The following is a 288,358-nucleotide window of genomic DNA, read 5'->3' on the forward strand; positions in this document are numbered from 1 at the left end:
CTGCCCCTCCTCTCTCAGCTGCGTGCCGCCTGGATAGCTGTTCCCAATGGGCAGCCAAATGAAGACCTCATGGTATTAAACCCTACTGTGTATTTAGTACATCCTGCTAGGTGGGGTTTGAGGAAGTGTCTCTGGCACATTTATTATATTATGTTTAGGGTTTCCCAAAGTGTGGGGTTGGGACCCTCTCACTCCCCTCCATTCTCTCGTTCTCCTTTGTTGCCTGCTTTTGTGAACTGTGCCATGCTTGGTTCAAAAGGAGCTTCTTGTACTGCGCTGGATAGAAAAAAGAACAAAGAGAAGGAGTTCAGTAAGTGTTGCTTAGCAGCAGAGAACCCAAACAAGCCAATGTGATTAGAATAAATTATAGCGGGAGGAAGCGGAGGATCATTCCCCAAGATTGTGGAGACAAATTACCGCTTCGAAATGGGTTAGAGGCAGCCGGGCTTGAAAGCAGGGACAGAATAAAATGGCTGGTGGGAATGCAGCCCTGGATTTGGGACTGTATGAAAAAGAACACAGCTTTATCTCCTGGCTGAACTCCGATCTTCAACCTGGGACTCTGACTGGTCACGCATGCTGGAGGTGTCAGCTGTTATTGATGATGTATACTTCAAAGAATCCAAAAACTGGCAGGACCATCAGCCATTGATGGGTGGGGTTTATTTAACACTTACACAGCTCCATTCTAAGTTCCTATAAATATTATTGTATGTATTCCTTATAAATACCCTGAGTTTGGTACTCTCACTATCACCATTTTACAGAAGCTAAAGTAGCAGCACGGAGAGGTTGAGTCACTTGCCCAAGGTCACAGAGCTAGTAAGTGGCAGAGCCAGGACCTATACCCAGACCCACTGCCTGTACTGCCCAGGCTTTTAACACACCTCTTTGGCAAAGAATAAAATGTGTGACGGTGCACCATGGGGGTGAGGGTGGGGAACAGTTTAATCTTGCAGCATCATTGGGGTTGATACAGTGGTGTCGGTACAAATGCAAATGCTAGCCACCTGCAGGGCCACCAGTCACTGGATATTACAATGCCTCACTGATGCTCAAAAATGCTCCTGAGTGATCCCTGGGTAAGGAGACCACCACATAAAGCAAGTAGAGCATTTCTGGTGAGCCCCACTTGGCTGGACAAAAACACCCTGGTCATAAGCATGTATAATTTTTTGCCTTCCAGCTGCTGTGACTGGAGAGGGACCCCTGGCTCCCATCCTGGCCTTTTGAGCATAGCTATCCCACTCACCCACCTCCCTGCTGGGAGCCCATAGTGAACCCCACAGGCGTTCTGTCTCTCCTTCCTGATCTTGGTCTCTTGTCTTCAAAAGCTGAATTCTCCAAATGTCTCCTTGGCCTTTATTTTAAAGATCCATTTAGACTACATCCCCTCACTTTTGTGATCTGTCTCCCCCAGCCCTCTCCTCCACACCCCCAACTTTACCTAATCTCTTAATTACAACTGTGCCTGCAGAACTGGGTTGGATGCCCCCACCCCACCCCATACCTCCAACCGTCCCCTGCTGGCCTGGGCATCCAAGTGCATATAAGAGAGCAGAAGAAACTACTGTGAAGCTGCTAGAGGTGCTCCATAAACACTCCACACTGCCAAGCAGGGGTGGGATGGGCTCTATTTGATGCTTATGTTAGAAATACTACTAAAATAGAATGTGCCTACTGGTTGGCCTGAAATTATCTGTTATTTACTGGCATAAATAATGTGTCTTTATGCGTTATTTACTTATTTGTGAAACTGGTGAACAAAGGGCTGTACGAGCATTCAGAATCTCAAGCCAGAATCAAAGGATTCAGCCAAGAGCCTGCTGTCACTACCCGACCTCTGTCCTCTCTGTCTTTCATGTGCAAATCCGGAGGGAGCAGGGGCACGACTCAGCCACACCATGCGTTTCTGTCCGCTTGCCCCCAGTTCTCCTTCTGGGCTGCTAGTTTCCTTCCTCCCTCATGAAATTGGCTTGAAACTAAGATGATGTTTACCTTCAGCGCACCTTTGAAAAGTGCAAGAAAGGGTAGCTTTCCAGTCTGCTTTCAGTTTGTCCAGATGTGCACATAAAGGCAAGCGAGCAAGCGGACAGTGTCATTTCCATTGTCTTCTTCCCGAAAGGAAGAGCAGAGGCTTCACTTATTGTCCAGGTTCTAGAAAAAAACAAACCAGCTAGTGGAAATGACATTTCACGACATCCTCCCACAATCAGTGACTGAAACAAGGCCATGTTATTCAACTCCGGAAACCCGTTTGCATGCATGAAAATTTTTTAAAGAAATTTTTTAAAGAATTTAGGTGTATTTGATTCACCTAAATTAACGTAGCAACGGTAATGGCTGAGTGGTATTTGAAAAGCAGATATTGGCAGGTAACTAGGAAAACAACCACACAGCTTGAAAATTTGGGTCATGAAGTATAGGATTGATTAATTACAAACCAGTGAGTGCTTCAAGGTAATAGCTCTGAAATCTGATTCTAAACTGAATTGTGCATGAGAGTCGTGGAGGGCCATCCAATCTTGGCAAGCCTCTCTCTTATAGGGAGATGATCCCAAAACTTGTTCCTGGTTATCGAAGTAAGTAATTGAGCTCCAACTATGTATGAAGACCCGTAATATGCCCTTTCCTCAAATTCATCATCTAATTTCCTCTTCATAACAATGCTATCAGTTAGACATTCTGAACACCGTTTTATTGATGGAAATTTTTAGCTCCAGAAGGTGCTCTGCTCCAGGAAGCACAATGTAAATTATCGTCCTTTTTTGGATGCATCTCACTAACCCATCTCATGTCTGCCGGGCCTCCTGCTTGTAGAAGGAAGAAAGCAACTTATTCCCTATGCCGTGACTATTTAAAAAAGAGGCCGATTTAGTCCCCAGTGTTATCGGTTACTTTCTATGCCAACAGCATCCGGACTGGATGGTCCACCCTGGTCAGCTCTTTCTGCGGCCCCCACTGACAGCTACACTCAAACATGGTAAAGTCTGGCTACATTTTTTTCATCCCTGCACCGGCTTCTTTCCTGAGGTGACACCAACTATCTCTACTTCTTGTGGAATAAACTATGGCATGTCCTGAGGCAGGAATGGAAGTTGGTTTCCAAGGCTACTGAAAGCACTCACCATGTAGCCCAAACATTCCTCCAACTCTGTAGCCCACTGGGGGCATGGAGTGACGTAAACTGAGACAGAGACTGCTTGCTGCAACTGCAGGAGATTTTATCAGCACATGTCATCGCCACCCCATGAGCATCAGGTAAATCCCAAACTAACCCTGACTGGGGAGAAGCCAGGTCCTTCCAAGGATTACCCCCTCCCCATGTCTGCTGTAGTTCTCAAAGCGGAACTGTTCAGGAACAGAGGTTTCTGCCGCCGACTGGTCCAGGGGCCTTGACTTGTCCTTGAATGTTTCAGATATTCCAGCCTCACCGCACATTATCCTCTGGCAGAAAAGGGGAACTTTGTCAGCTTTGGGGAATATATGCTGTTTCCTGGGAACAGTAGCTGATCGTGAGCCTGGAGGGAGTCCAGCTCTCTCACAGAGATGTTCCACTGTCTCTTGCCTGGTTGTGACTGCAAATGGACAGAGAAGCACTCCCAACTGTGCTGCAGGGGCCACCCAGGGACGAGGGTCTGGGTCATATAACTATGCGTGACTGAGGCCTGCAGAGGTGGCCTCTGGGCGTAAAGAGCACCTAGGATGGGGAATGGAGGAGGGAGGCGATGAATATCAAGTGTGCTCCAAGACCAGCTGCAGCAGCAGGGGCGTCACCTGTCCCACTCACATACCTCTTTCAGTTTCCCCTCAGCAAGAGAGATCCAGGAGGATTTTGCTCCCTATACATACATGAGAAAATGAATATGAGTGGCCTGTGTCAGACCCACAATGAAATGCCTGGTTCTCCTTCAGGGACAGCACGCAGTCCAGCATCAGGGAGTGTGGTGAGCAGACAGCGTCCAGCTCACTATGTTAGGGCCTGGCTCAGCTGCAGAGAAACACAGCGTCACAGACAGACCAGGCAAGGCATTTGGGGCAATGTTTGCTTCAGACTCCCCGGTGGGTAGGCAGGGCTATGTGGGGCTGCACCATTGCTCACTTTCTTTCTCTACCCGAACTGCCTCCTTCTGCTTTCTTTCATAGCTGTTGATCCGTGGTAAATTTATTTCACCCCAAACTGTCTCAGTGAGTCCTCCTAGATGATCTAACATACGACAGTGAGAAATCATCCAAACAGAAATTACACTCAATCTTATAAAGAACCAAAAGGAAGAAAGGGAGGGGGGGCTTTACTCCTCTGCATGTCCTCACCTTCACACCACGGCTCTCACAGTCTCCAAACCAGGTCCCTGCTCTACTTCTTGTCACAGCTGACTCTACTTTCCAATCCTATTAGCCACCTCCTGCTTTACATGTGCATCAATTCCTGTTTCTCCTGCTCTGAGTCCTCTCCCAACAGAGTGTCATAAAAAGGTTAACTAGAGAAATACCAACTCATCAGAAAGGCCAATAGATTTAGTCAACAAAAGAGGGCAGAACCTTCCATAGGGCAGTTACCAGGAGAGGTGGGTTCTAGAATGAGTTAAGACAGTCCTGCCAGGAGGAGTTTGGGTGCAGTCAGAACACACACACACACACACACACACACACACACACACACACACACACCATCAAAACCCCTGTCGAGATCTGAGCTAAGTTCCTGAAAGATTCTGCCTGTCAAAATCTTGGGTGGTAAGATATAAGTTTTCAAGAAAGGGAGGTAGGGAAACAATTAAAATTGTATCACATATACACATTTTATATGTGACAATGTAGATTTTTGCCAACCTATGAAAACCTGAACTCGTGCCATGTGTTGAGCATATGCTAGCACTCCCATCAGCTATAGAACTATTCTTGCAGGTAAATTCAGCCAAGTCCAGAACATTGCAAACATCTGACTCCTTCAGTTTCTCTGCCACTGATTTTGACAGTCTCTGAATCAAATCTTGGTTTGCAATTTCATTTCTTTTGCCCTTTTATTCTTCCTTGTTTCATTCCCCCAGCCTCCAAAGTGACTGTCATTAATCTGTGGGCCACTGCTCCCCACAATGCCCACGCAGAATGTCCTGGGCTCTGGGCAGCATTGACAGACTCTTCTGCACCGGCAGGACCTACGATGTCCAACAAGAAGGAGCAATGACCCGCCAGGGCACTAGTGTGACTTGTACAAACAAAAGTCTCAGAAGCTTACAATTTGGCATACAAACACTTCAATCCTGCAAAACTCAGTGAAGTTGGGGGGACTAGCGAAGGTGCTTGCTGCCAATCACACCTCGGAACAGAGGTCATTGACCAGAATGGGCATGGCCACTGCAAAGGCGGGAAGATTTGGGGTACTTAATTCCCTGAACAAAGAAACTCGCTCTCTTGTGCTCTTACGCTCTCTTGGTTCCCCTTATGCTCTTGGTCCCCCTTATGTTCTTGGGACTCTTTATTGCTCGCTCTCCGGCATTCGCCCACGTGGCCATGGCCATGTGGACCCCCCCCCCCCCCACCACCACCACCACACACACACACAATAGATTATTGGACTGTAACTAGCCTCACACTGAACTGGACCCAGTTCCAACATGAAAAGAAAACTCTGGACACTGGCTTTGTTTCTGGCTCTTGTAGCCCCATCTACACTTCTTCTCTGACTGGAATGGGACTTTGGAAACCCAGGGATGCAATCACTCATCCCACCATGCAAGTCTCAGAAATTCTTTCTCTCAAGATATCATAAGGATTCTACCCCCGGCACCCAGTGGGAAAAGACACCCCGCTTCATCCGATATCAAAAGGGTGCCCCCAACTGTGAAGAGCTGTTTGGTCTATGCCTTTCTTTATTCTACACTTACCATTGCCTTTTTGGAGATGCTTATCTTTCCACATATCATTTCAGCTACTAGCCTCCAAAGGGGGGTGTGGTTTTCTTACAAGAAACTATTGTGCCTTCTCACTTTCTTTAGATGCCCTTGGTCTTTGGCACTGTGAGGTGGGAGGTTTTTGAAGCTAGAGTCCCATCTCAGGAAGCCACTGCTGATGCTGGACCCGGCCTCAAATATCAGAGAACAGGGCAGAGAAATGGCCCCATACATCAGCTGTTGACAAACTCCATGCCCACTTTATTCACGGTTGCTGGCCAGAGCAGGGCAATCCCAGGCTCACCCAGACCGTGTGGGCTGGGCACCCCCAGCTGCTCTCCAAGTGCCAGTTTTCACACCTCCCTTCAACTCTAAGCAAGATACCCAGCCACTTCTCACCTGATGCTCACGAAAGGCCTCCTTCCCACATCTTATTTTGGGAAATGAAGTAAATTTTGTTTAGGAAAAAACTATGTATGTGCCTGGTATTTTGTGAGATAAACACAACATATTTTAGGTTCATGGGTATTAGGCAGTAAGTTCTAGCCTCTTGTTGGATTGTTTTCTGTTCGAGCTCAGCATGGTGCTTAGCATATGATAAATATTCGTTCCTTGATAGTCATTTATATTTAGCAGCAACTTGGCAGGAAAGAAAACAAGATAAGCCAGAGTTTAGGAAACACTTCTTACTTTCAAAATTTCAATGCACCAATAAAAACTGCATAGTAACTGCATAATTTGAATATGTAGATTCACTCAGACATCTTCCTCTCCAAACAATTTTTATTAAAATGACATTTAGTAAAAGGAGATCTTTAAATGTAAATATGGCTCCAACATTTACATTCTATGAGAATGTTTTCTGAAGGACTGTTTTTTATTTAAACCCCCTGCCCCACCTCTATGCCCCTGGGCATGCTGTCACAGTGGCACAAGACAAACATCTGAGAACAGTATTCAAGGCAGTAAGGAGGGGCTTATGTTAAGAGCCTAATCCAGTAAAACATCTTGATGTTTGTGGGTTATATTCACCTAACTTGAAATGTATGTCTGAGTTCCTTCCCAAAAGGCCCAGGAATAGATCTCCCTCAGTACAACTGCACCGTGTAAAAGACCAGAAGTTCAGAGTAGGGTTGCCGAATGCTGAGCCTCAGCCTCAGGGATACCCAGCTGCTCTGCAGGAATCTGTATCCATGGAGTCCTTCTCTGGAGCTGCCTGTTTTCAGAACAAAGAAACTGGCTCTCTTGTGCTCTCGGTCCCCATTATGTTCTTGGGGCTCTTATTGCTCAGGGCACGTTGGCAGGAGGCCATGGCCAGCAGCATCGCCTCCAGGGCTGCCAGGCAGGGGAGGGCCGCAGTCATTTTTAGGATAAGCTTTAGGCATGGCTAGATCAACTTCCATTTTAGGGTCATTCTTCTTACATGCCCAGCACTTCACTTTCCTAACCACTGGTTCCCAGACAACCCTTCCTGAGAGAGAAATTCGTGACGGAGAGTCCCTTTCGGAAAGCCCAAAGGATCAGGCTGACAGCTCCTAGCCTCAGACTTGAAATCCTGTGGGCCTGTTCACCCAAGATAAGTACAGAGCATACTGAATAAATATAGGACAAAGTGATGATTATAGATATGACTATAAAATAATGATTTTGTCTGAATTGCTGACAGCATGGCCTACTTGAGAAGGACAGGTGAATGCATTAGCATTCACGTTAAGAAGTGGTTGTTCTGGTGACTTGTTCCTTATGCTGTAATAGTGTAAATTACGATTCCAGGCCTTCCTTCCTATCTTCCAAGGGCTCTGTGTAGGTCATGCTTCCTGACATCCTGCAAGCTGGAGTCCTGCTTTATCCGATCATGGCACAGCAGACACGGGTGCTAGCCCAGTGTCCCATCTGCCTCCTCACTTCTCCTCTTGTTCAGGGCAAGATGGTGGTTATAAAGTAAGCAAGGTCACCCCAGTTACCCCGCCATTGGCTGTGCACTGCTTTTGGCCATGAGAAGTGAGAGGATGTCTACTAGAAAAGGCAACACACGGAGGAGTTCTTTGTGATGCCTGGGGACGCAGGTCCATGGTGAGCAGATGCACAGCACAGGGTAGAGCTGATAGCGCCCCCCGGGGACAGGTTCTCCCTCGACTTCTCACATGGAACTGGGTCGTTGATTTTAAGTTAGAGTCAACTTTTCTATTGCTTGAGCCAAAAGCATCTTAAAGGACCCATATAGGCAAGGTCTATGTAAGATTGGACCTCATTACCCAACAATAAATACCTTGCAGCCAACATTGTTCAAACAGCTCAAAAGTTCCAATCCTGTTCACCTTGGGCTTTCAGTTAGTGACCTGTACAATAATGGAAGAGTCAACTACGAAAACTGAGGTTCTCATTGAATTTGGGGGTTCTTCATTCCATTTCCAGGTTCTAACCCTGGTCATGGTCTGGTCAACACTTTAATCAACCTTTGGATGAGGACATAAAGTTTTAGTGTCAGGTGGTCAAACTGAGAAGAATTGCTACTAAACTAAATAACAGATTAAGGATTTGAAAAATATGAATGGAACTTACTTGCATATTAAAAGAATAATATGCCATGAATAAGTGAGATTTATTTATTCCAGAACTACAAGGATATCTTAACCTTGGGAAATCCATAGATTAATTTGAGGGTGACCTTAGAAGATCACATCCATGCGTCAAATATGAACTTCAATGGAATATCCCAATAGATGCCACACAAGGGCATTGGCAAAATTCAACATCTACCATTGACCAGGGGAAAATTTGGAGTAAGCCAGGAACAGAAGTGTTTCTCCTTAACACAGTGATCATCTCGGACCAACAGCTGAATCTTGCATGAGATCATTACACTGGAGGTATCACCTTTAAGATTAAGACCCACAAAGTATACTCTATGAAGCAGCTCTGTCCTGGGAGTTCAGACCAGTACAATATAAGTAAAAAGGAGCTTATTACATAGAGACTCAAGCACCTTCTCCTTTAACTCTGACAACTCCATGAAGCAGGTACTATCATTTCTATTTTACAGATAAACAAGCTGAAGCCTAAGAACATTTCATAATATCTGACTGAGAGTATGAGTCAGAGCTTACATTTAACCTAGCTCTCTCCATTACTAACATGGAACAGAAAGGATCTGCACAGCTATTGGAAAGAAGGAAATAATGTCATTACTTGTATGATATGTGATTATATACCCAGAAATATATGAGACTGAAAGTTGTTAATAACTACATGATAAAGTGACTAGACACAGGACAATTAGTTATATATATTTAGAAATAATGTCCCTATATACTAGCAATCATGGTTAGAAAGTATAATGGGAGAAAATCCTGTTCACAACAACTAAAGTAAAAGAACTGGTAGAAAAAAAAAAAACTTTAACAAAATTTGTGGCAGCTACAATAACTTCAGACATGTTGACTAAATGGAGAGAGACTCTATTTTTCAGATAAAAAAATTAGTACTATAAGAGCCTTCTCACATTAATGTATAGATTAAAATAAATCACATCACAATCTTGATTGAAACCTAAAGAAATAATTCAAACCTCACCTAGAAAAATAAACTGGCAAAAAAATAGCCAAAAAAAGCATTTTTTTTTGAGGGGGGGAGAGTCAGACTCACCTACCAGTAGCAAATATTACAGTGGATTTTCAAGTATCCATAATCAAGCCAGCGTGAACTTGAATAGAGACATAAAAGAGCCCTTGGTGCCATTTGTGCTACTTTTCCGTATCAAAATAAAGACTAATATTGTATCAGAATCAATCAACACCTGAGTCTATTGCACTGCAGAGACTAATTCATGTGTCTGAATGAAACACAACTCCACGATCCCTGAGAACAGTTACCATAGGAATTGGTCACTTGGGACAGCATGATGGGCATGTGAAGTACCCACTTAGGGGCCAGGGCTCCTCCATTGCATGGAAATGGGGAGGGCGCCTGAGGAGAGGGAGCTGGAAGTATTGCCACGGTGTATCCGATGAGGGAAAGGATAAAGCTCTGTACTCAGGAGTTAAATAAAAATCTCCACCTTCTCTTAAACCTGAGGAGACTGGGGGCCAGCCAGTCCTCTCCACAACCACTGCAAAGCCTCGGAAGCATTTAGGTCTCAGTAACGATTTAAAAACCTCAATTCAATGACTCAGTTGGGGATACACAGACGGATGTATAAACAGAAAGATGGATTGACCAGGGAATAAAGATCCCTTGGTGGCAAGGGTTTTGAACTCTTTCTACTGTGTCCCTGCAAAATTCATTCTCTTTCCAAACCATCCTGAACCTTGCATTTGCAAGTGACAAAAATCTGGTTTACCCCAGCCAAGTTTATTCCATGTTTCACCAGTCAAACCTGAGCACAGCATCTTCTCATCGACCTAAGGTGCATTAATCCACACAAAAGACACCGTGTGTGCACATCTTCCGGAGTGGGTCCAGCTCCTTCAAAGGGATGCTCAGGTTGACCAGAAGGGAGACAGTCTCCGCACAAGCCGGCCAGCACTTGGAAAGGGCGGGTCTTGGCCACTGTGAATAGTGCTGCAATGTTCACAGGGGTGCATATATCTTTGCGAACACATGTTTTTGAGTGATTCGGGTAGATAACCAGGAGAGAGATTGCTGGGTCATATGGCAACTCTATTCTTAATTTTATTTTTTCTTTTCTAGTGGAGTAGTATTCCATCGTGTAAATGTACTATGGCTGTTCTATTCATTCATCTATTGATGGACACTTGGGCTGCTTCCAAATCTTGGCTATTGTAAATAATGCTGTAATGAACATAGAGGTGTACATATTCTTTCAAAATAGTGTTTTAGGTTTCTTTGAATAAATTCCAAGAAGTGGAATTGCTGGGTCATAGGGCAGTTCCATTTTTAAGTTTTTGGGGTAACTCCATACTGTTTTCCACAGTGACTTCCATCTGCATTCCCACCAGCAGTGTACTAGGGTTCCTTTTTCTGCACATCCCCGCCAACACTTGTTGTCTGTTGATTTATTGATAATAGACATTCTGATCGATGTGAGATGATATGTCATTGTGGTTTTAATTTGCATTTCTCTGATGATTAATGACGCTTAGCATCTTTAAAAATGTCTACTGGCCATCGGTGTGTCCTCTTTGGAGAAGTGTCTTTCAGGTCCTTGGCCCATTTATTAATTGGATTGTTTGGGGGTTTTGGTGTTGAGTTTCATAAGTTTTTCTAAATTTTGGATATTAACCCCTTAACAGCTGTATCAGCGAATATGTTCTCCCATTCAGTGGGCTGTCTCTTCATTTTGTTGATGGTTTCCTTTGTTATGCAAAACCATTTTATTTTGATGTAGTACCATTTTTTTTCTTTTGTTTCCCTTGCCTGAGGAGATACATCAGAAAAAATATTGCTACCAGAAATGTCCAAGATTTAACTGTCTATGTTTTCCTCTATGATTTTTATTTTCTAGTCGAACACTTAAGTTTTTTATCCATTTTGAGTTTATTCTTTTATTGGGTGTAAGAAGGTAGGTCTAGTGTCATTTTTTTTGCATGTATCTGTCCAATTTTCCCAACACCATCTGTTGAATAGACTTACCCCACTGTATGTTTTTGCCTCCTTTGTCAAATATTAATTGATTACAAATGCATGGGTTTATTTCTGGGCTCTCCATTCTATTCCGTTGATCTATATGTCTGTTTTGGAATATTTGTTCTAGTTCTATGAAATATGCCATTGGTTTCTCAATAGGAATTACACTGAATCTATAGATTGCTTTGGGTAGTATGGACATTTTAATTATGTTAATTCATCATATCCATGAACAGTATATGCTTCGTTATTTGTATCTTATTCAATTTCTTTGTCTTATAATTTTTTTGAGTACAGGCCTTTTACATCTTTGGTTAAATTTATTCCGAGGTATTTTATTCTTTTGAAGCAATTGTGAATGGGATTGGGGGTTTTTGTCTTTTTGCCCTTCTGATAGTTCATTATTGGTATATAAAAATGCAACTGATTTCTAGATATTTATTTTGTATCCTGTTACTTTACTGAATTCATTTATCAGTTCTAGTAATATTTTTATGGAATCTTTAGTTTTCTATATACAGTATCATATCTGCAAATAATTAGTTTTTCTTCCTTTCCAATTTGGATGCCTTTTATTTCTCCTTCTTGTCTGATTGTTGTGACTAGACTTCCAGTACTATGTTGAGTAAGAGTGGTAAAAGGGACATGCTTGATTTATCCCTGATCTTAAGAGGAACACTTGTAGTTTTTGTCCATTGAGGAAGATGTTGGCTGTGGATTTGTCATATATGACCTTTATTATGGTAGGTACATTCTCTCTATTCCCACTTTGCTCAGTTATCATAAATAGGTACTAGATTTTATCAAATGCCTTTTCTGCATCTATTGATATGATCATGTGATTTTTTATCTTTCATTTTGTTTATATGGTGTGTCACATTTTTTGAATTGCAGATATTTTAACAACCTTGCATCCCCAGAAAAAAATACCACTTGATGATGGTGTATAATCTTTTTAATGTATTGCTGGGTTCAGCTTGCTAATATTTTGTTGAGGATTTGCATCTATGTTCAACAGAGATCTTGGCCTATAATTTTCTCTTTATCTGTTTTTGGAATTAGGATAATGCTGGCCTAGAAAATGAGCTTGGAAGTCTTCCCTCCTCTGGAGTTTTTGGGAATAGTTCAAGGATAGGTATTAGTTCTTGTTTGCATGTTTGGTAAAAATTCACCTGTAAAGCCATCCATTCCAGGGCTTTTATTTGTCTCCCCATTCTGGTTGCCTCTTTGTGTTTGTCTATGTATCAGGAAGATCTGCTATGATTCTGTCTTGGTGGGAGTGGCCTTATGTAGTAGGTGACCCATGGGACCCAGTGGTGCAGTCTCCCCGATCACTGAGCTGGGTACTCTAAGAATGCCCCTTGTGCATGTTTTGTGGGCCCTCCTGTTGTAATTGAGTCTTGATTGCTATTGGCTCTTTTGTGCATGGGATCAACCCTCAGGCTGGCTACCAGTGAGGCTCAACACCCAACAGGCGTGCAAGCTGTTATGCCAGTGCTGATCACAGGAAGCTGAATTTGCCTCAGCAGGTTTTGGTACCTGCTATTGGGGTGGGCAAACTTTTTGACTCGAGGGCCACAATGGCTTCTTAAACTGGACCGGAGGGTCGGAACAAAAGCATGGATGGAGTGTTTGTGTGAACTAATATAAATTCAAAGTAAAGGAGCAGAGGGGAGAGCAAGAGAACCGGATAGAACAGCCGGATCCGGCCCGCGGGCCATAGTTTGCCCAAGGCTGTCTAACATCTCCCTGTGGATAAGCTGCTTGAGAAGCTTACTGAATCCTGCTCTCTGTCTGTCGGAACTGGCCACTGGTTGTATTGGTTCTGGGCTCTTCACAAGGATTCTGGTGCAGGCCAATGTCAGATGCTGTCTGTGACTGGCTCTGGGCAACCTGTTTGGAGCTATCAGTGATCCACAGCTTATTAAAGTCCAAGTAAGAAAGAGTAAAGAGAAAACCTATTTGGAGTGAGAATCCTTTAATAACTATATTCATTTCCAGAGAATAATAAATATAGAAATACAAGCAATATATGTAACAGTAATCTTTTCCTTAGGTACAGAAAGCATTTACTTTTATACAGATTGATAGGCAAACACTTTTACTAGAATCAGCAGTGGAAAGAGCTACACAACAGAAGAAAATTACACATAAAATGAAAAATTATTTAACTACTGAAATTCACACTCCAGGTGTGCTGCCATCATAGGTGACATGGGAGGTTGGTTCAGCTTCGGGCAGCAGTAGTCTGAGGTTGCTCAGATTGGAGCTGTTTACCAAGATATTCCCTAAAAATAAAGTAACAAGGTAAATGAGCATTTAAACGACAAAGAATCTCTTTCAAAATCGAAGTAAAATATATACTGTCATATCTAAAAATTAATAAACTAGTCCTAGAAAACAAAACTTTTCCCAATTTCAAAAGTGCCTATACTGTATGAATTTCAAACGCTCTATTTAAAATGCACAAGCAAGTCATTACACCCACGAACAAGTAATTCTGCATTCAATTACAAAGCAATGTAATTAGTTATGGGGGACGTCTACTATACTGTTTGGGGAAAGCCTTGTTTACTGGTGCTGCCTCTTCTGCAATCTAAGAAGTTGAAACATCAACGTGAGTATGATTCCATGCCCATGGACTGATACATGAAAAACACACTCCCTGATGTCAGAGAATACAGGTATCCGTATCTGCGGGTGACACAAGAGCACATGAAAACAACCCCCCGAAAATAACAAGAGTCACCACACCTGGTAGAGCTGCTTGTTATGGAGCACGCACTCTGCCCTGGCTCAGCCGCAAACCTGCCCAGATGGCTGTTCGGAACCCACAGAACAATCACAGAGCAGAGACATACTATTCTCATTGTACAGATAGGGCACAATGCTCTCCTCCAGGAAATACACAGCACATACACCCACAACGTGCACATGCTTCACTCTCCATTACATACAAATATCACCGTTAATTCCAGGACAGAAAACGATCTTTACCCTATTTTCTGCAAGTGACTTGCCCAAACTCTGGTTTTTGAACTACCTGATAAGGACGAGATTATCGACATGTTCCCCTTCCAATAAGAACAGAGCATGAGTTTTAGCATCGAGATAGGGGTTTGCATTCCAGCGCCACCACTTCATTGGCTCCAGCAGTTGTGGGATGAAGCCTCTTCATGTTAACACGAAGGCTAACGGGGCACTGAGTGTGAAGGCAGCTGGCCCAGGGACGAGCAGTGGGCACACGGGGCCCATGTCACCCCTCCTCTCCTCCACTGGTCTTTCAACCTCTCCTGGTCTGAGGACCTCCAGGAAACAACCTTTGGGTGCTACCGGCATCTACTAGTAAATGTGATCCTGCCTTTGTCCACAGCTACAGAGTAAGGGGAGAGGGATGATCTAAGTTGTTTTACTGCCCTACCTTCCCCTCAGATATCACAGCCTTAGCCAAAAGTTATCAAAAAGGTGAAGCAAGATTAGAATAGAAAACGAACTAGAGTGGGTGAGGCATCAGGGAACCATCCCCCCAAAATGTACAAAAGTGAACTATGATTTAAAATACTGTGCAACTAACTGGAACTTCATGTGACATGGAAATGGATAATGATCTTTTAAAAAGCCTTGCAGGAAAGTTCTTATCACTGACTTAATTTGGATATCATGTTAAAGCATATAATATATTCTTATGTTAGCTAGGAGCTACCCTGACATAATTTAGACCAGTGGTCGGCAAACTCATTAGTCAACAGAGCGGCAAACAGCGGCTCACGAGCCGCGGTTTGCCAACCGCTGATTTAGACAATGGGGGATCTTATTTTCAACCAAGAGCATGTAAATAGTTCTAATTTACGCAAAGTCCTAAAGGAAAGCCATCCTCTAAATTTCACTAGACAGGAAAAAGCAGGAGTCTATGGTTACTATCAATGCTGCCCTGTGGAGAAACCTGCAACTAGGGAATGCCGGTGACTACAGAGATCTGTTTTGTTTAGGGGAAGGAGAAGTAGAATATAATATTTATTATAAAACTTCCAGATCTTATACATTTTTCTGCATATACCTAAGGAATTGAGCTGAAATTAGAAATGCTTCATTTCAGGAGGACCTATATATATGCCAATTTTGAATGTTGGACTAATTAGAGCAAAGGGCAGCAGAACATGCCACCCCACTTGGTGTATTCATCATTTTAAGCCAAAGGCACCTGAAAAGCAGCAAATGCAGGCGTAGGCTTTCTCTTAACTCCCCTTATCTGCCAAGAGACAGGTGCTCCACAAAGGACTCAATTGTCCTAACCCTGCCTCAGGAGTTTCTTCAACCAGAGAGGACCGACTCATCGCAAGAAAAGAGACTAGAAGTCCACACCACATCCATAAAAACTTCGTCACAAACTGCCTCCCACCGATCACCCATGTTTCCTAAAAATTATTTATTCTGCCCCCTTCTTTCTCCTATTAAGATGTAATTTAAGCCTAAATTCTAAATCTATCTTTTTGAGTTACTCATTTAGTTCCTTGCTATTTCCCATGTGTACAAGAGGTATACATGTTAATAAACTATTTTTCTCTTGTTGATCTTTTATTACAGTTGCCTCAGCTCAGAACTCAGAGGCGTAGAGGAAAAATAATTTTTCTCCCATGTCAGAGTGATCTTAGGAAACATTTGAAAGGTGTACTCAAAGGCACCATGCCACCCAAGGGTCGCATCTGCTCCATCTCTTTCAGAGACGTGAAGGGTGGTTCATTTGCCATACCATATTTAACTAATATTTCATGGACAACCATGGACACTTGGAGGTAAGGAAGATGACTGACTTCTTCACAAAAGAGACATAGGGTCAAAGTAGAAGGACATTAAAACAGAGCGAAGGTGAGTTGTCCTGGCCGAGAAGAGAAAAACATGCCCAACCATCGCTTCTTCCCCACCCATCTCCTGCTCCTTTGTCTTCCTGGTCAAGGTAATTATTATGGATAATATGCTCTACTACACACTCATTTCTTTGCTACATACAAGGCAGCCGTGAGGCATTCACTTCTTTGTGACCTGGTGCCTGGTGTGTAGAAACCAGGGCCTCCTTTCCTGTCTGCTCGGGATTATGCAATTTAGGGTTAAGGCAAAGGATACATATAGATGAAAATTGTTCAACTGAGAACTTGCACATCAAAGGCCCCAGATAGAACTTTGTGAGTCTAAGGTGAGGTATTGCAGGTCACAAAATGCCAGAATCTAACAAGAGAAGAGCCCAGACAGGACTCCTGGAAAAAAGAATCAAATCTCCTCCTCAGGGTTTCTTGAAATTAGTATGTTTGCTATGCATGTGGTGTGCCGCGCCGGCACGGCCAAGGGTGAACCTGAGTGGGGCGGCTGAAAGGCTTAGAAAAGACAGACAAGAGAATGAAGGCTGGGTCTCGGAGGGATGACGCTCCCTGAGAGACAGCACCACGGACTACAAACCGTGTCTTTATTTTATAGCAGATGCCACGAGGCAAAGTAAGGGCGTGGTCAAGATGTTTACAACATTCTCATGGGTTTTGATCCTACTCAATTACATGCACCTGATCAAGCTTTGTTTACTTGCAGCCTATATCACTTAGGCACGTGGGGCCACGTGTTCAGACCACAGGTTCACGCTTACAACTACAGCTGTTGGCTATAATTGTGCTGGGAGGGCTCCGCCCTCCAAGTTGGGACTTGCACGTGGCCACGAGAGGACTGTGCCCTCTCATCAGTCCAAGGCTCGACCCCGTCCAAAACACTGTAGTGCGCCCCACAATGTGGGTTGTTAAAATATCAGAGAGAGCTCAACTGCAAAAGGTATTTATTACAGGAGACCTAGCCTATACAAAGCTTTGGGGAAAATCTACTTCTTTGAACTTGGCTGGTAAAATGTTGTCAGTCTGCACTTCTGATGTCAAATGGCAACATGTATTCAATGAAAACATTCCCAAGATTCAAGGCTGCCTCTGAATTCTCTGTGGGAAGTCCTGACACCAAGTGCCTGGAGCTGGGAACACAGAACGGTTGCTGCATTCCACACTTTACACGCCATCATGACAACCTGATACCGGTATATCCATGTTTTACCCTCTATCTGGACAGCATCCCTGTGAGGTGGGTGTTACTGCCATTTACAGGGAGAGAATGGAGCCTGGGAAAACTTCACTAACTTGCTCAGGTGCAAAGTGAGCAAATGGCCTGGCTCAGGTCTTACTCTCTGCTGCTGTGAGGCTGCCTAGCCTCCAACAGGAGCCTCGAAGGTGCAGAAAACAGACACTTCCTGTTTTGAAGGATAGAAAATAATAAGCAGATATGAATAATTTCTTCAGGTTAAAGTTACATTAGTCAGGCAAAAGGAAAAACTATTATAAATTTTATTTCAAAGGATTATAATGCATCTATAACAAAGAACTCAAGAAGAGCTATTTTAAATGAATCAATCTATTTACTCAGTATTCCTCTTTATACAGGAAGATCAATACAACAATAAAAATTCAACTTATTCACTCATAAAGTGCCCAATTTACTCCAGCAATTTACAGAAGCTTGACATTAAATCTTTGCTCCTACTACCTACAAAGCAAATTTGAGAAGTATAATATTTTCCCTTCTTTGACTTCATTCATAATTTAAATCACTTGGGATTCCACTATCTCTGAAACTAAAAAACAAAAAAAGAAGCAGTCTGAAAAATCCAACTACAGAACAGCTTACAAAGGAGATTATGTTGTATGCTAAAAAAGAGTTTACATGTGACTAAGAAATACCTATTTTATTCTCTTGCCAATGGCCATAAAATTCTATACTTCCACTTCTATTGAAATACTGACAAACTGCTTTCCAGTTCCTACCAGGCACCACTGAAAAAGCTAAGATTTGACAGAGGTGGTCTGAAGATGACATTAGCTGCCTAGGTTCTATCCCAGGGGTGGGCAAACTTTTTGACTCGAGGGCCACAATGGCTTCTTAAACTGGACCAGAGGGCCGGAACAAAAGCATGGATGGAGTGTTTGTGTGAACTAATATAAATTCAAAGTAAAGGAGCGGAGGGGAGAGCAAGAGAACCAGATAGAACAGCCGGATCCAGCCCGTGGGCCGTAGTTTGCCCACGGCTGTTCTATCCTGTTAGAAGCAAGGACCCCAGGAAGCATTTACACCTGGCCTATATTAACACCTACAACAACAGAAAGGCCTTCAACACATTATAACTAATTGCCAAACTTCACTATATTTATGGTTGTTTATAAGGTCCAAAATGATTATTCTTTCTTTAAAACTGTGGTTGAAGCCAAAACCGGTTTGGCTCAGTGGGAGGTGTGCAGGAGGCAGCTGATCAATGTTTCTCTCTCATCGATGTTTCAAGCTCTCTATCCCTCTCACTCTCTTTAAAATATCAACAAAATATATTTTTTTAAAAAAACTGTGGTTGAAGATACTATGTTACCCATTCAACATACAAATTTCACCTATATAATTGAAACACATGGTAACTTCAGCTATATAATTTAGTGCCAGAAACCACATGGTTACTTCACCTACATAATTCAGTGGCAAGAAAAAAGTGAATTTTCTCCTGACCAACATATTAATCTATGAAAGTACGGTTCCCCTTTTTTCCTTTTTGCCATGGCTGCCAAGAAGCTTAGTAGAAAATCTGTTACTATCAGTTTTGTATTATTTTCTCTAGTCTTTCAGTGTGTGTAAATTTTCATAACTAAAATTATAATGAACCTAGAATTCTATATCCCATGTCTTTCTGAGTTTATCATAATTATTAAAAGTACAACTGAGTCATAATTATCGTTCTCTTAACCTTTACTTATCTTGTTTTGGAAAACAAGTGGGTGTAATATTAATCATTAATGAAATATTCCTCTGGATATATAAAAATAATTCATCTTAGAAAACATGGACTTTACTGTTGTTTACAATACAGATTTCTATTTGGTAAAGAGCAAAAATAAAACAAGTATTTTATACAGTACTATTTTCTTTAATGCGAACTCACTGTAGTTATAGATTGAGTTATCCTTCCAACTGATACCATGATTTTGAATATTATATACAAAGAAATCAAATTTTGTTTTATGAACTGATTTTCCTATGTAATGACTGAACCATGTAAAAATCACAGTGCTCTCTCATCTGCATCTAATTTACAGAAACATTTAAATTCCAAAAGTAAGTACATGTAGTCAAATCGTCTCCTCAATACTTTAAAATCTCAGCCTGGGAAAGCAGTGATCAACGGCACAACATGCACTATTTCTTAGTGCCTGCTATTGAGTAAGCGTTGCAGCACTAACTGCTTGATACACATGTTCTCAATTGCTCTTCACAAGAATATGCATAAAAGGCACAGAGGAGCCCCATTTTAGAGATAAGGAACTGGAGTTTATTAGTGATAAATGACATATTGCAATGTTAGGACACCTCATTAGTGGCAGGGAGGATATTTGTACTCAAATCTGTCTAATTCTAAAACTCAGAGTTTTAATAACTATATATAATCCTCCTTCATTGTACATTCTACCTCTCACTGGCTGAAGATATATTGTTGTCCAGATATGAGAAAAGAGCTCAACAACATCATAATGTGAGTCCTTAATTTATTTTCTCAAAAATATTTTCATAATTACTAGCCACTTGATTTCTTTTTTAAAAAAAAAAATGGACACCTTCATTAATAGCCTATGATTTAAATAAACAAACCTCTTCGATTTTCTGCACCCCAGGGTTTTTTCTCCTTGCAACATCACTCTTTCCAATATCACTCACTCTAACGCATGCTGACAGAGCTTTCATAGGATCTCAAGTGTACATTTAAATGGCACCTCCTTTCTGTCACTGTAGAGAGACCCTGTAAGAGCTGAAGACCTGGACATCCCCACAGGGAGACCCTTTCCCATGGCGGTACCTTTTGTTTGTTTTTGTTTTTTTTTAGATGTGTATTTAAATAAATCTTTATTGTTCAGATTATTACAATTGTTCCTCTTTTTTCCCCCATAGCTCCCCTCCACCCGGTTCCCACCCCACCCTCTGCCCTTTACCCCCACAATGTCCTCATCCATAGGTGTATGATTTTTGTCCAGTCTCTTCCTGCACCCCCCTCACCTCTTTCCCCCCCCCCCGAGAATTGTCAGTCCAGTCCCTTTCTATACCCCTGATTCTATTATATTCACCAGTTTATTCTGTTCATCAGATTTTTTATTCACTTGATTTTTAGATTCACTTGTTGATAGATATGTATTTGTTGTTCATAATTTTTATCTTTACCTTTTCTTCTTCTCCGAAGAGCCGCTTAGCTAGCAATCCTTTCCCCCCACCACGAAAAGCAAAGTAAGGCATTATCCTATCTATGCCTTAGGGCTGAAAACGCAGAGAATAAATATCCTGAAACCCTAAGTGTATTCATTTGGAAAATCTGTCTTTAACAGCTGCAGGATTGCCCTTCATTTTCCAACAGTAGCTAAATTCAAAGATGAAAAGATTAGCAGTGCCCCTTAAGAGTGATGATGGAAACAACAAAAAAATCAAAAACAAAGAAGTCAGTGATTCTAAAAATATAGTCTATTTATGTGAGTTTTGGTCCTAAAGCAGAGGGGGAGGGAAAATGTACATTTTAAAAGCAATTGCATCAGAGTCTACTGAGATGTCTATAAAAGCAATTTAGGCAAAATTTGTAATAACAAAGTTATTTCTCCTATAGGAATTCCAATAATCATATCTTCTTAAACTAGCTACAAAATCTAAATATCAAATAGCCAAATCTAGAGTTTATCTCTTGCTATGTTCAAAAACAGTCCCGGACGTGTCACTACCAGCTTAATCATTAGATCAGCAGTGTCTTACACACGTTATCATTTTTCTAACATATGGTTATGATATGTGAAGTGGTGAGCCACTCAAAGCATCAGGGTAGGCAGCAAATGCCCCTTTCCTTTTATTTGTCTTTTATATTTGAAGACTTTATTTTTTAGAGCAGTTTTAGGTTCACAAAATTGAGGAGGGTGTATATATATGTGTGTGTGTGTGTGTGTGTGTATGCAGCCCCCACACATGCATAGCTTTCTCTATTTATCAACATGCCCCACTACAGTGGTACATTGGTTATCAAAGATGAACCTACATTGACACATCATAATCATCCAAACCCATTGGTCACATTAGGGTTCACACTTGGTGTTGTTCAGTCTATGGAACTGGACAAATGTAAAATGACATCCATCCATCATTATAATATACAGAGTATTTTCACCGGCCTAAAAATCCTCTGTTCTCCACCTGTTCATCCCTCTCCCAACAGCCCTTCCCAATTGAGTTTTGTTTTTTTTATTGTCTCCATAGTTTTGCCTTTTCCAGATGTCAGACAGTTGGAATCATACAGCAGGTAGCCTTTCGAGATTGGCTTCTTTCACTTAGTAGTATACATTTATGGTTCCTCCATGCCTTTTCATGTCTTGATAGTTCATTTCTTTGTAGCAAGGAATAATATTCTATTGTCTGGATGTACCACAGTTTGTTTATCCATTCAATTACTGAAGGGTATCTTGGCAGTTTCCAAATTTGGCAATATGAATAAAGCTGGTATAAATAGCTTTGTGCAGGTTTTGTGTGGATGTAGATTTTCAACTCCTGTGGGTATATACCAAGGCACACAAATGCTGGGTCATATGGTAAGGGTATGCTTAGTTTTGTAAGAAACCACCAAACAGTCTTCACAGAACAGACATTTTTAAACTTCACAATTATTTCTTTCATAAATCAAACCTTTGGTGTATCTATCTAAGAAGATATACCATATCCAAGGCCATCCAGGTTTTTTCCTATATTATCTACTAGGAGTTTTATAGTTTTGCATTTTACATTTAGGTCTACGGTCCATTTGGAGTTATTTTTTGTGAATAATGTGAAGTCTGTGTCTGATTCATTTTTTTGCATGTGGATGTCCAGTTGTTCTAGCAACATTTATTGAGGAAACTATCTTTGCTCCATTGTATTGCCTTTGCAATAAAATTGCCTTTGTCAAAGATCAGTTGACTTTGTTTATGGGGTTCTATGTCTGGGCTTTCTATTCTGTTCCACTAATCTATTTGTCTATTCTTTCACCAGTACCACACTATCTTTATTACTGTAGCTTTGTAGTTCGTCTTCAAGTAAGGTAATGTCAGCCCTCCAACTTTGTTCTTCTCTTTTAATGTTGAGTTGACTATGCTATGACTTTTACCTCTCCATATAAAGCTTAGGATCAATTTGTCATATCCACAATCTGCCGAAACTCACACAGCAAGATATAGACAATCTGAACAGGCAGATATTTTCTTTCAAGGAACCAGTCCATTTCATCTATGATATCATATTCATAGGCATATTTAGACATAGTATTTCTTTTCTATCCTTTCCATTTCCATGGGATTGGTAGTGATGTCCCCTCTTTCATGTCTGATGTTAGGAATTTGTGTCTTCTTTTTTCCCTTAGTTAGCCTGGCTTGAGGCTTATATTATTGACTTTTTCAAAGAACCAACTTTTGGTTTCATTGATGTTGATTTCCCATTTTCACTTTCTTTGATTTCTTATTTATTTTCTTTTGCTTACTTGAATGTAATTTGCTCTTCTTTTTCTCACTTCCGACACTGAAAATTTAGATTATTGATTTTCAGGCTTTCTTCTTTACTTATATATGCATTCAATGCTATAAATTTCCCTCTAAGCACTGCTTTCACCCTATCCCACAAAAATGAAAAGTTGTGCTTTCATTTTCATTTAATTCAAAATATTTTTCTTGAAATTTCTTCTTTGACCCATGTGCTACTTAAAAGTGTGTTCTTTAATCCCCACGTGCCGGGGTTCTTGTTCCAGCATTACAAAGGGTTCAGCAATCTGGAGAAAGGCTGTGTGTAGGTTAAATAAGAGTCCAAAGACAAAAAAGAATTTTGAAAGGCATTGGGGGTCAGAGGAGCTTCAGCTAAAGGAGCTAAAGTTCTTTCCTTGTCTCAGGACCCTTGCTATTTATTAACACAATTTGTCCTAAGGCAAGGTGAAAGGCTGTGTGTAGGTTAAATAAGAGTCCAAAGACAAAAGAGAATTTTGAAAGGCATTGGGGGTCAGAGGAGCTTCAGCTAAAGGAGCTAAAGTTCTTTCCTTGTCTCAGGACCCTTGCTATTTATTAACAGAATTTGTCCTAAGGCAAGGTTGAGATAATATACTTCAAAGTGTAGGGTACAGAAGCATTGTCAGATTGGGGAATAGGCTACAGCTGTTCAGGTGTTTGGCCAACAAGAGGCAATAACATGTAGATTGAGATGCCCTGAGCTGTCTGGCAGCAAACAAGTATCCTCTTCAGGTTTGGGGGAAGTGTCTTTCAGCCATTCCAACAGGTGATTACATATGTGACTCAGTCCTTATTGAGCCCCCAAGTTTCATCAACCTTTTGATGAAACTCTTGTAATTATGACATGCTGGAATTGGCTTCCGGCACGTCATAATTGGGATTTTCCAGTTATCTTTCTGTATTTATTTCTAGTTTAATTTCATTGTGGTCTGAAAGTGACATTGTTGTCATTTATTTCACTAAATATAAGCATCTGGTTAAGAACAACAGAGTGCCCTGGTTTATTTCAAAATGATTCCTTTTTCCTACCCCCTGCCAGAAGCCGAAGAGATTTTTCTCCAATATTTACTGTGAGGACCTGGTCTAGCTTCTGGAACTAATCTCACTTTATAATGGAGACCCCCTATAATTTGGTCCCCTTGGAGTTTTTAAGTCTCAAATTTGTCCACACTGAGCCTCCTGAATTTTGTCAATTACAGTTCAGGTTTTCCTATCCAGGCACTAGTTCCACATTAGTTTCTGCTTGTGAATCTCTGCTCCAGTAAGCCTTGACTCCCTGTATTCACCTGTCTGACTCTCTAATATCATAGGACAGTGGTTTACTTTGTGTCTTCCCTCTCTTATGGATCCAAGAAGAGTTGTTGATTTTTCAGTCTGTCCAGCTTTTTACTTGTTACAATGGAGTTGTGACTTCCAAGCTCCTTACATGCAGAACTGGAAACCAGAAGTCCCTCCTTTTCTTTTAAATGCTGGTTCCTGATCAGCAAGTAGTTACAACCCAAAGCAATCTACAAGGCAGAGTATGACCCCTAAATGACCGCATTAGATACAAATCTAATTACATAAGTGCAGTATGGGAGAAATGTCTGTGTTGTTATAAGGACTTTCAAGAATAGAGTTTATTTTACACTAAAGGCCTGGTGCATGAATTTGTGCACCAGTGGGGTCCCTCAGCCTGGTCTGTGGGATCGGGCCAAAACCAGCTCTCCGACATCCCCCAAGGGGTCTTGGATTACAAGAGGGTGCAGGCCAGGCCAAGGGACCCCACCGGTGCACAATCAGGACCAGGGAGGGATGTGGGAGGTTCGCCAGCCAGGGAGCGACTGCAGGAGGGCTCCAGGGCATGTCCAGCCCATCTCACTCAGCCGGACCCCAGCAGCAAGCTAACCTACTGGTCAGAGCATCTGCCCCCTGGTGGTCAGTGCACATCAAAGCAACTGTTAAACTGTCTGCCCCTGGTGGTCAGTGCACATCATAGTGAGCGGTTGAGCAGACTTAGCATATCATTAGCATATTACGCTTTGATTGGTTGAATGGACAACCAGACACTTAGCATATTAGGCTTTTATTATAGGATTAGTTGCAAAGATTGTATATAAGCAAAGCCCATATTTAAGGCTTATGATTGGCTCCTTTTTCTAGAATTATACTTAGAATATAAGACTCTTAAGTGAGGGAGGAGAGGGTGTCTGATTTATCTTTCTCCAGTTTTTAGCTCAGTGCCTGGCATGTTCTAGGAGCTTGATAACTGTCAAATGAAAAGTAGTTAAAGAGTCCTACAGGGAAGTTAGAACCTGAGAAAGGATACATTTTTCTCCTATAGGGAAATGTACTGAAACACCAGGAGAGACAACGGTACCAGCAGTTAAAGCTGTATATTGTTAGCTGGAACTATTCTACCAATCATTTCTTCTCTTGAATAAACATATTATCTATACTATACTAGATATACACTGGTTTTAATGCTAGTATATGTGTCTCAGTCAATCATGTGGCATTTAAAATATGCTAGGTAACAGCTTACTACAAACTTAAATAAATCCAAACAGATGACAGTAGAACTCCGATTTTTTTTTTTTTTACAATATCGCAATTCTGAAAGTTCCTTAGTATCCAGCAGTCCTAACATAATTTCCACCTGACAGCTCATCTATTATTTGTGGTCTGTTTTTTTCTAATTCTTATCCATGCAGATGAGTAGAAAGGCTGTGATATCAGTCCAAAACTAACAAAATAAAGTTTAACGACAAACAACATAGAAAATCTTGAGCAGCAAGAAAATAGCCAGCAAGGTCAAAGTAAATTATGAACATATGATAATAAAATCTATCCCACTGAGAGGCTAATCATCCAAGACTAGTTTAAGCAAATAAACAGGAGAGTAAAAAACAAAACAAATAGCTCTAACTGGTTTGGCTCAGTGGCTAGAGCGTCGGTCTGGGGACTCAAGGGTCCCAGGTTCGATTCCCGTCAAGGGCATGTACCTTGGTGCAGGCACATACCCAGTAGGGAGTGTGCAGGAGGCAGCTGATCTAACTCTCTATCCCTCTCCCTTTCTCTCTGTAAAAAATCAATAAAATATAAAAAAACACACACAAATAAACAGGTAGAATGAGATGATTTGCTTTTATATTGTCCTTTGGAAAGAGATCTATGTTTCAAATTAAATGTTGATGATGTATCTAAAAGTAAAATATATGAACAACTTGGTCTAAAGAGCACTCATCGCTGACAAGAAATCATTTGTCAGTGGAGGGAAAACAAGATAAAACTTTTAATTAGCAAAACATAGATTAAAACAAAACTGTTTTAACATTTTAGACCACAACTTAGTCTCAAAAACTATGCCAAAGATAATTCAAGTTAAAAAAAAAAAGCAACAAAAAAGTTACTTATTTTTCCACAAATGAGAACACTTTCACTAACCGTTAATATTTTGTTCTGTAGACAAACCTTTACATTTTCTTTTATATATAATAATCAATCTGTTTATTTACCTATAATTTCTATTTGCTCTAATTTAACATGATTTTAAGACAAAATAATTTCTACTACAAATTTTTTCCAAATTGGAGGCTCAATTTCCTGTTCTAAAGTTTCAGGAAACTAAATGGTCCGTATTTGTCAAACATAAAAAGATTATTCTTAGCCCTAGCCAGTTTGGCTCAGTGGATAGAGCGTTGGCCTGAGGACTGAAGGGTCCCGGGTTCAACTCCGGTCAAGGGCACATGCCTGGTTGCAGGCTTGATCCCCACAAGGGGGCCTGCAGGAGGCAGCCACTCAATGATTCTCTCTCATCATTGATGTTTCTCTCCCTTCCTCTCTGAAATCATTTTTTTTTAAAAGACTATTCTGATAGCTCCAACTTTAAAAATGTATATATTTAATCATTTAAATCCAAGGTATTTAATTTTTTTTTCTATAGAGAAAATAAATCAACAAGGTTAAAGTAAACCATGCTACCAAATTCTGAGTAGATACTATTTTACCATACTACCAAGAGGAACTTCAGTATATTATTTAAAGAACAGAGAGGCCCAAACAAATAACATATTCTGCTATCACCCAACAAATAACTTCTGTATACTAGAAATTCTAAAGCATTAAAAAAAAAAAAAAAAAACAAGAAAGGTATGAGAAACATTACTTCACAGAGACTATGAATGATAAAAAGGTGTGATAAGTAATAAAACAGATAATTCCAAATAAAGGTACTTGGGAAAGGAAAAAAGATCTTAAAATTGCCAGGTAATATATCAATACTTAAAAAAAAACACACACTTTTAAATAGATATTTAATACAGATTTTTAAATGTTTTAAACTACTATAATATGTTATACAAATCATTTTCATGACTTCACCATTAAATGGACATAACAAGCAAAGTGATTAACTGATAGAGAGAAATCACCCACATCACTTAAAAAGCCAAAATACCCAAAATAAAATAAGCAAATAGTATTAATTTAGTCTGTAAAATTTAAAGGCTATGAAGAAAGCTATAGTTACCTTATCAAAATACTTATAACTCATATTCTGTCTATTCCTTAAAAAAAATGGGGAAGATGCTTAAATCTTAGGAGTCAGGCAAAGTTTTCCTTAGAAGTCATTTTCTTAACACCAAGGAAATGTCACTTTCCCTGTCAGTGGCAACAGAATCATCACTCTAACTAAGGTCAAGAAATGGAGGTGGAAAGGCACCTCTTTCCATCGACAAAGATCCAGGAGCAGTAGGCCGTGATTAAATGAAGCAAAAAGAAGGGCCAGCCAGGCAATCAACCTACTGGGGCCGATCCATTAGTTCCCAGTGCAGGAAAGGAGCGTCTGATTGCTGGGCAAGAGCTACATATAGCCTGCTTTTCTGCACAAAAGCCAGGGTGTGGTAGGAACAAAAGGGCAGAAGACATTTTTTTTAAATTAAGCAATTCAGCCAAATACAGATGTGGTAGCTGAAATTAGATAGAAATGGCAAGAACTTGGGGTGAAGAAGAAAAAGAATAATCAGTAAACAATAAACACTGACAATGAAAACAGAGACGAGACAGAGATGGGGTAGCTGCACAGCAATGCCATCTGAATACCAAAGCTAAGCCCTACAAGTATCTTATAAAGAACTTTGACCGTACATGGGGAGGGAGTACAAGCAAGTGTACACCATTAGGCCTCTAAGTATGCCTTAGGGAACAACATGGTAGAGGAATACCAAATTTGCTTAGAAGCAAAACAATGGCTACAGATAAGGAGCAAAACTGCCATGGAAAGCTGCTGCTGCTGTTGCCATTCAGAAAGACTTTTATTTTATTTTTATCCATGACCATATTTTAACTATTTTCAACTAGGCAAAACCAAATTCAGGTATCTGTACATCTAAGAAGCTGATCCTAATCAAACAAAACCACATGAACTTGATCCACAAATACTTACACCTTAGTCACATGCACCAATGTCTGAAATCTGAATTTGATATTTTATTTAATTACTAGAGGCCCGGTGTATGAAATTCATGCACAGGGGTGGGGGTGTCTCTCAGCCTGGACTGCACCCTCTCGCAATCCGGGACTGCTAGCTCCTAACTGCTCGCCTGCCTGCCTGACTGCCCCTAACTGCCTCTGCCTCGGCCCCACACCCAGGACCCAGGCTTCCCTCCTCCGGGCAGCTTTGCCTGGGCAGGCGTCCGGGTCCCGGCTTTGCCAGAAGATGTCCATTCTATCCGGTCTAAATAGCATATTACCCTTCTATTAGTATAGATAAATTACATAGATTCTATTATCCATCAGTGGTTTTATTTTCTTTACTATAGAAATGCTCATTATCCACCTCCTCCAACGTTTATTTAGGCTGGTACTCTACAATAATCTAAGGTTTATGTTACGCTAGCATTTCCAAATCAATTGTAACTAAGTGATACACAGTGTCCAGAAAAATAAGAAGTTAGTACAACCTCAAAACATCTCTAACTAGCAAAGTAGAAGCAACTTTAGACTGGGAGACCTGGAGTTACTTGACTAATAGTGAGACAGACAACAGCTTTAAGAATTCCTTTTTACTTGGAATTGGTTTTAATATATTTTTTAAAATCATGTTATATTTGTGGTGGGGGGGGGTTGTTGGTGGTGATTGTTTTTTTTGTAACCATTTAATAGCTTTTTAATTTATTATATTGTATTTTATTTATTTTTTAATTAAATAATCAAGCCCTAACTGGTTTTGCTCAATGGATAGAGTGACAGCCTGCAGACCAAAGGGTCCCAGGTCCTATTCCAGTCAAGGGCACATTCCTCGCTGCATGCTCCTCCCCAGCCCGCAGGTCGGTGCTTATGCAGGAGGCAACCAATTGATGTGTTTCTCTCACATCGATGTTTCTCTCTGTCTTTCCCTCTCTTCCACTCTCTCTAAAAATCAATGGGAAAATATCCTCGGGTGAGGATTAAAAAAAAAAAAAAAAAGGAAGTACTTTCACCCTTGCTGGTTTGGCTCAGTGGACAGAGCATTGGGCTATGGACTGAAGAGTCCTGGGTTGGATTCAGGTCAAGGGCACATGCCTGGGTTGTGGGCTCAGTCCCCAGTAGGGGGTGTGCAGGAGGCAACAGATCAATGATTCTCTCATCATTGATGCTTCTATCTGTATCTCTCCCTTCCTCTCTGAAATCAATAAAAATATATTTTTTTAAAAAATAATATATGCCCTTAAAGACATTTCAAAGGTTCCACCACTAAAAATGTCATAAGAATAATGTGGGAAAGTCCAGGCACTCAGAGATAACTCAATTTTCTAAATTAATTCTGGAAAATGTTAAATCTGGAAATGATATATATGTTTATTTAAAATCACATGGATTATTTTAGCACTAAAAGGTTAAAACTTACATTAGGCTTTTTTTTTTTTTCTACAATTCAGTTCCTAAGTAACTATTTTAATCACTGTATTTATGACTGTGTACTAACAGAGTAACTCAAATATCCTAAGCAGATATAACCTCACAGAGCAAAGCAGTATCACGCATACCCTTGGCTTGGTGAGTTCTTCTGTTACATTATTTACCTACACATAAAATATCTAAAGAGGGTAATACTCTTTAGCACTTATTATTCTGCTTGAAATAATGGTGAAAAAGAATCCAGAAACAAATAGCAAATTCTACATGAGATCCTCTACCTACAAAATTCATTGTTTCTTTCCTGAAGTCTTGAGCTGTCCATATGCACATATTGCTGCTTCTGAATTACAAGCTGATTACATATAAAATCATTCTGTAGGAGAAAAATGGTAACATTTTATGATGTTAAATTAGAAAGTATAAAATGAGGGTATATATAAAAGTTATCTAGAATAAGTTGTCATTGTTTATATATTCTGCCAAAGTTATGAATATAAAAATCCAGCATTGCTAAAGAACAAGGGGCATGCCAGGAATGCACAATGGGTACAGGAAGATCAGAGAGCTGCACATGTCGTTTAGGCGGGCTGTGAGGAGGAATGACCTGCTCCAGGCCTCCTGGACGGAGGAGGAGCCAGTGTGTGCCAACCATCCCCTAGAAACTCTATTCTGCTCACCCCCATTATTCCCCCACCAAATCAGTTAGGGTTATTTGTAATCCATTATTCCATGCAAATGCAGATGTAAAGGAGAAGGGGAGAAACTGGTACTCTATGAAGACTTGTAATTTATGGAAATAATTTTGAAATTAATCATAAACTCATAAAAAAATATGTCTACATCCTAAGAGTAATATGCAAATTGACCATCACTCCAACACACAAGATGGCTGCCCCCATGTGGTCAAAGATGGCTGTCCCCATGTGCAACCAAGATGACTGCCACAAGATGGCCAGCAGAAGAGGGTAGTTGGGAGGGACCAGGCCTGCAAGGGAGGGCAGCTGTGGGCAATCAGGCCAGCAGGGGAGGGCAGTTGGGAGGGACCAGGCCTGCAAAGGAGGGCAGTTGGGGGTGATCAAGCCTGCTGGGGAGGGCAGTTAGGGGTGACCAGGTCAGCAGAGGAGGGAAGTTGGGGGTGACTGGGCCTGCAGGGAAGGGCAGTTGGGGGGAACCCAGGCCTTCAGGGGAGAGCAGTTGGAGGGTACCAGGCCTGCAGGGGAGGGCAGTTAAGGGTGACCAGGCCTGCAGGAGAGGGCAGTTAGGGGTGACCAGGCTGGCAGGGGAGGGCAGTTAGGGGCAAACAGGCTGGTAGGGGAGCAGTTAGGCATCAATCAGGCTGGCAGGGGAGTGGTTAGGGGGTGATCAGGCTGGCAGACAGAAGCAGTTAGGGGCAATCAGGAAGGCAGGCAGGCGAGCAGTTGGGAGCCAGCAGTCCTGGATTGTGAGAGGGATGTCCCAGATTGGAGAGGGTGCAGGCTGGGCTGAGGGACACAAACCTCCCCCCCATGCACGAATTTCATGCACCAGGCCTCTAGTCATATATAATTATATTCCATGTTATGTAAACTAGAAATAAACCCATCTCTATATTATCAAGAAACGTAATATTTAACTCCTTAAAAAAGAATCAAAATCAATATCCAAAGACAGCCTAGCTCTACTTTAAAATTATCCAATTTATACTTAAAATGTAATTCTAAACTTAAAACAAAAAATATTCCCTGCAGTAAAAAATGTTTACTTTATATCTAAAATTATAATGTATTCTAATACATAAATAGATACTTTAGTAATAATACAATATCAAATATCTAAAAATCATTTATGATAGAAAAGTAAAAGAAAATCAAAAGAATGTGCTAGAAATCTTTTCAGCACAGCTTAGGAGCAAAACAATGACTACAGATAACGAGCAAAACTGCCATGGAAAGCTGCTGCTGTTGTCATTCAGGCAGACTTTTATTTTGCTTTTATCCATGATTATATTTTAACAATTTTCAACTAAAATTTTATCACCCATAAAAATTAATTTTAATTAAATCCAAACAGATGTTAAGAGGATAGAAAATCAACTGTGTTTTCATGTTTTTATTTGATGTGAAACATCTTAGAACCATATTTTAGATAATAAAAGCCTTTATGTTAGGTAAGTAGAAAGGCAGGCTTTACCAGCATGACTTAATAAGGACAACTTGGTTACCTGCATAAAGATTTTTATTCAAAATCCTTTCACATTTGTAGATCACGTTGCAGAAGATTTACCTTCCAAGTGGCATTCTATTTGGTCTCTTATTGATCGAAGGTTAAATAAATTGCTGTTACTTGAGCAATTTTCATTCTCTGGCACAAAGAGCCAAAAAATTATATATGTCACAACAAAATCTACAGGTCACATGTGAATTCTAATCTTTCTTTATGTGAAAATTCCTTTATAAAGAAAGTATAAGAAAACACTGACACTAAGCCTGTCGATTAAAGGGGGTCTTTTATAACTAAAACATTAAGTTAAAATAGCTTGGCACATAATTAGCAGGTAAGGATATTCTCTTATTAGCTAGTTAATGATGAAGAGTGAATAAACCAGTTTCTGGCTATAAAGATATTTACTTTTCATTTTGTACACGTACATCAAAAAATATACTATAAGACTAAATCAAGTTCCTAAATTCAGGGGGGGAAATAATCAAATTTTAAATGTTTCACCTTCGATATATGATCATATAAAAAACAAATTCTCAATCAAAAATGTTTCTCTACTAGCAAAGGGAAAAGGTCAACATCCTATTTTATACCTATCTTTTCTTTCATATAAGAAATATACATTTTTTAAAAAGCTAAACCCAACAATAAATGCTCCAAGAGAAATTAAAACAAGAATTATATTTCAGCAACCATAATTTCAACAAAAAGGGAAAACAAAACTGTTTTTCACAGAAACTTTAGAAAAACACCTGGCAAATATAAACTCATTGGCTGCAACAGTCTTGAATGCCAACATTCTTTAAACTAATTTCATGATGGAGACATAAACCAAGAGAGATAAAATTACTAAATAATTCATTTATGTTGAAAAATGTGCTTTGGTGCAAGAAACAACACTCAACCAACTGTAACTGGAAAACATTATGCTAAGTAAAATAAGCCAGTCAGAGAAAGACAAGTACCATATGATCTCATTCATTTGTGAAATTTAATGAGCAAACCCAACTACCAAGGAAATAGAGACAGACTCATAGATAGAGAGCAGGCATACGCTGCGGGGGCTGGGAGGGGAAGGACAGAGGGGACTCGAAGGCAGAGTGGAGGGATTGAGCAAAAAAGAAAAAAAAGAGAGAGAACTCATGGACATGGACAACAGTGTGGGGATTGCAGGGCAGGGCAGGGCGTGTGGAGGTAGAAGAGGACATAGAAGGGATAAATGGTGATGGAAAAAATAAAATAGAAAAGGAAAATGTGGCTCGGGTTGAAGTGAAAAAAAAGTGGGGAAACCCAGTGGATTATTCCATATTTTACTGACAGACTTGGAAGGATTTTCCTCCTGCTGAACAGATAAAAACTACTTTGAGTGCCCTCTACTGATCCCATTCTTTTTGCATTGAGGTTATGAACAAAGTAAAAATATTTTCAGCCCATCAAATGTTGCCAGTGCTAGCTCTGAAATCTATCTTAAGTCCATCTACTTCCTAACTTTTACTAGTATAGCGGTGGTCCAAGCTACTAACCATCTCTAGTCTAGACCACAATGACAACTTACTAAAACAGTCTTCTTGCTTTTACACTTACCCCTGTGCAATCCATTCTCCACAGAGCAGCCTAAACAATCTTTTTTAAAACATAAATCAAACCTTGTCATTTCCCTGTTTTAAAAAATTTCTCAATGGCTTTCATCTCATCTTATAAAAGTAAGAGTCAAGTGACAGCCTATGCAATTGGATGTCTGCCAAACTCTCCTTGCCCACTTTTTTCACGCTGGCCTCATTCCATTCTTGAAATTAGTTTCTCAACCTTGGCACCATCGGTACATTGGGCAAGACGGTTGTTCATTGTGGGAACTGTCTGCATTGTAGGATGTTTAGCAGCATCCCTCGCCTGTACCCACTAGGTGCCTGTAGCACCATCACCCTCAGTTGTCACATAACAATATGTTTCCAGACATTTCTTTTAAAGAAGCCAACCTCATTCCTGCTTCCTGGTCTTTTACCCTCTCATTCCCTCTATGTGAAATAATTACTCCCGATACTTGAGCTCTATGACTGGTTCCTTTCATTATTATCTCAGCTTAGCTGTGTTTGTCTACTCACAGGCCATCTCTAATCATCCTACATAAAGTTGTGCCCATTACCATCATAGCTACAACCCAATCCTTAATAGAGTACAGAATAAGTGCTCAAAACATAGTCACTGAAAAAATACATAAACGTCAGTATTTATGAGAAAATGCTTAAGTGGTAAGATGATAATAGTTATGTATAATGCCACAACAGCACCTGGATATTCTCCTATACTGTATTTGCTTCATCTTTCAAATGTATACATCCTAATGCACCATTAATTCTTTCTGGTAATATTATTGTCAGTTATAGGGAATGTATATTTGCTCATTGCGCATTAACAAAAATAGTCCAACGCCAGAGCTTGCTTCCACAGAGTGGGAACAGAGAGGCATTTGAACTGTTCAGAAGATGCTATGCTGCTGAAAGCACTGAACATCCAACCTCCGGCTAAAAATAGCCATGACAAAGGATCCCAGTTTGTTCCATCATGTACATAAATGGCTAACCATTTTTATCTAAGCAGTGACTCTTTATCTTGTTTTAAGTGGACACACAAAGGTCAATTCTTTTGATTCTTTTTCAAAGACAGAAAAACATGACTTCAGTTATTTCAAAAGCAAACAGCTATAATGAATAAAAAGGAAATATGAGAGTTAAACCGTAATCACTTTGTGTTTCCGTGTGAACTGGTAAAATCCAGTCAGGTGAACCCTATGCTGAGTAGTTAAACCTGGCAAAATTGTAGTCTCTGATCAGAATAGTCCAACTGGATTTCATTAATTCCATAAAGGCTGGTTCACTCTGTCACAGGGGGCCTTTTAGGTACTTCTAGAATGTGTTTATTACCAGCACTTTGAATAAATATACATTTCTTCAGAAAATAGTACAGTTTTTAAAAAATTATGTCATTGCTCTGAATTGCTAAAATACATTTCTAGATATTTAAAATAATAAACACACAATACAGTGTACAGATGATGTGTTGTGGAACTGTGCACCTGACACCTATATAATATTGTTAACTAGTGTCACCCCAATAAATTCAATAAAAAGGAAAAAATTTTTTAAATAAAAAATATCACTGATTTTAAAAACTATCATTCATCAGAACAATTACATAAGAACTTCTGGACAAGTGAGACCTTGCAGACCAGTGTGTGAGGGGAGGAGAACCGGCACATACCAGTTGTGCACCATGAGTTTCTGCACAGCCAGGAGAGCGTTGTAGCGAACCTGCTGATCTTCGTGGTGCATGTGGTTCATCACCAGTTGCTTCCCACCAAGCTGCTCAATGACCCTGCGGAACAGAAGCCACTTTGTGAAGATACTGCAATTACTTTCAAACTCATGCTGTTCGTCAGCAGAAAGCCCAAATCCTAAGGAAAGTTACAATACACGTAAGTAAACCAACACATGCCTTTTTTCTATCATTTTCTCCAAATCATAGTTTTAAGGCATTCAAATATTTCCTCTTTTGAATTTCTAAGAATAAATCTAATTGCTATTCTCCTTTCCCAATCCAGGCAAGTTTCACCTACTGAATATCTCACATAATATTCCTGATGATAATTTTCTAGGTAGTTGAGTATCAACTTCTTTATTTCTAGTATTTCTGGCCTGCTTAAAATCAGTAAATTGAATATCATCTAATATCCATAATATCAATCAATATTAAGTTCACCAGTGGCTGTGCTGTGAGACAGATATGGGCTCAAGTACAGATTTCAGGGAACACAAAAGTTAAAAGCACCCAGTAGAAGCCATGTTAATTTCCTGAAAAAGACTAATGATTTTTATGATATCTGCTCTTTCTTGTAACAATAGGATATACCACATGACCTCCTGGGCAATGAACCAGAGGAGAAAATTTCTCTTGTCAAGAGCACCGTGATGACTGACAACTGGCATTGCTTTCTATCACTGCACCAGACACCCTAAAAACTCCAGTTACCAGTGAAAATGGTTATTTCCTTCATGAATAGGAAGAGATTCTCTGTTCCTTTGCAAGGACGTGGCTATGGATAGAGCTGTGGAGTCTCTTTAACTCCAGCACAACAGAGTGGATTCTCAGTCTGTACTGCCTAGTGGGGGATATAACTATTACATAGCCAGTGACAAGTGACAGCAATAGGGCTTTGGTGGTCTAAGACTACCTCACAGACGGATGGATGGGGATCAAAGATGAGAGAGAAGCTTTTATATTTATACCTTATTTTTTATTTTTTTTATTTATTTTTATTTTTTTAAATATGGAACGCTTCACGAATTTGCATGTCATCCTTGCGCAGGGGCCATGCTAATCTTCTCTGTATCGTTCCAATTTTTCAGTATATGTGCTGCCGAAGCGAGCACTATACCTTATTTTTTTAAAGCATCTTTTTTTATTGTATTGAATTGAGGAAAAAAAGCACAGTATAATTGTTACCAAACATTAATTGAGTGCTTGTTATGTGCCAGGTACTGTGCTTTAAAACATTACTTTATCTAATACGTATATCAGCTCTGCTCTCTATCAAGTAAGTTACATTAGGGAAGTCATTTAACCATGTAAATTCCTTCCTGCCACATGAGAACAACAAGGATGCCTCCTTTATAGTGCTGCTGTGAAGACTAAGGAACATAAAGCCCAAGTCTACTGCTATGAGGAGGAGGAGGAGGAGGAGGAGGAGGAGGAGGATGATGATGATGATGATACAGGGGCTGCTCCCCTTCAATCCAGTCAAAGTAACCTTCCAAAAATCTGAATTATCACTTGTTCTGCATAAAACACTGGCTGACAAGGCCCTTCACAGTCTGACTTGGAGCCTTCTCTCGCTTCATAGAGCCCAGGCCTACACCCTAGACTCTGTGCACTGACTCCACTGGTCCCCTTTTGGGTCCCGCAGCCACAGAGTCTTGGCAAATGCTGTCTTCGTTCCTGAAACTTTCCCACTCCTCTTCGTGTAGTTTTCAACTAGAGGCATGGAAAGATTATCGTCACTGGATAAATTTTAAAGGGAAATTTGAGGAACAAACATTAAAAGTCATTAGGTCATTCTAAATTTTTTTAATCCTCACCCAAGGATATGTTTTTAATGATTTTTAGAGAGAGAGGTAGAGAAAGGGAGAGAGAGAGAAACATTGGTCAGTTACCTCCCCGTACACACCTGACGGGGGATCGAACCCACGACCTGGGTATGTGCCCTGACTGGGAATCAAACCTTTGGTGCATAGGACAATGAACCAACTGAGCCACACTAGCCAGGGCCATAAAGTCATTCTTATTTCACCACAAACTGCTTATTCAACTGACTGTGTTCATGTGTATGAGCGACTTTGAGGGGTTGGCAGGACTGGCTTCTTACCTTTCCTCTTTAGCCTAACACCCGTCTCCCCCTACCCTTGCTTACTCCTCCAGGGTGGACCTCTGTAATTGGGGAGTTTGGAAAAAGGAATCCATATGCACAGATACACCCCCTCCTTTCTCTTCCATGTTAGTCCAGTGTTCCCTGGGATTAATGGGTTAGTCCAGTGGTTGGCAAACTGCGGCTCGAGAGCCACATGCAGCTCACAAGCCGTAGTTTGCCGCTCTGTTGACTGAGTTTGCCAACCACTGACCTAGACTCTCGATTCCAATAATTACAGGCTGTTGTTCCTTGTGATTAAGCCCCTATCCCAGTGGTCGGCAAACTCATTAGTCAACAGAGCGACAAACCGCGGCTCGCGAGCCGCATGTGGCTCGGAGCCGCAGTTTGCCGACCACTGGGTTAGTCCAATTCTGAGTTCAGTATTAGGAAGGCCATCTGTGTATTGTACATATACCATGTTTTTCAATATTGGCTTTATCGGTAAGAATTCTACTTTGGCCTCCATCTGTTATCTCCTTTGACATGTTTCTCAAATAATTTAGAATTTAGGCAGGCAGGCAGGAGGGGCATTATTTATTAGGCCCCTGCTGGACACCTCCAACACATGGAGATACAGTTGAATCTCATTATCCACAGTAGTTATGTTCTATACAGTCATCACTAACAATGATTTAGTTAATACTAAAATCCTAGGGGAAATCCAAGGTTAGGTTCCTCCGAGCCTCTGGTCACACAACACTGTCATTAACCGATCAATACATAACCTTGTTTTATGTGTGTCTGTGTAAAGACAACTTACTTAATATATATTATTAATTCATTAGCACTGACCTCATAGCCAACAGCACCATAACTCATGCCTGAAGGAAGCTTATCTAATACACACATTTTCTCTGTAAAGCAAATCACAGTCTTCTTGTGCTCAGGACTCTACACAGCGCTTTCGCCCTCGGCTTGGAGTTAGTGAAACAGTGAAATCACCAACAAAGTGCACAAAAATACAAAAACAATGACACTAAACAGGCCACAGAAGGAATACTTGTTTATAGTACAAAGCTAAAACAAGAAGGCAGAGTATCTCCTTGTTTGCCTTCAGCTGGGAATGTGTGAATCAGGTGACTCAAATTTTGCTCTGTACATGCCCACCAACAATTGTGAAAGCATGAAGTATTGATTTGGGGGTTAGAAAATAAATTTTAACAAGTAGGCAAATTCACAAATCTAGAATTCAGAAATAATGAGGATCAACTGTATATGAATAAGTATAATCTCAGAAAGGTACCATTTTAGTGAAACTAAAAAAAACACAGAGATCACACACCATTGATAATGATGATGATGATGATGATGATAGCAATTTTTTTACGTGTTGGGCACTATGCTAAATGCTTCCTATTTTTTCTCTCATGTAATCTTCACAACAAACGTACTGCCTACCCCTCTAGAAAGTCATGGTTTTTGACATTTTAAACCCTTGCCCCTTGTATTTGCTCATATTAACACCAGCCAAGAAAATTTTAAAAATTTGCTTTTAATAATTTATTATTATATTTATGTACTACACATTCATTTTCAAACTATACATATTACTGTCCTCCACCCAAGAGATTCCAGTGGGTGTCAAAGAGGAATAAACAATCTCCACTCCACTAATACACAATGCTATAAAAATAAAGACATTTCCCCTCTTCTAAATTTAAGATGCAAATGAACCACCAATTACTTTCAGATTATACAGATGTCCAAAATCATAAATGCTTGAAAAAGTGGTGAAAAAGAATCTTTCCAGTTGGCAGATTAAGACAAGATATCATTTAAAAGGCCGAATATTTAGATAATTTAATTTAGAGCTACATTCTAGTACTTTAATAGCTACTGCCTAATAGAAAAAAACCTTGCTAAACATATTTCAAAACAAATCAAGTCAATAGCATGTTAAGCTTTAAAGACTTGTAATATTATAATACACAATTAACAAGCTCAATACTGGTAATAACATTTAAAGAATGTACCAGCTGGTGAAACAGAGAAATAATTTTAGAGTAAATTTTTCAAATATCCTAAAAAGCACAGCACTATTTTTTTTTGTTCTAAAGGTCTTTTTCCCTGTTAGTATGGTTCGATAATATGATATAAAGTATAGTTTGATATCAGGTAGGCAGCAAAATCTCGGCCATTTCAGCAATATTTTTTCTGATACATTGCCTTGGGCAAGGGAAGCAAAAGAAAAAAGAAAAATTGAGACTACACCTAAAAAGTTTTGCACAACAAAGGAAACCATCAACAAAATGAAAAGAAACCCACTGAATGGGAGAACATATTTGCCAATGACACATCAGATAAGGGGTTAATATCCAAAATTTATAAAGAACTTACACAAGTCAATACCAAAAGAAAAAAAAAGGTCCAATTAAAAAATGGGCAAAGGACCTGAATAGACACTTCTCCAAAGAAGACATACACATGGTCAAAAGACATATGAAAAAATGCTCAATGTCACTAATCATCAATGAAATGCAAATCCTATCTAATAAAAGAGTAATATGCAAATTAACCATCACTCCGCTACACCCACCAGCCATGCCCACCAGCCAATCAGGAGAGAATATGCAAATAAACCCAACCAAGATGGCTACGGCCACAGAGAGCAGGAGGGAGGCATGGGTTTCCCCGGCAATGGAGAAAGCCAAGCTTTCCGCCTGCCCTTGCCGGCCCAGGCCTCCACTCAATGCTACAAAGTTTCAGTGATAGAAGATACATAAAACCAAACAGAAATGGCGGCAGCCACGGAGCTGGGAAGAGCAGGAGGCTAGGGTTGCTCCTGGCGATGGAGGAAGCCAAGCTTTCCGCACACCCTGGCCAGCCCAGGCCTCCACTTAAGGCTACAAAGTTTCAATTATAGAAGATACATAAATCCCAATAGAAATGGCTGCCACCATGGAGCGAACAGAAGGCTTGGCTCCACTCCAGGCTACAAAGTTTCAATTGTAGAAGATAAATAAACCCCAGATACCAGGGCCTCTGCTTGGGTCGCCAGGGGGCGTGGCCGGCCTGCAAACCACCACAGGCCCCTCGCCCAGGCCGCCCCATTCCCCAAGGGAACCCCCACCCTGATCCAGGACACCCTTCAGGGCAAACCAGCTGGCCCCCACCCATGCACCAGGCCTCTATCCTATCTAATAAAAGAGTAATATGCAGATTGACCATCACTCCAACACACAAGATGGCTGCCCCCATGTGGTCAAAGATCCTGCCCCCATGTGGACACAAGATGGCCACCATAAGATGGCCAGCAAGGGAGGGCAGTTGGGAGGGACCAGGCATGCAAGGGAGGGCAGTTGTGGGCGATCAGGCCAGCAGAGGAGGGCAGTTGGGAGGGACCAGGCCTGCAAGGGAGGGCAGTTGTGGGTGATCAAGCCTGCAGGGGAGGGCAGTTAGGGGTGACCAAGCCAGCAGAGGAGGGAAGTTGGGGGCGACCAGGCCTGCAGGGGAGAGCAGTTGGGGGTGATCAAGCCTGCAGGGGAGGGCAGTTAGGGGTGACCAGGCTGGCAGGGGAGGGCAGTTAGTGGTGACCAGGCTGGCAGGGGAGGGCAGTTAGGGGAAAACAGGCTGGCAGGGGAGCAGTTAAGCATCAATCAGGCTGGCAGGGAGTGGTTAGGGGGTGATCAGGCTGACAGGCAGAAGTGGTTAGGAGCAATCAGGAAGGCAGGCAGGCAAGCAGTTGAGAGCCAGCAGTCCTGGATTGTGAGAGGGATGTCCGACTGCCCGTTTAGGCCCGATCCCACCAGGGTCCCAGATTGGAGAGGGTGCAGGCTAGGCTGAGGGACACCCACCCCCCATGCACGAATTTCGTGCACCGGGCCTCTAGTGTTAAATAAAATGAGATATCATCTCACACCTGTCAGAATGGTTATCATCAATAAATCAACAAACAAGAAGTGGTGGCAAGGATGTGCAGAAAAGAGAACCCTCGTGAACTATTGAGAATGCAGACTGTGCAGCCACTGTGGAAAACAGTATGGAGTTTCCTCAAAAAATTAAAAATAGAAGTACATTTTAACCCAGCAATCACACTTCTGGGAATATATTCTAAGAAACCTGAAACACCAATCAGAAAGAATATATGTGCCCCTATGTTCACTAAGCGTTATTTACAACTAGAGGCCTGGTGCACGAAATTTGTGCATTTGGAGGGGGGGGACCCTCAGCCCAGCCTGTGCCCTCTCACAGTCCAGGAGCCCTCAGGGGATGTCTAACTGATGGCAGGGAGTGGGTCTAAGCCATCAGTCAGACATCTGTAGCACTGCCACGGAGGTAGGAGAGGCTCCCACCACCGCCACTGCGCTTGCCAGCCATGAGCCTGGCTCAGGGCTTTTGGCTGAGCGGCACTCTCCCTGTGGGAGCACACTGACCCCTGGTGCAGGAGCTGCCCCCTGGTGGTCAGTGCACATCATAGCAGCTGGTTGTTCCGTCGTTTGGTCAATTTGCATATTAGCCTTTTATTATACAGGATTATATAGGATAACCAAGATCTGGAAACAGTACAAATGCCCAACAGTAGATAAAAAAGCTGTGGTGCATTTACACAGTGGAATACTACTACTTGGCCTTAACAATAGAAGAAAATCTTAGCTTTTGCAACAATATGGATAAACCTGGAAATTATTATGCTAAGTAAAATAAGCCAGTTAGAGAATGACAAATACTGTATGATTTCACTTACATGTGGAATCTAATCAATAAAATAATTTAACAAACAAAATAGAAATAAAAGCATAGATAACAGAACAGACTGACAGCAAATTCTGCTTCAGATGAACTGTCATAATTTTTTGGAATCCATCAATATAAGACAGCCTGAGCTACAACAAATCAAATATTTTAAAAAACAAGGTAAAGATAAAAAAATACTAGGTTGCATGGACACTTTGGGAGAAAAGGTAATTTCTCTGCTTGAAGGAATATCTCTCCATCTAGTCATTGACATGATGTTATATGATCCTATATAATAAAAGCCTAATATGCAAATTGACCAAATGGCGGACGACCTGTCGCTATGACGCACACTGACCACCAGGGAGCAGATGCTCAATGGAGGAGCTACCCCCAGCCTGCAGGCCCCAGGCCAGCCAAGGCGGGTGCCAGCCGGGGCCCCCAATCGCCCCGCTGGTCGCCCCACAGATCGGCCCTGATGGCTGGCCAGGCCTAGGGACCCTACCCGTGCATGAATTTCATGCACCAGGCTTCCAATGTTTAAATATTTATACACAATAAGGACAAAGAAGTTATGAAGTAATTATGGAATGTGAAAGTCTGCAAGTACAATGGTAGCTCTGCCAATTTTTCCTCACATTCTAAGATGTTCTGGGTTTATATGATACTTTTTTATGATAAATAAGATAAACATGTCTGTCTTCCTTATATATAGCTTTAATGAATATAAAATATTAACATTAATAATAATAGAAGTAGCTAATACTTATTGAGAAGTTACTATGTACCAACGGCACTGTTCTAATAACTGTACTTAGATTAACTCATTTAATCTTCATATCACCCTCACCAGAAAGGAATATAATTATCATCGCAATTTTATAAATTAGGAAACCAACTGGCAAGTGGAAAAGCAACAATTCAAACCAAGGCACTTTTCCAAACAACAAAAAACAGCCCTTTGTCCAATTTAATGCCTTATCCCTTCTATTGGCACCTTGATCTCTTATTTTTCAAAAGAAAAAAAATCCTATCTTTTCATTTTAATGAAGCTAAGTGATTTTAAATTATGAGGTCAGCCTCACCTCCTCTGTGAAGCCTTACCTGTCTCCTCCCACATGCAACTTATTTAATACTTTTAAATACATACATTAATTCCATTATTATACATCTCCTGTAACTTTTCTTTCAGGTGTTATATTTCCTTTTATACTTTAAACCTGCTGAGTTCAAAGTTAGTACAAATAGTAGTTGAAAAATAACCACAGTTCATAAAATAGCTATTGAATTAACTCAGATAAACCAAGTAAAATCCTCAATATGAAATTTCTGTGATCTCTGTTGGCTACTACACTATAGTAGTATACAGGTGTACTTATATTTTTATACTACCCATTTTAATTAGGTTTATCATAATTCCCAATATTACGGTAATCTTGATTTCACATACTCCGTTAATTCCTCTGCTAAACTACCCTATTTTAGACAAGTACATTAGGATTCTATGTTGACTGTTTCAGAAAACCCAAATGATACTAATGGCTTGTCTGTTACCGTTTGCCTCGTGGATAATGCCGCACATATTCTCCAACATCATGAGCAGCAACAGCTAAGACTTGTGGATCATCTGATACTTCCAAAAGTTTTGTCAAAATTCTGAAAAAAATTTAATGCAAAAAGATATCAATTTTTGATTCTTCTATAGAGCACAACAGAGCACAGATATAACAAGGATATCTTCCTGAAAATAAACATTTTGTTCAAAATATGTATGAATCTATGAAGCTTGCGTACTTAGTATCTGAAGCATCACTTAAGACTGTAGCTCAAGGCTTCTCTGCCTACCTTTTTCTATCACATGTCAACCTGTCAAATAGCTAAACTCTATAAACAACAGGAAGTGCTGATAAAGGACCTTTTGTCAATCCAGGAATCATTTCATTATAAAGTAATTCCACACTTCTTCTAGGCTAAGTGGGCAATCTGCATTTCCAAATAAGAGAGGAGAAAGGAATGAGCATTTACTATACACATGCACGTTCCAAACTCTGTGTAAATCATATTCCTCACAACAATCCATAAATGAGGAAATGAGAGCCAGAGAAGTTAGGTAATCTGGTAAGGACACAGCAAATGTTGAAACTGAGATGTGAACTATTACTTGCTGACGCTAGCCCACACAAAGCACAAGCACAACCTGGTGGCAGTTCATTCAGCCCAAGCACATGAAAACCCACTGGGGAAAAGCAAAAAATACATTCAATCTCCCACACCGCTATATTTTTTAAATTTCAAACTATGTTCTTTTTAAAAGGCCAACTTGCAAATTATTCTGAAATTAAGTTTAATTCAACTGAAACAACTCAAATGATTTCAAAAGATTAAATTATTTCAATGACATTTTACTTTGACATTTTATTAAGAAATTACTTTATGAAACAGTAAGAAAATATTATTAACATGGGAGTCTTTAAAAGATAACAGAATATTTGTTCTGAATACCTTAAACCAGAGGTCAGCAAACTCAGCAGCCACCGTTTTTATAAATAAAGTTTTATGGGAACGCAGCCACATTCATTAGTTTGCTCACTGTCCATGTCTGTTTTGGCACCAGGAGGACAGAGCTAAGTAGCTGGTGACAGAGACTGATTTCCCAGTTAGTCTGGAAGAAGGTGTGGAATTATTTCATAATGAAACGATTCCTAGACTGATAATAGGTTCTTTGTCAGTGCTTCCTGCTGTTTATAGAGTTAGCTATTTGACAGGCTCAGGTGATGATAGAAAAAGGTAGGCAGAGAAACCTTGAGCCAGTTATTAAAAAGCTGAATCACAGACCCAACCCTAAACCTACTTAGAATCTGCATTTTAATGACATCTCCATAAACATTTAAAAACATACTCTTAGAATCGTCAATAAAAATGTCCAGGAAAATAAGTTCCAAAAAAAAGATTCTTGTGGTAAGCAAAGAGAGAGCTTTCTCTAATTTATGCCTGAACACAGCTGTTATATCAACAATGGATTCATCACAACCCAAATCTGTATCACCACATCAACCTCAAGCCAAGATTCTGTCAGACACTCCAATGGGATCAACACAGCAATATATCACAGCTTTGGAATTAGATCAAATGTGAACATAGACTTTGATATTTGCTAGAAAGGTAATTGAGAAAAGTGTCTATACAAATCCAAAATAGAATTCACATTATTATTCTAACTGATCACTCCCAATTTTTGCTCTTGTTCTCTTTCACAATATTTTTACTCAATTTTACAAACTTGTTCCCTCAGCTTTTGCTTTTCTCTTAATTATAATCTACTAAAAAAGAAAAAGAAAAAAGAAGATAAAAAATATGAACATGCCTGGCTAGCATGGCTCAGTGGTTGAGCATGGACTTATGAACCAGGAAGTTATGGTTCGATTCCCGGTCAGGGCACATGCCCGGGTTGTGGGCCTGATCCCCAGTGTGGGGCATGCAGGAGGCAGCTGATCAATGATTCTCTCTCATCATTGATATTTCTCTCTCTCTCTCCCTCTCCCTTCCTCTCTGAAATCAATAAAAATATTTTTTTAAAAAATGTGAACAATAAAATGGTAATAAATACACATCTATCAACAATTGAATCTAAAAATCAAAGTAAACAAATAAGGAATCTAATGAACCAAATAAACTGATGAATAAAATAGAACCAGAGGCATGGAAACATAGAACAGACTGACGAATCTCAGAGGAAGTGGGGAGGGAGGGGCGGGAAGAGATTAACCAAAGAATTTATATGCATATATGCATTACCTATGGACACAGACAACAGAGTGGTGAAGGACTGGGCTGGGGTGGTAACCGGGTGGAGGGGGACAATGGGGAAAAAATGGAGGGGACCTCTGTAATACTCTCAACAATAAAAAAAAATTTTAAATTATAAACTGCATGGTTTCTTGTATTTCAGAATATTTCCTTATTCAAATTACATACTTATTTCAAAATTATAACATACAAGATTAGAAAATATTTTCTAAAAACTATTATACTCAAGAGTGATAAAGGCAAAAATGAACTTATATCACATACTTGCTAAGTTGGGAATTACCTGAAAAATAGGTTAGAGCCTGACAAAAGTACAGTTCTCCACAGATAACAAGTACTATGTTTTTTAATAGCAGAATAAAATAAAGATTCCAACTGTACCTATTTTATCAGCTAGTCTGAAGGGCAGCATGAGTATGCCCCGCCTGTCAATCATCCCTATGCAGATAATTTAAGGGAATGAAAACTAAAGACAAGCAACTACTTCAAATTTCTCATCACATTAACATAGAATAAAAGTATAGTGCTACATGCCATTGTTTCTGGTTATTCAGAAAAATCACAAAGGGTCATACAAAGGTAAAGGAAGTAATTTAAGAAAGCCATATAAATAAAAAACCTAATGTTAGAAAACAAAACATGCACTTCAAAAGGCCCTTTAAGTTTGTCATAACAAAAACGCATGTAGAGCTTCAATAATACTTTGTAAAAAGCTCCTTCCATTTGAGCTCATTTTGTTGTTAAAAACTCAAAGTGGCATGCTGAATGATAATTCACTCCTTCCCTCTACTTATTCTCCATCAGTCCTCCAACATCTACCATCCATTCACTTTGGCTTGCCACATTTTAAGTAAAAATATATTATTTGGAGTAATTCACAGAAAACAAAGTCTAAACAACAGAAATACTCATAATATGCACATCCATAGAAACAGAAAGTAAATGAGTGGTTGCTTAGGGTTGAGTGGATGGGTTAATAGAGAAGTTATAGCTAAAGAATATGAGGTTTCTTTTGAAGTGATGAAAATGTTCTAAAATTGACTGTGTTAATGATTACATACATTGTGAATATACTAAAAACTACTGATTTTTATACTTTAAATGGGTGAATTGTGTGGTATATAACACCTATATATATAAAACCCTAATATGCAAATAGACCGAACAGTGGAACAACCGAACAACAGGTCGCTATGATGTGTGCTGACTACCAGGGGGGCGCATGGAACATAGCGGGTGTCGGGCACAGCGGGATGGTGGAGCAAGTGAGTAGGGGCGCCAGACCAAGGCAGGGCACCGGTTGCTGTCATTGGGGCAAGCCTCTGGTGGTTACTGAAAATTCTTTGCTCCTGCCCCCGACAGTCGCGCCTGGTGCTTGCACCTACTGCCAGCACTGGCCCCGGTTGCACCCGCTGCAGGAGCCGCCGCTCACACCCACTGCTGGCTCCCAGCACCAGTCTTGATCGCTCAGCGCCATCAGCGGGTGCGAGCAGCAGCTGCCGGCTCTGATTGTTCCTGGGGGCTTCTCTACCTCCCCCTGCTCCTGAGGAGCGATTGGGGCAGCAGCTGCTGCTGGCACCAGCTGACAGCACTGGCCCTGCTCGCACCCGATGCTGTCGCTGGCCCCAATTGCTCCACGCTATCAGCGGGTGTGACCAGGGCCGGTGCCATGAGCGCATGGGAGCGGTGGCAGCGGGAGCAGGGCTGCTGGCAGACAGGGAACCCAGGGGACTGTGGCGGGAGGGGCCAGGTGGGGGCGTGGAGGAAGGGCCGAGACCTGCCCCTGTGCCCACCACAGCCCACAGTTCTTTTCAAGGTGCACGAATTCATGCACTGGGCCCCTAGTATCTCAATAAAGAAGTAAGTTGGGGGGGAGAAAGGCAAACACTTGCACATCTTATTACAAGAAAGGGAATCCTCAAAGCTGTGGGGAAATGTTACTTTCAATAAAAAGTGCTGGTTCAATCAGATATCCCTGTAATGAAAAAAATGATTCTTGACCCCTACTTTATACTTTACTCAAAAAGCAATTCCATATGAAATGGAGATCTAAATATGAGAGGTTAAACAACAAAGCTTCTATCAGATAACACAGAAATATATCTTCATGACCTTGGGTATGCAAAAACATCTTAAACAGGACACAAAAAAATCACTAGCCATTAAGAAAAATATTAATAAATTGAACTACATTAAAACTAAAGAGTGAAATACTATGTGACAAAGTAGGAAAAAATAGTTGTGATAAATATATATATATATAGTATATTCATCACAACTATATATATAAAGAATGCATGTTCAGAATATACATAGAACTCCTATAAAATGAAAAAAAAATACTGCAGGTACTTCTAGAAAAAAGATATATAAACTCCCAATAAGCATATGAAAAGGTATTCAACCACATTAATAAGCAAGAAAATCTAAATTAAAACCATAGAATATCTAAATTTAGACTAACAGAAACATGTCTGTGAAGATGTAGAACAACAGATATTAGAGTATAAACTGGAATTTAAAACTTACTTCAAAAGTTCATAATTCTTTTCATTTAACCTTACAGCATTTTCTCTCCAAAATTTCTCAGATTTGTGCACAGGACTCCATTCCAATCTTCCAGATTTAAGTTCTGAACTGTATTCATCAAATGAGCTATAAAAATTTTTAAAGAATTCAGAGTTTATACAAACCTCAATGATCCTCCAAATTAAGCATAATAACATCTTCAGTAATGATTTAACTACAAAGACTGACCATACTTTGTAAATTAACAAAAGTCCACTAAACTAAGTTTAAAGAGCTTAAATAAGCTTTATAAATCATGTGAAATTTATTCAGAATACTCAGGTCCAGTACTGTAAAATTTGAATGCTCATCATGAGATATTAAAAGGAGTACTTGCTTTCAAAATCCCTACTCTAATATATCTTCTATATATATAAAAGCCTAAGTGACCGAACGACCAGTCGACCAGTCAACCTGTCAGTATGATGTGCACTGACCACCAGGGGGCAGACGCTCAATGCAGGAGCTGCCCCGTGATGGTCAGTGCACTCCCACAGCACCGCTCAGCTGACCGACGAGCGCCAGACGCTGGGCTCACGGCTGGCAAGCACAGCTGCAGTGACACAAGCCTCTCCCCTCTCCATGGCAGCGCTACCGAGGGGTGGCAGTGGCAGGCAAAGCAGGTCCCTGACTGCCTGCCACTTTGCACACTACTACATCCCTCGGAGGATGTCGGATTGCCAGTTTCAGCCCAATCCCCACCCGAAACCGGCAGTCTGACATTCCCCAAGGAGTCCCAGATTGCAAGAGGGCGCAGGCCAGGCTGAGGGACCCCACCAGTGCACAAATCCATGCACCGGGCCTCTAGTGTATGCATAAATGTGTATCAGAAATATATCTGATAATCTAGCAGAGTTTCCACCTTGCTACTTAAAATACTGTATCTGTGCCCCGGGTGGGTGGCTCATTCGGTTGGAACATCATCCCATATACCAAGAGATTGTGAGTCTGATTCCAGGTCAGGACACATACCTAGGTTGCGGGTTTTATCCCTAGCTGGGGTGTCTATGGGAGGCAACAATGTTTCTCTCTCACATAGATGTTTCTCTCTCTTTCTCTCCCTTCCTTTCACACACACACACACACATATATATACTGTATTTGCCAGACCACTAGATTCATTAATACAAATGTAAAAGTATGTGACTTTAACATAAAATAAAATAGTATATTCTGATATTATTACACTACAAATGTCATAAACTACTATATTGCATTACAAAAACAAAAACAGATATCTGTACAACTAGAGGCCCAGTGCATGAAATCGTGCACGGGTAGGGTCCCTAGCGGCTGCCAGCTGCTGGCTGCCGGCTGGGGCCTCCCTTCCCCGACTGCCGGCCAAGGCCTTCCTTCATTCCGTGCTGCCCCCTGGTGGTCAGCGCACATCATAGCGAGCAATCGAACTCCCGGTCAGTCGAACTCCCGAGGGGACACTTTGCATTTTAGGCTTTTATGTATATAGATATGCTACAATGTGATTACCAACAATAAAGAGGTAATTCTTTGGTTGAATTAACCCACTGCAGATGAATTAAAAATCTCTGTAAATATAATAAACTGCAGTGCACTTTGTAATCATCATTCACTATGTATCAAGATACTTCATTATTCAATTAGCCAGTGAACAAACACAGTGACAAGACATGCCTAAACTTTCAAGTAAAAGTTTTTAAAAGAAGTGGCCATTTAATACCCAATGGTAATTTAGTATAACCAGGATTTACTAAATTGATCAGAGTGTCCCATTTGAATAAAATAGTAATTTACTTGAATGTAATCCCAGTCAGTATAAGAAGTAAACTAGTATTGTTAACAGTAATGCCCTAAACCTATAAGAACAAAAACAGAAAAAAATCTTTCAACTGCACCCATTATCCTATTAGCTTAGCTTTATGTAAATAGAAATATTTTTGAAATTTCCAAATTCAACACAAAAAATCAATTAAGTAATAATTAGCAATGATTGACCCATATAAGTCTCAAACACTGAACACATTTACAAATAAATCCATCACAATCCTTTCTCACAGCCTGCTCCTGAGCACACCACAGCAAACTCTCCATTCACTGGCCACCAAGATCACTTACGATACTAAGAAAGAATGTTTCTTAAGTATTTCTCTAGTTTCTAGTCAGTCACCTTTCCCCACCCCACCCTACCCAATCAACTGATAGGTGCAGAAAGGTCAGCAATAAAGAACTCTCTTGCTTGAACAATTGTCAGAAAAGTTTTGACATTCAGGCAAAGTCCCTGGTTTTTCTTCTATGATTTTTCTATTTTTAAGAGTACTTATGAAAACAGCAAAGTAATCTAGATATTTATAATCAGCAATGTACATTAAATAATTTATAAAGCTAACTATCACTAGCATTTACTTTTTAAAAGGATCATAAAGGATCTTTATAAAAAACTGATGATAAACTTTTGTAAATAACCATTATAAAATTTATAAAACTACAAGCCTATTGCTAGTCTATTTTATTACAATCAACTTATTCATATTTGAAATTATAGAAAGACGAAAACCACTTGCCTCCCTCCACAAAACTCCATTACAAACCACCGATGTGGGTGATACCTCCTCTCATCTCCACAACAGCATTAGGGCATTGGGATTATGGGCCGCACTGAATTACCTGGTAAATACATTTCTGGAAACTTACTGTACTGAAGGCATCTGCTGAACACCTGAAACCTCACAACAATCCTACAAGGTTAGACTTTTTATTGCTAATTTACCAAAAGGAAAACTGAGATGTTAAAATGTCAAGAATACTGCTCAAGGTTACATGTGGAAAAAGCAGCCAAGCAATTCAAACTGGAGTCAGCCTCCCAAACTCAGTCCAACTACAGAAAAAGATGTATTTCTTAAGAGTAACTCTTTTAAAAATGTATCAATAATTAAAAAACAAACATCTGGGTTAATGTGAAAGATCAGCAAGATATTATTAAACAAACAAAGAAAAAACCCCACCAAGGTCTAGAAGAATACGTAAAACCCCCTTTGTCTGTGTGTCTGTCTCGGTGTGTATGCATGGGAATAGGCTGGGAAGATGGTGGGAGTGGCATGGAGTCCCTTCTGTACTGTGTAAGCATTTTCTTTTTGTTTACTTTATGTTTATAATTTGCATAATGTTTAAAATAAAAAAAATAAACCAATAGGAACTTCAGAAAAGCAGGAAAAATATAATTTCCATATGTGGACAAAAGTCCTCAAAAAATTAACAAGCATCACTGCTTTAAAAAATTCTAAACCAGGGAGATATTCTTCAAGGTTTCCATGAAAGTGCCAACCACCTGTGGTAGTACACTCAGTCCAATTTTAAAAAGAAAATGATGGAACTCTCCCCAAAGAGAAGAAATAACACACAGCTCTGACCAACTGTTACCATGGTGATGGGCCAGTTTTTCCATATTCTCCAAATATTTAATAGAAGACATAATATTTTAGTGAAATCTTTTGAGTTTATACTTAGTAACAAATTTAAATTTCCTTAAAATACTAATCAAGTAAAACAAAACCCAACATACCCAGTCTGTGAAAATTAAAAATAACATACCTAAGATCCTGAACACTCTCCCCAAGTTTTTCCAAAAGAAATTTTATATCTTCGCTGATGTCTTCGTCATCGTACTTTTGCTGTTCCAAGTTCTCTAACTGTTTGAGAACTTTGCACTGGATCATAGCCAAAGCATATTCTTGGCGAGTTTCCCTTTCAGTTGATTTTTCTAAAAAGTTCTGGGTTAGACAAAGATATAATAAGAAGCTATATAATTTGTTATGTGATATTCTCAGACCTCTGCACTTCCTTTTACACCCTTTCTCCTCCTCCTCCTATTGACAGGTTAACTATCACCTTTAAGTGGATGGCTGTATTGTAAATCCTTACTTCTTTCCTAAGCATCTGTCCATATCAGAAATGTACTTCTGACTCCTTGCTTACTTATTTGGCTTACTAAACATTTGAAACGATTGATCCATATAAGTCTCAAACACTGAACACATTTACAATTAAATCCATCACAATCCTTTCTCACAGCCTGCTCCTGAGCACACCACAGTGAACTCTCCATTCACTGGCCACCAAGATCACTTACAATACTAAGACAGAACGTTTCTTAAGTATTTCTCTAGTTTCCAGTCAGTCACCTTCCCCTCAACCCCCTCCAATCAACTGATAGGTGGAGAAAGTTCAGCAATAAAGAACTCTCTTGCTTGAACAATTGTCAGAAAAGTTTTGACATTCAGGCAAAGTCCCTAGTTTTTCTCCTATGATTTTTCTGTTTTTAAGAGTATTTATGAAAACAGCAAAGTAATCTAGATATTTATAAAGATCAAGTGTTCACTGAATCAACCAATATTTTTAAGCAAAGAACATGTTCAGGCTTAGGGACAAGAAAGAACAAGCTCTCAAGAAAGCTACCCTTCACCAAGTTGGTATATGCCTTCCGTTAAACAAACAAACAAAAAAAGCCTGTGATAATTAATTCCAAATCAACTGTACTAAAATTTGAAATTTACTTATTTTTGTAAGAAAGTTGTATTTCTATTAATTATGCCAAATAAACACAGAAAGAGATTTAGCTTAGCATATGGAAATTAGTGTGACTAATCCCTAACAAAATTACAACTGCATTTTTCACATATATATGAAAAAAACAATCGTAAAATTTATATGGAATCACAAAGACCTCAAATAGCCAAAGCAATCTTGAGAAAGAACAAGGAAGCTGAAGGCATCATGCTTCCAGATTTCAAACTAAACTACAAAGCTATAGTAATCAAAACTGTATGGCAATGGCACAAAACAGTCTCATAGAGTAATGGAACAGAATAAGCACCTAGAAATAAGCCCCCACATATATAGTCAACTAATATTTGACAAAGGAGTCAAGGATACTCCATGGGAATAGTTCTTCAACAAATGGCACTAGGAAAATTGGATAACCACATGCAAAAAAATGAAATTAGACTACTATATTACACAGCTCACAATAATTCACTTAAAATTGATTAGAAACATGAAACTGTCAAACTCCTAGAAGAAAACAGAGAAAAGGCTCCTTGGCATTAGTCTTGACAACAATTTTTTGTTTAGGATACCAAAGTCACAGCAAGAAAAGCAAAAATCGGCAAGTAGAACTACATCACACTAAAAGCTTCTACACAGCAAAAGAATAAAGTGAAAAAGCATCCTACAAAATGGGAGAAAATATCTGCAAACCATATATCTGATAAGAGGGTTAATATCCAGAATGTATAAAGAACTCATACAACCCAACAAAAAAAAACAAACAAGGCAATTAAAAAATGGGCAGAGGATCCGAATATTTTTCCAAAGAAGGCATTCAGATGGCCAACAGGCTCATTAAAAGGTGCTTGACACCACTAAGCACCAGAGAAATGCAAATCAAAAACACAATGAGGGCCCTAACTGCTTTGGCTCAGTGGCTAGAACGTCAAGCCTGTGGACTGAAGGGTCCCAGGTTCGATTCCAGTCAAGGGCACATGCCTGGGTTGTGGGCTTGATCCCCAGTAGGGGATGTGCAAGAGGCAGCCAATCAGTGATTCTCTCTCATCACTGATATTTCTATCTCTCTTTCCCTCTCCCTTCCTCTCTGAAATCAATAAAGATATTTTTTTCAAAAAAAAAAAAAAAAGCACAATGCGGTATCACCTAACACCTGTCAGAATGGCTATCATCAAAAAGACAAGAGATAACAAGTGTTGGGGAAGATTTGGAGAAGGGAGCACCAATGCTCTGTTAATGGCTACAGCCACTATGGAAAACAGTACAGGGGTTCCTCAAAAAATTAAAAATAGATCTACCAGTTGATATAGCAATTTCACTTCTAATATTTACTTGAAGAAGAAAAAAACAGTAACTTGAAAAGATAATATGCACCTATGTTCATTGCAGTATTAGTCAGAATCTAAGATACGAAAACAATCTAAGTATCCATGTATAAAGAAAATTACTCAGTCATAAATATGCAAGAAATCTTGCCATTTGCAACAACATGGATGGATCTTTAGGGCATTATTCTAAGTGAAATAAGTCAGGCTGAGAAAAACAACTGCATGATCTCACTTATATGTAGAACCTAAAAACAAAAAAAATTAAAATTAAAAGGAGAACTCATAGATATAAAAAACAGATTGATTATTGCAAGAAGAAGGAAGTGAGAAGTGAGTGAAATGGGTCGAAGGTGGTCAAAATGTACAAACTTTCAATTATAAAATAAATAAGTTCTGTGGATGTAATGTACAGCATGGTAACTATAGTTGGGGCTCGGCCCTCACAGCCCCACCTGCCTCAGCCCTCGCAGCCTCGGCTTTGTCTGGAAGGTCATCCAGAAGGATTTTCAGCTGTCCAGTCTAATTAGCATATTATGCTTTTATTATTATAGATTGTATATTTGAAAGTTGCTAAGAAGAGCAAAACCCCTTAATTCTTACCCTCCACCTCTCTTATGTTACCTTTACTCTTGTTTATTATGATCACTGCATTGCATTACTGATCATGACATTATATATTTACATATTCTGTCTTCACTAAACAACAAGCCCCTTATGTGTCAAGCTGTATCTTGGGCATTTATGTTCCTTAACAATTAGCATAATGGAGCTGGAATATAAATGGGATTCAAAACTTGTTTGTGAATTTAACTGAACTCTAGCAATGGAAGGGGAGTGTCAGAAGATTCTATTTCTACAATTTCATCTTTATTAAATAAATGAGAATATGGATAATGAAACATTCAAGTAGAAGAAAAAATATGTTCACCTTAGCTACTAAAAGACTTCAGTCTCATTAATACAACCTACTCTGATTTAAGGATTGATTACCGCTTTATGTGGACGAGACTGAAACTTACCTCATGTAGACAGTTTGTAAAGAAACTAATGGCAGAGCCAATACACTGCGGCAGAAGAGTAGAGAAGTACCACATTTACCTATTTCTTAAGAATAAACTCTCAAAGGCCACAGAACAATTTTTTACATGAAAAAATGTTACATTTTATAAATAAGGATAATCAAAAGCAAAAATAATACATAGAACAACACTTGGTCAACAGATGACTGGCATTTATCATATCTAGACATTCACACTTTTATTTCACTTTCCACTCTTTCAATGAAATTTACACTGAACTTCACTCCTCAATGCCTTTAGTCACTCATTCAACCCTTATTAGACAACTAGGAAAAACACGGAGTTTAATGCTTTCACAGCTGGTATTTTCAGCAAAGAAAACGGAATTCCTTGTCACATGTCTCATAATTCTCCTTTTCATGGTTTTTTTCTCCTTTTAATGCCACTCTCGAGGTTCCTGAGAAAATGCCCCAAGAAAAGAAAAAAGATGCCAGAGTGGTTAAGAAGATAGCTTTGGAGCCAGACAGATCTCACTGAAATTCTAATTCTATCACTTAGTAACTGAGGAATTAATCTCCAATCTTGGTTTCTTCATCCATAAAATAAAAAATAATAATAGCACCTATTAGATTATTATAAAGATTAAATTAGGCAATGCACAAAAAATCACTCAATAAATTATAACACTTATTATTCTCAATATCAAAGACAGGTTAGCATAGTGGCTAAGAGCATGAGTCAGACTGCCTGAGTCTGAATTCCAGCTCTGCTGCTTCCGGGCTAATTTGGCAAATTACGTAACCTCTTGTAGCCTCATGCCCATTGCATGGATCTCTTGGGGAGACTGAATGCATAACACATTTAAAGCAATTAAAACAGTGCCTGACACAGAATAAACTCTTAATAAACATTAGTTATTACTACTATTATTAACTAAAAACATCTAGAGAAGTTATTATACATCATATTTTAAAAATTAAAATGTGGCCCTAACCGGTTTGGCTCAGTGGATAGAGCATCGGCCTGCGGACTGAAGGGTCCTGGGTTCGATTCCAGTCAAGGGCATGTACCCTGGTTGCGGGCACATCCCCGGTAGGGGGTGTACAGGAGGCAGCTGGTTGATGTTTCTCTCTCATCGATTTCTGGCACTCTATCTCTCTCCCTTCCTCTCTGTAAAAAATCAATAAAATATATTTTTTTAAAAATTAAAATGTGACAAATGCTATGAATTAGCAATTTATAGGAGGAATATAAATGCCTGATAAAAATATTAAAAGATGGTCAGCTTCACTCATTATTAATAGAATACAAATTTAAAACAATAATGTCATTTTTCACCTAATTTTTGTAACAACTGAAAGATTATATGAAATACAAGGAAAAGAATGGAAAAACATGCATTCCCAATAGAGAGTTGATAAAAATGTAAATTTGCACATTTTTGAAATGTGATTTAATATTATCTATCAAAACAGAAGAAAAGTATACTCTTTAGCTCAGCAATTCCATCTCTAGAACTATATCCAACAGAAATTCTCATCAAAGCGGGCAAACATATGTAGAAAAACCCTACATGCCCATCAACAGAACACTGTTTAAATAAACTGCTTTACATCAACACAGCAGAATATAGCCATTAAAAAGAAGACTGAAGATCTACACATACAAAACTGAAAACATACTCATTAGATAATGTTAAGAGTAAAGCTATAGAATAGTATTTATCATAAGATGACATTTTTATTTTTAAATACAAAACAAAATTACACACCTATTTATATATTTATTTCTACATGCTTAGAAAAATTAGGAAGATGTTAGTGATATTAGTTAAAAGCAGATTCTGAAGCAACAGCTTGGATTTGCATGTCTACCACATATTTTATAGTTGCCTCAGAAATACTGCTAGTCAGTAGATCCAAAATCTGAAATACAATTCCATACCACAATAAGGGTCCCATAAGAAAAAAGCCTCAATCATAGTCTCTTGGAAAACACTGTAACAACAGCAAAAAAAAAAAAAAAAAAAAAAAAAAGACTTCCTTTTTTTATTGAGTTTATTGGGGTGATACTGAGTGTACAACTCAACAAAACATCTGCACACTGCACCATGCATCTATTGCCCAAAGTAAAGTCTCTTTCTGGTCTCCTTTATTCCCCCTTTACCCTTTTCCACCTCCCACACCCCTTTCTCTCTGGCTAGGCAATCACCATACTGTTGTCTGTACCTATGTGTTATGTATTTTTTAAAAGGGACTTCCTCTATCTAAACTCAATGCAATTACATTTTCTTACAAGCATTATATAACTCATACATTTCATCCATTTCCTCCCACCTGTCCCATTCCCCCATGGCATCAATACAAATTAGTGTGTTTTTTTATTCTATGTCCACCAAGATACCATAGTTTCATAACTACATGAAGAACAAGTAAGTTTTTCCAACCTGCTAAAAGCCCTGGAACATACTCCTTAGTGAAAATGCCACACACACACACACACACACACACACACACACACACACCCCCCATAAAAAAATGCCACAAATCACTTACACGGAATGCTGCAAGGATAATTCTTGTCACTTTCTCTTTGACAGATTCTTGCAGGATATCGGACAGGACAGGAATGATATTATAGCGCCGCAGGTGCTCACACATTTGAGGACTGAACGCCAGGAGCCATATTGAAAAAATCATTTGATACTGGAGTTGAAAGCCACATTTGTTGCTCAAAACTCCCATTATGCTGAAAAGGAACACACATTAAAACATTTAATATGACAGTGTAACAACAAAGAAGAAATAATTGACTGTTCTTTTTGTACTCATGGAACAAAATTATGTCCTCAGTATCTTTTCTGCCAGCAATAACAAGCAAGCTTGATTCCTACTCAGGATCATTTGCAGCACAGCTTCACTTAAGTCTCTCCAAAAGTTACAGGACTGCAGGGAAGCAATGAGAAAGGAAACACCAACTTGTAATACAACAGAAGGAAGGGTAAAAAGAATCTGACAGACATTAAAGAAGCTAAAATCAACAGGATTGGTGACACAATGGATGTACATCTTGGTGAAGTCAGATGTTATATCAAGATTTTGAGTCTGGATGACCAAGAGGATCATGTATAGCTTTAAAAATATTTAGGAAACTCAGAAAAGAAGGAATTAGCTTGGCAAAAACCCACTATGAGTCTAAATTTGACATAGCCAGTCACTGAATTTGGGGGGGTTAGAACTTCAGAAGCTTCTAGTTCAACCTCCCATTTTACTGACAGGAAAACTTGGGAAGCTAAATGGAAATGAAAGAGGTTACACCAAGAAAGATCACTAAGGTAATTTCCATGGGGAATGTCTCATTCTCACAAGGAGGAACAGAAATCATCAAATTAGGCCACTAAAGAAGGACCAGAATGTACAACACAAAGAATGAACTCTAATGTAAACTATGGACCATGGTTAATAAGAATAGGTCATTATTGGTTCACCAATTAAAACAAATGTAGAAAACTAATACAAGATGTTAATAATAGGGAAAACTATGGAAGGACAGGTATATATGGGAACTCCCTGCACTTTCAATTTTTCTGTCAACCTAAAACTGCTCTACAAAATAAATGTCTATTAATATAAATAAATTGTAAATCTAATTTTATAATCTATTACTACTAACTTACTGGAAGGTTTATATTTGCACCATTTCTCCATTTCTGTGATTTGTATGCAGTTATAAATTGCTGAATTGCCTTTCATTTTCTCATGCATGATTTCTCCCTTGAGTCTTTTCTATTTTGGTTATTTAAGACTTGCATTTATTTAATATTAATATAAGTATTTCAAAAACTTTAAAATCATGCAGTTTTATTTTATTAACACCCTAATATCTGGCTTCCTTTTTTCTCTGATTCTTCCAGTTACTAAGGTAGGCCTTCCTCACGTTGTGATACTTGGCTGAGACTTTACCAGCTAGTTCTGCCAGTAGGAGGTGCTAGAGGCTGACTGCAGGATGGAGGAAGAAGGGAGTGTCTCCTGTTGGCTTCCTATTCTTGTGAACATTACTCAGCAGCATTTCTTCACCCTGGTAGCAACTGTGCTTTCCCATGACAGCAGCTGAATTCATTTAGCAACAGCTCTGGCAGAACGAGCCTCACCGCTCACCCTCAGAGACACCAGCACCAACTGTCTGGGTCCCCGACCTATGAGTCCTCTGCTTTGAGCTCAGGGGAACAAGCCCCAGATGAGTAGTACACCCCCGCTCTATGGTCAAATGGGAGCTTCATTTGCCCCTCCTTGAAACATGTAAATTTAGTTATTGCAACCTCTTACCTTTGTTCCCCAGCTTTAGGCGTATCTGTACTTGCTACCTTTCTGACTCTTGAGAGTCCTTTTATATGCTTGTTTTCAGAAACCTATTTAACAAATGTATACCTAGTTAACACTTCTTCATATTGAATTACCGCTATTAAAATAAAAAATTTTAAATGAACAGAGGGTTTAAGGAGCGCTCAGAGCCGATAATACACTGTTGCTGAAACCAAGACAGAAAGGTTTTAAAGGAGGCATGCTCAACAAAGTTGAGCACCGCAAAGAAGTTGAAAAGAGTTTAAAGTTGTCTATAACATATATAATTCTGTTGAAAAGAGAAGTCTTCTAAATCCAAATATTAACCACAAGAAATACCCTAATGAAGCAAAATAAAGCTCTTGTTCACCAAAATAAGGAAGGGATTCCTTTAGGGCAAGAGACCTGACTGAATACAGTGGAGCATGAAGGGCATACTAAGGAGATGCAAAGGACACAATGGCCCAAGAGAAACCTAAACATAGTAATTTAACAAATACGTAGCATCGGACAGAGGGAAGCAGGGTAACTCTGTCTTCCTGGGAGAATGGTACCGCACCTTCCCAGTGGGTGAGCGCTCCTATTGTTAGCAGCCCAGCTTGAGCAGTTCGCTCAAGACTCTGACTGCTGGGTTAGCAGCAAGGGGGAGTGGTGCAGGTCTGGGATTTTGGCCCACACTGTGGAGTGTGGAACTCAAGCAAAGCTGGCTGAACCTGCTACTGCAGAGGAGACTGCAGGCTGTACTGAACCCAAACCTGCAGCCAGCCCCCGTAGGGGGAATTAGAGTTGGAGTCTCTGGTAGAGAATGAGGAGTTTGGCTTTGAAGCACAGAGTAATTTACCCTCATTGAGTGCCTGGCTGAGTAATCTCTAAGCAGGGCGCTGACTAGCCTGAGCTAGACTAGCCTGGATCCAACCTATAGTCTCTCTTCGGAAGGCTTTGGAGGAAGACCACGCAACCCTAAGGGGGAAGTAGAGGAGCTGACAGGTGGAGACCGACCTCAGGGAGCCTCGGCCCAACCACAAATCTACCCCTAGCTCTAAGCTAAAAGAAGCTGACCCAAATTGGAAAGGAGGAAGTAAAACTGTCATTATTTGCAGATGACATAATATTGTACATAGAAAACCCTAAAGACTCTACCAAAAAACTACTGGGCCCTAACCGGTTTGGCTCAGTGGATAGAGCGTCGGCCTGCGGACTGAAGGGTCCCGGGTTCGATTCCGGTCAAGGGCACGTACCTTGGTTGCGGGCACATCCCCAGTAGGGGGTGTGCAGGAGGCAGCTGATCGATGTCTCTCTCATCGATGTTTCTAACTTTCTATCCCTCTCCCTTCCTCTCTGTAAAAAATCAATAAAATATATTTAAAAAAAAAAAAAACTACTGGATATAAGAAATGAATTCAACGAAGTTGCAGGATACAAAATCAATATCCCAACATCAATGGCATTTTTATACACCAATAATGAACTCTCAGAAAGAGAAATTTAAAAAACAAGCCCATTTACCAATACAACAACAACAACAGAAAGATACCTTGGAGTGGGAGGAGGTGGGCAAAAGGGGGCAAAAGGCAAGACGCCTGCAACAATGTCAACATTAAAAAATTTTAATATAAATAAATAAAAAAAGTCTTAACATAAATGAACAATAAAAAATGCTTCCATTATGGGGGTGGGGATGGGGGGACTGCCATTTTGTGACTTTTATTTTCTCTTGCCAGGGTAAAAAAATAATATCTACTTTTTAGTAGATATTATTAATAGAATAAAATTCAATTTATTTTGCTATTACCACACAGGTCTTTGAAATCTAAGACACAGTATGGGAGATTAGTGCTTTTATGTTGTCTATAATTTGAAGATTTACTCTATTTCATCATCCTAGACAATATTTTAAATATCCATTTATTATTCCCAACTATTGCTAAAAACAATTAACAGCTAAAATTATAAGAAAACTGAAGAATGAAATTGCCTTGGAAAATAATATCAATAGTGACATAAGTAAGTATGCTTTCTAATGTATTGGCAAAATATTGCATCATTTTTTAAAAAAGATAAACAGACTGAAAACATCATCATTTTTGTCTACCTTTATTAACATCATCATCCTGTGACTGCTATCCTTAAAATGGTCTGCCTACAAAACTGGCTGGCCCTTGGCTGGCTTCTGGGAACTTAATGGTAAACAGTTCCCTACACTGACACAAAACTTCTCCTAAATGACAAGGGTGGCTCACTGTACCTAAAATGTTTTCACTAGCAATCTATTTAGGCTGACACAACACCAGAATTGTTCAGTCAACTTTTCTTACTCTGAAGCCTTGTTCACTAAGCAACCTTCTGTTGATAAAAATAGCTTCCTCTATAGATTTTTCCAAGGTGTGAGAGAAACAATGTCTTCACTAACTTAAAAGAGTATTTGGTTTAAGAACAGTGAGTTATCTCACTATGAATAAATAAATTGGTCTTCTGGTAGTAAAAGAGGATTTCATTCGTTTTGGGGGGTTGAGGGGTTCTTTGTATAAATACATTTGTTAAACCTGAGAAAGTTCCTCAAAGTTTCATTATTTCATCTGCAAGTAATTATTATTATGTCATCTGCAAATAATGACCTGCAAATGAGGACCCCACAAAAAATGGACTAATTATATAGCATTACAAAGAATGGCTTATATTCACTCTTTCTACATAAGATCTTTTCTTATTGATTTTTGCCTGCATTTACCACAATATACCTTTATGATTGCTTTTCTATTCTGAGTACCTGGAATTTGTTCTAACAAGATAAGGTTTTTAGGAGTCCTTAACCTCTTATAATAGCACAGATCAAGCAAGGGAAAGGAGAAACATTCGATCTGGTATTTATTAGTTATTGATTTATCTGAAGGTTAGCATAGTTCACTGTTCAACAGACATAAAAAAAGTTAAATACTTCTTTTGGATGATTAATACTATTAATTTCTTTGCAAATGTCAAGGATAGATGCTTTTAAATGTTATTCTACATTAAAAGTAAAAGAGCACTCACCAGTTTACCCCATCTGCTTCTACCCAGGCAAAGCGGTACTCATTGACCCGAAGCATCAGCTGCAGACACCCAGCAACACACTGCACATACTGAGAGCTCTACGCAAGGAGAAGTACAAGGTTTTAAGATTGGAAAGCACTGAAAGTCATGAGACCATGCATATACAAAAAGTCTGGATTTTTTTTTTACCAGAGTTTCTTACCATTAGAACATTCAAAAGCCCCTCATATTTTTTCAAAAGTCAATCCACATTTTTGCGTTTCTCTCTGCCTTTTAGAAATAAAGCTGATTTTCTCTACCAAATTAAATCTACACAGGTCAAGACTACTTAACATACATAGTTAGAGAAATGAAGGAATATAGTAATTACATCTTTGATATGGTTTGATAATTACTTTGCAATATTTCATTTCCCATGAATAGAGGCAGTATATGGAGAATACTACTCTTCATAATTAAAGATCAAAAAACAATAAAATTAAAAAGATAAAAAAGTGTATACTTTGAGACAGGCCTATATTTGAATGATCTTGGTCAAGTTACTGAACTTTTTTTTTTTTTTTTTATTCTCACCCGAGGATATTTTTCCATTGATTTTGAGAGACAGTAGAAGAGAGAGGGGAAAAGACAGAGAGAAACATATCGATAGGTTGCCTCCTGAGGAGGAATCTGCAACCGAGGTACGTGCCCTTGACTGGAATCGAACCTGGGACCCTTTGGTCCATCGTCCGATGCTCTATCCACTGAGCCAAACCAGCTAGGGCTACTGAACCTTTTCAATACTCAGTTTCTTCATCCTTAAAGAGGATGCCTTCTCCAAGCACCTGAAAAAGTATTGTTAGAACTAATAAAGTAATTCATTTAGCATACAGCTAGACATTTCATAGAAACTCAATAAATAAGAACCTTAAAAAAAACTATACAGCATAAAAAGAGTCTAAACACTTGAAAAAGACTATAATTTTTGAAAGTGCTATTAGTTCAAAGGCACTGTCTTAGAGAAACTGTGGTTAAATCTGAAACTACAAATGAACAGAAATAATATCCCCAGGAATATACAGGCTCCTCCATTTTAGCAAAGCTAGTAGTAACATCTGGCTTGGGCTCTACTCTACATACGTATTTACCGTGAGCCTAACATCTATAAGAAATGAAGACACAAGAGATAATTTCAGACTCTAGCTTTAAAGAACGTGCTAATAAATAATTTTTTAAAAAGAGGAAGGAAAGAAAGGAGAGACTCATGGATGTTCTATAAATTCACTAATATACTAGTACACAATGTTTTTGTTTTTGTTTAATATATTTTTATTGATTCTTTACAGGGAGGAAGGGAGAGGGATAGAGAGCTAGAAACATCGATGAGAGAGAAACATCTACCAGCTGCCTCTGGCACACCTCCTACTGGGGTTGTGCCCGCAACCAAGGTACATGCCCTTGACCGGAATCGAACCTAGGACCTTTCAGTCGGCAGGCCAACGCTCTATCCACTGAGCCAAACCAGTTAGGGCCACAATGTTTTAACTTAAACGACATTTGTTAAAGCCTAACACTTCAAAGAAATTCCAGGACTCAAATACAAAAACATAATGATAAAAGTATATTTGGCAGATTATCAAAAGTTATCAGAAAAGGTTATCTTAAATTTTTACCTAGAACATAATGAACGTAGTTGCCCAAAAGCACAGTATACCCAGTAATATAATTTGCCTGAAAACCCAAGACATTAGCAGAAATTAATGACCAAAATAAAAGTGAATCTTCAGTTCTAAAACAATATTCCCTAATGGAAAAAAAAAAATGTTTATCTTCCAATTAAGTAAGCAGGTAGTAATCCTCTGTGAAAGAGGAATTCCACCTTTCTTATTTAGAGAGACAGACTTAGCAAGGTTTCTACAGATCATCAGTTAAAAAGCAACTTAAGGTATTCTCTCCTCTTTCATTTAGCAACAATTCCTCTCAACACAAAAACTTCTTGGTTCATTGTATGTCTTTCTTTTCTGTGTCCATTTACCATACTTTTTGAAATATATGACACATTTCAAATATGGACTCTTCATTGTTATGTATAGCTTCAGGATTCATATTATAAATGAATATATAAAAGATGCTGGTTCTAAAACTATGCTCTCTCCTTTTATACATTATGAGGTAATCCAAATACCATTCTAGAAATTACTTTCAAAGGATATAGTGATGGCAACACTGGTAAATGACTGAATTATTGCCTTCAATTAAACTAAGTAAATTGTATCACTTCTTTGTCTTTCACTTATATTGTCCCAGTAATCTCATGTATAAACTATTTAATATTTTTAAAGAAAGCAATCAGCCTTCAATCATTCCAACCAGTCACCATCTCTAATACTACACAACGATAATACGATACTGCTGCAGAAAATTGTACAATCATGCAAAGCCATCAAGCGATTCTAGTCTGTTCTGCCACTCCCCAGAGTCACTGCCACTTATTCACCACTATCCTCCTTCCTAGTCTCTGCCCTCACTCTCAGCAGTAAGAGAAAAAATAGGGACCATTAGTAAGAGATTCACTCAGCGATCAACATCTCATTCCCCAAACTGAACTTCATTTATACCCATTGTTACTTCTCTCTCACCTGGGAGAAGGTAGACATCTTCCTGTCCAAGACCCAATGCCCCAGCAAGGTCTGTATCTCATTCCTCTCACATAATGAATGATCCATCAATCAGACCCCTCTCCTATATCTTCAATCTCTCTGTTTGATTGGTTTCCTTTCCTCAGCTTCTAAATATACTCAAATCTTACCCATTTTTATACTCTCCTTAAATCTTGTACCAATCTCTGCATCTTTTTCTTCCCAATACATGAAGGTTTCTTGAAAGAATTATCACCAAATTTTTACCTGTCTTATATCTTATCACCCTACTTAACATGGTAAATGCTAGGATCACCACTGACATAAAACTGCCAATTCCAACACTTACTTTCATCTGAGAACCAGTTTTCTATCTACAACTACTTACTGGAAAGCTCTTTCCCCATTCTCCTCTCCACCTGAAATGAATCACCTGCTGCTGCAAGTCCTAAATCAAATGTTAACTCCTCCACCATGAAAGAAAGTTGCAGTGTCACAATGTTGAAGACCAAAGGCTCTGGAACCAGCCTATCACACTCACCCACTTACAAGGTATGTATGAGCTTCCTACCTATAAAATGGGGATAACAGGGACAAATCTCCTGGGGTGTAGGGATATTTTCATTAGTTAATGTATGAGTTAGTATCATATGCTATTCAACAATTGTTTGATGCTGCATCTACTATTGTATTCTGATTTCTCCAGGTGGAATTAATTTCTTTCATAATGTCACATATAAATCTCTATTCTTGCCCTTTGTGTGATTGTGCGCGCGCGCGCGCGTGTGTTTGTGTGTGTGTGTGTGTGTGTGTGTGATCCCCATTACACCAGTGTGTGTGTGTGTGTGTGTGTGTGTGTGTGTGTGATCCCCATTACACCAGCAAGCAAAAGAGGAGTCTTTTTTAAACTCAGCACGTTAGCACAGTCCCTGGTAAATAACAGCACTTCAAAAACGCTTGTTTGCTAAGTGAGTAATTAAATATTCATTGTACTTGATCTTTTTTTTTTTTTTCTATTTTGCCATTTGGCTTTAGAAGGAAAAAAATGGAGAACCTAACATTTTAAAATACCAGAGGGGCAGAAGTAGATTTACAGTTGTGAGTACACGAAACACAGAGTTTATTTTATTCTTGCATTATTATTAATTAATTACTAGAGGCCCAATGCACGAATCGTGCACCGGTGGGGTCCCTCGGCCTGGCCTGTGCCCTCTCACAATCTGGGAACCCTTGAGGGATGTCGGAGAGCCGGTTTCAGTCCAATCCCCGCAGGCCAGGGGACCCCACCTGTGCACAGACCTGTGCACCAGGCCTCTAGTATGCATATAAGATCTTTGGTTAATCTCTTCCCGCCCGCCCTCATCCCCCCTTCCCTCTGAGATTCATTAGTCTGTTCCATGTTTCCATGCCTGTGCATTGAGCATCTGCCCCCGCGTTGTAACTGTGTGTCATAGCTACCGGTCGAACTGTCACTTAGGCTTTTATATATAGAGATTGTATTATTTTCCATATGAACAACTATAAACCTACTTTTCCTGACCCTGAATATCTTCTCCAAGTGAAGTCATTTTTGTTTTCTGCCTAGCAAAATACTGTTTTTTTAAAAAGACAACACATAGAAACCTCCAAATTCCATATTATCATTTCCCTTAATCTGACTTCCATGATAATTACATATAAATGTACTACTGTCCTCCATATTGTTCAATATAGACAATAACTTAATCTTTTCTTGGTGTATTAATTTTCTTTTTCCTGGAATTTCCTATTCTATTCACAAACATTAATTTGAAAAGAACCCTATAAAAGAACTGTAAATATTAATAGGAAATCCTGAAATCTCACAGGATTTCAAACAAAGACAAACCAAACAAGAACTGAGAAGTAGAAAAATAGTCCAACTTACAGGACAATATCAAGAACCACCAAACTGCCCAGCCTGTGTGGCTTAGTGGTTGAGCAATGACCTATGAACCAGGAGGCCATGGTTCAATCCCGGTCTGGGCATATGCCCGGGCTGCAGGCTTGATCCCCAGTGAGGGTTGTGCAGGAGGCAGCCAATCAATGGTTCTCTCTTATCATTGATGTTTCTATCTCTCTCCCCCTCTCCTTTCCTCTCTGAAATCAATAAAAATATATTTTTTTAAAAAGAACCACTAAACTGATGAGGTAGTATTTGTGGTGATCAAATATTGCACCTTCCAAACACAAAGTCACTGTACATAGCAAGTACTCAATAAAAATCTCTTGAATGAATGAACAAAAAGAAATACAAAGTTCATATTTTACACTAATACCAAAGGAATGGGGCTCTAACAGATACAGTTTGATAATTACAAGTTTGACAAAAATATTTCTACTGATAATAATCAATACTGCAGAAATATATACAACATAGCACTATTATCCTATTTCTTTTTGAAGCCCAAAATAAATGTTTTGTAATTATAAATCTTATATAATTGCTTAGTTTTTTTATTTAAGTCATCTCAATTTGAGAATTTACATAAACTGTTAATCAATTTTGGCTACACCTTATGCCATCCTGTTTTACTAGGATATATTTATGGTAAAAGAGCTCATTCAGCCAGAAAATAGTGTCCATTTAAATTGCTAAAGTAATTCATTTCTATCTGGTGGGGGGGGAAAAGCTACCTGTATTTGGACTGACTTAACAAAAATACATACACACACACAAAAAAAAAAAAATGTATTAGATCACTATTTGTCTTGTTTCCCAAATACTACTTGCTTAAATGTCATTCAACCATAGTTTTTCTTTGATGTAAAGTTTTTCTGTTGTTTTTTTTCAATAATCAAAATGGATCTTATAACCCTCAATAACTAACCAAATACTGTCAAACAAGAAAAAAAAAAGAATTTCTTTTTATAAAAACAATTAACATATTTATTTTCAGCATACTTTCAAACAAATTAAAAACTAAAATTTTTAATAAAGAATCAAAAGGGAAATAATACGATACCCCCCCCTTTCTTTTAGATGAGGAACCCAAGGCTTAAAAAGGTGATGTAATTTGCTGAAATTAAAATAGTGAGCTAATTGTGCATGGGCAATAGGAATCCACTCTCTTCATGCTTGAGCAGGAGCTCTCCTGGTTGCGCCACACATCCCGGGTTTGAGAACTGGCCACCACATGCACCCTTTTCAGCAAACTCCAATGGCAGATAAAAACTATTTCTATTTCCAGTACATTTAAGAAAATATCATTTGGATAAACTTTCCAGTGTTGCTGGAAATGCAAACTCTCCTATATTCCACTTCATAGGGGAAATAGCAACTGACAGAATTCACCTTCCTGGTGAATATGGTCTCAGAGAACCATATTCTACAGAATTACAGGGGAATTCAAGAATTAAGGAATTACAAAGTTGGCAGGCAACAAAAGATAAACATAAAAACTTCAGTGACTTTGTACCAAAGGAAAACTAACATTACAAAAATGTTTCAATACTCATCTCCATAATGCTGGGATTTAAGTACAAACTATATAAGAAGGAGTAAAGATAATATTCACCTAAATTTTAGAATTGTGGGCACTTGAAAAAAATAAGTCTACACTGCAGTAAAAGACATCTGTCCCACAGAGAATGAAAATGCACAGTATAGTGGTATCAGTGAAGCTCAAAATTGAACTTTTAAAACACTTAATTGACGAAAATAAATTCCAGAAGCCAGTTTTACATGAAACGGAGGACTACTAATTAACAGTCCCTAACATATTTAATGTTTCACAACTACTAAAGGAATCTTTTTTGTAAAACTAAAAAGTGAATGTGCACACGTTTGTGTGATCTTTACTTCTATCATTCACCTTAAAAAATAATAGGACAGTATCAAGTGTCAGTAAGAAATGGAACAACTGGAATGCTTATACTTTTTTCATAAATAAGTAAATTGGTTTCATAAACTGATTGGCAATATCTACTAAATTTACAAATAACCCAGCAATTCCATTCTAGAACTAAGTGCTCCAGACTATCTACAAAAAAAAAAAAAAATACATACATATATATATGTATGTGTGTATATATATATATATACACACACACACAAAATATCCATAGCAAAATTATTCAGAATAGTCAAAAACTAGAAGTAACCTAAATATCCATCAATAGAGGATGGATATTTATATAGCAATAAAATAGTATATTTTACAAATATATAGTATATTCGTTCATTTAACAGATTACTATGTACCAATAAAAAGAATGAATTGCTACTAAATGCAATATGAATGAATCTCATTGACACAATCCTGGGCAAGAGAACTCAAACACATAAGACTTCATACTTTATATAATTCCACTTACATGAAATTCAAGATCAGGAAAAACAAAAAATTCCCAGATTCTTTCTAAAGCCTCCAAATTTCTGAGAGAGCAAAGAATTCCTCTTAAGGAAATTCCACTTACGTAATAAAAATGTTTGTAATAATCCACTCATAACTTATGATGCTTCCATGAAAATTTTAAAAGACTATTAGGTCATATTTATTTCTCATTTTGCAGTATAAACATTTTTTAATTTGTTCTATACTGACATCAAGTGGCGATATCATGTAATGCAGTTTACCGAACTGCTTGTCTATGCTCTCTGAAAACTAAAGGGATTTTAAGAGATAATGTCGATGTTTTCACAAATCTGAATAGGCTATGAGGCGGGAATGCCTAAAGATCCAACTCCAGTTCAGTCGCCTCAAAAGTAATTCTCTCAGTAAGAAATTCATTTCTTTGAGGTTTTTGCCACTCATTAGCCGAATGATCTTAGGCAAGCTGGTATGCCTTTCTGCACAGCCTCACTATTCATATCCATAAAACATGGCTTATATTAAGACCTATATCAAACAAGGAGTGTAAATATTCAAGAAGATGTAAATGTAAAATAACTAAAACAATGTCAGTAAAAGCTCAGTAAATATTGGCTACCAATTCAGATTTCCCTATTAAAAAATAATAAAAGCGTAATATGTTAATTAGACCAGACCTCCTTCTGGACAAAGCCAAGGCTGTGAGGAAAGCCTGGGTCCTGGTTGCCAGAGGGAAGCCGGTGCCAGCAGCCAGGGAAAGGAAGGCCTACTCTTGCACAAATTTCATGCATCGGGCCTCTAGTTAAAATATAAATATCAAAGGAAGGCTAACACACTACTCTGAACTTATTAAAGTTGATAGCCATTTGAAACAGTAAGAACCTTGGGTAAAAGACAAAGAGTATGTTCAGGTTTAAAAGGTACTAAAGGGAAGAAAGTGGGAAATCAAATGCCATCATTTCCTTACTCACAATTACCCCTGATGCTAATTCCATTTGGGATGTACATGCATGAGTCTACTAGATAAATCACTTTGACTAATGCACAGTCAATTCAATTAATCAGTTTTGTTTTTTCAATAATAGGATAGAAAAAGCAAGTCAGAATTTCATGTCACCAGAACTTGGATTTCATCATCTAAGCTTTAATAACTTACAAACACTTTAACAACCACTCAAATTAGTTTATAGGGCATGATTCTAAAAACAGCTTTTTAAAAATCTACCAATAAATCTAATGCATGAGTTAAACATTTTTTCAAATTACAACTGGTAGAAATTCAAGTTGGTAAAATAAAGATTCCCAATTTAAACATCTACTTAAGGCTGAATACCCACCACCTCCCACCACCCTGGCCCCAAGATTGCTCATCTAGTTCTACACCCTGTTCTGATTTCATTTCAGAAGGCTAATACTGGCCTAACACGCTATTTGATAAAACCTTCAACCCGTGCCCCAAGAGAAGCCTCATCTCTGGCTTTCAAAGTAGGTTCTGCTGCCATCTATAATCTCAGAGAATACATACAGGTATGTTCCATGCAAAATATGGAAGTATCAGTAATTAATATGGACATTCAATGGCTTCTACAGAGCTTCATTTAGGTCTCTTACAGGCAGGCTGTATCCACTATCCTCTAAAGATGCTTTCCAGGTTTTCAGAGATGTTTTTAACAACTAAAACTAGATGCACTTCACCTTCATTTCTAACTTTTGTCCCCTTTATCTTTCTCTCAACTGGTTCTAATCATTCCAGCCCTATTGTCCAAACTTATTGCCAGTTTTGGTGCTATTCTGAGTACAATCAAGTTAAACCAATCCCAAATGGGGAAAATAGCTATAACCAAAAAGGAACTTGAGAGACATGATTAGTTTTAACTTTTAAGTTTTGGCTCTACAAAAATATGGGGAAAGATTGGTCCAACAAAGGGGGGAAAGGGGCTCTGCCCATCATGTAGCCCCATATAAAGCTTTGAGCAACACAGTGCAAGCAGCGAGTTTTAGTGCATAAGGTTAATGAACTGTTTTCAACTGCATGATGCAATGTTCACACATCTATTAGAAAGATACTAGTTTATTCGACAACTGAAGCTTGAAGAGAGTAATGTTATGAGTATTTGCTCCAGCTGCATATCTGAATTCACTCTTGCTTTGATTCTCAGGTCTGACACAAAGTGGTCCAAGAAGAGCAACAGGGAAGCACAAGTCTCGTGTGTACTCACAGAACAGTGCTCACCGGAGACCATAAATATTTAGATACAGTGTTTACAATACCATTAACCTAACTGGAGGTGACATCAAACCCATGAGTTTCCATTTGGGGCACTGGTAAACATCTTCAAAATTGTAAATGTTTATGACCCAAAATAGCTTATATTCAGGGCATTAGGAGGCTAGTGAATTAAGAAGGAATGTACTTACATCACTTGAAGAGACTGTTCCTGTTTCAACAGCGACACCGCTACCACGCAGTTTCTATTACAAAATAAATAACTTATTACTTAGTTTTGTTTTTAATTTTATCCTAATTTATCAGTGTATGAAAGGGAGCTAAGCAAATTTTATATTTTTTTTCCTAATCCTACTTAATGGAGTATCATCAACTAATAAAAAGAATGGGGATGATATGAAATATTCTAAGTATCTTAATACTCATCCATATAATATCTTAGTCAATATATTATAAAAAAATGGAGCAATAGTAAGCTGAATACTAAGCTCCAGCTAAATTTCATGAGTGAAGCTGGCACAAATTTCCAAGTCTCAGGATTTACTTACTAAATTGTTTCTCCAATAAGATAACTATCTTAAGCTGAGCTATCCACCCTATATTCTGTGCCAAGTTTTTGAAATAGGTGCCTGATGATGGGAAGATACTACACAGAACTTAAAATTTGGTTATCACAACAATGCTAACAAGTTACAATGAAAATCAAAATCTTACATGTTATATAGAAATGACCAACGAAATTTTAAGGTAGAAAGTTAAAGCCTGAATATGCAAAAGAAAAGTGATAATAAATTTCTGAAAGGAAATTTTATTATGTTTTATGCAATAACTATTATCTACTAAGTGTCATACCCCCATAACCAAGTATAATACTCCTAAATGTAGCTATAAATCAAAGAGTAAAATATCCAAACTTACAACTAACCTGGACTTTTGAAAACTTATTTCTATTAGAATCATAAAATGTGGTCCCTTTTTGACAGAGAAAACACATTGAAGAAAAAGAGACCTTCCAGATATAATGTTATCAAATGACATTTAAGCAAAGTAGAAAATAAAATCCCAAATAATCCTATGTTTTTCTTTTAACAAGAAGTCTATAATTTAAATCTGATAAATCTCTATGGAAGAGGTGGCTGCCCACAGTAACAGAGAGAGTGCCATCCAGGGCCTAGCAGAAGCAGTGACCAGATTCTGCGAAGCAAAGCCAGATTGGGCCTGGGAACCCTGAAGAGTCATTCTGTAAGCAGAAGGACTTGCAAAGCAGAAATGCCATACCGTAAACAAAGGCAAAGACTCAGTGATAAAAGAGTACTCTAGAAAGATACAGTAAAGGTCTTTAAGAGCACTTATCTAATACCAATTCTAATGAAAACAGTTCTAGACATTGAAATATTTGCTCCCATTAGTGATGACAGACATATTTCCCCCATGCCTTGGCTGGGTGGCTCAGTTAGTTGGAGCATCATCCCAATATGCCAACCTTGTGGGTTTGATCCCTAGTCAAGGCACATACATGAGTCCACCTAGTCAACCAATGAGTCAAATCAATGTTTCTCTCTCTCTCTCTCTCTCTCTCTCTCTCTCTCTCTCTCTACCCCCCCCCCCCTTTCTCTTTCTCAAATCAATATGCATTCCCCATGAACACAGACAATAGTTTGTTTGGTGAAGACCAAGGGAGAGGGAGACAGGGGTGGGTGGAGTTGGGGCAAAGGGTGGGGGAGTGGGGGACACCTGCAATTGTGTCAACATTGAAATTTTTTAATTAAAAAAAAAGAAAAATAATTAAAGCTGGGAAAAAACATTTAAAGAAGGAAATATTTCCCCCAGTTGCTCAATAAGATTACAACCATAGTTAATCATTCCAAAAGTGACTAATCATCTGAGACACAGTATAAATGTTATTCCTATGAAGAAAAGTCTAAGATGAAACAACCCAAAATGTTAGTGACAAACTACACATTTTTTCCTGCCAATTTTTATTTTATGAATTCAGCTACAATAGAGCTCCATTACCACTATACCATAAAGCTAACACTAAAGCAGAATAAAGTTTGCTCAAAGAAAAAATAAATTCAAATACAAAAAAAAAAATGGGATATACCTATTTAACTAAGTATTCTGATCCCAAATGAAATACATTGAAAAAAAAACTGTAAAGTATTTTCATGTTCTAAATATCTTGGTTTTTAAGTGCCTCACAAACTCACTAAAATCTATAAATTTGTGGCTCTTGTAAAAATACTTTAAAAACTAAGCCAAAAAGTGTTAATATTTATGCTACTGACAAAAAAAAATTATTCAAGACACTCCAAAATATCCCTATCCAAATATAAAGCAATCTGGCTCCCCCAAAAAAAGCAGGCAATAAGTACAAAAATCAATCTAAGCCAAATGTCCTGGTGTATCCTTTATGCTTCAAATTAAAATCTATTAAAATAACAGTCATTGAAATTTAAATGTCAACTTTCCAAAAATGTATTTCAAATAGACATTTATTTGAAATCTAACACTTACAACACAATAACAAACAATATTGCTTCTCCTGTATTACTTCTCCTGGCCCGTTCCTTCATGTAAACCATCCCAACACCCAAATCTCATTCTCTTCTACCCTTTCTTCCCCAGAATACTCCTCCCCTCCTCCTTCATTTCACTCCTTTTCTGATGACCATCCCCACCAAGTCTCCCCCTTACCACCTAATACTGGAAGCCTAAAAGAAACACTCCACTGAGCCATCCTAAGTATCTTGTCTTTTGCCCTGTTCTAGGGAACTATGGAGACAAAAACAGAAAACTTGTCGTTTTCCCAGCCATTGAACCAGCAAGCTATTTCCTCCAGGGGGAAGTAGAGCTAGAGTGGTCTGAAAGCAACAAGACAGTCAATAAGCAGGCTTCATATTTAACCTTAGACCTAAATGTTCAATCCCACAAGGATACAGTGAAATCCTAAGGAGTCACTGTGAGGCTGTTATCTCACAGCTGGGCCAGCAGCTCCATGCTTACTCAGGAGTGCCTAGAAACCTGGTATGGACTCTTGGCCAGGACTAGAATGAGAAGATTGACTAATGATGTATTAAGTGCTGTTCACAGATTGAAACTCCCTGGTGGCACCCAAAGCCAATTTGTTTATTGGTGTAACTAGTTAGACCAGTGGTCGGCAAACTCATTAGTCAACAGAGCCAAATATCAACAGTACAACCATTGAAATTTCTTTCGAGAGCCAAATTTTTTAAACTTAAAACTTCTTCTAACGCCACTTCTTCAAAATAGACTCGCCCAGGCCGTGGTACTTTGTGGAAAAGCCACACTCAAGGGGCCAAAGAGCCGCATGTGGCTCGAGAGCCGCAGTTTGCCAACCACTGAGTTAGACAGTCAGCCTAATTGACTAAAAGGGCATGAAAGATCCCACTAGAAATATCTGGAGACCTCTCCCAAAACCAAGATTTCTCCCACAACTGGTGGTCCAGCTAAGACAGATGTGCGTGCTGCCACCGAAGTCTCTCAGCCCCAAAGTTTGCCTGCACTCTCTCCGTGATGCAGCTTCTTTTCCTGTCACATAAGCCTGACAGGAATATGCTCTTTGGAGTTGTGTGAATCCTCTCAATCCTCCGACCTGTGTGATCCTGGCAGCCTCCTAGAAAGAAGGTACTTCCATCTAGAATGGAAAATCCCAAGTGGCAGAAAGGACAGAAAGGGTTGAGCTGAAGCCAGTCAAAGAAAGAAAAAGTGAAGCAGAGTACCATACCTAAGAGTAATTTGGCTTACTCATCGAGTTCAAAATGGCATTATTTTAATATATAACTCTTTTTGTCATTTCCCATAATTACCATAAATAGCTTGAGAGAGCATGGATGTTACATTCCTTGCAAAGATACTAAAAGAAATGTATTTTACCTGTGAACTCAGCTGAGTTTTTATCCAATTAAAATAGTAATTTAAGTCACTGCCTTCCATCAATTCTTTTCCCCAAGCTGCTAACTTGGCAATAATTCTTGCTGCCTAAAAAATAAGAAATACAGTTCAACACTATATTGATTCTAAAAATCACATCATATACCTTAAAAACCAGGACTCATAACCATTTTGCTGCATTTTTTTAACACTCAACTCCTCCAAAAATAGTTTATACTTCACTTTTTAAAATGTATTTTTAAATATAGTTAAAATGTATTTTCAAATATTTCCAATAATGTGAACCAAAATTAGTTGTTAAATTAAGAATTTCATGACATTCTCTATATTATTCTGAGTTTCAAAAGTAAGACTGAGATTCATTATAAGACGAGCAAAAATCCAAAGAACACAGAAATCTTTCTAGCAGCAGACTTTCACCAAATCACCTGCCAGAATCCTGAGCAATCTAGAACAAATTGCCAGCCAGTACCTTACTCATTCAACAATTGTTGTGCCTCTTGAGTTCTCACACTTAAAAATCTTTATCTTGGTATAAAACATATCCTGGTATTAAACAGCCATCTCTCTTGATATATAAAAACATACCCTGTTCTCCTCATTCAAAGATTTCTCAATTTTCTCCAAGATATAAAACTAATCATGAATTTTTTTATTGAATAGGTATTATAAATATATGTGTCAAATCATTATGTTGTACACTTAAATATCTTATAATTTTATTTGTCAATTATACCTGAATAACTATACAATAAATCTGAATATATATATGTATATGTACAAACAAAATAGGCAGTATAAAATACTACTTCTCCACACACAGATCCAATTTTATATTTTTTCAGAACTTTCTAAAAGCAAGTCAAAACTCCAATTATTCAGCGATAATTAATCCTAGTAGAGAACAGAAGGCTAAGGTTAGCTAACTCCCAAATAATTCCTATGCTGGTGAATTAATATTTGTTCTTATACTTGGATACAGCTGAGCCAGGTGATGGAGGCACGCTTTTGAGGTCAGTAGGTCAAGCATTCAAGTGTCATGACATATCTGGAATTCTACACCATGGAGGGCTAATTGGAGTACCTCAACTAATTCACTAAGTTTACATACTGACATTTTCATGTGCCTATCTAAGTAAATTTACAGATACATTACCTATTTTAAACTGACCTAACTTCCACAAAATAGGTAAGTAACTTGAAAAGGTTCCTATAAGGAAACCAGGAATTGAAAATATAATCAGCAATGTAAGCACAATCAAAATGGAAGAGACAAAGGGACAAGAGACCTGAGGATGCCTGGCCAGCATTGCTCAGTGGTTGAGCGTTGACCTATGAACCAGGAGATCACAGTTCAATTCCCGGTCAGGGCACATGCCCAAGTTTTGGGCTCGATCCCCAGTAGGAGAAATGCAGGAGACAGCTGATCAATGATTCTCTCTCATCATTGATGTTTCAATCTCTCTCTCCCCCTCTGAAATTAATAAAAATGTATTTAAAAAAAGAGAGACCTAAGGGTTCTACTCCTGGCATAAAGCTCCTCCATCTGCATGTGATAAACCAACAACAATCTGACCCTCAAAATTTTAAAGATTAGCCAAAAGTAATTGAAATCATAAAGAAATTAAAACATGGATTTGGCTACACAATTACTAATGATTAACTTTATCCTAACTTTAGATTTGGTCTTTAAAATATTTGTCAATTTTATTATAAAACCATCAATATTAGGAAGATTTTTAAACCAGTATCCAGATCGTGAAAACAAGCATCTACAATTTGAAAAAATAAAATACATTATTTTTTTAAGTATTATTTAAAATGTAGTTTATTTCATGAGTCCCCCTTTTTTATTTCTCTTGTCATGGGTTAAAATATATACAATATATGAGTACATTTGTACATAAATGAATATGGATATATAAGAAGAGAGAGAGACGTTGCATGCTTAATATTATTTCACTGACAGTGTTTTTGACTTGGAAAACCTAAAGGCATCTACTAAAATGAGCAACCTCAGGAGCTCTCCTGCCCCATGGCTCACTCCACACTGAGAATAGAAAAGGCTTGGTCAAAGACTGTCTGTCAACCCTCCTCTCATACATTCTCCACACACTCTTTAAACAATTCTTCAATGTTAAGTTTAAAACAGCATTGTATTCAAAAATATTATAAAGCAATTAAGTAACTGCTTAATTAAAATAAAAATTAAAGTTTTACACAGTGGCAGTACCGTAGCCAATGAGGTTTATCGAGGTGTGATTATTGCTAATTGAAAAAAATAATTAATTAATTAATTAAAATTAAACACAATAGCTGCTTCAAAGCAAAATTTAGTTTCTAAAGTAAAATTCAGTTAATCCTGTCATAGATGTCCAGAGGCATTTTCACATGTGAATTACAAGGCTCTTATTCTGACGCATCATTACACTCTATAAAACTTTAACTGTATCAAAGCCAGCCTACCTCTTTTACTTTCCCCTTATCCCCACATTATTGAACACCAATAAGAAAACTCTGCTTTGCAAAGTTATCATAGCAATTACTCCTCTGGGAACTGGGAGGTTATCAAGTCATAAATAGCCCAGGTGTGTTTCTTCCGTAAACCAGAGATTTGATCAATTCAAATTTACCATATGAACAGTAAAGAGATCCTGGCGATTCAACATTGGCAGAAAATAGGACCAGGCAGTGTTCTTGCTCCGTTTAGCATAGTCAAAAAAAATGCTAACACGCTGATGATTTTCCTAAAAAAGAAGAGGAATGATGTCACTAATCAGAATGTATTTTTCTAAAGAATGTGGCAACCATGCACTACTACTCAACCTTGCATTTTATGTCCCATCAATTCGTTTGCTTTCTTTTCCATTGTGTATGAGATTTGCCTCCCTGTTGTTATTATTATGGGGAGGGGGAATATTGCTGGGGGCAGGGATATTTTAAAAATAAAATCACCTTGCCCTAACCATTTTGGCTCAGTGGATAAAGCGTCATCCTGTGGACTCAGGGGTCCCGGGTTCGATTCCAGTCAAGGGCATGTACCTTGGTTGCTGGCACATACCCAGTAGGGAATGTGCAGAAGGCAGCTGATCGATGTTTCTCTCATCGATGTTTCTAACTCTCTATCCCTCTCCCTTCCTGTCTGTAAAAAATCAATAAAAATGTATTTAAAAAAATAAAATAAATCACCTTTAATTATTATTAGTTTAATTCAAGTGAGTCAAGATAGCAGACCCCAGCCCTGCAAAGTGTAGCATTCTAAGTTACTTTCTTCTCAGCCTGCACTGCTGATCTGACTTCCCCACTGTTATCTACACCCCTCTACTCTGCTTCCACACGAAGGAAATAGGAAGAGGGCAGAAAGATCACAAGTTAGCTGTAGATGGAATGATCGGCAGGAAGAATCTCATGCTATGTACAAGCAGGCGAGGGAAATGGGGTATTAGAGAAATCTCAAATGTGCAAAGTTACTCGTAGAATATGATGGAAAAATAAGGGCACATAAAGAGAGCCAAAAAACAGTATTTCATACTAGCAAGTGGATTTAGGAATTGAGAAACAATTACTTTTTAGTTCAAATCATGCAAACTCTACCTCTCCCCTAAGTTTTCTCTGCATATTATTGGCTGAAATACACTTTCTGGTTCACTGAGTGTGATTTCTAAGTAGCAACATTTGGTAAAAGCACAAAAAACCTCACAAACAATAATTTTAATTTTCAGATCAATATTTAATTATTTTTAAATACCCTGATTTTAATTTTGGTCTGTGCTAACAGTTACCCCAATTAAGGGACAGACTACCATTCCTTAAATAATAAACACTGTAATCTAGAGTAACAATGAAATGGTTATGCTGATGACTTTATGAAAGGACTCAAAATTCAGGTCATCATTAACTCCATTGGTAGATAATTTCCAAAGTTAAAATTTTAATTGTGCGTGTAAATGAACAAAGTACCTTTCATACATAAGGAGCAGAAAATATTTTATACATTTTAAATAACTTTAAAACCCATCTTCCTCTACCAGTCTTTTGTGGTCTCAATTCCTGCTTAAAAATGTACTGCCAGCCCGGCCAGCGTGGCTCAGTGGTTGAGTGTTGACCTATGAACCAGGAAGTCACGGTTCGATTCCGGGACACAGCACATGCCTGAGTTGCGAACTTGATCCCCAGTCGGGGGTATGCAATAATTCTCTCTCATCATTGATGTTTCTATCCCTCACTCCTTCTCCCTTCCTCTCTCTGAAATCAATAAAAACATTTAAAAAAAAACAAAACACCACAATGTATTTCCAGCCATCATTGTCCCAGGAGCCTTAGTTACAAACCTTTAAGAAAATATGGATAAAGCCCTTCTTCTGAAATTACATATTTTTGTATTTTTTAAAAAGGAGAATATAAGACAATACACATGTACCTACCTATTTTTGCAAAAAAGAAAAACAGGAAAAATAAACCAGAAATCTAGGATTTTGGTTCCCCACAAGAGATAGATGGGAATGGGGTACAAGGGACGGGATAGAGGTTGGTAACATTTCTGAGTACACTTTTCTGTATATAGTTTTAACTTCTGGAAGCATATTAATGTTTTACATAATCAAAAATAGTGCCGAAACCGGTTTGGCTCAGTGGATAGAGCGTCAGCCTGCGGACTGAAGGGTCCCGGGTTCGATTCCGGTTAAGGGCATGTACCTGGGTTGCGGGCACATCCCCAGTGGGAGGTGTGCGGGAGGCAGCTGATCGATGTTTCTCTCTCATCGATGTTTCTAGCTCTCTATCCCTCTCTGTAAAATATCAATAAAAATATTTTAAAAAAATAGTAAAGTAAAATAAACAAGGATGAGAAAAAAACTAGAGCAGAATACAAACAAATGAATCCAAATGTATTTAAAGAAAAATAATTTAACCACTCTGAACAAAACTTGAGCACAATACTATGACCTACATACCCGCAGTTTAAAGATAAAATACTGCAAACACTGATCTCTAGGAAAAGATTTTGTTTTTCACAGCTATATAAGTAAAAAAATTACTTTCTTTATATTATAGGGTAGAATAAATGAGTTAATAGATGGAGGATAAGAGAATCTCACAATCTCACCGTCAGAAGAGATTACAAGTATGGAACAAGGAGGCAAGAATGAAGTCTGTAGTATTGAGATAAAATGAAATTGGACAGAGTGTGAACTCATGGCTTTTAATTTATAGATACGTGGATAAGCATAAAAATTGAGGATATTTTTGTGTGTGCCTTTGTGTATGTGTTGTGTGTGTGTGTGTGTGTGTGTGTGTGTGTGTGTGTGTGTGAGAGACATAAATAAAACCAAGGTCTGCATACAAACTCACAGCCTCCTCATTCTAGGTGTAGTCCCATATAATAACCTGGATAGCCGAGGCAGACCACAACATTCCCCATTTTTCTTTACTTTAGTTTTTAAAGGAAAAAGTGCTCAGAGGACCAAGGTCATTCTCAGACAGGCCTGCTTCACCCAAGGTTGGATATCAATCCTCACTCACATTATCAAATCACTTCATTCCCATAGATGACATGATGGCCCATAGGTAGACAGCACCATTCTTCCTAACCTTTGTATTCTCAATCTGTTAGTATAGTGCTTGGCACATAGTAGGCCATCAATATATGTTTTTCCTTGTAAACTGACAGAATGGCCCCTAAGCAGCCAGACTAACACTCTTCTTCAAGTCTCCTAAGACATGAAGACAGGCATTGGATTTTACAGCTAGACAGCCTGTTTCAAAAAGAACTACTCTGTATGCCAATAATCTAAACCTAGATTATACTCTGGTGTAAAATATAAAATTGTGAATAAAGGAGGCTCTTCTGTGTTCAGGGACAGTAGGCAGTAAGTAGAAACTTTATACAACTAGAAAAGTCTCAGGCAATTAGCAAAACATTCTTCAAAGGGACCACGCTTTTGAGGGCAAAAACCTTGCCTACATTCAGCACTGAAGACCCTGGGCCTCACACTGGCCTGCAACATAGGGACATAGAAATCTGCTGAATGACTGAAAGAGAAGGACCCATATCATCTGTAATTACTCAGACATCCAAAAAGCCTCAAGTGACTCACCAAACATTACTGGTGCTCACAAAGAACTCTGAGGTGGTGCGGGAGGAAAAATGCCTATGGATTACTTCCTGTACTGAAAAACAACAAAAATAGCCTGTATTTTTCATCTTTCCCATCTTTATCACTATTAGCAAGTTACAACTCATATAATGAAGAAAAATATATTATTACATTCTAAAAGAGAACCAGTGTTGTAAGTGAAAGATTACAAAAATGTTATCACTGTGCAGTACACAAAAAGATGAAGTCATCAAATGTATTAAGTAAGGAATATACCTACCTGCAACATATCATCGACCATAGTTAATATGTACTGAACTGTCTGTTCTTTGGAGATGTGAGTCATCAGGTTTATAAATGTTTTAGCACACTAGAAAAAATAAAATCAATGTTAATTATTGTCTTCAACTACAAACACAACATATTAATAAAATTTCAGTATAATATGGGGTGGGCAAAAGAATGTTTATAGTTGTTTGTATGGTAAATAATAATACAAGAATAAACTGTGTTTCACATATTCACAACTGTAAATCTACTTTTGCCAACCCCTGTATTTTGCTTGTCTAAATTAGGGTACAAAAGCTATTCACTAACAGATTTCAATTACAAAAACTGTACACCTTTTACAAATATGATGATGAGATGTAGGAAACCCATACGACGAGTAGCATCAGATTTTTACTCATTTCTAGTGATAAATTTCAAAATGTTTACCATTTTTAAATAGACAGGCCTAGCTACTATCAACTCTTGATTACCCAAGACAACATAAAGATTAAGTTACGTAGACAATGAAATATTATTATTTTGGTGTTTACTAGAAAGCAGAACTAGGGTGCTGGGAATTGGAATCAGAAGGCTTTGACCTGTCTCTATTCTTCAAGTTATCAACTATGTAACAATCTCTCTGGAATTCAGCAAAAACTGGTACCAATAGCCCTGGCTAATTTGGCTCAGTGGATAGAGCGTCAGCTTGCAGACTGAAGGGTCCAGGGCACTACCTCAGTTGCAGGCTCCATCCCAGCCCTGGTTGGGGTGCGTGTGGGAGGCAACCAATCAATGTCTTTCTCACACTGATGTTTTTCTCTCTCTGTCTCTTCCCCTCCCTTCCACTCTCTCTAAAAATCAACGGAAAAATATCCTCAGGTGAGGATTAACCAAAAAATAAAACTGGTATCAACAATACATTCCTTGCCAAACTTCCCAGAAATATGCATGACAAATTGTTGTGAGAATCAGACTGAGTTGTATATGCACTCCTTCAGCTAATCAAGGTCCCATATCAGAAAATCTGATGGAATGCAGAGTTGTTTATTATTCTAGTGAGAATACAAAGTAAAAATTTTTTCTACAAAAAAAGTTCAGGAACTTTAAAAGTATCATATACTTTGAAACAGTAATTTCCCGTCTAGAAATCTATTCTAAGAAGATTTTCAGAAATGCAGAAAAGGATAAAAGAATAAATATACACAATATAACACTTTTTCCAAAATTAACAAAGAAAACTGGGAGTTACTCAAAAACTTTTCCAATAAAAAAAAAGATCTGTAGTTAAATTATGATGTGTACCTTCAATGGAATATCATGTACTCATTTAAAAACATTTCTAGAATTTTTAATGACATGGGGAAGTTTTCATGATATAACGTTTACATCAATCACCTGACTGCCTTCAGATTGAAGCATTTCTTGCTTCTCCTCAGGACTTCTTTTCATTTCAAACCTTTGAATGAATTCACAATCTTCAGCAGAAATCATCTGTCCCCTAGAAAATAAGAACAAATTGTTTTTGTTCAGTAAGAGTTGAATAGCCACTAAGAGGAATTTCAGACTTTCTCCTCTCCCCTTAGTAGTAGGCATGAGGGTTGACACACGGGCCCTGCCATCAAAGAGACCTGAGTTCAAAGCCCAGCTCCACCACTTACTGATCATGTGACCTCTCTGGGAGTGAGTTAATTTACCTGCAAAATGGCAACAATAACCACATGGCTTTTAAGGGGATGAACTGCAGAAAAATATTACACAATTCACATGGGGTGGTTAGTACAGTGCCTGGCCCATAGTAATAACTTAATAACATGCCACCTCTTAGCACTACTCAAAGCCTCACCTTTAGTCCCCTCCCAAGCCAAACAATTTACTTGGCCTTCTAATTCATCAAGACTAAAGGTACTTTATATACACTTCTACTATAATTTTCTCCAGCATACTCTTTTCCTCCAGACTCAGGAAAATGTGATCCTCCTCCTCTGGGAAAAAAAATAACTTCTCCATCCTGACCCCTGTCCTCCCAGCAAACACCCTACACTACCCTGTGTCCTCCTACTTCCAGGGATCCCTTCTTCAATGGATCTTTATTCTTCAAGGTGTGCAGGAGGCAGCCGACTGATGATTCTCTCTCATCATAGATGTTTCTATCTCTCTCTTCCTCTCCCTTCCTCTCTGAAATCAATACAAACATATTTTTTTTAAACTGCTTTTTTTTTAATATATATTTTATTGATATTTTACAGAGAGGAAGGGAGAGGGATAGAGAGCTAGAAACATCGATGAGAGAGAAACATCAATCAGCTGCCTCCTGCACACCTCCCGCTGGGGATGTGCCTGCAACCAATGTACGTGCCCTTGACCGGAATCGAACCCGGGACCCCTCAGTCCGCAGGCCGATGCTCTATCCACTGAGCCAAACCGGTCTCGGCCAAACATATTTTTTAAAAATTATGTGAAAGAGTACGTTACTTACCAAGTATGTTACTCCCATTTCCAAACACTCATCTCCACCACTTTCCAACAAGTACTCTGCTCATTTATGATTGAATCAGCCAATATTAATTGGCAGCCTACTATGTGCCAGATACCTTTAAGAATAGGCAACATAGTAATAAATTAGACATCCCTCTTTGTGCTTGCATTCCAGTGGGGAAAATATACAAAGACAAAAATAAATACTTTAAAAAAAATACACATACACACACACCCCATCATAATGCCAGAATTGTAAACACTATGAAAAAAACTAAGGCTGGTAAGAAGCTAGAAAATAACATAGTTTAGTTGCATTTCAGAGAAGGCCTTTCTGAAGTTACCTGCACAGACAACTGAATGAACTGACTTAATGAGCCAAGTAATCTGGGGAGAACTTCCAGAGAGACAGAAGTACCAGTCCAAAGACCTTGGAGCAGCAATTAGCTTGCTGTGTGAAAAAGAGCAAGAACAGCAGAGTATTAGTAAGCTAGAGGGTTTGAGCAGTGTGACCTGATCTGATTAATATGTTTTGAAATTTGTCATTAAAAATGATTAATATGATTTTTATCTCACACCTATGTAAAGAATTTCTGCTTTGGGAGAACAGTTAAAGCAGAGCCACCCACCCGGTGAACTCTAACAAAAGAGTACATGAGATGTGATGACAGCCTGCACTGGGGTGGCAGCAGTGGAATGAGAGAAAGATGGTCAGATCCGGGATGTGTTTTGGATGTATGACTAAATGAATTTGTTAATGTATGGGATATGGGTTGTTGGGAAAATAAAAGAGTCAAGATGACTCCTAGGTTTTTGACCTACGAAACTGGTGAATGCAGGTGCTGCAAACTAGCCCATAGCAGCCTGCAAGGAGCCACACCAATCTACCGACAGCCCCCAGCACTGCAAGTTCTTCCTAGTCTCAGCTCCCCGCCTGGGTTTCCTCCACAGCAGCCCCCAGCTCCCCTGCTCAGACATCTCCTACAAGTATCTTGATGTGTTCTGTAAAGACATCACCACAGCCCTAACCGGTTTGGCTCAGTGGATAGAGCGTTGGCCTGCGGACTGAAAGGTCCCAGGTTCGATTCCGGTCAAGGGCATGTACCTTGGTTGCGGGCACATACCCAGTAGGAGGTGTGATCGATGTTTATGTTTCTAACTCTCTATCCTTCTCTCTTCCTCTCTGTAAAAAATCAATAAAATATATTTTTTTTAAAAAAAGACATCACCACGGCTCCCAGGCCACTATGTGCTCCCTCTTTTCTTGGTGAGGAAACCTTATATATCTCTCCATTTTAATGCTTACCACATTTATTATTTAATTTTTTAGTTAAAAGTTTGTTTCTTTATTAAACTTTAACATGAAGAGGAAGGACAATATTTTATGAGTCGCATATTCTCAGGATATAGTTTTACTGGATTCCAGTTTGACTGGAATATAGCCACGCCTATTCCTTTATCAGTCAAACCTCAATTCTCAAACATCTCCCATCTCGAACAATTCAGTTCTCGACCAAGTTGTTCATGGAAACATGTCTTGGTTGTTGAATAAAACTTCAGTTCTCAACCCAACAACCCGCAGGTGACAAAGAGGAGAATGCATGAATATGAGTCAGTTTACTGCTACACCTCATGTTGTTAACATCTCAGGAAATTGTCCTGTGAATATTTTCATGGTTTTTTGCTTTTGTTGCTGTTTATTATTATTAAATACTAGAGGCCCAGTGCATGAATTCATGCACGGGTGGGGTCACTCGGCCTGGCCAGCGATCAGGGCTGATTGGGGCCATCTTGCCCAGTCCCAATCAGGGCCGATCGGGGCCGGCCAGCTGAAGGAGGGGAACCCGGGGAGATTGGCTGGCCACAGGAGGTTGGCTGTGGGAGCACACTGACAACCAGGGGACAGCTCCTGTGTTGCGCGTCTGCCCCCTGGTGGTCAGTGCGCATCACAGCGACTGGTCGAGCGGTCGTTGGGTCGACAGGTTGTAACGGTCACTTAGGCTTTTATATATAGAGATAGTAAATCACCATGGGTCCTAAGAAGGTAAGTTATAGCAGCAAAATGAAAAGGAAAGTTGTGAAAACAATAGAGCTTTAAAAAAATAATTGCAAAGTATGATAGAAGTGTCCATGTGTCTGATCTGGCTACTGAGTATGGCAAGGTAAAATCTATGATTAGCACAATTTTAAAACATAAAGAGGCCATCAAGAGTGCTGATTTTGCTAAGTGTGTGAAAGTGCTTGCAAAACAACAATTACAAGCAATTTAAGAGGCATAAAAATTACTGTTGATTTGGATAAATGAAAAGCAGTTAGCCAGTGATAGCATTTCGAAGGCAATGATATGTGAAAAAGCAAAGACGCTGCACACAAACCGCCTGAAAGACACCCCTGAAACGAGTGCTGAAAATGATTGGTTTAAGGCCAGTAGGGGGTGGTTCAATAAATTTAAGAAAAGAGGTGGCATTTTCAAGAAAAGTGTAGTGAGGCATGGGGAGGCTGCCAGTTCTAACAAAGTAGCTGATGATAATTTCATGACAGAATTTCAAGAATACGTAGAGGCTGAGGGATTTGTTCCCCAACAAGTGTTCAATTGTGATGAGACAGGCCTCTTCTGGAAGAAAACGCCAAAGAAGACCTACATCACACAGGAGGAGAAGTCACTGCCAGGACATAAGCCAGTGAAGGACCGGCTGACATCACTGCTGTGTGGGAATACAAGTGGGGACTTCAAAAGGAAGCCTCTACTCATTTACCATTCTGAACACCCATAAGTTTTCAAGAAAAAATGATGTCATGACAAACAAGTGGAATGTGATGTGGAGGGTTAATAGCAAAGCCTGGGTAAACAGGCAATTTTTTAGTGAGTGGATTCATGAAGTGTTTGCCCCAAGTGTGAAGAAATACCTCTGGGAAAAACAATTGCCATTGCAGGCACTTCTCATAATGGACAATGCTCTTGCCCATTTCCGAGGCTTGGAGGCCAAGGTGGTGGAAGAGGACAGCTTCCTCACTGTTCTAGTGGAGCAAGGGGACAAAAGAGAGAAAGAACCCAGAGGAATAGCTCCCTGGCATCTTTATGAAAGGGGACTCCCCTTCCAAACAATAACATCCCTCCATCCCTCCTCTCCACATTCAGTCATCAACAGCTCTCAGCATTGAAGTTAAGTTCTAGTGTGTATGTAAATTTTCATTTTTAACTGTACATTTCATTTCCTTTTTGTTAAATTTTCATTTACATTTCATGTCCTTTTTGTTTTTAAAGTGTTTGTTTATATATTAAACCATACATTAGACATGTACTATATATAAGAAAGGTTAAAACAGGGAATCATTGGGATCTGGAGTGGATTAATTCCATTTATATTATTTCTAATGGGAAAAAAATGATTCCATTTTCAAATAAATAGCTTCTCGAATAGCCTTCCAGAACAAATTAAGTTGGGAGAACCGAGGTTCCACTGTCTGTACTGTCTAGGTGAATGATAAAGAAAAGGTCTGGCCCTGACCAGTTTGGCTCAGTGGATGGAGCGTCAGCCTGTGGACTGAAGGGTCCCAGGTTCGATTCTGGTCAAGGGCATGTACCTTGGTTGCAGGCACATCCCCAGTGGGGGGTGTGCAGGAGGCAGCTGATCGATGTTTCTCTCTCATCGATGTTTCTAACTCTCTATCCCTCTCTCTTCCTCTCTGTAAAAAATTAATAAAAATATATTTTCAAAAAAGAAAAGGTCTGATCAAATATAAATACATTTTTAAACACTGTGTCTTCATAATAACATGTTAATTTGTGAGGGGTGAAGCATTATTATATTATTATAGCCTCCTGACATTGGGTAACTCTTCCACAGGTTTTATTTTATCAGAATATAATGTGATATAAGATTCACTGATAATTCATATGTTGTATCTAGCCCCTACCAATCTGTAAGCTCTTTTAGGGAGGCACATTTCACACCCACTGGTGTCCCCACAACCAACAGCTTGACAGCAGGCACACAGTTAACATTTGGTGAACATTTGTGCGCAGACATACTAGTACAGAGCAGAGGAGTTTTAGAAAAGAAATTCATGAGATGAACAACTGAATAACGGACAGAAAATAGAAAAAAGAGAGAATCCAACTTATAAAGTATGGAGGCCTTGGAACAAGAGGAAAAGAAGGGAAAGCAATTAAAAATCTCCATGTAACTAAAAATGTCCCAAATTCCAACGCTACACAACCTCTGCCAGTCAGCCAGTGCTTTATGATCAATAGCAATGTTATTCTATTTAGGTTATAAACAGAATGAGGCTTTATAAACATGAAAGTCATTGTGCTCTAGTCTAAATGTACTCCGAAATAAAATCAGGACACAGAGCTCACAATCCTAAGTTTACAGGGGATTTAAACAATTACACAGATACAGGTGAACAAGGAAACATCAGAAAGTCCCTCCTCCTGCTACCCTGGAGTCCGTAGGCCTACAATAATCCGTTCCCTTCCGAGAAGCCAGAAGTCAGCCTGGATTCTTTTTCATCCTCACACATCAAATTAATCACAAAGACTTTCTCAAATCTATCCAATTCTATGCATACCAACAACCCAAATACTGCCACAGTGTCTCCCTAGCTCTGGGCTTATTATCCCCAAATCTATCCTCTACATTGTCAGTAGAACAAACCAACCAAAAGGTAAATCTGATCATCTAACCCCCACTTTACACACTTCAGTTGTTTCTAATAACTACAACAGTATTTTATTTTTAATATATTTTTATTGTTTATAGTATTACAGGTATCTCCCATTTCCCCCTTCCCTTTATCCCCTTCCTCCCAACCCTTACCCACCCTCACAGATCTTCACTACACTAATTGCCCATGTCCGTGGGCTATGCATATAAGTATGTAAGTTCTTTGCTTTTTCTTCTCTTGTCCCTCCAACCCCACATTGAGGCATGTCAGTCTGTTCCATGCCTCCATGCTTCGAGTCTTATTTTGTTGGTCAATTCATTTTGTTCATTAGATTGCACAAATAAGTCTACTAAACGTGGTCTTAAAAGATGACTCTAAGACATACACTCCTACCTCCATTCAATCATCACTTTTATCTGTTTTACATGCTGAGCTTCCTTACTGAACTTCACATCAACCATGGATTTCACAGCTTAAGAATCAGCTTGAGGAAAAACCAAGATGGCGGCATAGGTAAACACCTAAACTGCTGCCTCCCACAACAATTTCAAAACTACAACTAAAAGACAAAACGGACATCATCCAGAACCACAGGAAGGCTGGCTGAGTGGAAATTCTACAACTAGAAGGAAAGAGAAAAGCACAGTGAGGCTCAGAGGAGCTGCGGGAGGCAGAGGTGCTGAGACGCACGCACGGAGAGGACTGGCAACTGAGTGCACAGCTGGCTTTCTCAAGCGGGAGGGAGACAAAAGCTCCTGACTGCGCTGAACTCCAGTTCCAGGTGAGACTCTGGGACCCAGACTCATTTGGGTAGAAACTGGACTGTCTGGCAGCAGGCGAAACTCGAGGGCGGCTTTCTCTCAGAGGTGCTTGCAGCGATTACCATGGGACACTGAGACACAGGGGCCTATTAGGGCAGGGCTGACAGGAAACCAATGCTGTCTGCTCCGCCCTGAGACTCCGCCCCATCCAAGCTGAGCACAGAGGCTTTTGCAAGTCTTGTCTCATAAGGGTGTCTCCAGCACAGAAGTTCTCCCAGCATAGACACAGCTGATCCTCACAGCCAATTGGCCTGGAGGTCAATTCCTCCCAGTGATACCAACAACAATCAAGGCTTAACTACAACAAGACTGTGCACACAGCCCACAAAGGGGTGCACCAAGAGTGTCCACCTCAGGTACCTGGGGAGGCTGAGCCAGTGGGCCCTATAGGACACCTAGCACACAAAGCCACTCTATCAACTTAGGGAAGCAGCCAAAATGCAGGAACAAAGAAACAGGTCACAAATGACAGAAACGGAGGAAAGCAAACGACTGGATATAGATTCAAAACCACGGTTATAAGGTTTTTTAAGAATTTCCTAGAAAAGGATGATAAATTTAGCAAGACCCTCGAAGATATGAAAAAGGACCAACTAGAAATTAAGCATACACTGACTGAAATAAAAAATATTATACAGAAATCTAACAGCAGACTAGAGGATCGCAAGAATCAAGTCAAAGATTTGAAATACAAAGAAGCAAAAAACACTCAACCGAAAAAGCAAAAAGAAAAAAGAATCCAAAAAGTTGTAGTGTAAGGAGCCCCTGGGACAACTTCAAGTGTACCAACATCAGAATTATGGAGGTGCCAGAAGAAGAGAGAGAGCAAGATACTGAAAACCCATTTGAAGAAATAATGACCGAAAACTTCCCCCACCTGGTGAAAGAAATAGACTTACAAGTCCACGAAGCACAGAGAACCCCAAACAAAAGGAATCCAAAGAGGACCACACCAAGACACATCATAATTAAAATGCCAAGAGCAAAAGACAAAGAGAGAATATTAAAAGCAGCAAGAGAAAAGCAGTTAGTTACCTACAAGGGAGCACCCATACGACTGTCAGCTGATTTCTCAACAGAAACTACACAGGCCAGACGGGAGTGGCAAGATATTTTCTAAGTGATGAATAGCAAGAACCTACAACCAAGATTACTCTACCCAGCAAAGCTATCATTCAGAATTGAAGGGCAGATAAAGAGCTTCACAGATAAGAAAAAGCTAAAGGAGTTCATCACCACCAAACCAGTATTATATGAAATGCTGAAAGGTATTCTTTAAGAAGAGGAGGAAGAAGAAAAAGGTAAAGATGAAAATTGTGAACAACAAATACATGTCTGTCAACAAGTGAATCTAAAAATCAAGTGAATGAAAAAGTCTGATGAACAGAATAAACTGGTGAATATAATAGAATCAGGGGCATAGAAAGGGAGTGGACTGACAATTCTCGGGGGGGGGGGGGGGGGAAGGGGTGTAGGGGGTGAGGGAAGAGACTGGACAAAAATCGTACACCTATGGATGAGGACAGGTGGGGGGGGGAGGTAAGGGCAGAGGGTGGGGTGGGAACCGGGTGGAGGGGAGCTTGGGGGGGAAAAGAGGAACAATTGTAATAATCTGAACAATAACGATTTATTAAATTAAAGGGAGAAAAAAAGAATCAACTTGAAAAGCACTGACAGAATCAAGTCCAAACTCCTTCTGATAGCACACAGGACCTTCCGATTGGCTCCTGCTGCCTCTCCAGCCTCAGCTCTCCCCTGTTTCCAAAACATGAATTATTCCCCACCCAGAATGCTATTTTTAATTCCATACCTTTGAAAATCCCCTTCAGGAAAACTTCCTAGAGGTAGATTAGCTGTTCTTTTTCTGTGCACTCATCATTCTCTGTGCACCTTCCTATTATCCCAATTAACATACTGAATTAAAATTCTGTTTAAATATCTGACTTCCCTCGTAAATTATGAGTTTAGCCCCAAAGCCCAGGAAAATGCCTCAAACTTGGCAGTCAATAAATATTTGATAAGTGATGAGATTAACAGAACTAAACGGATCATTTTTGTACACTGTATATCCTTTCAATAAAGCAAACTGCTAAATATACTAGTAAACCTAAAGATTCCTCACATTTTTCAAAATGTATAAGCAAATCTAAATTGAATTTCCTAATAACTCACTGTTATAAATATATCAAAATAAACAGAAAAGAAGTGAAGTCAATATGATAAAATATGGTCAAGAATAAATGAACACTTATGTTACAGATAAATACAGAACAGCAGCATGATAAATCTTAATATACACAAGAAGGGGAAAAACTGAAATTTACTGCGAGTGTATTCAACATACTAATGCTTTTATTCTATAGTGCTAATACTTTAAGTACATTATTACAGAAAAATAAAAACTTGTGGTATATGTATCCCCATTTCACATTTACTGTAATGAACCTCAGAGAAGAGATTTGCCTAAGATCACCAAACTCGTACACAGAACCAGAAGGCAAACCCAGGTCTTGAACTCAAACATCTACGCTTTTTACTAGCTGTATGAGCTATTCTGCAACACCATCTGTCCCCACGCTGATCAGCAAGGCACACTGTGGGGAATAATGAGCCCGCAGCAGGCTCTGCACATTATCGTCTTCCTCCCTCCATAGTCCATGAATGCTCATCCCATGGTTTCTCACTCACTAGAAAAGCACAACTTTCCAGGCAGAGGTCAAAAGTGCTCTGAGCCGCTCTGCTGAACAGAGCCGCAGCTCTAAGAAGGAAGTGTTTTCTTCCACATTTATTAGTATTTTTCCAATATTTCTCTCACAGAAGCATGACCATGAAAAAGTCTGATGCAAAAACACATGATTACCCATGATTCACAGCAAATCCGTACTTACTGAAGATAGGACAGCCAGTTCACTTTGTTCGCGCGAACTTCTGCAGCCTTGGCAGCAATAATGTTGGTTGGAACAGCAGCATCCACGGCACCACGGATATCCATTTTGGTCATCTAAATTTTATGCCCTTGGAAGTTTTCCAACAATTTTGCTGTAAGGTAAAACCAGAATACTGTGTTATTATTTTTTAACAACTACTACAATTATTACTAATAATATCATCATTATCACTTCATCTCTCCAGGCATTCAACACATATATTAAATATCATTAATGTTAATATTATTATACTTCAAATCTTGTCCACCAATTATAAGCTGCTCCATAAAAGCGCTCTCTATAGGTCTGTACTTTTCCAGGAAAGGTTTTTCTTAATTATTGGCACAATGTTGTGGTAAGATTTGTAAAGTAACCATTCAAGAAACTGACATCAGAAATCATGCTTAAATAGAATAGGCATACAAAATAGGAAAGTATTTTAATTGTATACAATTGGGATCAACTTTCCTCCTCTGACAAAAGAAAAATAAGAACCTGCAAAGTACAGCTAGGATCAATTATTTTATTTACATTTACTAAGCATCATTTTTTGCAATGACATATGAAAAACCTGTAAGTGCTTTCTTAAATTCTCATTCGGATTAAAATAACCAACGTGGGAATGCAATTTCTTAGACGATAGCGCTTGATTTTTTTTTTCAACCAAAGTTCATGGTATTTTCAAAATCAACTTTAGGAGAAATTTTTGGAACAAATACCAATTACATCTTAGGTACAGCCAACAATGGGAAGTCTAGTCTGACGACAAGAACCTACAATCATGAGCCTTTTAAGTAATTCTCACACCCAAACGAACAGATAAAAGTTTAAGCCTGATTTTATCACGACACAAAAACACTGAGGTTCCTTTTCATAAAACGTAAGCTCACGCTTATATACAGAGAAGCTGAAAGGGCCCCAATGCCCTCAGTCAGTTTGGAACTTAATCTCTACATCTGAGGGCTGCTGCCTAAACAAGCAAGAGCGAGGTGGCCTGGCAGGGCCCAGGCAGAAACTGGCTCCTTCCGGCCCAACCTGCGGCCCCCGGACCAGGCGGACCCAGCCCGGCGGCCCGTCCAGGGGAGGCTGCAGGTCTCCGCGCGGTCATCTAAGCCCCCGGACAACTCGGACCTCCAGCTAGACAGGGCGGTGGCCCATCCCGGGGAGCGCATACCCTTCATCCATTCTCCTCCCCTCCCTGCCCGCCCTTGGGTTCCCGGCCCCCGCGGGGAAGGCTCTGCAGGTTCCTAAACCCGGTGCAGGCCCGAAAGGAAAGAAGCCGGGACCAGGGGACTCCAGGACCCCGGCGCCGGAGGGGGCGGAGGGCCTGGGCGGTGGGACAGCAGCGCGCACCGGGGGCTCTGGGGCAGCCGCGGGGTCGCCTCCCTTGGGCAGGTGTCCCCAACGAAACAAGCGGAGTGCGGCCTTACTGCGCGAACCCTGGGGAGCCCACAACGCACCCGAAGGCGGCTGGGAGGAGGCGGCGGTCCGGGTGTCGGGGCCCCGCCGAGCTAGGGCGCCGAGTCCGAACCTCTCCGGCGGGTCCGGAGGCCTGAAGCGACGGCGGGAGACTCGGGCGCCGGGGAGTGAAGAGGTTCCACCACCGCGGAGACGTTGAGGGCAGCGCAGGCAGCAGGCAGCAGGCAGCCGGCAGCCGGGGTGGCGGCAGTCGAATGACAGGAGTGTCGGTCACGTGAGCAGAGGCATGTGACCACCCGGAAGGCGGAAGCCGGGAGGGTTCAAAACAGCAGCCGAGCGGCGGGCGCTTAGGAGGGAATTGCTCGGTTCAGGTTCCTGCACTCAAAAGGGTCCTAAGACAGGCTACCTCCCCTGACCCTCACCGCCAGCCCGGATTGGCCTGTCCCGAGGGAGGGCATGTGGGGGACCCGAAACCCAGCAGGCCGCTCCCGTGCCAGGGTACCCGCTGGAGCCCGAGAACCAGGCCAAGACTCGTTTATGATATATATATAATTATTATTATTATTATTTTAGAGAGGAAGGAAAAGGAAGAGAGAGATGGAAACATCAATGATGAGAATCATTGATTGGCTGCCTTCTGCACGCCCCACATCTAGGACCAAGCCTGAAATCCAGGCAGTGCCTAATCTGGAATCGAACTGTGACCTCCTGGTGGCAAAACTCGTTTATCTTAACCGTCATTCTTTTCAAAAGTTTAATTCAGTGCTTTTAAGTAGATTGACTTTCATTTGGATTTAACAGGTCAATGAAGCAGGCGTTCTTAACGGGCTATTGTATATGAAACTGATGCTGAGACGTGGGTCATAAAAGTTATCTTGCCCTGGGGTTGCAGGTTTAGCCAACAATGAATGTTCCATGCAATATTTGCAATTATACTAAAAACAATAATTCGTGTTGCCCTGGCCAGTGTGGCTTAGTTGGCTCTCGTGTACTGGGAGGTTGCCAGCTTGATATCCAGTCAAAGGCACAGCCCTGTTTTCAGAAACCTGGTAAGGAGCATGCAGGAGGCAGCCAATGGATGTTGTGCTCTCACAGTGATGTTTCTTTCTCCCTCTCCCTTCTTCTCTCTTTAAAAATCAATAAATTATTCTTTAAACAATAATGATGATGATGATGATGATTGTCTTCCTTTTGTTATATTGTATGAGTTCTTTATATATTTTGGAAATTAATCCCTTATCTGTTGTATCATTGGCAAATATGTTCTCCCATACAGTGGGTTCCCTTTTCATTTTGCTGGCCGTTTCTTCTGCTGTGCAGAAGGTTTTTATTTTGATGTAGCCACATTTGTTTATTTTTTCCTTTGTTTCCCTTGCCCTAGGAGATGTTTCAGCAAACATATTTGCTATGAGAGATGTCTGAGATTTTGCAGCCTATGCTTTCTTTTGGAGTATTCTAAATCTGAAATATGCCACTGGTATTTTAATAGGGATTGAGTTGACTCTATAGATTGCTTTGGGTAGTGTGGACATTTTAATGGTGTTAATTTTTCCAATCCATGAACAAAGTCTTCCATTGTTTGTATTTGCCTCTATTTCTTTTTTCTTTTTTAAAAAATATATTTTATTGATTTTTTTACAGAGAGGAAGGGAGAGGGATAGAGAGTTAGAAACATTGATCAGCTGCCTCCTGCACACCTCCTACTGGGGATGTGCCCACAACAAAGGTATGTGCCCTTGACCAGAATTGAACCTGGGACCTTTCAGTCCGAAGGATGACGCTCTATCCACTGAGCCAAACCGGTTTAGGCTCTATTTCTTTTTTCTACTAATATGTCCTGTAGAGAGAGTACAGGTCTTTTATCTCCTTAGTTAAATTTATTGCAAGGTATCTTATTTTTTTGTTGCAATGATAAATCCGATTTTTAGTTTCTCTTTCTTAGAGTTCATTATTGGTTTATAAAAATGTCATCCCTCGATTGCTGGATGTTAATTTTTATCCTGCTAATTTGCTGAATTTATTTATTAAATCTAGTAATTTCTTAGTGGAGCCTTTAGGGTTTTCTATGTACAATATCATGTCATCTGCAAATAATGACAGTTTCACTTCCTCCTTTCCAATTTGGATGCCTTTTATTTTTTCTTCTTGTCTGATCGCTATGGCTAGCACTTCCAGTACTATGTTGAAGAAGAGTGGTGAAAATGAACATCCCTGTCTTGCTCCTGTTTCTAAGGGAAATGCTTTTGCCCACTGAGTACAAATATCAAGTATGATGTTACAAATTTTACCTTAATCATTAGATGACTGGTTACCTCCTAAGAAACTCATTTTAACTAATTCTACATGACAAATAAAAAGAGTGATAATCCTTGGCCTTAAGTTTGGGTATGAGTTTAGCATACATTTCTAGCCACAAATCTGACTGGTACTAAAATGATGTTTTAAGAAACCTAAGTAGATTAGGGCCGTGGTCGGCAAACTGAGGCTCGAGAGCCACATGCCGCACTTTGGCCCCTTGAGTGTGGCTCTTCCACAAAATACCATGGCCTGGGCGAGTCTATTTTGAAGAAGTGGCATTAGAAGAAGTTTAAGTTTAAAAAATTTGGCTCTCAAAAGAAATTTCAATCGTTGTGCTGTTGATATTTGGCTCTGCTGACTAATGAGTTTGCCGACCACTGGATTAGGGGAACCATCTGCCCCTCAATCGCATAGCCCAAGATTGCCAAGTACTATTCCTTACCACACACTGCCAGTACAAAGTTCTGCCAAGCAACCTATTTCCTTTATCACTATTTACTAAGCAATATATCACTTGAATCATTTCAGTTTTGATTTAGGATTAAATTTTAATTAGGAATACATTACTACCTGTAGAGGGCAGTCCTAACATACCTAGACATTCAAAATAGGAGGTCCTACCTGAAATAGAATACTTCAGATCTGTGGATAAGCTGCTCATCCATAAAACAGATAATCCTTTTGCTTGGATTTGTGTCACTTTCCAGGGCAGTCCCCAGGGGACTGAGAGAGAGCTCAGCATTAGCCAAATGAAGAGAAATAGAGGGGACCTTGGCTGGTAGTTAAAATCAGGCTCCAGGACTCATTTGGAGCCTTTACTGTAAAACCATGACCAGGCTTTCCCAAGATAACCAAGAATGCCTCCAGAAACATTTCTGCAGGCCATCCGTGTGGAAGCCATTTCTGACCCTGCAGCGGGCGGAGGCATATAATGCAAACATTCACCAAACCACCGAAAAAGAAGGGGCCACCACGGCTGTGTATGATATCAAGGTAAGACAATCTCCTCAATCCATGATCCTGTCTTGACAAGGAAAGAGTTATTGATAAGGAATATAAAAGCTAAGCAAGTTTCAGAGCCATTGCTCACTTTATCTTACTGACGTTATATCAAAATTGTTTTCAAATTTTTCAAGAGAAACCCTAAGAACCTTGATAATAATTACCTGATCTGTGCAATTTTCTCCAACCTAAACAACTTCCCTTTACCAAGACAAATGACTGTTTATGTTTTGTTTGTTTGTTTCCAGAGATAATGTTTTAAAAAAGCAGAAAACTTTAACAAATTTTTATGTCTATTGCTATTAACCATTGAATATTTTTCTCTGATATAAAGGTTATATCTCATATAGTAATAAAAGAAAAATTATAGACTGCTTTCTACAAAAATTGCTAGAGAAAAAATTAATATACTAAAGAAGGAACAAAAGAACATTAAAGCCCTAGCTGGTTTGGCTCTGAGGATAGAGCGTTTGCCTGCAGATTGAAGGTCCGTCCCCGGTTCGATTCCAGCCAAGGGCACATGCCCGGGTTACTGGCTCGATCCCCAGTGGGGGGCATGCAGGAGGCAGCCAATCAATGATTCTCTCTCATCTTTGATGTTTCTATCTCTCTCTCCCTCACCCTTCCTCTCTGAAATCAATTTAAAAAATTAAAAATAAAAAAATAAAGTAAGGCATATATTTAAAAAAAAAAACATTAAGGAGCGAAGGGGTGTTTTTCTTAAAATCGTAGTTTCAAAAAGAGAATTCCCTAAGAATGAATTTCTACCACTAGATAACATTTCCCAAAAAAGAGACAATTTTCCTGCTTAGTGTGGTGTGTATCTTTGCAGAAAGCACAGATTAAGTCTGTAAATCCTCTTAACTATTAATAGAATTATCTTTTAAAAGATTATTTGGTCTGGTGGGAGATGGGCATGTGTTAATGTTTAACAAATAATGAGCAGAGATCAGAATTAAGTGCTGCAAAATCATACTACAGCAAACCTGTCCAAATAACTGTAACACTAAAAAACTTATCTGTCCCTGTATCGTGGCTCATATCCTAATAAGAATCACTTATTTGCAAACTCTTTATTTAATTCTCTGGATCTGCCCTTTTCCCTCCATGTTATTTTAATTTTCATAAGAAGAATAAAAGTCTTTTATAATCATTAGGAAGATTTTTCTCTAGAACTATACTGACCTGTGCTTTTGAGCTTTCAGACATATGTGAACAAAGAACACATGAATATCCAAGCACCTCTATTATATTGTCATCTAAGCACAAGGTCTTCAGGAAACTAAAATGAAATGGGCTATCCTGGCCAGAAGTCCTTAAGGTAGAATTTGGAGGCTACTCTGAAGAAACAGACAGCAACAAAATACATATGTTGAGTGTGTGCATGTATATGTATAAAATATGTGTACACACATATAATTTCAAACTTCTGTCTTGAGGGATATGCTCAAGCTGAATCATAGGCAAATGGATTGGGAAAGTATTTAAGAATCAGTAGTATATATGTTCATAGCAGCACAATTTATAATAGCTAAGATTTGGAAACAACCTAAGTGCCCATCGGCAGATGAGTGGATTAAAAAACTGTGGTACCTCTACACAATGGAATACTACGCTGCTATAAAAAAGAAGGAACTTTTAACATTTGCAGCAACATGGATGGAACTGAAGAGCATTATGCTAAGCGAAATACTAGTAAGCCAGTCGGAGAAAGATAAATATCACATGACCTCACTCATATGTGGGATATAATGATCAACATAATTTGATGAACACAAATAGATCCAGAGACAAATGGCAGAGGAGATGGGGGGCGGGGGGGGGGGGGTTAGAGAGCAACCAAAGGACTTGTATGCATGCATATTAGCATAACCAATGGACACAGACACTGGGTGGTGGGGGCTTGCCCGGGTGGGAATGGCTGGGGGGTACGGGGGTCCTTCGGGGAAAAAGGAGACATATGTAAAACTGTAGACAATAAAAAAATTAAAAAAAAATTTAAAAAAGAGAATCAGTAGTATGCCTTCTGACAGCGTCCTGGAACCAACCATACTGTTGGCACTGGGCAATTTTAGCTGCCATCCTGACCTCATTAACCCAAGTAAACAGCTTCCAACCTGTACATCGCAGGTGGGAGCAGTCAGGAGTGATACAGTTGGGATGCTACTGGCCTCTCCACTCAGTTTTGCCTTTAAAAAATATTTTTATATTGCATCTGAACTCAGATGCAACATATAAATGAGCATATCCCTCTTCTAGCAAATTTAAGCTTGGCAGAACTCTGTTCATTTTGATTCTACTAATATCATTGAGTTCTCACTATCTGCAGAATCTTGGCCTAGGTTTTGAGAAAGAGAAAAATATGCTCTCCCTCTCTACAGACTTACAATATATTGGGAAAGACAAACATAATGACATTCTCATCGCATCCTATTATCAAATTATTGGCATGACTCATGTCAATAATAGAGGATATCTATCATCATAATTGTATTCTTTAATTCAGTAGGGCAGTAAGGAATCAGGGATGAAATGTCAATATGGAGAAAGACCTAATGAAAGAGTAAAAGAGGTGAAATTTAAAGTAGACTTGATATAATGTCGAGGAAAATAGAGAAGTAGACAGGGAGAATATGGGCTAACATGCATTGAGATGTCCAGGCCCCAGTGATAAAACCCTCCAAAAATCCTTCACCAAAGCCCAACACCTAATACAAAAATTAATCCAAAATAGTTCACAAACTTAAATGTACAACTTTATGTAAAACTATAAAACTTTTGGGGAAAAAATGATAGAAAATCTTTGTGACCTAAGGCTGGGCAGAGTTTTAGACATCAAAAGTAAAATCCATAACGGAAAAAATTGGATTAATGAAAAATAAAAAATTTTGCTCTGCCAATGACCTTATCTAAGAGGATGGAAAGATAAGATACAGACTTCAAGATAATGTTGACAAACCCCATATCTGACAAAGAACTTGTATCCAGAATATACAAAGACCTCTCAAAACTCAAGAGTTAAAAAGCAAACAACAACCTAACTAAGAATATGAGCAAAAGACATGAACAGACATTTCCTCTAAGAGCATATAGAGATGGTAAATAAACACATGAAAGAATAATTAACATCATAAGCCACTAGAAAAATACAAATTAAAACAGTGAAATATCAACACATATCTATAATAATGGCAAAAATGAAAAATAGTGACAAAGCAAATGCTGGCACTAGGAAACCAAAAATGTCATGTGACTTACTTTATTGCCTGTAAACATATCTTAGAGATAAATCCACACAACTCCTCTGGTTATTCCCTATTTAGCAAAGCTCTGTGGGTGGGTCCCACAGCAACTAAAAGTTTAGTGTCACCAGACACGCCCCCACCCCAGGGGACATAGGTGGACTGTGAAGTTTTTGTATGACTCCATCTGCTCTCTTGAGTCAGGCCAGTGATCATCTGATAACCCAGACACACTGGAACATGAATATTTTTACCTACAAGTCATCAGTAAAAGTTGCTAGAGGTTGTGCAAAAATAGTTGAGCAAACTAAGACTAAATGGGATGAGTCAAACATTACTGGAAAGAAATGATGAAAGCAATTTCACACACATCTTCCAATTCTACAACAAATCTGCTCTTTCCACATCTGCAAGTTTAATTTAGCCCCATTTATTTAAGACTTTCATCTGTGACCTTTTGCCCAGGAGGTCACATGTTGGCACGGACATATTTTTTGAAGTTGAAGAGCGAGCTTTATTCGCATCAGCACCTTCCAAGGAGTATATGCACTCAATTACATAGACACGTTTGTTGCTGGCTTGAAAAATGAGCATATGGCCGAAACCGGTTTGGCTCAGTGGATAGAGCGTCGGCCTGCGGACTGAAAGGTCCCAGGTTCGATTCCAGTCAAGGGCACGTATCTTGGTTGCGGGCACATCCCCAGTAGGAGGTGTGCAGGAGGCAGCTGATCGATGTTTCTCTCTCATCAATGTTTCTAACTCTCTATCCCTCTCCCTTCCTCTCTGTAAAATATCAATAAAATACAAAAAAAAGAAAAAAAAAGAAAAATGAGCATATGATCAGCAAATAAAAGCCATGTCCTACTGCTTCCTTTTTTGTTTTTATCTTTAAAAAAATAAAACTAGCTGCAAGCTGACTATTTTTAGCAACTTAATAGTGTCATTAAGGTCTATAAACTTCCCCTTTCCCTGATCTGCAGCTTTAGAAAAGAAAACCAGGCATTTTATATCATTTGCTGGCTCCTGGAGGCGTCCAGGCTTTTGGGGGCCAATCATTGTGCCTTGTGCATTCTTTACAATACCGAGAAAGGCAAGGTGAAGATGTGCAGGGTGTGAGGGACAGGAAGCAAAGGAAGGTCTCCCAGGCACCATGCCCATTAGTCTGGGCCAAACTGGGATTTAAGAGAAGTCTTCCTCCTTCTCTCTGTCTCTTTCTCTCCCATCCCTCACCTTATCCACTTCCCCAACATCCCCAGGCATCACCAAGGCACCTCATTCTCTCATTCTGGCCTGGTTTTTCCCATTAGGAAAAAAATAAAGTTCAAATTTATTTGCACTTAGATGTAAAAGAATTAATATTTTCTTCCTCACAAAATCTATGGAGAATGCTAATATTAGCTCCAAAGGAATGAACTCCCAGCAGTGTAATTTGGGACATTTGAGTAGGTGAGAGGCCTGGTGTTTAGGACTGTTTCTGGCCTCTTCTCAGAAGCCACACTCAAGCCTGGTCCAAGTCCCAACCCCATCTGGCACTGGCTTCTACTATGGATCACTGAGAAGCTGCAGCATTCCTGGCATCCCCCTTCACCTCAAAGCCTCCTCTTTGTCCATGCAGTCTTGACCAAAGGCCAGGTTATAACTCTCCTTGGCACAGCCATCAGAAATTGGCTGGTTGTTAAATATATGAAATCACAAAGGGGAGGAAATCAGGGCAGCAAATGGCTCACTACATTTTCCAATTCCGTCTCAGTGAGTCAAGGTTCAGAGCTCACAGCCCTCCACCTCATACCCAGATGCAATAACCATCCTGAGAAACCAAAGAGCAAGATGGGCCCTTCTTCCCTAATACTTTTTAAAAAATATTTTATTTTTAATAATTCTTTATTGTTGAAAGTATTAGATATGTCCCCTCTTTTCCCCCATTGACCCCCTCTAGCCTGCCCCACCACCCCCCAAGCCCTCACCGCCCCATTGTCTGTGTCCATGGGCCATGCATATATGCATACAAGGTCCTTGGTTGATTACCTCCCACCTACCCACCCTCCCCCACCTTTCCTCCAAGATTCTGCACTCTGTTCCATGCTTCCATGTCTCTGAATCCACTCCATTCATCATTTTATTTTGTTATTTAGATTCCACATACGAGCGAGATCATGTGATACTTGTCTTTCTCTAATACTTTCCCTAATATTTTTTACTTTTTTAAAATATAATTTTATTAAATCATTGATCAGCTGCCTCCTGCATGCCCCATACTAGAGATCAAGCCCTCAACCCAGCCATGTGCCCTGACCAGGAATCGAACTGTGACCTCCTGGTTCATAGGTCAACACTCAACCTCTGAGTCATGCAGATTGGGCTCCCTTACCTTTTTTAGAAGCAAAACTGAAGGCAATGATAGGGTGGTAAACGGTGACATCTGGTGGAAATTCAAGCACTGCAGGATTTCAAACTGGTAAAAACTTGAGACTCAATTGTAACTAGCTGAAATCTGATGACTTGAAAGCATCTTTTTTCAACTGAAAAAGTTCAGTAATGTGCATCCTTTCAGTTTGTATCCCAGACACAAATTGTCTCCGGAAAAAACGGCTTTACAATTCAGATCCAAGTTGGGTTTAATTCTCTGAGTTTGGTTTTATCATCTATAAAATCAAGACAATAATACATACTGTCACATATAATTTCGTTCGTTGTTGTTTTTAATCAGATACTTTGAATTTTTTTTAAAAGTCAATCTGGCCGAAACCGGTTTGGCTCAGTGGATAGAGCGTCAGCCTGCGGACTGAGAGGTCCCAGGTTCGATTCCGGTCAAGGGCATGTACCTTGGTTGCGGGCACGACCCCAGTGGGGGGTGTGCAGGAGGCAGCTGGTCGATGTTTCTCTCTCATTGATGTTTCTGACTCTCTATCCCTCTCCCTTCCTCTCTGTAAAAAATCAATAAAATATATTTAAAAAAAAAAAAAAAAGTCAATCTGCATCCAGGGATCCAGGCTTCCCATTCATCCTGCGCTGCTGTCCTGGGGAACCCCTGGAATCCATGTGTTTGGTTGGCAGTCCGTTTATCCCACAACAGTTGTTAGCCTAGTTAATTTCAACCTACAGGCAGGGCCTCAGGCTTACTAAGCACAGGGGAAGAGCCCAGACAATATTGATTGGCCAATTGATTAGTAGATAGAAATGCATTATTTCCCTGCTTTATTCCCACCATGTCCCTGCTTTATTCCCACCATGTGGGTGAAACCTTAAAGATACTAATTTTTCTCATGACCTTTTTAAGCTAAAGTTATTGTTCAGATCTTTCTTTAGCCAAATGTCTCCTGTGCCTTGAAGGAATTTAATGTTACAAATTCTGAAAGGCAGTACCAAACTCCATCTTCCTCAAGAAAAACGCCCCTTTTAAAATGCCAAGCAAAGCGATTTAATTCAGTCAAGTCCAACTCAAAGAAATCAATGACTGCTAACAAGTTCACAGGGCAGCCAGGCCAGAGAGGGAGAAAGCTTTAGAACAACAGAGCCGCACAGCCTCAGTGAGGCTCACACAAAGCCGGGTTTATTAGGAACCACTGGAAAAGCTACAAAGCCCAAGCAGTCATCCTGAGCCCTGTCACAAACTGTCCAGTTTGGACAGAACAATGTCTTCCCTTGTCCTTGCATCTTGTTTGTTTATTTTTGTGCCCCACCAGCATGAAATTGGTAGATCCGTCCCGGGGCTGATGGGAACAAATAGAGTGCAGGCTCTTCAAGAAGGTCCTGCCCACGTTCCCTTTTGCATCAGGCCTCTCGCAACACCCATTTTACAAACCCCATTCCCATGAGGCTCACACATGGAATGTGGCAGCTTCTATCTCACAGTTTCTTTATTTTTTAATATATATTTTATCATCTTTTAATTGTTCACTCCATTTACCAAAATACATGCAGCCCCTTTTTAAGTGTGCATGATTCATATGAGAATATTCAATGGGTATACAATGAGCCTGTATTTATGTTTTAATATTCATTTATGACATACTATTTTGGCTTCACAGTTTCTTACCTATTGGAATTTAAGAAGAGATAAGATACAGTATTTAAAATAATGTATTATTAAAAATATTTTTGTTATGGTCCAGCCAGCAAGGCTCAGTGGTTGAGCATCAACCTATGAACCAGGAGGACACGGTTTGATTCTGGGTCAGGGCACATGCCCAGGTTGTGGGCTCAATACCCAGTGTGGGGCCTGCAGGAGGCAGCCAATCAATGATGCTCTCTCATCATCGATGTTTCTATCTCTCTCTCCCTTCATCTCTGAAATCAATAAAAAATATATTTTTAAAATCTTTTTGTTATGGAAAATGTCAAATATACATAAAATGAAGAAAAATAGCATAATAAAACCCTCTGTATCCATTACCCAGCTTTAATAATTATCAACTCCAGATTATGTCCTTTCTAAGTTCATTCATATAACAAAAATTGAGTACACATTGTGTCGCAATACTGCTTCAGGCTTTTGAGAGACCGTTCTGAATAAGGCAAAGTTCTGATACTCAAAGGGCTTAGAGTCTAATGAGGAATCAGACACCACAATACAGTGTAGGAAGTGTTAGGCTAAGAAAAAACACTGAGGCAGCTAAGCCAGCTTGGGAAAGGCTGCCAAAGAAAATGGCAGCCCAGCCAAGGCTTGAGGGCTAAGTAGGAGATTGCCCTGGGAGAGAAGAGGAGGAGCAGATTGAGAAAGGGGTGTGCTTTGGGCTGAGAGAGCAGTTTTACAAAACAAAGTGCCTAGAATGAGAATGAACAAGAGGATTTCAGGAACTGAATGAACCTTAATATGAATGGAGCTTTGAGTACAAAGGAATAGTGAGAAATGTGGGTAAGTAAACAGAGTGCGGATCAACAAATCAAGTAAAGGTCTTTATGCCATACTAAGTCCTGTAGAGAAATAAGGATCCAATTCACATTTAGAGGGAGAAAAGTAACATGATCACATTTGCCTTTTGGAAAGATCACTCCATCTGCAGAATGGGGACAGGTTACAGTGGACATAGGCGCTGTGTAGGCTCAGGGCAGGCAGTGTTTAGAGAGGCTGCTGTGATTTAATTAAGAGAGCTGGGGAAGTCACCATGAGGATGTTGTTAAGTGCATGCTTGGGGAGGCAGGCTGTGTCTGGAGCTCTCTCTGGGGGTTATCCTCTGCTATAATAATCCCCTTCCTGATCTCTGGAGATACAGAATGTTACAGAAGAAAGAACACAGATTTGAAGGTTCCTTAAACATACAAAAATAGAACTACCATATGACCCAGCCATTCTACATCTGGGTATTTAGCCAAAGAAAAAGAAAACACTAATTTAAAAAGATATATGCACCACTGTATTCACTGCAGCATTATTTACAATAGCCAAGATATGGAAGCAACCTAGGTGGCCATTGATAGATGAATGGATAAAGAAGATGTAATATATATATAAATTCTATATCTACATTCCATTATATATACCACCTATATAATGGAATATTGCTCAGCAATAAAAAAATAACAAAATCGCCAAAACTGGTTTGTCTCAGTGGATAGAGCGTCGGCCTGCGGACTGAGGGGTCCCGGGTTCGATTCCAGTCAAGGGCATGTATCTTGGTTGCGGGCACATCCCCAGTGGGGGGTGTGCGGGAGGCAGCTGATCGATGTTTCTCTCTCATCGATGTTTCTAACTCTCTATCTCTCTCCCTTCCTCTCTGTAAAAAAATCAATAAAATATATTAAAAAAAAAATAACAAAATCTTGCCATTTGCAACAATATAGATGGACCTAGAGAGACAGAGAAAGACAAACACTGTATATTTCACTCATATATGGAATCTAAAAAACAATACAAATGAATAAACAAAACAAAACAGAAAGATACTAATAAATACAGAAAACAAATTGATGGTTGCCAGAGGGGAAGAGGTGGAGGAATTAGTGGAAAATGTGAAGGGGAAGCCCTAACTGGTTTGGTTCAGTGGATAGAGCATTGGCCTGTGGACTGAAGAGTCCCGGGTTCAATTCCAGTCAAGGGCACATGCCCGAGTTGCAGGCTTGATCCCCAGTAGGGGGCATGCAGGAGGCAGTTAATAAATGATTCTCTCTCATCATTGATGTTTATATCTCTCTCTCCCTTTCCCTTCCTCTCTGAAATCAATAATATATATATGTGAAGGGGAATAAGAGGTACAAACTTTCGGTTATAAAAAATAAGCTAGGGGATTTAAAGTACAGCATAGGGATAATATAGTCAATAACACTGTAATAACTTGGCAAAGCTCACACCTTGAAGGGTTTTGAGTATCATATTAAATAACATAAATTTACAATTTTAATTATTTTAAGTGCATAATTCAGTGGCATTAAATGCAGTCATAAGATTATATAACCATCACCACCATCTATTTCCAAAACTTTTTCATTAATTCAAACATTCTGCATCCATTAAACAATAACTCCCCATTGTCCTCTTTCCCCAGCCTTCTTCCTGTATGAATTTGCCTAATTTTGGTACCTCATATAAATAGAATCACAATATTTGTTCTTTTTTTCTGATTTAAAAAAATATTTTTGTTGTTGTTAATCCTTGCCTGGGGATATTTTTCCCAGTGATTTTGAGAGAGAGAGGGAGAGAGAGAGAGAGAGAGAGAGAGAGAGAGAGAGAGAGAGAGAGAGAGAAACATGGATCAGCACCAGGGATCGAGCCCCTGCATATGCCCTGATTGGGAATCGAACTGGTGACCTTGGCCAGGGCCAATATTTGTTCTTTTGTGTCTGGCTTTTTTCCCTTAGTATAATGTTTTCAAGGTTTCATTCATGTGGTAGCATGTATCAGAATTCCATTCCTTTTTATGGCTGAATTATATTTGAGTTTATTAATTCATTTGTCTAAAAAATATTTATTGAGCATTTTGTTTAGGCTCAAGCACTGTTCTAGGCACTATTGATATAGCAATGAACAAAAATATACAAATAAACAAGTGAATATATTGTATGTCAGATGGCAATCAGTGGAAAACCAATATTGTAGTGATAGCTATATAGGAAAAGGAGATCTTAGAGGTAGGGTGGGACCATTCACATAGTGCCTTGAGGGCTAGTGTAAGAACTTTGGATTTTACTCTGAAATAAGAAGCCAATAGAAAGTTTGAAGTTGTAGAGTGCCATCATCTGACCTACGTTTTGAAGGCTATGTCTGGCTTCAGTATTGAGACTGTACTACAAGGGAGAATGCGGCAAAGGAGGAGAAGAAGTACCAGTTGTGGGGCTATTCTAATAGTCCAGGTAAAAGATGATAAACCCTATATTAGAGAGTATTAGTCAAGGTTCTCCAGAGAACCAGAACAAATAGGATGTATTGGAGGCTGGCAAGTCTGAAATCTGTAGGGCAAGCCAGCAGGTTGGACCCTCAGGTGGGGTTTCCATGTTTCAGTCTTGTTGCCAAATACCTTCTGAGGGAGAATCTATTCCATACCTCTTCCTGGCTTTTGGTGTTGCTGGCAATCTTTGACATCCCTTGGCCTGTAGATGCACCACTGTGACCTCTGCCTCCACCTTCACATGCACATGTCTGTGTTTAAATTTCCCCCTTTTATAAGGACACCAGTCATGCTAGATTAAAGGCCCACCCTACTCCATTAAGGATGCTTCCTTTAAGAAATAGTACTTTTTAGGAGTAAATGAAAATTTTCAATGTGCCTTTCAAGGGATGAGTCTTTGTTTATATTGATTTGGGGCATTGTTATTTTTCTCCTCTGCATGGTTCAATAGCCAACATCATTAATCAGGGAAGTGGACATTCCATTTGAATAAAGTATTCCCTAAGTCATTTGATCCCTAAGGACCAGTGCTTTCAGGGACACAGATTCCAAGATGATTCCTTTTCTTTTCTTTTCTTTTCTTTTCTTTCTTTCTTTCTTTCTTTCTTTCTTTCTTTCTTTCTTTTTTTTTTTTTTTTGTAGCTAATATCTTTGAAATCCTCAGACTGTCATCTAAAATCTAGAGGCCTAAAAGAAAGGAATGATCAGCATCGAGGGCAGATGAAGGTCTTTCCTCAGATAAATTTGCTCAGGTAGAACTTTGTGGCTGCATTAATACGGAAGGGCTAAAAGAAGTAAATGGATTTTTACATCCTCCAGGTGCCATGCTTCACACCCCCACTAAATAGAGCCAGAATAGGGGAGAGGCTGCTGATCTGGAGGGGAAAGATCAATCTAGGGAAGGGTGAAAGGTCAATGTCTCCTGAAGAGCAAAGGAGCCCGGGCTTTGGGTTTCTGGGACTGAGTCTGGGATTGTAATTCTGCCTGGACATTTCCTCCATCTCCCTCACAAGTGTCTCTGTCTTGAAGCACAGGACCGAAGCAAAATGCCTAATGAAGCATGGGGAGAAGGGGGGAGGGGTGTTTGCAAATGTCTTAGAAAGAAGGGCTGGGGCAAGAGGAGAAGAGAGGAGTCAAAATACAGGTTCACACATTCTCACAAAACCACTTGGAAACAGAGATGAAGACGCAAATTCTGGGACCCGCGAAAGGCCCATGAAGGTTTCACGGAGTAGGGCGTGTGTCGCAGAAGTGTACCTGCCGCTCACTTTCAGCTTTTTCTGCGTTGTCCAAGCCCTGAGTCGCCGGGGAATGAGCTGATCCTCTCTTAACTTCCTCGGCTTAGAGTCGCCCGATGCCCACCTCACTGAGGTTAGTGAGGCCGCGTGGCACAGCACTCACAGCTACAGCCGCTAGCCTGCCACCTGATCCTGCACCTCAACGCCCCCGCAAGTGCTCACCAGGTTAGCCGAGACCCGCCCAGGTCCAGCGGCCCCAAAGTGGCCGAGCTTGTTTAGGGTCAGCTGACCTCCACCCCAAACCCCAGCCAAAGGGGCGAATCCCTTGTCCTCCTGAGATGAACGCTGGGCACCAAGGCTGGCTCTGAGACGTTTTCCGAATCGCTCGTCCCGCCCTCGAGTGAACTGTTGGCGTTTCTCCAGAAGCCTCCGGAGCTCCCAGCAATAACCGCTCAAATAAAGGTGCCATGCCAGAGAGCGGGGGAGGGGACGAGAAGAATGAAAATACTAGGAGAACGACCTCATTCTCCAGGAAAAAGTAATGAGGGGAAATCAAACAGTATAGACTTACTCGGAAATGCAAACCGAGCTCCAATCTCTCCCAGGGCGCATACAAACGAACTAAAGACAAATCAGCCAACGCGCTAGGCAGCTTCCCAGAAAGGGCCTCATGAATGAGAATGGGTTGCTAGGTTTCCTCCCTCCCTCTTGACAATCGCTTCCCACAAAACTTCCACCAAGGAAAGAAAACATGGGGGACTTGGCGACTGCAGAGCAGTGGAACCGCGCCAAGCCGTCTTCAGGACCCTGGAGAGCGGTCGCTGTACCCTGGAGACCGCGCCGCGCCACGCCACGCGCGCCTTGCCCCCTCGCGCGAGCCCAGCCTTCCTGTCACTTTTATTCCCTGCTTCCCTCCTCCACCTTCATTTTTCTTGGCAAGGGCCACTCCAGCTTTTCACCATCAGATTAAAGTGCCTTTTTGTTTTGCTTGAGGAGGCTGTTTGGATTGGCTGAGCTAGATTCCGGTTCGAAGCTTCACTAAATGTTAGTGGACCAAGAAGTTCTGAGAACTTTTCAAAAACGAGAGCCTAGACAAGGCAGGTGACCTTAAAAAAAAAAAACGCCGAGTTCAATTCCTTTGCTTTATAAATGAACCAGATACTCTCAAAGAGTAACAAAACTTTCCCAAGGTGAGTCTTGGTCAAGCTGGTTGCAAGTCGGAGCCCAGGACCCTAAACTTCTAACTTCTAAATTAACGCTTCCCTCTACTTTCTAAGGGGGAAAAAAAGTAAGAATTTTATCTTCACCCTGGCCGCTTATGTCTCTTAAGCAACAAGTGGAAGGTGGAAAGGCCTGTGTTCCAGAGAATAAGATGGACACACAAAGTGTGTGAAGAGTACCTGCAGAGTGTACACGTAAGGGTCCCAACACAGGTCTGGTCTGCCATCCCACCCACCTCACCCAGCACAACCAAAGTCAGTTCAGCCAGGCCCTTTCTCCCTCCAGCGCGTGATGGGTCTGGATTCCCAGACACCTGTCCCAATGGAAATTGGTAACCTATTCCACCTTCTTTGCCTCTGGAGGGTAGAGCTCTACGTGGTAAAGGACAGAGGGAGGGGATGAGAGATAGAAGAGCAAGAGTTGCAAAAGTGAACTAAGAGATTTTCACCCAAATTCTAAAGAATCACCAATCTATACACTGCACTTCACATTTACCGAACCTCCTGAGAATGTTAATGATGCAGTAGGTCCGGTAGGATCCACGATTCTGCATTTTTAACAAGTCCTTGTTAGTGAAGCTGCTGCTCCAAGGACCACACTTTGAATATCATGGAGTTAGAAAGAGGGGAGGAGGGAGAAAGGGAAATGGAGAAAGAGGGAAGAAAGTGGGGAAAGGAAAGTAAGGGGAAAGACCTTTCCTTTTGCTCTTGCCAACCTTCTCTAACGTCCCCAAAGTAATCCTATATATAATAAAGAGCTAATATGCTAATTAGACCGAACAGCCAAATGACCTTCCGGACGTCCTTCCCGACGACCTTCCTGACGAAGCCAGGGCTGTGAGGGGCTGCGAGGGCCAGCGGAGGAAGCTGGGACTGCGAGGGTCAAGCCCCTTGCTCGAACTTCGTGCATGGGGCCTCTAGTGCTGCAATAAATGGCACCCAGTGCACGTTTTCTTCAGTCTGTATTTGGCTGGGCCCATCAGTAATGGTGTGCTGGTTTTGTTTCCTTCCCTCACCTCTCGCCCTTCCCTTCTCCGGTCCTGCACAGATCCCAGATTCACCCGCTGCCCGGAAGCTGCTCAGCCTCCTTTCTAGCACGCTCTCCAACCTCGTGCAGCTCTTCTCTCACCTGCTCCGGAGACCCCCTCCTGAGGCTCTCCAGCGGCGCCCCGACTTCTCTCTCCTGCTTCCCTCCCTGCCAGCGGCTGGACTGGCTCGCGGGCGCGAGGAGCGGCCGGGCCGCCTCTCGCTCCTGCTCGGGGCAGCTCTGACACTGCCTGGCCGACCCTCAGGGGGACGCTCGCCCCGAGAAGAGGATGGCAGCGCTGGGCAGCGCTCGTCCATGCCTGTGAGTACCATTGACTCCACCGTGCCCAACCCTGGCCTCACCCGGACGCCTGCATCCCCAGCTCCTTCCTAACCCCCACTGAGGCACTCCACGCGGGCCCAATAGGGGCTCCGGCCATGCCAGCAAGCAGAGACGGCTGAAGGCTGAGCACGTTCAAGGAAAAGTCGCCGGTGACTCGCCTGACACCCCTCCCTTCTGGAAACCCTCCGAGCTACTTTTTCCTGGGCCATTTACTTCAGGGTCCTTGGAAGCGGGAGGAAGCCGTTATCCTTCCTGAGGCTGGTTCTCAAACTCTGGTTCTCGGCGCGTCGCTTTCCTCCCCCTTCTCCCAGCCTCCCTCAAATGGGCCTCCGCCCCCTTCTTGCAAGCCCACTCCCCTGCCCTCTCGGCTGCTGCGGGCTGGAGAGGCCGGGGAGGAAATGACGTGGTGTTATTTTTGTGTCAGGTCAGCTTCCAGCTTCAGTTTAGCCCTGGAAGCTCGGGCGCACGGCCCCGGCAGCCCAACTGCATCTCGCTCCCGAGGGCAACCTGAGGACTATAGGGACACTCGGCGATCCGTGCCCGCAGAACTGGCCACAAGGCTCCTCCTCCTCTCTCGCCCCCCTCCCCCCTTCTCCTCTAAACCCGGATTCTCGAGTCCCCTGGGAACGGAGGCTTGGGAGGGTCTCAGTAGGATCCGGAGTCAGGAGATAGCCCTTCCTGCCGCCCCCCACACACACCCACACAAATAGGTGGAGCCCCTGGCTTCCGCTAGCCGAGAGTAGGGGAGGAGCCCCCTTCCCAGCGCAGGTGGGACAGCTAGAGACGGAGGTTGCACCGAGGTGGAGAGCTCCAAGGAGCACCCTGGGAAAGGGAGAAGGTAGGAGGCTGCCCTCCAGAGGAGGGGCAATCCGCGGCAAGATTTTCCAGGGACTGAGCAATCCCTCCTTGTGAGGCGCATCCTCGATACGCGCACCTCTTTCTGCCCTCTTCATTCACAAGGTTGGAGCACGCATTCCCGCACTCTGGGGTCCCGCTGGGCCTCTGCGCGCCGGAGCGTAGGGATCCCAGAGGTGGACTCTGCTAATACCCTCGGCGCCCGCCTTGCTTCGCACCCACACTCTCATCACTTCCTAATACCGGGCTAAAGGAGGGAGGCTGCGGTCCGGGCGTGGTTTGGGTCCCGCGTGGGGCCTGGGGCGACCCCCGCCAGCCCACCGCAACGGAGCGAACGGCCGCCAGAGGGAGGTGATGAGACCTGGGATTACCCACTGGGGAAGGAGGCAGAGCCCAGGAAGGGAGAGGGAGGGAGACGTGGGCGAGAGGAAAGACCCAGAGCCAGAGGAAGAGGAAAGCCGGAGAGAGCAGTCGCGAGCATAGAAAGGACATCGTTTGGTATTATTTGAATAAGAATAATAGTAGCAGTAGTAATATACACGGCCGACCGAGGCGAGCCTGCCGGAGCTTCCCCTCGGGCCCGCCAGGCGGAAGGTGGAGTCGTGAGTACCGAGCTTCCTAAACCTCCCGCCTACCTCGGGCTCGCCCTGAGACCTCGGGCCGGGAAGTGGCCCTGGCCACGCCGGGCGCGCGCGCGGGGCAACACCTGGAGCGCTCAGCCTGGCCACGTGGCGCGAGCGGATGCGGGTCGGTCGCCTACTCCGCGGGTACAGCCGGGCTCAATAGTCAGTGCGTATTGGGGAGGTGTGTGGGTTTAGGGTGTGCCCGTGTCTCAAGCGGGGGGCGGGGGGGAGTCTAGCCACCAGAATCAAGTTCCATCGGGTCTGCCGGGGCGTAAGCACTTTTCAACCTCTTATGGCCTGGGGTCAGTGAGTGGGTGCGGGGCGCGGAGCCTAGCCCTTAAAGCCTAAATGCATATTGGCACCCGCAGTGTATCTGGGAAACTCCGGGCGGGTGGAAACGTGGGCGTTCTCACCGGATCGCGAGGACTGGGAAGGAGCCGGGAGCCGGAGGCGGGCTGGTTGAGCGCAGGTGGAAAGGAAGAGGAGACACTCCCTGAATCGCAGAACCTCCCTTTAGGGGAAGCGCAACGCAGGCGAAGGACCGGAGGAGCAGGGCCAGGAAAGGGCTCCCGCACACGGAGCCCGGTGAGTGTGACTCGGTGTCCGCTCTTGAACCCGCGCCTAGGCGTCTTAGGAGCGGGTGTCGCGGGTATATTTCTTGAACAGACTCGGGTAACTGACTCTCTCCCGCACTCTTGGAGTTGCTCTTAGGAAGTTGGAACGAGTCGGAGCGTCCAGGCTTGGAGACTGGAAGGGGTGGTGGGTGAGAGAGGGACCTAAGGAAAGGTGGCGCTCAGGGAGGAAGGTGGGCTTTTGGGGGTCGGTGTGCGCTGTGACTTCCCCTGCCACTATTGCATGGGGATGGGCCTGGGAGGGGGCCTGGGAAGAGGCGGTGCGCCCGAAGGGGTGGGCGTTTGCCAGGGAAGGTCTGGGTGCCAGTCGTCCTCCCGCGTTGAGGGGAGTGGGCGGGGAAAGGGCCTTGGAGAGGCGGCGCGCTGGGCCTGGAGGAAAACCCAGGCGAGTAGCCAGGGCCCGCGAGCTACCCCAGCGGCGGGCAGGGCGCGGAGGAGAGAAATGCCCGCAGCTAGGAGAGGAGGCGTAGACTGGGATCCCTGGGCGCTGCTGCCGCATTCGTGCCACCTGCGACCCGCTGGGTGGAGGAGTGAGCGCGAATACAGTTTCTATCAGGGAGAAGGAGAGCGTCTCCTCACATCGCTTGCTTCTCAGCACCTGGCAGAGGCCAATTGCTCTTTCTCCACCCCCACCGCCGCTGGTGCGTAGGGTGGGGAGGGACGCCGCTCGCCCACTGGCTAGCAGATTCAGGCTGTTTTGTGAACTCGGACCGTTGTTTAGTTAATTGCACAATCTGGAACCCCTAGAAGTGAAATGAAGGCCCCATGTACGAGTGTGCCCCAAGGAGGAGTGCGGGAAGCAGGGAGCTCCTGCACCATGTTCCAGTCACCCTCCTGTGGTCAGCCATCCTCCTTGGGGCACACTCGTACATGGGGCCTTCATTTCACTTCTAGGGGTTCCAGGTTGTGCAATTAACTAAACAACGGTCCGAGTTCACAAAACAGCCTGAATCCCTCCCAGGACTTGGTAAGGACGCTTGTAATAAAATGACTCTGTCAATTCCTACTTTTTGCTCATAACCCAATTTTATACGGGGTTTCATCCTGTTTATCTTCTGTTCATTAAGTGGCGTCTTTTGTATCACATATCAGCAACTCATATGAGGGCCAATATTGCCTCATGGGTAAGAGTCCTGGGCTGTGTGGTTGGTTTCAAATTCCAGCCTAGCTGTGTGACCTTAGGCAAGTTACTTAACCTCTGGGTGCCTTAGTTTTGTCATCAGCAAACTGGGGATAATAAAAGTACCTACCTCATAGGGTAGCTGCCAGAATTCAGTAAATTAATATAGTAGAAGTCTGGTATATATCAAACACAAGCTTTTATTACTATTATTATGTTGATGCTAAATTAGCCAAGTAAACTTCAAAATATAAAAAAGATAAGGGGAAAATGCTTATAATGAAGTGGATGTCCATCATGAAAATTAGAAAAAAACAGTAAATACTTTCTGTGTCAGTATCTGAATTTAAAAGCAATGCATTTCTACATCTTCTGGATGCTTTTCTTTTATTTATTTTTTTTTAAATATATTTTATTGATTTTTTACAGAGAGGAAGGGAGAAGGAGAGGGAGAGAGATAGAGAGTTAGAAACATCAATGAGAGAGAAACATTGATCAGTTGCCTCCTGCATACTCCCTACTGGGGATGTGCCTGCAACCAAGAATACATGCCCTTGACTGGAATCGAACCTGGGACCCTTCAGTCCACAGGCCGATGCTCTATCCACTGAGCCAAACCGGGTAGGGCTGGATGCTTTTCTTTTAAATAATTATGAAATATTTACATACAAGGTTTAAACATCATTTTAAGAAAATTATCTCTAACCTTGAATATATTTCACTTTGTAAAACAGATATGCATAAAAAATACACATTAGGACATGGTATATACAAAAATCCAACATCTACATTAAAATATTGTACCTTTGGAGCTAGAAATGCTGACATCTCTAAGATCATTTCAAACATTTTAACCAAAATGCCCTTGATATCAAGAATACTGCCTGGCCTGCATGGCTCAGTGGTTGAGCTTAGACCTATTAACCAGGAGGTCATGGTTCGATTCCAGGTCAGGGCACATTCCTGGGTTGCAGGCTGGATCCTCAATGTGAGGCAGCCAATCAATGATTCTTTCTCATCATTGATGTTTCCATCTCTCTTTCCCTCTCCCTTCCTCTCTGAAATCAATAAAACTATATTTAAAAAAAAAAAAGAATACCGAATGATAAAGTCAGATTACTTATTTCACCTCCTTCACTTTACACATGAGGAAACATTCAGAAAGGTCAAGGGCCCAGGCAGGCCAGAGATTTCCAGCTAAATGGGGGCTAAATCAGCATTAGAATTAGGTCTTCTGAGTCACTCCCCAGGGCTCTTCAGCACCACACTGATGATTTCCTACAAACTGAGGAACTTTTAGCAAATAGGAAATCAGAGGTATTATATAAGGAAAAATACACAAACGTGTTATCTCCAACATAAGTGAGACCAGGCAATGATGTGGCTACTGTTGTCCCACAGCTTCATCATGGTCCCTCACAGCAGAAGATGTGACCGCATGACTTGCCTAAGGTAAGCTAAGGTCATAGAGCAAGCTAGAGGTAGAGCCAGCATTAGAATTTATTTTTTTATTTTTATTTTTTAAATATATTTTATTTATTTATTTATTTATTTATTTATTTTTTACAGAGAGGAAGAGACAGGGATAGAGAGTTAGAAACATCGATGAGAGAGAAACATTGATCAGCTGCCTCCTGCACACCTCCTACTGGGGATGTGCCCGCAACCAACATACATGCCCTCGACCGGAATCGAACCTGGGACCTTTCGGCCGACGGTCTATCCACTGAGCCAAACCAATTAGGGCCAGCATTAGAATTTAAGGTCTCACTGGAATATACATTTGGTTGCATATTCTATTAATCCCTTATAACAGTTTTACATTTAAAAAATCATTTTTGAGCTTTTCTTAAAATTTTTAAATCTCCTTCCTACTGGCTTAGAAGGTCTTTCCCATAAAAAGAGCTTTTTAGGAAAGGCCTTCAAAATTACAAAGAAGGAGATTTTATTATTCCAGATTTTGTGGACAAGCAAGAGTGAAAGTGAAAAAAACTTTGTTATTTTAGAGCAATAACCTGGTTACTGGTTTCATTCCAGGCACTTGAATAGCAGTTTCTGTAATCCTAGTGTTCTTTCATTCCTGCATGTGGCAGTGACATTCACCTAACACAGACAGATGCAGTGGCTTAAAGGTCCAGGCCCTCACATGAGCAGTTTAGGAATTACATGGCACTTTCAAGTGAGTATGTGGTTTTGCAAAGTTATTTTTAGGAATGGTGTCTTCCAGAAAAGGCATTTCTAGGAACTGTACCTGCATCCTTGAAGCGGGAAACCTTGATTTTCTCTTGTGCATAAACTGGATGTCTTATCCTTGACTTTGTATCTTTGTATACCCACCGCATGTTCCTAGACAGAAATACAGGGCATGAAGCGAGAGTGACTTTCTGGCATGCTCCCAAGCCAGTTCATCAGAATTGAGTTTTGAAATTATATGTGTTAAGTCAGGCCCCAGAATGATTATAATGTGAATCACTGTCCAGTTGTGAATATTGTGGATTGGTTTTCAGTGCACTACCAGGTGACTCACAATGTGAGCTTCTTTTCAAATACAGTGTCAGTCAGCAACTAATAGGGTTGACTCTGAGTAAGAGCTAGCATTCAGTACAATAAGTGTGAGTCACTGACTACCCAGCACTATCTGAGATGGTTCCGGAATGTTACCTTGAGCAGCTCAAGAGTTTGGACAACACTGCATGGGGTGAGTCAGTTCATAGCATGATTGAGTGGGCTTTTGCAGCAGCCATTTACAATAAGGTTGGATGTGACTGAGTGCTGAAGACAATATTACATGATTATGCATACACAGGACAACTTACCTTGATTCTAATCCAGTTGATTAGATTCAAGCTATTTGCATTGGGAAATCATTTGTGAAATATGAGTAATATGCTCTGTTGCCCAGCTGTGATATTTTATTGGAGTTATCTCAGTGCTTATTAAAGCCAGTTAAACTTTCTGGTTTTGGAATGCTCATTATCTACGTATCATTTAATTTTACTCTGAATAGTAAAATCCTTTTCAAGTACTTTAGTATTTTAATGTTTGACAACGACATCTCATGCAAAGTTACCCAGCAGTTCGACTTCACGAGGTCCTGGGGTGAACAGCATACACTTAGCACGAGTGAACTAGAGGAGAATACCTTGTTCTCTGGTTTGTCTCCATTTGTGCCTCTGTCACCTCTGACACTAAGTGAACAGTATTTGCTCAAGAGCTTGTAGTTTGGCCAAAACCGGTTTGGCTCAGTGGATAGAGCGTCGGCCTGCGGACTGAAGGGTCCCGGGTTCGATTCCGGTCAAGGGCATGTACCTTGGTTGCGGGCACATCCCCAGTAGGGGGTGTGCAGGAGGCAGCTGATCGATGTTTCTCTCTCATCGATGTTTCTAACTCTCTATCCCTCTCCCTTCCTCTCTGTAAAATATCAATAAAATATATTTAAAAAAAAAAAAAAAGAGCTTGTAGTTTGTAGTGCTGTTCTAAGGCTACAACACCCAGCACTTCTAACCCTCCTAGGGCCCAATGGCTAACTCTCATATGGTTGCTCCATTTTTGCAAGACAGTGGAAAGAATGGTGCAACCTATGCCTCACCCCACTCCTTTGTAAGACTTTTGTTTCTCAGGGTGGGGCGATAATGAGATTTAAGGGAATATATTTCTTAATTTGTTGATAATTAATGGTAAGGAGTTATTATCCTTGGAACCAAGATTAGACTACTGTTTAAAGGTACATGTATATTTTTCTCTATTTACCTTCTGATGGCCCCAAGAGAATCCCCGATGTGTGGACTTTAACATATGCCTTTTTGTGTTTCTACAACTATCCATTTCTAGTGATAACTAGATAGTGATTTATATATCTTCTGCTCTATATAAAGGCATAGATACTTCTTTGCATTTAATGGGGCTATACATAAAGAGTTTTGTTCTTCCTGACAACGTAATTCCTGGAAAATTCAGATCATTGGGACTGTTTAATAAATTAGAGTATTCATAAAACTGATATGCTGTTTCTACATAAGTTTGCTAAATTTCAGTGAGGAGCTAGAGGTATTTTTTATTCTGGGTTGCTTTTAACTTTGTTTATTGGAGTTTTAACTTATAGTAAAGTATACAGATTAATAAACTTTACATAAGTAAACCCTTATGTAACCATCCTTTAGATCAGGATTTCTCAGCCTCAGATTTATTGACATTTTTGGATTGAATATCTCCTTGTTGTGGGGACTGTCCTGTGCACTGTAGGATGTTTAGCAGAATCCCTGTCTTCTACCCACTAGATGCCAGTAGCACTCCTGGCCTAGATGTGACAACCAAAAATGTCTCCAGACTGCCATATGTTCCCCAAGGGTTGGCGGTGGGGCGGCGGGGGGGGGGGGGGGGGGGGGGGGCACAGGATCACTCACCACTACTCTAGAACCAGATACAGGATATTTTTAGCCCATATCCACAAGATCCCCCTCCTGCTTCCTCCCACAGGTAACTATTCTTGTAAGTTCTCAAACCATATTTTAGTTTTTTTTTAAAATATATTTTATTGATATTTTACAGAGAGGAAGGAAGAGGGATAGAGAGCTAGAAACATCGATGAGAGAGAAACATCGACCAGCTGCCTCCTGCACACCTTCCACTGGGGATGTGCCCGCAACTAATGTACATGCCCTTGACCGGAATCGAACCCGGGACCCCTCAGTCCGCAGGCCGACGCTCCATCCACTGAGCCAAACCGGTTTTGGCCATATTTTAGTTTTTGAACCGGATATGGAATTATACAGTACATATTCTTTGCATTGGGTTCTTGAGCTCAGCATTATGCTTTTGAGATTACTCATTGTTGTTGCATGTATTGTGATTTTTCAACGTTGTCCAGTGTTCCCTTGTGTGAACACACACCGTTCATTTATCCATTGCCCTACCAAAGGACATTTGAGTTGTTTCCAGTGTGGGCTACTATGAATAATGCTAATATAAACAGTCTTATTCATGTCTTTTGATAAACATATGCCCTTATTTCTATTGGATTCCCAGGAGTGAAATTACTGAGTAACAGATTCAGTATATGTTTATCTTTATTAGATATAGTCAGTTTCTCAGACTTTTTATGCTCCTTTGGAACCAAGATTAAATATATGATCTTCACATCCTCATCAGCATTTAGAATTGTCATTCCATTTAGTTTTGGTCATTCTCTTGTTTGTGTAGAGGTACATCGTTGTGGCTTTAATTTTTATTTCTAATGTTTACTAATGATGCTGAGCACCTTTTTTTTGGCCATTTGTATATCTCCTATTATAAACTGCCTCTACATTTCTTTGGCCCATTTTCCCATTGTGTTGTCTGTCTTCTTATTGATTTATAAGAGTTCTTTATACATTTGGGATATAAGTTATTGTCCAAAATCTGTATGCATGTGTGTGTATATATGTGTGTTGCAAATCCCAATCTGTGCCTTGCCTGTACACTCTCATTCCATTATCTTCTGACTTCTATAGTTTCTATAGAATATCATGCTTCTCTGAAAGTAACATGTCTTTTTCGTCTGGCTGATTTAAATTTTTTCCCTTTGTTTTTGGCTTGCCACAATTTGATTTAATTTTTTTTCTCTTTGTTTTTGGCTTGCCACAGTTTGAATATAATGTGGCTAGGTGTGGTTTTATATTTGACCTTCTTTCTACTCACTGAGTTTCTTATGTCTGTAGATTGATATCTTGCATCAGCTATGGCAATTTTTCATTCAATTTCTCTTCAGATATTGCTTCTTACCTGTTTTCTCTCTTTTTAAAAAATATTTTTATTGGCTCTCCCTCCTCCTTCTCTTCCTTTCTGTAATACTATATATGCTATAGTTGGGAATTTCATTATATGTGCATTTCTGGCCCATCAGAACTTCATTTAATCTGCTAAGGGGAAGTAGTGTCCAAGGAAATGAGAAAGTAGTTATAGCTGAGTCCCTCTAGAATTAAGATAATTCCTTTTGACTATTTAAGCCATTCTAGATGCTTGTTTTGAAAAATAAAATCTGTTGGAGGATCCAAGATGGCGGCATAGGTAAACACCTAAACTGCTGCCTTGCACAACAATTTCAAAACTACAACTAAAAGACAAAACGTCTATCACCCAGAACCACGGGAAAGCTGGCTGAATGGAAGTTCTACAACTAGAAGGAAAGAGCAAACAGCATTGAGGGGTGCACAAGCGCTGAAAAGCTGAGGTACGGCGCGCGAATCGGGCTGGCAACGGACTACTGGTAGGGGAGCACTGCTTTTTTCAACCCGAAGGGAGACAAGCTCCCGATTACTCCATACTCCAGTTTCTGGGGAGACACAAGGGACCCAGGCTCCTACGGGGAAAAGCTGGACTGTCTGCCGTGGGGTCGGAAAGTGAAGGAGGCTTGCTTGCAGGGCTGCGCTCAGGAATAATTGTTTACTGCACTGGGGCGCAGGACGCGGGGACATGGTCGGAGACGCAGAGCGGGCTAACTGGCAGCCATCGCTGTTTGCCACGCCCTAGCCTAGTCACGCCCTGAGACCCCGCCCCGTACAACCTACAAACCCACCCAAGCTCCAAGCAGCGGCTTTAGCATATGAATGGCCTGCCCTATTGCAGCTTAACCTAGCAAACTTGCAGCCCGGGTCAGACAGCTCCAAAACCTCCAAACCCCAAACAAAGAGGAGAAAACTGTAGTTCTTGCTGTAGCTCCTGTTGGGTGGCCTCAGACAGTAGCTGACCTGCACCCCATTGGAGATCCAGAAGCCAGTGTACCTAGTGGTCAGTGTGAGACACCAGATTTCAATTCCTCATATCCATAAGTGACACATTCAGGAGGCAGACTCAGTGAGCACCAAAGCCCCACTGAAACAAGTCCTGCACCATAAGCATGTCTCCAGTGCAGCAGTTCTTCCATTAGAGACACAGCGGATCCTCACAGCCAATTGGCCTGGAGGTCAATTTCTCCCAGTGTACCAACAGCAATCAAGGCTTAACTACACCAAGACTTTGCACTCAGCCCACAAAGGGGTGTACCAAAGGCGTCCACCTCAGGTGATTGGGGAGGCTGAGCTACTGGCCCCTATAGGTCACCTACCACACAAAGCCACTCCATCAACACAAGGAAGCAGCAAAATGCGGAGACAAAGAAACATGTCACAAATGAAAGAAATGGAGGAAAGCAAACTACTGGACGACATAGAGTTCAGAACCACATTTATAAGGTTACTCAAGAATCTTCTAAAAACCGCCGAAACCGGTTTGGCTCAGTGGATAGAGCGTCGGCCTGCGGACTGAAGGGTCCCAGGTTCGATTCCGGTCAAGGGCATGTACCTTGGTTGCGGGCACATCCCCAGTAGGGGGCGTGCAGGAGGCAGCTGATCGATGTTTCTCTCTCATCGATGTTTCTAGCTCTCTATCCCTCTCCCTTCCTCTCTGTGAAATATCAATAAAATATTTAAAAAAAAAAAAAAAAAAAGAATCTTCTAAAAACCGCTGAGGAACTTAGTGAGACCTTTAAGGATCTTAATGAGAATGCCAAAAAAATGGAAAAGGACCAGTCAGAAATTAAGCATACACTGTCTGAAATAAAGAATATACAGAAACTCAACTGTAGATCAACGTACCCCAAGAATCAAACCAAAGATCTGAAATATGAGGAAACAAAAAACACCCAACCAGAAAAACAAAAAGAAAAAATCCAAAAATATGAAGATAGTGTAAGGATCCTCTGGGACAACTTTAAGTGTACCAACATCCGAATTTTTGGGGTGCCAGAAGAAGAGAGAGAGCAAAATATTGAAAACCTATTAGAAGAAATAATGACAGAAAACTTTCCCTACCTGGTGAAAGAAATAGACTTACAAGTTCAGGAAGCACACAGAACCCCATACAAAAGGAATCCAAAGAGGCCCACACCAAGACACATAATTAAAATGCCAAGAGCAAAAGACAAAGAGAGAATCTTGAAAGCAGCAAGAGAAAAACGGTTAGTTACCTACAAGGGAGCACCCATACGACTGTCAGCTGATTTCTCGGCAGAAACTATGCAGGCCAGAAGGGAGTGGCAAGAAATATTCAAAGTGATGAATAGCAAGAACCTACAACCAAGATTACTCTACCCAGCAAAGCTGTCATTCAGAGTTGAAGGTCAGATAAAGAGCTTCACAGACAAGAAAAAGCTAAAGGAGTTCATCACCACCAAACCAGGATTACATGAAATGCTGAAGGGTGTTCTTTAAGAAGAGGAAGAAGAAGAAAAAGGTAAAGATAAAAATTATGAACAACAAAATGACATCTAATACATACCTACCAACAAGTGAATCTAAAAATCAAGTGAATAAAAAATCTGATGAACAGAATGGATTGATGAATATAATAGAATCAGGGACATAGAAAGGGAGTGGACTGACAATTCTCAGGGGGAAGGGGGTGTGAGGGGTGCGGGAAGAGATTGGACAAAAATCTTACACCTATGGATGAAGACAGTGGCGGGGGGTAAGGGCATGGTGTGAGGTGGGGAGTCAGGTGGAGGGGAGCTATGGGGGAAAAAAAGAAGAACACCTGTAATAATCTGAACAATAAAGATTTAAAAAAATTATTTATTTCAAAGAGGAAGGGAGAGGAGGAGAGAGATGAAATATTAATGATGAGAGAGAATCATTGATCAGCTGCCTCCTGTACACCCCCTACTAGGGACTGAGCAGCAACCTAGGCATATGCCCTAACTGGGAATCAAACCATGATCTTCTAGTTCCTAGGTTGATGCTCAACCACTGAGCCACGCCAGTTGGGCTGTTTTCTCTCTTTCTCTCCTGCTTCTGGAACTCAAATTATATATATATTAGACATTTTTCTTTTTTTCCTCATGTCTCTTATTTTATGTTCTATTTTGTCCATTGTTTTGCTTCTCTTTAATTTGAATATTTGTCACATTTTTCTAGCTCTTCATGCAGCTAGTAATTTTTATTGTATGTAGACATTGAATATACAGAGATTTTGTAGGTTTAGATGATGTCTTCTATCAGCAAGGAATCTTCCTTGGAGGGATTTCCTCTATGAGGAAGAAGGGCTGATCACTTCACTCTTAACAGGTATTGAAATGGCTTGTATGGAGCTGGTTGCAGTTTTAGTAAGATTTAGTTAATCTCTGGTTATTTGCCATTTCTCGTGTATTTTCTCCTGGGATTTAGAGCCTCATTGGTTTCTATCTCTTCAGTCTTGAAAGAATGAGAGGCTCAGTCCCACCTTTAAAAATTTTGAGCTTTGCTTTCTGCCCCCACCTTCCCCAGGTGGCTTCCATATCTGGTTAGTGTCTTGAGGAGGCCAGCCATGCATTTGAGGAAGACCTGTTACTCAAGGGGGACTTGTTCTCCCACATGAGACAATAGAGACTCTTTATGTCTTCAGCCTATGCCCAGAGTCAGCAATTGCCCTCAGGGATGAAAATACATAGTGACAGATTGACTGCTCACGTTTTGTTTTGTTTTGTTTTTTTAGAGGAAGGGAGAGGAAGAGAGAGATAGAAACATCAATGATGAGAGAGAATAACTGATCAGCTGCCTCCTGCACGCCCCCCACTGGGGATCGAGCCAGCAACCCAGGCATATACCCCAACCTGGAATCAAACTGTGATCTTCTGGTTCATAGGTCAACACTCAACCACTAAACCAGTCAGCCAGGCTGACTGCTCAGTTTTGAAGAGCTCTCCCTCTCAGAAATTTCAGTTAATTTAATTCTTTTGCTTCCACAACTCTCTGATGTCTTTAGAAATGTGATTTTCATTATTTATCTTACTTAGTTAGTTGTTGTATGGTAACAGGATGTGCCCTGGCCTATCACCATTTTTTTTTAAGATATTTTTTTGATTTAAATATCTTTTTATTCTATTTTTGGATCACATTTTTATCTATCACAACATTTGTTTCCAATGCAACTCAGAAAATGAACATTAAATATTTTGCCATTTACAATTATAAAATGTAATATATGTTTTATGAGTTTCAAAATGTTAGTAGGAAACAAAGTATGTTCTAATCCTTGCAACTCTTTATGTTTCAAATTGCAATTGTGTGATGTAAGAAGCATGAGCATTGGCATGAAAGAGAACTTGGTTTGAATTTTGACTTACTAGTTTTGTGATGCTCTAATTCTTAATATATACAACAGGGGTAATTACACTTACTATAAAGTAAGAAATATATAGCCGAGAGTTCAAGAGAGTATTCAGTAAGTGGTACCTATTACCATTATTTTTCTAATATTGATCCATCATTATCAAAGGCCTCTGAACATGGATAACTTGATTTTAAACTTGATTTTAAGCTCTTATATTTTGATATACTCATATCTAGTATAAGTTCTAAAGTTTTTTTCATTCAAACAAGTTCTGAAAAAAGTTTTATAATATCAAAGGCCTATTCCTATGACTTAATATCTATGACAGTATTACTAAATAAGTGTATGAACTCATATTTTGCAACATTTTTGTCTTATAAATAAATAAATAAATAAATAAATAAATAAATAAATAAAATTTAGTGGCAGAAAGAATTACATTTAAAGTAGCCTGCTCTCAGTAAAATCCACATCTAACTACTTGGTATTATATCTAGTAGGGTTATCATAACAGGTTGGCAACAAGAAAACAACACTAAGTAATATTAACCGTACTCTCTGCAAAGAACAGCTGGTTGATATTTGTAGAGGAGAGTCTGTCATTTTAACATTATCTCCATGAATGATTTAAATATAATTAATTTTCACATTAAATTTTCTATTACTGAGCTGCTCTTTTATTTTGACTTCTGCATTTGTTTCTTTAAAAAAGACCACATTCACATATTGAAACAATTAGATTTGCCTCTAAATATAAGGTGAAAATAGTCTTGGAGGCAGTTTGGTGCTTTGAAGTGCACAGGCCTCTCCAGACCTGGGCTTGTAGGACAGCACTGCATGTCTGTGTCCCTGAGACGGCAGAAAGGCCTCCGTCTTTACTTCTTCAGTACCATGAGTCAGCTCCACTGGTCTAACCTCCATATTCTGGGAAGACTACACTCCTTACAGTCTTTGGGCAGATTTAAGTCAAAGCACAAGAATTATGAGATCGCCCTAACCGGTTTGGCTCAGTGGAAAGAGCGTTGGCCTGGGGACTGAAGGGTCCCGGGTTCGATTCCGGTCAAGGGCATGTACCTTGGTTGCGGGCACATCCCCAGTAGGGGGTGTGCAGGAGGCAGCTGATCGATGTTTCTCTCTCATCGATGTTTCTAACTCTCTCTCCCTCTCCCTTCCTCTCTGCAAAAAATCAATAAAATACAAAAAAAAAAAAAAAAAAAAAAAAAAGAATTATGAGATCTAGTTATGCAACAACCTGGAATTGATCAAATTCTCATGAGAGCTAACTCTTTGCTAAAGAAATTAAGTCACTTCTGGCCCTTTAAATGACCTGTTAGGCTGTGCTGCTCTGTTGATAAAATGAAATACTTATTAATAAAAACATCTGAACATCTAACCAAACGATGTCCAATAAATTTAGGTAAAAGGAGGGTGAATGAAAGGGCATGAAACAGGTAAAACTATGCAAAATCTAATAAAGTGAAAAACTCACCTTGTAAAACAACTGTCATAAACTAAACAAGAAGCTCTATTTCTTTTCCCTACCTCTGTGATATGTCCGTAATCATGAAGGTGTTAAAATTATAATACTAATTTAGATAGAGCATATATTTGTCAAAATATATCAAGTTTATTCTGAGAATCAGGAGACTACATATAGATTATATTTTAATTGAAACTGGTCCTCTGTGAGCCATTTTATGTATCCCTGAGAATGGAAGTTTTAATACCAGATCTCTGTATCTAACTGCCTTATGTTGTCTCACACAAAATGGTTAGGGACACATTCCAGAGACATAAATGAAACTCTCTGGCTGTAATCAAAGCTTATATTTAAAAAAAAAAAAAAAAAGAGAACCCTAGCCGGTTTTGCTCGGTGGTTAGAGCATCGGCCTGCGGACCGAAAGGTCAAGGGATGGATTCCAGTCAAGGGCATGTACCATGGTTGCAGGCTCAATCCACCAGCCCAGTCGGGGGCGCGTACCCATGTGTTTCTTACATTTTTGTTTCTCTCTCCCTTCCCTTCCACTCTCTTTAAAAATCAATGGGAAAAAATATCCTTGGGTAAGGATTAATGAGACAGAGAGAGAGAGCGCAATTATCAAATAGCTATAATTCCCTATAGGTAGTCCAAAATGTAAAACCATTAAACATGTCAATTCTTTGAAAAAAGATTTAATTTTAGGTCTGTTTGTTCAACATATCTAGCTATTTAATATTTCATGCCGAGGGGGTTGGGGATCTTAAAATTTAGTAGATATTTTGGCACAAATTGTAGAAAACCAAAACCTTGAGGAACAAAACTTCTCTCACACACACCCTAGGAACAAGCAGACAAAAACATCCTATCAGCTTAGCCCCCAGAGGACTGTCTTGGGAACACTAAGGCCGTGTGGAAGCAAGGTGATGCACTGGAGTTTTTATTAGTCCATTTTAATTAGCAGCAGCCCTGCTGGGAAAGGACTGCAGAGACATTCCCCCTGATGGGCATCCAAAAATAACCCAAATCTGTCTAGTCATGGCCTGTGCACAGCTGTGGTGTTAAGAGCAAGGGTGGTGGATGGATCCCAGCCTGGGTAGGTTCAAGTCTGTTTGGGGGCATACTTTGAGACATTGGGCTCATCACACAACCGCTCTGATGTAGATAAAATGGGATCTTGAAATCTGCTCCACAGAATAATGTCACAAGTTAAATGTGAGTAAGGTGTGAGTACTACTATGTTTGCCCCTGTAGACAAAGGGGAAACTGAGCATTAGCTGAAAAACTGTGGAGAAAGAAGGCTCTGGTAAAAAGTAAATGTTAAGGTGGGGGAAAAAAAAGGAAATGTTATTGTGGTGTCATGGGTTGCCATTGAAGGTCATAGTGGACTAACAGAATCTGGGTTCTATTTTAAATCACTAATTATTTTAGTTTGTGGGACATATGGTCTCTATTGCAACTGCTCAATGCTGCCACTATAGCGGAAAATCACTGGGGGGTAGAGCAGAAGGGGATGGATTGGGGGCTCATTGTAGCAGCCCAGGCAAGGTGTCAAACTGAGCCGGAGGGGCAGTGGAGTTGGAGAAAAGTGAGCAGGCACGACCATGTTCACTCTGGAGATCTGACAAGCTTGCTAATGAGTAAGATGCAGAGAGAGGAATCAGAGTGACTCCTAGATGTGTATGGACTTGGAGAAGACGGGAGCAGAAACAGAGGGAGAAGGAGAGGAGACTCTAGAGTCTATTTTAGACCCTAAGGTCTGAGATGTCCACGAGAGCTCCACTTGTGGCGGCAAGTAGGCGATTGGACTGATGTGTTTTGAAACGAAGGGCTTGGCCTGGGCTAGAGGCAGAAATGTGAATTTGTTAGATTATTTATTTAGGAGATGTAGCTTGCTACACGGTGGTTTACTAAATATTCATCAGGTATGGTGGGACATTCTTTAGTATAATCAATGGGATATTACTACCCCCCTAGAATGTGCATTCCCTTTACTAAAACTGTAAATAATCTATTAAAATGTTCTATATATTTATTACAGACATCAGCAAACTAAGGCGCATGAGCCAAATCCAGACCACTGCCTGTTTTTATATGGCCTGAGCACTAAGAATAGTTTTCACATTTTTAAACATTTTTATTTATTTATTTTATATATAGACACAGGAATTTATTTTGAGGACTTGGCTCACATAATTGTGGAAACTTGGCAAGTCCAAAATCTTGATGAGGTAGGCTAGCAGGCTGGGGGCTCAGGGAAGAGCTGCAGTTTGAATCCAAAGGCAAGCAGTTGGCTGGCAGGATTCATCATTCTTGCCTGGAGAGAGAGAGAGAGAGAGAGAGAGAGAGAGAGAGAGAGAGAGAGAGAGAGAGAGAGAGAGAGTGTGTGTGTGTGTGTGTGTGTGTGTGTGTGTGTGTGTATTGGGGCGGGGGAGGGGAATCAGTAACTTAGGGACAGCCAATGGAAGCCATACATAGGGCAAGGTCTCGGGGAGGGGCAAGGAGCTTCCATGCCATCTCTGGGGCCTCCATCCTCCCAGCACCTGGATGTGTTCACCAACAGAAGCTCAAGTTTTATATTTTTAAATTGTTGGGTGGGAAATTTTAAAAAGAATAATATTTCATGATGCAGGATCATTTTACCAAACTAAAATTTCAGTGTCCATAAAGTTTCAATGGAACCCAGCCACACTCCCTTGTTCACATGATGTCTGTGACTGCTTTTGCACTAAAAGAGGCAGAGTTGAGTAATTGCAACAGAGACCACATGGCCTGCAAAGGCTACTTACTCTCTAGTCTTTTACAGAAAATCTTTTCCTACCTTTCAACTATAACCTAAATGTAAGTGTGGAGTTTACTAGGTTCTCATAGGGAGCAATCTATATGAAAGTAAATATAAAGTTCAACTAATAACCCTGTGATTTCTTAGGGAAATAGTGTACTCCCCAGAAAAAAAGACAAACCAATAATCTAATTAAAGACAATCTACTATGGGAGATAAAAATCCAAGTATCTAATTTTTTTATTTTTTTCAAATATTACTTCCTTGCCCTAACCGGTTTGGCTCAGTGGATAGAGCGTTGGCCTGCGGACTGAAGGGTCCCAGGTTCGATTCCAGTCAAGGGCATGTACCTTGGTTGCGGGCACATCCCCAGTGGGGAGTGTGCAAGAGGCAGCTGAATCGATGTTTCTCTTTCATCGATGTTTCTCACTCTCTATCCCTCTCCCTTCCTCTCTGTAAAAAATAAATAAAATATATTTAAAAAATAAAAATAAAATCTTTACAAATATTACTTCCTTTATTATTTTAAAAATATATTTTTATTGATTTCAGAGTGGAAAGGAAAGAGGGAAGAGAGAGATAGAAACATCAATGATGAGAGAGAATCATTGATCGACTCCCTCCTGCACGCCCCCTACTGGGATTCGAGCCTGCAACTTGGGCATGTGCCCTTGATTGGAATCGAACCCGGGGCCCTTCAGTCCGCAGGCTGACGCTCTATCCACTGAGCCAAACCAGCCAGGGCTACTTCCTTTATTTAAAAAAAATGTTTTTAACTTTAAAAATTTTACTCTTACCCTACCCACCCCCACCCCAACATGCTGCATGCTGCCATGCTGTGTACAATATGGGCTTACTACTATTCTAGTCACAGAGGGTGTTTTTTTTTCTTTTTACTTTAATGTTTTAATTAAATCTATTGGGATGACATTGGTTAATAGGATCATATAGGTTTCAGGTGTGGAGTTCTATGTTACAAGCTCTGTATATTGCACTGTGTGCCCACCACCCAAAGTCAAATCATCTTCCATCACCATGTATTAGGCTCCCTTCATCCCCCACCTCCCTACCTCCTTCCCTCTGGCAGCCACCACACTGCTGTTTGTGTCCACGAATTTCAGTCTTATCTCCCACATATGAGTAAAATCATATGGTTCTTAGCTTGTTCTGCCTGACTTGTTTAACTTAGCATAATATTCTAAGGTCCAGCCATGTTGTCGCAAATGGCAGTATTTCATCTTTTCTTATGGCTGAGTAGTAGTCCATTGTGTACATATACCACAACTTCCTTATCCAGTCTTGTATCAAAGGGCACCTTGAGCCCTAACCGGTTTGGCTCAGTGGGTTTGGCTCAGTGGATAGAGCGTCGGCCTGCAAACTCAAGGGTCCCAGGTTCGAGTCCAGTCAAGGTCATGTAGGGAGTGTGCAGGAGGCAGCTGATTGATGTTTCTCTCTGATCGATGTTTCTAACTCTCCCTCTCCCTTCCTCTCTGTAAAAAATCAATAAAATATATATTTTTTAAAAAGGGGGGTCACCTTGATTGTGTCCATGTCTTGGCCACTGTGTATGATGCTACAATGAACATAGGGGTGCATATACCTTTGTGAAAACATGTTTTTGAGTTTTTTGTGTATATACCCAGGAGAGGAATTGCTGGGTCATATGGCAGCTCTATTCTCAGTTTTTTGAGGAATCTGTTTGCCATACCAACTATCTAATTTAAGGTTCCTTTGTTTTCTACCATTTCAACATCCAGTTTTTCATACTAACAGGCAAACTTAATGACAGTCTGCAAACCCCCCAAATGCTAATGAAGAAGGGCCAGAAGGAAATCATATGCACAGAGGTTTTTTTATGTAAGAGAGCTCAGATGCTAGAGGCTTTCAGGGATTCAGATTACAGCCTAAAAGCTTTGAATAGGATGGGAGCTTGCTATTTCATATAATTTATAACAGGATCATTATCATGGGATGAAAAATTCTAACTAATGATGACATAAGGCAAAGTTTGAGGAGCCAATGCTATTATCTATTAAGGGATCATGGAGAGTTTTCTGTGGAGAAAAGTAGAATTTGTAAAAAAGAGAGAGAGAGAGAGAGAGAGAGAGAGAGAGAGAGAGAGAAATTTGCCCAGACAGACCTATAAGGAGTAGAGAAGGCTAGTTACTTATGAACACATTGTACATTTTTATTATCCTTAATTTACATAAACATTTCATGACCCATCTGCTATAATTGGTGGAAAAGGAGTTCTTCAACCCGCAAATACCTTGTTCCTAACACAAACAGAATGGGTTAGTAGAGCCCCAGTAGATTGGACCAGAGTGGAAGGGGGCTTCTGCAGCACTGAGTGAGTTTCTACTCCCGTTTGTGATCAAATAAGGATGCCTTGTCCATAAGAGTTTCTGTAGTTCATCACAGATGTCACTCATTAAGACAGTTAATGTAAAAATGAATATTACATTTAAGAAGCATAACCTCATGATAAGCACACTTAAAAATATACTATCCATAGCCCTGGCTGGTGTGGCTCAGTTGGTTGGGCGCTGTCCGGTGCACTGAAAGGTTGCAGGTTGAATTCCCTGTCAGGGCACATGGATGGACTGTGGGCTCAATCCCCAGTAGGGAGCATGCAGGAGGCAGCCCATCAATATTCAGCTCTCACATCAATGTTTCTCTCGCTCTCCCTCTCCTTCCTCTCTCTCTAAAAATCAATTTTAAAATGAAAGTATATATACTATCCCTACAATAACTGCAATACCTTTGTGATGTCCAGCCAAATTTACAATATTCCAGCATCATCTAATACTTAACTATATTAGTTTCCTAGGGTTGCTATAATAAAATACCACAAACTGAATGGCTTAAACAACAGAAATTTTATTTTCTCACAGTCTGGAAGCTAGAAGTTAAAGATCAATGTGTCAGTAAGTTTACTTTCTTTTGAGGCCTCTCTCCTTCACTTACTAATAAGCTGTCTTCTCACTGTGTCCTCACATGGCCTTCCTTCTGTGCATATCCCTGATGTTTCTGTGAATCCAAATTTCCAATCAGATCGAATTATGACCCCACCCTTATGGCCTTATTTTAACTTAGTCACCTATTGAAAGATCCTACCCAACTAAGGTAACATTCCAAAGTTTGGGGGTTAGGACTTGAACATATGAATTGGGTGGGACACAATTTACTCCATCCCATTAACCATATCACACTCTTTCTTTGTAGTCTCTTTATATCACTGCTTCTTCCACTTTGCATCTTCTTTTTCATGCACTAACTTGTGAAAAGAAACCGGATCCATTGCCCTGGGGATTGTCCTACATGCTGAATTCATTTGCTTCTTCCTCTGGAGGCTAACTTGTTCCTCTATTCCCTATGTTCCTACAAACGAGCTATTAGATTCAAAGGCTCGAATGGACTTAGGTTCAGTGACTTGACCAGACCATCTCATGGGTGGTACGTGCACTTCCTACTCTATCCTATTAGACTCTGATAATTAGAGGGACACCATGTCTGCATGACCAGCTCACTTTTACTTTTGCTGAGAACATTAACTTTGTAAAGGCTGTTCTGAACACTGGATAGGTCACTTCATTTCCAACGTGGCTGTTAAGTACAAGGTCTGTTTGAGCACATGCTGCAAAGGTAACAGGTGTTCTTATACCGGAGCCTCTGCTTGCCAAAAGATGTTGACAGTATCCACTCCAGGCCAGCCCTTGAAGCCCATCTCTCTCTATGGCTGGAATGCCTCCTGATATACCCCTCCCCTTGCACCTCCCGCCTCCCTCTAGCTGCAACTTCCCTACTGACCTGAAGAGCAGCGATGATGGTGATGATGATGATGATGATAATGATGGTGGTGGTGGTGATATTGCATTTCCCCTCTGTTAATTTGGAGAATTGTTCTAGGTTGAGGAAACTGCCTAAATGCATCTGAGGATATCAGATGTTCCCAGGCCCTTGTCCTAGTATTGAAGCGTATTCAGAGTTTACCTAGAAATGTGGCAGTGATTAGGGGAGAGCAGCAGGGGCTTTATCCTTTCTTCCCTTGGGCGTATATGTTCCCTGGGTCACTTCAGAATCAGAGGAAACTGATTTAATTTTTAATGCTCTCTTGCTTCCATCCTCACTTCAGGCACTTTCATAAAAGTGTGGATTTGTAGAGGATTTAAATTAACTCCAGCCCTAACCGGTTTGGCTCAGTGGATAGAGCGTCGGCCTGCGGACTGAAGGGTCCCAGGTTCGATTCCGGTCAAGGGCATGTACCTTGGTTGCGGGCACATACCCGGTGGGGAGTGTGCAGGAGGCAGCTGATCGATGTTTCTCTCTCATCGATGTTTCTAACTCTCTATCCCTCTCCCTTCCTCTCTGTAAAAAAATCAATAAAATATATAAATAAATAAATAAATAAACAAACAAACAAACAAACAAACTCCAAATTTCAGTTCACACTCTTAGGGTCACAGTGAAGCATGCATAATGCATAATACCCTATAGGCTCTAGATTTATGTAGGTTTCAAAACTCTCTCATAGTTCCTTCCAGAACGTTACCCTTTTTCTAAGGATCCAAGGCAAGAACTGAGGCAGAGCGATGATACACTAGTAGAGACTTCCTTCATGACTCAAGGCCCGGGATGTTGACATGGGCCCTGGAGAAAGGACAGGGAATAGATATGAAAGCCATCCTGTCAGATAGTCTTCACATGGGTTACCATGAGGTGGCAGTGGGAGGAACTGGGGGTAACTTCAGGCTTTCTTTGATGGCTGGATGGATAGTAACACTGCTTCCCAAAATAGAAAAAGGGAGTGAATGGGTAGGCTTATTCAGGGAAATGGTAGTTCGATTTTAGAGATGAATTTTTCCATGTTGCAAATATTTTGTCCTGGTTCCCTCCTCCCCCCCTATAATTTGTAATAATTGCTCAGAAATTCTTGCTAGAGAGCCTATTCCTAGCTGTGAAACAGGAAAAAGCTGGCAGGACGTCTCATGCAAACCGTTAATGACTGCCTGACACATTTTTAGCGATTTGGAGATTCACTAAAGCAGCACCACAGACAAGATTGTAGTACTTTCAGAGGTGCCCCTGGGCTAAGTTGTCCTTGGGAATTCACATATCTGCCATAACCTTGAGAAATTCCCATGGTCTTCTGGCCTGAGGAAATCCCCTGATAAAGATTTCCAGCAGTAGTTGCAAAATGCTCCCGAGTGTTGATTGGTATTAAGAAAGAACAAGTCAAAACATGCATTTTATTAATTTCCTTCAGGTCAGACTCTTTCCTTACTTCTAATATTTCCCAAAGGCACTTGTAACAATTGGGTTACAAATTATAGGGGGGAAACAGGACAAAATGTTTGCAACATGGAAAAATTCATGTCTAAAATCAAACTATCATTTCCCTGAAAAAGCCTACCCATTCACTCCCTTTTGCTATTTTGCAATATGTTCATTTAGTAACAGCAAAAGAGAAGAGAAAGACCTTACTATTATAGTTTTAAATCTTTGGTAGCTTACAAACTTGGCGGCAGCTATATAAACAAAAGAGTAAAGATTTCCATTCAAAGTCCCTGTAAAACAGATGGTAACATACTGAAGTAGTTTTTAAAGGGTAACGACATGTGTGAGCATCCATCTGGAAGTAATTTTAATTCTAAAAAGCCCATTGTTATCATTAAGCTTTCAGTTGACTTCCTCTACTAGAACAATGAACTAGCTTTTTCTTAAAATAGCCCCCAAATTATTCAGACAATAAAACCCCAAAACAGCCGAAACCGGTTTGGCTGGGTGGATAGAGCATCGGCCTGTGGCCTGCGGACTGAAGGTCCCAGGTTCGATTCCGGTCAAGGGCATGTACCTTGGTTGCGGGCACATCCCCAGTGGGGGGTGTGCGGGAGGCAGCTGATCGATGTTTCTAACTCTCTATCTCTCTCCCTTCCTCTCTGTAAAAAATCAATTAAAAAATTTTTATAAAAAAATTATTTAAAAAAAATTAATAAAACCCCAAAACAGAAGTTTTTGAAAACTCAGACGTTTGCTCAGGGCCTCTTTGGAGATTGTGCGGCTTGGCCCTGCCCCTCTGTGTCCTTAATGAGGTGAAACCAGGTCGGTCTGTGTCCCACTGAAATGCTGCAGACGTTGTGAGAAGGTGATGTCCAGAGGAGCCCAAAGCTTCTCCCCTGAGGCAGCAAAGGGGGTCTGTCTCCCAGCTGTGAGTTTGGCAAATGTTTCTGCCTCTACCTTTGGCCAAGTGAGCTGCACCAGCTCAAGGGTCCTAGACTGCTCGGAGGCTGGGCCCTTTAACAGGTGTTGTGGACAGGTGTTGTTCTGGCTGTGGGTGAAGGGACAGTAAAACACTCTGACAGGCCCTCTTGCTGCCCTGGAACTTACATCTCAGTATAATTAAAAGAGCTAATCCAGAGGAGTCACCCCTGATTTGGCAGGTACTAAATCAGATGGCATTTGTCATAAATAAATCTATAAATTCGATGTGTCCTAGTCAAAATCCCAACGTAGTATTTTTTGGACCTTGACAAACTGATTCCAAAATTCAAATGGAAGAAAAACTAGACAAAGACAGACAAAACCAATATTTTTTCTAATTTATGAAAGGAACTCTACTTACCTAATATAAAAATATATAGTCAAACTATAATAATTAAAACTAAGTCCAATAACATATTAGAATAGGTAATACTAGGAAGAAATAAACCCAATGCTGGACTAGAAAAACAACCCCAGTCTGGCCAGCGTGGCTCAGTGGTTGAGCGTTAATCTATGAACCAGGTCACAGTTCAATTCCTGGTCAGTGCACATGCCCTGGCTGCAAGCTTGATCCCCAGTGTGGGGCATGAAGGAGGCAGCCAATCAATGATTATCTCTCATCATTGATGGTTCTATCTCTCTCTCTCCCCCTCCCTTTCCCTTCCTCTCTGAAATCAATAAAAAAATATTTTTTTAAAGAAGAAACATCCAGATTTTAATTCACAGTCCTATCTGAGGTTATTTAATGTTGTAGCTTTGATATTTTTCTGCCTTTACTTCACTGACAATTCAACGATAATATCAAAAGTAAAAATGGACTCAGCAATTTCTTGTTTCTTAAACTACTTTTATGCTTCTCTCTTTCAATCATCCTTGTAGTCCTCAGAAAAAGGAGAGGGGCTGAATGGCACAGACTGTTTCCAGTGGCTTAATCTCCACTGAGGTAGGCCAGTGTGACGGTCCCTGCAGATGGCAGGACAGGCCGGAATAGGCCACAGACCACAGTCCTGCCTCTCTTCCTGAGAATAACTGAGCAACACTACATATCAGGCGGGTTCTAAGTGCTTTGCACTACCGAGTTGGGTAACTTCTTCAATGTTTCGCAGCTAGTGAAGACCGGAATATGTCCGTGGGCCTCACAACCAGGCAGCTTCCCCAGGACTTCCATCCTCCACCGCCTTTATTTAAATTATTATTATAGTTGACATACAATATTATATTAGTTTCAGGTATACAACATAGTAATTTGACATTTATATAGCCTGCAAAGTCATCATCACGTTGTCTAGTAACCTTCTGTCACCACTGTACAAAGTTATTACATAGCCCCACTAGAATGGCTCAATGGTTGAGTGCCCATCTATGAATCAGGAGGTCACGGTTCAATTCCCGGTCATAGCATATGCCTGGGTTGTGGGCTCGATCCCCAGTAGGGAGCAGGCAGGAGGCAGCCAATCAATGATTCTCTCTTCATCACTGATGATTCTGTATCTCTCTCACTCTCCCTTCCTCTCTGAAATCAATAATACTAAAGGCCTGGTGCATGAAATTCTTGCACTCTAGGGGGTCCCTCAGCCCTGCGTGCACCCTCTCGCAGTCCGGGAGCCCCTGAGAGGCTTCTGCCACAACAGCTGTGCTCACCAGCCATTAGCCGGCTTCTGGCTAAGCGGTGCTCCCCCTGTGAGAGTGCACTGACAACCAGGAGGCAGCTCCTGTATTGAGTGTCTGCCCCCTGGTGGTCAATGTGCGTCATAGCGACCAGTTGTTCCGCCGTTCGGTTGACTTGCATATTAGCCTTTTATTATATAGGATTATTGACTATATTCCCTGGGCTGTATTTTACATCTCTGTGACTTATTTATTTATTTATTTATTTTATAACTAAGTGCAGCCACCGTCCCCCCCCCCCCCCCCCCCCCCCCCCGTTCTCCTCTCCTAAGGGTTCCTCAAGCCTGCTGTGTTACTGTGCCTGACATTTTTGGTGTGGCTTTCTCCTATATCCGTGCTCTGGCCTCGTGGGCAACTGTAATTCAACTGCTCCCCATCGGTTCAACCCAACGGGAATTCTGGAGCTGGGAAATGACCCTATTGTCACTTTACTGCATGTCTTCAATGTATGTGATGCCAGTGTCTCCTTTACTCAACTGTGAGTGCCTTGGTGCAGGGACCCTCCATTCATGATTTTATTCCTAAAATATATTACAGTGTATGACAGATGCTAGACATTAAATGAACGTTTGGTAGATTAATTCTAAGCACCATATTTTACCAGATGTAGTAGAAATGACCTGGATATAGTCACACTGCATTTTCTCAATGATCCAAACAACTGAATCTCCAAGCTCAAGTTGTGGTCACTCTGCCCACCCAAACCAATTTTCCTTTCATTGTTGCAGCTGATGGGCTCGGAATGGAGGGAGATGCAGAAGCGACAGATGTCTGCAGCCCAGGAGACATCAGACTCCCTCCCGGGCCAGCACGGAGTGGGGAACCGAGGATCCAACGCTTGTTGCTTCTGCTGGTGCTGCTGTTGTAGCTGTTCATGGTGAGGTTTGGGGCTGTGTAGTTAATGTGCTCCTGGTTGAGAAATGCTGCCTCTTGTGCCAGCTTGTGATTAATTCGATAAGTGTTTTTTAAACCACTGCCATATGTCTGACACCAATTTGGGTTCTGTGAAGGACAGCAACAAAAGCGAGGAGGCTACATCCTAGCTCTTGAGGGACCTATATTCAAATTCCTGAAATCAGGCTGATGTTGTTAAAACACTAAAGAAGAACCTAAGGCAGTTGATGATTGGATATTAATATTTGGGCAGAAACAATGCCTAGATGATTAGAAAGGAGTGAACTCAAAAGAACTCTACTTGATAATAAAGGCTTTGAGGAGGAGCCAGAATTTAAGATGGGTCTTAAAGGTTAGGGCTATGAAGTACAAAGAGCCTAGATTTTTATCCTCTGCTGCTTTTGCCTTATTAATTTTTTTGTTTTTTAATAAAGTGTCAAAATATAGGCTAACTTACTGGTAGAAGAAAAAAACCACAATCATTGCTTAAAGACAGGTATACAATTTGAAAATAAAACACCTTTGTCCATTTCAGTAAATCAGTTAAAAGTCTAGAGAAATGTATATGACTTATACCTAGAAATCATAGGAACATTAGATTGCATTTCTAAAATATTGGTTATGATAAGTGCTTAGTGCCAGCTAACTGTGTACATAACTTTAGGCAATTCAATTATTGTAAATTTATGTAGGCTTGACTACAAGTTGAACCAAGAGCTCACTATCCAGTGAAGAAGAAAAGTTAATATAGGGACTGGTCAAGAATAGTGACAGAATTGGGGGTGGGGTGAGGATTGAAGATGAAATGCCCAGGAAAGTTTGGTCTGCTCCGCTTCACTTGGGCGAGTGTCAGTGTCCATGAAGTTCCAATCTGGTGGATGAGATGCAGCAAATGACACTCCAAGTACTGATGGAATCATGATGCTGGGTGGTATGTCCATTTGGGACACAGACCAGACAGTAAGTGGGAATATGGAGAGACAGGACTGACAAGAGCTAAGTAGTCTGACATTCAAGGCAAGATTTTATCCTTAAGTAGAATCTAGAGGACCAGCAGGAAACTGGAGGAGTGGCACACATTGGCACACTCTGTGACTGTCTAGGAAAAAATACCCACCTAGGGAGGGTTGTAATGCATTGAACAAAGAATGCAAATGAAGAACTTCAGGAGATAAATAAAAAAATAATGACTAAAAGAAAACTTAGCAAATGAAATGAAACAGGAAATATAACTCACTTGTGCTTCTACTAACAAGGATCAGATATATGAAAGTTAAATATATACCATCTAGCCCTGGCTGATGTGGCTCAGTTGGTTAAAGCATCATACCATGCACTGAATATTAGAAGGTTAGATTCTCGGTCAGGGCACATACCCAGGTTGCAGGTTTGATCCCCAGTCTGGGTGCATATGGAAGGTAACGGATCAGTGTTTCTCTCTCTCTCCCTCTCTCTTCCTTTCTCTCTCTAGAATCAATGAAAAACATTCCTTGGGTAAAAAATAAAACAAAACAAACAAAAAAAATGCTCTAAATATAAGACTTTACCCTAGGAAAACCACACACGTGCAAAAGGAGACGCGTATGAAAGGAGTCATTGTAGCATTAATCTGACTGAGAAAAATTGAAAATGTCTCTAAAGTTTATGAACAGGAGAATACATTGTGGTATAGTTAAACAATGCAATACCACACAGCATTTAAATTCATGTGCTAAAAATAAACAAACAAACAAATAAATAAATAATAAACTCATGTGCTAGAGTGGGAAAAGGCAAATTGTAAAGCAGAGCATATTGCATAATAACATTTTTACAAAATTGAAACTATCTTTGTGTATTTATGTTTATACTTACATATTTACTAGAAGCCCGATGCACGAAGATTCGTGCTAGAATGGGCTTTCCTTTCCCTGGCTGCCGGCACCGCCTTTCCACTCCGGCCCAGCCCCTTTCCGCTCAGGCCCCGGAGCCGCCTCTTTCTGCTCCAGCCCCTCCTTCCCACGCTGCCAGAGGCCCTGAGAGACCGGGGGTGGGGCAGAGCACCTGCGTTGTCGCCATGGCAACGATGCAAGCATCCCACCCTTGTCACCTGGCAGCTGAGTATGCAAATTAACCGTCATCTTCGTTGGGTTAATTTGCATAACACTCCTGATAGGCTGGTGGCGTAGCAGAGGTACAGTCAATTTACATGTTTGTCTATTATTAGGTAAGATACATTTGTATATAGAGAGACTAACATAACTATGTATAGTAATGATAAACAACAAATTAAGGATGATATTTATCTCTGGGTTGGACAGAGGGGAAATGGATGAAAAAAGTATACAGCCAGAGATTTATCCATGTTGATAACATAGTAAAGTCAATTATTAAGAAGAGGTAAATGGCAATATGTTCTCTAAGCCTTTGTATTATCTTTCTCAAAATTTTGCTTTATGGCCTTCTGGCATCTCATTTTATAAAAGAAGTCATGCAGACTGCTGATCTCTTGGCAATAAACTAATTTTTGCCTTTCTAGAAAATTAAAGATTTTTTTTCCTTTTTATAACTCAAAAATTTACCAAAATGTATCTAACCATGGGTCTTCTTTTACTGAATAGTGAGCAACTATTTTGGCTTCTATCAACATTTTCTTATTTTACTGCAGCAATAATAATTTAACTCTGGTTTTAAAATTTGACACAAAACATATTCTTCAGCTTTTAAAAAAATACATTGTCTCCTTAAATATTTCTACTTTTTAAAAAATGAGACATGGAAAAATGTCAAAGCTTAAATAAATATTGCTTATTTAGTTCACAATAGAACTTCCAGTTCTTTTAGGAATATTGTATCAAATTCATCCTTCACTTTCCCTTTGCTTTTTCATACCTACTGTGCAGTCATGTTTTCTTCTTACAAAAGAAGCCTTGGAAGTCAATCAGTATTAATTCTCCCGCAGAGAGAACACCACCCAGATGCCTCTCAAGTTTGTTTTTGTTTTGTTTTAAGAAACCATTAGTTAGTGACAGTTTTTAGCTCTGGCATCATGAAAGCAACACGTCGGAAGAGTTTCTAATGACTTTGCATTTAAAGAAAACTAGAGCGACACACACATAATCACTGAAAATTCTTAAGCAGATGTGCTGAAAACAGACCGAAAAGCTTATGAAATGGTGCAAAGAGAATTAAGGAAAGATGTAATAAAAGGAATAGAAAAGATAATACAGTAGTGATAGAAAGATAAACTCAAAAGCAATGATAAAAATCCATTTTTATATTAATGGAAAACTAAAAGCATTCCTGCTAAAATCAAAAACAAGGTGAGGCCCGACTGGCATGGTTCAGTGGTTGAGCGTCGACCTATGAACGGAGGTCACAGTTGGATTCCTGGTCAGAGCATATTTCCAGGTTGCGAGCTGAATCCCCAGTGTGGGGCGTGCAGGAGGCAGCTAATCAATGACTCTCTCTCATCACTGATGTTTCTATCTTTCTCTCTCTCTCTCTTCCTCTCTGAAATCAACGAAAATATATTACCAAAAAAACCCCACAACAAAACAAAAACAAAGTGAGGATGTCTATGATACCCTTCTCTTTAGCATTGTACTATAGGTATCATCAGTCAATGACATTACACAAGAGAAAATGACTGGAGGCCTAAAAACTGGAAAATAAGAAGTAACTCTCCCTATGTGCAGATGATATGAGAATATACCTGGAAGCCCCAAGAGAATTATAGCTAAACTGATGCAGACACAAAGGAATTCAATAAAGCCCTGGCCAATGTGGCTCGGTTGGTTGGGCATTGTCCTGTGCACCTGGGTATGTGCCCTAACCAGGAATCGAACCCACAACCCTTCGGTGCTTCAACCCACTGAGCAACACCAGCCAGGGCTGGCTGGGCTTCTTTTTAGAGTGATGAAAATGTTCTAAAATTAGATATTAGTGATAGACTTGGGCTTCCCATAACCTTGTGATTATGCTAAAAACCACTTAATTGCACACTTTAAACTTGTAGCTTTGTGATGTATAAATGATGGTTCAATAAAGCTATCAAGAAAGTAATAGCCTTCATATGTACAAATAATAACCAGTTAGGAGATGAGATAGAACTGAAAATTCCATTTACAATAATAACAAAAATACTTGGAATAAATTTACAAACTTACGTACCAAATGTATATAAGGAAACTTAAACTCTCTTGAACAATACAATAGATTTTGATTTACTTTCCTGGTATTCTCTGATACTTTTGTATGTGTACCTATCAATATATAAAACCTCCATTTTGACTGCAAACAAAGTCTGGGGAGTATATACTTGTTTTCAAGGTATAAGAAATGAAATAAATAAATAAAAATATTTGGAAAAAAGAGAAAAGGCAAAAGCAAAAGATTCCTGATAATCTCACCTTATTATTTCTTAATGGGTATGTTTTTATGAAAAGAAATATTCTAAATGCAAGCTCTCTCTTGATTAGTGTAGACCACCGTATTATAAATGTAATTTATTTTTGCTGATACTTTATTGTCATATGTTTTGCTTAAGAAAGCCAATCAGGTCACTGTTTTGAAGAAAAGAAAGAAGTTCCACTTGGTAATCTGGAGTTCTCTGTAGAATATCTGTTAAAAAGCTTTCTTTGATAAAGAATGGTCTCAACTGACACGTTAATGTCTTACTTTGTGTAGTCTCACTGTTAGAAACCAAGAACAGGGGCCCGGGAGGGCTTCCCATGAACTCAGAAGAGACGACCTTCCAACCTGGGAAGAAAGGTAAGATCTCGTGTGTTCAGCTCACTAAGTTGACAGAAATGCCTACCTTATTATTATTTTTTTTTTGCTATATGTTTTAATGAATACATAGTTTCTGTAACTGCAATTTAGTAATACTAAGTCATAACTCAGCATCACATTTTCACTGTAGATTTCCTTTTAATTCATTGTGTGACAGGGAGAAAAATGAGTTCCATCATTAATCTAATACCTGCTAATCTCAAATATAAATGGATGTTTCTTGACAAAGCATATAACGTTATTTTATTTTTATTCCGTATGCTTTTTAAAAAAGACTATAATAAAACATACACATTGGTTTTCAGAAAAGTTTTAAAAGTCCATCTTTTTCTTAACTATTGACTTATACTTCCATTAATGTATTATTTTTAAAATTTAAGAAAATGCACTTAAATTACTTTCCATAATGCCAGATTTTAATATTGTCTCTTTTTCCACCTGTAGTATCCAATTGATTTACTTTTACCTACATATTCTTAGACCTTTTCTTGGAATTTTGCCTATATAATTGCAAATACAAAACCAATATCCTAAAAGCACCATTCAAATAGGTCTTGTATTAAATGTTTATTTTTTAGATTTATTTATTTTGAGAGAAAAAAGGGAAGTAGCCTAAAAGGTTGATTAAATATTTTTCTTCATTGTTTACCTTAGTTATTCTTACCCAGATTTTAAAAAGTCTGGGAAGCACATTAAAATCTTCCACAACTTATGAGTTTCTTTTCTTTTTTTTTTTTTAAATATATTTTATTGATATTTTACAGAGAGGAAGAGAGAGGGATAGAGAGCTAGAAACATCGATGAGAGAGAAACATCGATCAGCTGCCTCCTTCATACCTCCCACTGGGGATGTGCCCACAACCAAGGTACATGCCCTTGACCGGAATCGAACCCGGGACCCTTCAGTCCTCAGGCCGACGCTCTATCCACTGAGCCAAACCGGTTTCGGCTTATGAGTTTCTTAAAACAGCTTATATCTTACATATTCCAGGATAACGTGTTCTCTACCAAAGCTTGAGGCTGTTGCATCAGAAACCACAATGCCTACATCTAGTCCTGGCTATACCCCTCCTGCCAGTGGAACCTTGAGACCTTGGGCACTTGACTTAGTAGTCACATGCCTCAGTTTCCTTCTGTGTAAAATGGGGGTGATAATAGTTTGTTGTTGCTAAGCCGAAGAAGGGTTGTTGTGTGTATCTGTCTCTGTTTGTAAGAACACCCCTCATAATGGAATACATCTACAAGAATCCTATTTTCAAATAAGGTCACATCCAGAGATATTGAGAGCTAGGACTTCAACATATCTTTTTTAGAGCCCAAAATTCAACCCAATAATAACTTCCTACAAAATAACACTGGATCCAGTTGGTTTCACAGATTAGTTCCACAAAACATTTCAGGAATTGATCATTTCAAGATTACATGAGTCTTGTATAATGACCCAAATGTCTAAGAGGCCAGTGTAACAGTGAAACCAAAATCAGATGAGGACAGTACAGAATGGAAAATTAGAGATGAATCCTGCCCAGAAACTCTGTGCTGGCCACATACAGCAGCATGGGTGAATCTTAGACACTTAGTGTTGGGTGGACAAAGCAAGCTGCAGAAGACATTTTTATAAACTTAAAAAAAAAACTAGTCCAGCCAGCGTGGCTCAGTGGTTGACCTATGAACCAGGAGGTCACCGTTCGATTCCCGGTCAGGGCACATGCCCGGGTTATAGGCTCAATCCCCAGTGTGGGGCGTGCAGGAGGCAGACAATCAATGATTCTCTCTCATCATTGATGTTTCCATCTCTCTCTCCCTCTCCCTTCCTCCTTGAAATCAATACAAATATATATTTTTTAAACTAAAAAATACGTTGTTTTGGATACATACATACATAGAAACTAGGGGGATAGGGTAATGGAAAAGAAATAATAAAGGTCATTGTTAAACAGACTGTGTTTTCTGACCTCAGTAAAATGAAATGTAAGTAAAAAATCAACTAGAACAGGGAAAACCCAAAATCAAGAATAGAGGTTCCCTCAGGCCTGGGGAGCCAGAGGGCAGTGTGTGAGCATAGTGTCAAGGTAAGCGCAGCTATCGGTCATGGCCTGGTTCTTAAAGTAAATGGCGAATTCATGGATGCTCGTTTTTCTTTTGTTTGTTTGTTTTAGTTTTTAAATATATTTTTATTGATTTCAGAGATGAAGGGAGGGGGAGAGAGAGATAGAAACATCAGTGATGAGAGAGAACCATGGGTCGGCTGCCTCCTGCATGCCCCACACTGGGGATCAAGCCGGCAACCCAGGCATGTGCCCTGACCAGGAATTGAACCGTGACCTCCTGGTTCACAGGTCGACGCTCAGCCCCCGAGCCACCCGGCCGGGCGTGGATGCTCGTTTTCGTTGTCACCCTTCATAACCTGCAGTTATATAACTCATATTCTTTTCTCTTTAAAATTCTTTTGAGTGTTAAAACATACTAAATAGATACTGCCCCACTGCTATTCTGGAAGTCAGTGTGGTCAGAGCTGACTCAGGTCTGTCATGTGACTAGGGAGTTTTTGCTCAGATGATTATAGGATTTTTTCTTTTCCTCTATAATTTAAAAACTTTTCCAGGACATGCTTAGATATAAACAAGTATGTGCTGAGCAGTTATTGTAGCAATTTGGCTTGCCAGCCTTTGGGCAGTAGCCATGCAATCCAGCTAAACAATGTGAAAGTATCAAACGCATGTGTTTTTACTAAAGGCTTAAGGAAACAAAAACAGCTCTTTCCCTTCCTGAAAGGTCCAAAGTGCACATTTTCATTCTCAGAGAGGAAAAAGATAGGTTTCTAGTGATGAAATCCAGATGGACTACCAATAACATGGCTCCCTTCTGCCCTTTCTCCCGGTCTCTGCAAAGCCCAACTCCTACTCTGGAAGAGGTCGGTGCCTGGGCGCAGTCCTTCGACAAGTTGATGCTCACCCCGGCAGGAAGGAACGCTTTCCGCGAATTCCTCCGGACAGAATTCAGTGAAGACAATATGCTTTTCTGGATGGCGTGTGAGGAACTGAAAAAAGAAGCTAATGAAAGCATTATTGAGGAAAAGGCAAGGACAATATACGAAGACTACATTTCTATTCTTTCTCCTAAAGAGGTATGTACCTACCAAAAGGTTTTGTTCCAGGAGCCCTTGGATAAGATGAACCCTTCTGTGTTTGGTCACCTGGCAGTTACAGCTGCTCCAAAACATAGGAAATGACTCTATCTCCTGTTCATAGTGCAGTTACCCTCGAACAACTCTGCTTTGTTTTGTTTTTAATGAATCATATATATATATGTATATATATATATATGAGGCCCGGTGCACAAAATTGGTGCACAGGTAGGGTCCCCAGGCCTGGCAGGCGATCAGGGCCCACTGGGGCCTTCCGGCTGCCAGCGGACCCCTTCCTTCCCTCGGCTGCCAGCTGCTGGCCAGGCCTTCCTTTGTTCCATGCCGCCCCCTGGTGGTCAGTGCACGTCATAGCAGGTGGTTAAACTCCTGAGGGGACAATTTGCATATTAGCCTTTTATTATATAGGATTTTATTGATTTCAGAGAGGAAGGGAGAGAGAAACATCAATAACGAGAGAGAATCATCCATCGGCTGCCTCTTGCACACCCCACACAGGGGATCGAGCCCACAACCCGGGCATATGCCCCGACCTGGAATGGAATCGTGACTTTGTTCATAGGTGGATGCTCAACCACTGAGCAACACTGGCTGGGCAACAACCCTGATTTTAAGTGTGCAGGTTTTTTTCCTAATAAATACAGGAGAGTACTGTAAATATATTTTCTCTTCCCTGTCATTTAATAACATTTTCTTTTCTCTACCTTAATTTATTATAAGAATATCTATAATAATAAAAGTGTAACATGCTAATTAGACTAGGCAGCCAAATGACTTTCCAGATGTCCTTCCAGACGACCTTCTGGGTGAAGCCAGGGCTGCGAGGGCCGAGGCAAGCTATGGCGGCTGTACAGGCCAAGCCCCTTGCATGAATTTTGTGCATCGGGCCTCTAGTGGTATATAAAACACATAACATACAAAATATGTGCTAATCAACTATTTACGTTACCAATAAGACTTCCAGTTAACAGTAAGCTATTAGTAAAGTTTTGGGGAGTCAAAGGTTATACATGGATTTTCACCCGCATGGGGTTAGGGCCTCTACCCCTTGTGTTGTTCAAGGGTCGAGTGAATTCTAATTCCTTTGACCATGGTCCCACAGTGGGCTCCAAGTACACCCTGAAATCTGGGAAAGGTTTTGTCCATTTTTCTAGAGAAAGTATCCATAACTTTCATCAGATTTTCCAAAAGGGGTAATCTATGAATTTTACTATTAATATTGTTTAAAAATAGTACCAGTATAAGCATTTCTTTAAATAAAATTATCCCTTTATTCTGATTCAAAATCTTTTTTATATGTATCTTTATTTTTTAATTTTTATTGTTGAAAGTATTACAGATGTCCCCTGGTATCTTTATTTTATACAGTAGCATCACTAACATGATACTGATTCTTCCAAGGTTTCCCCCAGAGTGTCCTTTTTTAATATCAGAGAAATTATGAGTGAAATTAAGCAAGTTTTCATCTCTGAGTTTTTGTTCTTTCAATTCCAAAATCTAGGTTAGGTTGGTCTCAAAACTAAGTGCCTTGTAGTACTAGTTATAAAATTATTATTTCCTAGTATGTGCTAAGAACATAAAAGTTCATGAAATGTTGCCTCTCCTGCCAGGGAACTCACACACAAGGGGGCAGAGTGACTTGGAGCTCCCCAGCCCTACCCCCGCCAATGCCTCAGGGGCTGGTGCAGTGAGCCATCAACAGTGGGGTGGGACAGGAATGAGGGAAACATACTGGTAGAGTCATTAGATGGACCCACGAGGGACCCAGAATCTGTTTAAGGAGACTTCTAGGAGCTTTTGATGCCACTGAAATTTGAGAACCTCTGTTCATTGTGTGTTCAGTTTCTCTTTGGCAGGCTCAATTTTTGGGTGACCTTGGTTGGTTTGGGATTTTTAAAAACCAGAACAAGCTATGGGAGTTTGGGATGGATTTCCAAAGAGAAACGTATCTAATACAACTCCTATTTGTTTCTGTTGACAGGTCAGCTTAGACTCCCGAGTCAGAGAAGTCATCAACAGGAACATGGTGGAGCCATCCCAACACATATTCGATGATGCACAACTTCAGATTTACACCTTAATGCACAGAGACTCGTATCCCCGGTTCATGAATTCTGCTGTCTATAAAGATTTGCTCCAGTCCTTATCTGAGAAATCCGATGAAACATAGGATGTTATCAACTATATTTATTATTAATAAAATAATAAAGACTCATGGACTATGTCTAGTACAGGGAATTTAGAGGTAGCAGCCAGGGTCTTCTGCTGGACTAATACGGGGCTATTTTAATAACAGATGCTTCCTTCCACAGAAGGCTACATGTTCACAGTGTAAACTGCAGCCACCTTTAGTGCAATTTACGAAAAAATGGATATGGCTGTCGTAGAAAGATAGTATATTTACATTTACAATAACAGTGGCATGTTCTGAATGGCAAGGGATCCACTACAAGACTCCACCCCCTGGAGCATGGACACCCACGGAGCACCAGGACTGCTTCTGTTCCAAGAGAGTTCAGTACCTGATTACTCTCTTCCTGAAGAAGACATTCAGCTGTTACTCAGCTACTCCTTCAGTCCATCAAGCTCAGTTTTGGATATTTCACTTACCAGGGCCATTACAGGACCCAAATTCCCATTTCATAAAGATGTGACCACTTCGTGTAAAAAAATGGACTCCCCCTTAATCTGAGAATATTTGTATGTAATACATATATGTGCGTGTGTACCTATCCATGGTTATTGTAAAGCACAGTGCTCTGAAGTGCATCAGTCTCAATGTTTGGTAAAAGAAGTAGTGCTTAGAAAATTATTTTGTTGAAAAGTTACCATTATTTTATCAGAATCTGCCAACCTAACAAATGAATTTTTAAGTTCACAACTTGGTCATGTTCCTAGCAAAACTTTCAAAGAAGCATATTTCCATTCTATTCTTGAAAGAAATACAGGCATTTTCACTCTAAAAAAATAAAGCACAAGAGTTTGACTTCAATCTTTACTTTTTTTATATGCAAATACTTGGGAAATAGAAGATTAAGTAGGGATACATGCAAGATATCTTTTAGCTCCCACACGAGGATTTTGTTTTTAAATCCCACTACTTTTATGATAGGCAAATGAAGTAACTTCATAGTTCACTGGTAAAAATACTGGTCTATAGACCTAAAAATCTTGAAGAAATCCATCACTAAAATGAATGGGAAAGACATCTAAAATGAGGTGACTGCAAAAGACACCCAAATCTGGAATGGTCTGAGTAGTGGGTTAGAAATTGGCACGAGCCCATAGCACACTTCAGCCCTAAATGAGGTGCTTTAAAAAAAAAAAATGTTTTTTTTTTTTTTTTTAGAGGGAGGGAGGAGAAAGAAACATCAATGTGAGAGCATAACATCGATCGGCTGCCTCCTGTATAACTCTTCCTGGGAATTAAGCCCACAACCCAAGCATGTGCCCTGACCAGGAATCGAACTGGCAACTCTCCCGTGTATGGGACGACGCCCAACCGAGTCACACGGGCCAGGGCATGGGATGCTCTCCCTCTCCTGGCTCTTCAGCCTGACGTTTCTGAATTACTCTGTTCAAACCCCAAACCGAACCCCCTCACCCTTATTCTCTCGGTAAACCATCTTACCTCCTACTCTGTTATGACAATTGTGTCCCTAACCCCCTTCAACTTCCTGTGCAACTTACAAATATGTATAGATCACCATCTATTCCTGCCTCCTTCAGTCCTGTTTCAGAGAATAACGTGTTTTCTCCTTTTCAAGGCATCAACAACCCCTTACCTAGGGGTCTCATATTTTTTTCATTAGACAAAGAGGACATAATTGTGATTAAGGCGTAACCCCTGCCCTCTACTAGTTTTCATTCAGGTTAAGGACAGATGTGCCCATGGCATCTAAAGTACTAACTTAGTATGTAGTCTAACTGTAGTAAGCACTCTAACAGTGAAGAACTAAGCTATGGAAGTCTTGAAGAGCTATGGAAAGATTTTTTTGTGTTTTTTTAAACAGTAGGAGTTACCTTTTATTTTTAAAAATACATTTTTATTGATTTCAGAGAGGAAGGGAGAGGGAGAGATAAAACATCAATGATGAGAGAGAATCACTGATTGGCTGCCTCCTGCATGCCCCCTACTGGGGATTGAGCCTGCAACCGGGGCATGTGCACTGGACCCGAATCGAACCCAGGACCCTTCAGTCCACAGGCCAACACTCTATCCACTGAGCCAAACTGGCTAGGTCTACGGAAAAGTTTTGGAGGTGACACCAAAGCTAAAACCAATAGAACCAAGGATTCAGAAAAAGAGAAAAGAAACATCCTCTGTACTACTGTTCAACACTGGCTTTTTCTTAAAACCAGCAGGCATCACTTAATTAAAACTGTACTTTAAGAACACCTTACTAGTTGGGAGAGGAAAAGCAAGCAAACGAAAGGAAAAGCAAGCTTCAATGTTAAATAAAATGACAAAATGTGATACAATTTAATAACAAGAAACTTTATTGAATTACAAATTTTAAAATGCATCACTTAATTTAAAAGTGGAACTATTTATTTTTTTTTCTTCTTAAAACTCATTTTTTCAAAAATGCACTTTACTTTTCAAATGCTAAAACAAAAAGTTAATCTGTGAACTGACAAAGTAAAGATGGAATGATACCAGGGGCCAATTCTTATATATGGGGTCTTAACAAGGACCTTTAAATGTTGTATTCTGTATTATATCAAATTGATTTCCAATAAGAAATGAGAAATGGGAGCAAAGGGGAGTGAAAGTATGTACTGAGGTCTTCCTGTAGGTGTCTGATAGAATATAGACTTAGCATGATAAGTTGTGGACTTTGTTAACAGTGGCCTTTAAGATGTACTAGAGCAAGCATACACTAAGGAATTTACGTGAAAATCAGTTTTTCTTATTCCTAATGGAATAAATGGTAAACATTTAAACAAAAAATAAAACCTAATTATAATATCTGTACTATAAAACGAGTTGCATTATAGCCCATATATTCACTTTGTTCAACAACCTCATTAATTAATAGAAAAGGTCAACTTATTAGACTCAGAACAAAAATATTTTCTATCAACCTCAAGATGGATTTATATAATCTTTATACTTAATCCTTGGCCAGTAGAGATTTCCAAATCAAAATCTAGTTATGAGCTATTTATAATAACTACACTATACTAAAACGATAACATTTCCTTCCCAGTATATCTTCCTATGAGGGGAAAATAATTAGACACTTTCTTTGCCATTGAAGTGTTCTGCAAAAACTAAAATACTACAAATTCAAACAGGTACATAAAACAAAACTGAACTGATTCCAACAAAGCCAAGTCGTATTTCCAAAAGTAAAATCCATTAAGAACAATAAACATGTACAAGAAATTACAAGAAATAATGATTATGGTTAGTTACAAATGAAAAATAATATCTAATTATCCCAGACTTGTGAATATAATAATTAAAAACAATTTCATATGCTAGTTCAAATATTATGTACAATTTAGATAAGCTGGTCAAGTATACACCACATTTAATAAACTTATATTACCTCTCTCCTCTTTTAATATTTGCAGGTACATGCCAATAAGGGGAAAAATGTAATTTTCATTTATGTATTAACTGAGGAGAATAACATTTTCTACTGTGTTTGTTTCAGACTGTAAAAAAATTAAGGTAATTTTCCTTTAAGAAGGAAAAAAAGGTAAAAATAAATTGCCAAAAATTTAATTGATAAAAGTTTAATATCAATTACTTATAAAAATGAAAAAAAATTGAAATAGATACCATATAATTATTATGTAGTCTCCCTACTGATCTGAAACTACAAGCATTTAAGAAAGGATGATACTATGTCAAAAACAAAGATTAACCCAAGGGATGCATTTTCTTTAAAAATCTGACTTGCAGAAAAACTACTTCCTTGGCCTAGTTTTAAAGCCAGTTACAAAATCCATTTTCTCAATGGTCCAGACATTTTCCCAATTCTTCCAACTCAACAGAACTGTCAAAAAAAGAAGAAATATTTTGTAAGACCATTAAATACAGACAATAGGGTGTATCCCTTCTCCCATTTAACACAGCATACACTTTATATTGCTAAGAAAGAGATGTTTTTTTAAAAAGACACTATATTTTTCAGATATAAGTAATCACCTTTCTTAAGTGTTTGACTTCTCCAACTTAGAATTAGTAGAAATATATATCTAAAGTAGTATAAAATTTTTAAAAATCAAGAACCTCTCTTTTAGACACAGACAACAGTATGGTAGGTTCCAAAGAAGGGGTATCATGGGTCAAATATATGATGACAGAGGAGACTAGACTTTGGGTGATGAGCACACTATACAGGTGATGTATATTTATTACTAGAGGCCAGTGCCCTCTCGCAATCTGGGACCCCTTGGAGGATGTCAGACTGCCGGTTTTGGCCCAATCCCCGCAGGCCAGGCCCAGGGACCCCACTGGTGCACGAATCCATGCACCAGGCCGATTTCAGCCTGATTCCCAAAGGCCAGGCCAAGGGACCTCACTGGTGCATGAATCCGTGCACCGGGCTTCTAGTATGGATATAAGATCTTTGGTTAATCTCTTCTCGCCTCCCCCCCTTTCCCGTTCCCTCTGAGATTCATCAGTCTGTTCCATGTTTCCATGCCTGTGCATTGAGTGTCTGCCCCCTGGTGGTCATTGCACATCATAGCTACTGGTCGAACGGTTGAAAGGTTGCTTAGGCTTTTATATATATATATAGATAGACTTGTACACCTAAAAGTTATATAACAACTAGTGCCCCAGTGCACAGATTGGTGCACATTGAAAGAAAATTAGAAGGTGGCTGGCGGGGCGGGATTGGGCAAGACTGGGCGGGACTGGGTGAGACAGGCTGGACATGCCCTAGAGCAGTGGTTCTCAACCTTTCTAATGCCGTGACCCTTTAATACAGTTCCTCATGTTGTGGTGACCCCCAACCATAAAATTATTTTTGTTGCTACTTCATAACTGTAATTTTGCTACTGTTATGAATCGTAATGTAAATATCTGTGTTTTCCGATGGTCTTAGGCTCTACAGCAGCGATTCTCAACCTGTGTTCTCAATCGTAATATTTACATTACGATTCATAACAGTAGCAAAATTACAGTTATGAAGTAGCAAAAAAATAATTTTATGGTTGGGGGTCACAACATGAGGAACTGTATTAAAGGGTCGCGGCATTAAAAAGGTTGAGAACCACTGCCCTAGAGCCAACCTCCTGCAGTCTCTCCCCAGCCGGCCACACCTGGGGTGGCACTGTGGCTTGAAGGGTGTCTTCAGAGTGAGCGGGATCCCTCCGGCAGGTGGGGTCCCTTGGCCTGGCCTGCAGGGATCAGACCAAAACCAGCTCTCCAACATCCCCCAAGGGGTCCCGGATTGTGAGAGGGCAGTTCTCGGGTGATGCACCCCAGTACTGGGCTCCCTCCTCTCTGGTTTCGGGGTGCGTCACTGGAGAACCGCTGCTGCCAAGTCACCGCAACTTGGCAGCTCCTGCATTGAGCACCTGACCCCTGGTGGTCAGTGCGTGCCATAGCTACTGGTAGGACGGTTGGATGGTCGCTTAGCCTTTTATATATATAGATATTAATTAATGTTACACCAATTAATTTAATTTTAAAAATAATAAAAGAACCTCTCTTCTTAATGTTTTCAGGTTAAAAACATTAATTCCAAATTTGAACTTCTAGAGTAAACCATCAGCTTTTAATATTAAAATAAACTTTCTTAAATCCAATAGGTACTATGTCAGAACTTATGCTGCAAACTGCCTGTATTCAAAACTAACCATTATAGAAGATGGCGGCATAGGTAAACACCTAAACTGCTGCCTCGCACAACAATTTCAAAACTACAACTAAAAGACAGAACGGACACCATCCAGAACCACAGGAAAGCAGGCTGAGTGAAAATTCTACAACTAGAAGGAAGGAGAAAAGCTCAGAGAATTGGAGGTACGGCAAAGGGTCTTTGTGTGCGCAGAGAGGAAGGGCGGCTGAGAGCCTGGCTGACTTCCTCTGGCGGAAGGGGGAAGGAAGCCTCCGACCCCACTGAACCCCAGTTCTGACTGCACTGAACCCCAGTTCCGGGCGAACCCCTGGGGACCCACGCCCTTACGGGGGGAGTCTGGACTCTCGGGCGGAGACTCGAGCTGGGAAAGGCAGAAGTCTGAAGGCGCACGCGGGCCAGTGCGCACAAAGGCTGCGGAGGTTGCCATAGGCTTTCCCTAGTGGAAGGGAGTCAGAGGATCCTGACTTCACTGAGCCCCAGTTCTGACTGCAGTGAACCCCGGTTCCAGGCGAGCCCCTGGGGACCCACGCTCTTGTGGGGGGAGTCTGGACTCTCGGGCGGAGACTCGGGAGCCGGGGAAGGCGGAGGACTGAAAGCGCGCCTGCGCCGGTGCGCACAAGGGCTGCGGAGGTTGCCGCGGGCTTTCCCTGGTGGAGGGGAGTCAGAGGCTCCTGACGGCACTGTGCCCCAGTTCTGACTGCAGTGAACCCCGGTTACAGGCGAGCCCCTGGGGACCCACGCTCTTGTGGGGGGAGTCTGGACTCTCAGGCGGAGACTCGAGCTGGGGAAGGCGGAGGACTGAAAGCGCACTTGCGCGCAAGGGCAAGGCTGACGGGAAGCCAAGACTGAGACTCCACCCCATCCAAGCTGAGCACAGAGGCTATTGCAATTTGGCAAGTCTAATCCTATAAGGCTGTCTCCAGCACCGGGCTTCTCCCAGCATAGACACAGCTGATCCTTACAGCCAACTGACCCGGAGGTCAATTCTTCCCAGTGATACCAACAACAATAAAGACTTAATTACAACAAGGCTGTACACACAGTCCACAAAGGGGTGCACCAAGAGTGTCCACCTCAGGTTAACTGGGGAAGCAGACCCACTGGGCCATATTGGAAACCTAGCACAAATATCTACCTTACCAACTCAGGGAATCAGTGAAAATGCGGGGTCAAAGAATCAGATCACAAACGAAAGAAATGGAGGAAAACAAACGACTGGATATAGAATTCAAAACCACCGTTATAAGACTTTTTAAGAATATCCTAGAAAAGGCCGATAAATATAACGAGACCCTCGAAGATATGAAAAAGGACCAACTAGAAATTAAACATACACTGACTGAAATAAAAAATATTATACAGAGACCCAGAAACAGAATAGAGGAACACAAGAATCAAGTCAAAGAATTGAAATACAAAGAAGCAAAAAACACTCAACCGAAAAAGCAAAAAGCAAAAAAAAAAAAAATCCAAAAAGTTGAAGATAATGTAAGAAGCCTCTGGGACAACTTCAAGCGTACCAACATCAGAATTATGGGGGTGCCAGAAGAAGAGAGAGAGCAAGATACTGAAAACCTATTTGAAGAAATAATGACCGAAAACTTCCCCCACCTGGTGAAAGAAATAGACTTACAAGTCCAGGAAGCCCACAGAACCCCAAACAAAAGGAATCCAAAGAGGACCACACCAAGACACATCATAATTAAAATGCCAAGAGCAAAAGACAAAGAGAGAATATTAAAAGCAGCAAGAGAAAAACAGTTAATTACCTACAAGGGAGCACCCATACGACTGTCAGCTGACTTCTCAACAGAAACTATGCAGGCCAGACGGGAGTGGCAAGAAATTTTCAATGTGATGAATAGCAAGAACCTACAACCAAGATTACTCTACCCAGCAAAGCTATCATTCAGAATTGAAGGGCAGATAAAGAGCTTCACAGATAAGAAAAAGCTGAAGGAGTTCATCACCACCAAACCAGTATTATATGAAATGCTGAAAGGTATTCTTAAAGAAGAGGAAGAAGAAAAAAAGTAAAGAGAAAAATTATGAACAACAAATACATATCTATCAACAAGCGAACCTAAAAATCAAGTGAATTAAAAACCTGAGGAGCAGAATAATCTGGTGAATATAATAGAATCAGGGGCATAGAAAGGGAGTGGACTGATAATTCTCAGGGGGAAAGGGGTATGGGGGATTCATGAAGAGAATGGACAAAAATCATACACCTATGGATGAGGACAGTGGGGGGGAGGTAAGGGCAGAAGGTGGGGTGGGAAAGGGGTGGAGGGGAGCTATGGGGGGAAAAAGGAGAAATAATTGTAATAATCTGAATAAAGATTTATTTAAAAAAAAAAAAAAACACAAAACTAACCATTATAAACCCAATATTACTACTACTAATAAAAATAATAATCCTTCATACAAAACAAATCTAAGAGAGCTATCTGAAAAAGCCAGATTTGCTCAATAGGACTGGGAAAGAAAAAAAAAAAGGGAATATCCCTCTTAGACCAATGTAAAATCTTCTGCCAACTCAGGATAGGAGACACTATTTCAAACCATGAAGATATTCTCAATACCAGTAACTTTCCCAGCTCAGAATTAAATCTTTGTATATAATAAAATGGGTATTGGTCTCAACCCCTAAAATAGTGTCTAGGGCCAAAGTCCCATTCCATATTTGTGGAGGATATTCCCCCACTATCTGGCTTTTAATTCACTTCTGATTTTCAGAAAATGCTTTAACCTGAAAATACTTTATGTGAATAATTAAAAATAAACATTAGATTTAAACATCTATGTAGTATAACAACAAAAAAAAATCTTGTACCAACTTCACAAAAATTAATACAAGCAGTCAGTATTTTTGGAACACCAACAATTATCAGGCACTTTAAATATATTACCTCTACTCTTCACCACAACTTTTATGTAGGTATTATTTACACTTAATATATGATAAAATAATAGTTCAGTAAGAATAAGTGGCAAAGGAACTAAAAATCTATTTGGCTCCAAAGACTATCTTCCTACTATGTGAATCTTGCCAACCCCATACCCTAACATCTTCATATCTACAACAATAAAAATGATCTTAGGACAAATTTGTAATTCTCCCAATTTTAAATTATATTATTGTGGCTCACAAAAATCACTCAAGCATGAATCATTTAAGTAACATAAACTTGCCTGTGTGGGGCTAATTCAAGAGCATATAGGCAATATGAAGGCTTAGTGAAAAGCCTACTAAACCATGACAGTGCTCATCTGTAATTCCTAAAATAACACTAAAACCATTAGACTGGATTTCAACTAAGTAATTTTTCCAGAAACAAAATATGAACAAATTTTCTGGAGTACAAGAGTGGGAGCAAATGCATGAGTATAGTATATACAGGACTAAGATACAGTAATCAAACATATAAGATTCAATCCTGTTATTCCTGAACCAAAACAAAATGAAGGTAGGAAAATTAAGATTCTTTATTTCTAACAGAGTACAAAGTAGTATATTCCATTACAAATGGTGAGTCATAGACTCCTATAGCACTGAACAGTGTGAGCATATGTATATATTTAGGTATCTACATAGAATTATGAAAAGACCTGAAGAAATCATTCTATTACAGATGAGTAAAATATGAATCCAAGAAGGCGCCATACCTTCCATCGATTTCCACATTCATTGCAGACAACAAATGTTGTCATTGGTTCATCAGCACTACGAGTTTGTACCTGCAGCAAAATCAAGTGAAAATATTACTTTTTACAATACTATAAAAAGTTTAACCTAAATAAGAACATTGTACATGAAAATATATAATAACCACAATGGTACGACAAAATCCTATATAATAAAAGGCTAATATGCAAATCGACCGAATGGCAGAACAACCGGTCGCTATGATGCACACTGACCACCAGAGGGCAGACTCTCATCACAGGAGTTGCCCCCTGGTGGTCAGTGTGCTCCCACAGGGGGAGGGCCACTCAGCCAGAAGCCAGGCTCACAGCTGGCGAGTGCAGGGTCAGTGGCGGGAGCTTCTCCCACCTTTGCAGCAGCACTAAGGATGTCCGACTTCCAGCCTAGGATAACAATCCTAAGTCGTCAGTTGGACATCCCCGGAGGGCTCCCAGATTGCAAGAGGGCACAGGCTGGGATGAGGGACACACACACACACACACCCTCCCCCGAGTGCATGAATTTCGTGCACTGGGCCTCTAGTATATATATAACAGCCTGAAACAAGTTCAAATAAAGCTAATGTCAGAAGAGCACACATTTCCAAACTTCATTTTTCTAAGTTCTTCCTTCCTTGTCTTTTCATGTTTAATTTATTCCAGATAAGTGGGAAATCATCTAATGTCCCACCTATACTTTTTATAAATGACTAACAAATACGAAAAAAATTTCATCATCACTAAGAATCACAGAACTGTTAATTAAAAGACATCAATTTTCTCTTACAAATTAGCAAAGATGTGAAAATTAAGCATATTTCATTCTGACAAATGTAACTGCTTCTAAAAGTTAGGCAACAACAAGTAATATCCATGTTCTGTGACCTAGAAACTTGTTATCTCCTCTATTCTAAGATGGTAATTAGAAATACTATGTACAGCTCAACATCATTAATAATCAGGAAAATGCAAATCAAAATCACAATGAAATGTCACCTCATATCTGTCAGAATGGCTATTATCAAAGACAAGAGATAACAAATGTTAATGAGAATGTGAAGAAAAGGGAACTCTTATACAGTATTGGTCGGGATGTAAACTGGTAAAGCCATTATGACAAACAGTATAGAGGTCCCATCACCTCATATAGTTAGCGTATTCCTTCTGGATGGCAAATTGATAGGCAATTTTAAATTTCTTGTTCCGATTTTTCTGTATTTTCCCAAGTGTCCATAAGTAGGTACTTCATATTGCTTTTTATTTTTAAAAGCAAAACATTGATTGCTAGCTATCTATATATTTAGGGAATGTGATAACATTAATATTCAAGTGAAATAAAGAACTGGAAAAAATAAAAAAAAAACAGAGCAACAGAGATAGTATAGTAAAAAGGCAAAAAAAATTACATTCATATGGGAAGGTTTAATATTCTCAGGATCTAAAGAAAGGTAAGCATAATAAAATCATACTGAATATAAAAATTGGAAGTCTCAATATTTTTACAATTCAAGTTTCTCTTTTTAAGTTAGAGAAAAAGTATTTGGAATGCTTTTCACATAAATTCATTGAACAATAAACAAGAAAGTATAATTTTAAAATATTTTATAAGAAATCATAAAAATTTACATAACTAAAACTAATTAAAGCATTAATCAAAATTTACATAAAAACATATTCAATGAATTAAAATAAAATACCAACATCATTAAGTGATAATAGTGCCCAAAGTAGGAAATGTTTGTAGATTTTATAAATGATATAAATTTCATGTAGGAGGGCTGTACTAGAAAACAGAGAGAACATGGTTCAAAATATGTTTGAAAAGCCAAATCTCAGAATAATTGGATTTCATCTTCTAAACATTGTTTCTATTTCTGTTTTACCACAAATTAAAACATTTAATGGAAGGCATATACTACTATTAGTCTTTTCTTTTTTAAATATATTTTATTGATTTTTTACAGAGAGGAAGGGAGAGGGATAGAGAGCTAGAAACATCGATGAGAGAGAAACATCGATCAGCTGCCTCCTGCACACCTCCTACTTGGGGATGTGCCCGAAACCAAGGTACATGCCCTTGACCGGAATCGAATCTGGGACCTTTCAGTCCGCAAGCCGACGCTCTATCCACTGAGCCAAACCGGTTAGGGCTGGATTTTTAATGTTGTAAATATAGTACTTTTATATATAAAAAAAGTAAAGGTTCCTTCCTACAATTTATACAGAGTTTAGTAATGTTATTTTTTAAGTGCTTAATTTTCTGTCAAGCAGAATATTAAATTCCCTAAATATATCCAACAGTAAGTTATTCCTTCAGAGAAAAAAATTCTGATTTAGCAGAGTATAGATATGGCACAAAAACGTATTTGGCAAATGAAACTAATTTCAGTGATAAAATATCATTTTCGTATATGCACATGTAACTGAAATAACTGTAGCATGACTCCTCTTAGCTGTTCAAGAACAACAACAACAACAAAAGAACAAAAAGGAAAGTTAATCACATCACTTATGAATATAAAAGTCATCATGTTGCAAAAAATGACGCAATATCTGGAAACCACTTTAGCTAAAAGTACTCAAAGCCTATGTAAGGGAGAATAAAGAACATTCTTTAAATTTTTAGAGGCCCAGTGCATGAATTCGTGCACAGGTGGGGTCTGGCCGGCCAACCCCGATCGGGGCCAATCAGGCAGGGCCGGCCAGGGGAAGGAGACCTGGGAGGTTGGTCAGCTGGCCCCGCCCCCGACTTGGGTGGAGGGCCAATCAGGGGCCGGGGTGGCCATGGGGAGGGACCATGGGCAGTTGGCCGGCCCTGCCTCCTGGTTGAACTCCAGGTTGAGGGGACAATTTGCATATTAGCCTTTTATTATATAGGATAAGAGCCTACCGAATAAAAAGAATGATAACCTGTTTACATACTAACCAACACAGGTAACCAACTATTTATTAACCTTAGAGAAAGAACATGGCCATTTTACTAAATTCTATAATATTTTATAAATTTTACTTAATTGATATAGCTTTCATAGTAACAATTTCCATGAAAGTATAATTGGAATCTGTTAATATTAAAAAAGCATTCTTACCCTTGAGATCACATTTTCTCTTGAAAAATATCAAAGTATAATGATAATAATTATCACTCCTTGTTTTGAAACAAATTGCAAGGATTCTTAATATAAAAACAAGAATCTATAAACAAGCACAAACCTGTGTGTAAGTACAATTCTTCTTTTTACATTTGCCACATGTGAATAAGTCAGTCTGGGTTCCGCCCGTCTTGGCCATCTGATGCTCTCTGATGGCTTCTTTGGTCAAGTTTTTCCTCATCTCTTTGAGCTCATCACTAGCCATTTCCTATTAAAAAGGTGGCATAATACTCAGTTATAGGTGTCTTCTAATATATCTTGCATGTTTTTTATGATCAATTAGCTTAATAATAATAGAACCAAAATCAACTTTTAAAGTTTTAAAAGTAAAATATTAATATTTTCCCTCAAAAGAGTTGTTAGAGTTTGCTTTCTTTTAAGATTTCTTCAAATGTAAAAATTTCTTTTAAGTATGACTTAAAGGCTTATAAACAATGCAATCCTGTAGCAATAAGCACCTCCAGTGTCCAGACTGTGATGCACCATTGCCTTCCCACAAAAAGAAACAAGGACCTATAGAGAAATGTCTGGTTCCAGGTTTGAGTCAAGAAATGCACAGGATAAGCCATCTTCTTGTCCCAGAATGCACAGAAGTTACCTAAGACTTTCAAGTCAAATAGAGGAGCTAAAATGAAGGAGCTCCCATTGGCCAGACAGGACAACTTCTCCGACCATCAAAATAAATTACTGTAAAGAACCAATCCCGACTGGATAAAATCACAAGAACATTATGATATTTAAGAAAGGAGAGCACACAATCACATGCAAGAACAGCAACAAAAGCCCCCACGGGCAGTTACAAGGACACCAACTCCTCATTCTGATAACTGTTAACTAAAGGGAAAAAAATTATACACAATTAATCTGCCTTTCCTACCCAAACCAGAAGAGTAAAGTCCAAGTTTATAAGGGACAGTGCTTCTTTAGCTAAGAAATCCAGCCAATAGAAATCACTATTTTGCAATTCCTAATAAAATCAACCAATTCAGGCAAGGATCATCAGTGGATGAATAACACATTAGATCAGTGGTTCCCAAACTTTTTTTGGCCATGCCCCACCTAAGCAACTCTAAAATCCTGATACCTGCTCCCTATGACATATTCTTATTATTCAAAAAGTGAACTCCTATTCACGTGGAAGAAGCCTAAAAGGCCATTAACTTGATCTAAACAAGCTTCCAAAGAACATGGCATCCATGTAAGAGAAAAATAAAAGAACAAAAGGACAGTTGAAGTACTGAGGAAGAAATCACTAAGAAATTGTTAAAATAATAATATGAAGTGATATGAAAAAATAGCAAATGAAGTTTCAAAACATAATAGAGAACTGAAATGCATAAATATGTGACAATTTATATTTATATACTGTATATGAGGCCCCTAGAACCATAAGAAGTGCAAAAAATTCACTGTTAATAACTCATTCTCGAATTGTCCCCCTTAAAAATTAAATGGTCCCCCATGTGGGGCATGTGCCCCATGTTAGGAACCACTGTATTAGATGAAAAGGCAAAGGAGAACTTTACAATGAAGGAAACAGGTTATTAGTACCCAAACTCACTGATGAATCTCGGAATGCTAAGAGCAGAGCAATGAGAAATTGTGTCTCCTGATGTGATACAATATGAAGTAAAAAGCACCACTTATAGTTAAACCTATAGAACTAGCTTCCTGTTTAACAGAAAGTGTGACAGAAAAGTTAAATAACCTCATGAGGAAGAACAGACAATTCATACTGTGGGATACAGAAGAAATAAACTGGCTTTTTCAACAGGTTAATGTCATGAAGAAAAAAGCAGGGGCAGGTGTAGAAGAAATTGTTTTAGATACACACACACACACACACACACACACACACACAATCATAAACTAAAGATAATGTGCAGACTTTGGATCCTAATACAGAAAAAAATAGGATATGAACTAGGTATTAGGTAATACCAAAGAATTAGCGATAGCTTTGTTGGAAGTGGTGATGACATTATGTAAGAAAAATATCATATTTTTAAAGATACCTCTCAAGTATGTAGAGGTAAAAGAACATGTCTGAGAGTTGCTTGAAAATAATTCCAGAGAAAAGAAGGAAAAGGATAGATGAAAGGGTGCAAATTCTTGAAAATACTTGAAGCCTGGATGACAGGTATATGGGATTTCATTACACTATGTTCTCTATTTTGTGAAAGTTTAAAGTAACTTTTTTTTTTTAATATATTTTTTATGATTTTTTACAGAGAGGAAGGGGAGGGATAGAGAGTTAGAAACATCGATGAGAGAGGAACATCAATCAGCTGCCTCCTGCACACCCCCTACTGGGGATATGCCCGCAACCAAGGTACATGCCCTTGACTGGAATCGAACCTGGGACCCTTGAGTCCGCAGGCCGACGCTCTATCCACTGAGCCAAACCGGTTAGGGCTAAAGTAACTTTTAATGAGTGTTTTTTAATACACTTAAAATATGTAGCAATTTTTATTAGCTATATAGAAAAAAATTCACTCTCTTGGATCCTTAATAATGAGATTATAGAGACACTACAGCTTTTACCTATGAATAGCTATGTCTATAAATAGCCAAATATAAACTTCATTTTCCCCATCATTCTCTATAGAAATTTAAAGAAAAGTCAATAAGATGTCACCAATTTTGTAGGGTTTAACCATAGAAAGAACTTAGTGATTTCAAAGTCTGTTTGCAATTAGAAATTTAACTTTCAATTCTACATGAATCCATAATAAATTATAACACTTTGTCTTCAGACAATAATTTAAGGCAAAATCATGGTACAGTCATGGAAGGGATAAAGTACTGATGACAAGAGATTCAATGTCCTTAAGTATTTGTCTAATATACTGTATAAATAAGTTCATCAGAATAGCTAATGATTTATTGTACAGGCAGTATTCATGTAGCACTTTATGATTAAATAGACTTTACACCTGACATCATGGAAACGTTATATACAGATATACTCACCTCTGCCGTCATTCTAGCAAATAAGTCAGGAGAGATATTACCACACAGAACATTTTTCCTTAAATTTGGATTCTTTGCATCCTTAAGATTTGATATTCTACTTCGTACTCTATTTTTGTATTTCATGTCTGTATTCCTTATTTCTTGATATATAGGTAGAGACCATTAAGGAAAAAATGTTAAATTATAAAGGTAAAATTAACTTTTCATATTTTGCCAAAATTTCTGAAATTTTTAAGCAGTTTACAAAAATCTGTTTCAAATTTATATTAGGTTAATAACAAGGCTGTTTCTACCAGATTCCTCTATCTGTAACTGACAAATAATAGTGATTATACCTTTAGGCTATGAATGAGCAATGCTTTCTCCTTATTTATTGCCACAAGCACACAAATTAAAATTGTTTCAATAAGAAACTCAAGTACTCAATCTTAGAAAACTTTTGAAAAAGAGCTTGAACTTATAGAAGTTTTAACTTGCCAAAATATGAATTCTACCAAGGATCCTATAAGAGACCATTCATGGTGGCCCTGAAGGTTCATTTCCTCCCCCAGCTTGGCAAAAAGCTAGGTTAGCAGATTGTTCTCAAAAGAATAGGCCACAAGCCTTACCCGATTTGGCTTAATGGATAGACCGTCAGCCTGTGGACTGAAGGGTCCCGGGTTTCATTCTGGTCAAGGGCACGTGCCTCCACAGCAGGCTTGATCCAGTGTGCAGGAGGCAACCAATCAATGTGCCACTCTCGCCCTGATGTTTCTCTCTCTTCCACTCTCTCTAAAAATCAATGGAAAATCCTCGGGTGAGGATTTAAAAAAAGGAAGACTAGGCCACAGCAGAGGCTGAGCCCAAGGAGGTCCCTTTCTAACGAGGCTATTTCCACCACACTGTCACCTAGATGTCCCCTGCTTCCCGCACTTACATGGAAAGCTCCTCTCCCAGAGCCCTTTCCATGGGAAAGTGAGCTCAGGAGATTGTGTGTGCTATATTGAGTTCTCCCAAAATGTGAAATCCTACTTCACACAGGTAGTGTGTGGTTTCCTTGCCCTTTTGCACAACTTCAATGGAGATGGTACATTCTCATTTGCATGGCAGAAAAATAAAAACGCTATCAATACTATGTGCTTTACTTTTGAATGACAGGAAAACAAAAAGAATAAAAAGGACAAGGATGACCCTCACCTTTGCGATCAAAACAATACAATCAAGATAGAAACTGAAGAACACAAATAAAAATCAATTTTATACAGAAAGAAAAATTTATAATTAATCTAACAGATTAAACAATTATGCATATAGACACAAAGGATATCTTCCTCAATTTGAGATCCCAATTCTTCTTCATCAGCTCCAATAGCAATGTAGTCATCTAAACAAAGACACAAAGAATTATCAAGAATAAGTGACTTAACATATTTTTAAAAAATCAATACAGAGTAAATTAAACTGCATTTCTTTTTCTTCAACCCCATTTGCCGTCTATAAAGAATCCTTTTAGTTTAGTTTCATTAGGATCTGGTCTCTTTATCCAATAGACGACGCCTCTGGATTCACCTAATGTCCACAGTGCTTCTTATCCCCCACGAGTGGGGAAGTGATCTAGAAGGTAATTCCTCATTTCATAACTCTATACAGTCTGGCTGGCTCCAGCAAAGAGTAGAAAAAGTTATAGAAAGAACTGTCTCATGTCCTGTGGTTCAGGCTTCAATGAAAAGAGGCCATTCATTTCATCTGCCACGCACATATATGTTCACACTCAGAAGAATCCTATGCAAATATTAAAAAAGAATAGGAGGAAATATAAAGAAAAAATATATAAAAAAGATAATAAGGGAATCAATGTAAAAAGGGCAGAGTAAGGAGAAAAGTAGGTCATACTAACTATGGCTCAGTATAATAGAAAAAAAAGAATTTCTTTAAGATGATAAGTAAATATTCTTGTATATGACATTTTAAAGCCAAATTTTTACATAATAAAAATACCTTCAAACTAAATTAGAGCTCTCATATATAAATCAAGATTCATTTCCTTTTTTAAAAAAAAGTAGAAAATAAAATTATGAATACAAAACTGATATACTATATGTCATAAAAACATTTAACAATGTCACCAAAATACAGTATCATTAACTGTCTATGGGGGAGGGGGGAACAAATAGTCTGCAGACTAAAACGTGGGGGGAAAATAGTTATAAAAAAAAGTTTCAATTACTATGAATCAGGAAACAGCCATACATCAGAAGGAATCCATTTCTTATCATTATAAAGTGATAGGGAAAGGCCTCAGTATGTCTATACCTACCTCTCTGCCTCTAGCAACCCCTACTAACAACAACTACTCCCTGAGCTAAGCTAAGCAGTGGTGGTCAGCTATCAATGGGATGCCGCGGGTAAAACAGAAATATGGAGGTGCACATGGCATTGATAGTAATGATGATCAAAGGACTGAGCACTGAAATAACATATACTAAACTTACCTCCTGTCCGAAGAGCTGCAGCAAGCATCTCCCTACACTTTAACCGTACAGAGTCGGAAGTGCTTGGTGCCCGAGGAAATGATGACACGTAAGTATCTCGAGCGTTCGTCTCATCCTTTCTGCTGCTTACATTGCTACTGGAGCTACTAACATCCACACACACACAATAAATAAAAATGAAATACACACACACACACACACACAAAAAAATCAAATATAAAAAAAATTAGGGAAAACTCAAATTAACATCATTACTATCACTCTCTAAAAATAATTTTTCGGCCTAAATAAATGAGATAGTGACTCTTGCATTACAAAAATTGCCTGCGTATCAATTAAAAAGTTAAAATTTTAGTAAAGGTAAGAGAAGTCTCATGTCTTTTTTTAAGCAACTAAACATTTTACCTTGATTCTTTTAAAAATTAAACAACATTTTAATATAGAAAATACACATTATAGTTCAATACAGTAAGTGAAAAACAAGGATCTTATTTATTGGGAAAGGGGTGAAGGGAATATGACAGCTCCAGAGAATATGATAGCTCTCAACTAAAAAAAAAGGGGGGGGGGGGGGAGCCCTGGCTGGTTTGGCTCAATAGATAGAGCATCAGCCTTCGAACTGAAGGGTCCCGGGTTTGATTCTGGCCAGGGGCACATGCCTGGGTTGCGGGCTTGGTCCCTAGTAGGGGGCGTGCAAGAGGCAGCCAATCAATGATTGTCTCTCATCATTGATGTTTCCGTATCTCTCTCCCTCTCCCTTCCTCTCTGAAATCAATAAAATATATTTTAGAAAGGGGGGGGGGGGAGAAAAGATGTTTAAAAAACCCTATTCCAATTAGGTAACCAATGAATTTTACATTTAAAACATCCCCTTCAGGATAAAAACCATGTATAGTGAGAAATGAGCTGCAAGAATATAAAAATGTCTCTTAATTTCTCCCCAGAATCATCACTTAATTAGGACAGTTTAATAATTTTCCAGACAACCTAATCATTTCAACTGTTCTGATTAACTTCTTATGTTAGATTCTAACCAAAATACTTTCCTGACTGGTTTTGGTTAACTTTTATCACATTAGAGATATTTGCCATAAACCTTCTCAAGACTAAATTATTCACACTCCATAGATCTAACTCCCTTCTCTGTTGCAAGCAGATACCCCCTTGCCTTCTCTCCAAAACGTTTTCAAACTTCTCAAGATCACTGTGGGCAAAAAGGCCATTTTGTGTATATTCTACGTTTAGCTGTTCAGACATTTTCCTGTGAACAACTTGTTCAGGAACCAAACTGTTCACAACGGGAGACATTCGAGAACCAAGGTTTGACTGTACATTTATATTTTATATTCAAGGCATTAAATCAGTGATTCTGAATGTCACCAAATTGGACAATTGGGAGCATACGTTAAAAAATTCATAAATTATGGCCTGTACTTTTAAAAAATATAAAGGTCATGAAAGACAATGACACACTGAGAATTACTCCAGATAAAGAAAACTAAAGAGATATGATAACTAAATGCAAAGTGTGATCCTGAATGATATTTTGGAAAAATCTTTTTCTCTTGCAATAAAAGACATTGTTGAAATATGAATAAGGTATTTGGATTAGAAAAAGGTATCAATGTTAATTTCTGGAGATATATATAGCTTTATTGTGGTTACATGTGAGAAAATGTCCCTGATCTTAGAAAATACACATTGCTGTAGCTAGCATTTAGGGGCATAAAGAGCATATGCCTACAAATGACTTATTTTATTCAAAATAACACCAGTGTGTGTGTGTGTGTGTGTGTGTGTGTGTGTGTTTCCATATCATACACATATACACTGAGTGGACAGATTATTATGATCTCTGAACACTTAATAATCTGGCCACTTGGTGTATATCCTATCTAATAAAAGAGCAATATGCAAATTGACCATCACTCCAACGCACAAGATGGCTGCCCCCATGTGGACACAAGATGGCCGCCACAAGATGGCCAGCAGGGGAGGACAGTTGGGAGGGACCAGGCCTGCAAGGGAGGGCAGTTGGGGGGGAACCAGTCCTGCAGGGGAGGGCAGTTAGGGGCAATCAGGTTGGCAGGGTAGTGGTTAGGGGATGATCAGGCTGGCAGGCAGAAGCAGTTAGGGGCAATCAGGAAGGCAGGCAGGCGAGCAGTTGGGAGCCAGCAGTCCTGGATTGTGAGAGGGATGTCCCAGATTGGAGAGGGTGCAAGCTGGGCTGAGGGACAGCCCCCTCCCCCATGCACGAGTTTCGTGCACCAGGCCTCTAGTCCTATATAATAAAAGGCTAATATGCAAATTGTCCCCTTGACCAGGAGTTCGACCAGCAGGCAGGCCGGCCAACCGCCCATGTCCCCTCCCCTGGCCAGGCTGGCCGGATCCCACCCATACACGAATTCATGCACCAGGCCTCTAACATACACACACACACACACACACTGAGTGGCCAGATTATTATGCATTCAGAGATCATAATAATCTGGCCACTCAGTGTAAATATTGGGGCAATTGGTAGTTCTCAGTATTACTCTTACAAATTTTCTAAAAGTTTAAAATTATCTCAAGATAATTAGAAAAACTAATAGATTTTATTAACAACTGGTGTTTAACCCTACCTTTAGCTTACCTCTTTTATTATCAAGTTTAGTTAGTATTAATATGTAAAATAACAGTGTATGGGATATATATTGCTACTAAAAAAAAATGAGTACATTATCAATTTTGGGAAAATATTGAGAGATAAATGAAGTTAAAAAGGTAGCCTGAAATTTGAGTGCATCAGAATCACTTGAAAGGTTTGTTAAAAATATATTTCTAGCCTGGCTGGTGTGGCTCAGTGGTTGAGTGTCAACCTATGAACCAGGAAGTCATGGGTTCAATTCTCAGTCAGGACACATACCCAGTTTGCAGGCTCCATCCCCAGTAGGGGGCGTGCAGGAGGCAGTTGATCAATGATTGGCTCTCATCAATGATGTTTCTATCTCTCTCTCCCTTCCTCTCTGAAATCAATAAAAATATATTTAAAAAACAAAAACAAAACCATATTTCTAGGCCCTACTTCCAGAATTCCCAATTCAGTAGTTCTAGGGTAATGCCCAAGAATTTGCTTTGCTGAAGTTGCCAGGTTCACTGCTCTTACAGGGACCACACTTTGAGAACTATTGCCTAAAAATCAGTGTCAGGTGTGAAACTAAGTACAAGCTTTCCAAGAACAGAGGAACTGTTTTTAATCTACTAGGCATATCACATTTTACATCAATGTGTTGGATATCACAGTTCATTATCTGTGAGAAGAATAAATGCAAAGGGCTCCTAAGATCTGCAAAACAATTTGAATCCTTCATTACTGAACTTCACATTTTCAGTTCTTATGACAAATAGCTAAACTGGAAAGAGAAATAAAATCATAAAAAGGAAAATTAGATCCAGGAACAAAAAATTTAAAAATCTGGTAAATGGAGGATGAAACCATTTGAATCCCTCATCAGTACCTTCACTGCCAATTCTAGTAGTACTACCCAAGAGATTCCATTCAATTAAACTTGTTGAGTACAATGTAAATAATTTCTTCTAGTTATATAGGATCTTTTAACTCTCTTTAAACTTCCAAGAAATTTTCTAAGAAACTTCAAAATATTTGGCTAATTTCAATAGATTAGAAAACAAAGGAGTACAGATATGGGGTCATAAGACCAAGGAACTGGGGCAACGTAAAACTATGACTTTCAACATAAATGAACTCCCATGGAGCAAAATACCTTTCTTCTCTTGCTTCAGGGCTATTCTGTGATGTAATTGCAGTATCTTTTTTCTTTTCCTCAGGATCTTTATCAGTTGATGGTCCATCTGAAAATTTATGAAATCCTTAAGTTGTTAGCATTTGTTAAAAAAAAAACAAAACTGAACTACTACATGTTATCAGGCTATTTACGAAACAAAAAAACTAAAATCCTAAGTTTTCAACAAGTAAATAAAATTTATGTAAGCTATTCTTTTATCATATGTACTTGGGTATTTGTTACAATGAATGCTTGTCAGCATTCTCAAATAAACTCCCTCATCTGGTGGAAACAATATATTTGTATGTCAATGGACCCTAAAAGAGAGGAAAAGTATACAGACAAAGGGAAGGAGAATATGGAAAAAAATAGCAGCACTGTCATAACAATGAAAGCACAAAGTATATATAGCAATATTGTTTTAATAATTTTTCATGAAGGCAAAAAATTTAAGATGGTACCCAAAACATAAATAAATATTTCAGGGGTAGTAACAAAAACATTTTCATAGAACGTCTTTCATGATTAGTAAAGCCTACCCAGCACTTCCTCAATCTTAAGTAATATGTAAGGTAATACAGAGTGCTCCGGCTTTAGGACTGAAGGAGGTGAACAATTAAAACTGGGTAATAAAGCACATAAAATAGACTGGGCCAATGCAATATGTAAGAACTGAAAAGAAACACTCATGTTTAAATCAACCAAAACAAGCCTCGAAGCTGGGTTCAGAAAATGTTTGGATCTACTGAATAATTTTTTATCTCTACCTAAGTAATAAGAGATATACAAATAATTCGATTCTCCACATCTCTGTAGAAAATACAGAAGAACATACATTCAGCTGTATATTAGCACCACTGAGGCAACTTTTAAGCATATCCTCATCATCCTCCCATCCCGAGCCATTCAACCCAAATCTCTGGCAGTGAGGCATGAGCATCAAAATTTTGAAGTTCCTCAGATGATTCTAATAGCTATTCTGGATGAGTAACTGAAGGAGTTTGGTCCAAATCTCAATTCTAGAATTTATTTCATAAAGGTTAGGGTTACCAAACCTGAATTCAAATACCCTATTCTAAGTGTACACTTTAGTTTTCACATACTCGTTTTACTGCCCCGTTATTCTCTAAAATCCACCTAAAAAACCTCCAAACAGCCGAAACCGGTTTGGCTCAGTGGCTAGAGCGTCGGCCTGCGGACTGAAGGGTCCCGGGTTCAATTCTGGTTAAGGGCATGTACCTTGGTTGCGGGCACATCCCCAATGGGAGGTGTGCAGGAGGCAGCTGATCGATGTCTCTCTCTCATCGATGTTTCTAACTCTCTATCCCTCTCCCTTCCTCTCTGTAAAATATCAATAAATATATTAAAAAAAAAAAACAACCTCCAAACATAAAGATGCTATAGTGTTATGAAGAAAACAAAGATCAATAATGACATTAAAGAATACAGCAAAGATTAAGAAATATTTCAAGCCCTAACCGGTTTGGTTTGGTGGATAGAGCATCGGCCTACAGACTGAAGGGTCCCAGGTTCAATTCTGGTCAAGGGCATGTACCTTGGTTGTAGGCACATCTTCAGTAGGAGGTGTGCAAGAGGCAGCTGATTGATGTTTCTCTTTCATCAATGTTTCTATCTCTCTCCCTCTCTCTCTGTAAAAAAATCAATAAAAAAAAAATATATATATATATGTATATAAATATTTCAAAAGTAAAAGGTTAGAGCCCTGGCCAGTGTTCTCACTGGTTAGAGCACTGGCCCGCGATTTCCAGTCAAGAGCACATACCTGGGTTGCAGGATTGACTCCTGGCCTGTTGGGGCACATGCAGAAAGCAACCGATCATGTGTCTCTTTCACATGGATGTTTCTCTCTCTCTCCCTCTCTCTCTCCCCCTCTCCCCTCTGCTCCCTCCCATTCTCTCTCAAAAAAAAAAAATCAATGGGAAAAAATATCCTCAGGTGAGGATTAAAAAAAATTAATAATAGGATAGAAAGCATTTGAAAGGTGATATAACAATGCAATACTATCTAGGATCCAAAGCTCTCAGAAACGCAATAAAACTGATCATACAAACTGCTCCAGCACAGTATAAATTAGCACAGTATAAATCAGAAAGCAGAGCAATAAGAAGTATGAACAGCCTTAAAACATTCCCACTATCTGAATAGTGCTGTGGGTAATACAACATAGCTGCAGGAAGTGCTCCAGCTTGGACTCAGACTTTCTGTGAACAGATCTGCCTACTGGTCCCAATCCAACTGTGCATAAAGTGCTTAATCTCTCAGTGCCTCAATTTCCTCATCATAAAATGAGGATTATAATAGCACTTAGCACACTGGATTGTTGGGAGGATTAAATGCACTAATAAAGATCAACGCTTGGCACATCTTAAGTATTCAAAACTGTGCTACTTAGTAGCAGCAGTAGTAAACCTTCTAGAAATCTAATAACATCCTAAAGAAAAAACTTTAGTCAGAAAGATATTCATCAAGACATTATTTATAATAGCCATGAAGTTAAAAACAACAAATCTAACAGGCAAGGGATTAAATTGTTGTATAGTCACACAATGGATTGATTATTCGGAAATCAATAAAAATGAGTTACGATTTAAAAAATACAAAAATTTTTTTCATTAAAAATACAATATAAATACAATGAAACCTCGGTTCTGGAACTTAATCCATTCCGAAAGGCTGCTTGAAACTGAACCATTATTTTCCATTAAAAATAATGTAAATTGGCCGAAACCGGTTTGGCTCAGTGGATAGAGCGTCGGCCTGCGGACTGAAAGGTCCCAGGTTTGATTCCGGTCAAGGGCATGTACCTTGGTTGCGGGCACGTCCCCAGTAGGGGGTGTGCAGGAGGCAGCTGATCGATGTTTCTCTCTCATCGATGTTTCTAGCTCTCTATCCCTCTCCCTTCCTCTCTGTAAAATATCAATAAAAATATATTTAAAAAAAATAAAATAAAATAATGTAAATTGAATTAATCCATTCCAGACCCCTTGTTTTAACCTTTCTTATATACATGTCTAATGTAGTAATTTAAATAAACACTTTTTTTAAAAAGGACATGAAATATAAATGAAAATTTAATAAACGGAAATAAAATATAGAGTAAAAATGAGAATTTAATAATTATAAGCAGCAGCAAAAGCCAAAAAGCACTAATATATTCACAGAATCTTATATTACATTTTGTTATCCCAAGACAAGACAATTAAATTTTATAGGCAACAATTTTTAGTTTCTAGTTACCAAGTTCTTACAATATGTTTTTTGTTATTACTATTGTGGCCTTTGAAATTTTAAAATGTTCAGCTATTTTCTCTTTCATATAAAGCCAATAACTGATTAAAGAAACGACTAATTCCAGGGCTGGGACAAGGAAGATGAATGAGACCAATACATTTTGTGGTACCAAAATGTGAGAGTAAAAAAAAAAAATTGAAGGGGGCTCATCAAAGGGACAGAGGAGCCAGTTTAAAGAACTGCCTGCTGGTCAAATTTGGGACAATGTAAATATCAATATAAATAGGAATAATGGATTATAATCCATTGTATGTCCATTATATAGAAAAGGAATGCATGTGTCCACACAAAGAATCCTATATGATCTATATATATATATAAAAGCCTAAGCGACCGTCACAACCGAAACAACCAAATGGATGACCGAAGAGGCTGTGTGGGGTGACCAGGCCAGCAGAGGGATTAGTGAGGGACGACCAAACGACTGAGCAGCAGGCTGCGTGGGGCGACCAGGCCGGCAGGGGGGTTAGTGAGGGACGACCAGGCCAGCAGAGGGGGGCAGTGAGGGGCAACCAGGCCGGCAGTGGGGGGGGTGGGGGGGGCAGTAAGGGGCGACCAGGTCGGCGGGGGAGGGGGGATTTGGGGCGACCAGGCCGGCAAGGGGGGGCAGTTGGGGATGACTAGGGCATGGGGGGGGGGCAGTTGGGGGTGACCAGGCCATCGGGGGGGCAGTTAGGGGTGATCAGGCAGGCAGGCGAGCAGTTAGGAGCCAGTGGTCCCGGATTGTGAGCGGGATGACAAACCAGCAGTTGGACATCCCCCGAGGGGTCCCGGATTGGAGAGTGTGCAGGCTGGGCTGAGGGGACCTCCCCCGCACCGCCCCGTGCACTAATTTCGTGCACTGGGCCTCTAGTAAAAGCATAATATGCTAAGTGTCTGACCGTTTGACCATTCCACCAGTCGCAATGACGTGCACTGACCACTAGGGGGCAGACGCTCAGACTGGTAAATTAGCTTGTTGCTGGGGTCCAGCCGATCGGAAGTGGGCAAGACGGGCCGGACAAGCCCTGGAGCCCTCCCGCGGTCCCTGCCCGGCTGGCCAACCGCCTGCAGCCCTCCCAGGAGGATTGCGAGAGGATGCAGGCCAGGCTGAGGGACCCCACCTGTGCACGAATCCGTGCACCAGGCCTCTAGTAGATAAATAACTGGGAGGTATAAAAGGAAGGTTCTTTCTTATAGCAGAATGATGATTTATAGGTATTAAGGAAGTGACAGAGAAAATCACTATTTTGCAACTGTCACTATAAAAAACAATTTGGGGGGAAGGGTAGGGAGGTCTGATGAGGAGCAAGATAGTTTCAAGATCTTAAAGTATCTCCCACAGAATGCCTATTAGATACAAGAGGGAAAATAATAAACGATACAGTGTATACCTTGACTGGGTAATCAAAATTTACATAATCAATGCCTCTGGGTCTCAAACCCCAAGAAGGATACAACACACTTAAGTAGCATTGTAACTGTGGATGCACAGTCTGATCTAATCATGAGAAAATTGCAGATAAACCCCAAGGGTACAGCACACTTGTATTCTTCATGTCAACGTCATAAAAGATATAAAGGACATTCGGACAACTAACAAAAATAGAATATTCCCTGTAGATTAAAGTACTATTCTCATGTTACATTTCCTGAATTTGCTGTATTATGATTACATAAGAAAATAAACTTGTTATAAGGAAAAAGACATGTAAGTATTAAACGGTAAAGCATGATAGATGCAACATATTCACCAATAGTTCAGAAAAAATAATTTGTGTTTGAGTACATATAGAGAGAGAAAAAGAGAACATGACAAAATAAATATGACAATTTTTTTTTTTTAAGTATGGCAACCTTCCCTTTGGGGGGAAATTGTCTTCTTACTTAAAGAGGCAATCTAGTTATAAATATTGAAAGACAAGAAAACTAAATTTGACTAGCTTAAAAAGCAAAACTCTCCAAGAGTTCAAACAAGCACCCCTTCATACTTATTCAACCAAATGTTTGAATAAACCAGAACATCATAAATATACATAAGGGAAGATCAATTATACCTAATAACTTTTTCCAAGACTTGATGAGAGACTTTGCTAAAGATGTAACTTCTTCATCTGTACTCTGCTTGCGAATAGCATTTACTGACATTCCAATTCTTGTGGACTGCAAGGCAATGACAAAAAAATTGGTATTGAAGACATTTGAGTACTTTATGACAATTAACTATTAAAAAATTATGACACGTAGCAGTATATACCTGTAATAATTCCAGGGTCATGGGAATATTCTTAAGCTCCTTCAGCAAATCCAATGCTCCAGCCTATAAAGTAAAATAATTTCATATTGAATTTCCCGGACAGTTAAGCAAAAACTAACTAGAAATTTAAATTTATGGTTTACTATTCACAACTCATTATAGTTCAGTTATTCATATGAGAAAGGTAAACACACACACACGTATATATGTATATGTGTACACACATATGTGTATAATAAGAGAGGAAGAGAAAAGGAGTTTTTTCCAAATATGGGTTGAAACTCAGTAAAGGATCACAAAATCCATTTACTGAGTTACAACCAGTACTTGTTAAATATTGTTTTGTGAATGTTTTTCTTTGTTAAGTTTATCTTTATTGTTTAAAGTATTACAGATGTCCCTTTTTTCCCCCATTGACCTCCCCGTCCCCACTCTCGTATCTTCCCCAGGCCTTCACCTCACTATTGTGTCCATGGATTATGCATATATGCATATGAAATATTTGATTAATCTCTTCCTGCCCCCACCCCCAACTCATTCCGAGATCTGTCAGCCTGTTTCATTCTTTTATGTCTATTGTCCAATATTGTTCGTCAGTTTATTTTATTCATTAGATTCCACATATAAGTGAGATCATGTGATACTTGTCTTTCTCTGACTGACTTATTTCACTCAGCATAATACTTTCTAGGTCCCTCCATGCTGTCTCAAAGGGTAAGAGATCCCTCAACATCACTAATCATCAGAGATGCAAATTAAAACAACAATGAGGTACTACCTCACACCTGTCAGAATGGCTGCAATCATTAAATCAACAAACAACAAGTGCTGGCGAGGATGTGAAGAAAAAGGAACCCCAATACATTGCAGACTGATACGGCCACTGTGGAAATCAGTGTGGAGTTTCCTCAAAAAATTAAATATGGAACTCCCATTTGACCCAGTGATCCCACTTCTAGGAATATAGCCTAAGAAGCCTGAAAAACCAATCAGAAAGGATATATGCACCCCTATGTTCACAGCAGCACTATCTACAATAGTTAAGGTCTGGAAACAGCCCAAGTGCCCAGCAGTAGATGAGTGGATAAAAAGCTGTGGTACATTTACACAATGGAATACTATGCAGATGTAAAAAAGAAAGTTTATTTTTTTAATAGTATTTGTTTATATGTGTACCAAGTAGAAACGTAAAATATACAGTATTTCTTACTGTGGTGCTATAACACATCCCCAAATGTCCATGCAGAGCACTTGCTTGATAAAGGAGCCAAGCCTGAGAAAGTGGGAATGGGGGTTAGAAGGTGTTTAGCACCTTTAGCATTCACTCACACACAGGGGGAGTGGGAAAGGGCATCTTTACTAGAATTCTCATGATGTCTCCGTATCTCACTGGTCTGTGACAAGAACATTGCCAAAACCGAAAGTTAAAAGAGGAATCGTATTTGCCAATGTCACCCCTATAAATGTAGTAAAAAGTAAAAAAATAAAAATAAAAGATAAATGAAGAAGGAAATTAGATGAGAAGCAGGAGCACAACTTACAGCTTGTGGCCAAACATTCTAACTTGATATATTTATTCTACCATATTTCACCTAATCTAATACATTCAGTTAATCATATTGTACTCAGTATAATGTTCACTTAATGTATTATATGTGGACACATCAATATTCTATATACTAATAAAGAAAAAAGTATTAACTAGGACAGTGTTTTCTTACCACTTCTTTTTACTTTTGTTTATTGAAAGAACTAGAGGCCCAGTGCACGAAAATTCGTGCACTGGTGGGGGGGGGGCATCAGCCCGGCCTGCACCCTCTCGCAGTCTGGAAGCCCTCGGGGGATGTCTGACTGACGGCTTAGGGGAGTGGGCCTAAGCCGCAGTCAGACATCCTTGGCGCTGCCATGGAGGCGTGAGAGGCTCCCACCACCTCCACTGTGCTTGCCAGCCATCAGCACTGACCACCAGGGGGCAGCTCCAGTCCCACCCCCCCATCGCCCCACCGCCCTCTGTAGGAGGCGACCGGTGAGGTGATCGGGGAACAGCGCCGGCTGGCGGGCAGCTGGCCCCGCCCCCTGATCGCCCCTCTGCAGCCGCTGGTTGCCACCGCAACCCCCATTGCTGTCCTCTCCCTCTGCCCACTGGCACCTGCCTTGGCTGGCCTGGTGCCACCCACTTGCCAGCTGCGCCCCCCGCTGACCAGTCATTCCACCATTCAGTCGATTTGCATATTAGGCTTTTATTATATAGGACAGGATTCTTTTAGAATTGGAATTTTTATATTAACCTTTCACATATATAAAGAGAAAAACATAAGCAAAACAAAGTGCCTTTGGTGCTTCTAAAACTACTTTGCATTCAGAGTCCAATGCTTATGAATCACTTTATGACTCAGATTTTAATATATATTTCTTTGCTTTTACATTTTTATTGACATGACTTTAAAAACAAGCATCCACACCAGTGAGGGTGGGAGAAGAAGGAAGGGGAGGATAGGGCAGGGCGTGGGGAAGGAATTCTGCTCTATTGGTAATCACATTAATGTTTTTATCCTACAAAAAGCTGTATCAACAGTAATGCAGCATTTCATAAAAGAATCCATAAAAGAATCAAAAGCTCTTAGCTGGCTTTGTATGGTGTGGAGCTAGCCGTTTTCATTCCCACTGTTTTTTAACCATTTGGTTCCTTGAAGTTCAAAGAGCACTTCACTAATGTCTCTCAGATTTTATTCCAAACCCATGATGACACTTATTATGCAAATGTTGATGCTGGGTTTGATGTTCTGCCTGTGAAAGTATATCCTAACATCCATCTGGCCAAAGATACATGTTACTCATTTTGCTTTCTGAAATGTGAAAACGAGGTACCCTATGGATCAGTGAAATACAGATACCCTAGGAAAACAGAAAGCCGCAGAGCATGTCCCTCATTATGCACCCCACAGGAAGAAACAAGCATGGAATCTCATGGCATCATTATTATTTCTTAAATATAAAATCAAGTAAAGGCTTCCAGTTACATAATTTTTCCATTTAAAGTTGACAGATCTTGGACTTGGCTGTGGAGAATAAAACAGTATTAACTTTTGTTCTAGCAACAAACAGATAACATCATTTAAATTTAACCCAGTACTTCACAAATAAAAACTTAAGTTTAATAGAAACTATGATATAGGTTATTATAAAGGATTTTAATGATTCGCTTCTTACTTTAAAATTCTATAATTTTTTTTTTTTATTGCAGGCAACTAAAAAAGGGGAACATTACAGTTGTTAAAGAAAGCTAACACTGACTTTCGCCCTAGCCGGTTTGGTTCAGTGGATAGAGCATTGGCTTGCGGACTGATTCCGGTCAAGGGCACATGCCAGGGTTGTGGGCTCAATCCCCAATAGCAGGTGTGCAGGATGCAGCCAATCAAAGGTTCTCTCTCATCATTGATGTTTCTATCTCTTTCTCCCTCTTCCTTCCTCTCTGAAATCAATAAAAAAATGTATATTTTTAAAAAGCTAACAATGACTTTATATTTACACTTACCAAGCATTTCCATAGGCCTGGCATTCTTATGAATTAATAAGATCTTCAATTTCATATCTATAAATCCCAATATCAAAAACCTTTGAAAACCAAAAAATATCTCATAGGTTTTCAATAAACTCATTTGACAGCAAAATGTAGATATGACAGATATAAAGCTATTTATGTTCTACTTATCCCACTTAAACTGCATTTCATTATAGAAATGATGATGTCTGATTACTGGAAACTGCCTACACCTCAATGAGGATATTATGTAATAATACAATATATGTACAAAAGTAGCTTTACCAAATCTGAAAAATTTGGAATTCTCAAATATATCAGACTCTAAAGGTTTTAAGAGATTGTGGACCTATATCCTATATTTACCATGGACATTTTCCTCTACCCATGTCTCCATGGACTTTCTGATCCATTTCTGATTAAGGATTAATTAGAAAAAAAGATTTTTAAAAATCACACTTCTAGGAATCCCTTAAAAAGCACAATCTCCCTCCTTAGGCTTCCATAATGCTGTCTGTCACATATAAAGGTGATTCTTCCAATACATCAGCAATGTGGCCTAAAGTTTAAGTTGTTTTCCAAGTAGAAGCAATAGCTTTGCATTAATTTCATCACACTCTCTCTTTTCACTCAGATCTCTTTGGTGACAATGGCGTTAGAGATACAGACTATGGAAGGAAGAAAAAGCTAAATAATACTCATGGGATAAAACTATGACCTTTATCATAATTACACTGTATTCTAACAAAATAAGATGAATATTTCAATTAAGCTTCTTTAAGAAATAAACAACTATGATCAAAATGTAAGAACAGATTACCATATATTAATTCAGTGACAAAAATTTGTGTTAGTATGTGCCAAGTATTATTAAATATTTTGCATATATTATTTCATCTTCACAATAAACCCTACAGTACTTTTATTATTCCCATTTTACAGATGATGAAATTAAAGTCCAGATAAATTAAGAAGTCTGTACAAGGTCGCATGATTACTAACTAGAAAAAGTGAGATCTATGTAGTTCTGTCAAATTACACTCTATTGGCTCTCAACAAATACTCAAGTTCTGCTCTGTGTTGGAAGATAAAACTGTGAGCAAGACGGAAACCCTTCTTGACTTCAGGAAATTTTATTTATTTTTTTAAACATATTTTATTGATTTTTTACAGAGAGGAAGGGAGAGGGATAGAGTTAGAAACATCGATGAGAGAGAAACATCGATCAGCTGCCTCCTGCAACACCTCCCACTGGGGATGTGCCCGCAACCAAGGTACATGCCCTTGCCTGGAATCGAACCTGGGACCTTTCAGTCCACAGGCTGACGCTCTATCCACTGAGCCAAACAGATTAGGGCGACTTTAGGAAATTTTAAAACAGAAATCTTTGAGCGTCTTCTTCAAAACCTCTATTATACAAAGAAAGAAACTACTCAGAAAAAGAAAGTGACTTGCCCAAGATCATACTGATGGGTAATACAAAAGGACAAGAACTACTGTCTCCTGACCGTTATACTACTGCTCTTTCCCATTGCACAGGTCCACAGGTGGCAGTTCTGCCCTGTGAACTAAAGTGAATAGCATAGCCTAGCTTTTCTTAATCATCACCTGCCTCTAAAGGTCAAGTCTATTAGATTGCAGCATCTCCTAGAGATAATGATGCAAGAGAAAGAAAGATTCTACCTTAACTTCCAGAGTCAAATTTAGTTCACAGTACTGCCTGAAAAATAAACAGCCGCTCTTACACTACTTTATTACATCATTAGTACTCCTATTTGTCAATAGAAGTAAGTACTTTTACAAAATATGGTATTCAAACTTGTACTGAGTATCCAGTATATACAAGACTACATAGGATACAAACATCCTTCTCTGGGAGATATTAAGAAGGGAGCAAAATAGAATATACAGTTAAGAATATGGGCTATCTAAAAGACAGATCTAGATGCAAATCCACATACTATCATTTCCTAATTATAATAACTTGCGAATGTTATTTGTCCTTTTTAGGCTTCAGTTTCCTGTATGTAGGTGAGATAATACACTGACACCAAATAGTTAAAATGGTCATATAAGGTAATAAACACGTATGAAATATCAAAATAGAGTGCCTGAGACACAGGAGATGTATGATAAGGAATACAAAAACATAACAAGAATTATCTATTTCTACCATAATAATAATTCTCAAAGAACCATAAGCCAGCATTTTAAGAAGTGAGCATTATTGAAGCTCAATCAACTCAAACACTTCTTAGTAAGAATTATGAGATTTCAAAAATTTAAAAATTAAGATTTTTTTTAAAGGAAACACAATTATAGCCTGACTAGTGTGGCTCAGTGGTTGAGCATCGACCAATGAACCAGTAGGTCACAGTTCAATTCTCAGTCAGGGCACATGCCCAGGTTGCGGGCTCGATCCCCAGTAGGGGATGTGCAGCAGCAGGCAGCTGATCAATGATTCTCTCATCATTGATGTTTCCATCTCTCTCCACTTCTACCTTCTTCTCTTTGAAATCAATAAAAACATATTATAAAAAAAGGAAACACAATTATAAATATTTGAGTTACTGCTCAACAACATCACTACAAACAGGAATTTTTATTTTACTATGTGATCTCAAATTTGTAATTACTCCACACTGAAAGCACAAATGACAAAAGAAAAAATATATAAATTTGTCTTCAAAATTAAAAGTTTCTCTATCTCAAAAGATACTATCAAGAGTATCAAGAGAATGGGAGACTATATATGCAAATCCCATCTCTGATAAGGGTCTAGTATTCAGAATATAAAGAATTCTTACAACTCAAAAATATAAATACAGAATTAAAAAATAGGCAAAGGATTTGAGCAGACATTTCTCCAAAGATATGGCCAACAAACAATGAAAAATGTTCATCATCATTAGTGATCAGAGAAATGCAAATCAAAACAACAGTGAGATACTACTTCATAGTCACTGCAATGATTATAATAAAAAAGACAGCTAATAACATGTATTGAAGATGTGGTGAAATTGGAACCCTCAATACACTGCTGGTGAGGACGTAAAATGGTACAGCAATTATGAAAAATAGTCTAGCAGTTTCTCAAAAGGTTATCCATAGTTATATGACCCAACAATTCTACTCCTGGGTACATATGTAACAAAAATGAAAACTTATGTCCACACAAAAACTTATACAAGAACATTCTTAGCAGCATTACTCATAATAGTCAAAATGGAAAGAGCCTAAAATGTGATAAACCCACTAGTACACTGGAGTACTATTCAGCAATACAAAGCAATGAAGTACTGATATATACTATTAACATGAAAGAACCTTGAAAACACTAAACGAAGAAAGCAAGTCACGGACCACATATTGTATGGTTTCATTTATATGAAATGTCAGAACAGGTATCCATAGAGATAGAAGTAAATTAGTGGCTGAGACGGTGGGGAGACATGGTGACTTCTTCATGGGTTACTTTATGGGTACTGGTTTCTTTTTTGGAGTCATGAAAATGTTCCAAAATTAGATCGTGGTGATAGTTGCACAAATCTGTGAATATACTAAAATCCACTGAATTGTACACTTGAAAAGAGTGAATTTTACTTTATATCTCAAGAAAACTGTTATAAAAGATTGTGTAGTCATTCTAAATTTTGACTCTAACCCTAATATGGAAACCAAAGCTTCTTTTTTCAACCGGATATGTTAAGACTTAGAAACCTACACATTTCAGGAATCTCGGCTCCTATGAAATTCTAACATCTAATTTCAATTTCTCTCCCTGCAATTTAATCCCACTCTGCCCTGTGCCTAAATTTAAAAATTAACCTCAACACAACTCACAAAATCTCTCCATGAACTTGAAAATTCTAAGTTCTTACCTGACTGCTTCTACAATGTAGCGCCATAAATCTCTTACAAAGACAATCCAAGTTTTTTAGCCATTACCATATCTTATGCACTGGTAAGAATTTTATATTCATCTAATCTTCACTAAATTATCTCCAATTTACCATCAAGAAAAACATTTTAGAGATGTTAAGGAACTTACCTAAGATCACACAGCTAAAATTCAGAAGAACCAGAATTTGAACCCACCACATTAGGAATTAGACTTGCGTAACGGCATGAAGTCATAATTACAAGAAGAAAGCTAAGTAAAAAATAACCAATATGTGAAAATGTCAATAACTTATGTGGTTCATCATGGCCTCAGGAGAGGACACTTGTAAAATTGCTAATACTGTTTAAGATCAAGTATACCCAGGGGCAATATTCTGGGTAGTTCAGGTCAGGATATTGACTAGGTATTTAGAGAAACCTGTCTGCCCCAGAAGAGTAAATACCCTTACTTCCCAGTCTTAAATTCACTTAATTATACCCACTGTCAACCCCAAGAAAGCATATACCTGTCCAGAGGACTCCTGTGGTTAATTGGGCCCAAATTCATAGAGTCTAACAGCCATTGTTTAGAGACCTCTCACACTAGCTATACCTCAGGGAAAAGACATAGACTGACCAGCCAAACCTCCTGCATTGTGTTCCTGCCATCTGAGCAGACCCTTATAAACTCCTGCTATTGTATTTTAACTTAATGGACTGAGACCTTCCCCATCCAATCAAAAGCTGGCAGCTATATCCTCATGTGCATATTTATCAACCAACCAAAGCAGCTCCAGAATTACCAATCAGAACAGGGAGAACTTGGGAGTCTTCATTTGCATGAAATTAGACCAATCAGGAACAGGGAGCAGGCATTTTTCTCTATATTAAGACAGCCTCCCCTTTGTCTCCTAGGAGGGCATTTCCAGGGTTTTCAAACTGTGTCAACTGAGCTGTTTCACTGGAGCAGCTTCACTTAAAGTTTCTCCCTTCACAGCATCACAAATTGGGAATTCTGCTGGCATTGGACTGGTGGCAACAACCTTTTTGACACCATGCCAAGTTCAAAGAGAGATGCAAGGGTCTTATAGAGAGGCACTGAAGCTTAACAGAGAAGTACTGGCTTTGGAGCAAAACATTTCAATTCACATCTTCATTTGGCCACTATCTTAACTCTCATATTTAGTTTCCTCATTTTTCTTTTATTTTTTTAGCTAGCAGTCTTTTTAAAATGTTTATTGATTGATTTGAGAGAGAGGGGAAGGGAGATAGAGAAACATCAATTTGTTGTTCCACTTATTTATGCCTTCATTGGTTGTTTCTTTTATGTGCCCTGACTGGGGATCGAACCTGCAACCATGGCATATTGGGACAATGTTCTAACCTACTGGCCTACCCAGCCAGGGCTAGTTTCCTCATTTTTAAAATGGGGATAACCCTCATTTTGCAAAACTGTCTGAGGAATAAATGAGATATAGTAAGTAAGTACTTAGTAGAATGCTGGCTCAGAGTCAGAGCTCAATAAATGATAGCTGCTTTTATTATTACTAAAGATGACATCTATAGTTTTATTAAAACAATATCCAGCCCTGACTGTTTTGGCTCAGTGGATAGAGTGTTGGCCTGTGGCTGAGGGATCCTGGGTTCAATTCCAGCCAAGGGCACATGCCCAGGTTGCAGGCTCTATCCCCAATGGGGGGCATGCAGGAAGCAGGTGATCCATGATTCTCTCTCATCGTTGATGTTTCTTTCTCTCTCTCTACCTCTCCCTTCCTCTCTGAAATCAATAAAAATATATTTCATAAATAAATAAAACAATATCCAGCCCGGCCAGTGTGGCTCAGTGGTTGAGCATCGACCTATGTATGATCCAGGAAGTCATGATTTGATTCCTGGTCAGGGAACATGCCCAGGGTTGCAGGCTTGATCGCCAGTTTGGGGCGTGTAGGAGGCAGCCAATCAATGATTTTCTCATCACTGATGTTTCTATTTCTCTCTCTTCTCTCTCTCTCTGTAATCAATAAAAACATATTTTAAAGAAACACACAATATCCAATAACAGCACTTACACGTCAGTAAGACTATTATTTTTCAAGCAAGATTTACTTTTTCATAATATAAAAATAACTCACAGAGAAAAGCTGGAAACCACAAGAAAAGAAACAAATAACCATAATCCAACAATCCCCAGAACAACTTGTTCAACTATTGAACACTTGCTTTGGGAGGGCGGGTGGAGTCAGTAAGACCACTTCCCTTTCTCTTTATTTTATTTGCCTAGTTGAATTTCTGTAACATAAAAAAGGGAGAAAACAAAATGTGCAACAGCCACTCAATTTTGCCTTCCTTTGGGGGGCAAGTTTTCATACTGTTAGAAGTTTTGAACTATTAGAAAAATGAGATTTGAGGATTATCTGTAGAGTTGATCCTCATTCTCTCACAAATCCACTATCAAAGATCTCAAAATGCATTTATAACTTGAGAACTGCAGTATCGAGCCCTGGCTGGGTAGCTCAGTTGGTTAGAGTGTCCTCCCAACACGCCAAGGCTTCGGGTTCGGGTCTCTCTCTCTCTCTCTCTCTCTCTCTCTCTCTCTCTCTCTCTCACACACACACACACACACACACACACACACGAATCAATGAATGAATGAATGAATGAATGAATGGGTAGGTGGAACAACGGGTCGATCTCTTTCTCTCCCCCCCCCTTTCTTCCTTCTCTCTCTCTCTAAAATCAATCAATAAAAAAATAATGTGTTAGAGGATGATTAAAAAGGTTACACATTATAGCCTGAGTTAGAGAAAAAAACAACAACCAACCAACAAACTGCCTTTTTCCCTGGGACCTTCTACCTTGGGAGTCTGAGGAACTCCAGGAAAGGAGAAAAATTTTCCAGAAATGTTCAGCCCATCAAATAACCAGAACTCACAACCTGCAGCAAGGCATGAAAGGGAAATCAACAGGAAACATACATAGCAGAAATCATGTCTAGAACAAAAAACAAACAGGAAATACTTTAAAAGGCCAAATTGCAAATACAGATTAACAGAGTACAAAATTAAATACTGGGTGATGCACCTGTTAAAGGAAAAGAGGAACAGACGATGAGGTCTTAAGCACTCAGTGTAAACACTACTTCCTGCTCTGGCATGCTGTCCAGCAGGAAGCCGGGATGCTGGCTAAATCCAAACTGCTTAGCTACTTAGCTCTGACTCAGTTTCTTATTCTGTAAAAAAGATACATTTTGCACATCTGGTTGGTAACTCTACAGTGTTGTACAAGTCAGCATCCCTTTCCTACTTCACGTTAGTGTGACACGGAATTCATTTCACAGATGTGAATAAGTTATTTCAGGTATGCTGATACGAAAATGCGCTGAGCCGGGTGGAACCACAACTGTGGAAGTTTAGCAAGAAAACATAGGACTCTGGAGCCAGGAATTGAAAGTGGCACAGACAAGTAGACAAAAATGCAGAAACTGGATGGCAAGCCTCAAACGAACCACAGGAGAACATGTTCACATAAACACATTGTAAATAACAAATAAGATAACGCCCCTGGTATTAACTGTAAACCACTTAATTAACGCCCAGCGATGCCATTTGTCCAAATCCATCTACCAGTACACCCTAGTTAATGCGTGTGCTTTAACCCTAGCTCTTCTGCACACACTACCACCTAACAAGTTCCACTTTTGAAGATCCCGGAATTTCACCCTTTATCAGCTTGATGTTTCTAAAGCAGATCAGGAACCTCTATTTGGGTGTTTGTTCTAGTTGTTGGCCAGCAATCACGGGAAAGAGAATGAACTCTTTAAAGTGAGGACTTTCTATACTGTTCAATTCTTAAGCTATCTTAGCGAGGATTTACTACCATGAAAATCTAAAACAAAAGGAGAGACTGCCTCGATTAGGTTTAAGTACGCGGCAGTAACAACGAGGGACGTGCAAGTACCAAGAACCGGTCCCAAAGCCCGCAGCCGCGGGACGGCGGGACGTCCCCCAGGACGCTTCTCCCGGACGCGGGCGCCGTCCACGCCGGCTTCCCACGCTAGGAGGGCTGTCGTCGGCGGGCCGGGAGCCTCCTCGGGCCGGCTGGGGACCCTTCTCGGGCCGGCCGGGGACCCACCGCGTCCCGTCCCCGCGGCCTCCGCTCGCCGCCCGGCCTCCCTCCGACCTCCCTCCCGGCCCGCGCCGCCCGCCGAGCTCACCGCGTTCTTCTTCTGCACCATCTTGTCCATCTTCTTGGCAATGCGGACCACCTCGTCCTCCATGGCTCTGGCAGGTCTTCCCCGTGCCCAGCCCGTTTGGGACGGGGAGCGGGTGAAACTGGGGCAGAGACGTCGGCGGGACGCGAGCTCGGGCGCTCGGCGAGCCCAACAAGGCAGGCCCGGCCTAGGCCCTTCCTCTAGAACCCAGCCGGCGGCGGCGGCGGCTCCTCCCCCACAGGCAGCGCCAATCAAGCTCCGCGCGCTCGGTGCAGGCGCTACCAATCGACAGGGGATCGATGCGAAGGGGCGGGCCTGGGCGCCGGCCGGCGCCGCGTCGGTGGGGCAGTGAGCGAGCCCGGCGTCGGCGTTTCCCGCCAGGCCGTCGGGAAAGCCTACAGGCTGCGAGGCGGACTTTTGACGCGCGTTCATCCCGGGCCCGCCTCCACGCAGAAGGAAGCTTCAGCCTGGGCCGGTCTCCCGAGTAGCCCGAAGGTTTGGAACCTGCGGAGGCCCACGGAGCTCTGAACTGAGGTGGGTTTGCAGAATGGAACGTTGTCGTTTTCTAAAACCAGTGAAATCCAAGCATCTGCTCCGTAGACGACCTTGGAAAACAGACACCCCTCCCTATAGCCTTAGAGCCATTTATCATATGGGTTTAATCCTCTTAAGTTTTTCCTTTGTATTTTTAAACATTTTTCTTATTGTTGATAGTATTAACAGACATCTCCTATTTCCTCCCAGCTCTTACCCACCCCCACCCCCTAGGTCATCCCCTGGGGCTGGGGCTGGGGCTGGAGCTGGGGCTGGTAAAAGCCTGCCTGGTGCACAGCTTTGGTCCTTCCTGTGCACACCATTGTCTAGGAGAGGCAAACATAAACTGTGGATCTCTTGCAACTCCAAACACATTGCCCAGGGGCACTCACAGGTAGTGTCTGACATTGCAAGGGATGAAGATCCTAGGAAGAAAGAATAACAAAAAAATTCCACAACTTGGTGAAGAAAAAAAGACATACAAGGCCAGGAAGAAACTCCCAAACAAGATGAACACAAAGAGGCCCACACCAAGACACCTCATAATTAAAATGGTAAAGTTTAAAGACAGAAACATAAATGGTGAGAATCATTGATTGGCTGCCTCCTGCACGTCCCACACTGGGAATGGAGACTGCAACCCAAGCATGTGCCCTGACCGGAATCTTGTTGATAGACACTTAACCACTGACCCACTCTGGCCGAGCAAGAGGCAATCTTAACAACCAGAGAAAGTTACCTACAAGGGAGCTCCCATAAGAATGTCAGCTATTTATCTCCACAGAAATATTTCCAGGCCAGAAGGGAATAGTTTGAAATATTCAAAGTCATGAAAAGTGAGGACCTAGAACCAAGATTATTTTACCCAACGATGCTATCATTTTAAAATTGAAGGAGAAGCTTTGTGCAGTGGCAGTATCTTGGCCAATGAGGTTTATCCAAGGCATGATTATTGCTAATTGAAAAAATAATAATAATAAATAAAATTGAAGGAGAAATAAAGATCTTGCCAGATTTCATTACCACGAAGGTAGTACTACAAGAAGTGTTATAAGACCTTCTTGAAGATGCAGGAGGAGGAAAAAAGAAGAAAAGAGGAAAAGAAGATGAATAGGTGAAAAAATAAAATGGCAAAATATATGTACCTATCAGTAATCACTTTAAATGTAAATGGCTTAAATGCACCAATCAAAAAAGAATATAGTAGCTGAAGAGATGAGAAAACAAGAACCATATATATACTGCCTACAACAGACCCACCTCAGAAGTAAAGATACACCCAGACTAAAAGTAAAGGGACAGAAAAAAGTATTTCATGCAAATGAAAAAAAAGCTGGGGTAGCAATAGTGCGGGGAAGTCCTGTGGTGGGGTGGGAACAGGGTGGTGGTGGGGGGGGAGGGGAACATCTATAATACCCTGAACATAAAAATAAATTAAAATTTAAAAGACAGGTAATAATAAGTGTTGGCAAGAATGTGGAGAAATTGGAACCCTCATACACTTTGGAAAACAGTCTGGCAGTTTTTTAAAAGGTTAAAGATAAGATCCAGCAATTCTATTTATAAATATATTACCAAGAGAATGAAAACATATGTTCACTTGGATATGAGTGTTCATTGTTGCATTATTAATGCCAAAAGTGGAAACAATCCAAATGATGAATAGATTAAAAAATGTGGTCTCTCCATACAATGAAATGTTAATTCAGCAATAAACAGAAATGAAGTACTTATGATACATGCTACAAAATATTATGTACCTTGAAAACATCTTGCTAAATAAAAAAGGCAGTCACGAATGATTCCATTGATATGAAATGTCTAGAATAGACAAATCTATAGAGACCATAAGTACAGTAGTGGTTTCCTAGGGCTTGGAAAGGTGGGGAAGTAGAAACTGGCACAGGATAGTTGCTAAAGGGCACAGGGCTACTTTATGGGGTGATGAAAATGTTCTAACATTGATTGTGATGATGACTATAATTTTGAATATAGAAAAAGCCACTGAATTGTACACTTTAAATGAGCGAATTGCATGGTATGTTCATTATATCTCAAAGCTGTTACCAATATATATATATATATATATATATAAATATATATTGTGACTGAAGGAGATTTGACTTTGGATGGTGAACACACAATGCAATATACAGATTATGTATTATAGGGTTGTATACTTGAAACATATAATTTTATTAACCAATATCAGCTCCATTAAGAAGTTGTGGTACATATATACAATGGAATATTATTCAGCCATAAAAAATAACAAAAACGTACCATTTGAAACAACATGGGTGGATCTAGAGGCTATTATAGTAAGTGAAATAAGACAGAAAGACAAACATATAATTTCATCTATTTGTGGAATATAAAAAACAATAAATGAACCAAAAAACAGAAATAAACTCCTAAGTACAGAGAACAAACATCGGTTGCCAGATGGGAGGGGGACTGGGAGGCTGTGGGAAAAATTGAAGGGATTAATACAAATTTGCAGTTACAAAATAGTCATGGTGATGTAAAGTACAGTTTAGGGCAGGGGTCCTCAAACTTTTTAAACAGGGGGCCAGTTCACTGTCCCTCAGACCGTTGGAGGGCCAGACTATAGTTTAAAAAAAAAACTATGAACAAATTCCTATGCGCACTGCGGGCCCGGGACGAGTCGGCTGCTAAGCAGGACAGGCGGCGGCACCCGGCGGCCGGATAAATGTCCTCAGCGGGCCGCATGTGGCCCGCAGGCCGTAGTTTGAGGACCCCTGGTTTAGGGAATATAGTCAATGATGTTGTCATAACTATATGTATGATGTCAGGTGGGTGCAAGACTTATTGGGGGCATCATTTCACACGTTATATAAAGGTCTAACCACTATGTTATACACCTCAAACTAATATAATATTGAATGTCAACTGTAATTGAAAAAGAAAAAAATTCTTTAAAAAGAGAAAAAAATATTTGGATAACTGATTTATGACACTGATTTAAAAAATCCCACGAATCCTATATAATAAAGAGGAATATGCAAATTGACCATCACTCCAACATACAAGATGGCCGCCCCATGTGGTCAAAGATGGCCACCCCCATGTGGACACAAGTTGGCCACCAAAAGATGGCCAGCAGGGGAGGGCAGTTGTGGGTGATCAGACCAGCAGGGGAGGGCAGTTGAGGGGGGACCCAGGCCGGCAGAGGAGGGCAGTTGGGGGCAATCAGACCAGCTGGGTAGGGCAGTTAGGAGTGACCGGGCCAGCAGAGGAGGACAGTTGGGGGGGACCAGGCCTGCAGGAGAGGACAGTCGGGGGCGACCAGGCCTGCAGGGGAGGGCAGTTGGGGAAAACCAGGCCTGCAGGAGAGGGCAGTTGGGGGGAACCAGGACTGCAGGGGAGGGCAGTTGGGGATGACCAGGCCTGCAGGGGAGGGCAGTTGGGGGTGACCAGGCCTGCAGGGGAGGGCAGTTGGGGGTGACCAGGCCTGCAGGGGAGGGCAGTTGGGGGTGATCAGGCTTGCAGGAGAGGGCAGTTAGGGGCGACTAGGCCGGCAGGGGAGGGCAGTTACAGGTGACCAGGCTGGCAGGGGAGGGCAATTAGGGGCAATCAGGCCGGCAGGGGAGCAGTTAGGCGTCGAACAGGCTGGCAGGGGAGTGGTTAGGGGGTGATCAGGCTGGCAGGCATAAGCGTTTAGGGACAATCAGGCAGGCAGGCAGGCGAGCGGTTGGGAGCCAGCAGTCCTGGATTGTGAGAGGGATGTCCGACTGCCAGTTTAGGCCCAATCCTGGTGGGCAGTCCGACATCCTTTGAGGAGTCCCAGACTGGAGAGGGTGCAGGCTGGGCTGTGGGACACCCCTCCCCCGTGCATGAATTTCGTGCACTAGCATTATATGGGCCTCTAGCATTATATAAAAGGATGACAAAAGAAAACACCAAACAAAACATCTTAGTTTAGGAATGCTAAAAAATAATTTTTTTAGCTTATTAAAATTGCATAGCAAGAGCTTTTCTCATGCCTAGTTCCATTTCTCTCTGAATGTATATTCTTGTGATTACATTGACATTTTCCTCCTTTTCATTATAGACAGTCATTCCAAGGCAAACCCAAATGTTAAAAGCAATCTTCAAAAAAGCAGTCACAAAAAAGTGAGAATTACATTTTATTTCACATTAATAGAAACAGTGGAAAAGATTTACATTTTTCCCACATTACAGCACATTTCAACAGAATATTATCTCTTACTATAAGTCATATCTTGCTGATCTGTATAACTGAAACAAATTTATATTTTTCAAGGTAAATCAAAATGACTTATTAAATGACTGTTTAAAAATTTTAAATCCAGACATAAACATATGGCTTCATTATTAACATTCTATATAGTCCATTACTAAATTATAATAAAGATGCATTCCTAACATTGTTTTAGTCAGTTGGAATACAGAAGAAAAATTATGACAGTCCAGAAATATGAAGCTTACATTTTTGTTACACATTAAACTGTGTGTTAACCATATGCATTGAGTTCTGACTAACCTTCATAGCCGATAAATTTGTTTTCAAATGGTTTTTACCAATAATCTAAAAATTCCCAACTATTTAAAATCAAATAATTGCTACTTTTATGTTTGCACAAAGTTTTTTTTAAATCATCTGACTAAAGTGAAAATTTCAAATAAATTCATTGGCAGATGAAAGTAAAGAAAATTTTTCTAATGGGCTGTTCATTTCCTACAGTAGCTGATTTCAAACATATGTACAAAATATGCAAACTCAAATTTTCTGCTACAAGGAGAATCATCTTAGAGCAAATCATCTTAGAAATACAGTTTTTAAGATCAGTCTTAAATCTTCCAAAACATACTAGACTATGACCTAGTTATTATTTTATTTGAGTTAATTACAGAAAAATACAATCACAGAATTATTCCTTACCTAGACTGAAGATTCTATGAACTATGTAAGTCTAACTTTGGACTAAGGTACAGTTTAAAAAACAAGTAATGTAGGAAGTCTGAAGTGATGTTTGGTTTCTTTATATACGTGTAAATACATTTTAAATACTACCATGTTTGTGATTCAGAATGTCATATATTGATAGCAGATGTCTATGGCAAGGAGGCAATATTTGGTCTGTTATGAAGGATAAAAGGAAAGAATACATTTCTTTTCTAGAAAGGAAAATAGAATATTAAGAAATTGTGCTCCGGCTGGGTAACTCAGTTGGTGAGAGCATCGTCCCGATATGCCAAGGTTGTGGTCGATCCCATCAGGGCACATACAAGAATCAACCAATGACTGTATAAATAAATGGAACAAGAAACCAATTTTCTCTCTTTTTCTTCCCTCCTCTCTCTCTCTCTATGAATTCAATAAATAAATACAATTTTAAAGAAATTATAATAGGGAAAGAAAAGCCTGGTCCCCGAAATAAAAGGGCCATTCGTTGAAGAGAGCAATGTTACTCTTTATTGACACTTAGAAGCAATATCCCTATTATTAGGAATAATGTAGTAACACCTCATTCTTTTTATGTATTATAATCATTAAGTATATCTGAATACAAATATAAAAAATACACATACTGCATGGTGACTAAGTAATTTTGGAATAAGTCCACAGACTAAGTCACAGCATTCATAAATAGTTTATATCTTAACAGCTCATTTATCCCCGAACAAGTTTTCATTAGCAGACTAATGATTTTCAAATGATGTAATAGAAAAATCTGGATGTAGTATTTTATTATTTTGCCGAATTACATTTGGGGAGAAAGAAGCTAGCTGCTTCACTTATGTTAATGCTAGTATATTCTGGATCATGTTATACAAATTCATGTATTGAAACTTTAAAGATCATAAATTTTCCACAAGGAGATATAGACTGTGTCATTGGTGTGTAATTGCAAAAGATTTGAACATTGCAAACATTATAACTTTCAAGATCCGGCACAGGAAGAGGTTTATACTCTACTACAATGATGCTGGTGTGTACTTCTACACAAGGCGCCTTAGTGATGTCAATCAACTGGAGGTAGGATTTTATCGATGAATTGCCTGATATCCAGCATTTCCTGTTTGAAATAAAGTGATTTAATAAGCAGTTACACAAATCAGAAATTAAATCCCCATTAAAATACCACTAACTAAATCCGTGGTGTGGGTACATAAGGTGAAACAACATTTTTAATACTACTATCCCTTGGATTTTTTTCCTCATGATATCCTCAAGAATCCCATGGTGATTCTTCACTGATCAATAATATTGGTAATTATTCTAAACCTCGACTACAGGCTTAAACTTCAGACAAGTATTTCCAATATCCGATGAAATAAAAAGTTGTAACAGAGAAAGGAGGCTCCAATAGAAATTTAGATCATTTTCTGATTATTGGACATTCAATATGGCTCACATCTAATATCTACTCCCATGAAAATGGACTGCATTTTGCTATACTTGAACAAATAAAACATGGGGGTGAGGAGGGATGAAGGGGGCTTAGAAGTGACAATAACCTATACTAAGAAGTATTAAAAAGTATACAATGACTGCCAACTACATATACGTGGAAAAGCCTAGCTTTTAACATTCTCTCATGAGAATGAAATGCTAAATTCACAGCATAAAATATTTTTGGCCTTGCATCAGGATTTTGATATAATCAACCATTAGAAAGATAGCAAGCACCCAAGATAAGCCTGGAAAGATATGAAAATTAATATAACCCAAATATAAATATTACAGCAAACTGTGTAATAAAAGACCCCTGCATCTTTCTCACAGTTGTCTCACTTCCCCCAAACACATTTCATTTCCTCCAATCAACTCTAGCATTTCAAGGCTTAGCCCCCACAAATCAGCAATGCAGAGAGCCTTCAACCTGATACCTTAATTACTCAGAAAAAAAAGCCACAGCACAAAAGTGATCTATTTTACAACACTCTAAAGTCCTTTAAAAGTTTCCTGTGACACCATCTCCTACTTTTCTAACTCTTCTCACTTTCTGCTCCTAATGATTCATCCAGTGTCCTCCAATGTGATCGCATAAAAAATCATCTAAGGAGCTTTTATTTTAAAAAAGTCTCCATACAAACACAGATGCCTGAGTTCAACCCCAAACTCCCAATGTGCTGAATCCGAATCATTGAATTTGGCGTTTGGAGGTCTGTATGTTTATTAAGCTCTGGGGTCCTTGTGATACAAAGTCTACTTGGAAAACCACTGCTCTAGATCCTCAGTCCCTCCTGGATGCTCAGAGTGCCACCTTCCTTTCTGGATTCAATACTTCACAACAGTTCCTTTTTTTTTTATGTTATTGATTCTATAGAAACAAAAGGTTATTTTAAAAGAACTTCTAGAAAATCGTTGGTATGACATCTGTTTGATAACTCTAATTACAGAACGTCTATAGACCCACAGTACAAAAGCAAGGAACCACTATGACAGTTTCAACTATGTCCTTAGTAATACCCTAGCATGCTACTCAGGCCCCTTGTCTTTCTGGATAAATCGTATTACTACCTGCTGTCTCTGCCCTAAAGCAAATGATTTAGCCAGGTTAAGCAGTTAGTTGCAAACCATGGTAACAAACTGCCTCAATGTTTAGCCACCAGTTTTTAGAATAGGCTTCCCTAAGCCTCTAAATCTATCCCGGCCTCCTTCATTCTTATTAAGTGACCACATCTCCCCTATTTTACTGAAAAGATTGAGAGGATCTCAATCTGGGCTTGAAACTACTTTCTACCATATCTCAACAATCCATTCATGTTCATCTATCCTCTTCTATCTTGATTCCAAAGTGTTTTTCTCCTCTTTTAAGGCAACCACTACCCACTTCAGGACTTAATTATATCATCCCTCTAAGACTTCCCACTATCAGTTCCCAACCTATCAGGGTCTCTTTCTTCCATCCTGTTAAATAAAGAACCTTCCTACTCTTTTCCAATTTTACCAAAATCTTTTTTTTTTAAAGGTTTATACATGTTGCCTCTACTTCATTTCCCCGTCTACTTCACACAATCTACTGCAGTTTGGCTCTATCTCCCCAAACATCTGAGGTGCCTTCTTACTGGATAGTTTCTTCCTGGCCTATTTCTCCTTAATCATTCTCTGAATCATCAGTTATTGTTCCCATCCACTCGAAAATTCTCTCTTCCTGTACTCTAATTCAACACTTAACTCCTTTGAACTCACCCAAAGTTCTATCTCTTGAATTTTTTTCTCATGATATCCTCCCATGGTGATTCTTCATTGATCAATAATATTGATAATTATTCTAAACCTCAGTTACAGGCTTGAGCTTCAGACAAGTATTTCCAATATCCCATCCTGATATCATGGGAGCATACCAATCTCTACATGGTCATTAAACTCAGTAAGTATATCTCCTTCCTGTTACCCTAGAACTGTTCCTTGTACTACATACTTTATGAGTGGCATCATCTTCATCATCTGAGCTAGAAATATAAGGCCTCATTGATACTTTCCTATTCCATAGAATTAATCACTAAATCCTAATGGATTCTGCTTCACTTGTTTCCAGAATACACATTACATCTTGCTTTGATTTAAAAAAAAAAAAAAAAAAAAGTCAATGGCTTTCTGCTGTTTAGAGAACAAGTACATTCTCAACACAACATAAAAGCTCTGTACAATCAAGTCTTTCCTCTCTGTCTCTATCCTATGACACCTAGCTTTTCATGAGTCTACAGCAGTGGTTCTCAACCTTTCTAATGCCGCAACCCTTTAATACAGTTCCTCATGTTGTGGTGACCCCCAACCATAAAATTATTTTCATTGCTACTTCATAACTGTAATTTTGCTACTGTCTTAGGCTCTACAGCAGCGATTCTCAACCTGTGGGTCGCAACCCACAGGTTGAGAACCGCTAGCAGGGTCGCCTAAGACCATCGGGAAACACAGATATTTACATTACGATTCATAACAGTAGTAAAGTTACAGTCATGAAGTAGCAATGAAAATTTTATGGTTGGGGGTCACCACAACATGAGGAACTGTATTAAAGGGTCGCGGCATTAGAAAGGTTGAGAACCACTGGTCTACAGTCTTTTCTCTGCACACTTACTATCTAAATCCTACCCTGTTCAAAATCTAGCTCTTTCATCATGATCCAGTGTCTCCTACGATAATGTTAATCTCTCTTCAGTTTTTCAAGTAACTTTTTAAAACTTCCAATAGAACACATATCACATCTGCTTTCTATACAGTTACTTAGATATATCCTTCTCCCCTATTAAATTTTTAATGTTAATGAATCCTTTCTAAATTTTAACAAAAGGAAATTTTTTTTGTCTTAGAATTATGTACAATGCTTGCATGTAATAGGAAATCAGTGAGTGTTAGTTGAATTAAATTGAAGAAGCTTTGATCTAAGTCCTGCTAAACTATAACTCAGAGTGAATTCATTAACTCCTTTAAAGCCCCAAATGGTCAAATATTATTGATCTTGAAATATCACATGGAAAAAGAAGCAAATTACATCTCTATAATCACTGTTTCCAGACATTTACCTGTGGACATGAACTATGCATCATGCCTTCATAGACTTTGAAGGTTACATTGGCTGGATTTACCAATGTTTTTAGCTTTTCAGCAGTAAGAGAACCAAACATTAGAGGAACTAAAGGATCAGCATCTCCATGGCACTGAAGAATAGGAATATCTCTATTAACACCACTGATAGGACCCTGCAAAAACAAAACAAACAAACAAACAAAAAAACCACACAAAATAGTATTATTTATTCAAATATATAGAACATTAAGCCAGGCATTTAAAACTATAGATAGATATGTGCATACAACACATATTACTTATTTTATAGGTTATAATTGGCCATAGAAATAAAATTCCTGCCATCCTTATAATCTCCACATCTATTTAAACTGTTATAGGACATATGGATCACCCTGTCATATATTTTATGTTTTCCCAATAAATTGGTTCCTTGAAGCAGATTCTATTCTTTATCTGTTCATACTGTCCTGACATGAGGTATGTTTTAGCTGACCCATGTTGTTCTCAGTTCTTATTTAATTGACTTAAGTAAGATGGGTAAGTCCTGGCCAGGTAGCTCAGTTGGTTAGAGCATCATCCCAATAAGCCAAGGTTGCCGGTTTGACCCCAGGTCAGAGCACACAAGAATCAACCAATGAATGCCTAAGTAAGTAGAACAACAAATCAATGTTTCTCTCTCTCTGTGTCTCCTTTCCAATAAATAAAGTTAATAAATAGCACTTAATATGTAACCAAAGAGTTACTACAGAATGACAAGAAAAAAACCCTATATTTAAAGACAAATTTGAAAATAAAGTCTACACCTCTCATGTATACTATATACTGCTCTACCCTGTTAGGTATTTAGAAATTGTATTTTATTTTGCAAAGTCTGCTATCAGTGAGCATATTGAACATTCAAAAATATTTCTATGTATAAAAAATAGCCCTAATTTTTATATATCTTAAAATGTATCAACCACTTTATTTTTTTTTAATATATTTTATTGATTTCAGAGAGGAAGGGAGAGGGAGAGATTATATAGAAACATCAATGATGAGAGAGAATCATTGATCGGCTGCCTCCTGCTTGCCCCCGACAGGGGATCGAGCCCACAACCTGGGCATGTGCCCTTGACTGGAATTGAACCTGGAACCCTTTGGTCCGCAGGCCGACGCTCTATCCACTGAGCCAAACCACCTAGGGCTCAACCACTTTAAATATAAGATTTATGACAGTAGGACTTACTTCTTATTTCATTCTATGTAATCCACAATGAAGACAATGTAGTGTACCCATAAAGCCTAGTAATACATCACAAAAGTCTAAGAAAATTCTGCCTGGCCAGCATGGCTCAGTGGTTGAACATTGACCTATGAACCAGAAGGTCACAGTTTGATTCCCAGTCAGGGCACATGCCCAGGTTGCGGCTCAATTTCCAGTAGGGGGCGTGCAGGAGACAGCCGATCAAGGATTCTCCCTCATCACTGATGTTTCTATCTCTCTTCCTCTCCCTTCCTCTCTGAAATCAATTAAAAAATATATTATTAAAAGTTTAAGAAAATTCCTTTTAAAGAAGTATGATAATATAAACTCTGGGTTTTGAGTGATGATGTATCAACGTAGGTTCATTGACTGTAATCAATGTATCACTGTGCTGCAGAATGTCAACAGTGGGGAGGCTGTGCGTGTATAGACACAGTGGGTATGTGGGAACTTTCTGTACTTTCCACTCGATTTTGCTATGAACCTAACACTGCTCTTTTTTAAAAAAAAATATATTTTATTGATATTTTACAGAGAGGAAGGGAAAGGGATAGAGAGCTAGAAACATCGATGAGAGAGAAACATCGATCAGCTGCCTCCTGCACACCTCCCACTGGGGATGTGCCCGCAACCAAGGTACATGCCCTTGACCGAAATCGAACCCGGGACCCTTCAGTCCGCAGGCCGACGCTCTATCACTGAGCCAAACCGGTTTCGGCCCTAACACTGCTCTAAAAAAATAAAGTTTATTTAAAAAAATGACCCTCTCCCCAATGTTATCTGCTATCTCTTAGCTCAGTCATCTAATGTTGCATGAATCAGACTACCTGTGGAAATGAAGACCGAAGTGGAAGCCAGCAACTGAGTGCAGTGACACCTGCCAGTTTCTGCTGTGCGGTCAGAGCAGTGTATAAAGATAAAGCTCCTCCCTAGAAAGACAAGCAGGGAAAGTCAGTGGAACGCATCCTTTGTTAACAGCAACTTAAGAAGTTTCTTGTTATTAATAATGTACATAAAAAAATCAAACTGGGTGGCTGATGTCAAATCAGGCAAACAAGTAGAAATACATGCACACCCGTGTCCTTAAAGCACGCGATTCTCTACACTGCAGACCACTGTGAGAACTTAGCAACTACCCAGTCAGTCAAGACAGTTAATCAGAGTTAACTGCTGGACTTACAACTGCCTTAGAAGCATTATAGATTCATAGTTACTATTTTCTCCTCTGAAAAATCTTCGTATAAAATCAAATCTCATCTTAAACTAGTTTATTTTCCAAAACAGTAATTCAAGATAATGAAGACTATGTAGCATACACCTTTAAAGTATCTGCCTACCCAGCTCACAACACCCTACATTCTAGGAACTGCATTCCTATCAGTCATCTAGATGCCATGTCACTCTGGCCACGCCCACAAGTCACTAGGCCACATGAAAACATTAAGATCCTTTCTCATCTGAGATAGTTATGTTCTTTCTCCCAGGATTCTGAAATTGGGACTCAGTGACTGTCAGTCTGTCCGTGTGGCTGGAACTGAAATATGTTAACTCAAAAACTCCACAATAATAGCAGGAGAATCTGCAGGGCTCAACCAATGGGAATCTGTGACAAAAAGAGGGAAGAAATTCTCTTGTCTTCTACCTTACTGTTCCTATCAGTAGTCTCTCCTAGACAGGGGCCTTATACCTCTATTTAGAGTTTTGTTTAAAGAGCTATAGAGAGTTAACATTCCAGATTCCAATCAATTTACTTAATAAATCTATTTTCAAGACATACTCTATAGCAGCGGTTGCCAACCTTTCGGACCTCACGGACCACCAGTGGTCCACGGACCACCGGTTGGCGACCACTGCATACAGTAAAACTATTGCTGAAAAGAGAAAACCAGAAAAGCAAAAGAGTATGAAGTATTCTCTCAAATAATAGTTATTTCTAGTCCGTTCAAACTTAATCCAGCATTAAAGGTAAGTAGTATATCAGTTTCTATAACATCTAAAAAAAAGGAGATGTTATAGAAAAGGATTGAAGCCACTGACTTCTAGATAAATATACTGATGGTACTGACATACCACCCAAACTTTATCTTACCTGAGAAAATCCTCCCAAAATAATTCTGTCTGAAGGAATGCCATTCTTCACCTCTTGGTCTATCAAAGTTTTTACTAAAAACAACATGAAAGTGATATTACTAATACTTTCAGGTCATTGACACAATTTAAATAGAAAAAATATTTAATGACAGAAAAATACAAAGTATATTAAAGGTCAAAACAAGTGAAAAACTTGAAGCATTCTATTAAAATAGAAAATCAGAATGCATTTTCATGATAAAACTCAGATTTTGCATGTGGTGCTTACACTGTTCAATTGTTTCTTGTTACATAATTTGTAAAATAGTTATTTCATCAATATATGAATATTCTTTTATGCATGGCCAATTCTGCTCATATACATTTTATATTTCTCTCTTCAAGGGACCATAGGCATTTGTACCTAAAAGTTAGAATTTAAAATATTAAGTAATTAAGCAGATTGCATGGTTTGTGATTTACAGCGTTTAAACAGTTCATTCTATTATTTTTTTTTAAAAAAAACAGTATTATATTTTCCTATAGCCAGTAAAAGAAACAAATGAGTTTTTCTTTCTGCAAAATACATTTGTGTTGGCACACATCATTAAATATATGACTTGATACCTCCTCAAATGTCCTTTTCTTTATAATCAGTCCTGAATTTTGGGAATAACTGCACCTTTAACAAATTTATCTTCTTTCATTTTTTACATATATGTAAGACTTTCATTTTTTTAAGACTAAAATTTCCACCTTTATATTTCCTTTTTATTAAAAACACACAAAAATATGCTTTTATTAGACCACTGCAAAAACCCAAATGCCCAAATTAAAAATTATTTTTTGTATATAGTTTAGTTCTTCATTAGAATTAGTATGAAAAGCTAGAGGTACCTTGACTAGGGCATGGGAGAACGGGCTAGAGAACAGTAAAGAAGACTTAAGGAATGAAAGAACTGTGGAGAAGTCTGAGGGATTTATTTAGGGGAGACTGCACAGCCTCCGACAGAGGCACAAGTAGCAGAAACAGCCCATGTGTGAGGCGGGAAGGCTGTGGTTGGGGCTTTGTTAGCTGCTAGCCAGTCAGGTGCTGTTGGGAGTATTTCCCCTCAGTTTCACAAAGCTTTACATGCCATGGGTACACCAACTGCTGAGATAAAATTAACAAACTCCAATGGCAGCAGTCGGTTGTGGAGTAGTAGGTTCTAATTTCTGCAGCAGGGCCAGGGAACCACTGTGCTCCGTGGACCTAACCTGAGCACTCTTCTTTATTCAGTAGCACAGTCTCAGCCCTCAACTAGAGACTCCTTCCTTTCCCAGCTCTGAGCCTGAGCCTAATGCTCTCCAATATTACATTATCTCGGAGAGGAAAGAAATCGCAAGTATGTCCCAGACCAGTGGTCGGCAAACTCATTAGTCAACAGAGTGGCAAACCACCACAGTTTGCCGACCACTGTCCTAGACCAATCCTATAATGAGGACAGAACGTTTTCCCCTCTGGACTCACCAGGCCCACCTGTCTTCACAAAGCCCAGCTCCTATCTTCCACAGGGTCTCACAATTATTTCCCATACCCAACACATGTTTTTATCATCCAGTATTTTTTGATAAATACCTAGCTATAGGAATATAGCTTTTATCTTTTTTTCTTTCTTTTTAAATCCTCACCCAAGGATGTTTTTTCCATTGATCTTTTTTTTTTTTAATATATTTTTATTGATTTCAGAGAGGAAGGGAGAGGGAGAGAGAGAGAGAAACATCAATGATGAGAGATAATCATTGATCAGCTGCCTCCTGCACGCCCCACACTGGGGATGGAGCCCACAACCCGGGCATGTTCCCTGACAGAGAATCAAACTGTGACCTCTTGGTTCATGGGTTGATGCTCAACCACTGAGCCACACTAGCTGGGCAGTCCGTGTTCATTTTGCAAAAAATAAGCAAAATTAAGACATTCGTAAGGCAGCATGGAATACTAACCAGAGAACAGACTTTGGAGATTCTAATACTTGTTTCATAGGAGTGTTAAATGAGATGATTTATAAGAATTATCTAGCTTTTTTAATATTACCACACTAAACCATTATATAATTTTCATTATATATATCATTACATCACTATATCATTATTTTCATCCTTATTTCAAGTCTCCTTAATGAAGATAACTGGCCACAGGTATTAAACATTTTGTTATTTTCTCCATTTGATATGGAGAAACCAAAGCAAAATTAATTATCCAACAGTTAAAGTTTAATAACTGTCATTCCTCCCTGTCCGCCTCACCTTCACGAGCATAGATGAGTCCATGTGGCTATCATGGCAAACAAGTTAGAGTGATCAGAAAGGAAGTAAACAGCACCACCTCCCAAGTACACATAATTGTGTAATAATTCATCAACATCAATAAAACTGTTGTCTACTAAAAAAATATAAGAATGCTCTTGTTTATAAAACTACTCTGTACTTACCATATTCTGCTGCATGTTTAATTCCAGGTTCATCCTCTTGTGAATCTGGTGAAAGCCCAATAATATCAAACCTGGAAAATAAGGCAAAATCTTAAAAGAATATCTACTCATGGTAAGTGTGTTTTACTAAACTCGTGGTAGTTGGGATAGAAAGGGCTGGCAAACATATTCTCTAGAACATGAAACTCAATAAAAATGTCTTCAGAGGTGAAACAATTAAATGCATTGCTGACATTCTATTGTTCCTTTCATCCCAACTAGATATAGATTATAATGTTAAGTCACAGTGCTACATAATTTTAGGATAAGAATATCTAAGAGATAATCTAGTCCAATCTTGCACCCAAGCAGGAATCTCAACCCATACTCCTAAGAAGTTTTCAATAAATTTCAGCTACTCATTTCCTCTTCTATTGTATAAGTCAATCCCATGTAATAGACCTACTTTATTATGTCACTTTTGCATGCACTACCTCATACCTTTTGAACATAGTTATTTATACTGATTTTTATACATACTCTGCAAAACTTTTTCATTACGTATTGTAGATACTTCAAACCGGAGACCAAGAGAAGCTTTCCTTTGGCCCTTTCTACTTCTCTATCAGATTATGTGCTTTTATTATGGTCTCTAGAGACATTAGGTAGAAATTCTGGTTCTGGACAGGAATTTTGCCAGAGAGAGAAGATTTAAAAAACCCAAAAGCCAAGGTAGGCAGGAACCTGTAAAAGTCGCCAAGGAATCTGTGCCGCGCCAGCACAGCCAAGGGTTCCGAGCCTGAGGGATGGCCAGTGAAGGATGAAGAAAAGACAAAGAGAATAAGCTGGGTCTAGGTGGATCTTCTGTGCCTGGCTAAGACCACAGAACAGATCCAGACTGCAAGCTGATGCTTTATTTTATAGTCAGAGGTAAACAAGGTAATTTATAATGTTCTTGTAAGTTTCACTTGTTTTTGGCAGCATTTGCTGCACCTCCCACAGCCCATTAGCTACCCAGGAAAGATCTAGGGAGCAGTCACAAGATCAAGCTTAATTATGCTAAGAGGGCTGTGCCCTCTAAGCTGGGACTTGTTTGCCGCTTTGCTAGGTCAATCCGAGGCTTAACCCTATAACTGCTCCCTACAGAATCTAAAGTTCATAAAAAAGAGCAGGGATGGGTTAGAGATGGGTGGGAACAAGCAGAGAGGACAGCAAACTGGAAGTCCTCCTGATGAGGTCTAAGAAAAAATGCTGTGGGAACAGGGAAGCAAACTCAAGAGATGAGTAATTATTCTTAATATCAGGTTTGAATTAAGTGACTTCAGAGATGGCACAATTCCAGATGACAAGGCCCAAGGATGACTGTGGATGACCAACGGTGAGAGAAGAAAATGATACCGTAGAAGAGAAGAGCCAAGGAAGTAAGTAACAAGCCAGTCAAGGTTGTGAACGAGTCATTTACACTGGATCCTGTAGTCACTCAAAAGATAAAATGGTGGCATGAAATAAAGTGAAAAGGAAAATACTCATCAGGTGTCAAAGTCAGCATTTTTTGAAAGACCTGTGGCAGGAGTCTCAGAGAACTGCAGGAAACAAAATCAAAGTTTAGAAGTGGTTCAGAGGAATGAAGAACTGACTGTACCTACTATGGGGAATAGCAAAAATATCTTAGGGCCCAAAAGGAAATGGCTTCCTTAAAAAATTCATCAATCTTCCCAAAAAGGGAAGAAACAGAAATGTAAAGAAGCTGTTGCTTAACCAGAGTAATTGCTACCTGGGGTCATTCAATGTTTGGTTACTGAAATCAACAAAGGTTTATTAAGCAGTATTTCTATTCACCCATTCTCTCCTGTTTCTCTACCTATTGGCGCAGTCCCTGAAGTTGACCCCTGAATCTAAAATATAAAAACTTAAATAATTAAATAAAGGTTGAATTTAAAGTGAATTATATAACTTTGCCACTTAAATTTGCTATACACAAAAGTACCTCTGATCAAGAAAAGTAAGTATAAATAAAAAGTTCTTATTGAATAAGTAAGTTCTTACTTACCAAGAAGTCATGGCCATGTTCATATTTAATGTCACAGGCATAACTGGTCTACATGGAAAGAAAAAAAACAGCAAAATTAGAGTAACTTAACAAAGCATAAAACCTCATAAAATTCCATCAATTAAAGATAATTACTTGAGGCTTATGTAAAACTGCTACGATTTTAACATCTGAGGTGTTTCACTGCATCCACACCTGTACAGTTCGTTTTTGCATACGAGTAGTCTTCAAGTGTGTTCTGAAAATAGAGCAGCAGCTGGAAAGATCTAAGTTTGACAAATAAAAAAACTTTTTCCTTTCTCAACACCCTCACTTAGTACTTTAAAACCCAACCTGAGAAGGAAAACCAGTAACCAGGACAGTTGGAAATGAGTAAAATATGAAACTCTGGCTAAGGGGCTAAAGCAGGGGTGGGCAAACTTTTTGACTCGAGGGCCACAATGGGTTCTTAAAATGGACCAGAGGGCCGGAACAAAAGCATGGATGGAGTGTTTGTGTGAACTAATATAAATTCAAAGTAAAGGAGCGGAGGGGAGAGCAAGAGAACCCTCCGCTCTTTCGGCTCCGCGGGCCGTAGTTTGCCCACGGCTGGGCTAAAGATATGACCAATTTGTTGAACAGGTACTAGCTAGAGCATCAATTCCCATATGCTCAGATTACATTTTTTTTTGCTTGTTTTCTAGTTCTTAGCTATATATCTGCTTAAGAGATCATTAAATAAGAGAAAAATAAGTTTTGCCTAAGTGTTCTTTACACCCAATTCAAGTTTATGATGAAAAATTTGCTGGACAACCTGAATGTAACTAGGTACAAAAGAAAAAGAAAAATAAATATATTAGGACTACATCTCAACACTATTTTCCTGAGTCATGAAATAAGTATACCTTAGAGATTATAAAATCTTATTAAAATTTCTTGGAGAGCCCTAGCTGGTTTGGCTCAGTGGATAGAGCGTTGGACTGCAGACTGGAAGGTCCCGGGTTTGATTCCGGTCAAGGGCACGTGCCCGGGTTGCGGGCTCGATCCCCAGTAGGGGGCATGAAGAGGCAGCCAATCAGTGATTCCCTCTCATCATTGATGTTTCTGTTTCTCTCTCCTTCCTTCCTCTCTGAAATCAATAAAAATATTTTTTAAAAAAATTTCTTGGAGAAATAAAACTTTCCTAGGTTGGGAAACAGCCTTAAACCAAATCCAATTCTTGGGCCAGTAACAATATAGCAAAATTTCCAATATAATCAATAATTCTATTCCTTGGAAACAGGACTGTTTTCTTACCTAATCTCAGGTATTTTTCCTCTTTCCATTTCCACTTTCATATTTATCACCTGATTGCTACTACTACTTCTGAGGATGAATTACTAAACTACTGGCATGTATATAATCCCATTTGTCTTCTCAGCAGCCTTTGATCTACAGACTTGCCCCACCGGTGTGGCTCAGTGGTTGAGCGTAGACCCATTAACCAGGAGGTCACCATTCCATTCCTGGTCAGGGCACATGCCCGGATTGTGGACTTGATCAACTTCGCAACCTAGGTATGTGCCCTGACCAGGAATAAAAAAACGCAACCTTTTTGGGGTACAGGACAATGCTCTAACCAAGCCACACCAGCCGGGCATTAATCTTTATTTTTTTACCATTTTTAAATTTTATTTTTCAATTACAGTTTATATTCAATATTACTTTGTATTAAGTTCAGGTGTACTCTAATCGTTATTTTTAAACTGAATATTTAAAAGATAAAAATTAATTATATTCAAATGCTTTTCTAGAAAAGTAAAGCTATTACAATTATTCCTCTCCAGACTCCGAATCACAAGCATAAAGATTAAAAATACTTACGCATGTGGGCAGATATATTTGATATGTGATCTTCTGATACGTGCAAAGGCTTCTTCCCATCCATGCCTGGTAGATAAGTTATTTGAACAATGCCATTAGATACTGTTTTTGTTAATGCCCAATAAACTAGTATCAGAATAGTATTATTAAAAAGTTTGTGAAAATAAATGTTAACCCCTTAAAATATCTTAAAAGTGTGGGCCATCGATGCTATTAAAATACCAGCACCAACCTAGAAACAACCCAAAGAATACTGTTTCAACTTTATCTATGGATAAAGGTAATTTGTGATTTCTGAAAAGAATTGTTTTCTTTTATGTATTTCCACAGGTCTTTAGAATTTACAAAATACATCTTTTATCTCTTTATAACTTCACAATGTGCCTAACAAGTTAGGCAAGACATAATTCACATTTTACATTTTTAAAAAGCCTCATAGGAGTAAAGTAAATCAGCAGTCTGGTATCTCTTTATGGTTACTACACTATTAAAAATAAACTTAACTAGCTTTGCAAATAGTATACTTGGATTTTAATGTACAAAAAAAAAAACAATATTATGCAGCAATTATAAATACCTGGTTTATGAACTGCCACTACCAGATTATGGGCCCAGACCAGAAATTTACCACACTCTGTGCCAATCAGAGACCTTTTCAACATGGTACTCCAAGCATTTAAAATACAAAACCTATCTACTACCCCTGCAAAAGATAACAGTATAGCACATTATAAAATGTGCCATCCATGGTCATTGCCAATACTAATTTTATGTATGCTGTTTCAATTTCTCTTTTTGTTTTTGTTTATTGTGTTTTCTATTTCAGGCTTTGTGCCAATAACTGGGGGAAACTAAATAAGCCCTAAACATCATTTTATTATTTTAGCTCATTACAGCTTTGAGAATGTGTAGTCACTAAAGATAACACTTATAAAACACAATTTCCCACCTATTAGAGTCCAAACTGGAATTGTTGCAATTATGTACCTCAAAGCATTACTCCATATAATAAAAGCTTGATTTAACGAGGCTGACATACTCACACATTTATATTTTATAAAATAAAGCCACTTTAAAAGTTTATTAGGAAGTAAAGACAAGTTAATGGTGACTACAGAAACAGAATAAAATAAAATTTTAAGTTTTGTATGCTAGTTTTAGAATTGTTCTTAAAACAGTAAAATCTCAGCTATTTTTCCACACCAAAGGGTTCTTAAGGCTGACTTTTTAAATACTCATGCTATTACATAGCTCTCATATGTATATACGCATACATTTGGCTAAAAATAAAAAAGCTAGAGTCCAGTGTGGTAAAATATAAGAGCTTTAGGATATAGACTCTACAGTTCAAAGGTCTTCTGGTTTATTCACTAACTAAAGGCCCAGTGCATGAAATTTCTGCACGGGTAGGTTCCCTAGCGGCTGCCAGCTGCAGGCTGGCTGCCAGCTGGGGCCTCCCTTCATTCCGTACCGCCCCCTGGTGGTCAGCGCATGTCATAGAGAGCAATCGAACTCCCGGTCGGTTGAACTCCCGAGGGGACACTTTACATATTAGGCTTTTACATACATACACTAGAGACCCAATGCACAAATTCATGCATGGGTGGGGTCCCTCAGCCTAGCCGGCGATCTGGGCCAATCAGGGAGTCTTGCCCAGTCCCAATCAGGGCCACAGGAGGTTGGCTGGCCAGGGGGAGGGGCTGGGAGGCAGAGGGGCTGAGAGGTTGGCCGGCCAAGGGAGGTTGGCTGTGGGGGCAGCTCCAGTGTTAAGCGTCTGCCCCCTGGTGGTCAGTGTACACCTTAGCGACTGGTCGACCAGTCGTTCTGGTAACGGTTGCTTAGGCTTTTATATATATAGGTAGATTCCTGTATGAGGTGAGGCTGTTAATGAGTTCCTTTTCAATTATGCAACACAAATATGTAGTGAAGCAATATGTCACATTAAACCTTAACTATTTGTGATTCTACCCACTATTTGTGTCCAAAATTGGAATCTCACAATTATTGGTATGAATTACTCATCTCTATTTTGTGCTATACACATAGTCTTTAGCCAACACTAGACTAATGGAACAGGCCAGGAAAATGCCTTTCTTATAACAAAACACATGTTAAAGAAAAAAAAAGCTAAAAGTGGAATTAAAAAAAAAATAATCATAGTTATCCTACATGCATGAAAGATACAAAAATTAAGGTATGAGCCCTAACCGGTTTGGCTCAGTGGATAGAGCGTCGGTCTGCAGACTCAAGGGTCCCGGGTTCGATTCCGGTCAAGGGCATGTACCTTGGTTGCGGGCACATCCCCAGTGGGAGGTGTGCAGGAGGCAGCTAATCGATGTTTCTTTCTCATCGATGTTTCTAACTCTCTATTCCTCTCCTTTCCTCTCTGTAAAAAATCAATAAAATATATTTTTTTAAAAAAAGATATGGGCTATGTCCTCTGTGAACCTACAATCTAGTAGGAAGTGTAGGTATCAATATACTATACAAATGAAAATTTAAGCACTACAAAAAATTATGAAAAATGTCACAATATGTAAGAGGATAAGGTTACTTTCAGCTGTGGAGATCAGGAACCTACAGAGAAGCTGTAAGATATAGAACATGTTTTCCCCATCAAACACACACATACACACACATGCACATACACACACTATAGTGGGTTTTATTCCTTATAACAATTAGGGGGAAAAGTAAAACAGAAGAAAATGAAAAGCATGTTTGATAGCACAATCAAGAAAAATAATCAACATTTCAATGAATGTGATATTTTTATGGGAATTTGCTGTATGTACTTTTTTGCACGTAAATGGCTGGAATTCTAATTTACCAAATATTCTTCTTTAGTTGGACAATTTAGTTGGAAAAAATGGATAAAAATACTTGATTCAACTATATGCTGTGAAGAAAAGACTCACTTGAGATCCGAAGACACAAACAAGTTAAAAATGAATGGACAGAAAACAATATTCCATGCAAATAATAACCAAAAGAGAGCAAAGGTGGTTATACTAATATCAGACAAAATAGACTTTAAATAAAAACAGGTTAAGAGATAAAGGAGGACATTATATATTAATAAAAGTTTCAATACAGCAAGACATATCAATTATGAACATTTATGCTCACAATGATACACCATCAAAATACATGAAGCAAAACCTGAAACAATTGAAGGGAGAAGCCAGCAGATCTACAACAATAGAAGACTTCAATACCCTGCTCTCAATTAATTGATAGACCAGACAAAAAAGTAAGGAAACAGAGACTCAACGTAATAAACCACCTAGGTCTAACAAACATATACACAGCACTCTACCCAACAACAGCACACATATTCTTCTCAAGTACAACTGGAACATTTTCCAGGGCAGAACATAAGTTAGGCCACCAATTAAGTCTCAATAGGTCTTAAGACAGATATCATACAACGTATCTTCTCAGACCACACAGGATAGTTAGAAATCAGTAGAAAAGTAACATTGAAAATTCATAAAACTGTGGATACGAAAACCTTTTATTATTATTTTTTATTTTTCTATGTAGCAATTTTATTGAGATATAATTAACATATCATTTAGTTCACCTCCTAAAAGTGTACTTTTATTTTTTTAATATCACCACAATCAATTTTAGAGCATTTTCATCACATTAAAAAAAAAAACTTGTACCCCTTAACCAGTCACTCCCCTTTTGCCCCACTAGTCCCCTTGCGCTAGTAGTAGGCTGGAACAGCAGCACACTAATCTACTTTCTGTCTCTACACATTTGCCTCCTCTGGACATTTCATATAGATGGAGTCATACTTTGTGACTGGCTTTCTTTCACTTCGCATATTATTTTCATTCATCCACATTGTAAGAGTACTAACTCTTTATGGCCAAATAAAATTCTGTTCTATGGCCATACCATTACTTAACTATTAATCAGTTGATGGACATTTGGGTTGTTTATACTGTTTTGTTATTATGACTATTGCTGAGGTGAATATTTGTGTACATGTTTTTGTGTGGATATGTTTTCAATTCTCTTGGGTGGAATTTATCATCTAGGAGTGGAATTTCTGGGTTGTGTGGTAACTTTGTTTCCTAGTTTGAGAAACTGTCAGAATGTTTTCCAAAGCATTTTATATTCCCATAAGCAGTGTAAAAAGATACCAATTTCTCCATATCCTTGTCAACACTTGTTATTATTTGTCTTTTTTTATTACAGACATCCTAGTAGGTGTGAAGAGGTAACTCACTGTGGGTCTTTTAAATTCATTTTTCTTATGTGATATAACTGACATATAGCATTGTATTATTCTTAGATGTACAATACAAATTATTTGATATATGTATATATTGCAAAATGATTACCTCAGTAAGTTAACATCCATCAACTCAAAGTAACAAATTTTTCTTATAAGTACTTATGGTTTACTCTCTTAGCATCTTTCAAATGTATCATACAATACTGTTAATTTATAGTCCATTACATCTCCAGGACTTTTTTATCTTATAACTGGAAGCTTGTATCTTTTTACTACCTTCTCCTATTTCACCCATACCCCCAACAGCTGCCTATGGCAACCAAAATTCTGTTTTCTTAGATTCCACATATGAGATAACGTAGTATTTGTCTTTCCTGTCTGACTTAAGTTCCACCCATGTTGTTCCAAATGGCAGGGTTTCCTTCTTTTTACAGCAGAATAATATCCCATGTGTGTGTGCATTTCTTTATTCCTTCATCCACTGATGGACAATTAGGTGGTTTCCATGTCTTGGTAATCCTATATAATAAAGAGGTAATGTGCAAATTAACCCTCACGCCCTCACAAGATGGCTGCCTATGACCAGGCCAGCAGGGGGGTTAGTGAGGAATGACCAAACAACTGAACAAGCAGGCTGTGTGAGGCGACCAGGCCAGCGGGGGTGTTAGTGAGGGATGACCAAAGGACTGAACAAAGAGGCTACAGGGGCGACCAGGCCAGCAGGGGGGTTAGCGAGGGACGACCAAAGGACTGAACAAGCAGGCTGCGTGGGGCAACCAGGTCAGCAGGAGGGTTAGTGAGGGACGACCAAACGACTGAATAGCAGGCTGCGTGGGGTGACCAGGCTGGTGGGGGGGGGGGGGGCGTGAGGGGTGACCAGGCCAGCAGAGGGGGCAGTTGGGGGCGACCAGGCCGGCAGAGGGTGACAGTTTGGGGCGACCAGGCCGGCAGGGGAGGCAGTTGGGGGTGACAAGGCCAGCAGGGGGTGAGGGGCAATTAGGGGCAACCAGGCCAAGCACGCAGAGGCAGTGAGGGGCGACCAGGCAGGCAGGCAGGTAAACGATTAGGAGCCAGCGGTCCAGAATTGGAGAGGGTGCAGGCTGGGCTGAGGGGACCCCCCCCCCCCGCATGAATTTCATGCACTGGGCCTCTAGTCCTATATAATAAAAGAGTAATATGCAAATTGACCATCACTCTACTACACCCACAAGCCACGCCCACCAGCCAATCAGGAGAGACTATGCAAATTAACCCAACCAAGATGGCTGTGGCCACGGAACGAGCAGGAGGCTTGGGTTTCCCTAGTAATGGAGGAAGCCAAGCTTTCTGCACACCCTGGCCAGCCTAGGCCTCCACTCAAGGCTACAAAGTTTCAATTATAGAAGATAAATAAATCCCAACAAAAATGGCGGCAGCCACAAAGCTGGAGAGAGCAGGAGGCTTTAGTTGCCCCCGACAATGGAGGAAGCCAAGCTTTCCGCACACCCTGGCTGGCCTAGGCCTCCATTCAAGGCTACAAAATTTTAATTATAGAAGATAAATAAATCCCAACCAAAATGGCTGCAGCCACTGAGCAAGCAGGAGGCTTGGCTCCGCTCAAGGCTCCAAAGTTTCAATTATAGAAGATAAATAAATCCCAGATACCAGGGCCTCCGCTTGGGTTGCCAGGGGGCGTGGCCAGCCTGCAAACCACCACAGGCCCCTCGCCCAGGCCGCCCCACGCCCCAAGGGAACCCCCACCCTGATCCGGGATACCCTTCAGGGCAAACCAGCTGGCCCCCACCCATGCACCAGGCCTCTATCTTATCTAATAAGAGAGTAATATGCAAATTGACCATCACTCCAACACACAAGATGACTGCCCCCATGTGGTCAAAGATGGCTGCCCCCAAGATAGTCAGTAGGGGAGGGCAATTGGGAGGGACCAGGCCTGCAAGGGAGGGCAGTTGGGAGGAACCAGGCCTGCAAGGGAGGGCAGTTAGGGGTGACCAAGCCGGCAGAGGAGGGAAGTTGGGGGCGACCAGGCCTGCAGGGAAAGGCAGTTGGGAGGGACCCAGGCCTGCAGGGGAGAGCAGTTAGGGGTGACCAGGCCTGCAAGGGAGGGCAGTTAGGGGTGACCAGGCCTGCAGGGGAGGGCAGTTAGGGGCAAACAGGCTGGCAGGGGAGCAGTTAGGCATCAATCAGGCTGGCAGGGGAGTGGTTAGGGGGTGATCAGGCTGGCAGGCAGAAGCAGTTAGGGGCAATTAAGAAGGCAGGCAGGCGAGCAGTTGGGAGCCAGCAGTCGGACATCCCTCGAAGGGTCCCAGATTGGAGAGGGTACAGGCTGGGCTGAGGGATACACACCCCCATGCACAAATTTCATGCACCAAGCCTCTAGTCTATATATAAAAGCCTAAGCAACTGTTCAACCGTTTGACTGGTAGCTATGACACACACAGACCACCAGGGGGCTGGCGCTCAATGCACAGGCATGGAAGCATGGAACAGACTGATGAATCTCAGAGGGAAGGGGGGATGAGGGAGGGAGGGAAGAGATTAACCAAAGATCTTATATGCATACTAGAGGCCCGATGCACGGGTCTATGCACCTGTGGGGTCCCTCGGCCTGGCCTGTGGGGATTAGGCCGAATCCGTGCACTGGGCTTCAGACATCCCCCAAGGGGTCCTGGATTGCGAGGGCGAAGGCCTGTATGCAGGGTTCCCCTTTTCCATATCCTTACCAACTCTTGTTGGTGGATTTGATTGGCATTCTGACAGGTGTGCGGTGCTATCTCATTGTGGTTTTAATTTGCAATTCTCTGATGATTACTGACATTGATCTTTTCATGTCTATTGGCCATCTGTATGTTCTCTTTGGAGAAATATCCATTCAGATCCTCTGCCCAATTTTTATTTGGATTATTTTTTAGCGTTGAGTATTATGAGTTCTTTAGAAATTTTGGATATTAAACCCTTATCAGCTGTATCATTGGTGAATATCTTCTTCCATTTGGGAGGCTGTCTTTCTGTTTTGTTGATGGTTTGCTGTGTAAAACCTTTTTAGTTTGATATAATCCCATTTTTAAAAAATTTCTTTTGTTTCCCTTGCCTTAGGTGATACATAAAAAACAATATTTCTGACATAGCCAGTTTGGCTCAGTGGATAGAGTGTTAGCCTGTGGACTGAAGGGTCCCAGGTTCTATTCCAGCCAAGGGCACATGCCTGGGTTGTGGGCTCGATCCCCAGTAAGTGGCATGCAGGAGTCTGCCGATCAATGATTCCCTCTCATCATTGATGTTTCTTTCTCTCTCTCCCTCCTCCTTCCTCTCTGAAATCAATAAAAAATATATATATATAAAAAACAGTATTTCTAAGAGAAATGTCTGAGATTTTTTTTTTTTTAAATCTTTTATTGACTTTTTACAGAGAGGAAGAGAGAGGGAGAGAGAGCTAGAAACATCGATGAGAGAGAAACACCAATCAGCTGCCTCCTGCACATCCCCTACTGGGGATGTGCCCGCAACCAAGGTACATGCCCTTGACCGGAATCGAACCCGGGACCCTTGAGTCCACAGGCAGACGCTCTATCCACTGAGCAAAACCGGCCAGGGCAAATGTCTGAGATTTTACTGCCTGTTTTCTTCTAGTTTTATGGTATCGAGTCTTACATTTAAGTCTTTAATCCATTTTGAGTTTATTCTTATATAATAAACTCAACAATCCTGGATATCAAAATCTAGTGTAAAAAGGTGGACTAGTCTTTTTCCCCCCTCTCATGTTTCTGTTCAATTTTCCCAACACCATTTACTGAATAGACTGTCTTTACCCCCTTGTATATTCTTGCCTCATTTGTCAAATATTAATTGCCCATATAGGCATGAGTTTATTTCTGGGCTCTCTATTCTGATCCATTGACCTATATGTCTGTTTTTATGCCAGTACCACGCTTTTTGATTATGATAGCCTCATAATATAGTTTCATATCAGGTAGTGTGATACCTCCAACTTTGTTTTTTCTCAAGAATGCAGTGGCTATTTGAGGTCTTTTGTGGTTCCATATAAATGTTTGGATTATTTGTTCTAGTTCTGTGAAATATACCAATGATATTTTGATAGGAACTGCATTACATCTATAAATTGCTTTGGGTCATCTGGATATTTTAACGATGTTAATTCTTCCTATCCATGAGCAAGAGCACAGTATATGCTTTCATTTATTTGTATCTTCTTCAGTTGCTTTCTTCAGTGTCTTATAAATTTCTGAGTATAGGTCTTTTACCTCCTTGGTTAAATTTATTCCTAAGTTGTTTTTTCTTTAAATCCTCACTTGAGGATTTTTTAATTGATTTTAGAGAGAGAGGAAGGGAGAGGGAGAGGAAGAGAAACATCAATGTGCAAGAGAAACATCACTAGGCTGCCTCCGCTAAGCACCCTAACTTGGGATCAAACCCACAACCAAGCTATGTGTCCTAACCTGGAATTGATCCCGTAACCTTTTTGGTATTTGGATGATACTCAACTAACTGAGCCACCTGGCTGGACTTTTATTTTTATTTTTTGATATAATTGTAAATGAGATTATTTTCTCAGTTTGCCTAATAGTCCATTATTGGTTTATAAAAATATAACAGATTTCTGAATATTTATTTTGTATCCTGCTAATTTACTGAGTTTATCAGATCTAGTAGGTTTTTTGTGGAATCTTTATGGTTCTCTATATACAGTATTGTCATCTGCAAATAATGACAGTTTTACTTCTATTCCAATTTGAATGCCTTTTATTTCTTCTTCTTGTCTGATTATTTTGGCCAGGACTTCCAGTACTATGTTGATTAAGAGTGGTGAAAGCGGACCTCCCAGTCTTGTTCCCAATCTTAAGGGAAATGCTTTTAGTTTGTTCCCTTTGAGTATGATATTAGCTGTGGGTTCATCATATATGGCCTGTATTATGTGGAGTTATATTCTCTCTATTCCCACTATGCTGAGTTTTTATCATAAATAGGTGTTGGGCTTTGTCAAATGTTTTTCTGCATCTACTGACATGATCATGTGGTTTATATCTTTCATTTTGTATTATGTTAATTGGTTTGCAGATATTGTACCAACCTTACACCCCAATAATAAGTCTTATTTGATCATGGTGTATGATCTTTTTAATATATTGCTGGATTAGGTTTGCTAATAGTTTGCTGAGGATTTTTGCATCTATGTTTATCAGGGATATAGGCCTATAATTTTTTTTCTTTGTAGTATTTTTATCTGGTTGTGAAATTAGGATAATGCTGGCCTCATAAAGTATGCTTGGGAGTCTTCCCACCTCTTGAATTTTTTGCAATAATTTGAGAATGATAGGTGTTAGTTCTTAGAATGTTTGCTAAAATTCACCTGTGAAGCCTTCTGGTCCAGGACGTGCATTTGTTAGGAATTTTTTCTTTTTATTACTGCTTTGATTTCATTAGTTGTAATCAGTGTGCTCAGATTTTCTTGATTCTGTTTTAGAAGATTGTATGTTTCTAGGTGTTTATCCATTTCTTCCAGATTGTCCAACTTGTTGGCATATAGTTGTTTGTAACATTTTCTTATAATTCTTTGTATTTCTGTGTTGTCAATTATTAGTTCATTTTTTTTAGGTTAAAAAGAAGTATCTCAAACCAACAATTTAAAATTTACAACTTAAGGAAATAGAAAAAAAAAACAAAAAACACAACTAAATCCAAAGCCAGCAGAAGGAAGGAAATACTTTAAAATTAGGGCTGAGATAATACAAAATAGAGAATAGAAAAACAATAGAGAAAATGAATGCAACCAAAAGTTGGTTCTTCAAAAATATCAAAAAAATTGTCAAACTTTTAATTAGAGGGACAAAATAATTAGAAGACTCAAGTTACTAAAATCATTAATAACAGTGAGTACATTTTTACTGGTTCAACAGAAATAAAAATGATTATAAGAGAGTATTATGAACAACTGTGTGCCAAAGAACTGGATAACCTAGATAAAACGCACAAAATCTTATAAACACAAAACCTACTGAGACTAAATCATGAAAAAGTATAAAATCTGAAGACCTATAACCATTAAGGAAATTGAATCAGTAATCAAAACTCTCCCCCAAAAGAAAAGGGACCTGATGGCTTCACTTGTGAATTCTACCAAACATTTAAAGAATACCAATCCTTCTGAAACTTTTCCAAAAAAGTTTGAGAGGAAGGAACACTATCTAACTCATTCTTTGAGGCCAGCATTACTCTTGTACCAGAGCCAGACAAAGACATTACAAGGAAAGAAAATTACAGACCTTAAAAATGTGTGTCAGGAGAGAAAATTGTGCAAATAATACAGAAAGAAGGAGAAGTGAGAAACCACAAGGCCACAAAAGGCAGTGAGAATACCTTAGTGTAGTTGGTTGAACAATAACCCCAAAATTCATATTCACCAGGAACCTCAGAATACAACCTTATTCGGAAACAGGCTGTTTACACAGGTAATTTGGTTAATATGAGATCATACTGAGGTAGGGTGGGTTCTAAATCTAGTAAACAGTGTCCTTATCAAGAACAGAGAACACTTATAAACAGCATTTGAAAAGCTGATGTAAAGAGAGGCAGAAATTAGAAATATGTTGCTACAAGCCAAGGAACGCCAGGAGCCATCACAAACAAAAAGGCAAAGGATTCTTCCTTAGAGCTCTCAGAGGGAATGTATATAGTCCTTCTGATACTCTATTTTGGACTTCTAGCCTCTTGAACTACCAGAATACATTCCTATTGTTTTTAAGCCATCTATTTTGTAGTTATTTGTTATGGCCCCAGGCAGTGGCTGACTTTGCATCTCCCGGGAGGCCCCAGAGCCAGTGCACCTGATGGACAGCTTCAGACCATACCAGATTACAACTCTCCATATCCACAAGTGACACCTCAAGGGGTAGACTCAGTGAGCACCAAAGCCCCACTGAAGTAAGTCCTGCTCCATAGTGGCGTCTCCTACACAGCAGCTCTTCCCCTGTAGATGCAGCTGGTCCTCACAGCAATTGGCCTGGAGGTCAAATCCTGCCAGTGACGCTAACAGCAATCAAAGCTCAACTACAACAAGACTGTGCACACAGGGGCGCACCTAGAGTGTCCAGTTCAGGTGACTGGGAAGGCTGAACCACTGGGCCCTACAGGACACCTGCTACACGAGGCCACTCTACCAATTCCAGGAGATATAGCAGCTCTACCTAATACATAAACACAGGGAAGCAGTCAAAATACGGAGACGGCCGAAACCGGTTTGGCTCAGTGGATAGAGCGTCGGCCTGCGGACTGAAGGGTCCCGGGTTCGATTCCGGTCAAGGGCATGTGCCTTGGTTGCGGGCACATCCCCAGTGGGAGGTGTGCAGGAGGCAGCTGATCGATGTTTCTCTCTCATCGATGTTTCTAGCTCTCTATTCCTCTCCCTTTCTCTCTGTAAAATATCAATAAAATATATTTAAAAAAAAAAAAAAAAAAAAAAAAAAAAAAAAAACAAAATACGGAGACGAAGAAACATGTCACAAATGAAACAAGTGAAGAAATCCCCAGAAAAAGAATTAAATGAAATGAAAGCAAGCAAACTACAGTGGAACCTCGTTTCTCAAACTTAATTCATTCCAGAAGGCTGTTCAAAAACCGAATCATTTTTTCCCATTAGAAACAATGTAAATTGAATTAATCTGTTCCAGACCCCCAAATGATTCTGTTTTAACCTTTCTTATATATAGTACATGTCTAATGTATAAATAAACACTTTAAAAACAAAAAAGGACATGAAATGTAAATGAAAGTTTAACAAAAAAGAAAGAAAATGCACAATAAAAAAATGAAAATTTAATAATAATAATTAGCAACAACAAAAGCAGAAAAACATGAAAATATTCACAGTACAATATCCAGAGATTTTAACAGTGGTAAACTGATTCATACTCGCACATTCTCTTCTTTGTCGCCTGAGAGACTTGTGACTGATCATACAGCTATCATCATGAAAGGGTTGTCAGGTTGAGAAGCAAGTTGCTCAAGATGGGAGACATTTGAGAATCGAGGTTTGACTACTGGATATAGATTTCAAAACAAAGGTTATAAGGTTGCTCAAGGATCTTAATGAGAGCTTCAAGAGACTCAATGAGAGCTTCAAGGGACTTAGTGAGAATGTCAAAGACATGAAAAAGGACCAGTCAGAAATTAAGCATACACTAAATGAAATGAAGAATAATTTACAGAGATTCAACAGTAGAGGATTCTGAGAATCAAATCAATGATTTGGGATATGAGGAAGCAAAAAACACCCAATCAGAAGAGCAAAAAGAATCCAAAAATATGAAGATAATGTAAAGAGCCTCTGGGACAACTTCAAGGGTACCAACATTTGAGAGAGAGCAAGATACTGAAAATCTATTTGAAGAAATAATGACAGAAACTTCTACCTGGCGAAGGAAATAGACTTCCAAGTCCAGGAAGCGCAGAGTCCCAAACAAGAGGAACCCAAAGAGGCCCACACCAAGACACATCATAGTTGAAATGCCAAGGGTTAAAGACAAAGAGAGAATCTTAAAAGCATCAAGAGAAAAGCAGTTAGTTACATACAAGGGAGCACCCATACGACTGTCAGCTGATTTCTCAACAGAAACTTTGCAGGCTGGAAGGGAGTGGCAAGAAATATTCAAAGTGATGAATAGCAAGGATCTACAACCAAGATTACTCATTTAGAATTGAAGGTCAGATAAAGAGCTTCACAGACAAGAAAAGAAAAAGTTAAAGAAGTTCGTCACCAGTATTACATGAAATGTTGAAGGGTATTCTTTAAGAAGAGGAAAAAAAAGAAAAATATCAAAAATATGAACAATACATATCTATCAACAATCAAAATAAACAAGGAATCTAATGCACAAAATAAACTGATAAGATGTCATATGCATACTAGAGGCACGGTGCACAAAATTCGTGCATGGCTACGGTCCCTAGGCCTGGCTGGTGATCAGGGCTGATCTGTGGGGCAACCGGTGGGGCAATCAGGGGCCCCCACTGGCACCCACCTTGGCTGGCCTGGCACTGCCCGCTCGCCAGCCCCCCCCCTACCCCCTCCGACACTGCAGCTGGTTGCCTCCCTCTGCCGGAGGAGACCGGTGATGCGATTTGCAGGGGGGTGGAGGGGCCCACTGACACCTGCCTTGGCTGGCCTGGGGGCAGCTCCTGTGTTAAGTGTCTGCCCCCTGGTGGTCAGTGTGCGTCCTAGCAACCAGTTATTCCACTGATTGTTCCACCGTTTGGTTCATTTGCATATTAGGCTTTTATTATATAGGATATGCGTTACCTATGAACACAGACAATAGGGTAGTGAAGGTCTGGTGGAGCGGGAACCAGTTGGAGGGGGACAATGAGGGGAAAAAGGGAGGACATCTGTAATAATCTCAACAATAAACATTTTCTTAAAAGTGAGAGAATAATACACACCAAAAAAAGTGACATATTTTCAAAAGAAATTTTTTTAAAAATTTCTCTACACTTCTTTTTAGTAAAATTAATCTGTCATTTTCATAGGACTACCTGGTTGCCAGAACACAGTCCTACAACCTTTTCTGCTACTCCACACAAAGTATGTGTCATGTTACCTCTACTTAATAAATAAGCATAAAAGAATATTAGGCAGAGGGAAGGCAGGGGAGAGCGGGGGAAAAGGGGAGAGATCAACCAAAGGACTTGTATGCATGCATATAAGCACAACCAATGGACACAAACACTAGGGGGCTGATGGCATGAGCGGGGAGGTGCGGGGGGCAATGGAGGATAAGGTCACATATGTAATACCTTAATCAATAAAGAAAAAAATAAAATAAAAAATTTAAAAAACTATCAGGAATAGCCGAAACTGGTTTGGCTCAGTGGATAGAGCGTCGGCCTGTGGACTGAAAGGTCCCGGGTTCGATTCCAGTCAAGGGCATGTACCTTGGTTGCGGGCACATCCTCAGTGGGAGGTGTGCAGGAGGCAGCTGATCGATGTTTCTCTCTCATCAATGTTTCTAGCTCTCTATCCCTCTCCCTTCCTCTCTGTGAAATATCAATAAAATATATTTTAAAAAATATATTTTTAAAAAATAAAAATAAATAAAAAACTATTAGGAATAACATTTAAAATTTAATCTAAAAATAAGAAAAAAATTATTTTAACCCAACACCTCTCTGTAAAGATTTAAATTTTTTAGCTACTTTATCAAAATTTTTCTATCCAGTTTTTTGCGAATTCTACAATATTGTAACAACTTTACCTAAGTTTCACTGATTTAAATTAAAAACAAAATCTTTCAATGTAGAAAAAGCCTAAGTGAAAGATAAATCATTTATCTAAAGTTAGCACAACAAAATTGGTTTGATAAGCCTCCAAATAAATCTTTAAGTTGCCTCCCTTGCCCTTCACCTGATTTTTTTCTAAGGGAACATCTAAGTTCTCATTCAGAATGCTGCAGACTGCACATTGCTATTGTCTCTCTTATCAAAGTCAACCAGTTCTTCTAAACCTGCCCTGAAATTTTAACCCTCTGGAAAGCTCAAACATTCCATCCTTCTCTGCTACCCAATACCCATAGCAACTCAAGGAGGAGTTTGCAATTTAAATATGTTCCAAAAACAAGAGTTGAAAATGACAAATTCAAGATGATGAGGGGAAATTTTGGAGGGTTTTCAAAAATGAAAGGATTGCGTCTTATTACTGGACTGTAAGAAATACAGTACTCTTTTTTAATACAATCTTAGAGTTCATAAATATGAAACCTTTGATCGCTTAGGTAGATTGCATGACCTCATTTTATTACTGTTGCTAAAATAATGGTACCTACCCTGTATCTCCCAATCCATGAAGGAAAATCACCTGGAGGAAAAGAGGAAAAATTAATAAGCAATGCCTAGGTAAATCCACACGTAACTGTTACACACTGCAACTTTGGTTAAGGTAGAAGCCAGAATTACAGAACACCTCCTTCAGCAAGTTAATTCATCTCGACAGACATCTCTTCCCTGGCAAAAATACTTAACTTCTCTCCTTGCAGTTCCTAAGATAATTCATGTGGGGCTTCAGCACAGAAAGAGGTCCCACTTAGACATTTTTTAAGTGCAAATGATCACTTTCTAAGTCTAAGACAAAGTCTCTTTCAAGTCAAACCATGAAAGATCTCCTTTATACGGTAGAACTTTTCCATCACAAAAAGGAACTTCCGGAGGTAAAAACAAGTTTGAGCTCAAGTCAAGTTTCCTAAAAAAAACAGCACCTCTGATCTTTTAAGACACGAAATCTCCGAACTTCTTTAATTTAGGATGAGAATGCAAGGTAAGAAAATAAAGTCTTCCGCATCCACAAACAAGACAGAAACATGCCAAAAAGCCACCTCGAGTGAGAGCGCCTCTGCACTAACGCAGGTCATTCCAAGGGGGGCGGGGGTCCCGGGGTCCCGCGCGCCGCACTCGCTACGCAATGCGGAGGACTCGGGCTCGGGGCTGGGGAAGGGGTGTCGCGGCCCGGGAAGGGGTGGCGGGCTGACCCCCCGGCCCGGGCCGCGAACCCAGTGCTCTCCCCACACAGCTGGGGCCCGGGACGTGCCGACCATTCCACCTCATCCCGTCAGGGCGGAGCGTCCCCACGCACGGGTCGCTAACCCGCTTGCGAAGTCACCGGGGCAGAGGGGCGGTCACCGACAGTGGGCCGAGCGGGACCCTCCGAGCTCCGGCCGCCGCCACTCACCGCAGCGGTGGCCTTCCGGGCGGCGGGAAGCGAGGCAGACATGTTATTGCCGCACATTCACCGGCTCCGCTCCACCGACGAAGCGCGCGTCGGAAGCGGAATATAAAGCCAGCGCCCGGGAGCGGCCCAAGGGCGTGAGAACGGCGAGTCCCGCCCGCCCCACCGAGCGCGCGCTCAGGCGCGTGCGCGCCCCCGAGGCGCCGCGCCGCCCTCCGCCAGCTCTGCGCCCCCGGGTCCGAGGGACCTGTCGTCCTGCCCCTCCCCCGCCGCTCTCCCCGCCTTGGCGCGTCACAATGTCCTGCTTCTCTGCCCGCGATTGGCTGTGACGGAACCGGTGCCTGAACTGACCTTCTCATCCCCCCCACCCCCGCCGCCACCACCACCACCACCACCTCCCTCCACTCCCCGCGTCCACATGCGCGGTGCGCCCGGCCCGGGGCACTTCTTCCCGCGGGGCGTCCAGGACTCCTCGGGGAAGACGCTCTCAGGCCCCGGCTGGGAGCATGGTCCCTGGAGCCTGGCTTTGCCTTCCTCTCTTGGGGCGCTGTAGTGAACTGAAAAGAAGGAACCCCAAAGCCACTCCGACCCAACCGCAGATACTCCTTTGTTTCCTAAAGCCAGGGTGTACTCATTTGTAAAAGTGAGATTGGTCGAACTTTTGCTGTATTTCCACGGGGCTACACCCAGGTGCAGTTTTGAAGTTGACTGGCCGTCTCTTTTAAAAACAAGCTGAAGCCCAGGCCAGTGTGGCTCAGTAGGTTGAGCATTGTCCTGTGCACCAAAAGATTGCCAGTTTGATTCCGGGCCAGGGCACATTTCCAGGATGTGGGTTTGGTCTAGGTCCACAGCAAGCAAACCGTGTTTCTCTCTCTCTCTTTCTCTCCCCCCCCCCCCTCGCCTTTCCACGCTCTAAAATCAATAAAAACATACTTTTTTGCCCTAGCTGGTTTGGCTCAGTGGATAGAGCCGTTGGCCTGGGGACTGAAGGGTGTTGGCTTTGATTCCAGCCAAGGGCACGTGCCCAGGTTGCAGGCTCGATCCCTCAGTGTGGTGCATGCTGAGGCCACCAATCAATGATTCTCATCATTGACATTCTCTCTCTCCCTTTCCCTCTCTGAAATTTTTTTTTAAATGTGTTTTTTTAAAAAGATAGCTACTCCTGTAAAAAATAAATTAAAAAAAAACATTAAAAAAAAAAAACTAACTGAAGCTGGAAAGGAAAACATTCAGTTGTCACTGAGAATGCACAACTTAATGATCGGTGGATAATGAGATAGTGCTGATTTAAGTGTGAGACTAGATGTCCCTTTTCTGCATGAGTATTTCAATGCATATCAAATATATGGTAGGCTAGGGTCTGAGATAGAAGCACCTAAAGGCAAATGCTTGTTAACGGAAGGACGAGGGCCTCTCCCTAGTTGCTAGTGGGAGTGGAATTCTTGCACTATCCCAAGAAAAATAATTTTCTGAGACTTGTGGGAGAACAAGTGATTTTTATTTCCTTGAAATTAAATCCCTGAGTTCCAAAGTCCCATTTCCCTCATAGAAGATGTGTAGCAGGGGCTTCAGTGGAGCTAAAATCAGAGCCAGTGTCCAGAGTTTCCTTTCCATGTTGGAGCTGAGTCCAGTCCATCATCAGACTAGTTTAGCTTGTGTTTCTTGCTGCAATCCATTAGTCCATTGCGTGTGAGGTCCATATTGCCGTGGGCCATATGGGCAAATTCAAGGAATCTCTAAGAGCGAGCCAAGAGCACGAGAGCAACAAGAGAGCCAGGTACACAGAGAGAGCCAGGAGCGTGAACTCCTTGTTTAGGAGATTATGTCTTCCCAAGTTTTTGTGCACTTGCAGTGGCCACACTCATTCTGGCAAATGATCTTTGTTCTCAGGTGTGACTGAAAGACAAGTACCTTCCCTGTGTCACCCCATCTTTACTGGGCATGAGTCCATCTTCCCTTTGTTGGACCTCTTTCCCCAGTGTTTTTCAAGGAATAGGCCGGTGGTTTCCCGAGGAGTGCAAAGTTGCAGCTTCCTGGTGAAGCTGCCCAAATTTCATGCCTATCATGCCTGGCCTTCCCTTTGCTCCTTTCCTGTTATTAATAACTTGCTAATTATAATGGTATCGCTCTGACCTTTAGGAGTTTACAATTCCCTAGAGAAACTTAAAGGATATATACAATCCTTAGGTAGTACAGTGTAAGATTGGAAAGGAAGCTGGTGAACATAAAAACAACAACAACACAAAGACCACTTCACTTTAATTCACATGATAACCAGAGTGCTGGAGGATTGAGGGTGAGGGAAAGTGTCTCATTCGTGTCGTATTATTCTTGTCTTGGATTTGAGTGCTTGGATTTAAGAATTTTGTGGACTCTCAGAGATTTTAAGTTTATACTGATTTATTGACAATGATAATGTGACTCACATTTCACATCCAAGTGTATATTTAGACTTTTAAGTATTTGGTTGTGTTGATCCTCAGAATGAATGGTGGATAATGAGATAGAGCTGATTTAAGCATGGGACTAGATGTCCCTTTTCTGCATATAGCACAGCTGTGATGTTCCCCAACTGTGATGTCTCACAATTGAGCTGTTTGCACCAAATAAAGTCTCTCTACCCTCACCGCATCCCAAATTGGGGACTTCTGTAGGCATTGAATTTTGGTGATGACAGTCTTAGGTGACAGTTGTGATGTTAATAGAGAAAATAATACTATCTTTAGTTCTTACTATGAACACAGGACATTCCAAATCACTAGAATGTGAATTTTTCTATAATGTAATATCAAGAGCCACCAATTAGTTCTATCAATTAACTTCCATTAATGGGAAGTAGGACAGCTCAGCTGTCATCCTCCTCTCTTTCCAAGTTCAAATACTACTATTCCTACAAAGTTCTACATTCTTTAAGCAATCTTAGTGTTTTAATTACAGTTGACCATTGAACAACACAGGTTTGATCTGGTGGGTCTACTTATCACAGATTTTTTCCCCCAATAAACATAGTATTGGCTCTCTATGCTTCTAAGTTTAGCATCTGGGGATTCAACTAGCTAGGGATGGAAAATACTCTTCAGGAAACTACATATGAGGCAGCCTGGCCTTATGCATTGATCTACACCTTCTTATATAAAGAACTTGAGGATTGGAATTTCGGTATCCACAGGGGTTCTGGAACTAATCCCCTTGGATACTGATGGATGAAAGACTTCTGTTAAATTTGGGGGGAGTCAATTGTTATATGTGGACTTTCTACTGTGGGGGAGGGGGATGCTCCCAACCTCTATGTTGTTCAAGGGTCAACTATAATTTCTTTCTTTCTTTCCCAGGTAAGAGAATGAAATAAATATTTTTTTAATTAAATAAATCTTTTTGTTCAGATTATTACAATTGTTTCTCCTTTTTTCCCCCCATAGCTCCCCTCCACCCGGTTCCCACCCCACCCTCTGCCCTTACCTCCACCACACTGTCCTCATCCATAGGTGTATGATTTTTTTAAAAATATATATTTTATTGATATTTTACAGAGAGGAAGGGAGAGGGATAGAGAGCCAGAAACATCGATGAGAGAGAAACATTGATCAGCTGCCTCCTGCACACCTCTCACTGGGGATGTGCCCGCAACCAAGGTACATGCCCTTGACCGGAACTGAACCCGGGACCCTTCAGTCCGCAGGCCGACGCTCTATCCACTGAGCCAAACCGGTTTCGGCCATAGGTGTATGATTTTTGTCCAGTCTCTTCCTGCACCCCCCCATACCCGTTTCCCCCTGAGAATTATCAGTCCACTCCCTTTCTATGCCCCTGATTCTATTATATTCACCAGGTTCACTTGTTGATAGATATGTATTTGTTGTTCATAATTTTTATCTTTACTTTTTTCTTCTTCCTCCTCTTCTTAAAGAATACCCTTCAGCATTTCATGTAATCCTGGTTTGGTGGTGATGAACTCCTTTAGCTTTTTCTTATCTGTGAAGCTCTTTATCTGCTCTTCAATTCTGAATGATAGCTTTGCTGGGTAGAGTAATCTTGATTGTAGGTTTTTGCTTTTCATCACTTTGAATATTTCTTGCCACTCCCATCTGGCCTGCATAGTTTCTGTTGAGAAATCAGCTGACAATCATATGGGTGCTCCCTTGTAGGTAATTAACTGTTTTTCTCTTGCTGCTTTTAATATTCTCTCTTTGTCTTTTGCCTTTGGCATTTTAATTATGATGTGTCTTTGTGTGGTCCTCTTTGGATTCCTCTTGTTCTGTGTGTTTCCTGGACTTGTAAGTCTATTTCTTTCACCAGGTAGGGGAAGTTTTCAGTCATTATTTCTTCAAATAGGTTTTCAGTATCTTACTCTCTGTCTTCTTCTGGCACCCCCATAATTCTGATGTTGGTACGCTTGAAGTTGTCCCAGAGGCTCCTTACACTGTCTTCAACTTTTTGGATTCTTTTTTCTTTTCGCTTTTCTGGTTGAGTGTTTTTTGCTTCTTTGTTTTTCAAATCTTTGACTTGATTCTTGCGTTCCTCTAGTCTGCTATTGGGTCTCTGTATAATATTTTTTATTTCAGTCAGTGTATGTTTATTTCTAGTTGGTCCTTTTTCATATCCTCGAGCGTCTCGCTAAATTTATCAGCCTTTTCTAGGATATTCTTGAAAAGCCTTATAACCGTGGTTTTGAATTCTATATCCAGTCGTTTGTTTTCCTCCATTTCTTTCGTTTGTGATCTGTTTCTTTGCCTCCGCATTTTCACTACTTCCCTGAGTTGGTAGAGTAGCTTTGTGTGCTAGGTTTCCTATATGGCCCAGTGGGTTGGCCTCCCCAGTTAACTTGAGGTGGACACTCTTGGTGCACCCCTTTGTGGACTGTGTGTACAGCCTTGTTGTAGTTAAATCTTAATTGTTGTTGGTATCACTGGGAGAAATAGACCTCCAGGCCTGTTGGCTGTGAGGATCAGCTGTATCTACATTGGGAGAAGTTCGGTGCTGGAGACAGCCTTATAGGATTAGACTTGCAAAATTGCAAAAGCCTCTGTGCTCAGCTTGGATGGGCAGAGTCTCAGGGCGGAGCAGACAGTCTTGGCTTCCCGTCAGCCCTGCCCTTGCGCGCGCGCACCTTCAGACCTCTGCCTTCCGCAACTCCCCTGAGTTTCCGCCTGACAGTCCAGATTCTCCCTGTAAGAGCGTGGGTCCCCAGGGGCTTGCCCGGAACTGGGGTTCAGTGCAGTCGGAACTAGGGTTCAGTGCAGTCAGGAGCTTCCGACTCCCTTCGCTAGGGAATGCCTGCGGCAACCTCTGCATTCAGCTTTCTCTGCGAGCACTCACGTGCATGCCTCCAGACCCCTGCCCACCGCAGCTCCCCCAGGTCTCCGAGTCTCTGTGTGCCTTTCTACCTGACAGTCCAGACTCCCCCTGTATGAGCCTGGGTCCACGGGGTTTCGCCCGGAACTGGGTTTCAGTGCAGTCGGAACTGGGGTTCAGTGCAGTTGGGGCTTCCTTCCCCCTCCCGCCAGAGAAAGTCAGCCAGGCACTCAGTCACCCTTTCTCTCTGCACACATCTCCGTACCTCAGCCCTTTGCCACTCCTCTGATTCTCCGTGAGCTTTCCTCTTTCCTTCTAGTTGTAGAATTTCCACTCAGCCAGCCTTCCTGTGGTTCTGGATGATGTCCGTTCTGTCTTTTAGTTGTAGTTTTGAAATTGTTGTGCGAGGCAGCAGTTTAGGTGCTTACCTATGCCACCATCTTGGTTTCTCTCTAAATAAATACTATAATTGAAAAAATGCAAAATTATCATTATTTTCAGATGATTATACAAAGGGAAAGTTTACTAAATCAATATACAAAAAAGAACTTTTTTTTCCTAGTTACAAACAAAGTCTGGTTAGACTATCTAATGGAAGAAAAATATATTCACAGTAGAAATTTTAAAATATATATTTTGGCAAAACTTAAGAATGTACCAGACATATATCAGGAAAAGAATGAAGCTGCCAAGATACAGAAAAGACAAATAATTGGATAGGAAGATGCAATATTATAAGGTTATCAGTTTCCTCAGAACTAATTGACCAATACAATTTTCTCCCAATTAAAACCTCAATAACTTATACTTTAATAAAAATTGTTTTGAATATCCTAATAAGATTTTTTAATTTTATAAAATAACTCTAGCCCTAGCTGGTTTGGCTCAGTGGATAGAGTGTGGGCTTGCGGACTGAAAGGTCCTGGGCACATGCCTGGGTTGTGGGCTTGATCCCCAGGAGGCAGCTGATCTATGATTCTCTCTCATCATTGATGTTTCTATCTCTCTCTCCCTCCCTCTCCCTTCATCTCTGAAATAAATAAAAACATATTTTAAAAATAAAATAAAATAGTTCTAAACTTCATAAACATGGGAGAATTGGAAGCTAAAAACCCTTTTCTTTTGTCTTGTCATTTCTCTGTAAATGTATTTCCCTTTGTTGAAATGATACATAAGTGTCCATGTCTGACTTGCTTTTCATGTCATTTCTGTGAGGGCCTCCCATATGTATCTGACGTAAACTTTTTTCTCCTATTAATCTGTCTTGTGTCAGTTTAATTTGCAGGGCCCCAGTCACTGCACTTAAGAGAGCAGAGAAAAAAAGTTTTTGCCCTCCCATCAACATCGTCTAGTGTAATTACAACAGTTAAAAGAATAGATTACCAATGCAAGAAAGAACAAGCAGAATAGAACATTTACTGAATGCCCTTAGTTACTTGGATTTATTTCTAAATAGATCTAAAGCACAAATAAGTAAGTAACCACACAGAATAAACAGGTGCATGTTAAGGGTGACATTTCAAATCAATGGGAAAATGGTAATTTTTCAGCAACTGATATTGGAATAACTGGAGAAAATTCAGATGGTTCGTCCATTTTTCCTCCCACCAAATTTCAGGTAATATCCAGAAGTGGAAATCCAAATGATTAACACTTAAAAGGAAGTACCTAATTATCCAAATAATTAAAAAATGCAAGTTAAAACAATTTACTACTTTAGACCTGTTATAGACAGTTAGACAGACATGAGCAGCGCAAAGATGATGGGCCAGGTACAGAGGCCACCAGAGTGGAAAGACCTGAGTGCCTAGCAAGGGGCAGAAATGGGAAAACAAAGACCTTGAGCCAGGGTAACCTTTCCTCCCCTAGCATATCACTAGTCCTCAGTTTAAACCCTCTGACCTTTTCCTCCCTAGAGATAACATCTAGGCCTCAATTGTTTTTCAGCTCTTAGCCCAAAAAAGGAGCAGAACCAGACAAGTGACGCAGTGGCTGATTGAGGACCAACTGCATTGACTAATGACCCCCTGCCCTGGCACTGACCAATCAGTGGAGACCACGGCCCTGAAAGAGCACACCTGGAAAGCTGGTGAATATTTTATTGAGACCCTTCCCTGAGACCTCCCTTACAATTTCTATCTGCAAGAGAGAGATAAATATCCTTAACACAGATAAGGACCCAGAGAGTGCTCTCCCCAAGGAGAGGACCATTCCATTCCCTTCCATTCCCTCTTCTTCCCTCTAAGGGGCCCCAGAAGACTTGCAACCAGGGGAGCAATGGGGCAGTGGCAGCTCATCTTGGGCTAACCCCAGGACCTGTCTCCAAGGCCCCCTTTTCTCTAACTGCCCAGTGAGCAAAGAAGCCCAGCCGAGGCTCTCCCGTTGTTACTTCTAAGTCCTTCCTTGGATCACTGTCCTGAGCGTGTTTTTGCTATGGCCAATAAATTCTTGCTTGCTTGGCTGCTCTTTGTCTCTTTTCCCCCCATTAATTTTATTTTTTTAGAGAGACTGGAAGGAAGAGAGAGAAACATCAATGTGAGAGAGCTGCATGTTGCCCGTCAAGGGCACTTTGTCTCTTGATTGAAATCTTTCCTTTAAGAAGATAAGAACCTATGTCTCATCATCTCACCAGTATCAGGCCCATGACATTGGACAGAACAAAACAAGGTTAAATTGCATACACTGCTAAAGGGAGTACAAAACTGAATGACTCTGAAAGAACAATTGGGGAGATCCAGTAAAGTTGCAGATTTGTGTAGCTATGACCCAACAACTCTACTCGGGGGTCTACTTTGGAAACCCTCCCATATGTGTGCACAGAGAAACATATAGGTATATTAACAGCAGCACTCGTTGTAAAGTGAAAAACCCAGAGCAACCTAAACATTCATCTACAGGAAAATGGATAAATTCACTGTGTCACAGTCATATGAGTTATTATACAAAGGTGAATATGTATAAACAATTAACAAAAACACCTTTACAAGAAGTTTAAAAAAATTAGTATATATTTTATCTCTTGCTGCAGTTTTATTTAGGTATGTGGCATACAATGAACTGCACATAAAGTATACAATTTGATAAGTTTTGTCTTACTATATACTCCTAAAACTCTCACCACAGTCAAAATAGTGAACATCACACACGGAAGTTTTCTTGGGCTCCTTTGTTATCTATCCTTGCTTCTTTCCTCTGTGGGGAAGAGACACATCCTAAGGAAACCTCTGATTATTTTGTCATAATAGATTCATTTGTGTTTTCTAGCAGTTCTTTCATTCAGCATCAATGTTTAGAGACTCATCCATATTGTTGTATCAGTTGTTCACTTATTATTGCCAGGTAGCATTCCATTATGTATATTTTACAGACCTGTTTACCTGCTCCTGGATTTTGTAGTTATTTCCAGTTTGGGGCTATTATGAAGAAAGCTACTATAGTGAAAGCTAGTATATCTGATCAGATCTTTTGTCTATGTTTTAACTGGGCTGTCATTATTATTGAGTTATAAAAATTTCATATTTATTCTACATATAAGTGTTTTGTCAAGTACATATTTTGAAAACACTTTCTCCCAATCTGTGACTGGACTTTTTTTTCATTATCTTAATGCTTTTAAAGAGTGAAAGCTTTTAATTTTAATAAAGTCAAATTTATTGGTTTTTCTTTTTTATAGTTTATATCTTTTATTTCAGTTTATGCTTTAAGAAATTTTTGTTTATCTCAACATAACTAAGACTTTCTGCTAGGCTTCCTTATAAAAGATTTATAATTTACAAAAAATAAAAAACAAAACTTTTTTAAAGAAAAAAAGAAAACGTTTATAATTTTAGTTGTGTGAAAATGAATAAAGGAAAACTTGATTCAAAATGGAGTCAGGAAATCACAAAACGAGTGATTTCATGAACATACCATTCATGGCACCTAATTTAACACACCCCAGCAGGAAGAAGCTTTCTTTACATACCCCGGAAGGTAGAACCATGATTTTTTTCTTTGCCCAACAACAACTCAGCCAATGAGGAACTGCCACAACCCTGAATTCTCACTCTCCTCCAATAAACTTCTTTTCAAAACTCCCTCTTTCAACTTCCTCCCTTCCTGTATAAAAATCACATTCATCTCCTTTGTTCTCTTGACGTGCCTATGGTTCACCATAGTTTGCATGTTCCAAATTGCAATTCCTCTGCTATTCCCGAGGAAACTCAATTTCCCTGTCTAAACCACTTACTTTTTTGTTTTAAATGTTGGCAGCTTTTATATTTAAGATTAATAATTGAGATGGATATCCAATTTTATTTTGCATATGGCCATCCAATTTTCTATCAGCATTTATTGAAAAGATTATAATTTCCTTTTGAATTTCCTTGGAATCTTTGTCAAAAATCAGTTGTCCAATGGATATCCACACACAAAAGAATGAAGGTGAACAGCTTTCTCACACCACATACAAAATTTACACACATGGATCAGAGACCTACATATGAGTTAAAACTATAAATGCTTTGAAGAATAATACATAGGTTTAAATCTTTGTGACCTTGGAATAGACAATGGTTTCACAGATTTAGATAGAAATTTCTCCAGAGAAGATATACAAATGGCCAAAAAACATAAAAAAAAAATGCTCATCATTTTAAACAACTGGTGAAATTCAAATTAAAACTAAATGAAATACCACTTCACATTCACTAAGATGGCTATAATAAAAAAAGATAGATAACAAATGTTGGCCAGGATGTAGAAAAATTGAGACACTCATACACTGCTGGGGGAAAGTAAAATGGTGCAGCTGCTTTGGAGAACTAACTGTCTCGCAGTTCCTCAAAAGCTTAAACATAAAGTTATCATTTGACCCAGCAATTCCACTCCCAGGTATACTAGTATACCCAAGATAACTGAAAACAAATGTGCTCACAAAAACTCGTACACAAATGTTCATGACAGAATAATTTATAGAAGCCCCAAAGTGGAAACAAATTTTCAATCCATTAATGGATGAATAAACAAAATGTGGTATATCTATATAATGGAATATAACTGAGAACTGAAAAGAAATGATACATGCTGTACCATTGAAAACATTGTGTTAAGCCCTGACCGGTTTGGCTCAGTGGATAGAGCGTCGGCCTGCGGACTGGAGGGTCCCAGGTTCGATTCAGGTCAAGGGCATGTACCTTGGTTGCGGGCACATCCCCAGTGGGGAATGTGCAGGAGGCAGCTGGTCGATGTTTCTCTCTCATCGATGTTTCTAACTCTCTATCCCTCTCCCTTCCTCTCTGTAAAAAATCAATAAAATATATTAAAAAAAAAAAAAGAAAACATTGTGTTAAGTGAAGAAGCCAGTCACAAAAGACCACACATTGCATGACACCATTTATGTAAAATGACCAGAATAGATAAATCCATAGAGACAAAAAGCAAATGGATGGTTCCTTAGGGCCTGGGGGTGAGGGAATTTAGGAAGAGAGAGAGAGCAACTACCAATGGATACAGAGTTTCCTTTGTGGGTGTGAAGCATCCATCTTATATAAATACTGCTGTTTGAAATTTTAACCCTGCTGTTTGGCTTCTGTAAATTCTTGCTTGCTAAGACTACTCCCACTTCAGAGAGGCCATTAAACCTTCCCCAGACAAGGTTATCAGTGCTGGCGCCAGGCCAGGCCTCTGGTTGAGGTCTCAAGGCCCCAGCACATACGGGCTCTTTAAGAACTTGCAAAAGGGGCTGGAAACACCCCATATTTGGGAGACAAAGAAGGTCAAAACATATAAATAGGGAAAATTCCTGCATGTTGGGGCCCAGAATTTGAGAGACATTTTCCTCTGGACCCACGCATAATAAATGTAACTTCATGTCTCTAAGTATTGCTTTGTTGTTCTTTGGTTTTCTGTAACATTATTGGTTCCCTGAACCGAGGAACAACTGTGCTTGGCTTTTTGGCCTCTGGTGAATGGGCCGGGTTTGGGGAGCCGGATAGGCCTCCGGGAGGTGCCGCTCTGCTGATTTAGCAGAATTGAACCGGGGGACTCCGGGCGGGCGCTCCCGGACCTCAGCCCAGGACCCGGCCGGCATCTGGAGAGAGTGGACGGACACTTCTGGACCTGTCGACAGAATCTGTAAGGCAGGGGCCCCGTCAGTCAGCCCACTCCAAGTGAGTGGAAGGGGGAGCTTGATCACCTCCCCGGAAGCCATACGGCTTCCTCAGGCAAATTAATCAGGAGTCAGGAATCAGGTGACTGTTTATTGTTTATTTTTTTATTTTTTTTAATATATTTTATTGATTTTTTACAGAGAGGAAGGGAGAGGGATAGTTAGAAACATCGATGAGAGAGAGACATCGATCAGCTGCCTCCTGCACACCCCCTACTGGGGATGTGCCCACAACCAAGGTACATGCCCTTGACCGGAATCGAACCTGGGATTCTTGAGTCCGGCCTCACAGGCCGATGCTCTATCCCAGCCGTGGGCAAACTACGGCCTGCGGGCTGGATCCGGCCCGTTTGGCTGTTCTATCCGGCCCGCGGAGCTGAAAGAGCGGAAGGTTCTCTTGCTCTCCCCTCCGCTCCTTCACCAGCAGCAGTGTTAACATGGCAATGTCGGGAAACACAGCCGCAGCTCCTTCTTCTGAGTGGGCGGATTTATATCCGCCCATTCAGTAGAAGGAACAACCTCTCAATCTTCCAGAGGCTCCTTGTAATGCCCGCGGACGGGTCCCCCGACATCACCCTGGGAATGCGTAGACACGTTATCGTGGTGATGTAGGGAGACACGCCCCTGGAGAGCACAGTATCAGAGCATTAGCTAAAAAGGAGACCAACAACACTGTTCCCACTGAAGTTGATGTTTTAAAGACCAAAAACCTTTCAACCCAGTCTACATTGCCATCTACATCTACGTCCTGGGCATAATTTGGAAGTTGCACTAAAGAAAATGTTTAATTTACTGTTTACACATTTTGTTCTTTTCTATTTGTTTTAGTTTTAAATTATTTTATTATATTTAAGTTTAATTTGAAAGGCTTTTGTACCTTTCCTTTGTTAGGCAATTTTATTTTGCCTTTGCCATCTTCAATATAAGGTATGTTATTGTGCTATGATTCCTCCATTTTTTCAAGTTTCAAATTATAATAATTAGTGTTTACATTCTTCTTGTTAAAATGTTTGAAATGAATAAAACTGTTGAAATAAAAAAAGACGGTACCCTTTTATGTAATGATGTTTACTTTGAATTTATATTAGTTCACACAAACACTCCATCCATGCTTTTGTTCTGGCCCTCCGGTCCAGTTTAAGAACCCATTGTGGCCCTCGAGTCAAAAAGTTTGCCCATCCCTGCTCTATCCACTGAGCCAAACCGGTTAGGGCTCAGGTGACTGTTTAAACTCTGGGTAAATATCTGGTAGAAGTAAAAAACTCGGACTAGCTAGTATATAAATGTGGGGCTCTGGAGGTGAATGAATTCAGATTCGATTAAGGAATTATGAGCTCACTCTGCTGTTTGTGTGGGACTAGCCAATTTGCTACCGAGAAGGGAGACTGGACGCAGTCTTAACTCCTCCGGTAGGTTCTCACCAAGACGTTGGTTGAGAATTCTGTTCTGGGCCGTGGGTGCCGGGAGTGCCCCCAAGCCGGTCTGGGGAGTTGGGCATTGTTTCGTTTATCTGCTCAGCTCCAGTTTGGGCTAGTCTACTGAGAGAGTGTGAGTATGGATGTTTGTCTGTCTTGGCATAATTATCTGCTCATTAACTGGTCTGTGTGAAGCGAAAGCTACTTTGATTTATTCTGCATTTCTGTTGATTCATCTGGCTAAAATGTTTTATTTATTAAAGGCTGAAACTGTAATGGTCTACAAACGTCTTAAACAGCGCTGCTGAGTTATTTTTCTCAGAGATGTTTGCTATCACAGTGGGAGGGAATCAGCCCACTTAACTAATAAAAATTTCTCTCTAATTTTGTATAAGTAAGGGTTTCAGTTTGCTCTGATTTGTGAATTTGCTGTATTAAATTGAAATTTTAAAATCCTAGGGTTAATTTAAAGGTATAAATTTATGACATTTCAAACAACTTTTATTTATGGCTTTCTTATCTCTTTTGGTGATCGGAGACTTCCAGGGGCAGGACTTATAGCTCTGCAGGGCAGGGCGGAGAGATTTACAGGCCCTGTCCCTGCCTGTGACATCATATTCCAACGTGAGCCACCTGTGGTGGAACTAAGGCTGAAGTTATTATTAACTATATATGGACCCCCCATTCTAATAGCATCTGTAACTGGATTAAAGATCTTTTCTTTCAGGAGGCCTTCCAGGCTTTCAGTTCCCAAGAAATCTCCCTACACACCCTTATCTTCCTCCTCCCTATCTTCCCAGGCTGACTAAGAGTCATTTTTCTCCACAGGTCAGACCTCAGCCTTCAAAAGGGAGGACTATTACAGCGGTAGTCTGTAGTTTTCTCTGAAACTCCCACTGTTTCTATTTCTCCCCTCTGTAGGAATTGTCTTCCTCTGACTCACAATCGGGAAGAGAGACAAGCAACTGGACTGGGGGACGGGACGGGGAGGGGAGGTGGTCAGCAGTTAATTATGAAGCAGGGAGAGATAGGTTTTTGTTGATTTTGCTGGCTGCAGACCATTTTGCTGGCGTAGGGGTATGGTCCAGGTGTCTTATCAGAACTTCACTAGATTCAAGTCGCAAGTTTTCTGCAAGCATAATTAATCTAGCTGCCCTGGTGATTTAAAACTGGTTGCTAGGCAGCCCTGGCTGGTTTGGCTCAGTGGATAGAGTGTCGGCCTATGGGCTGAGGTGTCCCAGGTTCGATTCCAGCCAAGGGCACATGCCCTGATTGCGGACTTGATCCCCAGTCTGGGGTGTCCAGGAAGCAGCCTATCAATGATTCTTTCTCATCACTGATGTTTCTATATCTCTCCCTCTCCCTGCCTCTCTGAAATCAATAAAAAATATATTAAAAAAAAATAAAACTGGTTGCTAGGCAGACTCATCCCCCAAGAGCCAGGTGAAAGAAGGGGGTGAGGGGAGCTGGATGCCTGAACTGCCTGCAGTGGCCCTGGAAGAAGCCTCAGCAGCAGCGAGAAAAGAGGGGGACAGCAGACATTTACCTGACACTAGAGCTGCCCACTGCCGCCCAGTGAGTAATGAGTGTTTTACAAGCAATACAAGACTTAGGCCTTTGGCTGGCTGGCTGCAGCAGTTAAACCAGAAGCCAGTGACGGCTACTAGCCTTCCCTGCAGCCCCAGGAATAGAGCAGCAGGCCCAGGATCTGTAAAAGCAGCAGATAGAGCTAGTGAAAGCTCCCTGTTTGCAAATGTACTGAAAGGGTTCAGTACCTGTTGCTGCTGGAAGAGGAGGGGCTGAGATCCCTTTCCAGTGCACTCCCTTGGGAGAGGCCTGGTCCCTGCTCTGCCACAAAGGGGACTGGTGGGAAGACAAGGGGTCTAATACCCAAGCCACTGCCACAGAAGCGCTTTGCAATATGCAAAGCTGTTTCTAACTGCAACTCTGGCTGTTTTGGACTGGCAGCTTAAAGTCAAAGAGCAAAGGAAAGGCATTCTCCCTGGACCGGGGAGCCTTCAGGACTTGGAGATTCTCCAGGAGAGGAGGAGTCTGACTGAGGGATGGCAGAGACCCTGTTGGGTTGGAAGGACCTAAGGCCACATGTTAAACTTATAAATTACAGCTTTCTAGGCAGATGTCCAAGCCCAGATATGTAGGAGTTAAGCTGCCTGTTTACAGCAAAACAACTTCCTCCCGTGCCAGCATAAAATTTAGGGAAATTAGACAGGCTGTGTTTGTGGCTAGAAAGAAGAATTGGCAACCATGCACAGCCCTGACAGTGACCTGCAGAAAGCTGTATAATAGATTTAGATGATACCTGCGACTTCATGGACATGACTCCAGAAAGACAAGGACAATTTTGCTTTGTGTAGGAAGGTCAAGAATAGACTTTACCATATGTCATATATGGTAGCAGAAGATTTGGCAACCTAAGGTGGCCACAGTGCCAATGTTACTATCTTGCAGGCCTGTGTGACCATGCCCATGTCAGGGGTGGCACAAACCTCAACTTTAGGAAACTGGGGAAGGCCTGTTTGGAACAGAGGGAAGTAGTGAGTACCAGCCCTTTGTTACAGGAATTACAGACCCCGTGAGGTCCTGTGACATATGAGACCCTGTAAAGCAATAAAGCTCCCTTAGTCTTTTCTCAGAGAGCATGTCACCCCTCCCAGAGACCATATGAAATTTTAAGGACAAGTTAAGTAGGGGGAACCCTACTACAAGGACAGCTATAATTGTCTACTTGAATATAGACACATTTTGAATTTCTCCTTGTCATTTGAAGATAATTATATTACTCTGAAGAATCCATAGAAAGGACTAACAAGGAAAATCAGAAGATCTTAAAGCAGGTCAGTATATTTTTCTCCTTATATAATTCCTCTGAAATTTGGCAATGCTTAATAAATCATGGCAATACATTTCTCTGCATAAATTCAATAAGACTGGTTTCCAATAGTGGTTTTATTGACCGGAAACTTTGACTGGAGTGTCATGTTTTAAAGAGCCCTGTCTGAACTCTGAAGACTTGAAGCCAATAAGAGTGCCATGGAGAAAGTCTGGTATCCTGCTTGGGAGCCCTGAAAATGGCTGGCGCTGGAGCGTCAGGCCCATACCCTACCATCACTGGTGGTTGGTCAGAGTAGAAGGGGAGCAATAAGGACGACTCTGCGTCCCTGTGGAACCCCACACACTCTAGGCCGTGACGAGTAGGAGGGCTACTGAGATGGGCCTTAAAACCTAGGGCGTGGGCCCAGGTGGAGTCGCTGCAGGTGAGGGATTCACCTAACTCAGCAGATACTACAGGCAGGCCTGACGGCAGCTGGATGGCTTGGCTTCCTGGCCCTACGGGGCTTTTCAAGATTCAATCATGAAATTCCAGCAAAGATAGTCAGTTACCATTCTTGTTGTGTTTATGCAAACAGTCAGTCCAAATTAAATACAATAGGTAAATTAGTCTTTATCTGGCTCTTTTGATAAACATAGAGGTAATTTTGAGGAGAAAAATTCTATTTCAATAGAGGTCATTAAAACTGAAATGTTTTCTTTCCCTTCCACTGGACCATTTGTTACAGTTTGTCTCTGCCAGGTCACAAGCCCACCTCCTTCTGGGCCCAGGCCTCATCGTCCCTGTGACAGACAGCAAGGACCTCTTGGCTCTGAGAGAAAATTCCGTCCCTCCTCAGCACGAAGCAGCTACAGAAGAAATTCAACGTCCATTTTCCCTAAAAGAATTCAGAGCCAGGATCCTTGAGGTAATACATTAGGCAGTTAGACAGACATGAGCAGAGCAGGGACGATGGGCCAACTAGCGCTACAGGATGTAACTAAGTCTTTCCACCTCTACGTATGTGAGACAAGGGGCATAGGCAAAGAGGTACTCACCAAAGTCTCAGCCCCTAGAAATGGCTGGTAGCCTATTTGTACAAAAGACTTGACCCCTTTGCATTTGGGTGAGCTACTTGCCTCTGAGTGGTGGCAGCCATAGCTATGCTTATTAAAAAAGCAAATAAGTTAAGCCTAGGGCAGTAACTAATCCTAACTGCCCCACATGAGGTCGAGGTTTTACTCCAGAACACACTAGAGCACTGGATGTCAAACACTTGAGTCACCCAGTTTCAGGCTCTCTGGTAGACAAAAGAAAATCAGTAACAATTTATACAGATAGCAGGTACGCATTTACAACAAGGTAAGGGTTCTCCACAGAAGCAAGAGGGAACCGGGCCACAGATGAAGCTGCCCAGGAGGCTGCCCTAAAACCAGTGGGGCCTCTACAGATTCTAGTGACTCTTCCAGGTCCTGACCTACCCAATCTAGAAAAGGCTAAAATCCATAACCAGTCTTTATTCAAGTTCTTACAGGCTTTACAGTCTACCTAGGAAGCAATCCAGAAGCACATCTGAGACATTCTGCCTGTACCAACTTCTGATCTGGTTCATCCCTTCCACCCTGGTGACTGTTTGGGTAAAGAAATTTGCCACCCAAGGATTGACTCCAACCTGGAAAGGACCACCTCCACGGCAGTCAAGGTCAACGGAATCCCAACGTGGCTTCATCACACCCGACTTAAGACAGCCCAGGAAAAATTGAGAGTCCAGGACTCTTCGGACTCTCTAAAGATTACTCCTGGCCTTCATTCTGGGCCCTTATCTTATAAGCAGGCCCACTAACTTTATTAGGCAGAAAATTAAGATTATAGTCCTCAGGGGTAAATATAACTACAATGACTAAGAGTCAATGATTTGACTCATGTACATAAAACCAGTGGGGAATGAAGCATCCATCTTATATAAATACTGCTGTTTGAAATTTTAACCCTGCTATTTGGCTTCTGTAAATTCTTGCTTGCTAAGACTACTCCCACTTCAGAGAGGCCATTAAACCTTCCCCAGACAAGGTTATCAGTGCTGGCGCCAGGCCAGGCCTCTGGTTGAGGTCTCAAGGCCCCAGCACATACGGGCTCTTTAAGAACTTGCAAAAGGGGCTGGAAACACCCCATATTTGGGAGACAAAGAAGGTCAAAACATATAAATAGGGAAAATTCCTGCATGTTGGGGCCCAGAATTTGAGAGACATTTTCCTCTGGACCCGCGTGTAATAAATGTAACTCCATCTCTCTAAGTATTGCTTTGTTCTTCTTTGGTTTTCTGTAACAGGTGATCTAAATTTTCAAAAATTGGCGGGTGATTATGGTTGCACAATTTTCTGAATATACTACAAAACATTTAATTGTACAACAAGAAATATGGTAACTGTATGGTAGTAAATTGTATTTTCAAAAATCAATTGTCTTTAAATTTATGAGTCTACTTTTTTTTTAAATAAATCTTTATTCAGATTATTACAATTGTTTCTCCTTTTTCCCCCCATAGCTCCCCTCCACCCGATATCCACTCCACCTTCTGCCCTTACCTCCCCCCCACTGTCCTCATCCATAGGTGTATGATTTTTGTCCAGTCTCTTCCTGAACCCCCCCCATACCCTTTTCCCCCTGAGAATTATCAGTCCACTCCCTTTCTATGGAGAATTATCAGTCCACTCCCTGATTCTATTATATTCACCAGATTATTCTGTTCCTCAGGTTTTTAATTCACTTGATTTTTAGGTTCACTTGTTGATAGATATGTATTTGTTGTTCATAATTTTTATCTTTACTTTTTTCTTCTTCCTCCTCTTCTTAAAGAATACCCTTCAGCATTTCATGTAATCCTGGTTTGGTGGTGATGAACTCCTTTAGCTTTTTCTTATCTGTGAAGCTCTTTATCTGCTCTTCAATTCTGAATGATAGTTTTGCTGGGTAGAGTAATCTTGGTTGTAGGTTCTTGCTATTCATCACTTTGAATATTTCTTGCCACTGCCATCTGGCCTGCATAGTTTCTGTTGAGAAATCAGCTGACAATCATATGGGTGCTCCCTTGTAGGTAATTAACTGTTTTTCTCTTGCTGCTTTTAATATTCTCTCTTTGTCTTTTGCTCTTGGCATTTTAATTATGATGTGTCTTGGTGTGGTCCTCTTTGGATTTCTCTTGTTTGGGGTTCTGTGTGCTTCCTGGACTTGTAAGTCTATTTCTTTCACCAGGTGGGGGAAGTTTTCGGTCATTATTTCTTCAAATAGGTTTTCAGTATCTTGCTCTCTCTCTTCTTCTGGCACCCCCATAATTCTGATGTTGGTACGCTTGAAGTTGTCCCAGAGTCTTCTTACACTATCTTCAACTTTTTGGTTTTTTTTTTTCTTTTTGTTTTTTCGGTTGAGTGTTTTTTGCTTCTTTGTATTTCAATTCTTTGACTTGATTCTTGTGTTCCTCTAGTCTATTGTTGGGTCTCTGTGTAATATATTTTTTTAAAAAATATATTTTATTGATATTTTACAGAGAGGAAAAGAGAGGGATAGAGAGTTAGAAACATCGATGAGAGAGAAACATTTATCAGCTGCCTCCTGCACACCTCCCACTGAGGATGTGCCCGCAACCAAGGTACATGCCCTTGACCGGAATCGAACCTGGGACCTTTCAGTCCGCAGGCTGACGCTCCATCCACTGAGCAAAACTGGTTTCGGCTGTATAATATTTTTTATTTCAGTCAGTGTATGTTTAATTTCTAGTTGGTCCTTTTTCATATCTTCGAGGGTCTCGTTATATTTATAGGCCTTTTCTAGGATATTCTTGAAAAGCCTTATAACCGTGGTTTTGAATTCTATATCCAGTCGTTTGTTTTCCTCCATTTCTTTCGTTTGTGATCTGTTTCTTTGATGCCGCATTTTCACTGCTTCCCTGAGTTGGTAGAGTAGCTTTGTGTGCTAGGTTTCCTATATGGCCCAGTGGGTCGGCCTTCCCAGTTAACCTGAGGTGGACACTCTTGGTGCACCCCTTTGTGGACTGTGTGTACAGCCTTGTTGTAGTTAAGTCTTGATTGTTGTTGGTATCACTGGGAGGAATTGACCTCCAGGCCAGTTGGCCGTAGGATTAGCTGTGCCTGCGCTGGGAGAAGTTCGGTGCTGGAGACAGCCTTATAGGATTAGACTTGCCAAAATGCAATAGCCTCTGTGCTCAGCTTGGAAGGGGTGGAGTCTCAGGGCGGAGCAGACAGTCTTGGCTTCCCGTCAGCCTTGCCCTTGCGCGCATGCGTGCGCCTTCAGACCTCTGCCTTCCCCGGCTCCCGAGTCTCCACCCGAGAATCCAGATTCCCCCCACAAGAGCGTGGGTCCCCAGGGGCTCGCCTGGAACTGGGGTTCAGTGCAGTCAGAACTGGGGCTCAGTGCTGTCAGGAGCTTCTGACTCCCTTCCACTAGGGAAAGCCTGTGGCAACCTGCGCAGCCTTTGTGCGCACTGGCATGCGCGCGCCTCCCGACCTTTGCCTTCCCCGGCTCCCGAGTCTCTGCCCGAGAGTCCAGATTCCCCCCGTAAGAGCATGGGTCCCCAGGGGCTCGCCTGGAACTGGGGTTCAGTGCAGTCAGGAGCTTCTGACTCCCTTCTGCTAGGGAAAGCCTGTGGCAACCTCCGCAGCCTTTGTGCACACTGGCACACCAGGGCTTCCCTGCGTCTCCCCCGGGTCTCGGAGTCTCCAGGTGCCTTTCTCTCTACCTGACAGACCAGACTCCCCCTGTATGAGCCTGGGTCCACGGGGTTTCGCCTGGGACTGGGGTTCAGTGCAGTCAGAACTGGGGTTCAGTGCGGTCGGGGGCTTCCTTCCTCCTTCCGCCAGAGAAAGTCAGCCAGGCTCTCAGCCGCCCTTCCTCTCTGCGCGCACAAAGACCCTTTGCTGTACCTCCAATTCTCTGTGAGCTTTTCTCTTTCCTTCTAGTTGTAGAATTTTCACTCAGCCAGCTTTCCTGTGGTTCTGGATGGTGTTCATTCTGTCTTTTAGTTGTAGTTTTGAAATTGTTGTGCGAGGCAGCAGTTTAGGTGCTTACCTATGCCTCCATCTTGGTTTCTCATGAGTCTACTTTTAAATTCTCTATGATGTTCCACTGATCTGTGCCTATTCTAATACCACAATGTCTGGGTTACTGTAGCTTTACAATAAGCTTGAAATCAAGTAGTGTTAATCCCCCTCCCTTGCTTTTCTATTTCAAAGTTGTTTTGGCTAATCTGTGTGCTTTATATTTCCATATTCATTTTAGAATTGACTTGTCTACTTCTCCAAAAAAGCCTCTTGGGATTTTCATTGAGATTCTCTTTAATCTACAGACCAGCTTGAAGAAAACTGACAAATGAGTCTTATGATCCATGAACCAATATATCTCTCCATTTATTTAGGTAATCTTGTACTTCTGTCAGCAATGTTCTATACTTTTCAGTGTATAGGCCTGCCTATCTTTCGTCAAAGTTATCCCTAGAAAATCCATATTTTATGCTATTGTTAATGGTATATTACATTTCAATTGGACTATTTTTTTTTAATTATTTTTTTAAAATATATTTTATTGATTTTTTACAGAGAGGAAGGGAGAGGGATAGAGTTAGAAACATCGATGAGAGAGAAACATCGATCAGCTGCCTCCTGCACACCCCCCACTGGGGATGTGTCCGCAACCAAGGTACATGCCCTTGACCGGAATTGAACCCGGGACCCTCCAGTCCGCAGGCCGACGCTCTATCCACTGAGCCAAACCGGTTTCGGCTCAATTGGACTATTTATTGCTAGATATATCAATATGTATAAGTAACTTTTGCATATTGACTTTGTATCTGTAATCTTGCCACACTGACTTAAAAGTTCTAGTAACTTTTTTGTAGATTCCTTAAGATTTCCCTAGACGATTATATACTTGAAAAAAAGATAGTTTTACTTCTTTTCCAATCAGTATTTTTGATTTTTTTTTCTTTTGCCTTATGGTACTGTCTACAGCCTCCAATATAAATGGTAAATAAACATTGTTGCTTCATTCCAGATCTTAGGGTAAAAGCATTCAGTATTTTGTCCTGATATTTAATGTTAGCTGTGGGGTTTTTATAATTAGTCTTTATCAGGTTGAAAGAGTTCCCTTTTATTCCTTGTTTGCTGAGAGTTGTACTGAATGAACCTTTGATCATGTCAAAACAATTTTATATTTATTAAAAGGATGTTTTCTGTAGTCGGTTAACATAGTGAATTATATTGATTGATTTTTAATATTAAATCAAACTTGCATTCCTGGGATAAACCCCACTTATTCATTATATATTTTCCTTTATATAATTAGTTGAAATCAATTTGTTAAAAGGTAAGAATTTTTTAATCTATTTTCATCAGGGGTATTAGGTTATAGGTTTTGTTTTTTTTTTTTCTTGTAATGTTTTTATCTGGTTTTGGTATCAGGATAGTGCTGGCTTGCCTGGCCAGAGTGGCTCAGTAGGTTAAGTGTTGTCCTGTGTGCAAAAAGGTTGCTGGTTCAATTCCTGGTCAGGGCACAAAACTGGGTTGCAGGTTTGATCCCCCACTGGGGCACTGGGGCATGTATGGGAAGCAACCAATGTTTCTCTCTCACATCGATGTCTAATCTACTTTCTGTCTGTATATATTTGCCTATTTTAGGAACTTCATGTAAGTGGATACATACAATATTTGTCCTTTTGTATCTGGCTTATTTCATTTAGCATGTTTTCAAGGTTCATCCATGTTGTAGCATGTAGCAGATCTTCATTTCCTTTTAGGATTACATTTGTATTATACACTACATTATACCCTACATTTTGTTAATCCATTCATCTCTTGATGGACACTTGGGTTATTTCAACCTTTTTTTTGTATGTGAACAATGCTGCAACGAACATTGGCATACAATTATTGAGTCCCTGCTTTTAATTCCTTTTGATATAAACCTTGAGCTTTCAATACTTGATTATGATGTGTCTGGGTGTAGACTTCCTTTAATTTATCCTACTTAGATTGTATGAAACTTCTTGTATGTGTAATGACTTCATCATATTTCAGAAGTTTTCAGCCAGTAGTCAATAGTTTTCTGCTTCTCTCTCTCCTCTCCTTCTTTTACTTCCATTACACATATGTTTTCATGCCTAATGGTGTCCCTCAACTCTCTAAGGCTCTGTTCATATTTATTCATTATTTTTCTCTCCATTCCCCATATTTTATAATCTCTATCAAACTATATTTACTATTTTCTGATTCTTCCATCTTTCAGTTCAAATTTACTGTTGGGCTCCCCTTGTGAATGATTATCCAGCCATATCCTTGATGTTCTTTCCAGAACATGCTTTCTCAAATTTTTGCAATATGGATATGCTGAGAATTTTCCAAACTTTAGTTTTGGTTTCTTTTTCTAATTCATTACCCAGTTCTGCAATTTCAGGAATTTTTTACAGCAAACACCCTACTTCTTGGTACCAAAGTCTGTATTCGTTTTTTAGGCTGCCATAACAAAGAACTACAGACTGGGTGGCTTAAACAATGTAAATTATTTTTTTTCACAATTCTGACAGTGAGAAGTCTGAGAACAGGGTGTTAGCAGGGTTGGTTTCTTCTGAGGCCTTTTGTTTTGGCTTGTGGATTACTATCTTCTTCCTGTGTTTTCACAATGTCTTACCTTTATTTTTATTTTTATTTATTTTTTATTTTTAAAATATATTTTATTGATATTTTACAGAGAGGAAGGGAGAGGGATAGAGAGCTAGAAACATCGATCAGTTGCCTCCTGCACACCTCCCACTGGGGATGTGCCCGCAACCAAGGTACATGCCCTTGACTGGAATCGAACCGGGGACCCTTCAGTCCGCAGGCCGACGCTCTATCCACTGAGCCAAACCGGTTTCGGCTATTTTTATTTTTTTATTGTCTAAAGTTTTACCCCAGTTGACCGCCCTCCCCCAGCCATTCCCATCCCAGGCAAGCCCCCACTGCCCCAGTGTCTGTGTCCATTGGTTATGCTAATATGCATGTATACAAGTCCTTTGGCTGCTCTCTACTCCCCCCCTCCTCCCCTACCATTTGTCTCTAGATCGATCTATTCTTGTTCATCACATTATGTTGATTATATCCCACAAATGAGTGAGATCATGTGATATTTATCTTTCCCTGACTGGCTTATTTCGCTTAGCATAATGCTCTCCAGTTCCACCTATGCTGTTGCAAATGGTAAAAGTTCCTTCTTTTTTATAGCGGCAGAGTATTCCATTGTGTAGATGTACAACAGTTTTTTAATCCACTTATCTGCTGATGGGCACTTAGGCTGTTTCCAAACCTTAGCTATTGTAAATTGTGCTGCTCTGAACATAGGGGTGCATATATTCTTTCTGATTGGTGTTTCTGGTACAGTGTCTTTCCTTTATCCAGGTTTTTGTTCAAATATCATTTTCCTATCAGGACATGAGTAATTGTGCATTATGGCCCACCCTAATGCCCCCATTTTAACTTACCTTAATGAAAGACACTTTCTCCAAATACAATCACTTTACGAAGTACTGGGAGTTAAGATTTCAACATACGAAGTTTGCAGGACACAGTTCAGACCATAACATCCTTCTTGGCATGAAACCTGCATCCTATTAGCAAACTGGCCCAATATTTTCAACCTGGCACCAACCAGGGCATAGCTTCCAACTCTAAGAGTAAGGGCGAATTGGGGTAAAAGGGCTTCAGTTCTTTTGGCTACACTTGCCTGGAATAGAGCTTCTGTAACCCAAAGCTGAGAGCATTAGAGATGCCAGTAGCCTCCTTTCCCAGGAAAAAACTGTCACCCTAGTCTGGGAGCTAGGAGGAGAGAGGAAATCCCATCTTCTTGTTCCTAGCTGTCAAAAGAAGAGTTCCTATCTTTCCAAGTTGGGGGAGGGCTGATGTTAGGAGTGGGGCATGGCTCAAATGGCACAGACTCTTGCTGTTCTTACCAAGACTTATTAGATGTTCTTGAATAAATGTTTCTTCACTTGCTCTATATCAGAACAATTTACAAAGAAATTAAATATTAAAAAAGATTCATTTTCACCACTGAAGTGATTGTTTCACTGGTGAAATGTTTTGCCAAAGCCTTCCACCACCATTCCAGAAGTCCTGTCTCTCTCTCTTTTTTTTAATATATTTTATTGATTTTTTACAGAGAGGAAGGGAGATAGACAGAAACATCGATGAGAGAGAAACATCGATCAGCTGCCTCCTGCACACCTCCTACTGGGGATGTGCCCGCAACCACAGTACATGCCCTTGACCGGAATCGAACCCGGGACCCTTCAGTCCGCAGGCCGACGCTCTATCCACTGAGCCAAACCGGTTTTGGCAGTCCTGTCTCTTGGCTTCTTGAATCATAGTTTGTGGCTTTCAAAGAATTTGTTTATTTAAGTTGCTGAATTTACTGGCATAAATGTGTCCACTATAGTCCTACATCTCTTCCAATGTTTGAAGGATCTGTAGTGATGGTTCCGCTCTTACCTGATATTAGCAGTTTATGTTTTTTCTTTTTATCCTGGTTGGCCTTGCTTGAGCTTTATCATTTACCTTGACCTCAAACCAACCATTTTTTTGTTTAACAGACTTTCTCTTTTTCGTTATTTTCATTGATTTGTCAGTTTTTCCCCTTTTTCTGCTTATTTGGATTTATTTTTTTCTTTTTCTAGCTTCTTAGCTTTAACCATTGATTTGAGATTTTTCTCCCCCCTCCAATATGAGTGTTTATGCTATAAATTTCTAAGATCTATTTAGCTCCATGCCACAGATTTTGATATGTCATGCTTTCATTTTTATTCTGTTTAAAATATTTTAAAATTTCTTCTGTGATTTCTTGTTTGATCCACGAGTTATTTAGTAATATGTTTAGATCCCATGTATATGGGGATTTTTCTGATATCTTCCTGTTATTCTTTTTTAAATTTAATTCCATTGTGGTCAGAGATTATAGTTTGTATGATTTGACATGGACAACAGTGTGGTGTTTCGAGGGAAGGGTGGAGGTGGAAGAGTGCATAGAGAATAAGTGGTGATGGAAAAAATAAAATAAAATTTAAAACAAAGGAAGTTGAAAAACCCTATAAATGTATATTTAAAGTACTTACATTATTTAAATTGCATTGTTTACCATGAGAGAACTAAAATACTAGGAACAAATAGTTCAAATTATCTAAGTATTCATCCATCATAAGATAAGTAAATAAACGTCAAACATTGATAAAACAATTAGCCCTGGCCAGTGTGGCTCAGTTGGTTGGAGCTTTGTCTCATGCACTGAAGGGTCTCAGATTCAATTCCCAGGCAGGGCCCATACCCAGGCTGAAGGTACAATCCTGGCCTTGACAAAGGCCAATCTTTACCTTAAATAAACCTGTTTATTTTATTGTCCTTTTGCATCTAAGATAACATACCCTTGGAATTCAGAGAAATCTTTTCAAGATGCCTCAGGGCACACCCACACACCAGAGCCCAAGACTATAGAACCCTTCATTGTTATCTTGTTTCCAAAATACCATCTCTATGTGCTGTAAATTAGAGTAAAAATTGTTAACTATCCATCAATGTAAAAGAAGTATGTGTCTCTGCATTTTACTCTTTATCTAAAGTCAGAGATTTCCCCACTTTGCTTTCCCCTGCCTCCCTAATCTACCACCAATGAATTTCATGTAACCCTCCTTTGATTCTAATGTATAAAATAAGCTGTAAAACTGCCATTCTATGGAGCATTTTCTGAATCCGTTGAGATTTTGCTTCCTGGCAATTGTCATCAGTTTGGCTCAAACTTATACAAATTCTCTATAGATTTGGATGTTTCTTCTGTCAATACTGCCTTCCAAAATTTATTTCTCACTTTTACTATTTGTGATCACTAATAGGGATCAGCAGGAAAAACTCCCTAGGAAGGTGGTGAAATATAAAAAGAACAACAAAAAGAAAGAAAAAGGTGTTCTTCTATATTACCCTCACCTAAGACAAACATTGAGAAGCTGACATTTTTAGAGTGAAAACGTTAGGTATTTTGTGCTGCGTATATTCAATTTTTATATTATAAAAATACTAGTTTTATAATAGGAGGCAGGGGAAGTTTGAATCCTGGCTCTGCTGATGATTGTGAGGCTTTGGTCAAACTACCCAACCAACCTTTCCAAGCCTTCAAAGCTACCTTTACTGTTAGAGGCACCTCTCACTGACACCAGAGGTGTTACCAGACAGCCCCGAGTCAGTGGGAGAAGGCTGTTCCCCATCTCAATCCTTGTCTTCTCATATAAATTAATTTATATGAGAGACCTTGGCTGTGTTGTGAAAAACCAGTTTATTAAAACATGTACCTTTACTGAAAAACCAATGCAAGCAAACCTATACATCTGGTTTATGAAGTACAGACAGGCTCTCAGCTAATTTGAAGAGGGAGTTGAGTGGGGGTCCGAGGCGTTATATACCCTCCTGTCTATAGGTTTCAGAATTCCTTTGCTGAATATTTTGGTACAGATTAATTCTCAAGGTCCCTTTTTACTTTGTTGTTGCCTTCCCAGAATTCCCGAGAAGCACCTGGCAACTTTATCTTGCCAAGCCTGAGACCGCTGGCTTCTCTGTTTAGGGAGTAAAACTGCCCTTTTTTCTTTTCTCCTTTCTCCCTCCCTTTCTGCATTCTCTTCGTTGGGAGGTTTTTAACCATTTGCTCTCAGGTGTCCTTGGCTGGGGAGAATAATGGCTTGTTAATTATAAATGGTGCAAATTGCCCACACTGTTTGGCCTTGTTTTAACTTTCCTGTCTCAGTTTCTCAATTCCTCCTGCCCTGGAATCCTGTGACATTTACCAATGGTTGTTTAGTCAGATAATCGAATAAGACCAATTTAACACAGTGTCCTACATTTATTTACCAAGCCTCAGTATGCTCCTATCATTAACAGTAAGTGACGCTAGTATCCCAGTGTCTCAGTCAAAGCAATATAGATGCTTACGGAAGAGAACGCTTAGTTTGAATCTTATTCCCAGTCTGGTATTAGCCAGGCATTTAATAGCCGGACCCCGAGTCTTTCACTTAAATTAAAAAACAACATTAAAAACATATAAAAATGACCAAAAATATTAAAAACATACAATTGTCCGTACCTATTTGCACATATTCAGTTTTATTTTCTTATCTTACCATATGTGATTACCCAAGCTCAAAGCTAATCATTTAGAAGAGCGTTATTTTATTCCAGACTCCAGGCTGAGCTCAGAGTAGACTCCCTCCAAAAGGACTACCAGACCGAACACCAACTCCAAGATTCTCTAACGACAGCGTATTTAGTGGGTGGCGGAAGAGGACCTAAGGAAAAAGTCCGATCTTAAGGATCGAACTCTCAACATAGGATCACATGTCCACGCCCCCACCCCCAAAAGGCGGACTCCAGGTTCAAGGCGCGACGGGGGCGGACAGCTCAGCGGACGCTGCAGTACGACAGAGGCGGGGCCACGGCCGTAAAGCGGCGCCCTGAGGTCACGTGGGCGCGGAGGTGGCTGAGGGCACCTGTGCTGGTTCGCGGCCGCCGGGTCATGGCTGGTCCGGTGCGAGGCGGTGGGGCGAGGGCTCTGGACTTGATCCGGGCCCTGCCCCGCGTGAGTCTGGCCAACCTAAGGCCGAATCCAGGCTCCAAGAAACCGGTAAATGGCTGGTGACGGTGCGGGGAAGCGCTGCGGGACGGGGCGAGAGAGCGGCCTTTCCCTGCGGGTCGTGCTGGTAGAGAAGGGCGCTGGGATGAACCTAGGGTGCCGAGCCCCTGTAATCCTTCATTGCTTAGAGGAAAGCCTTCCCACGTGGTCCCGACTCTTCATAAGGTTTACATTTAAAAGCATAATTACGTGGATTAGGGAGGAGGAGCGAAGTCTCGAGAACTGCAAAAATGATTGCTTTATTCAGAATTGGATTTAAAATGAAGTGCTTTTCCAATATATTTTGGTCTTCATGGGAAAGATTTGAATTGATTTGTTACATTAAATGTCTTTTTTGAAAACCACTGAATACAGCTCTGAATAGTTCTTAGTTGACACTGTCATTTCGAAAATCAATACTTTTGTGAGGTGACAGGAAATAGTATTATCTTTATAAGTTAGCCTTTAAGTAAAATAATATAGGTAACAATGATGTATTTACAATTAATTGCCATATAAATTTTCTTGAACATCCTGTATCATTGTTTGTTGTGGATGTTTAATTCCAGGCTTTTTTCAATGCCAGTTTGTCATAGAATCCTTATCCCCGTTGCATCCTGGGGTCGTTGCCTTTGAAACACAGCTTGGACTTGAGAAGAATCAGCTGCACTTCAGAAGCAAAGATACTGCTTTAGAGTGTGTAGACATTAGAGCAGCTAGAATTGTAGCTAGTACTGGTTGGTTGGATGAGTAAATGGCATACAAAATGTACAGTGAAAAGGTAAAATAAAAATTTTAAAAATGCATCTGTGGATTATAAAACTCTTTTTTCATGTTAGGAAAGACGACCAAGAGGTCGGAGAAGAGGTAGAAAATGTGGCCGAGGCCATAAAGGAGAACGGCAGAGGGGGACCCGGCCCCGGCTGGGCTTCGAGGGAGGCCAGACCCCGTTTTACCTCCGAATCCCCAAATATGGGTTTAATGAAGGACATAGGTAAGGTGCCTTCTGCTTTGTAAAATAAAAATCCCTAATTTTCACGGAGAATCACTAAAAAAAATAGCTTGGTAGAAATGTAAATTCACTTTGAAACCAACTTTTGCTATTGTTTCTCTGAACCATTTTTGGTCATGAAATTTAGCCTGAATTAGTAGGAAAAAAACCCCAGACGTTGCACTCAGACCTGCAAAAATGGAGATGATAATGCCTGCTTTTGTGGTTGTTCAGAGGCTTAGCAAAATATATATAAACATGTGGCCCATAGTAATAACCCAATAATTAATGCATAATTCAGATAATGGGTTACATTTTCCACAAAGTTATTTATTTGTGTAAATGAGTGAAATAAATGTTTAGAGAGGTAAATTATTTTTAGTGAAAAAAAGAAAGTACTAGTTTTGTTTCATTACCAAAAATCAAGCAATACTACATATTTTTGTTTTATTCAGGAGGGTTTTATTTTGTTAAACCATCTGAATTGATAGAGGAAAAACAGGACAGAGCTTTGAGTTGATATGAAGAACTTACAAAAGATAAGTTTGACTGAGTTTTTCAATTGTTGCTTTCTTGTTTTGTAGCTTCAGACGTCAATATCAGCCTTTGAGTCTCAACAGACTGCAGTATCTAATTGATTTGGGTCGAGTTGATCCTACTCAACCTATTGACTTAACCCAGCTTGTCAATGGAAGAGGTGTGACCATTCAACCATTTAAAAGGGATTATGGTGTCCAGCTGGTAGAGGAGGTAAATCTGGATTCGATTTATTTTGGAGTTACATAGGAGACTATTTCTGATTTCCATTTAATCAACACTTTGCCTTCTTTTTTTTAATATTTTATTGATTTTTTACAGAGAGGAAGGGAGAGGGATAGAGAGTTAGAAACATTGATGAGAGAGAAACATTGATCAGCCGCCTCCTGCACACTCCCTACTGGGGATGTGTCCGAAACCAAGGTACATGCCCTTGACCAGAATCGAACCTGGGACCCTTCAGTCTGCAGGCCGAGGCTCTATCCACCAAGCCAAACCAGTTAGGGCAACACTTTGCCTTCTTTTATTTTTATCCTTTTGAGTTGTCATAACCAGTATGTAGTAGTGATTTAGAAAGCCAGCATTTTTTATTGAGGGACCCCTGTTCCTGGGATGTTCTGTGTATCCATCCATTTGGCTTGCTCCGTCACTTCCTTTGGTTCTCTGTTCAGATGTCATCATACCAGGAAGATCTTTCTTGGCATTCTTTCATGAGGGAGCACTCACACATCCCACCTCACCCCCTTGTACGTTATTAATCAACTACTCCTGTTTCTTATATATATGTCAGTAACATAGCTGTGTCCACTAGAGGGAAGCATTTGTTTAAGGAAAAACCTTTTAAGATTTTTTTGAAAAAGTAAACCTTATGGATAAAAGCATCCTATATAATAAACGGCTAATATGCAAATTGACCAAACAGCAGAATGACTGGTCGCTATGATGCACACTGACTGCCAGGGGGCAGACGCTCAATGCAGGCACTGCCCCCTGGTGGTCAGTGCGCTCCCACAGAAGGAGCACTGCCCAGCCAGAAGCTGGGCTCATGGCTGACTAGTGCAGCAGCGCTGGCAGGAGCCTCTCCCACCTCCACGGCAGCGCTAAGGCAGTTGGACATCCCCTGAGGGCTCCTGGACTGTGAGAGGGTGCAGGCCAGGCTGAGGGACCCCCCCGAGTGTACGAATTTCGTGCACCGGGCCTCTAGTTCCAAATAAAATGATTTGAAAAGAGAATACCAAATACATGATTAAGCTTCAGTATTCTACTCCGAGTGTAATTAACCTGTGGAAAAATCCATGACCTCATCAGCCATTAAACTGCAAATCCCTACAGCTTTTAAGCATGTGTCTATTAATCTAGCAGAAATCCGAAAACTGCACCAGTGCAGTGGTTGAATAAGCACAATTACACATCATTTACAGCTTTGTAAATTGTTTGACCTTCAGATTTGCAATAGATAGTAGCTATTAAGACTCTTGTTAACCTTCAGCACAAAAATACCAGTTTGGGAATACATGTTCTAAAGCAGCGGTCGCCAACCTTTCGGTCCTCACAGACCACCAGTGGTCCACGGACTGCCGGTTGGCGACCACTGCTCTAAAGCAGCAATTTTCAACCTTTTTCATCTCATGGCACACATAACTAATTACTGAAATTCTGTTGCACACTGAAAAATACATTTTTTGCTGCTCTGACACACAAAAAAAAATAGGTATAATTTTGATTCATTCACAATGGACAGATAATGTATTGGCTGTTGTTATTTTTTAATTTAACAATCTAAGGAAAAAGAGGTCAGTGCCCCTAACTAAATAGTTAGGTATTGCATGTTTTAAAAATTCTTGAGGCACACTAGTGTGCCATAGCACACTGGTTAAAAATCACTGTTCTAAAGGAAAAGCAAAAAAAACCCTAACTGATAACAAAGATATGCCTAAAAATGCTTTATATATCACTGAAAACAATGGAGCTAACCAGCCTTGGGCAAACTACGGCCAGATCCGGCTGTTCTATCCGGTTCTCTTGCTCTCCCCTCTGCTTCTTTACTTTGAATTTATATTAGTTCACACAAACACTCCATCCATGCTTTTGTTCCGGCCCTCCGGTCCAGTTTAAGAACCCATTGTGGCCCTCGAGTCAAAAAGTTTGCCCACCCCTGAGCTAACCCCAATGTCCAAGGATAGGGAAATGGTTCAGCACTTACAGCATAGTAATAAAGAATCACAAATAATATGTTAAAATGTTAGTTTACTGAGTCAAAGATGCCAGTGATTATACAAATGCAGACCAGAACTATACATGGAAAGAATGTGAGAAAATATGTCTTGAAATTGATGGAATATTCTTGAAATATATTAAACATTTATAATTAAGGAAAGGAACTTGATTGGGAGCCAGCTTATTTCAACCACACCAAATTAGCTAAATATTTTTGTCACCACCAAAAGAAAGGTAATGCTACCATATTTTTATTTTTGTCAGAATGTTTTGAAATTAAAGTAAAATATAGAATATCCTAACTAAAGTGGCCCAAAACAGAGCTTTAAAGTTTTAGTACTGCATTTTTTAGTGTTGACCATTCTCAGGAAAGATAGACTATTATTATTATCATCAGTTTAGAGACTATAGTAAAATCAGTAGTGAATCAAAGTAAATTTCTGTTGTCCCCTTTTGCCTTTTTCCCTGGAGGGGGCTGACCCCTCCAAAGCTCAGATATGGTTGTCAGATCTTTTGTTCTTTTGCTGGTTCCAGCCCACTCATCCCCCTCATTAACCATCTCTTGGCCTCTTGCCTATTTAGGAGTAAGGAAGTTAAGTTTTTATATCATACTAGTGGCCCGGTGCATGGATTCGTGCACAGTGAAAGGAAATTAATTAGAAGTTGGCCATTGGGGTGGCACGGTCCGGACACGCCCTGGAGCCAACCTCCTGTGGTCCCTCCCTGGCTGGCTGCACCTGGGGTGGCACCAAGGCTCAAAGGGCATCTGCAGAATGAGCAGGGTCCCTCCGGCAGGTGGGGTTCTTCGGCCTGGCCTGTGGGGATCAGGCCGAAAGTGGCTCTCTGACATCCCCCGAGGTGTCCTGGAGTGGGAGAGGGCACTCTGCAAAGTTGCTGTCACTTGGCAGCTCCTTGAGCGTCTGCCCCCTGGTCGTCAGTGTTTGTCATACTGGCTGGTTGCTTAGCTTTTTAATAAATAGATGGCATAGTGTGGTTCAGAACACAGACACTTGTGACTAAGCTCCTGGATTAACCCTAGCTTTGTGATCTTGGGCAAGTTACTTCTCTGCTTCAGTGTACTGATCTATGACATTGGTTTAGCAGTAATTCTGTCATAGAGTTGTTAGGATTTTTAATACAGTCTATAATTAATGAAGTACTGGGAATGAGTAGTTATATTGGTGTCTACTAAATACATCAAATGAAAATATAGTCATCCCCACTTACAGGAAATGAAAATTGGTAAGACAAGATGATGTTGTTGATAGGGTGTCAAAGCAGAGGTATTTAAAGTAGGAATGACTAAAAAAATAAAATTAAAAAATAGGAAATGGCCTATCGGGTGTCGTTCAGTTGATTAAGTATTATCCCATGCACTGAGAAGTTACCGGTTCAATTCCTGGTCAGGACACATGTCTGGGTTGCAGGCTGGATCTCTGATGGGGGGCGTGCAGGAGGCAGCCCGTCGATGTTTCTCTCTCTCCCTCTCTCTCTCTAAAGTCAATAAGAACATATATATTTTTTTAAAGTAGGAATGACTGTTACGTTGTAGGCATTTTGGAGGAGAAAATACTATAAAAAGGAAGCTTGCCATATTAACTTTTATTCAAAATATCTACTAACAGACTTTGTTTTGACATGTTATAGGGTGCTGACATCTTTAAGGCAAAAATTAATATTGAAGTACAGTTGGCTTCAGAGCTAGCCATTGCTGCAATTGAAAAAAATGGTGGTGTTGTTACTACAGCCTTCTATGATCCAAGAAGTCTAGGTAAGCTTGTTCTGCAGTCATTTTCTTCTCTTCCTCTTTGTCTAATCCTGGCTGGCGTATGAGGATTTTAAAAATCCTCATGGTTATTTGACTTGCAGTTCAGGCACCTTGGTTTTCTCATTTAGGATTTATTAGTGGTGTGGCTAGTGAGGCTCCATCTTCTTCTAATTACTTGAGCCAGTGTATCATAAAGAGGTTTAGTTTTTGTTTTTAGACATGAGGCTTAAATATGATGTTGCCTTTGTGTAAGACATTCATTATTCGTTGTTAACCCAGGAATAACTTTGATTTTTAAGATGCAAACTTTTGAAAATGAAGTGTTTCCATTTGCTTACTACGTAAGACAAGCGTATTTATAAAACAAGTTCTTAGAATTAAGTTCTGATCTTAGTAATATTTAAAATTTAATAATGAAAATAATTATTAAAGAAGATCATTATGCATATAGCCAATATTTGCATATTTCTTTTTTTATTTAAATATGTTTTTTAGAAATTCTATGCAAACCTGTTCCATTCTTTCTGCGGGGACAACCCATCCCAAAAAGAATGCTTCCACCTGAAGCCTTGGTCCCGTATTACACTGATGCAAAGAATCGTGGTTACCTGGCGGATCCTGCCAAATTTCCTGAAGCAAGACTGGAACTTGCCAAGAAGTATGGTTATATTTTACCTGATATCACTAAAGATGAACTCTTCAAAATGCTTAGTACTCGAAAGGATCCAAGGCAGATTTTCTTTGGTCTTGCTCCTGGATGGGTGGTGAATATGGCAGATAAGAAAATTTTAAAACCTACAGATGAGAATCTGCTCAAGTATTATAGCTCATGAATTCCCTTCCAAGAAAGCAGAGTTGTAAGAGTACTGGAAAAGGGAATGAAACATACATATTTCTCCTTGCATTTTCTTAATTTGTGATTCTCCAGATGCCCTTTTTTTTAAATGTTTTCGGCATGATCATATCTTTTTTTTTTAATCTAAAATTAAAATGTTCTAAACTAGGACTGCATAGAGGAACTGAAATGGCATGGGTTCTGTCCAAAGATACAAACGCCCTGGTGGTCTGCCAAAGGAAGATTATAATATTTAGAATATTTCTCGATTTTTTTCATGATCTTTTCATCTAGGTCTTACTATAATTGTAAATCAGAATGAACTTGCAAGTGGGATGGAATTTGCAGGCCTGCTCGGTCATGGTTAGAACTAGTGAGCTGATGCCCCCCTCTTAATCAGTAGCCCTGAAGAAGCCCTGCCACCCAGGGTTAAAATGGTAAGCCTCCAACTCAAGGAGATTACGATATGGGATGTGAGTTTAAGGTTTAAGACTGGTGAATGGCATCTAAATAGTGTATTTGTTATCGAAATTGAAACAAAAATTCCAAGTGAATTTTCTTAAGTGATGCATAGACAATTCAGGAATAAGTTACTAATGTTTTTTTCTGGAAGAAAGTAAGTGTTCTAATTCTTATTAATATGCATTTACTTATTTCATAGATATTGGAGATCTCTGTCTTTCAGTCATTTTAAATGATGTTGAAAAATTGTTCAGTGAGATTATAAGCCATAAAAACAATTGGTAATGTGAAAATTAAACACAGTTAATTAATGTGAAAGATTCAGCAGTCAGTAAGCTTATTTAGGTTTTCAAAGATATGTTATATCTACCACAGTAGAAGTAAAATGATTCCCAGCTCTGTATTTTCTTAAAATAAAAAATTTAAAAATCTACATGATGCAATATTTTGTTTTGTTAACTTATTTACGTCATATACTACTGACCTGAGATTCAATTTATAAAGTAATTTATGTACCAATAATGTATCTCAGTTTTTATTCAAGATTATATAGTTTGGCTTGTTATTAAACTATTCCTTAATACAGAACTTGGGAGAATCACTACTAAGACTATCTTCTAGGATAGCTACCTAGAAAATTTAAAAACATGTTTTTATTTTTCAGAGACCCCAAGTGACAGAGTTGGGGTGTTTGAATTAGTTTTGGCTCCATTGATAGGAACCCCAAATCACAGCTGCTTGAATGAGATAAAGTACAGAGAGCAGTTCAGAGCTGATTGCTGGCTCTGCTCCACAAAGTCTCAGAGTCCGTGGCTTCTCCCTGTTTAGCTTTCTCATCTCTAGAGTGAGATGCATATCTTCATGATCCAAATAGAAATCAACAAGGAGTCAGCTTTTCCTAAGGAAGATGATAAAGATGCTACTTTGGACTGAGGAAAACTTCAACATCAATCTATTTGCATAGATATGAACTGCCTTAAATGTAAACACATCTTGTTCTGTATTCTGGCATAAAGTAGCTTAACTGAAAACCCAGGTTTGGCTGCCAGCCACAATGAAAGCCAGACTCCTGAGATAGGTGCTTGTGAGAAAGGAAAGAGGTTTATTCAAGTGACAGCAACCTGAGAAGATGGAGGATTCTTGTCCCAAAGTCCATCTCCCTACCTCAGTGCAGGCAGAGGTATTTATAGGGAAGGAGCGAGAAAGCAGAACAAAGAATTCAAGGGGAGAGGGTTGAAAAGTTCTCTTATGTGCAGGCCAGCACAGTCTGTTCTGATAAGGATAGTGTAGTGTGCATCCTCCTGGTTTTTGTTTGAAGGTCAACAAATCTTCCAGAGCTGGAATGCCTGAAGGTCGGCGTCTGTATCTTCTGAAGTTAGTTCCTAGGATTCTTATACACACATGTTGTTTATCTATAAGCTACATATAAGAGTCAGCAGTTACAGAAATAATGTCAAAAGAATGGTGGGTGGGTTACAGTTCCCCACTGTTAGAGGTAAGTTATTGCCTTGATTTATTTTTGCTGCTGGAGGTTTTCCTTTTGTGATTCAGTTTACAATTGTCATTTTGGAGGGGCTGGTATTGCTTCAACACGGAAGTTCTTAATTGGAAATGAGAGAGGAAGTTAGGTCAAGGTAGATTACACGGGCAATAGTCCTCTAGTCTCAGAATGTACTTTTCAGGGATCTTAGGTTCCCTTCCTCCTCCCCCTCCAAGCAGAATGATTCAGCTACCCCGAGCTACAGTTAAAGATGGGAAAGGAGACAGGCAAACACCAGAGTTGCTTAATTGCTGTCTTAGGTAGTCTGTAGGTGTAAGGAAATTGTGATAGAATGACAAAGGGAAGAATGAAAACAGGAAGCAGATGTCTGGTGACTTGGAATGCTCCATAGCACTTACTCACTGAGCATGGGCTTAGTCACAAACAGCTGTATCCTGGTCTTAATATTATAATTGTGCAGGCAATTCTCAGCCAAAACAGGCACATTCCACAGAATCTGTACATTTTGTTTTATAAAGGCAATCCTTAAGTTGCTGTATAGCAGGGAGATTCAAGTTTGTTTTAATTATGTAACAACACTGGACCCTAAGGTGCTGCTTGTACTGCTGGTCATTTACAAGGATAATGAGGGAGAGAACACAAGTGTAGACAGTAGCTTTATCTTGTTCACATCACTTGAAAGTCTGTATAAAAGCAAGAAACTTTCAATCTAGATCGAAGTCCTTTCCTGGTGTGTGGCTTCAGTCTGTTTTCAGTGTGCATGGTCTGTTTGTGTCCAAAACCAGAAAAGTTTGAGCTGCTGATAAACATTTAAAAAGATTCTTTAACACCTGAGAAATAATTACTAGGGATTTCCTGTTTATTGAGTTCCTGGGTTTATTTAATGTTACTCTGTTCTTTGGGAAATGGAGTGGCTACTCAGTAGTAGAGAAAATATCAGATAACAGCAGTGCAACCAAATTTAGTTTGTGTTAGAGAATAAGGTGTGCTCTCTAAAGTTAGTATAAATCCCAGAATGGCTGTGTCTCTAGATGCTTTGCTGGAGAAACAGTGTGATGGAAGTAGCTCAGCCTTAGATGTCATAAACCTGGATTTTTCCAGGCTATGAAAGTAGGTGAATGACCTTGGGCATTTACCCGCTGTGCGCCCAGTTGTCTCCTGTGAGGTGGGGATGATATCTGCCTCGTCCTGTAGTTGGGGGCTCAGCGATGCCTGTGGAGAGGCATCAAGCATAGAGAACCAGTTTGCAGAGCTGTCCAGAGTGATTTACTTGGGCTTAGGTCCTAATACTAGTGGTGTGATTTTGTCACATTATTTAAGCTCTCTGTGCCTCAGTTTCACCATTTGAAAATTAGGGATAATGATAGATCCTAATGCATATGGTTTTGATGAGGATTGAAAAAAGTCAGGTTTTGTAAGCACTCACCAGAACACCTGGCACATAACAGTGCCTGTGTAAGTGTCTTTATTTTTGAGTTGTAATAGTTCCTTACATATTCAAGATACTAACCTTTACTACATATATGATTTGCAAGTGTTTCCTTACATTCTGTGGGTTGTCTTTTTCACTTTTTTTTTTTATAGTGTTTTTTGATGCAGAAAAGTTTTAATTTGTATGGAACCCCAAAAGACCCTGAATAGGCACAGCAATCTTGAGAAAGGACAGAGTGGGAGATACCATATGCCCCAAAACAACCAATCCAATTTCAAACTATACTATAAAGCTGCAATAACTAAAACAGTATGGTACTGGTATAAAGACAGATTAATTGATTGGTAGAATAAAATAGAGCACCCAGAAAGAATTCCTTGCTTACAATTAATCTACGATGAAGGAGACAATGATATACAATAGAGTAAAGGCAGTCTCTTTAATAAGTGGTAATGGGACCCTAGCCTCTTTGACTCAGTGGTTAGAGCATTATTCCATGGACTGACGGGTCATGGGTTCGATTCCAGTCAAGGGCATGTACCTCAATTACAGGTTCGATCCCCAGCCCTGGTCAAGGCAACCAATCGATGTGACTTTATCACATTGATATTTCTCTCGGTGTGTCTTTTCCCCTCTCTAAAAAATCAATGGAAAAATACTCTCCAGTGAGGATTAACAACAACAAAAAAACAAACAAAAAAATGTGGTGATGGGAAACTGGACAGATACATGCAAAAAAAGAAATTACCCTCTTTCTTATACCATATACAAAGATAAACTCAAAGACTTAACTAAGACTGGAAATCATAAAAGTCCTGCAAGGAAAATATAGGCAGTAAACTCTGGCATTGCTCTTAGAAATCTTTTTGGATATACCTCCTTGGGCATGGGAAACAAAGGAAAAATTACATAAATGGTACATTAAACTAAAAAGCTTCTGCATAGTGAAGAAAACCATCAACAAAATTAAAGACAACCTACTATATGGGAGAAGATACTCTCAAATGATACTTCACATAAGGTGCTAATATCCAAAATATATAAAGAACTCATACAACCTAACACCCAAAAACCAACCAATCCAATTTAAAAATTGTGCAGAGGACCTGAATAGACGTTTGTTTCTCCAAAGAGGACATAAAGGTGGCCAATAGATATATAAAAAGATGCTCAATATTACAAATCACAAGGGAAATGCAAATTAAACCATAATGAAATATCACTTCACACTTGTTAGAGTAGCTATTATCAGTAAATCATCAAATAAAAAGTGCTGGTGAGGATGTGGAGAAAAGGGAACCCTCATACATTGGTTGCTAGGATTATGAATTGGTGCAACCGACAAGAAAAACAGTATAGAAATTGCTCAAAAAATTAAAAGAGCTACCATACGACCCCGAATTGTTACTTCTGTGTATTTAAAAGTCAAAAAGATATATGCACCCCAATGTTCATTGCAGTAATATTTACAATAGTCAAGGCATGTGCTCCCTAGCCATCTAAAATTAGGCAAGACTGCCACCTAGTGACCAAATGTGCAAATTTCTTAGGGAATTTCTAGGTTTGATCTTAGTCCGACTTAATTAGGGTCATTAATCATGATTTATACATTCAACAAACATGAAGTGCTTATACACCAAAAAGTGCTGGGTAATGGAGATAATAAAATCAGAAAGACAGAGTTCTGCCCTGCAGGTGCACACACCCAGTAGATGGAATCAGATAACTAACTAAATAAAGGAATAATTAAATTACCCTGTGGTAAATACTATATGTAACCTACTCCCAACACAGATCCACCTTTACTTTTAAAGGCATTGGAACAGGAGTTGAGCATGGCAAACCCAAGTCCTTCATTGGTTGTAGTTGGTGACAAAAAGAAGAAGAAGAAAGGAAATCAAATCCAAAGTAGCAACATGACTTTTACATTTATTTTCATTTAACTCTCAGAAACACTATAAAGTTGTTTAGAAGTCAACTTTACTAAGTTTCCTAAACTTACAGTATCTCCTTGCATCTTAAGGGTAAAGCATATACACTGAGTGGCCAGATTATTATGATCTCTGAACGTATAATAATCTGGCCACTCAGTGTATACACACACACACACACACACACACACACACACACACACACACACACACACACACACACACACACACACACACATATTTTTAGAGTCCCGGTGCATGAATTAGTGCATAGGTGGGGTCCGGCCAGCCTGGCCAGGGGGAGGGGACATGGGCTGTTGGCCGATCTGCCTGCTGGTTGAATTAACTCCTGGTTAAGGGGACAATTTGCATATTAGCCTTTTATTATATAGGATATACACTGAGTGGCCAGATTATTATGCATTCAGAGATCATAATAATCTGGCCATTTACTGTATAACAAACTCTTGCTTTTTGAGAGTATATATTATACATACATATTTGAAAGTTATCAGCGAACTGTTTAAGAAAGAGACACCCCAGAAGCTAGTACACTCACAAGCTAGTGTTAAATGTGGTGGCAAAGTGGTCTACAACTCAGCTTGGGTTTTGGATAGATGATCCTGTACTTCCGGAGTCAGCTGCTTACCCAGGAGGGCTGGTAAAGCTCGAAGCCTCAACAGCTTTCCCTGCACAATGGCAAGAGCAGTAACACCTTCACTGGGCTATGGTGCTGAGTATGAGAGAGAAGATAAAGAATTCATTTAGCCAGTGCTGGGCGAAGTGAAGGTCCAATAAGCATGAACACTCACTATCCTTATGAGGAAATTATATGGACCACTTGACGACAGTCTCTAATGACACAGACTTCTTTCCTTATGCATCAGGATCTTGGAGTAAACACTACTTGGGTTTGTGTCCCTGCCACTGTTATGGCCAAAGGTAAGTCATTTTGTACCCACCTGCTCTCTCTCACCTGGAAGATTCATCTCCCTGTGCCAGCCACTAGGGAGACAAAAATAAGACCAGGGAAATGTTGCTTGTGGAATTGCTGTAACAGTAAGGCAGTGGGCAAAAAAGTAAGTGGGCGTATTTTTGGATGTTGTAGTTACAAAAGTTAAGGGCTGAGCAATGAAAGGAAATGTATTGAGGGCAATTTGTTTTTCTGCAATTAGTCATTTAACATCATTTGTTTGTTAAAATTAAGATATTGCCCCTTGTAGAAAAGGAGTTTGACTTACGAATTTTTAACATTTAAAAAGATCTATACATATAATTACAACTTACTAATTCTATTTGGACAACCGTACTTGTAGGTAAACTCATTGAAATTCCATGAACCCATGAATATGGGGGCTTGTTAGTAATGCAGAATCAGCTGCTGAATAAGGATTTGTATTTTAACAAGAACCCCAGATAATTTCCGTGCACATTCAAGTTTGAGAAGCCTGAGACAAGTTACAGTGCTTGCATACTGCAGTACCACACCCTGAACACTAAGAGGAGCCATTTCATCAAATTTCCTATAGTACTTTTAAGGGTGCATTTTGAACCACCGCTGTTAAATGATTTTTTTGCAATCAAATTTTTTCCCATTGGAATAACATTTTGTTCTTTAAATGAAGAGAAAATAAAGGTAATACAAAAATGTATGATACACAAGTTGTAATTAATGAATGGTGTGGAAAAGAAATGTTTTTAAATTTCTCTTTTAAAGTCTAAAACATTTAGAAAGATTAAAAATTATTATTTTAAAACCCAGGAATATATTTGAAAATGATATATTTGTATTATAGGTTGGGATGGAGCTACAATAAAAAAATAAGTAAATTAAATGGAAAATTTTTGCTTTAAACCATGGATGTGTGTGTATAATTTATTTTAAGAAGTGCACTCATTAAAGAAATATAAAAAAATATAAAAACAAGGATGGCGTCATTTCATAATGATATAAATAAACTACGATGAACCTTAATCCATTAAACCTCATCATCAAAGACATCTAGCCAAGGCCATCTGCTAAGAATGAACTTCCTGCTTCTTTCCTTTAGAATAAACAAAAATATATAAATTGAGACTTCAGGCTTACCAGCTACAGGGAACTGTAAGGCTCCGCCAAATGACAAAAGAGAACTTACAACAGCTTGTTGCTCTGCACTCCTGGGCCACACAGCCTTTCCCATGGGCCACACTTCTCTGGCTTCTCAAGTCCCCAATCTTTTTATGTAGTAGCTCCTTGTAGCACTTTTATCTTCTCCACCTCCAGGTTTTCGGATCCGGCTCTTTGGAGAGAGTTTTCCAGCGTGTGTTGGGCCTAAATGTACTTGGAGAACTAAAGGAATCTTTTCTGTGGCACCGGTTTATCAGCTCGTCCTCCTTCAGATAGCATGGATATTCATCACTTAGATTACGGTTGTAAGACGCACATGACTATAGATGGATGAAGCAACCCCATAGAGAAATGAGAAATTCAGAGAAGTAGGTCATAGTGTACAGAATCTGCACAGCCTTACTGGTGGTGAAATAATAATGAAAGAATTCAGTGTTGGGGAGAATGTGTAGAACTGGGTTCTCGAGGACACCATTGTTGGGAATGTATTTTGGTTCAGCCTTTTAGAGTTCAGCTTGGTAGTAGTTGCCCCAATAAAAAATACTCATATTTTTTGGCTCAAAGCCATATTCTAAGCTAGAAATGGTGTTCTAACCCTAGAAACCCAACAAACTGGCCTGCAAATGCAGAGAGAAGGCCAGTGTGCCTGCCACTTGGGTCTATGGTATTTATTCTCATAGATCAAGCCAAAGAGAACAAAACTTTGGTCCATGTAGCCAATGAGTTGTCAAATCAAGATTTCAAAACATTCTTCATATATCTCCCTTAGAAATATTAAATTGCACCAAAAGCAAATGTGGTAGAAAGGGACTGATGGCATTTAAAGGTTAAAAATGTCTTATAGTTTTTCAAAAGGATTGTGAAATAGAGGTTTTTCCAGTTGGGCAGAGTGCCCGTCAGCCAGCTGGCCCACATTGCCTCCCGCCCACTCTCTGGTTACTCCCACAGGTGGAACTGGAAGAGGGTGTCCTGGTCCTCATTCCACCTCATATTCTGGGAGCTCCTCCACAGCGAAACCTTTCCTGTCTCCCACGGAGCTCGCACAGGGAGAGGAAGGTGTGTTAGGTGTCATGGTCCGAAATAGAATTCAGCGCTCCAGGTCCTATCATAACACAAAACCAATGAGGCTGCTTGGGGTCCCCAAGGACACTACATAATAACAGCCAAGTTGAAATAATTAGAGATGAAAAAAAGGGGGGGGGGAACATTTTTTAGTCACTTGCACTGAGCCATAAAGAATGCCTCCACTTGCTGCGACTCCTTGGCGCTGGTCTGAAGCCTAGCTATGTGGTTATGTATGTTAAGTGTCATCAAGATCTCAGGCTTCCAGGCAGAACTAAAGAAAAATCGTTTCGCTTATCCTCCCGGATACCCCCCTACATTACAAATGTCTTTGCAAAACCTGCAAATGGTAGAGTAGTTCAGCTCATTTTACCTTGTTTTCCAGGTACCCTGCTCAGTCTACAAAACGAATCTAAAAAGGCACAACTTTATGAAACACTCATAATTTACTACAAGTATTTGTTAAAAGCAAAACCAAATAACTGACACATATTGAGTGCTGACAATGTGCAGGCCTAGGTCTAAGTTCTTTATAGTGTAAGTCAACGCAAGCCTCACCGCAGTCTCGTGGGGGCTGATAGAAATGACGTTCACGGGTTCTGAGACACTGCTCTCCCACGTGCATCTTGAATGAATGATGACTGCCTGCTGGAGTCGTCATCCTGTCTTCCTGATGGCATAAGAGGATACCCATAGGCCTTCCTGTTTCAGGCAACAAACCCCTTGAGGATCATCTGGAAAAGACTATGACTGTGTTCTGAAAGCTTCTTGATACCTCTGGCAAGACCAAGAAAGCAGAAGCACTAGACCTTGGACAAGGGGTGTCCAAAGTTTGATGAAAGTCCAGGAGAAAAGAGTGGAGCCATCTTTGAGGAGACGCTGCCCAGTGACTATGATAGTTCAGAGAACAGCAGCCACTGTGTGTTGACCTGTGGACAACAATGACCCAGCTGACAAGCCAGTAGGGAAGGGTGGGCTCTGAATTGAGAAAGATCTAGAAGTATCATAACTAATTTATTTTTATGTATGAGTGACACGATAAAACCTGTATTTAACTAGATCTAATAAGGGTTTTTTATGGCATATAAAATAAAAAATTGAAGTGATAGGACTGTGTCATAGTTTAATTGGCAGTGTTTTTTCTTTTCTTTTCCTAGTGGCTCATAAAATACCAATATATCTTGCTACTGAAAATATTTTAGACTTGTTTTGAAATATGGCATTTAAAAATATTTTTATTGATTTCAGAGAGGAAGGGAAAGGGAGAGAGAGATTGAAACATCAATGATGAGAGAGAATTATTGATCGGCTGCCTCCTGCACGCCCCACATTGGGGATCTAACCCGCAACCCGGCCCGAGCATGTGCCCTGGGAATCGAACCCACTGGTTCACAGATCGACGTTCAACAACTGAGCCATGCTGGTTGGCAAAATATGGCATTTTAAAAGGTTGATTTTACAGATGAGGAATTGAAGCACAGAGAGGTTAAACAATTTGCTCAAGGTTGCACAGGTAGTTGGTGATAGGATACCAACCAAACAGGCTGCTTCGAGGGCATGTACTCTGAGCTATGAGGCGTGTGCTCAGGATCCACCTTGGTCTTCCGTGCTGTGATTTTGGCTGGCCTTCTCCTTTGCCTTGCCTTTGTTCCTGCCCATTTTCTGAACCCAGTTTCCAGCTTCCCCAGATAGCCTGAGAAGTTTAGTGCAGGCTTTTCTGTTTCAATCAGCCAGGTCAGTTTCTTTTGCTGACGAAATCATCAAATGATTGCTGCCATAGGTTTCACCAGGAGTGACTGTGCCTATGAGGGGTCTTTGCTTGGTTGTGAATGAATGAGCTCTGTGGGCATGGGCAGTAAGAACCCTGGAGGGGAGGGGGGGACAACATGGGATCCTATGCTTTAGTTTTCTTTTTCTTAAGCTCTGCAATCTTGATGACACCATTGGGCCTTCCATATTTGCCATTGAAATGAAATCCATGCCTTTTCTATACGTTTTCTTCCGATGTACATTGATACCATTTCCTTAAATAAGCGAGTGCTGCTGGGTAGTTGTAAAAATTAATGCCATCACAATACTTGGACTGGATTACTTGCCTTTAGAGCACTTTGAGTTTTCCTCTGTAGTAATTTAGACACTTCTAAGTTTATTGTTTATAATTATTTGTTTGATATCTGCCTTCCCCATTATGCTATGTTTATGGGGCAGGGATCTGGGCTGTTTTATGACTGGTACTAGATAAGTGCTCAGAAATCATCTTAAAATATATTTTATTGATTTTTTACAGAGAGGAAGGGAGAGGGATAGAGAGTTAGAAACATCAATGAGAGAGAAACATCGATCAGCTGCCTCCTGCACACCCCCTACTGGGGACGTGCCCGCAACCAAGGTACATGCCCTTGACCGGAATCGAACCTGGGACCCTTCAGTCCGCAGGCCGACGCTCTACCCACTGAGCCAAACCAGCTAGGGCGCTCAGAAATCATCTTAATGCCTTCACATTTTTAGAGCCTGGGGGCCTCAGGGATCCTCTGATTATATCCTGTTTGCTTACAGATGAGGGAGCAGGCTGAGGTCCGGTGAGACGCTGTACCTTGTTCTTTGTCACAGAGGAGGGGCGGTCGGCTCTGGGACCCAGATTGCTTCACTCTCAGGTCTTAGTTCTGTCCTCCAGGCCTTGCTTTCTGTTTGGGTCCCATTGTATATGTCCTTCCTGAATATTCTATAGAGAAGAAGTCAGTGCCAGTTTATTATACCCAAACAAATGTGTTTGGAAATGTTAATTTGTAATGGTTCAGTCATGGGTTAGGAGATTGACTGACTAGGAGGAAGCTAAACAATGGGTGAAAGTCAAGGTTGAACCCAGAATCCTGGGAAAGGAGAAATAGTGGGTAACAAGAAAACAGAGCTGCAGTTCAAGAGTGGGGCTACCCCTCAGAATGGGAGGGGTAGGCTTGTGGGAAGTGGGGAGTCTGGCCTGCCTCTTCACCCTCTCCCCTAAACCTTACAATATGAGACAGAGTTTTGCCTGGGTGGGGAGTCCTAGGCTGGTTACTGAGTGGAGAGCTCAAACACGAAGACATCTCTGAAGATTTAAGCTGCTGTTCCGATAAGAATGGAGTCTGAGATCCCATCTTGTGAGGGGTTAATTCCTTTTTCTAAACCATGCCCCTAGAGTCACCACCCTTAGGCGATGTGCCACACTGCAAATGATGACAGGCTTGACAAGAGTGTCCTGGAATGGGTCACCCACACCATAGTCTAGAAGGGAGTCACTGGCAAATGCCTCAGGAAAGGTGTAAGAGGTGCCAACATGTGCCTACAAAGTTCTGCCTGTAATCCCCATTCATAGAGAAACAGGGATAGAGGCTAGAGAGTTGAGGTGCTTCTCTTACACTTGGAGCCCTTCAGGAGAACTATGATTCCTCCAGCTCCATGAAGATAAAGGAACTGTACTGAGGAGGCTTATAACTCTGCTGCTGTCCTACTGGCCTTCTGTGTGACCCTAAGGTAGATAGGGTCTAGGGCATTGGTTCTCAACCTTTCTAATGTCTCAACCCTTTAATACAGTTCCTCATGTTGTGGTGACCCCCAACCATAAAATTATTTTCGTTGCTACTTCCTAACTGTAATTTTGCTACTGTTAATGAATTGTAATGTAAATATCTGTATTTTCCGATGGTCTTAGGCGACCCTGCTAGCGGTTGCTGCTGGTAGGTGTCTGGGCACTGAAGAAGCAGGGGCCGAGTGTGCTGGCTGCCCCCTTCAGGATGCCTCTGCAGCGTAAGTCATCTCTCACTGCTGATGACCTAACAGTCTGGCTTCTTAGTAACTTCTGAGTGGTGGCGTTCAGAATGGCTGTTGGAGAGGTAAAGCCTCCTGGAACATGACACCCTGAGGCTCCCAGGCCTCCTGTGGGACTTTTTTTTTTTTTTTTTTTACACCAAGCCACCTACATGGTTGCTTCTTTTCTCCTGTGGGACTTTTAGTCATTTGCCAGCCTCCGCCCCTCACTTAGGGGCTGTGAAATGGCTTGCCTACTTGCTTTATAAAACCCGCATGCTCTCTTAAAATCGTTTTTTTTTAGGTAAGCTTTTGCTTCATTTTTTTTTATGATGATGTTAACATATTCAGACGCCAGACGCAAGGTCACTTTAAAAAAGATAATCTCTTACAAATGGTTATATTTCTTTCTCTGGCTATTTGGTGTCAAGATGACAAGTGGCTCATAGGTGTGGGGTCTGTGTAGGAAGTCTCCTACATGGCCACACTGAGAATGTTTATTGTAGAAAGGGAACTTTTGCCCTGTGAAGTCACCTCCTCCGAGTCACCAGTAGCTTTCTGATATTCTATCACAGGAAATTCCTGGTGGTCCACAAAAGCAGTCTTCGGAGTGCAGCTGCAGAGAGAGAAAATAACTGCTGGATTTGACAGTAAGTCTGGGGACCCGTGTTCAGGGGTGGCCAGCACCTGGGCTCAGTGAAATGCAAACTGGGAGACTCTGAACAATGTCAGTATAATCCAAGGAACAGAGGTCAACTGACCTCTCATTGTAATGCATTTAATGCTGAGAAGAGGGTACTAGAGGATGTCTTTTGTCGCCCAACAAGGTAGTGAGGAATTATATTGACTTTGGTTTCTTTGAAGCTGTCGTAAGTGCCCTACCGCCCCATTTTTACCCATCACCTGATGTTGATTGTCAAACCTCAGCTTGAAAGTTTAGGTAAGCCCTGGCTGGTGTGTCTCAGTTGGTTGGGCGTCGCCTGTGCACTGAAAGGTTGCTGGTTCCATTCCTGGTCAGGGCACATGCCTGGGTTTTGGGCTTGATTCCTGGTAGGGGGTGTGCAGGAGGCAATGGATGTATGTTTCACTTTCACATGCATGATTTTCTCTCCCTCTCCCTTCTTTTCTCTCTAAAAAGAGGAAAAAAAATCTTAAGAAAAAGAAAGGTAAGACAGTGGCATGCTTGAAGCAGCAGATTTTGAATGAAAAACATCAGTGATTTTGACTCAGAACATTAACATGCTTTAAATACCTTACAGATATTTCTTCACCAACCTCAACTGTGTGACACAATCCAAATCCCTTCATTTTCTGGGCCTTAGTTGTCTCATCTGTAAGTGGGGAGTATCATGAATCTCTAAGGGCTCTTCCAGATTTGAGGTCCTAGAATTCAAAGCCTTTCCATGTCCCTGCCTAGGGGAAGGAGCAGGCACCATCTGTTGCTCTCAGTGGATGAGGAACCTGAACCATGGGTCGTGCCCAGGACTCATGAATGATTTGGTGCAAGTGTCCTTTTCTTGGAAGATCTCTGGCTCTGACTGTGGTGTAAGAATTAGAATAAGCAACACTGGCCTAAAGTAACAAACAGTACAGGTGAATTAGGGATTGACTTCTCTAAGATAATTATGACCCTTCATTTGGGATTGTGTCTGGGCTCTTTGAAGGCCACGTCAATAGCTATTTTTTTCTGAAGTCCCGTAGAACAATGCAAGTTTTGCATTAAACCCTTAATCTTCTGTACCAATGTGCTTTGAGTGCCTTCAATGCACCAAGTGGCTTGCTTGGATTGGTCCACCTTAAAGGCAAAAATCTCATTTGATGTTTTTGGACTGTTGCAATAGAACTGGCCTGAAGAATATTTAAATGTCTGCATGATTCTCTGTGCAGTAAGATGGAAGGCCAAGGAGTGGCATAAATTCATAGGAGCCAAGGCAATGATGAAGTCGGGAAGGACTGATTCAATAGTCTTTGTGGCCTTCTGTTGGCAGCCTGCAGTTTCTAACCACACAACTGGCGGCTGCTACACACCTCCCACCAGCCATAACAATTCATGGAAATTAATAAATGCATTTATTGGGAGAGGTCATGGATAACACAGGAAAATCAGTCCCCCAGCTTCCCAGATAAATACTTTGGGATCGAGTTTCAATAGAAACCAGCAACCTCTTTCACAGCACTGAGTATTTATAGCAAACAGAAGTGGTTCAAGTTTGTAGATAGTTCATCAGCAAGGTTAAGTATGGTTCTTGTATTTGTTTAGTTAACAAATGTGTTTAGAGGAGGCTTGTGTCACAAAATACCAAGTAGAAATTTTGGAATGTGAGAAGACTGAATTAATGAGTCTGATTGTCCTCTCAGACTGTGGTCATAAAAACACAATCATTTTTGCTTAAAATTGACATGCTGTTCAATGGGGGTAAGAGTAGTCTTCAACAAATCGTGCTGGATGAAGTAGATATCCACATGCAAAAGATTAAATTGAACCCCTTTCTTATATCATACACAAAATTTATTCACAGTAGATCATAGACCTATATGTAAGAGCTAAAACTATTAAGTTTTTAGAAGAAAACATAAGAGTAAATCTCTGACCTTTAATTAGTCAATGGTTGCTTAGATATGACACCAGAAGCCTAAGCAACCAAAGAAAAAAATAGATAAATTTTACTACATCAAAATTTAAACCTTTTGTACCACAAATGATATATCAAGAAAGTAAAAAGATGCCAGGCTGGTGTTGCTCAGTGGTTGGGCATCAGCCCATGAACCAAGAGGTCACTGATTTGATTCCCTGCAGGGGCACATGCGTGGGTTGTGGGCTCAAACCCAAGTAGGGGTGTGCAGGAGGCAGCAAATCGATGTTTCCCTCTCATCGATGTTTCCATTTCTCAATCCTTCTCCCTTCCCCACTCTCTAAAGTCAATAAAAATATATTAAAAAAATAAAAAAGACAACCCACAGAATGGGTGAAAATTTTTGGAAATCACATATCTAATAAGAAAATGATGTCGAGAATATGTAAAGAACTGTGACAAGTCAAAAACAAAAAGTCAAGTAACCCAAATTAAAAAATGGGCAAAGGATTTGAATAGGTATTTCTCCAAATAAGCTTTACAGATGGCCAAATAAGCACATGAAAAGATGTTCACCTTCATTAGACAGTAGAGAAATGCAAATCAAAATCGCAATGAAATACATCTTCAAGCCCACTAAGGTAACTGTAATAAAAAAGACAACAGTAACAAGTGTTGGCCAGAATATGGAGACATTAGGACTCTCATGTATTGCAGGTGGGAATGTAAATTTGTGTAGCTGGTGTGAAAAGCAGTTTTGCAGCTTCTCAAAACATTAAACATAGAATTACCATATGAGTCAACAATTCCAGTCCTAGGTATATGCCCAAGAAAATAAAAAACCTATGTCCTCACACATAAACTTGTACGTAAATGTTCAAAGCATCATTATTCATAATATAGCCAAAAACATGAGAACCACCCAAGTATCCATTATATAATGAATAGGTAAACACAATGTAATATAGTCATACAATATTATTCAGCTATAAAATGGAAAAATGTACTGATACACATGCACCATGCATGAATCTTGAAAACATTGTGCTAAGTGAAAAAGCCAGGTACAAAAGACCATATATTATGTGATTCCATTATATGGAGTGTCCAGAATGGGCAAGTCTATAGAGATAGGAAGTAGATAGTAGTTTTCTAGGACTGTAGGTAGGGAGGAGGGAGAAGGAGGGAGTTGGCTGAAGGACTGCTAATGGGTTTCTTGTTTGGGATGATATTACTATCCTAAACTCAGATCATGGAGATGGTTGTACATGTCTGTATAGATACTAAAACCATTGAATGTATATGTTATGCAGGTGAATCTTTTTATTAATCCTCACCCAGTGATATTTTTTCGATTGGTTTTTTAGAGATAGTGGAAGGGGCGGGGAGAGACAGAGAGAAAAAAACATCGATGTGAGAGAGACACATTAATTGGTTGCCTCCTGACTGAGCCTGCAACCAATGCATGTGCCCTTGATTGGAACTGAATCCAGGACCCTTCAGTTTGTAGGCTGACACTCTGTCTACTGAGCCAAATTGGCTAGGGCTGTGGTCGGCAAACTGCGGCTTGCGAGCCACATGCGGCTCTTTGGCCCCTTGAGTGTGGCTCTTCCACAAAATACCACGGCCTGGGCGAGTCTATTTTGAAGAAGTGGCATTAGAAGAAGTTTAATTTTAAAAAATTTGGCTCTCAAAAGAAATTTCAATCGTTGTGCTGTTGATATTTGGCTCTGTTGACTACTGAGTTTGCTGACCACTGGTGCTAGGGCATACGCAGGTGACTTTTATGATATGTGAATTATATTTCAGTGACTCCTTAAAACTGACATGTAGGTAAGTAGGTGATAAGACATTATGATGTGGCTGCACTCTCTAGGCCTGCTACTCCCCATGATCCCCTTCTCCCCTCACCAGAACCTCAACCCAGATAGCCAAAGGGAGGCCTTTTCCAGCTGGGCTGTGAGAAGGGAGGTAGCAGTGTTTCCCTACTGCCTCCTTCTAATTGGCTGAGTCTCAGAGAGAGAAAAGACCCAAAGAAAGCGCTCCGGCTGTTTTTGGTTACTGAGGAAAAAAATATGGTCTATCTGTACTGACTAGTATACCTTTCTCTCCAGAGCTTTAAAAATGGTTTTTAGTTTCTTATAGAATCTTTTAAAAGTATAAATATTTACATATTATAAATTGACACTATATATGACAGTCTAATCCTTCTCCTTTTATATATTTACTAGAGGCCCAGTGCATGAAATTCATGCATGGGTGGGGGGGTGTCCCTCAGCCCAGCCTGCACCCTCTCCAATCTGGGACCCCTCGAGGGATGTCCAACTGCCCGTTTAGGCCCGATCCTACCGGACATCCCTCTCACAATCCAGGACTGCTGGCTCCCAACTGCTCGCCTGCCTGTCTTCCTGATTGCCCCTAACCGCTTCTGTCTGCCAGCTTGATCACCCCCTAACCACTCCCCTGCCAGCCTGATTGACACCTAACTGCTCCCCTGCTGGCCCGATTGCCCCTAACTGCCCTCCCCTGCCAGCCTGGTCACCCGTAACTGCTCTCCCTTGCAGACCTGGTCCCTCCCAACTGCCCTCTCCTGCTGGCCATCTTGTGGTGGCCATCTTGTGTCCACATGGGGGCAGTCATCTTTGACCACATGGGGGAAGCCATCTTGTGTGTTGGAGTAATGGTAAATTTGCATATTACTCTTTTATTAGGATAGAGGCCTGGTGCACGGGTGGGGGCCAGCTGGTTTGCCCTGAAGGGTGTCCCAGATCAGGGTAGGGGTTCCTTTGGGGTGTGGAGTGGCCTGGGCGAGGGGCCTGTGGTGGTTTGCAGGCCAGCCACGCCCCCTGGTGACCAAATAGAAGTCCTGGTATCTGGGATTTATTTATCTTCTATAATTGAAACTTTGTAGCCTTAAGCGGAGGCCAAGACAGGCCAGAGCTGCGGAAACTTGGCTTCCTCCATCGCCGGGGGCAACCCAAGCCTCCTGCTCTCTCCAGCTCTGTGGCTGCTGCCATTTTTATTGGGATTTATTTATCTTCTATAATTGAAACTTTGTAGCCTTGAGTGGAGTTCAGGGCTGGCCAGGGTGTGTGGAAAGCTTGGCTTCCTCCATTTCTGGAGAAACCCAAGCTTCCTGCTCTCTCCGTGGCCACAGCCATCTTGGTTGGGTTAATTTGCATACTCACTCCAGATTGGCTGGTGGGCGTGGCTTGTGGGTGTAGCAGAGGTATGGTCAATTTGCATATTACTCTTTTATTTTTTTTATTATTATTTTTTTTTGCATATTACTCTTTTATTAGATAGGATAATATATGTATATTTGAATATTAACATGTTTGCTATTCCATTTTTTGTATTCCAGAGTCTTAGTCCCTTTTAATATGATTTATCATGGTGTATTTTGGTTTTATTTGTTAACCACAGTTGGTTATGGTGGTCATTAAATGTACCTGATAGGTTTTCTGCTTACAAAGAGTGTGGCTGGATACGGCTGCATTTGCTGAGCTCTGCTGTCTATCTCTCCATTGATATACTGCTCATGGCTGCTCCCAGCCAATGGCTGAGCACACCAGGGATTCTGAGGCCTGTTTCGGGGATGCCTGTGACAGATTACTTTGGCTCTAGGACTCCTTGTCAGCCTTAATGAAGCCTTTCCAGAACTACATTGCAGTCTCTCATCCTTCAATTGTCAAACCTTCCTTTCCTCACAAAGTGGGAGACCATGTGACAAGGGACGTTGCCCTTGACTGCTCCTGGCAGGTGAACTACACTGGACCCCTGACCTCTCTTGGGGCTGTTGGTGGTGCCTCACTGCTGTTGATACTTTTTCATGTTGTTCTAGTCTGATCAGCAACCCCTGCCAGAGTATTGTGGCTTGTGAAACTGATCCATGTCTTGTGTTTGGCTTTCTGGCCCATTTGCATTCTGACAATGGTGAGCCTTTTATTGCAAAAGGCTCTTAACAATGTGCTGCTAGTCAAGTATCTGATGGAGTTTCTGTGCTTTCTGCCATTCACAGACATTCTGTGTTGTTGACTATGGAAACAGCCTACTCAAAAATTGACTGACAAAAAAAATTCTGACTCTACTCCTTCACCTTTTCCTAGTCCATACATATTAGTGAGACAGTTTGGTCACTGAATTTGGAAGTCCCCAGAAAGTAATTGCCTTCTCTCAGCATCTTCTTGGGGAATGATCAGGACAAAAGAAGTGGGGGTGATCATCAAGAATTGTGAAGGGTTTGTCTTATTTGAATACTAACAAGTTAGCCTGTCATCATTTCAGTGATGCTGGCAGAAGACACACGACTCCTGGGTCAGAGACAAGGGACTTTGCCATTCAAGGCAATAGCAGTAGCCAGAGTTCCCAAGCCCAGTTCCCACATGGTAATAGGATGAAGGGAATGTTAAATCTGTGCATGCAATGGGTTGCATGCAGGAAAGGAGCCCCAAATTTAAGGAGCCCAAATCTTTAATAGTAGACAATGATCTTTGTTCTAGAGAAAAACATTATTACATGGAAAGTTAATAATGCCCTTTGTTCTGGAGGGAGACATTATAGTTATCTTCCAAGGCTGTAGGCTAGACAAACGTTCTGGAAAAATAAGTGTCTAGAACAAAAAAAGCCAGTGCCTTTGCTCACAAGGTGTGTAGAGAGACCCTGGGAAATTGTCTCCCAATAATTACATGGACCTATTTTGAAAACTTGGGACCTGCCCGTATGATAAATGGACATGAAGCTCCTTTCTGTCACCTAACAGTTCTAGGCTGGCCTGTGATAAGCTCTCTGGGGGCACCCCAGGCAACAGGGAATTAATTCTTGTTCAGCTACCTGGATTTTCTTGTTGGATTAATAGGGCCCTAGATCACTGAGCTAGTGATCACATGGTTGAGTAAATTGCTTGCCAAGTCCTCCTACAGTGACGCACACAGGCCAAAGTGAGGAAATAGTGTTGTGATGGACTGAGTTGTGTCCCCGACACCAGTTCATATGTTGAAGGACTAACCCCCTATGTAACTGTATTTGAAAATGGAGCCTTTAGGGAGATCATTAAGGTTAAATAAGGTTATAAGGGTAGGTCCTAATCAATAGGACTGGTATACTTATAAGAAGAGAAAGAGATAGCAGATCTCCTCCTCTTCTCTCCAATGCAGAGGGAATGCCATGTAAAGACATATTGAGAAGGTGGATATCTGCAAGCCAGGAACCAACCTTGGCACCTTGGTTGTGGACTTCCCAGCTTCCAAAATGGTGAGAAAATAGATGGCTATTGTATAAACCACCCTGTCCATAATATTTTGTTATGGCAACCTCAGCAGACTAATTCTATAAACATTTTTTTAAAGTGCCCTTGTCCTTCTTGTACTTGAAGAGAAAGGTCTTGGTGTACATAGAGAAATATTTGGAAAAAAGTCATCCCCCTGAAAAGACTAGTACCCACCTGACACCATACATAGTTATTACAATATTATTGACCCTATCCTGTGCTTTACATCCCCATGACTAATTTTGTAACAACCAATTTGTGCTTTATAATGCCTTCACCTTTTTTACCTAGAGGGTCTTTTTAATGTTATTTTATTATGGTAATATATACGTAACATAAAATTTACCATTTCAGCCACTTTTGAGTGTATAATTCAGAGGCATTCGATACATTCATAATGTTGTGAAGCCATCACCACTATCAATTTCCAGAACTTTTTCTTCATCCTACACAGAAACTGTATATCCATTTAATAATAATCCCCTATTCTCCCCTCCCCCAGTTCCTGGTAAACATCATTCTACTTTCTCTCTCTATTAATTTGCCTATTCTAGGGATCTTGTATAAGTGGAATCACACAATATTTGTTCTTTTGTGTCTGGCTTATTTCGTGTAGCATATGTTTTTAAGGTTCATTCATGTTGTAGAATGTGTCAGAATTTCATCCCATTTTAAGTCTGAACAATATTCCATTGTATGTATATACCATGCTTTGCTTATCCATTCATCCATCAATGCACATCTGGGTTGCTCCCACCTATGGGCTATATAGCTTAGTGTTTTGAATCACAGTAACCTAACTTTGAGAACTGTCTCTGCACCTGCAAACTTTTTGAACTTGTGTAACTTAATTTCTTTAAACTTTAGTTTCCTCATCCTTAAAAGGGGAATAATGATGGTACCTGCATTGTAGACTTATTGAGTTAAATGATAAAATGTATTAACAGCGCTCAGTACAGAGCCTCAATAAATGTTAATTACCGTAATCCAGGTGGCACAGGAGAAAGAGTTTGGCTTTAGAATCAAATAGCCCTGTGTCCAAATCTCAGATGTCTTGCTGTTGGGTTGTTACTGAGGGAAGTTATTTGAGTTTCAGTTTCCCTATTTAGAATAGTAACATTCATTCTTTTGTACAACAAACATTTATTGACACCTACTCTGAACTTACAGGCATTCTTCTGTAAGATGGGATCAGTGAACAACACAGAAAAATAAACCCATACCCTCATGGAGCTTACATTCTAGTCATGTGAGAACTGAAACAGAAATGATTCCCAATTTATGTGCTTGTTTATCAGGACTAATAGTTTATTTACCAAGTCCTACAGCGCCTCATCTCAGTTTTCCCACCAATCCTAAGCTGGTATGTTATAAACTGTCCAATTCTAGCCCATTTACCACCTTGCAAAATCATCCTTAACAATTCTAGCCCAAGCCCCAAACTTCTATAAACACTGTGCTCTAAGTTCTCATTTTTAGATAATACTAAGATTCTGTCAAGATAGCTTTCTCCCTTATTGCAGTAAACCTAATACAGTTAGCTTTCCTCAATCAGTAGGTTTTTCTAGTAGTTGTTTGGGCAGTCAAGGGGGGATACAAACAATAAACAAGTAAGTGTAGAGTTGTTATAAAGAGACGAGGTGAGAGCTAATGGGAAGGGGGTTTTACAGGGCAGATTATTTGACTTATTTGACTTTACTCTGAGTAAGAATGAGAAGCAATTGAAAAGTTTGGGCCAGAGAAGTGGCATGGTCAGATGTATGATTTAATAGTTTAACTCTGGCACCAGCATTGAGAAATGACTGAAGAGAGCAAGGAGGAAGCCAGCAGACTGGGGGTAGGAATGGACTTGTCAAGAGGTGGTTGGCCTCTCTGTTTTGAAGGAATCAGCAGACTTTGTTGATGGAATGGATGGGGTATGTGAGACAGTAGCACACCTTCCTTACAGGATATCATAAACTTTTAATGCCACACTAGTTGTGACTTGCCAACTAATAGTAAGAACTCAATAAAGAGTAAACTGCAGATTTGCACACACTTATCTTCTGCCTGCAGCCATGTTTTCCTGCCCCTGTCATTTGGTAAACTGAGGTGCCACTTTCCCGGGGATCCTTTCCTGATGCTCTTGGTCAGGCTTAAGTGTCTTTTTGGGTGCCTCCATCACCCATCCTCCTTTGCATATGCTCACTGCAACTTGAGCACTGTAGGTTGTTATCACTCTTACTTTTTTTTAAAATATATTTTATTGATATTTTACAGAGAGGAAGGGAAAGGGATAGAGAGTTAGAAACATCGATGAGAGAGTAACATCGACCAGCTGCCTCCTGCACACCTCCTACTGGGGATGTGCCCACAACCAAGGTACATGCCCTTGACCAGAATCGAACCCGGGACCTTTCAGTCCGCAGGCTGACGCTCTATCCACTGAGCCAAACCGGTTTCGGCTATCGCTCTTACTTGTTCCTGTCCCTCTGCAGACTGCCCTCTCCAGGAGGCGAGCTTCACCCCCTTGTTCATTATTGAATATTCTGCACCCAGGACAAAGTCTGCAACACAGCTGCAGCCCACACTTGTTTCTTCTTATTAACAGCTTGATAATAATTTGCCATGGGAAATAGGACAAGTTCCTTCATCTCAAGTATGGAGTTTGGGTTCATTCACTGGAATTCCACTTACATCTATCTATCTATCTATCATCTATCTATCTATCTATTATTTTTTTTTTAATATTTTATTGATTTTTTACAGAGAGGAAGGAAGAGGGATAGAGAGTCAGAAACATCGATGAGAGAGAAACATCGATCAGCTGCCTCCCGCACACCCCCCACTGGGGATGTGCCCGCAACCAAGTTACGTGCCCTTGACCAGAATCGAACCCAGGACACTTCAGTCCGCAGACTGACGCTCTATCCACTGAGCCAAACCGGTTTTGGCTATCTATTATTTTTTTAGCATTAAAATAAATCCTCACCTGAGGATATTTTTCTGTTGATTTTTAGAGAGAGCGTGGAAGAGAGAGGGAAAGACAGAGAAACATTGATGTGAGAGAAACACATCGATTGGTTGTCTCCTGCACAAGCCTTGACCGGGGCCCAGGCAGGGGAAGAGCCTGCAACGTGCCCTTGACCAGAATAGAATCCGGGACCCTTTAGTCTGCAGGCCGATGCTCTATCCACTGAGCCAAACCGGCTAGGGCCCCACTTACATTTAAAAGCCATGGAGAAATAGCTCTCAACTATAGTTAGTTGTGGGCAAAATTGCAAAGTAGCCAAAAACTCCTGGACTTTTTGCCTTGATTTTGATTTTTAAAAATTTTTAGTTATAATGTTATTTATCTTAATTACTGAGTTTTTTGGTGTCCTTGGGAAATTGCTTTGTTTTCTGTGCTCTGGGAAATTGCCTCACCAACCTCACCCTTGCCCTGGCCCTGCTGGAGAGGCAGGTAGGTGAGGTGTTGTGGGATGTGGGTGTGGGGCATGACATTTTTTTGAGTGTTACATGAGGAGCTTTGAAGAGAAAGTCTTAAAGGCTCCAAGCTGGGCATATAAGTTACTAAGGGCTATTATAACAAAGAAAAGTTCCACAGACTGGGTGCCTTAAACTACAGACATTTATTTTCTCACAGTTCTGGAGGCAAAAAATCTGAGTTCAAGGTGCCCACCGGTGAGGCTCTTGGCTTGTGGATAACTGTCTTCTCTCTGTGTTTTCACATGGCTTCTTCTCTGTGTTCTTCTCTCCTCACATGGCCAGAGAGAGATCTCTGGTGTCGCTTCTTCTTCATATAAGAATATTAGTTCTATAGGGTCAGGGCCCCAACCTTGTGACCTCATTTACCCTTACTTACCTCCTTAAAGGCCATGTCTTGAAAAGCAGTCACATTGAGGGTTAGGGCTTCAACATATGAGTCTTGAGGGACACAACTGAGTCCATAACAGTGGGTACCCCTCTTCTATTCAGCTCATGCTGCCTGATGACAGCTTGGTACTAGAACACTGAGAATTAGGGTTTGGATTTTGGTTCTCTCTCTAATGAGCTTTGTGATCTTGGGTAATTATGTACTGTCTCTGAACCTCAGCCTCCCCATCTCTAACATAGGTCAATAGTACACAGAGATGAAGAGGCTAATCTGAGATAATATAAAAACCTTGAACGCAATTCTCAGTAAACTTTAGGCCCCCTCCCTTTAGCAAACTACTTGAAAATGAGGAAACAGAAACTAGCACTGGAATGATGTTTAGGAGGCAGTTCAGCTCATCGACTTTAGGTAGCCGGAGAGCTAGAGTGGCTACAGAGACTATCTACTGTTCTTCTGAATTTCGGTGGCTGCACACCAGTGTCCTACACAATATTAGGTCTTCACGCAGACATTGGGCAAGAGTCCCAGTCCTCACAGATATCTTTAGGTCAAACAGGAACCTTCCACGGCTGTCGGACAGGAGGGAAAAGTGCTGAGTCATGGATTTGTTTCCTTCTGATTCTGTGGTTCTTATCATGTCCTTCAGGAAACATTAGCACGCCCAGCTATTAATAATGATGATGAAATGAAGTTTCTGACTAAATCCGGGGTGGAGGTGAGGGTCACCTGTCCGGCTAACCTATCCTGCTATCTATGCAGGAAGGAAGGGACCTATCTGAGGGCAGGCTGTGAAGATAGGAATACACACGCTGAGAATCCCTCAGCTTCACGCGATAGGGCAACCCAAGCCTCCTAAAGGTCATGGTTGGGCGGGAGCTGTGAATGTTGTTATTGGCAGATTTTCCCAACCATTTCCAAAAGCCCTTAGTAGGCAAAGAGTGCAGATAAAGGCACAGTACCCGAGGCCTTACAAAGAGTGGGACGACAGTCCTCATCCATTGCAGGATGAAGTATTTGTTTAAGTGAATAGAGGACTATACTTACACTCTCAAAATAGATGAAATGTTTTCCCTGGAAATTTCTATAAATTTTTATCCCCTTGTCCCCCTTTTATATTAAAACATGAGCTGTGAAGGCTCATCCTTCCTATACTCCTTCTCCTGCTCTATGTCCCCTCATGAGGCCCAACTAGTGTTGGCAAGAAGGAATAGTGTCAGATAATAATTTCTGTTTGGTGCCTAGAACCATCCAGAATTTATGGTTCTCAGAGTGACTCACAAGAGAGATTTTCATACTCTTTTTTTCTCCCAGAAGGTAAAGGACAGTTATGGCCACGCCCTTCAGTGAATAAGCTATTTTATGCTATTGCTTGCATTACTGGGTTCAGAAGCTCATTCTTTTACCCACAGCCTGAATGGAAAACTTCACTCAGGTGATGGAATATACGTTATGCCTCCGTTGCCCAACCCATTCAGAACTAATTGATATAAGGGAAAGTTTATTTCCACTGTTTTTGGTCCCTTTCCCTTCTCAAATTCATACTTAAGAAGTTTTCACAATGGAATTTAATTCCCAGCATTTAAATCAAGTTGTTGATTAACTTGAGGAACCCAGGAAGAATTCCTGTTGCAATCTATTACCACAGAGGGGTGAAGCTTACTAAAGCAATAAACTTGAGTAAGTCACTCAATATCTACAACTGCAATGTCACTACAGTAGCCACTAGCCACATGTGGCTCTGGCTCTTTAAATTAAACAATTAGTATAAACTAAAAATTCAGTTCCTCAGCCATACTATTCACCTTTCATGTGCTCGACAGCTGTGGCTTGTGGCTACTGGACTGGACCGGAAGATACAGAACATTTCTATCACTGTGGAAAGTTCTCCGGGACTGCACTGGTCTACAGGCTTAGCTTCATCACCTGACTGGGAAAGTAACCTCAAATATCAGATGAGATACTGCACACGGACACTTTTACACTCTGAAGTGCAACACAAGTCATTAGCCTTGACTTGTAATTTGGATGGATGCAGAGTAGATTCCAGATTTCCTAAAGGAAACTTTCATGAAATAATCTGACTCTTGGCATATCTGTCTGATAGTTTTACAAGTCAGCCCCATTTCTCCCATTATAATCAGTGTAATGAGAATTCACCTTTCTTGGGCAGAAAGAGAAGGAACTCCCTATCCACTCTAACTCCTGATTTCCAGATGGTCCTCAATGCTAGCATCTCCCCCTGGACAAGCTCTCTAGGGTTTCTTTTGCCCCAACTCTAAGCCTCATATTCTGTAGCAGTACAGTACTTGTGGGAGGGCACAAAACTATCCTCCCCCTCCCCCTCCCCCTGTCATACACAGACCCAAAGTCTCTGCTCCCTCAATCTTGTCTCAGGAAGTATGCAGTAGAGATGTATACCGGAAGAGAAGGGGCTTTGATATGAAATAGGACTGGGCTGGCTTTCACCTCTGTCACAAAGCTTTCATTGCCCCCGTCCTGCAGCGCTTCCTATTCTATATGTGACATATCATCCTCCTAGGAACTCTGACTTAGATATTTGATATTGTCTTAAATTCTTTCTCATTGCTAACCCTCATAGCTGAACAGTTGCCAAGCTCTGGTCATATTACTTTGTCTTTTCAGCCTATCCAGGGTAATTAGGTTCTATGGGAAAACTGGCTTATACTGTGCAAGTTAATAACATTGGTCTGAGACAGGAAGGCCATGTACTTTTTTTTCTAAAAGGAACTGTGTCTTTTCAGGAGAGAAGTCTACTAGGGAAGCTAAATTAAAATCAAAAGGCTACCTAGCAGATGGATGGGAACTGAAATTAAAGGTGGCATAGCAATGGCCCAGTATCTCCAGTCCCCTAGATGCTATGCCCTGGCCTGGGCAGCCCCTATGCCCCCCCCACTGCTGGAGGCTTGGTGTCTCTCCTTCTGCCCACGTCCCCAGTGCAGTTGCCCTCAGCCCCTCTCACTACAGCAATAGTAACATGAAGACACTTGGTAGACTCCAGGCTTTATTTTTTTCCAATTAGTAACCATGTCTGGTGATCTGAAAGTATATTATCACTCTTCTCACAATGCTCAACGTCAATGAAAGGCTGCGTTTTCTCCTGGCCTGCACATCAGCATCTCCTCCTGACTTAATACCACCACCATTTACCATTCTTCCCGGGCAGTTTATGCACCTGTTAGCCAAGCTGCCAGGTAGAGTTGTCCTTCAGACAGAAATATTCCAGCAGAGGAGAAATGACTTTCTGTCAGATGTGAGGCAGAGAATCTGGGCATGTGGAAAGACCTGTAAAGCTGTGGTTCTAGGCTGAGCTCCTGTGTCTTCATTCCCTGCCAGGCAACTTTCTGTATTACTGCTCTTGTCTGAAAAAGCTAAGCAGAGATTTTTCAGAATGAAATCGCTTTGGGATGTTGTGATTCTATCGTTGTACCCAGGAATTTTGGATCTTTCATCTAGATTAGAGAAGAAAGAAATGAACAAGAGAAAAAAGAAAACATACCTAGGAGGAGAATAAAAGAGAAAACAAGTGAGGGGGGAGTGCTTAGTGACAAGAAAATGGGAAAGACAAAGAAAATAATTGGTTAGAGGCTTAAGACACAAGAAAGAAAGAACCACAAACAACACTGAGAGTAGAAATTCCTCACTCGTAAAGAGAAAATAAAAAGGGTCCATGAACTTGAAACAAACAAAACAAAACTCGGGATAAACCAAAGGGAAGAGGATAGTGGTATAAAAGAAGATTGAGTCCGGTTGGCATGGCTCAGTGGTTGGGTGTCAACCTATGAACTAGGAGGTCACACAGTTCAATTCCCAGTTCAATTCCGGATCAGGGCACATGCCTGGGTTGCGGGCTCGACCCCCAGTAGTGGGGACATGCAGGAGGTAGGCGATCAATGATTCTCTCTCATCATTGATGTTTCTATCTCTCTCTCTCCCTCTCCCTTCCTTTCTGAAATATATATGTATATATATATGATATATATATGTATATATAAATGATTATATATGTTATATATATCTATATATATAATATATATATATGATTGACATATATCAACCTGACTACTTAAATAATTTTTCCTAGTGCATTTTAAGAATGATTTATTACCTAATAACTGGTAAAATTTTTATATTACAAACATAGTCAAATAGCTTATCTCTAAGGGCCTCCGATGTCCAATATGTAAAATGGAGAGAATTCCCTGCCCACACTCTCAGGTGCCAATAAAATGATGCAAGGGAAAAGGAGTTGGTTAACTGCAGAAACGCCAGCCACTTGCAAGCCTTTTCTGTTTAAGCTTTATCCCTTATCAGTTGGCATGAAGAGGAGAGTGTGGTTAAGGGAACTTCAGAAAAGGCAGTTTTGGGCACAAAATGGGGCATAGAAAGGTTCTTACAATGTCATCAGATTTATACTCATAAAATTTCAACATCTTGAGATAAAAGTCAGGGCAGAGGGGGAACACCCTCGGGCCATTCCTGGGAGGTGGCTTGCATTCCTGACCTTTCTCTTGGCAGTTGGGTTGTGGATGGTACACTTTTAGCCCTAACTTCTCAGAAGCAAGCCTGCATTATCCATTAGGGCCTGTCCATCCAGTTCAAGTTCACAGTGATAAATCTCGAAGCCTCCAAGGGTCTCACAAAGGTGGGTGTGGTGTGCTGATAGCAGGCATGATTAAGTGCTTTCCTGTGTCAAATATAGCTGTAATATACTACAAACAGGCAGTTGAGTTTTATACAAACTGATCTGGCTGCTATCAGCTGCTCTGACATTTTATACTAATACTTAAAATAAATCTAGAAACAGGAAAGAAAGTACAGAATTATTGTTTTAAGCAGCCTGTGCAAGCTTATCTTCAAAGTGGCAGAGGTTCCATTGTATTTAGAGAAACTGCTCACTCCACTGGCATAAAGGTTAGTAGCAGGAACGCCACCACTGAGAGCCAGTTTCCCACGTGAGTGCTGGCTTCACAGCATCACACTCACTCCTGGCAAAGGACTCTGTCCCATCGTCATTGTCTTTGTGCTAAGAGCACCAAATACCTTATAGGAGCAATTTAGAATTTCTCCTTAAAACAAGCCAAACCATTATGATATTGAGAGTCAGACTTAAAGTCTGAAAGCATTTCCCCTTTGAAATGTTGGTTTTGACTTCCGTGTGTGGTGTTTTTGTGTGTGTATGTATCACAGCTGAAACCAAAACGAAGCTTGTGCTAGTCTGGATTTTCTTTTTTGGAATGAGAATCTGAGGGAGAAGTGTCCCTTTTTATTCGGATGAAATAAAAACCGAATTTTTTAAAGAGAACATAGAAGTCATTTAGCTCATCCAGTAACTCAACTCTGGCAATGCCGATGAATCACTTGGGGAGTTTTAAAAATATTGATGCCAAAGACCCATGACCTGAGTCCAATTTAATAATTCTGGAAATTTCTAGGGTTTTAACATCTCTCTAGGTGATTCTAATGGGTGGCAGAATGGAGAAACACTTATTTCAGTGGCTCACTAGACAGATGTGGCATCTGAGGGCCAGAAAGGAGGGGCTTCTGGGGTCCCCCAAAAAGTGTGAGGGCACCTCCAGGCTGAGACCCTGTGCTCCATTCGGCAGTCTTTGTTCACACTGTAACGTATTGGTGCCCTTAACTGAAATTAACCTAAGAATGACTTGAATGCTAAATACTTAAATTTGCAATCATGGAGCTCAGTTTCTTTCTCATAGCTGTATTTCATAATTCAAAGTACTTTTTTTTCTGTAGACATAATCAAAGGATCTTATATTTGTCATTTCTGGAAATTCCTTTATTTCTTGGTTACTCCTTTCTCTCTCAAAACAACTTTGCATAGATTCAAGAAAGACTCTAGCAGATTGATGCTTATGAAAGCTTATTACTCTTTCTGTGCGAATGTCCTCATTTTTGGTGAACATTTTCAAAATCATTTGTATCAAGTGTACAATACATGCAATAGATGATTATGGAGATTATACTTACAGGATTTTCTAGCATAAACCTATTTTAAATATCCTATCTTTATATTCACATGAAGAGTAAAAAGGAACTAGACATTTTAATATTTTGGTATCTAAATGATGTCCCTGAGATTATGCTTGAAGTGTTATTAGAAGGTATGGTGAGCTCATATGTTCCACT

General features: G+C 40.2%; 4 protein-coding genes and 1 long non-coding RNA gene across 21 annotated transcripts; 3 read left to right on the forward strand and 2 right to left on the reverse strand.

The window, feature by feature from the left end:
• Positions 1-13,443: 13,443 nt before the first annotated feature.
• ATP6V1H (ATPase H+ transporting V1 subunit H) lies at positions 13,444-94,990 on the reverse strand. Of its 4 annotated transcripts, none has more exons than XM_080646307.1 (14): positions 94,738-94,990; positions 93,239-93,389; positions 83,779-83,881; positions 82,394-82,483; positions 78,652-78,765; positions 76,001-76,105; positions 72,295-72,348; positions 62,928-63,025; positions 58,113-58,305; positions 52,239-52,417; positions 48,636-48,761; positions 43,854-43,955; positions 35,423-35,536; positions 13,444-13,768 (listed from the first exon to the last, which is right to left on the reverse strand). In XM_080646307.1, exons 2-14 carry the CDS (start codon positions 93,349-93,351, stop codon positions 13,708-13,710), a joined length of 1,452 nt encoding a protein of 483 aa, XP_080502433.1. In that variant the 5' UTR covers positions 93,352-93,389; positions 94,738-94,990; the 3' UTR covers positions 13,444-13,707. The 4 variants fall into 4 exon arrangements, with proteins under 4 accessions (XP_080502433.1, XP_080502434.1, XP_080502435.1 ...); XM_080646308.1 differs by having other exon boundaries at positions 94,809-94,961; XM_080646309.1 differs by lacking the exon at positions 72,295-72,348.
• A 2,832-nt stretch (positions 94,991-97,822) lies between these two features.
• On the forward strand, positions 97,823-149,710 carry RGS20 (regulator of G protein signaling 20; the record flags this gene model as incomplete). 11 transcript variants are annotated; one of them, XM_080646314.1, is made up of 6 exons in its annotated part: positions 97,823-97,987; positions 112,067-112,366; positions 138,635-138,783; positions 143,469-143,552; positions 146,466-146,700; positions 148,700-149,710. In XM_080646314.1, 6 exons carry the CDS (start codon positions 97,823-97,825, stop codon positions 148,886-148,888), a joined length of 1,122 nt encoding a protein of 373 aa, XP_080502440.1. In that variant the 3' UTR covers positions 148,889-149,710. The 11 variants fall into 11 exon arrangements, with proteins under 11 accessions (XP_080502440.1, XP_080502446.1, XP_080502448.1 ...); XM_080646316.1 differs by lacking the exons at positions 97,823-97,987; positions 112,067-112,366 and adding exons at positions 113,961-114,009; positions 117,019-117,069; XM_080646317.1 differs by lacking the exons at positions 97,823-97,987; positions 112,067-112,366 and adding exons at positions 114,434-114,450; positions 117,019-117,069.
• Positions 149,711-151,195: 1,485 nt separating this feature from the next.
• Positions 151,196-223,775, reverse strand: LOC308236887 (transcription elongation factor A protein 1). Of its 4 annotated transcripts, XM_080647027.1 has the most exons (17): positions 223,501-223,695; positions 222,602-222,633; positions 207,521-207,586; positions 205,679-205,726; positions 203,650-203,720; positions 201,198-201,271; positions 199,936-200,037; positions 197,856-198,032; positions 176,167-176,229; positions 175,967-176,072; positions 170,598-170,685; positions 166,831-166,976; positions 165,666-165,722; positions 164,357-164,511; positions 161,445-161,591; positions 158,214-158,285; positions 151,197-152,729 (listed from the first exon to the last, which is right to left on the reverse strand). In XM_080647027.1, exons 1-17 carry the CDS (start codon positions 223,555-223,557, stop codon positions 152,721-152,723), a joined length of 1,470 nt encoding a protein of 489 aa, XP_080503153.1. In that variant the 5' UTR covers positions 223,558-223,695; the 3' UTR covers positions 151,197-152,720. The 4 variants fall into 4 exon arrangements, with proteins under 4 accessions (XP_080503151.1, XP_080503150.1, XP_080503153.1 ...); XM_080647025.1 differs by lacking the exons at positions 197,856-198,032; positions 199,936-200,037; positions 201,198-201,271; ... (3 more) ...; positions 222,602-222,633; positions 223,501-223,695 and adding an exon at positions 187,803-188,053 and having other exon boundaries at positions 151,196-152,729; positions 166,831-166,973; XM_080647024.1 differs by lacking the exons at positions 197,856-198,032; positions 199,936-200,037; positions 201,198-201,271; ... (3 more) ...; positions 222,602-222,633; positions 223,501-223,695 and adding an exon at positions 187,803-188,037 and having other exon boundaries at positions 151,196-152,729.
• On the forward strand, positions 188,083-205,733 carry LOC308236888. Its single transcript, XR_013959344.1, has 3 exons — positions 188,083-188,333; positions 203,677-203,761; positions 204,933-205,733. It is a non-coding gene; the product is annotated as an uncharacterized lncRNA (long non-coding RNA).
• A 27,941-nt stretch (positions 223,776-251,716) lies between the features above and the next one.
• MRPL15 (mitochondrial ribosomal protein L15) lies at positions 251,717-259,109 on the forward strand. The gene is made up of 5 exons (XM_080646871.1): positions 251,717-251,878; positions 252,706-252,860; positions 253,442-253,607; positions 257,259-257,382; positions 257,875-259,109. The coding sequence occupies exons 1-5, from the start codon at positions 251,771-251,773 to the stop codon at positions 258,210-258,212; spliced, it is 891 nt and encodes a 296-aa protein (XP_080502997.1). The 5' UTR covers positions 251,717-251,770; the 3' UTR covers positions 258,213-259,109.
• Positions 259,110-288,358: the final 29,249 nt, after the last annotated feature.

Source organism: Plecotus auritus, assembly GCF_963455305.1.
Source record: "Plecotus auritus genome assembly, chromosome: 11".
Lineage (NCBI taxonomy): Eukaryota > Metazoa > Chordata > Mammalia > Chiroptera > Vespertilionidae > Plecotus > Plecotus auritus.

Excerpts from the sequence above, each read along its gene's own strand:
- ATP6V1H (XM_080646307.1), bottom strand. The coding sequence starts at position 93,351 with ATGACCAAAATGGATATCCGTGGTGCCGTGGATGCTGCTGTTCCAACC. Across the intron at positions 78,766-82,393 it reads TGGTCGATGATATGTTGCAG|GAAAATCATCAGCGTGTTAG; the intron begins GTAGGTATATTC and ends CTTCTTTTTTAG. Across the intron at positions 13,769-35,422 it reads AAACTCATGGTGCACAACTG|GGAATATCTTGGTAAACAGC; the intron begins GTATGTGCCGGT and ends CTTTATTTTTAG.
- LOC308236887 (XM_080647027.1), bottom strand. The coding sequence starts at position 223,557 with ATGTGCGGCAATAACATGTCTGCCTCGCTTCCCGCCGCCCGGAAGGCC. Across the intron at positions 222,634-223,500 it reads CCCGGAAGGCCACCGCTGCG|GTGATTTTCCTTCATGGATT; the intron begins GTGAGTGGCGGC and ends CTTTTCCTCCAG. Across the intron at positions 158,286-161,444 it reads AGAATTGTACTTACACACAG|GTACAAACTCGTAGTGCTGA; the intron begins GTTTGTGCTTGT and ends ATTTTGCTGCAG.
- MRPL15 (XM_080646871.1), top strand. The coding sequence starts at position 251,771 with ATGGCTGGTCCGGTGCGAGGCGGTGGGGCGAGGGCTCTGGACTTGATC. Across the intron at positions 252,861-253,441 it reads GGGTTTAATGAAGGACATAG|CTTCAGACGTCAATATCAGC; the intron begins GTAAGGTGCCTT and ends CTTGTTTTGTAG. Across the intron at positions 253,608-257,258 it reads GTGTCCAGCTGGTAGAGGAG|GGTGCTGACATCTTTAAGGC; the intron begins GTAAATCTGGAT and ends GACATGTTATAG.